The 288,358-nt window shown below is 31.3% G+C and overlaps 6 protein-coding genes and 3 long non-coding RNA genes across 17 annotated transcripts; 6 read left to right on the top strand and 3 right to left on the bottom strand.

Moving 5' to 3' along the window:
* Positions 1 to 6,953: 6,953 nt before the first annotated feature.
* On the top strand, positions 6,954 to 84,202 carry LOC145319512 (alpha-N-acetylgalactosaminidase-like). The gene is made up of 18 exons (XM_080161685.1): positions 6,954 to 7,059; positions 7,227 to 7,523; positions 17,696 to 17,754; positions 39,419 to 39,499; positions 40,276 to 40,341; positions 43,204 to 43,278; positions 44,224 to 44,300; positions 51,286 to 51,332; positions 52,042 to 52,158; positions 56,081 to 56,143; positions 56,441 to 56,500; positions 57,654 to 57,765; positions 58,185 to 58,297; positions 63,638 to 63,694; positions 66,330 to 66,455; positions 68,061 to 68,193; positions 75,185 to 75,301; positions 82,712 to 84,202. The coding sequence occupies exons 2-18, from the start codon at positions 7,521 to 7,523 to the stop codon at positions 83,125 to 83,127; spliced, it is 1,722 nt and encodes a 573-aa protein (XP_080017811.1). The 5' UTR covers positions 6,954 to 7,059; positions 7,227 to 7,520; the 3' UTR covers positions 83,128 to 84,202.
* A 1,147-nt stretch (positions 84,203 to 85,349) lies between these two features.
* LOC145319513 (uncharacterized) lies at positions 85,350 to 93,479 on the top strand. Of its 5 annotated transcripts, none has more exons than XM_080161686.1 (10): positions 85,350 to 85,392; positions 87,468 to 87,603; positions 87,892 to 87,933; positions 88,214 to 88,361; positions 89,072 to 89,161; positions 89,916 to 89,990; positions 90,149 to 90,189; positions 92,338 to 92,436; positions 92,727 to 92,822; positions 93,265 to 93,479. In XM_080161686.1, exons 2-10 carry the CDS (start codon positions 87,539 to 87,541, stop codon positions 93,278 to 93,280), a joined length of 672 nt encoding a protein of 223 aa, XP_080017812.1. In that variant the 5' UTR covers positions 85,350 to 85,392; positions 87,468 to 87,538; the 3' UTR covers positions 93,281 to 93,479. The 5 variants fall into 5 exon arrangements, with proteins under 5 accessions (XP_080017812.1, XP_080017813.1, XP_080017814.1 ...); XM_080161687.1 differs by having other exon boundaries at positions 88,244 to 88,361; XM_080161688.1 differs by having other exon boundaries at positions 88,253 to 88,361.
* Positions 93,480 to 94,342: 863 nt separating this feature from the next.
* Positions 94,343 to 126,063, bottom strand: LOC145320346 (uncharacterized). 4 transcript variants are annotated; one of them, XM_080162758.1, is made up of 16 exons: positions 126,000 to 126,063; positions 123,560 to 123,587; positions 120,862 to 121,053; positions 119,246 to 119,298; positions 118,716 to 118,797; positions 115,808 to 115,854; positions 113,775 to 113,837; positions 113,422 to 113,472; positions 112,248 to 112,317; positions 110,332 to 110,369; positions 101,475 to 101,556; positions 100,060 to 100,139; positions 99,611 to 99,659; positions 99,071 to 99,138; positions 97,033 to 97,134; positions 94,350 to 95,772 (listed from the first exon to the last, which is right to left on the bottom strand). In XM_080162758.1, exons 1-16 carry the CDS (start codon positions 126,059 to 126,061, stop codon positions 95,634 to 95,636), a joined length of 1,206 nt encoding a protein of 401 aa, XP_080018884.1. In that variant the 5' UTR covers positions 126,062 to 126,063; the 3' UTR covers positions 94,350 to 95,633. The 4 variants fall into 4 exon arrangements, with proteins under 4 accessions (XP_080018885.1, XP_080018884.1, XP_080018886.1 ...); XM_080162761.1 differs by lacking the exon at positions 97,033 to 97,134 and adding an exon at positions 96,727 to 96,759 and having other exon boundaries at positions 95,667 to 95,772; XM_080162759.1 differs by lacking the exon at positions 97,033 to 97,134 and having other exon boundaries at positions 94,343 to 95,772.
* A 1,995-nt stretch (positions 126,064 to 128,058) lies between these two features.
* Positions 128,059 to 129,786, bottom strand: LOC145320151 (uncharacterized). The gene is made up of 4 exons (XR_013880116.1): positions 129,705 to 129,786; positions 128,919 to 128,980; positions 128,539 to 128,552; positions 128,059 to 128,139 (listed from the first exon to the last, which is right to left on the bottom strand). It is a non-coding gene; the product is annotated as an uncharacterized LOC145320151 (long non-coding RNA).
* Positions 129,787 to 170,854: 41,068 nt separating this feature from the next.
* LOC145320347 (uncharacterized) lies at positions 170,855 to 182,031 on the top strand. The gene is made up of 10 exons (XM_080162762.1): positions 170,855 to 170,990; positions 174,264 to 174,360; positions 174,861 to 174,927; positions 175,401 to 175,476; positions 177,719 to 177,784; positions 178,870 to 178,962; positions 179,091 to 179,183; positions 180,405 to 180,490; positions 181,070 to 181,141; positions 181,842 to 182,031. Exons 1-10 carry the CDS (start codon positions 170,934 to 170,936, stop codon positions 181,909 to 181,911), a joined length of 777 nt encoding a protein of 258 aa, XP_080018888.1. The 5' UTR covers positions 170,855 to 170,933; the 3' UTR covers positions 181,912 to 182,031.
* A 5,549-nt stretch (positions 182,032 to 187,580) lies between these two features.
* LOC145320351 (outer dynein arm-docking complex subunit 4-like) lies at positions 187,581 to 288,339 on the bottom strand. Of its 2 annotated transcripts, XM_080162766.1 has the most exons (20): positions 288,226 to 288,339; positions 285,452 to 285,538; positions 284,956 to 285,009; positions 284,726 to 284,752; positions 269,904 to 269,984; positions 262,650 to 262,741; positions 262,021 to 262,090; positions 259,891 to 259,932; positions 258,722 to 258,792; positions 257,565 to 257,662; positions 257,321 to 257,384; positions 256,376 to 256,433; positions 255,644 to 255,693; positions 253,093 to 253,130; positions 252,439 to 252,541; positions 199,441 to 199,511; positions 197,596 to 197,660; positions 188,780 to 188,839; positions 188,191 to 188,299; positions 187,581 to 187,929 (listed from the first exon to the last, which is right to left on the bottom strand). In XM_080162766.1, the coding sequence occupies exons 1-20, from the start codon at positions 288,310 to 288,312 to the stop codon at positions 187,874 to 187,876; spliced, it is 1,383 nt and encodes a 460-aa protein (XP_080018892.1). In that variant the 5' UTR covers positions 288,313 to 288,339; the 3' UTR covers positions 187,581 to 187,873. The 2 variants fall into 2 exon arrangements, with proteins under 2 accessions (XP_080018892.1, XP_080018893.1); XM_080162767.1 differs by lacking the exon at positions 284,726 to 284,752.
* Positions 221,199 to 224,860, top strand: LOC145320348 (uncharacterized). The gene is made up of 3 exons (XR_013880166.1): positions 221,199 to 221,260; positions 221,918 to 221,966; positions 224,445 to 224,860. It is a non-coding gene; the product is annotated as an uncharacterized LOC145320348 (long non-coding RNA).
* LOC145320349 (uncharacterized) lies at positions 225,696 to 227,573 on the top strand. The gene is made up of 5 exons (XM_080162763.1): positions 225,696 to 226,072; positions 226,482 to 226,525; positions 226,777 to 226,838; positions 227,007 to 227,069; positions 227,166 to 227,573. The coding sequence occupies exons 1-5, from the start codon at positions 225,825 to 225,827 to the stop codon at positions 227,253 to 227,255; spliced, it is 507 nt and encodes a 168-aa protein (XP_080018889.1). The 5' UTR covers positions 225,696 to 225,824; the 3' UTR covers positions 227,256 to 227,573.
* On the top strand, positions 232,018 to 233,553 carry LOC145320350 (uncharacterized). Its single transcript, XR_013880167.1, has 4 exons — positions 232,018 to 232,363; positions 232,772 to 232,865; positions 233,208 to 233,290; positions 233,501 to 233,553. It is a non-coding gene; the product is annotated as an uncharacterized LOC145320350 (long non-coding RNA).
* Positions 288,340 to 288,358: the final 19 nt, after the last annotated feature.

The following is a 288,358-nucleotide window of genomic DNA, read 5'->3' on the forward strand; positions in this document are numbered from 1 at the left end:
AAAAATAGTACAGAAGATAAATTAACCTTTCCCCCCCCCCCCTCCACCACAAAACATTTTTAATGGGTGGAAGGGGATGTTATAAAATCTCAGCAGGAAGGATGAATAACCCCATTAAAAAAAATTGGGGGGGGGGGAGATAAAAACACTCATTTTGAAAATAATTTACCAAAAATTAACCTAATATGAAAAAATGATATTAAATATTTCTTTATTGTTTGACAACAAGGATGACAACATCTTTAAGTAGCAAAGCACAAAAAATCATTAATAAGAATACAGACAAGTAGATTTAAAGAGCATCTGTTGAAATAAATATATATTTTAGGTAGAAAAAGTCACAAATCCTTTTTCCTGTATGTTGTGTGATGAGTCAAAGTAAATTACATACTGGATGTTCGAAACAGCGAGAAATTTAATTTTTTTTTAATATTATAATCCACAAAAAAATTTATCGTACCATAAAAACTAAAGATATAATGAACTGTGTAAAAAATAAAAAAAAATTACTTGTCCTTTCATTGTGATAAAAAGCAGAAACCATTTGGAAGGGCGCGAAGCGCAAATTTTTTTCTTCAAATATGCAGGGAGGGAGGGGTTTTTGGGCTATTTATTACACTAGTCCCCAATATTTCATAGCAGAAACCATTTGGAAGGGCGCGAAGCGCAAATTTTTTTCTTCAAATATGCAGGGAGGGAGGGGTTTTGGGCTATTTATTACACTAGTCCCCAATATTTCATAGCAGAAACCATTTGGAAGGGTGCGAAGCGCAAATTTTTTTCTTCAAATATGCAGGGAGGGAGGGGTTTTTGGGCTATTTATTACACTAGTTTCCAATATTTTATAGCAGAAACCATTTGGAAGGGTGCGAAGCGCAAATTTTTTTCTTCAAATATGCAGGGAGGGAGGGGTTTTTGGGCTATTTATTACACTAGTCCCCAATATTTCATATAAAATTTTCTTATTCGTTGGCTCAACAACTTTGGGGACTTTAATGGAATTTTGATTGGTTGGTTAATTAAGTCGAGTTTCCATACATTTCATCCAATAATTGTAATCTATATAAGGGGTAATTTTTTGTATCATCATTGGGGATGTACAAAATTTCTTTGGTAAAAAGTTTATATTATACAAAATAAAATACTTCCTATAACCTGGTTTGTTATGTTCAGTGAAAAAAGATTATAACCTAATTTCTACATTAATTAAAAAATTTGGTAAGGTTAAATGAATAGTAACTGTCTGTTTGGCGCGAAGCGCCAAAATTTTTTTTTTGGAGTATTTCTTAATCTTTTTTTTTGGAAACTGGGATAGTTTTGCTTTTTGTAGGGTAGGGGGCAAAAAGGGGCATTTTTGTTGACCAGGGGGGGGGCAAAATGGGGCATTTTTTAACATTTAGGGGGGGGCAGGGGGGGCGGTTGCTAGGGGGGGGCAGGGGGGGGCGTTTTGGTCGCTAGGGGGGGGCGATTGCCCCAAATGCCCCCTTCGGTTCGCACGCCACTGAATGTTTAGAATGGCATATAGATACAAATGGTTTTTAAATAGAAGACAAATACATCGTAGAATCATCAGAAAAGGTTTAAAAAATTTCTGTAATCTAGCTGACTTATTGATACATATTGAAAGAGCAGCTTAAGAAACATATAAGTTTAGATTAAGTTTTTGATTTTTTTTGCTTATCAAAGTAAACTTACTTACGCATCGGTAAATGGCAAATCAAATTGTTGATTTTAAACTATAAATATCTTTTAAAGATGATTACTCTGTTTTTATTATGTATGTGTATGTGTTACATATCATACTTACACACAGTCACACACACATCAAAATCACATAATATACCAGAAATGGGTTTCTGCTTACAAACACGTACACACACACACACCACGCACATAATATTTGCACACACAGACTTGAATTTGCATACATGTGTGTGTGTGTTTGAATGCACAAAAATGCCCCCAAGAATTCTTTACTAATATCTGAAATTTAAGCAGGGAAAATATTTTGACTATTAATTAGCCCCTAATTGAATGTTAAAATATTGGGTGTAAAATTGGAATGAAAATTTTTCAAAGGTTCACCAAATTAATTTTTCAAACAGCATGTTATTGTACAATAATATCTTATTGGAATTAACAATTATATCATGCTATCGCAGTTTAAGATGCCAATATTGATATTTTTACCCTCAAAATTATTTCTTTAATGGTAAGCATCGTAAATTTACTTTTAAAATAAAATCAAAGCATAATATTCGTATACTCTATTTATTTTCTTTATTGAGAACAATAACAGCATTCAAAATATATGTTGTGTAAACTTTTGATAAGCAACTCCTTGGTTGCCCTAAAAGCAAAGCATAAAGCGATTATCTAAATGTTAGCTGCCAAAAAGCACCCACAATTTTGATGGACTACATTGTATAACATTCAAGCTCTCTATCAAACTACATAGCAGGTATCTATCTATCTATATAGCACATACAAATTTTGATAGACAATATTATGTAATATTCTAGCAATATTTTTATCTAGATTGTGGATACCTAGTGTTTATCTGGCTAAAAAGCACCTACAATTTTTTAGAGTATATTGTATAACATTTTAGCTTTCTAGATACCTAGTATCTAATTAAATAGCATTGTATATGTATAACACCCTAGCCCTCTTTCTATAGAGATGCCTAGTATCTATCTAGCTAGGAGCAATAATGATTGACGTCTTGTGTAAAATTCTAGCTACATATCTTTCTATCTAAAAATCTAGTGTCTATCTATCTAATAGACCTTTCAACATTTTATATCAATCTAGCTATCTTTCTTTTCTATCGTTTGAATTTCCATCTATCTATTTTTCTAACAGCCCTTAAATTTTTTGTATCAATCTAGCTATCTTTCTTTTCTATCGTTAGAATTTTCATCTATCTATTTTTCTAACAGCCCTTAAATTTTTTTTTGTATCAAACTAGCTATCTTTCTATCCATTTGTTAAAATCTTTATCTCTTTATTTTTCTAACAGCCTAGCCCTTTAAAATTTTTTTAACAAACTAGCTATCTTTCTATCCATACGTTAAAATCTTTATCTATTAATCTATCTTTTTAAAAGCGAAGCTTTTCTATAATTAGGGTCGGTCCGTCCGTCCGTCCGTCCGTCCGTACGTCCGTCCGTCCGAGATAGATAGCTTTTATTCGTTAATTTAGGCATGTTAGAATTGTCTTATCGATTTCAAACTTTGCATGATGATTCCTGTAGTAGTTGAGTACGATTTAGAAAGCGTAGCAACTCTATAATCATTACCAGAATGTCCGTACGTCCATTTTAAACATGTTGATTTTTCTACTTTTTTAACAACAAATTTTCAAGTGTTTTAATTATCCGTTTGATCTGATTTTTGGTATATTGATTCCTGGGACAACAAAGAACAATATTATAAGCGAAGCAACTCTATAATCAAGTCCAAAAATGTAAGTATGTCCATAAACATTATCCTGTTTTTAAGCAGTTTTTCAAAAAGTTTACCTACAATTTTGATTCGACATTTATACATTTATGTTCCGATTTTTCAGTTCAGATACTATACAAGTGTTAATGTCCGTTTGTCCTACCGTTTCAGTGCTTCGCTTTTATGGATGTTGTCATCCTTGTTTTGTATATGTCTATGTACATATTTATCTAAATTAACTTAAAATATGTTTATAGCTAGAGCAGTTATCAAATAAAAATTTTGAAATAGGTTTATATCCTAATGATCGTTTCCTTTCTACGTTAAACTGTACATTTTTTTCCATAACGAAGCTACTCTTTAATTTTTCTCATTGTATTCAACCATGAAAAAATGCTCCTTAAAGACACTCTTTTATCTACCCTAAAAAAGGGAAGGGACAGATTTTAGTTCTAAACGATAAAAGTGAAGTAATTTGGAGGAAAAGCATTTTTTCATGGGTTTTTTCTTAAAAGATGGTAAAGGTATCGTACCCTTCTCTAAAAGGAGAACCATAACGTTCAGCGGTTAGAGTGGTCCTATTTATTTCTATTTTATTTTTGTAATTATTCACTTTTACTTTGTGTTTGTTATGGAAAAAAGTTTCCTTGTTTTTTAGATAATCCTGGCTAATTTGTGTGGCCACTATATGTAATGTGTGGACAATTATACCCTAAAGCAACTTTTTTCCCGCTATCTCTCTATCTATAATGACTCAATCTTGGGTCATTACTTGGTTATTTGGACAATTTAAACCCAAAGGCAATTATCTATCTATTTATTCATCTACTCATGTACTTATCAATCTAATAAACCTATCATCTGTCTTCCCATCTTTCTATATATGAAGCTATCTATCTATCTATTTGTGTATCTATCTATCTATCTGCCCTGAAGGGTGCTATGAAGCCATTAAGAATTGGATTTGGGAGTTTATCTGCTGTCAGTAGCTCATTATTCTTTTTACAAACACAAGGACAATTATGCCCATAGGAAGCTCAGCAATCACAATGAATTAATAATTGATTCAGAGAGACATTTTATTAGTAAAAAATAAATAACCTTTTTTAACTTAATGTAATATATAAAAACTATCGTATTTAGAGCTTTTCTTAAATATTTACAGAAAATCTAATTTATCTTTCATTTATATATCTCTGACACTTATTATTCTTTTATTAAATGAAATTATCTTGTTTTGTTCATAATTACTTTGTTATTAAAAATTGCTTCAAGCCATTTTTGGTTTTATTTTCTATTTATATTAAAGTAGCCTTAAACCTTTTATTAAAGGAGATATTTAGACCTATTTATTTGAAATATGAAAGAATTTACAAATTATAGCACTTAAATACAAAAATAAAATAATCTTTGAATTTAAATTTAAGAAAAGTTAGATTTAATTGTTTTGTTAACAGTCCACGATTTAAATTTAAAAAAAATGTAACAAATTATTAAATTAATCAAGCAATCAGCCTCGATTTTAAGTGGATATTTTATTTAAACTCCGTTTAGAGCATATGAAAATTAATAAAGTTTACATAATAAGGTGACAAAATGCATTTTTTTCATGTTGGACTTCAGAAACCAAATTAAATAATATTAAAAATGTTATTTAAAATATATTAATTTTGAATTAGACTATTTTTTTGCTGAGTTTTATTTTAATATAATGTGATTAGGCCGTTTTTTATTTCTTAAAATGTCAAAATCCATGGACTCACTAATGTATAACCTTTATAAAAAGCATAACTTCATGTTTACAGATATAATATTCATATACACAATAATATAAATAGAATATATGTACATATGAGAATAAGCAAGGATAATTAGGTTCTTCATTGATATTTTAATCAAAAAGCAATTTTATATTATCCAATAATAATGAAGATTATATAGTAAGAAATAAGTGTAGATTCATCTGAAAGTCAGACAAAAAATTTCTGGTAGCTGAGCAAGGGAGCAAGTATCTAGGGTAGGGAATGCATTGAAATAGCCTAAAACCATCACAAGAGATAAATTAAAATATCTTAGACCATCCTAGGACCTATATAAAGATTTCCTAAAATGGAGAAATACAATTTTTTACTTCTTTTTATTAAAGGTTATGGCATATAATAAAAGCAGCAAACTTTCAATACCAAATTTTAAAGCATATGTTTTTTTAATTACTGAATATAGAGAAGGTGCGCTTTTAAAAATATAAATGGCACATACATATACCTATATATACATATAGATCTATACTGTTGTATACTGTATTCAGTTATACGAGTTTAACATATAAATTCAAATAGAATTACATACATACCTCTCTTCTATACATTTTTACACAACTGCTAAAATTTCATTTAGTATTTTTTTTGGGAGGGTAGTTACACCTACTTAGAATACGGATTTGACTTTTTTGTTTGTTTTAAACAATGTCATCAAAAAGCCTACCAGCTTATTTTACAACTTATGCTATAGCTCTTCAGTTGCTAACAAAAACAAAAAAAATCTATTCTATGTATAATATTGCTAATATTGTATGAACCCTGCGGGGCTGGTTAGGCATGGAGGGGATGGGGAATATGTCAAGGGTTAAACCTCATGCACTTCCGAGATATAATAACAGGGATGCAGGGATGGATCATGGACTGAAATATTAAAGTCAACATTGAAATGTAATTCTGTTCTGTGTTTCTCATACAAGATTACAAAAATTTCATTAAATCTAGCTTAAATTTTTAAGGAAGCTAAAAGCTTCATATTGGTCCTTATTTATTCAAAACTTTATTCTAATCAATAGTGTTGTCTTTACTTTTAGATTTAGTAATTATCAAGAAACAAAATAGAAAAGTTTTAGATTTTTTTTATTAGACATTCCTTTCCCTGACTACGAAGCCATATTGAAAAGCAGCTAAGTACATAATGGTTATGTTTGCTTCAAAGGTTGAATATCTATCTATCAGTCTTTCTATCTTTTTACCTTAATATCTTTTAATACTACATATCTTAATATATTTACTTCAAAGAATGATATCGTGGACTTGGCAGTCTCTTATGCAGCCACATTCAGTCGTGCGGCATAATTAAGACACTCAATGAGCAACAGCCACTGCTACAAACAGCTGACTGTGTTGCAGTAGCTAACTGACACAGCCATCAACAGCCGTGGACACATTTAGCCGCAGTCTTCTTCAGCAAAAGCAACCCTCAGCCACCAAATATTAACTCAGTCAATCTCAGAAGCCCCCAACAAAAAGTTAAAGTTAGCATATTTTAGCTGCAGCTGCGGCCACCCTGATTCGCGCAGCTTTAAAGAACAAACTTAGCTGTTTTAAGGAACTTAGCGACTCGGAAAAAGCCACCCTCCGCTATTGAATGAAAAAAGAGTTTTAAAGTTTGTGACTGATTTTAAATATGTACTATTTATTTACCTTTTAATTAGGTATTTTTTATACTAATAATGCTATTTTTTTCAGAAAATAATGTCCACAAAATGACTGTTAGTTGTATAAAACCATGAGAATCATCTTTTATCCTACGTAACCAAATTATCCTTCTCCCCTATTTTCCTCCAATCAAGGCAAAGATATTTCAAAGTTTTATAAGAATTAATAAAAACAATGATGATTACTTCACTTTTAAAATCAGTCTACAAAAAAAGGTTGTCAGACGAACGGACATACCTTATAATAGAGTATATACTAATAATTAGTTTTACAAAATTTGAAATATTTTTTTTTAAATCAGGCAAATCTCCCAACTCCCTCAAAAAATCCACTAAAAAACAAACAAAAAAATCTACTAAATTAATTTACATATGTGCAAAAATTTAGTAAGTGAAAACAAATAGAAAAAGTAGGTTGTATGTGTGTGTGGAAAAACCGCAGTGAAACAATAAAGAAAAATAATTGAAAAAAATGTTCACCAATAAGTGAAATTAAAACGAAAGTTTTTGTTCAAAGTATAAAGAAAGAGAGAGTGAGGAAAACAAATTGTTATTTTTTAATTAAACTGTTTCAAAGTTCAAATCTGGAAAACAAAATGGTGAGTTACTTTTTTTTGTTAGTGCAGCAACTCTATAAGTATTTTGTCCATCATAAACTGTCAATACTATTTCATAGATTATTTATATGCACGAACAAGATGTCTGTTTATTCTTTTTATGGTATCGACTATTTTTGTTTAGAAAATGACACTCTTTCGAGATTTTTAAAAGATTATTTAGATACCCCTTAACTTTTAAAAAGCTACCTAAGTTATTTTGTAATACAAAATTATGTACTATCAAACAGGGGCGTCCAAGCTTTTTATTTTGGGGGGGGTAAAATTTTTTAAGGGGGGGGGGTAATTCTGTTTTGGGGGGGGGGGTAAAATGGCGCGCGAAGCGCGCCGCAAATTTTTTTTACCCCCCCCAAAATTTTTACCCCGGGGGTAAAATTTGCTTGGGGGGGGGGGTAATTACCCCCCCTGAAATCTGTTGGCAGGGGTAAAATTTTTTGGGGAGGGTAATTTAAATTTTATAAAAAATTTAGTATCAAAAATGCGCGCGAAGCGCGCAAAAATTTTTTTTGTTAGAGATTTTCTATTTTGGGGGGGGGGGGTATTTACCCCCTTAAAATTGTTTGGGGGGGGTAAATACCCCCTCCTAAATGGTTGGGGGTGCCTACGGCACCCCCAGGGTAGAGGTAAATTTAAAATGTGGGGGGGGGGGGTAAAATAAATTTTTTTTGGGGGGTGACTACGGCACCCCCAAATTCGTTTCGGGGGGGTAATCGCCCCATTACCCCCCCCCCCTTGGACGTCTATGCTATCAAAAGTGTAACATTGTAATTAGGTAGATTAGATTTTTTTATGAATAGTTTTTTGTATTCATCAACTTTACAACTCAATTTTAAGATTTAAGAAATTGATCAACCCAATCTAAAATTGACTTTCATAGTTAGAGTTTTTTTTTATAAAGCGAATATTTGGATTGCATAGAGGGGTGCATGAAGTTTTTATGTAACAAATGTAGAAAACTAATTATTTTCTAATTAATGTTATGAAAACTCTTTTTTAAAATTTCCTGTTTTAAAAAAACTGAACAGTGTAACAGTATTATTGTTTTATTGCATAAAAAACAATAAATTTTAAAAGTGAAAATACAATTGTTTAAATTAGGACTAAAAACAATACAGTTAACAAAGTAAAACAGCAAATATGATCTGATCATTACATCATGATCTGAAAATTGTTATTGACATCTTTGATTTAAAGTTTAATTTATCAGTATTAAGATAGATGTTAAAGGTATATTTGTTTTATGACTAGTTCTTTAAGAAATTAGGAAATGAAGTTTTTTAGAGTAATATTGTACTTGATGAAAATTGTGTTCTGGGTCAAATGTCCTGCAGGGCACCAATTATCAAACTTATGCCTGATGTATAAGAAATTTATTATACCCATATACTTTAATTAAAACTAGCGGCTTCGCCCCTAGCCTCTAGGGGCTTTGTCCCAAGAGATGATAAAAAAAAGTTAAGGTAAAATTCGTAAAAAAAAGAAAAAAAAGAAGGAACAAGGAAATCTTCTACAAAAAAAATGGGGGGGGGGGTTTGCTTTTGGGGGGGTTGGGGGTGTCCCAAGCCCCAAGAAAATAGCCTAAAACCACCACAGGACCAGTAGGTATATTCCCTGAAGAGAAGAATCCGATCGGTTCAGTGGTTACCGAGATCTTAAGGGACGGACAGACAGGCGGACAGACAGACATCATTCTACTTTGTATTATAGATAATTTAGCTTTTCTTCTTTTATTTGTGAAAACAAAACATTTCAGACAGACCTACAGACGAATATATCGAATTATAGAGTAGCTTCGCTATTAAGAATACTGTTAAAGTTATTGTATACGTGTTAACAAGCACTTTACATGAATAATTGCTTTACTACTATTTCTCAGGATAATAATTAACAATGGTTCCATGCATACAGAGATAGGTACAGGGAAAATAAACTTCCATTTTCTTAATGTCCTTATTAGAAGGTCGTACCATTGTCGAATATGAGGAAAATTAACCATTATGATGAGCGATAAACCATTGAAATTGTTTGTCCATACATGCTTTCACATTCGAATCTTGAATGATTATAGGAACATACAAAATAGATTTTTTCTTATTTGAAGAAATTATTAATTTATCTGACATTTAACCAATACTTCGGTCCCAGTCAATTGTCTGAAAAATTTACATATTTTAATGAAACAACAATATTGATTTTATCATTTTAAATTTTTTTATTTAGTTAAGGATATGACATTTGTTTTGTTTTTATCTTTTATGCGAAAATTATCATTGGTTTATTAATATATAATAATCATTTTCTTGCATATTATTTAAGGCTGATAAGCATAGTTTATAATTGGCTGTTTTGTTGTATTGTTTGAACCCCAATATTTGTAAATAACTGTTAACCGGCGAATAGACTGACAGTTTTTTTCAACAATCTGTTTTATTAGGAATTTATTTTAATAAAAAGAAAATCAAATAATTGTAGATTTTTAAAATCACTACAGTCTTCCTCTGGCTAAAATACTTACAATAAAAATATTTTTCATTCTAGCAGTTCTTGTAATATTATGAGACGAATTAGGCCTAAACACAGCTAAAATGGAAAAGCATACCTATCCTAACATGAATTGTCAAATTTTATCAGAAGAAGTTTATGGCACATAAAAAGACTTTTCAACTAACTATATCTGAGTTTTTTCCTTTCTTTGTTAATAGAAATTACAACATAGCATTAAAAGATTTTCAATTTGTAAATATAAATTACTTTAGGTATAGCAATTTGTAAAAAAAATATTTAAAAATAATATTTTTCAAAGAGCGGAAAAACCCACACGATTAAATCGTCTGCAAGGGATTAGACATAGGTAAAAAACTAGCCCCTCCTAATTATTTTTTAATTTTTTCCCTCAATAATAAGCTGGCGGAGCTGCGAATTTTGTGATGAATTTACTACAAAACGAATTCTGAGTTCTAAAATTATTGCTTTTGTTTGCCATATCCTTGTCACTTAATTTTACTGGCTTATTAAACATGTATTTAATTAAGGTGCAATTAACTAAAACAGTTAAAACACAATTTTATTATTATTGCTCGTTGGAATACAGGAATATATTTTTTCATTGAAGAAAAACTTATTTTCTTTAGTTTGCGTTAAAATGTTTTTTGACAGTATAGGATTGAAAGATTTATATCAATGTTTTTGTTGCAAATTTTTTAATTTTTTAAATAATCAAATAAATGTGAAGTCTGATTTAAAAACTTGCTTAAAATATTGCTTATTCCTGTGATGGACTTATTTAGATAATGCTGAACTGCCATAGAATAAAGATTACCTCAAAATATTGAATTTTTAAAGATATCTTATCCCTTTATTACTGACAAATTGGTGTTTCCGTATGAAAGATTTCAGTTAATGTCTATTGGTTTAAGCTGCACTTTTATCATTTTCTAAAAGTTATCAGGATTATACTATACTGGCGGAAGCACCCCTAGCATCTAGTGTATCAATAATCGAAGGGGAAGGGAGGAACAGAAAATAGCCTAAAACTATCTTAATGCTTATATAAAAAAAAGTCTAAAACCAACTAGAAACCTATTTGGATCTTTCCCTAAATTGAAAATTCAGTAGTTTTCGAAATCTTAAGCTTCAGACAATAAAACATTACTACTTTATGTAATAGTATCTATAATACAAAGTAGCTTGATGTCTGTCCGTCTGTCTGTCCCTTAAGATCTCGGTAACCACTGAACCGATTGGATTCTACTCTTCAGAGTATATACCTATTGGTCCTGTGGTGGTTTTAGGCTATTTTCTTGGGGGATGGGACACCCCCAACCCCCCCAAAAATAAAAAAATCCTCCCCATTTTTTTTTTTTTTTTTTTGGTCCTTTGTAGAAGATTTCCTTTGTGGAATATTTTTTTTACAAATTTCACCTTACACTTTTTTTACCATCTTTTGGGGCAAAGCCCCTAGAGGCTAGGGGCGAAGCCGCTAGTTATATTATAAAGTATCTGTATCACGGCTGGACCCTCAGATGTAAAAACTTTATTTTAGTGTTTGGCCAAAATGACCTAGCAATTCTATCTGTAAGTACGTCTAATAACACCCTTTGCTATTTTTAAAATCCTAGAAAATTTTTTTGGCAAGAAAATTGCATAAATTCGCAACCTTTTTTAGCACAACTACTTAACTCAAGTTATAAAACTTTTTATATAAAATCCTTTTTACAAAAAATATCAATAATTACTTAAAATTAAACCTGAAAGAAAAAAATTCTCATTACACGTGTTAATTTTCATGTTTTTGGACTTTTTTTGAGGAAAACATAACTTCTCCTTTTTTGACAACAATATATTTTTTTAACAATTCAAAGTAAAATATAATAAAACTTAAACGGTTTTTCTTGAATTATCAATTGAAAATTTCATCAAACATGCAATTTAAGTGATGAAAATTTAATAAAATCATTTTTTGAATGTTTAGAATTACCAATTTTCTACATTTAAAACAAAATGTTAACAAAATTTAAAAACATTCTAATATATAACTTCAAAAATCAATAACATTTTATAAAAAGATGTTTCAAAAAATAAATCATTAAAAGGTATTAAAATGCATTTGAAATTACTTAAAATTAAAATGAGAACATCTTTTCTAGAGTTTAAATGACATGATTAGTAAATGAAATATTTCCTAAACTCATTAAGCCTTTTTGTGACTATATTAAAAATAGTTTGTTTTGTTGTATATTGTTTTTTTATTCAAATATTTGACAAAATTTTCCCTACGTCAATAAAATAAAGTCAGTTTTTTACTGTTTCCAGGTTTTTCTTTATAATTATAACAATTAAATATAATATAAATCTTCTTATCTTTTATTTGAATTATCATACACATTAAAATGTGAAGTATAAGCTAGAATAGCACTTTTTTCAACGAATATTTTAATGACATTATATCAAAATAATTCCTCTTAAATACCACACAACATATGATTGGGAAGTATAGCCATTTCTTGGAGGTATAATATTTACAAAAATACCATTAATTCTGTTTTTATCAGAAGTTAAAAAAATTGAACAATTCTAAAATAATGGTTGGCTGTCTAGATATTGAGTACACTAAGACTACGGCTCTGTTCTATTGAAATAATGTTGCAAAAAGAGGGGTTCTGAAAGTAATCTACCTAATTTTTTTAAAAGAACCAACAAGTACTGTCAGTATCTTTTTTCTTGTAATCTAGCAGACAATCAAATCATAACACAATTTTCATGATAAAATATTCAGGTTTCTACTTCACATTTTTAAAAATATACTGATCAATAAAATGTTCAAAATTTTACTTTGTACTAATTGAAAAAATATGTTTTAATTCTTATTTTAAAGTTACATTTTTATCCCTGACAAAATCATAGACGACATTTAAAGGCATCTTATCTAAACTTTTTGAAGAAAAACTTAAAAACGTTAATTAAGTATGAAAACTATTTTCTTCGATTTTTCTGAAGTTATTATCGCATTCTATGGGTTTTTTATTATCATTTACTTATATCGAAAGTGCCAAACATTGTACCCCAACTTATTCATTTAATAAAAAACCAAGCGTGGTATGTAAAGTTAGTAGCGGAAGGAGTTATCCCTCCAACGTTTTTGAAAATGTACTTGGATTTTGGATGGCTCCTGTGGCCGCAAGGATGGATGAACCCATTTAAAGAAGTTTGTTTTCCTATTAAAACGACACAAAAAACCTGGGGGGAGACAGGTAAGTGGTATAGGGTTAAATCCATGCTAAATATTTGTTAACTTTTCTATAGAAAGACAACTACAAAAAATCACGAAACCTGTAAGACAAAAGTTTGAAAAATTGGTTTAGTATATAGCCTCTTTAATTGTTGTTGTAATAGCCCGAGAGATAGAGAACATGTGTTGTAAATTCTATTCAAAGTTTTTTTAATCACACTTTCTTATTCGCTGACTTAAAACTATAGGTAATTAAATTAAAGCTTGAATGGTTGGTTCATTTTAGCCCTATTCAATAATATTTTTTTCAATCTACAGAGGGTGTACTTTTTTTTATTGGGGAAGTACATCAATTTATAGTCAAAAATTTAGTTGATGCTGACCGTATATATTTCAAAAACAAAATGAGTAAGGCAAGGAGAAGCTGTAAATATAAGAGAAAAAAAGGGCATTGTGACTTGACAAAACCACTTACTACTCCAATAAAAATGCAGTTTTTAAAAAGGTCAGAAAAAGTTGATATCATTTGCAGGGGCGTCCAAGCTTTTTTATTTGGGGGGTGGGGTAATCACCCCTTTACACCCCCCCCCTTGGACGTTTTTGGTCATTTGTAACTAACCAATCAAAATTCAATAAAAATATAACTGGTCAGTGGTCATATACAGAAGGGATTATTTTGTTTACTGGATGTGTATATCATTTCATCGTACATTCTCTTATCCCTTAGAATCCCTTGGTCTAATCCTACTTGTTTTGTTGAAGCATATAGAGTTTTCAGAAAATGACATTTTGAATTTTGAATTGAGAGAGATTATTTCACGGACAATTTGTGTAAATAATTGTTTTGATACAAATCTTAACTTCCTTTCATTTTACAACTTATTCACAAACAGAATTAAACAGGGTTCTAAAGGAATAAGGCAATGGCCAATAAATTGATGTACATCCCCAATGATGATACATAAAATTTCCCCTTCTTTAGATTTATATAATTGGTTGAAACCTTTGGAAACTTAACTTAATGAACCAACCAATTAAAATTTAACAAAATTCCCCAAAGTTGTTAAGACAACAAATTAGAAAACGTTGGGGACTAGTGCAATAAACAGCCCAATGTCCCCTACCTCCCTGTTATGTAATACATGGGTGGATATTATTTAGTGGTTATCAACGTATAAGTTATAATGGGTGTTACGTAATCCCTTTTTACTGTAAATTTAGTTCTATAAAAATAGGGATCTTAAGGGATAAGACAAAAAAGGATAAAATGATGTACATTAGACGTGATACTCAAAATACACTTTTTCAAATTTCATTCTTCTGCTGACCTAAAAAGTTCCTTTAGAGGCCTAGAAATACATGTACAAAACTTTTCTCTCTATATCTATACTTGCTACCTAGTGTCAGGCTCTAAAAATCAACAGATAATGGTTTTAATTATTTCTCAGAAATGTGCAGGTTTTAAGCTATTTTGCAAATTTCAACTTAAACATATAAGGCCAAAGATTTGATATCCAAAAAATCTTTTGTCAAAGTCTACTCTACAACTAGCACTAGAAGTTGAAATCGTTGAAAATCGTGAAATAAAGAAATCGCCAGCGCTAGTCTCGGTTCAAAGATAGCACAACAATCTTTATGGCATTTTCTAATTTAAAAAAAACCAGAACACTTAAATTCACCTCCAAAGGGTAATTTTGCTTTTCATACTCAGACATTTAGAAAAAGCACATTTTAGTTCGACCTGTAGTCAAATAGCTAGAAAAATATTTTCATTACTAATATGCGAGCCGCAGCTGTCAACTTTTGAAAAATGGTAGTTGTTTAACTTACAGCTGATTATAGCTTCTTCCAAATATATCAATTTTATGTTATAATACTTTTTTCCCGTATGGATTCGAAACTTATTGATATCCTTTTGATTAGAACTGGTTTTAAGCCTTACTGACAATTCATGTAAAGCATCGTATTACAGACAATTTTCCAGGAATATTAAAAAAACCTCATCAGATTAATACCAGATTTTAATATATTAATTTTTTCATTTAATATCCGCGGATAGCTGTATATAGTAAAATGCGATAAATAACTGTTTTTCAATTTTTTTTTATTGTTTGTGCTTGTAATCATTTTTTACTAAGTATATTTGCGATAACTTTTATTTAATGAAATCTTCCAATTTTTAACCTGTACAAAACAGCCTGCTTAATTGCTTCAAGATCCATGTCAGATCTATATAGGAAATAAATGTCTATAAACGAGCTCAAGTTTTCCAAGGACTATTCGTTGAAAACTCATAGTGCTCCAATAATCCATAATAAACTCTCATTGCCCAGAACGATAAGACCCATTATTTTACTTTATTAAAAACATTCATTTTTTTCATTTCATGTTGCTATTTACATTATAATGAAGTATTTAATTCCTAATAATAAAAAAGAAAATTTAAATTTATGATATAATAAATTTAAGAAAACTCTGTTTTAAAAGAATTCGATTGTGGCGACACTTTGTGTTCATATATTGAACTAAAATTGTAATCATATAATACCCTTTGGTGATGGTAATGGAAAGAAAAAATATAATTTAAAAGATCTTTTTAAGATCATTTAAATTATTAAATATTTACTTCCGTTTAAATATTAATGCCGGGTGAGGAAAATAGATTTATTGAGAAATATATATGCATATAGAAAACTAGCCAATAGGGAGATAGTTATATCGAGCCAACTCTAGTATATTAATATTTGATAGAACTATTCAACAGAAATCCTTTGAATAATAAAAAGCGAGTGGAATTTTATCTCAAATCTATAAGAACCGTATGATTATTAAAATCTGAGACTTAATTTTTAGGTTGTTATACCTTATCACCCCAATAGGCTGTTCTAGGGGGGAGTATCAGGTGGGTGAATACCGCTGTCAAGTGAGGTTCAGGGGAATGGATCCCTGGGAGGTGTATAGCCACACTTTAGATTTTGCCTGTAGAGTGAATAATTTTTTTAAAATCCAACTTGTCTTCTATAAATATCAGAAGAGGTGATTGGGGCAAAACTTGGAGCAAAAATGAAACCTCCATAACTGGAGGTTTTCCAATATCATCTTTATTATGATTATGACGAATTGACATTTTATAACTAAAATGTCCCAATTTAACAAACCTGTATGAAACTTACCAGTTTTATGGTATCTTTTCAAAAGAAAAAAATATAGAAAAAATAGAATGCAGTGGGGAATATGTTTTGATTCCAGATTAATAAAGAGACTTGTATGCTATTCTATTTTATATATTCAACATACATTCAAAGATCACACAAGTACATGGATTTGTTAATCAATGTTTCACAAAACAGTGTGACTTTATAATATTTTGTGTTATGACATTTTCATTTTTCCATTAGATGCCCGCTACAAAAAGTATATTTTGATTTAAATAACATTTACCAAATTTAATTAATTGAAAAAATGATCAAAAATTTACCACAACCCCTACCCCAGCGCCATGATAAACAAAATTACCCTTTAAGTATTTTAAAATTATTGGTAGAAAAGTTTGGACATAGTACTTTGTTCGTTTTTATAGGTATAAGTACTGTAGTCAAATCAACTCTCTACTGGTGTATTCATTTCGGAATTTTTTATCAGAATTTATTTTATTTACTTTCCCAAGTAAAGGTGTAAAGAAATGATTTTATTTGTAAAGAAATATAAATTCTTTTCTCGTATTCATTTGAATCCGGTGGATAGGAACCGGTTCTCATGAATACGAAAAAATTATATTAATCGGTTTCGAGGCTATACTGGAATAGTTATTTCTAGCATCGTATTATATCCAGTTTTCTACGAATATAGAAATGTACAATCATAAGATTAAAACTAGTTTTTTTAGACGGTGCCTTCGGCGGAAAGCCGTTTATAATACGATACGAGAAATAACTATTCCAGTATAGCCTCGAAACCGATTAATATCTGCTGGATTAGAACCGGTTCTAAGCCATACTGAAAAATCATGTATCATATCGTATTATATCCAGTTTTCTACGAATATAAAAATGCACAATCTTAAGATTAAAACTAGTTTTGTTAGTCAGTGTTTTCGGCATCTCAATGCTAACAACTAACTTAATCTTTTAATTTTACATTTTAATATCCGTGGAAAGCTGTATAAAATACGAAGCGAGAAATAATTATTACAGTAATAATACTGGTCACTGATATAAAAACATTCCCAATATTAACACGATTAGAGAGGAAAAACCTATCCAAAAATAGTACTTTAAATATACATCAAACTTACATGCATTAGTTGTTTGGTTCAAAAGTTGCACTTTAGAAGTTTAAAAGTTTAGAAGTATTTGATATTTTAATAATTGAATATTTTTCTTCATATAAAGATAAAGTTATTTTTAATTATTTTTTTCTATTTCAGTTGTGGCTGTTGCTAATATGGATGCCTAGTATATCAGCACTTGATAATGGTTTGGCTAGGTGAGCAGTTTTTCTTATATTTCAATTATGTAAATCAGAGACTAGCGGTTAGTCTTTGAACTCTATCTTTTTAGAGGTATCTAGATGTCTGCCCTAAATACTTTTAACATGTAAAAAGTATCTCATCAATCTTTTCTCTACATAATGTCTGTAACTATGTATTAATATAAAATCCGAGAGCCGGCTCATTGGAGAATTTTAAAGAGCCATTGTTGAATCTTATATGTAAAAGATTTTAGCTAAGATAAGCACCAAGTCATAAATACCTTGATCTAGAGATAAACATTGGAATCTAATATGTAGTGGCTCTCAATATTTTTTTAGAGCCAGTTTAAGAGTTTTCACATATGAAAACCAAAAATGTCTTGTTTAAATCACACAACCTTTCCAAAGATTTTGATAAAATTGATTAAAAGGATGAAATTATTCAAAATTAGCACAGCATGATAAGTAATAATAATATTTTTTTTCTTTTTCAGTATTCAGAATGAAATATGAAATAATTTTCATTTTAGTATTTTTTTTATAAAACTACAATTAAGGTCGTCCGTTCGTAACGGTTAGCTCTTTTTGTTAATTTAAAAATTGAGGTGATAGGTTCGTATGTAAGACTGACACTAGATCATAACTAAAGTTATTAAAAATCCTCTCTACTTTGGATTTGTCATGTGATCGTCATAAACAGTTAGAGAAGGGATAATGCCTTGGCCTTTAAAAAGGCGCAACTCGTTAACAATTACAGTTAGAACTTTTCAGAAAAAAATTCGTGCAATCAAAGGGTTAATTGTTTGTTGGACAGTATTTTACGTAAATGATAACGAAATTTTCAATAACAGAGTAGCTTCATTATGAATTTAATAATTTTATGTAATTTGATAATTTATTCATCACCACATAAATGTTAGATTAAAAGCATATTCAAATCTCCCCTACTGCAAAGTATTTCTGTTTCTTTAATCATATAAATGATGTGCTATCTCGTCCGCACAGCTAAATGTGTTGACGGGTTCCCATAAAAAAAAAACTTTATTTATCGGTTCAGCGGTTAGCAAGATCCTTCACTACAGACAAAAAAAGCTTACTACTTTATAGAATAGGATGGAGTGGAAGAGGAGGGGGGGGGGGGAGAAGGAAATATGGGCTGTTTATTACACTAGTACCCAAAGTTTTATAATAATGTTTTCTTATTTGTTGGCTTAACAACTTGGGTGACCAAAGTGAATTTGATTGGTTGGTTAATTCAGTGTTCAACTACTAATTTTCATCTACAGAAGGGGTAATTTTGTGCATTATCATTTGTTTTTTTTAAGCATATCTTACAAAGGTTGGAAGAGTTTTCAAGTTCACTTAGTAATAAAAGTGAACTTGTAAAAGAAAAAGTAAATAACACATTAGGACAGAAATATGTAATCAAAAATTGTTATTAGATGTTTAGTTTATGTGCTTGATATGATTTTTTTCTAAACATAATGACAAAAATTACTTTTTTTGCAAACCATCTAGTAAATCTTCCCAAATCCCTCCTACCTAACCCTTCCTATCAGTTTCTTTTCTAAGATTTAAAGATTTCAATACAAAAAGAGTTCTTGAAATACTTGAAGCATATTTTTCCCTATCCCTTGTCAACCCCCCACTTAAAACGACATTTCCGTGGATATAGAGAAAAGTAAATAGGCTAGGAATAATTACATAATGATATTTAGTAACTTGAATCTCATTTAACCCTTAACTTTCGGGACCCTTGCCTAACCTTAATCGGTCAGGGGGGTGGGGTGTTGAATGCCCCCCCCCCCCTATTATCACAGTTCAGTTTAAAGCTAAGGGGCTAAAAAGTTTTGTGCATGTTCCCTGTTTTATGATGAATTTCCGACCCAAAGTAGGTCAATGTCAAATTTCACTTCCTTCACCATTTTATATAATGTTTAACAACCTTTGTTTTAAATTTTAAAATTACTTACCTATATATCTCCCCTTTTCCCTTTGTATTATTTATAATTTTTTCCTTAAAAAAGGACCACTAAAAATCCTCAAATAAATCTGTTAAAAAATACAAATTACCTCTGGGCAACATACAAATATGTAGGAGCAAAGCTTACTAATGATTTATCTTTTGATTGATATAAACAAAATAAAAATCTAGTAGGACTTGTTAATGGGCTGGCCATTTTTTATAGAATTTTAGATAAGCCTTGCTGATATATGAGAGGCTATTGTTTTATTTTTCATTAAATATTATTGTGTTGGGATTCATATATCCCAATCCAATAGATTCAAATAAATTCGTCAAAATTAGTAAAACCAACTTTGATGTTAAATAAAATATCTTAAAAGCTTTGATAATATTCTTATTTTTAACATTATGTGTAAATGATTTATATTTTCTTCTCTCTTATGTTTCTAAAGAGATAATATTTCAATATGTTTGTTCTTGTTATTTATTTATTTATGTTATTTTTACAACTTAAATATCTTTTCACCAAATTTTTCCCCTGTTTCTATCTTTTAAACAAGGATGACAACATCCTTAAAAGTAAAGCTAATAAATGACAAACGAACTTAATGAAACCAACAAATTTAGTAGTATACATTGTTTAGATATCGGAACCAAAAAGCTGTATAAATTAAACCAAAGTTAAATGAAAAAATACCCTGCCCCCTCCTAAATTAAACAAGGATGACAACATCCATAAAAGCAAAGCTCTGAAACGATAGGACAAATGGACATTAAAACTTGTATAGTGTTAGAACTGAATAATCAGAATATAATTTATAGGAGTCAAAGCAAAGTTGGAAGTAAATTTGTTGTAAAACTTCTTTACACAGTATAATGTTTTTTAGACATTTTTGACATACTTACATTTTTAGGACTTGATTATAGAGTTGCTTCGCTAATAATAATGTATATTGTTGTCACAGGAATCAGTATACCAAAAATCAGATCAATCGGATAATTAGATCACATAAAAAGTTGTTGTTAAAGAAGTAAAAAAATCAATATGTTTAAAATGGACTTACGGACATTCATGTATGATTATAGTGTTACTACGCTTTCTAAATCGTACCTAACTAATACAGGAATCACCATGCAAAGTTTGAAATTGATAGGACAATTCTGACATGCCTAAATTAATGAAAAAAGCTATCTGTGACGGACGGACAGAGGGATGTAAGGACCAACCCTAATATTAGAAAAGCTTCGCTTTTAAAATTAAATAATAGTAGGACGGTATATTAATAACAAAGGTAGTCTTAACAAGTTAACAAGGCACTTTTTAAATCTTTCAAATATTTAAAATTTTTGTCAATGATGCATATTGCATATAATTATATTTTAGAATTCGCCTATTGATTTAAACTTAGCATGATGATTTCTGTGATATTTAAGTACAATTTACAGAGCTTAGCAACTCTATCATTGTTAGAGAAAATAGGTTGACCTATGATTTGAAAAATATTGATTTTTAAATTAAGTTAAGGCATGTTAGAATTGTTATATCGATCTCAAACTTTATATGATGATTCCTGTAACAGTTGAATAAATTTTTTTATAGCGAAGCAACTCCATAATTGTTATCAGAAATTAAATATGTCCATTTAAAACATATTGATATTTTAAAAACTTTTTATTCAACAATTTTCATATGTATTTAAAACAGGATAAGATAAACAAGGAGGAGAAAATAGAATGGGTTAGTCTAAAACTAAAGGAAGGTAGATGTCCCCTCCCTTCTTGCAAAGTATCAGATTTTATTTTTAAGCTAATAAATAAGAAATTATTTTGTGAATTATCATTAGGAATGTGCATTAATAATTGGCCATTGTCTTATCCCTTTATATCTCTGTGGGTTTTACATATGAGTAGCTTGAGTACATATGTTTATGTAATTAGGGATCTTAAGGGATAAGACAATGGACGATAAATTAATGTTTGCACCCAATGATGATAATCAAAATTACTTTTGTTTAAATCTTATCCAACCAATCAAGGTTTATTGTTTTAGTAAAACTATACAACCAGGTATTTTGGAATTATTAACATTTTGTTATTAAAAAAACTTTAGTATAATTGTTAAGCTACCTCTAGCTAAGCTTATATTAATCCTTGTCCTGCCCCCCCCCCCCCCCCCCTGTGAAAGTTGCTAATTTGTAAGTGCAGCTACTCTATGATTAAAGTATGTCCATCCATACTTTTTGTTCCTTCAATTATTTTTAAATTGATATTTCTCTCTTTCTCTTTATATTAAGACTAGCAGTTTTGCCCCCTTGCAGTCTCTATAAGAAGCTTCTCTGTAAAGGAGAACCATATCGGTTCCTCCATTAGTGAGATCATCTGTTTTATTTATTAGGGTTAACAAACTTTTAATGCTGCGCTACCTGTCAACATTATTGTCCTTAATTTTAAATATTCTTTTAACACATATTAAGATTTATTGAAGCCATCAAAGCATTAAATATCTTTTAACACCCAAAAAGGTCTGAACTCAACGACTTTTTTCACAAATAAACTAATTAAAGGACAAATCAGTATGTCCATCTTTCTATTCTTCTTTCTGTCTCTATCTTTTTTTTTTCATTTCTTTCACCTTTTCATCCTAAAATGTGTAAATTTTAAATGCTGCGCTACATATCAACATAAACTAGATTGTCCTTGTTATTTTAAACATTGTCCTTGTTTTTCTAAAAATTAGTAGAATGAATAGACAGAAATTCTACTACTTTTTAACATACTATTTGCTTCGTCCCTAACCTCTATGGCAGGACAGGGGAAGTTTGGAAAAATAGTCTAAAACAACCCAAAGACATTAATAAAGATTTCCTGAAAATTAAACCCTTAGGACCAGTAATTTCTGAGAATTTTAGCTTCAGACAAAAAATCGTATTTATTAAAATTAGTACTGGTCATTGTATTTTATTATGAAAAAAGTAAAAATTTTTAGAGGAGACGGTTACACACACACCTTCCCCCCCCCCCTCTCAGATATAGTACTTCTTTACAATGCAGGGAGGGAGGGGACAATGGGCTGTTTATTACACTAGTCCCCAAAGTTTCATAACCACGATATCTTATTCGTTACTTTAAAACTTTGGGGAATTTTACTAAATTTTGATTGGTTAGTTCAAAACTAGTCCAAACATTTCAACCAATAACTTCAATCTACAGAAGGGGTAAGCTTGTCTATCCTCATTAGAGATGTACATATATCAATTTATCATTCATTGTCTTATCCCTTAATATCCATGTTTACAATGTTTTTTTCTTACATATCTTGGTCCATATATCCTTCTTATATGTCAACTGTTGAAAAGAGAAACAAGGATGAAAACATCCATAATTAGAAAAGCACAAAAAATTGTATCTACGTAAACATTTGAAAATTGAACCCTAAACACCAAAAGTCTGATGAAAAATATAAAAATAGCCTAAAATCTACTAAAAATCAGCCCGACCACCATGAATGTTTAATAGTTGGTTGTTTATAGGATCCGAAAATGATGTTTCCCCTATTTTGTGTCTAAAGGACAAACATTGTAAATTATAGAGTAGCTTTGCTACTAAAATATCTACAATAATGTCTAACGAAGGAGTCTATCTTTTTCACACACACACACACACATATATCCCCCCCCCCCCTCCCTTTTTCCCCTTCACTCTATAATATGAGTGAAAGTTTACGGAGTAAGGGAAGACAGTGGCTCCGAGAGTTGGCGCATATCCTCCTGTTTATTGGAAGCTCGTTTTAGCACTTATTCCCCTTTCTTCTTTACCCCCCCCCCCCCACCCCCCTTAATTACTTTTAGGGCTCATAAAACAAAACAAATGTTATCTATCTATCCATGATATTTTTCAACTGTTTAAAAGATGTTTAAAATAAGGGAAAGTCCATTAGAAAAACTGAAGGTTAAACTTTGTTTTTTAACAATGACAATGATAGATGGATAGATAGATGGAAATATGGATGGACAGAAATATGGATGGAAAGATAGATAGATAGATGGAAAGATGGATGGATAGATAGATAGATAGATGGAAATATGGATGAATAGATAGATAGTTAGATGGAAAGATGGATAGATAGATAGATAGATAGATAGATAGATAGATAGATAGATAGATAGATAGATAGATAGATAGATAGATAGATAGATAGATAGATAGATAGATAGATAGATAGATAGATAGATAGATAGATAGATAGATAGATAGATAGATAGATAGATAGATAGATAGATAGATAGATAGATAGATAGATAGATAGATAGATAGATAGATAGATAGATAGATAGATAGATAGATAGATAGATAGATAGATAGATAGATAGATAGATAGATAGATAGATAGATAGATAGATAGATAGATAGATAGATAGATAGATAGATAGATAGATAGATAGATAGATAGATAGATAGATAGATAGATAGATAGATAGATAGATAGATAGATATATAGATATATAGATATATAGATATATAGATATATATATAGATATATAGATATATAGATAGATAGATAGAAAGATAGATAGATATATAGATAGATAGATAGATAGATAGATAGATAGATAGATAGATAGATAGATAGATAGATAGATAGATAGATAGATAGATAGATAGATAGATAGATAGATAGATAGATAGATAGATAGATAGATAGATAGATAGATAGATAGATAGATAGATAGATAGATAGATAGATAGATAGATAGATAGATAGATAGATAGATAGATAGATAGATAGATAGATAGATAGATAGATAGATAGATAGATAGATAGATAGATAGATAGATAGATAGATAGATAGATAGATAGATAGATAGATAGATAGATAGATAGATAGATAGATAGATAGATAGATAGATAGATAGATAGATAGATAGATAGATAGATAGATAGATAGATAGATAGATAGATAGATAGATAGATAGATAGATAGATAGATAGATAGATAGATAGATAGATAGATAGATAGATAGATAGATAGATAGATAGATAGATAGATAGATAGATAGATAGATAGATAGATAGATAGATAGATAGATAGATAGATAGATAGATAGATAGATAGATAGATAGATAGATAGATAGATAGATAGATAGATAGATAGATAGATAGATAGATAGATAGATAGATAGATAGATAGATAGATAGATAGATAGATAGATAGTTAGTTAGTTAGTTAGTTAGTTAGTTAGTTAGTTAGTTAGTTAGTTAGTTAGTTAGTTAGTTAGATAGATAGATAGATAGATAGATAGATAGATAGATAGATAGATAGATAGATAGATAGATAGATAGATAGATAGATAGATAGATAGATAGATAGATAGATAGATAGATAGATAGATAGATAGATAGATAGATAGATAGATGGACAGACAGACAGACAGACAGACAGACAGACAGACAGACAGACAGACAAACAGATAGATAGATAGATTAAAAGATAGATGGTTAGATATATAGATATACAGATAGATAGATCGAATCAAATAAAAAGAAATAACCTGAAACCTGTCCATATAACAAAGCTAAGCTTTTATGACAATTTAACATTGAATAGTTAAGCCGTTTATAGGACTTACACTCAATCACACATCCAGATACTTTACAATTTATAGAATAAATCACTATGACTTTATCCACTTAAAAAGTAATATAAAGTAAAATTCTCGAAAATAGGTGATCCCAATTGGTTGTTCTTTTCAGGTAAGCTTTATAGATATCTTAAGGGTTGATTTAAGCTATTTTCCTGACATCCCACGTCTTCCTCCAGAGGCTAGAGACAAAGTGTTCATCAATAGAAAAAACCTAAAAGGATAGGACAATGGACGCTAAATTGATGTACATATCCAATGATGAAGCACATAATTACCCCTTATGTTGATTGAAATTAGTGGTTGAAACATTTAAACAGTGAACTTGATAAACCAATCAATCAAAATTGATTAAAAGTCCCCAAAGTTGTTAATCCAATGAGTAAGAAAATGTAATCATAAAACTTTGAGGTTTAATGTAATAAAAAGCCCATTATACCCTCTCTCTATTATAAATATCCTAGAGGGCGGATTTAAGCTATTTTCCTAGCATCCCTAATATATTTGGAAAAAAAAAACAATCTTAAATTCACATTTCTTTCATGGTGTTACCTCAGGGATCTAAAGGGATAAGACAATAGTCAAATCTTGTACATTCCTGATGATGATAAACAAGATTAGCCCTTCTGTAGATTCAGGGAGGAAGGGGACATTGGACTGTTTAATGCACTAGTCCCTATAGTCATAACAATGTTTTCTTCTTAGTCATTGGCTTAACAACTTTGAGGATTTTTCTTGGCTTTTTATTAGTTGGTTCATTAAGTTGAGTGTCTAAATGTTGCAACCACTAATTGTAATCTACGGAAGGGGCAATTTTCTTATCATCTTTGGGTTGTACATCAATATATCGGCCATTATCTTATCCCTTTAGATCCCTCGTTATATTATAACAATTTGTTATACAGAAATATTTAAATATCATTTAATGTTATATTTTTTTAGCAAAGCTACTCTAGAAATAACTTGGTGCGTCTGTCCATCTGTATGGCTAAGGGGAAACATGAATTTCTTGACTACTATTAATGTAGAAAGCTGAAATTTTTGGTGAAAACTTGTAAGACCTATGCACATCAAGGCTACATACATTTTCACTTATTACATTATACCAGGGAGGAAGAGGACATTGGGCTGTTTATTACACTTGTACACAAAGTTTTTTTTGTGTAACAACTTTGGGGACTTTTGAAGAATAATGATTGGTTAGTCCAATAAGTGTTTTAACGTTTCAACCACTAATTGTAATCTACAGAAGGGGTAATTTTGTGTATCATCTTTTGAGTTTTACATCAATATATCTGCCATTGTCACATCCCTTTAGATCTATGTCATCCAGACTATATATGTTCCATTATTACATTATACTGTTCAAATTTCTTGAAAACCTTTTTTTAAACAAAACTTTTTTCTAATTCTGTCTGCATGGTAATTTGGATGGGTTAGAATTGTTCTATTGTTTTCAAATTTTGCATGATGATTCCAATAACAGTTAGGTACGAATTAGAAAGCATAGCAACTCTATGAAAATCCAAATGTCCATTTAAAATAGGGTGATTTTTAATGTTTTTTTTACAACATCTTTTTGTATGACATTCATCTGATTTCAATGTATTAGGAAAAGCATCTCTATTAAAATAATTATTTATTATATAAATCCTGGGCAGGCTTTTAACCTCTCCTTGTTTGGTTGTAGAGGTGGGGATGGGGGGGGGAGGGTAGTTTAACCCCAATTTTGTAAAATCAAGTACAGATTAACTCATGACCGTCAAATAAAAATAAATGGGCAGACAATAGTCTATAGTCTAATAGAGATTAATACGTGACCGTTTTGTTTTTTTGGAAATAATTGGGCAGGGATCTAAAGGGATAAGACAATGGCTGTTAAATTCATGTACATCCCAAATGATGACACAAAAAATTAACCATTCTGTAGATTGATATTAGTGGTTGACACGTTTGAACACTCAACTTACTAAACCAACCAATTAAAATTCAGGAAAAGTCCCCAAAGTTGTTAAGCCAACAAATAAGAAAATGCTTTTTATAAAACTTTGGGGACATGTGATATAAACAGCCCATTGTTCCCTCTCTCTAATATATACTTTCAATTTTAGGATTTGATTATAGAGTTGCCTTGCTTATAATACTTTACCTTGTTGTCCTAAGAATCATTATTTAAAAAATCAGATGAATAAGATAACTATGTAATACAAAATTATTTTGTCAAAGTGTCAAGAAAATCAGCATGATTAATTGGATATACGGAATTTCTGGTAACGATTATAGAGTTGCTACGCTTTCTAAATTGTACTTAACTGTGATTATTAGAGTTTACGAAAATATCAGACAATAAATTATTTAATTCTAGCATTTCACCTTTAAAACATCTATTTTCTGCAGGGTTTCTAAGGAATAACACAAAAGAAGATAAATGTTTATGCGTCTTCAATGATGATTATCAAATTTATTCATTCTTTAGATTAAAATTATTGGTTAAAAGGTTGGGACATCTTAAAATTTAAGAAGTCAGTATACTAATAAATTTAAATATAAGTACCCAAAGTTTTGACGCTCTACATGTGTTAATGTTCTATGGTCCTTCGTTTTTAGAGATTTATTTTTATGGATGTTATCATCCTTGTTTTCTTTAACAGATAAAGATAAATTTACACTTATTCTCACTGATATAGAATCTTCGCTGTCTATCTTCAATGGCAGCTGAGAAAATTGCATGTCCCCCATAGCGTTACAGACTGGCGGACTGACGAATAGAAAAAGTAAATTAAAGAGAAGCTTCGCTACTTATAAATGAATTGAATTAATTGAACTTTATTATTTAACTTCTAAGATTGTTCTATGTTTCTTAACTCCTTAAATATGAAAAAAGTTTTCATGTACGAGTTAACATAGAATGAAAATCAAAAGGTTATAGGTATTGTAACAGAGGGTGGTGGTACCCTCCCCCAAAATAGTTATGAACCTTACAAGGACCTATAAAAAGCTACATTGTAAAAGAACACCATCTCGGTTCGGTGGTTAGCGAAATCCTTCGACACACACAGACAGACACACACACACACACACACACACACACACACACACACACACACACACACACACACACACTGTTACTTTAATAGAAGGATTATTTTGGATAATAATTTTTTAAAAATGAACACAGCACATAAATTTACCAAAACAAGGATGACAACATCAGACAACATAAATTTGTTGCAAAATAAATTAAATATGGGACATACTTTCATTTTTAGGATGGCTCTGTATCTAAAAGGGCTTCAAAAATAGCTTAAAACCAAGGCTTAAATCTAAAATTGAAATAGCCTAGAACCATCACAGGACCTATGGCATTGCATATACTCAATTATTTTTCGTATTTTTAAAAATAAATTAAGCTTTCTTGGTCTGAAAATTATACTGTTGCTCAAAGTTTTGAAAACACATTCTCTCGGATGTTCGCACAAAATTTTGGGCACTTATATATATAAAGATTTATTAGAAATAAGATGATTATATTTTTTATGTGGTCTTTTTTCTCTCGATGTTAGTTTTTTGAAGCCACGCTACTTATGAAAATAAAATTACATATTTTTTCAATAACACAAATCACTTGAATCCGACTTATTTACAAAAATTTATTTGATTTGTTATTTCTTTATATAAAAAATTTGCAAATATTCATGTAATGCAAAAATGATGGTTCATTTGAGATTCAATACATTTGGGATTCTTTTTTAATGTAATTCTGCAATTTATGAATATATATTTTAAGATAAAATATAAACTTTTAAAAGAGCAGCTTTTCTAACTTTAGATTTGGTAGACCTGTTCGTCTGTCTGTCTGTCTGTAACTGTAAAGCATCACTATAAGATCGTCTAAAATATGTATATTTTGGAATGACATTTTTATTTTTTATTTGTTGCACATTGTCCATAATACTTTATGATAAACTAGCGGCTTCGCCCCTAGCCTCTAGAGGCTTTATTTTTGAAGGTTCAGGGGAGAATTTAAAAAATTTTGTTTACATATTTTTAGATATTTTTTGTATTTTATAACATTTTATTACTCTTTATATCATTTTATAACTCTTTATAACATTTTATAACTCTTTATAACTTTTTATATTGATTTATAATATTTAAAACCTTTGACATTTTTCTTTTTTTTTATTGTTTTTTAAAATCTCTTTGCCATTAGTCTTTTTGGGGCTTTGCCCCCACAGGAGAAGGAAGTTTTCACAATCTTTTTGAATGTAATAAAACAAAGTTTAAAAGAAGAAAAGAAATTTTAAAAGAAGAAAAATAATTGAAGATATAAAGAAAATATAAAAAAGTATAAAAAAGTATAAAAAATATAAAAATAATAAAAATTAATAAAAACATATAAAAATATATAAAAACATAAAAAACATTAAAATTAGAAAAAAATATGAAATTTTTTTTTTGGGGGGGGGGAAATTTTCATTTTTGGGGGGGGTTGGGGATGTCCCACCCCCCAAGAAAATAGCTTAAAACCACCACAGGACCAATAGGTATATACCCTGAAGAGTAGAATCCAATCGATTCAGTGGTTACTGAGATCTTAAGCTTCAGACGGACGGACAGACGGACGGACAGACGGACGGACAGACGGACGGACAGACGGACGGACGGACGGACAGACGGACGGACAGACGGACAGACAGACATCAAGCTACTTTGTATTATAGATGATTTTTCAGAATTCTAATTCAGCTGATATTTAATTGTTTGATTAAAGGAATCGTTTACATTTGTTAAATGACAGTCTGATCGATACATCTTTGCTTCTAGTAATTGTTGTCATCCTTGTTTTCTCTAAAGTTATTTAAAGTTATAAATGACGAATTACATTTTTTTTAAAGCAATGTAAACTTTTAAAAACTTCATAAAAAACGTATTTACCTACAGATTTTCCTTATTCTATACATTTTTTAATGAAAGAATTATAAATCAGTGTATTTTAAGAACAGCATTTAGAAGCATTTCGGTCTTTTCGTGTTTTTAGCAAAAAAATAAGGCCTAATCTCTGGCATCAAACCTGCCCATAGAGGCTCAACGACAGTTGGAAAAATACTCAAATGAAATTTTTTTACAGTAAAAGTGTTTTCAGATTGACCAAATTCGGCCTCGGAGGCCAGAGATTAAGTGGCCAAAAAATGAACTTATTTTAGGTTCAGCAAACCAATAATCTGGGTACACTTTTACAATTTTGCAGACATTTTCATTTCAGAGGCCCAGGAGGGCTAAAGTCCGCTTCGACTACCCCCTCATAAATGGGCCAAAATAATAAATCTTCAAAAATTTTATTAGAGAAGGTTTTAGGCTACTTTTGATGACCGGGAAGAAAACATAATCCAATTTTGAAAATTTAGAGGTAACTTCAGTTTTTAACCTTAATGGATTGAATCAAATCAGATTAAGTTTAAGTGTCTAATGATATCAGCTTGACGAGCTGGTCATTTTTGCTCCTTCTTAAGCAAGTGATTGGTGGCCTCTGGCGGCCTCGAGCCTCAAAAAAACAATCCAAAATGACAATTTTGATGTTTAAAAAATCGTTGCTCAGCTCCTAATTGACCAAAATTTTTGGTTTTTATACTTTTAGAATTGTCTGACCTGTAGTTATAACATACTGAAAGGTCAAAGCTCTAGCTAAAGGTTAAAGGTTCGAAACCCTGCATTGAAAGTGGAAAATGGCTGTATTTTGGAAATAAGCTCATAAAAAATTCAATTTCTTGTTTGTCTTTTATTGAAACCATTTATTGTGCATATACATTTCTCATAACTATCAACAACCTCCAGTTGATTTTTTAAAATCAGTCAACTACAACCTAACCTAACCTAACATTGCTGATTTAACCTAAATAGCATTCTAGTTCCGAGTTTTTTTAGGATTTTAACAAAATTTCAAAACTTGATAATAGACTTATTTATTGACATTATTGCACAACATATCAATGCCATATCTCATAGGTGGCAGGTGTGAGGCCATTTTAAAGTTTTGATATTTTTGAGTGTTTTTTTTAGGTTACAACAATGTCATTCTTGTTTGTCTATTGAGTTATTGAAACCATTTATTGTGTATATACATTTCTTATAACTATGTACCACTTCCAAGTGATTTTTTGGAAATCAGTCAACTCTAATCTAATCTAACTTATCTTTTCTGGTTTTTCCATAACCAGCACTCTAGCTTCGAGGTCTTTTAACATTTTAACAAAATTTCAAAACTAGCTAATAGACTTATCTATTTACAATTTTTGCACAAGAAATTAAGTTCATATCACAAAGGTTGCAGGTTTCAGGCCCTTTCAAAGTTTGATTATTTATTAAATTAATTTTTATTCATTTTTACCTTCTACAAATGGCAATATGTGTCACAAAATTTTGGTCTTTACATTTTTAGAAATGTCTGACCTTCAGTTATAACATACTAACAGGTCACAGTTCTAGATGAATGTTTAAGGTTCGAATCCCTGCATTGAAAGTAGAAAATGGCTTAATTTATTGTTTGTCTATTGAGATATTGAAACCATTTATTGTGCATATACAGTAACCCTTGTCAAGCATGAGAAGGTTACACTACTCCACCCCTAACCCTCGCCCAGTTATAGGCTTCCTTTCCCTACTTAAGCGCAATTAGACTACCGTAATCCAGCCTCAAGACACTCTTCCTTAGGCCAGGACACCAATACCCAGGTTATCTACTACCCAGCTAAGCCAGGGTATCCCCAAAGTAGCCCTCTGGAAGCTAGAACTAAAGATCTTTAACTAACTGTTGTTAAGATATCTCCAACCGTAGTCTATTTATAAGCCTTCTATACTAAGCTAAGAGGGCTCTATCTACCCTCTAAAGGACAGTTTTACATCGTAGACTAGCTTAGTAGACACTTTTGTGTTGCCATTTAACGCTAAAACCTCCATCAAGTCCATAAAGGGTCACCAAGATAGACGCACATCATAGTTCCCCAAGAAAATACACTAGATTTCAAAATTACACTTAAATATGTTTAAAAACATTAAATACCAAATTGACAAAATCCATGTTTCTTCGATAACTAGCGAACGGATTGAGCTAGAATCGATGTTAAGGTGTCTAAATGACCGTCTCGACATCACGGACCCACACAAAAAATTTGGTTAATTTTGGACAACTTTTAGGGGGGTAGACCAAACGATGTTTGATTTTTTGATGCAAGTTTTGGCTCATTAAAATCCAAAAAATCAGTTTTTCCTAGGAAAACTTTTTTGTTTCTCAACCGATTTTGGACTTCAAGGTGGCAAAATGTCCGTCTCAATATGCTACACACATGTACAAAATTTGGGGTCAAGATTCCAACTCTAAGGGGGCTGGACCACGACTTGTAACTTCAATTTTAGTGAGCCAAAACTTGTATCGATGGACTTACATCTTGTGGTCCGCCTATCTAAAAATTGTCCTAGGATCTTCATCTTTGGAGGGTGAATTCTACTCGGTGAGACGCTCATTTAGACACCTTAATATCGATGGTAGCTCGATCCTAGCCCAAATGGTGGAGAAAACTTAGATTTTTCAATACATGAGAGGCAGAAATTAGTGAGAGTGAGCCAAAACTTGTATCGATGGAAGTTACATTGTTTGGTCCAGCCCCCTTAAAATTGTCCTAGGTTCACCAAAATTTGTGTGCTTATTCTACTCATTGAGACGAACATTTTGCCGTGTTTAAATCTTATGTAGCTCAATCCTAGCCCAGATAGTGGCAAAAACTTGAATTTTTCAGCGGCACCTGTTTAGGTTTGAAAATTACTTATTTCTTCGATAACTAGCGAACGAATTGAGCTAGAATGGTGTCCTAACTTTTAAAATCTTTTAAACTATTATTTTAATTAACAGAAAGAGTGCAATTTATTTAACATCACTGAAGATCAAAATAAATTTATCATCCATTGTCTTATCCCTTTAGTACAAAGTTTTTTTTGTGCGAAGCTTAAGATCTTGACAATTGTTGGAATTTTAAGTGTCTTGTTGTGGTTTTGGGCTATTTATTTGATAAATGCAAGAAAACAGATAAAATGCTATCTAAATTCTAAATATTACAGTTGGAAAGGTTGAATTTTTTTCCTCTCTTAAAAATGATTTTTTTCTTCCCTCTAAACTTCTATTGCCAACTTGGCATCTACTGTTAAAAGCAGGGCATGGATTATGAATTAAAGTACTATAAATCAATGGATGTATTATTACTTGGATGTTCTATAATAATCAAGTAAACTCTGAAGCGGGCTAAAATAACAATCTCCCCCATCCTCTTTCCTCCAACTGGATAAACGGCTCAACCAAAAAATGTAGGGGAAAATTGCAACCTAAATTGACGACAATTTTTCTCCTTTGATTTCATCCACGTATATTCTATATCCATTTATAAATCAGGGATAAGACTATGGCCCATAAATTGATGTACATCGCCAATGATGATACACAAAATTATCCCTTCTGTTAATTAAATTAGTGGTTGAAACATTTTATCACTCAACCTAATAAACCAACAGAACAAAATTCAATAAAAGTCCCCAAAGTTGTTGAGCCAACGAATAAAAAACGTACTTATAAAACTTTGGGGACTAGCATAAAAACACCATAATGTCCCCTCAGCTCTTTCTCTGACTACAAATGCACAGGAAGTTGACAAACTCTAAACCACAGAAAACTGAGAAGACAACTTGTTTTCTCATTATTTCACAAATCATTTATTTTGATAAAGAAGTTTTGAAGCTTAATTATTGAAAACTGATAATTCTTGTTTCTGATAAAAAAAGGTATTAAAGATAAGTGGATTATACTGAGCAATACTTTTAATTTAATAATTGATAATCGAGTTGGATATATTCACCCACCCAACTTTATTGCCTGTATATAAAACATAATAGGTGACGTATTGTGGTGTAGCTCCTTTTTATTTGTAGAATAGCTACTCTATAACTTTAGTATTCCAGTACGTCCATACGTTTATGTACAGCAAAACAGAAAACTCTATCAGTAAGTTCATGTAAAATAAAAGAATTGTCCTATTGGTTATAAATCTTAAACAAAATTGTTTTTGATTCTGATAACAAAAAAGCTATCATTTTGGAAGAAAAACAACTCTATTGTTATAATCTTTATCTACAACGGTAAGTACGTCCATTTTGAATTATAATAGCGATTCTTCTATAAGGTAAGCAACTCTGTAATTTGACCAAAAATTTAACAACCAAAACATAGTTACCTTGCTTAGAACTATAATTAAAAATTTGATTTTTTTAAAGATCTGATTTTAAGGATGTTTTTAACTTTTTATCCTTGTAAATCTCCATAACAGGAGTTTATTATGAATTTGATTGAAGCCTTTTTATGGAAATATGCTAGAATTCATAGGGATCTAAAGGAATAAGACTATGGCTGATGTATATCCCCATGTTAATACACAAAATAACCCCTTAGATTACAATTAGTGTTTAAAACGTATGGACACTTTCCAATCAAAATTTATCAAAAGTCCCCAAAGTTGTGAAGCCAATAAATAAGAAAACGTTATCATAAAACTTTGGGTACTTGTGTAAAAAAAGCGCATTGTCCCTCTCTCTCTGTAGAATTCATTATTCAGTGGCGTGAACAGGGTTTTGCCAGGGGGGTGCGCTAATCATATACCTATCAATATATATGACATTCAATATACAATATATCTATCTATCTATTAGGGTGGGTCGATTTTGGACATTTTTTTTCTGAGGCCAAAGCGGGGATCTGCACTCAATTTATATAGATATAATACACCTCTGGATGATTTAAAATTTATCCTAAGTCTTAAAACCGCTGACGACCAGACATTCAATTGTATAGCTATTTGTAAATGGGAGTCAAAAATTTATTGAATCAGAACTATGGCTTCATGGTGCTCCCTGGAAATGCCTTGAGGAGCTGAGTCAGGAACTTTTGTCCGTTTCAAAAAATCTCGTTCCTAGCCTGAGAAAATCTAAAAAACCTCTACAAATTGGACAATTCTCAATAAACCTTAAAAAATTTTGGTTTTTTAGTGATTTCTAAGGCTAGGAACGAGATATTTTGAAACGGACAAAAGTTCCTGATTCAGCTCCTCAAGGCCTTTCCAGGGAGCACCATGAAGCCATAGTTCTGATTCAAAAAATTTTTTGAATGTCGTCTTTGCATACTAATAAGTAATGAATTATATTTTTAAGTGGTCGTGTTCTAAAACTCAATTTTTAAAAATTCTTTTTCGGTCAGAAATGTTTTTAAGGTTAATTTTATCTGTTGCATATCCCCGCTTTGTCTAATTCCGATATGAACCCACCCTACTATCTATCCATCTGAAAAAACAAATGGGAAATTCACATTTCTATAATTATACATTTATACCTTTGGTCACCTGACTAACAGACTCTGAGACAAATATTTACAGAATTGACACAGAAAAAAAGAGTCCTTTATCTTAATTAGTGGCCGAGAAAATTACGTTATCACCTAAACCTGACATACGGAAGGACAGCCATAGTAGTTAGTGAGAAGATTCAGCCAATGTAAGATGAAGAGTAGCTGCAAAAAAATGTGTCTTATTTTGTAAATTTCCGTTAAAATTAAACATGGTCTTTAACTTTGAAATAAAAAAAAATTCACAGGGATCTAAAGGGATAAGATTATGGCTGACTAATTGATGTACATCCCCAATGTTGATACACAAAATAACCCCTTATGTAGGTGCTTGAAACGTATGGACACTCAATTTAATAAACCAACCATTCAAAATTCATTAAGAGTACCTAAAGTTTTTAAGCTAACGAATAAGAAAATGTTATTATAAAACTTTGGGCAAATCCATGTCTTTATTAGCATGACTGACAGGGACAAAAAGAATAAATAAATGCTAATTTATGGTAGGAATCTAAACAGATGCACCAAGTGTACATTGAAAACAACAAAAAAATATCACATTTCATTTTTCTGGTAATGTTTGTTGTACCTCCTCGCTGTTCTGCAATAGTCTAGCGTCCATATATTTCATTGGTAACAAACTTTCCCGTTTTCTTGTTTATATGAATAAATAATAAGGCTTACAAAATTATTGATTGTGAAGCTTAGGATACAATTAACAGCAATATTTGCTAAAGGTTTGTCCCTGAAAGTTTGAATTTAATATGGCAATTCTAACCAGCCTAAATTAACTACTGACGGACGGACGTACTAACCCTAATCATAGAAAAACTATTTTTTTTGCTGTTTTAAAAGAACACTTATTTTGAAGTTTTGGAAAATTTGGCAATAGACATAATAGGTTTAGATCTACAATTTTAAAATTATACCAATAAGGAAAATAGTATAGGAAGTTTTCGACCAAATCATTAATTTTGAAGGTATTTATTACTCAATGTAACACATATGTCAATTATAAAAAATATCTTCTTCTGCCAAAAATTTTTTTTAATATGTGTTTCTGAATAACCATCTAAAGCAATAAATCTATTGATTTTAGCAAACGGAAACTTGTATAATGGGTATATTAGCCATAAACTCAGAGACTTAAAGGGATAAGCTATATAAAATTCTAAAAAATCCCCAAAGTTATTACACCTACAAATAAAAAAAACGTTATTATAAAACTTTGGGGACTAGAGTAATGAGCAGCCTAATGTTCCCTCCCTGTATGATGAAGAATGAAGAAAATCCTTCCTCCATGGGAACTGTTTAAAAAATGTATTGCCTTTCAATGAAATTGGTTACTTTGACATCCCATGCGATTAAAAACTGCAGCATCTTTTATTTACTTTTTTTATTCGGGAAATGTTTAGGTATTAATTAAAATTTTCAACAACGAGGCAGTATCAAAAGGCTACTTTTTCTAATAAAATGAAATATACTTTTTCAGATTACAACAGGGAGGGATTAGTCAATGCCGAAAAAATATCCCATCTTATCATAAGAAAGTACCAACTACGTAAAGACAAATTAGACGATTTTTTTGGGGGGGAAGAATTTACATTCCATTGTCTCCTCCCTGAAGCAATAAGCAAAAAAACGACAAATTTTAAGTTTTCTTTATTTAAAGTAAAGAGGGCTAATTTGCAGCTACTCTCTATTTCAATATTCGTCTGTTTTTTTTTAAATTTACTTTACTGAATGTTGTCATTTTAGTTTAGTTATGTAAGGTTAAGTAATGGTTAAGCAGTTTCCTACAGGGTTGGAAATAAAGACCTGTAGGATTGGAGATCCCCGCAGGGTCCAGAAAAGGGAGGTTAGGGTGTGTTAAGTTAAGGTTAGGTTTGCCCGCAGTGTTAGGAGGTTTGGATTAAGGAATGCAGGGACTTACCCCCCCCTCCTCCCTTGAGGTTTGGTGATTACGTGTGTGAAAGAATTTTTGAAATAAGTTAAGAAACAAGAAAGTTAAAAAAAAATGTGGGGAGGGGGGGAAATACCTCCCACCCCCCTCCCTCTTTCTCCGGGGGTTGGTGATGTCATGTGTGAAAGAATTTTTTTAATTGGTTAAGAAACAAAAAATGAAAAAAATTAGGGGGGTGAGGTCGCCCCCCTCTTCCCCCACTCGATACCTCCCCACCCTGGGTTTAGTGAAAGAATTTTTGAAATCCGTTCATAAACAAAGAAGTTAGGTTTTGCTAACTGGTTTTGCTCCAGTTGAATTTAAATTTCATATTAATATAAGAAGGAGATTGGGTGAATTTTTGCATTCAATAAAACTTAAACTTTACTAAGTTTATGATTATTTATAAACAATACTTTCTTATCTTTAACATCTTTATTACCGTTACATATCAGATTTGTAAAATGGCTCCCAAACACCAAAAATCTTTGAAAAAAATCGCCTTTGAAGAAATTATTTAGCTCCCAAAATTCTGGGATTATATATGTAAATTTGCTTATAATCTTTACTATAATACATATGAGATTCGATATTGGGAGCCAGAAAAAAATAGGAGCCGACTCGCGGATTTTGTATGTATATAACGTTGTGGTATCATTTTTGACCGAATTTGAAATGAGGTCTATTTTATTAACCTAATCTATTAACAAAATCTTATAAAATTTCTTAGGCTAGCCTATGAGTGGCTAAGTTTTTTCTTAATTGCTTTTTCTGGGATGTGGTAATATTTTTGTAGCAGAAAAAACTTAAAACCATTCTAGGATTACAGATTTATAAAATTTGTAATATGATTTGATATACATACTATACTTGTGCATACATAATATTTAAATCTTTAAATCTCTTGAAATAAATTCATCTCAATACATTAAGAAGAAGAATAATATGAATAATAAAATTCCAAAATTTTAAAATCCATTTAAATCTTTATGTTGTACTAGAAAAAGAGGATTTCTTTGGATATTATGTATCTAAACTTTGTACTTTTTATTTAACACGTAGATTTGTTTTTTTTTATAATTTTTTTCAAAAGGCGTATTGTATTCACTTTTCTACCAATTCTTTAATACCAAACCTTGAATTTGGCTAAAAATCTTGACTTGGCAGCCGCGACTATATCTAAAATTAAATCCCTTTTTAATGGTTTGAAATTTTTGATGAGAAGAGGGATTAACATATTTGGTCAGGTTTTTGCTTTCAGCTAATCTTAGAGATTGTAAAAGTTTAATTTCCCTGAAGCTAACGTGAAGCTGCCGAGCCCTGTTTTAAATAAAGATACTTATAGTTATATTATGAGTATGAATCATATAGGCATGAAGAATCAGTGAAATTTTCCAATCAAGTTTTAATAAAAAGTAAACAGCGTAAAGTGCCGCCAAAAAATGACGTTATGCAATAAAATGACCTATGAGAGGCCATTTTACCATTGGTCAACTACAATGTACACTCGCCAATCATTGGTCATTTTATAGTATGACGTCAATTTTTTGGAGGCAGTTTACCTTTTTGCAGGTTACCTGATTATGATTAAAATTAAGTATAATTTATGTTGCTACTAGCTAGTATTATAAATTTAACCGTAACAAAAATTTTCACCTGGTGACCAAATTTTGAATTATATATTTTGTTATTTAGGGCGCCACCTATGGGCTGGCTGGCGTGGGAGAGATTTCGTTGTAACACAGACTGTGAAAATGACCCTCACAATTGTATTAGGTAATTTTAAAAGCAAAGCTTTTCTACATTTTAGGACTGTCCGTTCGTTGTAACTGATAGCTAGTGGTGTTTCCTTAAACAATTAAAAAACACAAAAACTCTATAAACTTTGGTTAATAGTTAATGACAACTTTTAAGACAATAAGGCACGCTTTAAAACAATCGAGTTTGAAAACGTAATTAGGATGATACAAAATATCCCATATTAAATTATTTAATGACGAATTTACATAGACTTGTTTCCTTCAGATTTCGAAATATATTTAGAAAATTATTCATTTTTATGGACCTATAAAAATTTTTCCTAAGTTACTACACCTAAACCCGATTATAAGTTTGTAAATGGAGATAAATTTTCAGTTACTTTCTTATCATACTTGGAACATTTTTTTGGCTTTTGCCACAACAATAAACTTTCATGAGGCACTTTTGTAGATGTTAAACAGTAGAAATTAAATCATATGAAGGGTGTTCAAACAGACAAACAATCGCTTTACTTTTTGCAATATGAACCTTACAGTTTTGGTCAAATACTAATTAAAATAATCCAGTTCGTGCTCAAGCAAAGCCAATAACAAATCAATTTTGAATTTTGAATGTACTCAACTCTCCAGAGCACTACAGCTTGAACCTAGTCCCTGTGGAGAATGTTGCTTATTGCTTGAGCATAAATTAAGTTATTTTTATTAGTTTTGGACCATTAACTTTTTACTTTATTTTACAGTTCTGGTTTTGATATAATTAATGAAAGCAGTTTTGACTATCTTTTTTTTCAGCGAGAGATTATTCATGCAGATGGCGGACTTGATTATTGCTGAAGGATATTATGATGTTGGATACAGGTGAGATATCTTTTATTTAGACACCTAGTGACAAAATTATAAACTACATTTAATATAATTACATTTAATCAGGGTCAGCCAATTAATTCCATTTGAAATTGCCGAAAATTAAATATTTTGTTGGAGTAAAGTTGGAGTAAATTTTTTTTTGTGTAACTGCAAGGGAAGTGGATAAGAAAGGGAGAATAAAGGGAAGGGGGTTGAGGGGAAATTTTCACCTAGAATTGTTTGTCATAATCACATTCCCTTTTCCCTGCATTTAATGCAAAAGTAATGTTTAAGGTTTGTTTTAGGCTATATAATTTTGTTATACAAATATTATTAAGAAAGAAATAGAAAATAGTCCCAGGTATGAAATAGGTTAGGTGCTTGTAAGCATAATTGTCACTTTAGATCTCGAAAATAGCTGTCCCGATTGGGTTCTCTTTTTTTAGGAAGCATTAGATTGTTTTTTGGAATTAAAGAGGTAGATGATTTGGTACATAAATATAAGGTGATGCGCTCCTAGAATCTATGGGCTCTGTATTCTAATTGATAGTCAAAAACCATCTTAAGATTTAAACTTATAAAATAGCCTTGAACCATCCCGGAACCTATGTGAAGCTTCCCTACACTGATAATCTAATGTTGTTTAGAATTGACGAGATAAATTTTTAATCAACTAACTTTTCCTTGTATTTTTGCAGAGTAGACTACTTTTCCTTGGCTTTGGCTATATATTTATTATCCTAGATGGTCAATCAGACACAGTCATCTGGTAAACTTAGATAGGAAATTATTGAAGACGAAAATTTTGTCCTATATGGTTCAATCACATAGTACAAAATCTTTGGACGATATAACTTCAATTTAATCAACTATTCAAATCTGACTTAAATTTGTATGAAATGAAAAGAAACCTTTTGTACTAAAATGTCTATTGTCTATACTTTCGAACCAAAATTATTCTTACACTATGTTCCTTTTGGTACAATTATGTGATTGTGGATCTAAAAATTGTATATGTATTGGTTTGCCTTTCATGTTCTCATGTTTCTAAATGATATTAGAAAGTCTGTATCACTTATAGTTGGTCTTATTGGGATCTTATTTAGTTAGTGTATATATTTCTTATAGGTGGTTTTCCTTTAATTGCATATGAACGATAATTGAATTAATATTTTGATGCTTAGCCAAGTTTGGGTTAGTTTTAGTATATGTTAGAAGAGCTTCGAATAAATAGTAATCTGAAAGGTTAGATCCCTTAGGTGTTCGAGCAAAGGCTAGAAATCGTTTTTATACTAAACTAAAATGGAATGATTTAACTTTTTAATTGCATTTAAATACCAAAAAATAAAAGAATTATTTTTTTTTGTATGAAATCACTTCTAAAATGCATTTTTCTATAAAATAGCTGTTTTAGACAGATACAAATAAATTGGATGACATCTAGTCTATAATTATAATTGGATCATAGCTGTCTTATAACTTAATTTGTCTGTCGGCTTCCCAGTCTCTATAGTTACGCGAAATTTATGTTTCAAGGACTGAGAACAATTACAATAAAGTTAACAGTCCTACAATACCTATCTAGCAAAGAGTTTAAAATTTTGTTATTTCATCACCTATGGATATTATCATCCTTGCTAATTGATGTTACCTAACAAAATTATAATATATATTTTAATTTTCATTTGACAGGCATATTAATTGTTATTTCGTCAATAAATACTTTTTAACAAATCTATCTATTTATTTTACATTTTGTACATTTAGTCTACTTGTAGTTAGGGTGTATTAAAAAAAGTAACAGGATGTGTGCTTCCTTGTGTGTTTTTTATTAAACTTTTTAATAGTAAAAATGAAAGTGTAGGGTCGACTTATCCCCCTTCCCCCTTAAGTGTCTATATAGTCCCCTAGCCTCAAGTTAAAATTTTTGTGTAAAATTGTAGCACATCTGTTGATTTTGAACCGCTATAAAAGCACATTTCATTACATGACAAGTTAATTTTGGGTGAACAAGAGCATTTACTGACACACACACCCACACCTCTGTGTGAGTGTGTGTTGGGAGGGGGTGCAACCACAACAGCAAATATCTTTGTTTTGTTCTGAATAAGAAAATATCCCAAAATTGTCTAGTCTATTATTAGTTGTAAAACCGTAGAATGCGATAATTTTGCTTGTAAAATATTATTTTTTAAAAATAGAAACTTTTTTATGATTAGGGTCCGTCCGTCCTATATCCTGTATTTAGGCAGTTTAACAACAATTTATATTCTGCTTATTCAGTTCTGACACTCTACAGGTGGTAATGTTCGTTTGTCCCACCGTTTTAGAGCCTCGCTCTCATGGATGTTGTCATCTTTTTTAACTGTCGGAAGGTCAAGAGAAATAGACTCAAAAAGATCTATCATGATGGTTTTTTATAACTACTTGAGACTTAATGGTTTATTTTTTTCCATGGGGGTGGTGGTAGTGGGGGAGAGAATGGGTAGTAACTCTCCCCCCTTAAGGCTCAAAGTTAGGACCCTAGTTGTATTGAAGGATGAATAAATTTTATCTCTTAAAAAAATATCTCATTTTGAATATATTATAAAAATAGCTAAAGACAAAAAATAAGTTCATTTTTTGTCATCCGTTGATGACAAATATGGTGGTTACGCTTAAATAGAGCACAGATTTATCTTATTTTCTCAGTTTAGATATTAATCAAACTTTATAGAAATACCATTAAATGACAAATATTTTGTTAAACAGTTGGAAGTATTTATAAACAATTGACGGTTTATCGGGATAGGACATTGATGGTAAAATAAAATTCCCAATTAATATCTATAAATGTATTTTTGTGAATGCCATATAACTGATTGTTTTTTTTAGATACGTGAATGTTGATGATTGTTGGTTAGCTCATGACAGAGACAGGCATGGTTTCCTACAGCCTGATCATAAGAGGTACCTACATAGATGGATAGATGGACAGACATACAGACAGACAGGCATGGTTTCTTACAGTCTGATCATAAGAGGTACCTACATAGATGGATAGATAGACAGACAGACAGACAGACAGGCATGGTTTCTTACAGTCTGATCATAAGAGGTACCTACATAGATGGATAGATAGACAGACATACAGACAGACAGGCATGGTTTCTTACAGTCTGATCATAAGAGGTACATACATAGATGGATAGATAGACAGACATACAGACAGACAGGTATGGTTTCTTACAGTCTGATCATAAGAGGTACCTACATAGCTGGATAGATAGACAGACATACAGACAGACAGGCATGGTTTCTTACAGTCTGATCATAAGAGGTACATACATAGATGGATAGATAGATGGAAATACAGATAGAAAGAAAGACAGACAGACAGAAAGGTAGTAAGTTAAAGAGACAGATAGATATACTTACAGACATACAATCAAGAGACAGACAGACAAAGGGACTGATATAAAGATAGACAGACAGATAGATAGATAAATTTCACGCCTAAATACAGACATACAGACAAAAACAATATGTTATGCTCAAATATAACATTATTCACAGAAGGTTCCAGGACAAACGCAGGAGTCCCAAACGTCGGAGTGGACAAACTTAGGAGTGTTAAAATATCAATTTTATTAAGTATTTCTATACAGATTAGGTTAGGTTAAGATGTGAATGAACAAATAAGCCCCCCGCAGGGGTTAGGCATTTAAAAAACATATAAGATGGTCTAAAATAGGTTAGGTTAGGTTAAGTGTCCACTCCGACGTTTGGGACTCCTGCTTTTGTCGTAGGACCCTACAGAATACAGATGTACCTAGTCATACAGACAGTTATGTAATTGTAAAAGGAAAGATCCGTAGAAACAATAGATAGATATATAATATTATTCTATTTTAGATTTCCAAGTGGTATGAAAGCTTTAGGCGATTATATTCATAACAGGGGATTGAAATATGGAATTTATGAGGATTATGGTAAGCATATGCGTGAATACATAGATAGATATTAGGACTAAGAAATATAGAGTAATTAAAATCATAATAGATAGATAGATATTTGGATTCACAGATATCAGCAATAAGATATAGCCAACAAGCGAAATAAATCTAAAATAATATTTGGGGGGCAGATAAAAAAAGTTGTCAATGTCACTTGTCCCCCAACGACAGCTGGATGTCACGTATAGGTGATTTAAAAAAATAATTTCGTTGTTGGTATAAGCTGGTTAGATACAAATCAGGATAAACAGATCACGGCTGGTTTTTTATTAAATGAATAAGTTAGGGTACAATGTTTGGCACTTTCGATATAAGTAAATGATAATAACAAAGCCACAGAATACGATAATACCTTCAGAAAAATCGATGAAAATAGTTTTCATACTAAATTTTGGTTTTTTATATTTTTTCTAAAATGTCATGACAGAAGATGTAAAATGTCGTCTTAGTTTTTTGAAAGGATTAATCTTCTCTGAAATCTAAATTATCAAAATATTTTTTTTGGTAAATGATTATACGATATATGTCAAACATTTTATCAAAAAGAAATATTTAAAATTGTGAAGTAGAAACCTGAATAATTTTTCTTGTGGAAATAGCTTTCTGCAAATGTTGATAAACATATGTCTGCTAGCATTAAGATGTTTGTACTGTCAATACACGTTGGGTTTTATTTAAAGAATTTCTTTAAAATGTTGTTTTTACCTTGTATACCAATAACGCAATATTTGCTATCAGAAAACCCCCATACCCCCCAATCAACTAAGACTCGCCTACGGCCCGATCTTTTAGGATTGCTTTGTAATTCGCATTTTTGAAAGTCTTTCAACAGTATACACAGCAAGTTCTCTCTTTTTTAACTAACTTTCCGAATCATATACCTAAAGCATTTGAATTGACAAAGGTTATGCTAATATTTTTACCATTCAAGTTTATTTAATATTCTAATAAATAGCGCAACCCTCCAAGTTATGGCTACTTTTCATGAACATATGATCTAAAGAATAAGCTCTGACGCAATGTCATATAAGGATATTATAATATTCATTAAAAAAATTGTTATTTTTGCATATATGTTACATTTTACAGTGTTTTGTGGCTCAAAAGAAAGACAACTAAAATTTATTTCATATTATATAGTTTAAATTGCATAAGATAACCTAGAAATTGTAAAAAAGTCCCTTTCTTTTTTTTGTCGTAAAACAGAAATTAACAAAGATTTTTATTAAAAAACACCTTAGTGTAAAAATTAAAAATTTTAAATATGGTCACAAAAAGATTCAATTAGTTTATTAAATGTTTCATTTTCAGCAAATGACGATTAATCTCTATTACAAAGAATAAAGTGTAAAAAGATATTCTCGTTTTAATTTTAAGCAACTTAAAATGCATTTTAATACCTTTTAATGATTTATTTTTTAAAACATCATTTTATAAAATGTTATTGATTTTTAAAGTTATATATTAGAATGTTTTTAAATTTTGTTAACATTTTGTTTTAAATGTAGAAAATTGGTAATTCTAAACATTCAAAAAATGATTTTATTAAATTTTCATCACTTAAATTGCATGTTTGATGAAATTTTCAACTGATAATTCAAGAAAAATCGTTTAAGTTTTATTATATTTTACTTTGAAATGTTAAAAAATATAATTATTGTCAAAAATGTGGAAGTTATACTTTCCTCAAAAAAAGACCTAAAACATGCAAATTAACACGTGTAATGAGATTTTTTTTCTTTCAGGTTTAATTTTAAGTAATTATTGATATTTTTTGTAAAAAGGATTTTATATAAAAAGTTTTAAAACTCGAGTTATGTAGTGGTTCTAAAAAAGGTTGCGAATTTATGCAATTTTCTTGCAAAAAAAATTTTCTATGATTTTAAAAATAGCAAAGGGTGTTATTAGACGTACTTACAGATACAATTGCTAAGTCATTTTGGCCAAACACTAAAATAAAGTTTTGACATCTGAGGGCCTAACCGTGAGATATTATAGTTGGTATAATGTAGAAGATAATAATAGTTCGTAAATTTTAATATAGATATAAGAAAGGTTTAAATTAGGGTTGGGCCGGATACTTTTTTGGCCTGATACCGGATACCGGATATCCGGCTGATTTCAAATGCCGGATATCCGGTAACCGGCCGGATATCCGGCCAACGCCGGATATACGGCAAATATCCGGTTATCCGGCCAAATTACCGGATATCCGGCCGGATAACCGGCCAAATTACCAGATATTAAAGTAGAAAAAAAAATTTCTTCAGAAATCTTATATAAATTTACATAAAGTTAAACTTATTCAGAAAAAATGTTCTTCTAGCTTCAATAATAAGAAAATTATAGCCATTTAAGATTTTAAAAAGCAGAGATTTTCGGTGTAAAGTATAAAAAATTATAGAGCCGGATATCCGGCCGGATAGTTTCAATATCCGGTATCCGGCCGGATATTGAAAATGGCCGGATATCCGGCCACACCGGATATCCGGCCCAACCCTAGTTTAAATATTGCATAGATATGCAGAACATATATTAACAGAAAGGAAAATAGAAATTTAACTCAGTTCAAAATTGTTTGCAAATCTTTATTTTCTACATATAAAGCTATTATGTAAAATTTATACAGTTTAATAACATAAATATTCTTTCTTTTTACAATTACGTAGTTTTCTTTATTTGAGTTAAATAAAAACAAGGATGTAAACACCCACATAAGCGAAGACTCTATCATATAAAATTGTAATATGATTAGAAAAAGAAATTAACGAATGTTACTAGTTATTTTGTAGCTGTGCCGACTAACTTATCAAATGAATTACAAAATTTACATTACATAATACATAATCTCTTTTTTCTGTATTTTTCTCATTTTATAAATGTGAAGATATAAAGAGGATTACATCCAATCTGAAATATATCCTTACAGGTATTTTGCATTTTATATACAAATTTTTTATGGGTCGTCAACTGCCTAATGTGTATGTGTGTTTGTAGAGAAGGATTTTACTAAACGGTGAACATATACTGTTCTCATTTATATTGTAGCTTCTCATAGGTCTTTTTAAAATTAAAATTTAAAATGAAAGGAGAGGGAGATGAGAGTCGACTTTCTCTTCCCACCTCTAGTGCATAAGGTGGATTTTAGGGGCGTAGTCACTAGTTAATCAATTAAACAACAGTTTACCTTGGCGGTAATTCAAAAATATGTATACCTACGGCTTTTGTTAATCAAAGTCAATCCCATATTGACAAATACTAATTGTCCAAGTGAAGTAGCTTAAGACTGCAGTTATTTTAGCGACCAACTAAGATTTAAGAGCGGTTGGTTGCGGCTAAAAAAAGAAACGCAGGAGTCCCAAACGTCGGAGTGGACAAACGCAGGAGTGGAAACTTAACCTAACCTAACCTATTTTAAACTATCTTATAGGTTTTAAATACCTAACTTCTGCGGGGGGCTTATTTGTATATTCATATCTTAACCTAACCTAACCTGCATAGAAATACTTAATTAAAATAATATTTTAACACTCCTGCGTTTGTCCACTCCGACCTTTGGGACTCTTGCGTTTGTTCTGGAACCTGGAAAAAAAACTTTTTTAGATAAAACTAAATTTTAAGGTTTTTGTGAAACATAAAAAGAATGAAATCTTTTTTATATTAAAGATTATTTGTCAGTTTGCACGCTTTTTATAGAGTCCCACCTTTAGTCAATAAAAATGTATACTAGCCTGTCATTAGCAATTTAGTCTGTGTATTAGCCTATCATTGGTCATTTGTATTGTATGATGTAATTTATATAGGCACTATAAAGAGTTTCGTCACTTTGTTAAATTTGAAGTTAATTTTCAACATCATAATCAAATGATAATCAAAAGCAAGAACTTCAGGGGGGGAGGAAAAAGGATCCTTCCCCTTAAAACCATTATGCCAACCACTTCAACCAAAAAAAAAACAACGTCTTTGACAATAGAGTACAATTTAAAGCCCATTTCAGACGTAGATACAGAACATAATATTATGTGTTTTAGAAAAACGTCGCTACACAATATATTTATATAATATTATTTTTTTCTGTATAACTATGAATACAATGTTTATTTATGATATTAAACTTTATCTTTTCATAATCCTTCCACAAACTTTCATACAATTTATTTTATAATAGAAAACTAGATTATTCCTATTTATAGATTAGTGGCACTTTGACCCCCCCCCCATATTTTCCAATATAAGAAAGAGGGTCATTTTTTTCGCCTGATTCCTTGAAGGTGGGTGTTTGGTTGCAGTCCATGATTAAGAACAGTTTGACTTAATAAGAGCATTTGACTACGACTCAATACCCAACTTTACGGAATTAGGCGAAAAAATTACCCTTTTTATTCCAGACTATGAAGCAAGTTTTGCTTTTTTGCCTAAATGTAAAATAGATTTAACAACTTTGTTTTTGGTTCACTAATAGTAATAGGGAATTTGCTGAAAAGCAAATATGAATATCTTAAAAAGAAATAAAAAAATCTTAATACACCTTCTTTATAAATATAGAAAAACAAATATGAATTAGAATATATATGGTGTATTTCTTTAAACGAAAGTTTGATAACAACTTATCTTTATTCCAAAGTTATTCTTGAACATTCACATTTAAGAGGAGTAAAGTTCGTTTTTTCGATTTAGTTTTTCCTTAAATACATTTCATTTAATTATTTTTTGTAAGGACAGTAAGAATTTCAATAAGACCTGAAGGGTTATTTCCCTTCCTGAAGATAGTGACACCCCCCCTTAAACTAACAATAATTTGGGTGTTTGTAGGGTAAGGTTAAGATTTAGGGGTTGTAGAGGTGGGTGGTTTAGCTTTAAGGGAGTGTGAAACTGGAAGCTTTACAAAATGTCCCAAAAAATCAGCCATATGACGTCATAAAAATGTTGGATGAGAGAAGAAGTATCACATGGGCTGATTTTTGACACCCTATGTAAAAGTTCATAAAACTGACAAAAAGAGAGTAGTTTTAATTTTGTCCAGGGGGTGTTAGCCATAGGGCTTATGACATACTTCCAGTGTGGTGTAAAAATAGACAATATTTATATTTTACAGGGGAGCTTAGTATTGGTAAGATAATTGGTAAAGCTTTTTGAAATAGATTAAAAAATTGACACCATTTTTTTTATTTATTTGGGAATTATCATTCCCAACAAACCCTTAAATAGTGGATGTAAATATTCATTTATTTCCCGGAGGTCGTCATTTTTAGAAGATTTTGAATTTTTTTGGAAGATTTTTGAATTTTTATGAACCTAGTAATAGTGTCTGACTGTTTATGACGTAAGAAAAAAAAATTAGCCAATGAGAGGCCATTATTGACTAATGGTAAACTTTATAGTGGCCTCTCATTGGCTAATTTTTTTTCTTACGTCATAATCAGTCCGACACTATTACTAGGTTCATTTTTATTAATTATTAAAAGAAACTTGATATCAGGGATATAAATGATCATAGCCGGGAAATAAATGAAAATTAAAAACCAAAATTGAACCACATTTTAGCATAAAAAATGAGTTTTTTGTTTAAATGAGAATGATATTCCTGTCCAGTTTTTTGTTTAGAAATGAATACCCCATGCACAATAAAATGATTCTAACAGGTCGTAATGAACGATCTGAGCTATACAACGTAAGGACCAACTCTAGTTTAAAATAACATTACTTTAAAAAAAACACAGTACACCTTTTCTGTCTGATTTGTCTATATTTGTATGCAAAATATAAATTACATTTCAGAATAAATTTGCATATTCATTGGTTTAGAAAATGTCAAATTTAAATGTATATGTATAAGAAATATTATTTTAGAGAAATTTCTATAATTTTGTGAATAATTTAAAGTTAGAAGAATATGAATATACTTTAATAGTATGTATACTTTAATCAACAGCACGTAAATTCTTTTTCTTTTTAAGCAGTTTTTGGAAAATTATACAATGTGTTATTAATAATTTATCTAAATGCTTGACCGATAGCTCATAATTTATTTCTCATTTTGGCCAATAAATGTTATATCAAACTGTTTTGATTATACAAGACTATCTTTATTTCATTACCATTTTTATATTATTAACTTAAAAACCCTCAAAAAACAATTTGATATGATTGGGAACTCGATTTTAGGGAAAAACTCGATTAGAAAAATGTACAACTCTTTTTCTTTACAATCCAATTAAAACCTATTTACTTTGCTCATGACAAATTTAAATTTGAAGTGAAGGAAATTTAAGAATTGCAGCAACTCTGCAAGTCAGTACGTTCGTCTGTGAATAAATTATACTTAGACAGTATTTACACACTTGGAGTAACTAATTTTCTAGTTAAACTTTATCTTATTACAAGCGACTTCGCCCATAAAGGCTTATTTGTGCAATTTTTCGGGACATATAAAAAGCTTCCTTGTATGGTAGAGTTATATCAGTTAGCAATATTCACTTAGAATTACTGCATTAGAGCAGCTTATACCAATAACGAAATTAATTTGGAAAAAATTACGAAACTATATTTTCAGCTCTCATATGGGGACAACACTTTAAGATTTATTTCGCCTATTGTTTATACCTTATTCCTGTCATTAAAGTCTAATATTTTTATTTAAAAATCTTTGGTTGTTGCTGTGAAACATGTATATGATATTGTCCTTGTTTAATTAAATCTGCAGCTAGTTGAACATCAAAGATAAATGAATGAAAACAGAAAATATATAAATTGGATCCCTAACACATAGTACATTAATATCATATATTTCTTAAAACATCCATATACTTGTTTTCATATTTTTAAAAAGATAGGTAAATTGTACAGTTCTTTAATTTATTTTAGCTTCCATACTAATAAAAGTATTAAAGAATTTGAAGTATAATTGATCTGTTTATTTTGGACAGTTTTAATACTGATTTTAAATTTAATTTTCTTTTAGGAAATTACACATGTGCTGGCTACCCTGGCATTCTTGGTCATTTGAAGGTATTATTTTTTTATCCAACTGTCTGTATTAAATAGGTTTCTTAATTGCTACAAAGTATAAAGTTTTTGTTCACTGTAAAAATTACAATTTTAGTAGCAAAACTCTGTCTTTCCGTCAGCCCGTTCTTAAATCTATAAAGAGAAATGATTTTCCAAGCTGCTTTTTTAAGATAGAATTTTTTGTGAAGATTCCCTGTATCAATGAGCCTTCAATATATTATTTACTGTGTCTGTCGGCAATACATCAAGAGACGTAAATACTTATAATTTCACGAAGGTTTTTTGTAATTTTTCATGACTTTATGCGTAATCTAAGTTTTTCTGTTTTTTTTTTATATTTACTAAACATCTTCTTTATAATTCACTTTGTCCGTTTGTCCACAGTCCATCGATGGTTTTTTTTGATTCGCCGCTTATGGATATTGTAATAAAAGTAAGGTTTTATAAAAGGATTAATTTGCCCTTTTATTAATGATTATTTGCATAAGATATGTAATTTCTGCCTTTTTGACTTTAATAGAGTGTTTGATGTTATAATTAAGGACTAATACAGTGCAATGAAAGATAAGTTTAATATTTTATACAAATGGTTATTGGACAAATAAACGACTATTAAAAATTGCTGACAATAAATCTAAATATAAATATGCAGATTGAACTTTTTGTTAAATATGTAATTTAAAAATTGAAAGCTGAATTTAAATTCTAGGAAGATGCTGAAACATTTGAAAGATGGGGAGTTGATTATGTCAAGTTGGACGGATGCTACAGCCACCCCAATGACATGGACAGCGGTTATCCAGAGTTTGGATACTGGCTTAATAAGGTAAAAAAATGATTTTATATCTTTCTAGCGGATATCCAGAGTTTAGGTACTGGCTCAATAAGGTAAATATCTGTATATCTTTCTAGCAGATATCCATAGTTTAGATTAATCAATAAAATTGTTAATTTAAAAAAAGCCTGACAGATGGACATAGTCATGTTAAAGATTGTGTATGACTATACACGGATGAATATTTTTGTATTAAGTTTTGATTTATTGCATCTGTACCAAATCCTTAGAGGCAATTTATACATAAGGAAAAACAAAAATAATAAAAGCGAAGCTCTGAAATGGTAGGATAATTCCTTTTTTATATTATTAAAATTATTGGTACTCATTAACTAGGGAAAATCCGTCGGTCTGTTAGTTGATATGTAACAATGTATTGGAATTTGCAACAATGCATGATTTTAATTATTCTATTTACCGTTTTTAAAATTCTACTATATTTCCAAATTCTACTACCTTCTTATTATTTTCAAATGATACTTTACTTTTTCAAAAAAAAATAGGCTCTTTCCGCTGTAATAATGGGCATAATTGTTCTTGTTTTGTAAAACATTATGATTCATATGATTGATAATCTTATTAGAATAATCATAATCTTTCCAATAATACGATTAAAAGTAACCAAGTTTCTCATATGTCAAAAGTAGTATAAATCTAAACCATCTGCTTCTAGTGGCTGCGACCCTTAAGGCCCAGATAGGGGTTTGCCGTTGACGTCTTTTGCCCTTTAAATATACCAATGTATCACCCTTTTTATAGCTTAAATTAATTATTTAATACAAAGCAGGTTCCTACTTGCGGTCTCAGAGAAATTATCAAACACAAAATAGCTACTTTAGTTGGTTATAAAAAGAATAATTTTGAACACAGTCAAACGCTTTTTTAAGGTCTAAATTATCCATAGTTGATATTATTCACATAATGTCACAATTTAAAAATTCTTCATTGATATTTTTACGTTAGTGACTCATAAAGTTCATTTTAGCTTAGGTTTTCCATAATAATAATCAAATGTAACTACTATACTGTTTTTTTCGAACATTACCAATATGGATCATGGAAAGAAAACGAAATAGCAGGTTTCGTCGTATTTTCACAGTAGCTTTTCTCCTTTTTCTAGCCCCTGTGGGTGGCTCTAAACCTGCGGGCAATCATTAACATTTACATAGGCTACCCTAAAATAACTTATACAAAGCTACTGTGAAAATACGACGTAACCCGCTACTTCGTTTTCTTTCCATGATCCGCAATTTATTTCACTAGTGGCTTCGCCCCTAGCCTCTAGGGGCTTCGCCCCATGAGGTAATGGAAAGTCAACCCTCCAGAATAATTTTATAGTTATATTTTCAAAAAAGTTATCCTTTGCCGAATTACTCTTTGGTAAAATTAAACCCAGGTTGTGCGCCGTATGCACAAAAATTTCAATTAATAAAAATTAAACCCAGGTTGTTTACCGTATATCTCGTACGGGGTGAGCATAAGCGAGTACCCTGTATGCGGCGCAAGCTCTGATAGTCCCACTGATTGGACCACAAATACACAAAAATTGAAAACTCTCCTCTGTAAATTTTATTTAATACCTATAATTGCAACAACTTTTTAAAGATGTCAATTTTTAAAAGTTACAAAAAGCCCCAAAAAAATTTTTGGTGAAATTTTTTTTTGGGGGGAGGGGGGGGGGGGTTCATGGGGGCTTCGCCCCATGGTGCAGTGGGGTTTCCCCAACCCAATTACTGGTTTTTGTTTACAAAAAATAAAAAAAAATAAAAAGTTTGGAAATAGGGATTTTTTTATTTTTAGGGGGGTTGGGGTGTCCCACTCTCCCACCCCCAGGAAAATAGCTTAAAACCATCACAGGACCAGTAGGTATAATCCCTGAAGAGTAGAGCCCAATCGGTTCAGCGGTTACTGAGATCTTAAGCTTAAGACAGACAGACAAACGGACAGACGGTCAGACGGACAGACACCAAGCTACTTTGTATTATAGATTGATATTTTCATTGTTTTTCTTATTAAATTACTCTTTTCCAATGCTACACTGAAAATGTTTACAATTTTTAGTATCCTTGGACTGACGTTGAATTTAGTGACAAATTTTTGGTTTTGACATATTTAATATCATGATACAAGCAGTGGGTACATTTTATACAAAAAATTTATTAATCAGCAAATGATATTCTGTTTGTTTATAGTATTGAAGCTGCTCTTAATGTAAATCGTATTTTTTTCATCTTATAAGTATTTTCAATGTAATCTTATCCCAGTCATATTATACTAATCTTCTCTGAACTTTTTAAAAGAGAAGCTTTAGCATAATTAGGTTAGGTCTGTCCGTCAGACCATATGTTGGCAACAGATAACTCTTATCATTAATTTTGTCATTGATTCAAGTTTGATAATTCTGTATTAGTTAAGTTAAATTTAGAAAGCATAGCAACTCTATATTATAATTAAGGCATATTAATAATTAAGTCTCAATATGTAAGTATGTCAGTTAGCCCGTCCCGGATTTGAAAAATTTTGTTAAAATTTTTGCCCCCAGCCAAAATATGGTTGATTTATGAAAACAAATGACCAACGCAAAATATTTCTTCTGTAATGCAAAAATTGCGACGGTACAAGCACTTTGAAATTTTGAGGCCTTATGGAGGTCAAAAATGCATTGCATCAGAACTATGGCTTCATGGTGCTCCTAGGAAAGGCCTTGAGTAGTAGAATCAGGAAGTTTTTGTCCATTTCAAAATATCTCGTTCCTAGCTTTAGAAATGACGAAAAAACACCATTTTTTAGAGTTTATTGAGAATTGTCCAATTTGTAGAAGTTTTTTGATGTTTTTTTTTGTGATTTTCTTAGGCTAGAAACGAGATATTTTAAAACGGACAAAAGTTCCTGATTCTACTCCTTAAGGTCTTTCCTGGTAGCACCATGAAGCCATAGTTTTGATGCAATGAATTTTTGACCTCCATAAGGGGAGGGCCTCAAAATTTCAAAGTGCTTGTACCGTCGCAATTTTTGCATAACAGAAAAAATATTTTGCATTTGTCATTGTTTTTGCATAAATCAACCATATTTTGGTGGGGGACCGAAATTTTAACACAATTGTTCAAATCCGGGACAGGCTACTGTAGAGTTGAACCTCGTATGCAATTTTGACAATTTTGACTTTGGAAGATTACTTGCTACACCTTCATATATTATAATCGGGGATGCCCCCATTTTTTTTGGTTAATTTTAGGTTTATATTGTCACACTAGAATTGAAATTTTGTAAAAATCTTTAAAATTGGTATGAAACAAAAGCCTTAAAAAAGCACTAAAAACAGTTTTTTTGCTCATTTGAAAAACTTTGCATTGCTTGTACCGTCGCAGTTTTTGCATTACAGAAGAAATATTTTGCATGGATAATTTTTTTTTTGCATAGATCAACCATATTTTGGCGGGGGAAAAAATTTTAACTAAATTTTTCAAATGCGGGACAGGCTTATGTCAGTTTATAGCATACGGTGTAAAGGTCATTGTAAAAATTTACACAGAATTTTGTTTAAACTTCTATATATTTTTTAATATTAAATTATATTTGCCAATCTTTGTTGAGCTTATCTTATATGGAGTTGTCATCCTTATTTAATATTGCTGTAGCTTAATCCATACATATACAAATATTAATAATATTAAAATCAAAGGTTTGTTTATTTTTAAACTTACAGAACATTTTTTTGTCCGTGTTACAGCTTATACGTTAGGTAGATACAATATTTCGATTTTCAGATGAATGTTCATATTTGTGTATTAAAATAATTTCTATGTACAAGTTCTTGTGTAAAACATTGATAAACTTTAATTTGGGAAAAAATATTTACTTGAAATGTTCCTTACTGTCTTGTTGTATGAATAACTTTTTAATTTATTTTCAGACTGGTCGCCCTATGATCTATGCTTGTTCTTGGCCTGTGTACCAAACCTATAGCGGCATGAAGGTAATACTTTTCAGCATTACAGACAACCAACTATAGGGTCAACCAACCTTTGATTGGAAGTTTAGAGATAATATATTTTTCTGTTGGGCCCGTTTATGTGCCAAGGCAATACTTTACACCATATCCTTTGATACAAAACTTAATCCTTCAATAAAAATAACAGAATGTTTATCTGTTATCTTCTCAGAAAAATCGAGCCTTGATCCCTTCACCCCCCACAAAATAAATATAACACAAATTCTAATTCGTATATGATTTTTTTTATTCTATTACTTATTGTTTTTTATTATATTTTAGCCAAATTACACGAGTATTATCAACACATGTAACCTGTGGAGAAATTTCGACGATATCCAGGTAGAATACAGTGCTTCTTGTTGTTGCTTAATTTAACCTACTTATCATTGTCAGAAATTTAGTTTGGGGAGTATTGGACAAGACAAAAATATTGATCAAATTTCAATGGATTATGCCCAAAACATGTTTTTCCAAAGCACATCATTTTAGAAAAAGGACCAACACCAAATTTAGAGGTCATTATTCTGACAAAATAACTTCAAATGCAGCTAGTTCCCAACCGACTAGTTTTACAGTCAGTGTAAGTATATTATTATAACAAGAAAGAAGCAAAAGGTTTAAACTAAATTATAATAACAAATTACAGAAAAAGCACAGCATACAAAACGGAGTATTTTTTAGGCTGTACTATTCCTGTGAATTTTCTAATAGATCTTTCGATTCTAGCAGAGACTGTGTTGGAAGGCTTTTTTTGTAACTAGCTTCATTTAAAGTCATTTAGTCAGAATAATAACCTTAAATATGTTCTATTAACTTTTTAGACTACTTTGGAGGTAACTAAGATATTATCATAGCCAACTATCTATATATCTATCTAGGACTCATGGAGTAGTGTAGAAAGAACTATAGATTACTATGGAGATAACCAGGATATTATCATAGCCAACTATCTATATATCTGTCTATCTAGGACTCATGGAGTAGTGTAGAAAGAACTATAGACTACTATGGAGATAACCAAGATATTATCATAGCTAACTATCTATATACCTGTCTATCTAGGACTCATGGAGTAGTGTAGAAAGAACTATAGACTACTATGGAGATAACCAAGATATTATCATAGCTAACTATCTATCTATCTATCTATCTAGGACTCGTGGAGTAGTGTAGAAAGAACTATAGATTACTATGGAGATAACTAAGATATTATATTATCTACATATATACCTGTCTATCTAGGACTCATGGAGTAGTGTAGAAAGAACTATAGATTACTATGGAGATAACCAAGATATTATCATAGCCAACTATCTATATACCTGTCTATCTAGGACTTATGGAGTAGTGTAGAAAGAACTATAGATTACTATGGAGATAACTAAGATATTATCATAGCCAACTATCTATCTATCTATCTAGGACTCATGGAGTAGTGTAGAAAGAACTATGGAGATAACCAAGATATTATCATAGCTAACTATCTATCTAGGACTCATGGAGTAGTGTAGAAAGAACTATAGATTACTATGGAGATAATCAAGATATTATCATAGCCAACGCTGGTCCCGGACATTGGAACGACCCAGACATGTTAATTATTGGTAAATATTTCAAATTTATTTATGTTATGTTATGTATATCCAGTTCTTTGCTACACTTTTAACCATATCAGCAACTAAGCCTAAACGACCGTTGGTAGCGCATGTAACATTTATGCCTTAATAAGTTAGGGCTTCTGAAATTCTTACTGTTGGAAGGTTGGGGGGGGGGGGGGGGAGCTCATGCAATGTATAATACTCAAGGACGTCCAAGCTTTTTTTGCGGGAAGTGGGGGGGGGGGGGTGAAAATCCTAAAGTATAGCGCAAGTAGGTTTGAGAATTAGGGGGGGGGGGAATTATTACCCCTAAGCATTACTAAAATAACACCAATACCAATTTTGTTAACCCCCTTTAAATGAATTATCTGCGGAAAGCTGTGTCTGATACGATGTGATATATAAAGAACTTTTTAAATTCCTAGGTAATTTTGGATTGTCGTACGAGCAAAGTAAAACCCAGATGGCTATGTGGGCCATCTTTGCAGCCCCCCTTCTCATGTCGGTGGACTTACGTACCATCAAGCCGGATTATAAGGTAGCTTTGATTTTGAAATACCATTAAAAAAATAATGTAGAATTCATTCATTTTACCGCCAACCCCAATTTTCAATGTAGGGGAGTTTACCTTGCCCGAAAACTTTTTAAAAATTCAAGGAAAGTGGAAAGTTTAAGTTAAATTGGGATTTGGGATTGCCATAAAGAACATAAAACTTTGAAAAACGTACTGAAAATCATAAAAAAAGTGGACGTACAAAACAGACAAATAAAAAATTTGAATTTAGAACTTTATCATAAAAACCTTCATTTTTGTAAATCAAAACAATTAAATGATTTTCAAGTCAAGAAATTAAGATAGCTAAGTCGATCATACACTTTCATTTCTTTACCCTTTTGAAATTTAAAAAATGCTACTGCACATGTAAATAAATCTTTCCTGAAAAAGGCTTAGAATTCAAGCACACAGACATCCACATACTAATAATTTTGCTGTTGTTTCTCGTGGTAATCTTTTAAATTGAGGATGAAAAAGTTTAATGTCTGAGTAAAAACATAAAACTGGGATAGTTATGTGAATTTTTATTCTTTGTCTCAAATAAATCAGGGATCTAAAGGGATAAGACAATGTCCAATAAATTGATAAACATCCCCAATGATGATACAAAAAAATACCCGTTCTGTAGATAACAATTAGTGGTTAAAACGTCTGGACACTCAACTTAATGAACTAACAAATCAAAATTCAATGAAAGTCCCCAAAGTTTTTAAGCCAACTAATAAGAAAACGTTATTATAAAACTTTGGGGGTCATTGTAATAAAAAAAGCCCATAGTCCCCGCTCTCTCTCTGCAAATAAATATATGGATATTGTGGATATATTGTACATCATTTATTACTAAAACCAATGGTTTTTATGTAAAAAAAAATAAAATTGACAATAATTTTAAATTTTGAACAACTTGCTTTTATGAAGTCTTTTATAAAACCTCTCTATATATGATTTATTTAATGCTGAATTTCTGTGACCTTAGCAAAGCAATTGATAAAAATGGCCATTAATTAACTCCCTTCAGGAGTGGTTTTATAAAATTTTTATAAAAGCAAACTTGTTCAAAATTTTAAATAATTAATTTTTGCTTTTCTTGTCATTATTATGCGGTAACTCCTAGGGGATGAAAATTGAACTTGAAATTTTAAAATTTAACTTTCTCAAAAAGACCCCGCTAAAATATTTTGGTTTTACCTGGAATCATCATGGTTTTATGTATAACTTCTCACCATACATAGGTCCCAGAGCTCGGCACTTACTTTTGTCTTGATTCAATTGTAGCCTGGCGTGTTGTTAATATTACGTGTTAAAAAAGGAGTTTAGATATATTCATTACCAATTTTCTAAATATTCTGTGTATATCACCGAATAATGGAATAAACTAAACAAGCTTTACATACACTTAAACAGATCTAAATACACAGTGAGGGATTCTAAGTAAAACGCGTTGTGTGTAAAATAAATAATATTTAATAACGCATTTTCATGGTATTTATTAAGATGTATTTTTTTCCTCTGAATAAGTATACATATTTTCCCTGATTCATATAAGATAGGGCTGTATTATATTATGTTATTGTTATTTGGGGTCAAAATGGGAGAGTTTCTAGTGTACTTAGTAAAATCATTTGGGTACAGGGATTGGTAAAATAAAGATAAAACTTAATCATAATTTAGCTTTGCCATTTTCCTTAGGTTCTTTAAGAGGGTACAGTTGAGGGGTAACATCCTTATTTAATTTTTATGTGGTTATTGACGTTCCTTAGCCTAAAACCATGACAAGACTTCTAAGTTTGAAAAAATATGAAAACTACTCCTGGGCTTTAAATGTGTAGCAGTTGCCGTAGCCGTGGCCAGAGTTACAGCCACTAACCTAATACTGATCTTTTAATCAAATTGGCTACGCGTGGCCACGGCTATATTCGATCTCTTAATCACAACCACTTTTTTGAATTTCAAGTAAAAATATGATGAAAAAAAACAATAATACGTAAAAAATTAAACATAAATCCATGTTTTATTTGCAAGTGGCGACGGCTACGACTACAGCCACGACTATGGCCACGGCTACGGCTACGGCAACGGCTACACATTTAAAGATCCAGCTCTGGAGATATGTGTAGCTTTCCTGTAACAAGCATTTGATCGTTTAGGTGATTACCGAGATCTTAACAAAACTAACTACTTTTTATTATAGGACATGGAAATGTAAAAAAGAATTATAGAAGGATATTATTTCAAAATTAAAATATTTAACTTAATACTTTTAATTTATCTACAATTTTACACGTAATACAGATGAATTATATTTTTAACTTTTGATCCATTGATTGTTGCGTTTTAGTTAAAAGATTGCATGATGGTCTTCTTGGTAAAATATCAGTTAAATTTCAATAAAATTAAATCAAGTATATGACAATGACACTCCCAGTGTATTTCTAAGAAAGGGAAGCTTCTATCAGCATGGTTTTTATGATTGTTTTAGAACATCAATATATTTTATGCAATCAATTAAAATATCATTATCTTATTACATGTTGTGCTTAAAAGTATTTATGTTCTAAAATTTACCAACTAAGATATGCTTCTTTAATAGTAAAATATTAGTAAAACTTTTAGAGGCTTTATTTTAGTAGTTATTTGTCATCATACTTTTGTATACATTTTCAGTCTAGTAAATGTCTGTCATTAATGTAAATCAAAATTTAATTTGTGAAAAATAATTTCTGTTTTAATTTTGAATAATCTATTATTAAGATTTTATCATTCATAGATTACCCCCTTATTTGGTAATTTCCTAGGACATATTATTACAATTTAACATAAATTTGATCCAGGTTAGTACAGTTCTGTCATACCACTGTAACTTATTGTTACAGAAACCATCGTTTACACTTTAGCCTCATGCAATTACATGTCTTTTAAACAAAGAAATTAAATCAAATATTGTTGACACAATCAAACCAAATTTTCTGGGACAAAAAGCTTTTTAGCAGTGGGGTTGTTACTCAAAAAGTGATCCATAAATTTAATTTGTTAATTTATATAAGCACTTTAACAAAAAATACCAAAAACCATAGACAGTGGGGTTATATAGGTCTGGGAAATTTACATTTCTTGAGAATTTTTTTATATACATTTGACGGGCATTGAACTTAAAATGAAGCAATACAATTATATAGTATGTAAGATTTTTTCTATAACTATATCAATTGTCTGTTTGAGGCCTAGATATTCACCCTACTCAAACTGTTTTTGTCACAGCTTTGACAAGTTAGAATATTTTCTGTTATAAATTTGTCTAGGAATGTAGAAAATTTATGTTGAGGCATGGCATGGGGGGGGGGGGTGGTATCACTTTTTGCTTTAGAAATACATAGAGTACAGTGTTAAAAATAGTTCCAACTTTACAACAAATATTACTCATTTAACAAGTAACAAGGACCCTAACATCTTTTAAAGCGAAGCTCAGATTTTAGAAAATGGCTTAAATATAAGAAATGATAATATTTTGATTAATTACCTAGAATAATGCGTCTATTAAAAATTTAAAAATCAATATAATGGAAATTAGGTTATTAAATGCCTAAATAATCAATTTACAATCATTACAACTAAATGCAAATGTAAAAGTAAGTTTAAAATAAAAAAAAAGATCGGGTTAGCATGCCATAAGTTTTTTATATGAGTAATTTTTTAACCCCATGCTATCCGATTATATAAAGTAGTAAGGGTTTTTGTTAGAAGCTCAAGATTTCAACATCTACCGAACCGATTTGGTTCTCTATTTTAGGTAGGCTTCATATTGGTCCTGTGATGGTTTTAGACTATTTTATTTTCATATTTAAGTCTTGGGCTGGTTTTAAACTATTTTTCTAGCCCCTCTCTGTCTTTCAGAGTCCCTATGCTAGGGGCGGAGCCGCTAGTTTATTATATAAAGAAGTAAGTTTTTTTTGTCTGTAGCTTAAGATTTCAATAACTACTGAACCGATTGAGTTATTCATTTAATGGTAGTATCTTATAGGTCTATGGATGGTTTTAGACTATTTAATTTTTATATCTAAGTTTGGTTATAGCTATTTTCCTATTTTCCTAGCCGCAATTGTATTAAATTGCGAAACTTCTAAATTTAATAAATTCAGAAATTCAAAACAAGTACGTCAATTACTACAGTAATATGATTACTGAATGTACAATATACTTTTTTTTGAGCTAGATATGTTTAATTAGAATATTAAACACGTGAGAAATACTTAATACATATTTACTCTCTGTTTCAAAAAAAAAACTTTTAGGGTCAGTCGTTAATAAAAAGCTATCGTTTTTAAAATTTGCTTAATGATATATGAAACATTTATGTTTAATTAGAATATTAAACACGTGAGAAATACTTAATACATATTTACTCTCTGTTTCAAAAAAAAAACTTTTAGGGTCAGTCGTTAATAAAAAGCTATCGTTTTTAAAATTTGCTTAATGATATATGAAACATTTATGTATAATTACAAAAGCTTAGGAACTTTGTATATTATTCTAGTGGCTCCTTCTCTTGAGAGGGTGATTGTGCCCCGAAAAATAGTTATAAACCACCCAAGTACCTTTGAAAAGCTTCACTTTAAAAGAGAACCCTATCGGTCCAGCGGTTGGCAAGATCCTTTGGTACAGTCAGACTCATAGTCATCATCTTTATTTAATTAAAATATTTAAGTGCAGACAATAAAAACAATCAAAGCAACTATTTTTGATTTGGTCTGTCTGCAGGTAAATTAATATGAATCGAATAGATTGCAAAAGTATACATTATTGTATCTTTGACTGTAATAAAACATTTGACAGCAGAATTCAATTTACTTTATTGATTTTCATAAATTGTACATTATAATAGTTATTTCTTTCATCGTATTATAAACCACTTTCCGCGGATATAGAATGTACAGTTATTAGATTAAAACCAGTTTTTTTAGCCCCGAGGTGCCGAAGGCACGGGCTAAAAAAATGGGTTTAATCTTATGATTGTACATTTCTATATTCGTAGAAAGCGGTTTATAATACGATGCTAGACATAGTTTTTTTTCGTATTGATGAGAACCGGTTCCTGTCCACCGTATTCGAATGAATACGAGAAATGTACTTAACCTTGAAAGGGAAAATATAAATAAGTATTAGAATTTATGAGAATTTCAGTAATGAAAAAAGGATAACTATAATCACATATAATAATGATCCTATGTCACAACAAAATAAATTTTTGTACATTTTTGCTGCAGTGATTGTTGTTTAGGTTAAATAAGTTAATCTTTATACTCGTACTAATTCATTTAATTTTAGGCAATTTTGAAGAACAAGAAGATAATTGCTGTCAACCAGGATCCTCTGGGAATACAGGTAATAAAAATATGAATTTATAAAATAATGCAATGATGTTTAGTTTAAGTTCAAAATATTTAGAGATGAGACAATGGAATATAAAGTGAAGTACAGCCTAAATGATAATAAACAAAGTTACTCCTTCTGCAGATTTTAACTGTAGGTTGAAAATTCTAAGCAGTACTAGTTTTGAAGCAACAAATTAAAGTCAATAATGTACCAAAGGTTTTGAATCAACGAATAAGATATCGTGGCTATACATTTTTGGAAACTATCGAAATTCACAGCCGTATCTAAAATTTCAGTAGCTTAACCTTTCCTTCCTTTTAATTTTAACCAAAGTTAAATTTTGTGATTAAAACTATACTCTCGTAAAATGTAAAAGATTTGGTACTTTTACTCAAATATATTACTTGACCACCCTTAGAGTAAGTTTGTTAAGAGTGGTGGCTACTAATTTATATAAGTTGGAAAGAATTTTAATGTTAGAGGTAGATTTTAAATCTGCATCAAATTTTAAGGATTTTTTTTTATAAAACTCGTTTTTGTATTTTTCTTTATCTAAAAGCGCAAATACAATTTAAGTTAATTAATTTTGACATCTGTGATTGATGGATTGAAAACTATCTGCGCTCTGATTGGAGAAGCTTAAGTGTCGTACATCATTCAACCAATTAGAGCGCAGGTAGTTTTCAATCCACCTATCATGGATGTCAAAATTATTTAACTTAAATTGTATTTGCGCGTTAAAATAAAGAATTATACAAAAACGAATTTTATAAAAAATCCTTAAAATTTGATACAGATTTCAAATCTACCTCTAACATTAAAATTCTTTATAAATCTTATATATCTTAGTGGCTACCCCTCCCTCTTCCCTTGAATACCCACGTGTCTCTACCTAACTAATTTTTGATTAATTAAAAAAATGTATTGTTCTAAAATTATATCTCTAAAATTCACATATCTAAAAGAAATAATTGGATAGTTTTATATTTATTCTCCATCAACTTCTCTAATAAATACGAATTTTACTTTTTGTTGTCAAACACATTTTTAAATTTATTTGAAACAAAGAAACAATAAAAAATTGTAAACAGATAATTGGTAAATTATTTCCTTTCGATTAATCCAAATATATAATCAATTTTATTTAAAAGATAATACAGGGAATGAAAAAAGAATAAAATATGGATAAATTAGTATTTAAAAATGATTTAACTTCTCAACATCAAAAAAAGTTCAAATGATATTTTATAGGTAGCAGGGTTAAGGAATTTACAATAGTGGGTGTGATTATCCCAAAATTTTAGAAATATGTTAGATTTTACTTTCCCCCCCTTTAAATATTACTCCCCATGTTTTTGGACTAAAAGCTTGATTGTTCTTGAATCTTTTATTATTAATCAATGAACAAGTTTTCCTTTGAAACAAAAACCTTAAATTTATTAAATAGCTCTTCTCTTATTTTTTTCTCAATTCTAGGAATTGTTTTTATTAATGTCTCTATTATGACGTTGTGTAAAGCTGAACAAAAGACGTCAACTCTCCAATAACAAGCGGATATATTATTCTTACTAAATAAACAAATCTGTGTTCATCTTCAAATTAGCTAAATCAATTTTATACTCAATTTACATCCGACAATTGTAAGATTATACAAAGTGATGTCAGTCAATATTTACTTCAGGCAAACAGGGATTGGTAATGCTAGATGAATTGGCGCTTTCACACAAAGTACCTTATTGAGCATTGATACCCCCCTTCCTTTATTTCTTTATTTTAAAATAATTTGTTATTAAAGGGGGTGGGTAGTTTTTCAGTTGTCTCTTTATTAGTATAGGAAAGTTATAAATATGCTTTGGATGTTTAGACCCTCCAAAGGGTTTTTTCTTAAAACCTCCCCCCCCCCTCATTTAATCAATTAAATTTAAAAATAAGGTGGAGTTGGGTATCAATGCGTTTTTTTACTTATACAGATCTTTTGATTCAATATTGCTCTAAATCGAGAATCATTAATATTAGTTTAAAAACTGGTTAAAATCTGTTTTATCAGCTATCTACATACTAAAGTAACAGAATGTCTATTGTCTACACCGAAATACTTCTGAGCTTGATCTTTAAATTGTTTAGTGGTGCGCTAAATCGTGGCGATCCCGTTCGGCGCACCTAGATATTATTAGATTTCAATTTTTAAATCAAAATGGAATGGGCGAACCAGCGCGCCCAGTGGCGCGGTACTGGTGCGGCAATGGCGCTCAACGAGTGTCATTGCCGCGCAAAACCGGGGTGAACTGGATCGCCCCGATTTAGCGCACCACTAAACGATTTAAAGATTCAGCTCTGCTGAACCAATATGATTTTCCTATACAATGTAGCTTCTCATAGTTTCTTAGTAGGCAAAGTATTATTTTGGGTTTGGTACCACCAACTTCCCTAAAGAATTCTCCCCTAGAACACTCAAGTGCCCTAGAGGCCTCTATGGGCATACCAGCTAGTATAGAATAATCTTAGTTTATTATTTATCTTTCTCTATTTTTACATTAGCCAATATCAAGTATTGTATTTTTCTTGCAAAAAGATATTCATGACATATATCTATATTTATATTTCTATCTATCTATTCATCTATCAAAGTTTTATAATTTTTTAGGGTCGAAGAATCTACAAGCAGAAAGGTATCGAGATTTGGGCCCGGCCTATTCTACCTGTCTACCGTTCTAAATATTCATATGGCATTGTGTTCCTGAATAGGAGGACAGATGGTACACCTAGTGAGGTAATTATCTATCTATCTATTTATACTTTCTATTTATCCATCTATGTTAAGATCAGCTGATTCTTATTTCTTGCCTAGCGGCCATTTGAATATTTTGATATTTTTTTGATTATTTCTCTTGGGAGGGTGGTGGTACCCTAACTCAAAATAGTTACACACCTTCCCAAAGCTACCCTTTACAGGGGTTATAGAGAACCTTAAGTAAATCCTTTATATCCTTTATGTATGGGTACATTTCTATTGTTCTTAATATTGCATTGCACTATTATAGCAGAATCGGTTCAGTGGTTAATAGATCTTATAGTACAGACATGCATATATACACTCAACTTACCTATTTTATATTAGTAAATATATTAACATAACTTGTAATTAGATAATTCAAAGTTTGTTACGAATCCTTCATATAATTTAGACGTTTATGAAAAGTTAGAAGGTATTATGATTGATTGAAAACATTGTACTTTCTAGAGATCTATAGGGATAAGACAATGGCCGATAAATTGATGCACATTTCCAATGAGTATATATAAAATTACACCTTTTGTAGATTAAAAATAGTTGTTGAAATGTTTGAACACTCAATTTAATCAACTAATCAAATTTCATTAAAAGTTCCTTAAGTTGATAAACTAGGTAACAAATAAGAAAACGTTATTAAAAACTTTGGGGACTAGTGTAATAAAAAGCCCATTGTCCCCTTCCTTCCCTACGTCATTGTTTTCCTCTTACTATTGGGGAGGGGTATTTATCATATAAGAAAAATCATTTTCTCCTTGTCAAATATAGTTATATTGTTTTTTGTTAAACTACAACAACATGAATGAAAATTTCACTAAAATATTCACGCAACCTCCTTAAAATTTTACTATAAGAAGCTCTTTGCTTGGATACCCAATGATCAAGTACAAATAGTTTTTCTAGAGGATCCAAATCCCTAACTCTGATTACTGATATGTTAAAACTTTGTTTGTATTATGCAATTAGTGTCATTATTCATTTACATTATTTTATTTCTTATCAATACAATTCTATTTATCCTCATATAAACAGAGAAAAAAACTAACATTTTAATTTATCTCTTGAACCTACCCCACCCCCCTCCCCACTCTATTATCTCAGCTTCATATTAGAGCTAATGGTCTAAACATTTTTGTGCATGTCACCTGTTCGATATTAATTTCCGAATATATTTCAGTCAGTCGTATTTTGCTTCCTTCACCCTTTAATTTAACAACCTTTGTTTTTAGGTCTGTTTATACTTAACTATACTTAATATTTTTAAACAGCTGTATTTTTTTATTTTTAAAGATAAACAAACAATTTTTGTCAGAAAATGTATAGATTTATGTAAATTTATATTAGAAATCTCAAAAATACAAATTTCGTTGGCGGCAGCTGTAGCTCCCTATCTTTCACACAAGGAAAGAAAGAAAAGAGGGGGTGGAGTCGTTTACCTCCCCCCCCCCTTCTTCCGACCGTTGAATATAGGTATTGATAACTCAGAAAGAAATATGAAATGTATCTATCTATCATCTATCTATCTATATATGTTAGTTTCAATCTAAATATGTAGATTGAAGCATGTACATTTTATCTCTCTAGGTATCAGTAACCCTAAAGGAGTTGGGACTGGATAACCCTGCGGGCTACCATATTGAAGATCTGTATGATGAGCATGTGTATGGAGTAGTTACCCCCGACAGAAGATTTAAAGTTGATGTCAATCCATCTGGAAGTAAGTAATTTTAGCATTAAATTTTTAAAAACTTTAGCTACGTTTATTTTTTTTAAATAAAAAAAGTAATAGTTGTGAAAGCATGGCCCGGCATCTGCGCCTCAGCCGCATGTAAGCTTCGGGAAAACCCACCTTTTACAATATTAAATATCAGCTGGAAGTCGAAACCCTACCCAAAATGGCAATACCTCGTTTATAAAAAAGAAAACCAAACGGATATAAAAAAAATTTGTGCCTCAATTGCAACTGACGTTCGTTTGCCTAGCCTTGTCTGGTAGTATATTAATATTTCCGTTTTCTAATCAGCTTACTTGGAGGAAAAATTGCAGAAAACCCAAATGTTAAAATGAAATTATTTGGTTACTCTATAAATAGTTAATAACCACTGTAGGTTTTAAAGTTTAGATTGTTTTTTTGTGTGCAAGAAATTTATCTAAATAAGTAGCTTAAAGTGATTTTCTTTTTTCAAAATTTAAACATCAAACAAAAAATTCTTGCAACTTTTCAGATAAATCATTTGATTTTATAGAAAATATTTAAAATTTTCTGGGTAATATTTTACCGGGAGTTGACATTCAGATGAATTTTTACATTTTCTCAAATAAAATCAGAGGGTCTAGCCAATGAAAATCGTATTGATATAGTAAGGCCTCCTACAACTTATGAATTAAATAATGTAAAAACGCGGAAAGTATTTCTTATTCATAATTTATCATTTACGAGAGCTAGACTACAAAAAACAAACACATATCTTGATTTAAAAATATATCCTCTCTATTTTTTAAAGGCTAATCTATTTTAGTATTTTGGTAAGATAAAATGCTTTGTTTAAGTCAAAATATTTTTGCTCTTTACCTGGATGACCCTGCCAGGTTTGCTTGCATCCTGTGGCCGCCAGGATGGAGATAATAAAAAAATTCCAACTCTCAGTTATGTGTCATACCTATACTTAAAAAGCCACGCAGTTTGGGCTCTTTATCTTTTACACACAGAAAATGAGATAGAAAAAAAACGGAGGGGGGGAGGGCGTTCAACGCCCCCTCCCCGACCGTTAAGGGTTAAAGGGGTGGAAGGGGTTAGAAATAGCTTAAATACATCCTCAATCTCTAATTTAAAAATAGAGGTAGCTCAAAAACTTTGAGGTGAGGGCCTATATGAAGCTTTTCCAAAAATAAGAACTAAAGTATGAATCTTTTTTTTTCATATAAAACTGTTCTATAAAAAATTTGATTTACATTTAAGACGCCAAGTAATATTCGTTTTAAATCTAAGTAACTGGATAATGCCTGTATGTAAGACCTCTAAATTTCTGGAAAAAAAATTACGCGGAGAAGACCATATAACCTTTTTATATTTAATACAAATGTGTTAAATAAAAATTGTGTATTATGAAGATTTCATAGACCTAACTTTTGAATAAAGGTTATATAAAATCAATCTTATAGTTAGACTGAAAATTGTATAAAAACAAGAATAATAATATACATGACAGTGAAGCTTTAAATTATAATAAAAGACGTGCAGGAGGGGTGTTTTATGGAAAAAAAGAAAAAAATATTATATAAGGACGACGCAGTTTACTTAAATTAATGACGGGTAAATAGCTGTTTGAATTAAAGTTAGATTTATTATTCTGGGGTGCACATACATAGCAAAAAAAACCAACAAAATAATAAATGAATTAAATGAATATTATATACATTTATATATACAGTCAAATTTTATTGATATATTTAATTTATAAAAAAATTTTCTTCCCAAATGGCAGTTTCCTAAAAACTAGGAAGTATGCAGTAATGTGTATTCACACATTGTTTTCATACAGGCCATATAAATAAGACAAAAAAATAGAAAAAAAGATAATAAGCAATAAATAAAATCATATTGGAGAGAAAGGATGATAATAGGAAGGATTGATTAGGGCATACAAGTCTCACACCATTATTGCAATAATAGAAATTTTAAAAAAAATTTCAACAAATAGATTTTGATTAATTTATCAGATTTCAAACAATATTGCAAAAAAAATATAAATTTATCTACATTCTTGACATAATGGGTTGTTACACACTAGAGTTAAGCTTGATAACAAAGATTCTTTTAGATTTTTAATAAATTTTTTTCTTGATTGATTGTGGGTTAATAAATCATTATTACAATGGTTATTCCATAATTCTTGGAAATGATACTTAGGAAATCTTTCAATAGATTTAAACTTCGGTTTTCTAACATCAAACATATTAGAGTTTCTAAGATTTCCGGTATGTAATTGATTACGGCGAAGCCATGTACCTTGAAAGGAACTTGGTAGCTTACTGTTTATAAAATCATACATAAATAATAATTTCAAATAATTAGCTGATTCATGTAAAGGAAGGACATTAATTTTTTTAAATAAAGGCATTGTGTGTGAGATGTGTTTCTTACTAAAAACAATTCTTATTGCCTTTTTTTGCAATTTAATTAATGGTTCCATAGTAGATATAAGACCACAACTCCAGGCAGGTAAACAGTAAAGTTAATGACTAGAAATGAATGAAAAAGCATTTTTTTGCTATCTAAATTCAGTATATGTTTAGCTCTATTTATAAGAAATAAGGAACTAGAAATCTTTTTACGTAAATGTTCTACATGATATTTAAAATTTAAAGAAGGATCTATAAATACACCTAGGAATTTAATTGCAGGAATATTGCTACTTGAATTGACATAATTTAAGATTTTTATTTTCTCAGGATCAAACTCATTTTCATTGTTAAAGTTTAGCTTAATATTAAGAGCATTCCAATCAATAGTATTTTCATTTTTATTAAATATCATGATTTTAGTTAATGCGAGGGAAGATTAAATTCTGACAATAAATTTAACTTTTTACATTTATCTGTTGTAAAAGGTTTTAAGATTTAACTTTTTTTCTGGCGAAGATCAAACTGCATAACTTTTGTGTCACTTTTGATTCCTGTGACGTCATATAATGATGAAGATGAGAGGAGAAGTGGGAAAAAAGAGATGGAGATTATGACGTCAAAAGTGGTGCAAAAGTTATGCAGTTTGATCTTCGTCTTTTTTCTTTATAATTTAAGGATAATTAGATAAAAATATTAAATCAACTTTTAAATTCATCCTTGATTAATATAAAATGTTATTGCTACCAGGGATCTAAGGGATAAGCCAGTGACCGATAAATTGATGTACTGTACATTCCCAATGATGATGCACAAAATTGCCTCTTCTGTAGTTCAAAATTAGTGGTTGAAACGTTTGAACACTTAATGAATCAATCAATAAAAATTCACTAAAGTCCCCAAATTTGTTAATGCAACGAATAAGAAAACGTTATTATAGGACTTTTGGGACTACAGCCCTTTGTCCCCTCTCTCTCTGTATTGCTGCGCTTATTGTCGATATATTTTTTACTTGTTATTGAAAATATTTTGTAGATTTAACTAAAATTTTCCATTTGTTTAGTATTAATTTAAATGACAAAAATATTATTTTTTTTAAAATTTTTTTTTAAATCTTCATGAATAATTTTTGTTTTTCTGGTGTGAATAAAAGATACATGTCTTTTCATAAAAACTGGTATGAACAAATTGAAATTCAGGTGAAATGAATTGGAGTCTTGGTGGCCATATTGGAATAGTTATTTCTTTCATCGTATTATAAACCGCTTTCCGCGGATATAGAATGTACAGTTATAAGATTAAAACTGGTTTTAATCTTATGATTGTACATTTCTATATTCGTAGAAAGCTGGATATAATACGATGCTAGACATAGTTTTTTCGTATGGATGAGAACCGGTTCCTATCCACCGGATTCGAATGAATACGAGAAAAGATATTACCACCTATCTAGCAGGTAGATGGTAATATCTTTTCCAACTACACATTTGTTAGACAAGACAGAGGTTAGACAAGACAGAGGTGTAAATAAAGGTTTCTTAGTCCACAAGGACGTAAGCTTCACACTGTTAAAAACACCTCCCACTCTTGAACGAGACACTAACCATCAGTATTCCTGGCGAACAATCTCCACTCAACATCAGAAATGTATATCTACCACCAGTGAGCAGCTGTAATACACCAAACTATGTGCCACCCCTAAACGAATTAACTACTGGACTTGGTGACAACTACTATGTATTAGGGGATGTGAATGCACACCATACACTCTGGCACTCTGGTGCCACCAACGACGCTAGGGGTGAAGCCTTAGCAGACGTCATATCTAATCAAGACTGCGCCATCATAAACCTTGATCAGCCAACCAGAGTAGCCAACAATTCAGCTACTGCTCCAGATGTAAGCATTGCCTCAATCAGCCTGCTACCAACAACGAACTGGAAGGTCGAGAATAAACTTAATTCTGACCATTTACCCATCACTATCAGTGTTTCAGCCACACTGAAAAAGTTCAACTCTAAACCGCAAACTTTCATCAACTTCTCTAAAGCGGATTGGCCAAAGTTCCAAAAGGAATTTTCAAAAGCCAAGAAAGTTGACAACATCCATGAAGCTGAAAAATTTTTTTGTACCACCCTACAAAAAGCTTCAAAACGATTTATACCTGCGGGACGGATCACTACCATCTACAATGCCCTCCCAACAGAAGCAGCTAAACTTATCGACGAACGTGATGAGGTGAAGAAAAACAACCCTGCGGATGCCAGACTTCCTGACCTAAACAATAACATCAACAACTTAATAAACCAACATAAGAAGAAGAAATGGCAGGAACATCTAGGAACATGTGATCCTGGTTCCAAGAAGCTCTGGAACACCATTAAGAGCCTTGGTAACCAGCCCCAACAACCCAATAATCAAGGCATTGAATTCAACAACAAGACATACACACATGCCAAACACATTGCAGACCAGTTCAACAGGCAATACACTCCTGACTCGCACAAGAAACCCCAACAGCCTCTGCGCAGGATTCTACGCAACATGAAGAAGAAAACTAAACATCACAAAATTATCTTCACTCCTGCTCAGACGCTGGCAGCAATAATGAAAGCAAAGAGCTCCAAAGCACTAGGACCAGACAACATCTCCCCCATAATGTTGAAGAATCTTGGACCTACTGCCATCAACTTCCTCACCATGATCTTCAACATGTGCATGGAGCTGTCCATCATCCCAAGCATATGGAAAACAGCTAAGATCATTCCCCTACTAAAACCTGGCAAACCTTCCAACCTTGGACCCAGCTATCGACCTGTTTCACTCCTATCTCCAGCAATCAAGATCCTTGAAGCACTCCTACTTCCTTCCATCAATGACGCTGTCCAACTTGCCCCCCAACAACACGGTTTCAGAAAGGGAAGGTCCACCTGTACAGCACTCTAAGCCATCATAAATCATGTGCATACAGGCCTGAACAGGAAGAAGCCATCTCATAGAACAGTCTCTGTAGCCATAGACCTGTCCCGTGCCTTCGACACGGTCGACCACCAGATCCTCTTGGACGACATCAATAAACTTGATCTGAACAGCTACATAAAGAGATTTCTATGTGCATACCTACGAGGACGACAAACCTACGTAGTTTTCCGGAATTCTGTATGTAAATACAGAAAGGTGAAGCAGGGTGTACCACAAGGCAGCGTCTTGTCCCCCGTCCTGTTTAACCTATATATGTCTTCCATGCCAGATCCACCAGGTAACATTGTACTGGTTTCCTATGCTGATGATGGTAACATTCTGAATTCTGGACCTAAGATTAAACCAGTAGTGTCAGAAATTAACTCTTATCTGAACACACTGGACATATGGTTCAAGAGCAGAAACCTCTTCATCTCGCCCTCCAAGTCCTCTGCCACTCTCTTCACAACTTTCTTCAATGAACGCAGTGAAGAATTAGGTGTTGAAATTGCTGGCGAGAAGGTACCCACAGTAAAGAAGCCAAAGATCCTAGGTATCACATTTGATAACATGTTGTCCTTCAGAGAACACACCAGGAATCTTAAAACCAACATCCAGTCCAGAAACAACATCCTCAAGGCCCTTACTGGAACCTCCTGGGGAAAGGATAAAGAAACTATTGTGAATACCTACAAAGCCACTGGCCAATCTTTACTGAACTATTGCTGCCCCATCTGGACGCCGGCCCTCAGCGACACATCCTGGAAAGAACTGCAAACAGCTCAAAACACAGCCCTAAGATCTGCCACAGGCTGTCACATCATGACTGATCTAGACCATCTCCACACAGAAACAAAAGTCATGCAAGTGAGACCTCATTGCGAGATGTTAAGCAAGCAGTTCTTGCTGGCAACTCAAAAACCGGACTACCCTAACAGGATTGACCTGAATGCTCCAGCCCCAGGACGCCAGATGAACGAGACTTTACAGTCAAAATTCGGAAGGGAAATAAAGGATTTATCATATCCTAATCTCTCTGAGAATGACTATAAAGTAAATCTCAAGAAAATCCACACAAACACAGTAAAAACTGTGATTCGCAACAACGAACCTAACAAGGTCCTTAGAACCGGCCCGCCTGAAATTAATAAATCCGAGAAGGCCCTCCCTCGTTTCACAAGATCCACCTTATCTCAACTTCGATCAGGCTACAGTGTTTATCTCAACAGTTTCAAGGCCCGTGTAGATAAAACTGGAACAGTCGCAGATAAATGTCCTAACTGCGACAGCTCACATACAACAGAACACCTGTTCAACTGTCACAACAACCCTACTAGCCTCACAGTCCGAGACCTATGGAAAAATCCTCCAGCAGCCGCCAGATTCCTCAACCTGGCAATAGATGATGATCATGGTTGATAGCACTGGGCTAAAAGAAGAAGAAGACCATCTATCTATCTAAATATGTACGTCATTCTATCCATCTATCTATCTAAATATATATCTTTCTATCCACCTATCTATCTAAATATATATCTTTCTATTCATTTATCTATCTAAATATATATATCATTCCATTATATATCTAAATTTATATCTGTTTATCCATTTATCTATCTATCTAGGTGTTGTAATGATCCGATGTGACATAGTGAAGGGAAGAAATGGTGGTCTATTCAGCAACGAGTTCGGAGCCCAACCCAGACAATCTGACAGCTTTGTTCTGGATCTGGGTAATATAGGTAAGTTTAAAACAGATACGGTATAAAATAAACATAACCAATGCAATGTTAGGCCAATACAAAGACTAAATTGCCAATGAAAGGCCAGTATACAATATACATATTAATTGACCAATAAAAGGCCAGTAAGAAGTAAATTTTTTAGGCACTATAAAAAGCTTCAAAAAAGATACCTTAACATGAATACAAGAACAATTATGTCCATAATTAAGTAGCACATCATTTAAAAATGAAATACTAGATTGTATTAAAACAGGAAGTTAGAAAATTTGAGAGACAAAAGAAAGTTGAATTAATTGTAGTTATAAAACCACGGAACCTTGTACTTTTACGCTGTTACGAAGTAACACACTGACGGATGGACGTACGTACATACCATTGTGATAAGTAGCTGTGCAACTTATATATTCATTAAAAACTTTTATGACAAGGATTTAATTACGTTAATATCTTTCTGTTTCTCTTAATTTTATCCTTGTTCAATTATAAAATCATTGTAAATTTTAAAATCCATTGAGCCAGATATTTTCGAACACAGTAATAGTGTTTGACTGATTATGACGTAACAAAAAAAAATTAGCCAATGAGAGGTCACTATAAATTTTACTTTAGTCAATAACGGCCTCTCATTGGCTAATTTTTTTTGTTACGTCATAATCAGTCAGACACTATTACTGTGTTCGATATTTTTTCGAAGAACACAAAATTCCAATTTTAATGGAATTTTATTTATTTATAAGCTGGGACATGGAAATGGTAACTAAAAAATTGCGTTTAGTCCTTTATATGGTAACGGCGAAATGTCGTATTTTCACGGTAGCTTTTGTATAGGTTATTTTAGGTTAGGTTAGGTGATTGCCCCGCAGGGGGTAGAAATAGGAGAAAAGCTACTTTGAAAATACGACGAATCGCCCCTTAAGGGGCGTTGCGACGAAAGGACTACACCCAAAAAATTTAATTTTGATTTTTTCATCGATAGTCAATGATCTGTAAGAGAATGCTATGTATTACTATAATATAGCAGGCTGTAATTGATACTAATATATTAAATGCTTATTTGACTGGCTAATAAGGATGAAACAAAAAAGCGTTACCCTATCCATATACAAGATGGAAAAATAAAATTTTATAAATATTTAGAAATTTCATAGTAGTGAAGCTCCTCTATCAATATACAGTATTTTTTTTATGAGAACTTTTTTGAAAGCAATTTTTCCCCACTTATAGTTATCAAAATGTAATGATTAATGGCTTATTATCTTCGTTTTTTAATGCAATTAATAGAACAGCAAAAAGAAATATTTAAGTTTTTATTTAAAAAGTACAGTAAAATCAAAAATTCAAAACTTAGGTGTCAACATCTAAAAATGGTTTTAGCGCATTTTTCTTAAGTTCAAATCTTTGCAAGAAAAAGATTGGATTTTCTGTAGTCAACTTTGGGGGGCCAGTACTCCCTCCCTGGTTGAGATATGACTTTGAACTGTTTAGCAGCAATTCTTGCAAAAGGTTCAATATTTGAGCATAAGAAAAATGTTCTAAAACCATTTTTAGATGTTGACACCTAAGTTTAAATTTATAACTGAAATATTTTTTGGTTGTTCTATTAATTGCATTAAAAAACGAAGAAAATAAGCCATTAATTAATAAATTCTGATAACTATAAGTGGGGTAAAATTGCTTTCAAAAAAGTTCTCATAAAAAAAACACACTGTACATTTATTACCTTGCAAAGATAGCCTGATATCTAGTTGCCGAATGTGTACGCAGTTTCCTGAGTGTTTCCTCATCCTAGCTCAATATTTACTACTAGCTAAAAAAGCTTCAAACTTCAAAAAAAAAAAATCAAAATTTAAAAAATTCAAATTTATAATGTATATTGTATAAATCGTTTACACATTCAAATTTTGATTTTTTTAAGGGAAGTTTGAAGATTTGTAGCTAGTAGTAAATATTGAGCGAGGATGAGGAAACACCCAGGAAACTGCGTACACATTCGGCAACTAGATATCAGGCTATCCTTGCAAAGCTATATCAGTTAGGGAGTTGAATCCATTTTTATAGAAGCAGAAATATAATCTATGATTATGGTTTGGACCCTCTAAAACTGTAATCTACCCTTCCACTTTCCCCTCTCTTGGTGAAGATATCTTCAACGCCGATACGATTTTTGAAATATAAGATTCCACATTTGTCACTCTTGTTATAGATATCTTCACCAAGACAGGCAAAAGTGGAATCTTAAATTTCAAAAATCGTATCGGCGTTGAAGATATCTTCACCAAGAGAGGGGAAAGTGGAATCTTACATTTCAAAAATCGTATCGGCGTTAAAGATATCTTCACCAAGAGAGGGGAAAGTAGAATCTTACATTTCAAAAATCGTATCGGCGTTGAAGATATCTTCACCAAGAGAGGGGAAAGTGGAAAGGTAGATTACAGTTTTAGAGGGTCCAAACCATAATCATAGATTATATTTATGCTTCTATAAAAATGGATTCAACTCCCTAACTGTTTATCCTTAGAAATTAAACTGTTTATAGCTGTAATAAATGATTGGAACATTCTAACTAAAGTCGTCAGGGAGGTACTAGGTTTGAATCGAAATTAGGCTCAAATTTCGTTATATGTATCTACTGCTACTTTGTCAGATGCGCGACATTGATAGGATAAGAAGAGGACATGCTTTAGCCCCAGTAGGACAAACTCATTACTAAGGACAATAGGGACTTTCAGCTAATCGCATTGTTTGTTTACAAGGTACAACTACGAAACTGTCATACCAAGTCATCTAAATTTTAATGAGGCGGTTAACTACTTTTCTTTTTTCGCTTCTCATGGACATATTTTTAGTAAAAAATTTAATTCTAGTAAAAAAATTCAATTTTTTCTTTTTAAAATTCTATCTTTTCACCTAGAAAGAACTAGTTTATCGTTTACTTTTAGATGAATGAATCCAAATATTTTAAAGTTAATAAAAATCTTATCATTAAATTCCTTAAATGTTTTCGTAAAATTTAAAGTGAAAATGTTATAAAATACATTGATTAACTTAATAACTTAAGAGATTAAAAATCTACAAAGTTTCTTAGAGGCCAAGCAAACCTAATAAAAAAACTAAACCAAATATTTATATACAATGCAAAATATAAAAAGTCACATTGTTATAAAATGCTTGATAACTCAAAAAATTAAAAAACTACGATGCAAAATATAATCCAATTTTTGTTCTTTTATGCAGCCAAGCAAGTTACGGATTGGTATGTATTTACAGCGAAGATACTCCACAAGTTTTATTTTTATGTCGGTCGGTCGGTATTTGTCAGTCTGTTGGCTTTACTGGCTCTGATAATGTAAAGCGATCAATTTATCTGTTTATGAGATCTTTTAGGACACACACAACATACTACATTATTGAATAGGATAGGAATGCAGAAATAGGAAGAAGAAAATATGATCGATATTGAATTAACAAGTTAAGACTATTAATACTTTTGAATTCAAGAGAAAATACAAAGATCTTTAATTAACCAATCCCTGCTCTATTAAACGAATTTGAGCCTCAGATGTATTGGGAATATGTGTGCTATACATAATCAAATCTATACAAATTACGTTCCTTAGTTACAGCAAAACAAAATGTTTTTAAAATCCTAGCAATTACTTTTTGTAGTTAACTAGATAGAGGGGGGGGGGGGTGTTTGCTGGAAAGGGGCAAAATAAAATAGCTAAAAACCATAGTTTGGATACTAGATGTCGTTTCTCTGTAGAGTAAAACCTAATAAATGTGAATTTTATTCGGTTAGAATGAAACAACAAGTAAGTTTTTTACGATCTTTAAAGACACTACTAATGTTCTTTGACAGAATATTATTGAGATAGGTTTAATCTAATTCTAGAGTTGCTGCACTCACAACAATAAATGTTCACATTTACATAAGATTTTCTTAAATTTGTACCCTTTCCATTACTCTTTTTTGTCTATTTATTGTTATTGTACTATGCTTGCTTATTGCTAGTTTTCTCTAAAAACCCAAATAAATGTCAGTCATTTATATCCATTCATTTCTTTATTACATGGGTAAAGGCATAGACCAGTGGATAAGATTTTTTTTTAAATTCAAGAATTTTCGGGACCTACCCTGTTAAGGAGAACTCTATCAGTTCAGTGTTTAGCGAGATCCTTCGGAATAGACAAACAGAAAAATATTCCTGTTACTTTATGATAAGGATAATCTAAAACATCTTCAAAAACAAAATTTTATTTTAAATAGGTAGTTTGGGGTGGGGGATTGATTATGTTTTTTTTTCTGGAAGCGCAGGAAAGTGTCTTTGTGACGTCATAAAAATACGTTATTATCCATCTTTTTTAGGGGTTTTCATCCCTCCTTTTTAGACGTATTTTTATGACATCACACTTAACACATTCCCGCACTTTTTTTTCTACCTATCCTAAATTCCTGGTATAATTCTCCTGTGTATTTTTTAATACCAATATCAAGATACATATGTAATGTACACATAGAACAAGGTCAATTCAATAACGAAGCACAACAGCCAAAATCAATTAAGTAAGATTGGTTGAAAGGTGGAAATTAAACTTTAAATAGATAATTTTTAAGTGTAAGTTTCATACTTTTAACCTTTAGTATTTGTTTGTGTTTATTAGTTTTTGGTGTGTCCCTAAATATTCCTTAGACGGCTAAACCATTAGAGTACAACATCAGAGAGGGAAAGGGTTAAAATCTGTATCTTCCCATCTCCTAGTGCTGTCTTTTAAATGGGTCATTGAAAATCAACCAATGGTGTTATGTGTATTAACACAACGAAGTAAAGGAAATAATTTAGTAGCAGACGAATAAGGTCATTTTAAAGGTAGGGTGATAGTTATCTGTATATACATATATACTATAGATCTGTTGGTTAAATAATACAGTTTGAAGTAGTTAATTTTTGAGTGTTAGTTTGATACTTTTAACCTATAGTATTTTTTTGTGTGTATGTGTTTTTGTAAATCCCTGAAGATTTTTAAACGGCTGAACCATTAGAGTTAAACACTAGAGGGGGAAGTGGTTAAATAACTGTATCTCCCCATCCCAATGACGTTGTGCCGACTCTTAATTGGGTCTTTAAAAATCAACCAATAATGTCGGGAATATCAACACAGTTAAGTAGCAGATAACTATTGCTAGCAAACGAAAAAGATCATTGGAATAGTGAGTCAAATAATTATCTGTATATACATCTGTACTATAGATATGTTGCTGAACCTATTGTTTTTAATTTTTAATGAAGTTTAGTAATGGTCAGAGGAAGGTTTTTAGGCTACATTCCTTTTTGACACTTCTCCCTGCAAAAAACAGGTTCTAACCCCAAACCTGTTAGGCCGAAGCCCATAAAGTCAGAGGCTGTCAGCCAAAATTGCAGGCAATGGAAGTCTCAGTTTGAACCCAGTAATAGTGTCGGACTGATTATGACGTAAAAAAGAAATTAGCCAATGAGATGCCATTATTGACCAATATGGTAAAATTTATAGTGTCCTCTCATTGGCTAATTATTTTTTTTACGTCATAATCAGTCCGACACTTTTACTGGGTTCATATTTTGAACTTGTTTAACCATGAACTGGTTTAAAGTACAAGAAAATAAGCAGTGCAACAATTGCTAAGGGGTTAATTATTAAGAGAAATGAAAGAGTTGCTTCAACTTTTAGAAAGCACAATATATTGACACGCCCTACACCTATCAATAAAAATATCAAACCCGCTATATTATTAAGTTAGTTGAAATAAGTAGCACAGTAATAATAAAAGAGAACAATAAATTCAATATTTGGCAGGTATTATCAACAATAAAATAAATATCATTTTCTATTTATAAATACAAGACATACAAACAGACATTTTGTGTTGCTTATGGGTCATAAAAATCTTTCCTAAAAAACAGCCATCTAACTGGAGTTGCAGCCGAGTAAATCTAATTTTTCATAAAGAAATTACTGAAAGCCCGTAAGCTTAAGTAAAGTTTATACTAGATGCCTATTGAATGATGTTTTCTTAAATAAAAATGTATGCACGTCCAATGCAGTATAAGCATTAATGTTTTGTTAATAAATTATAAATTCCCCCAGATGCTGAGCTAAAATAACACGTAGAAGGTAGAAAACAATTAAGTGATTGTTCATTCTTTAGTAAAGCCTATGCAATGCTCATTTTTACTATCAATGAGGTAAAACTTTGGTTCTTTTATTGATTTTGGTTGACTCCAAAGCACGGTTGTTAACTAAATATCTAATCTACAGAGGGGGTAATATTGTTTATCATCATTGGCGAATTATATCAATTTATCTTTCATTGTGTTATCCCTTAAGATCCCTGGATATATCTAATAGTGAAAACTAGGATTTAAACTTCCATAAGTCTTTACGATAATAAATGTTGGACGACTAATTGATGAAAACTTCCAATTATGATATACAAAATTATCTTCTCTTTAAATTGAAACAGTTGGTGGAATCTTCTAGACACTGCTAGTTTGTACCAACCAAAGTTTTTAAGCCAATTAAAAAGCGAACATGTCCCATCCCTACCTGCTAATAGTAGCTGTTTTATCTCTATTTTAATCTTTAATAAATAAATATTCAAAACTTTGATTATTAGAATACAGATTAACATTGGCTCTAATATATTGGATGGATTGTCATAGTCCGAATCAGTTAATCAAATAAACATGACCCTGGAAACAACTTAACCTGTTATTCATACTTATCCTGTATACAATACAATACAAAAAGGTGTATGTATATTCAAAATTAATTGGGAAAAATATAAGTGGGGGGGGGGGGGGGCGGGGGGGGGGAGGTCAGATTATGTTAGCTGTTATATTTGGTAATGCGTAGCCTCGTAGTGTTATGGTTACCTAAGGTTGTTAGGAAATTGAATTTATTTTAAAAAGAAAAGGGGGGGAGGGGTTCAGGGCTCGACGAAAATTTTGTGGAAAAGCACAAAAAAATTTATTTTCTAACAAAGTAATTCAATGCATTTTTGTTTAATGAATTCCTGGTAATTAATATATTGGCTGGATCAACAAATTAATTATTTGTGTGCAATTAAAATGAGGTTATCATGTCTTGTTAATGTTATTATTTAATTATTTCTTATTTATTTATATTAGCACAGAAAATTCATTAAAGATATTAGATCAAATTATATGAAAATAAAAACTGCTTTACCAACAAACAAAAATTATTACATTTTAAAGAAAAAAATTTTATAATAAAAAAGATATGCTACAATTCTCCCCTACAAGTCTAGATTTTTTTGAGAGAAGCAAAGTGAAATATTTATAATTTCTTTATTCATAAGTCTTTATTGTGTTATTGTTAATAATCAATTCTTACATATTTTTATTTCAGGATACCGTGGTAACCTTGATGGCACCCAACCATTTGGCGCCCAATACCCACAAATCCGTGGCCAGGGCTATGTTGATCCTGACCCTGTGATCGTTGACGGCCAGGTGGCTGGTCCTCCAAACAACAGGATCTTCCGTAATGCTGGTCCTTCCCCTGCGCCTGCAGTAGCTCAACCTGTTTCCCCAGCTGCTGGAATCCCCAATGTACCATATGTACCACCCAACTATCCCTCCGGGCATTATGACCATCACGAGCATGGGTACAGCTTCCAGACCATCAACGGGCAGTATGTGAACACTGGCAAGAGGAGGAAGAGGGACATCAGCGAGGAGAAGATTGCTGATAAAGGATGCAAGAAAGAACTTGGCATGTACACGGTTGATGTCAAAGTTGAGGAGAAAGACAGGCTCAATTAACTAATTAAACTACCCAACAAGAGATATTGACAAACTTAAATTCATTGCATATTAATACAAAACACAATAATACATAATCATAATGTGACAATAATTAAAAGAGAGGTATAGCTCTTATGAATGAATCTTCACTAATGTTTGCTCCTGTGAAAGACTGACTGTACATAAAGAGTGTATGTTAGTATAACTGTACATCTTTACTGTCTGTACATAAAATATATGTCTGTACAACTGTACGTACAATGATTATCAGATATAATTTAGTTGAATTTAAGACTCTCTGTGAAATAGGAGATGCAGTGATAGATTTAAACCATTTACTCATGTCATTCATTCAAAAGTTTTTTTTAAAAATGGACTTAAGGCTACATAATTTGAAATACAATTATATTTTGTTTAAGTTTCCCCCCTTTTATTAAAATTTCATAAATATTTTAACTAAAAAAGCCTGAAATGTCCATAAGTCATTGAAAAGTAGCATTAAATTTTATATATAAGCATAACTCATATTTTATTACTATATTGAACACAATGATATTCCTGTTTACAATCCCCATTGATCCAATTTTAAGCCTCTCTTGCCATGAAGCATAATATCCATGTTTTATTATTATTTTATCTTTTTTCAATTATTATTACAAATTGTTTTTACTCCTTGTTTGTTTAAATTGTAGGTCTTATTTACAGACTTTTAATTAAGGTTCCTATTTGTGTGTTGTTTAATTTTTACAATGTTCTTTTTCTGTATCCTAACTTTGGGTCTCACCAGTTATTTGGCAAAGCACTTTAAAATTGTATTTTAATCGATTTCAAACAATTTTTTTTATGAAAATATGATAATAAAAGCTTAATAAAATTTACCACAAAAAATAAAGAAATGAAAATAATGTACATGTCTAATTCTCAAATATTTTGTTATTGTATACCTTGTATTGTATTGTTTTTTTTTTTATTGAAAGTTAGTGTGATGTACAGCTCTAAACTAAAACTGGTTTTGACCCTCTAGTCCTGTTTAAAGTGAAAAATTGTTGTTCAGTTTACATTGAAGAGCACACCAAATAAATGTTTATTATAATTTTTTGTCTTGTCTTTTTTTATGCAAAAAACTATTTTAAATAATATAAACTATGGTGTATAAGGTAGCAGGAAAAACGCTGGAGTAACAAACATCAGTGTGAATACTTGACCTAATCAAACCTAACATATTTTAAATTGCCTAAACGATGCGGGGGGCTTATTTATAGCATTTTACTATCTTAGTCTAACCTAACTTCATGTGTAAAAATACTCAATTAACTTAATATTTTAGACACTCCTGCGATTGTCCTGGATCCGTGTATAAGCAATTACTTATTGTTGTTGCTTATAATTCAGGAATAAGGCATAACCAACAAGTGAAATAAATCTTAAATAATATTTGGGGAGCAAATGGAAAGTTCGTCAATTTTACTATGGGTTGCTCCCAAACGACCGCTGAAAAACACGTACAGGTTTCGTAATTTTTTCGAATTAATTTTCTTGTTGGTATAAGCTGTTTATAATTATACTTTAAAAAAAAGAAATACCTAACCTAAAACTAATTGTGACGTTGACTAATTCTTCCAATTAGCTATCTTAATAGAATATCCCTAATTTGAGAGAACATGATATTACAACAACTACAATTTATGCTAGTTAGGCCGTTTTATATTTCATTACCAATTATCTAACAGAGCGTTTCCACAATATTGTTCATTTTTTGTTATAATTTCTTTGTTATAGCAAGAAAAAACAACAAAAACTAAGCTGCAGCCTATCCGCTAGTTGTTGTGAATGTTAAAGGTTCGAATCACGGCCAAAAACCATGTTATAACTTAAGACGTTAAAAAAAAGGTTATACTGCTGATCTGCCATAGGCGAAATATCAATAGTTAGGAATGTCTTGGCCCAAAACTGGCACAGCTCAATACCATCATAGTTTGGACATCATCATGGACAAAGGTCGTGCATTCAAAGGGTTGAGTGTCTACATCAGCAAAATTTGGTTCAGTGATGTAATTAAGGTTTTCTGGTTTTTCAAATGGAGTTCATGGCACTTTATTTAAATACTTTAATTACATTATGTCTCTGGCATACGTTGATACAATAACAAAGAAAACAGAAATATATTTTTATGGTATGATTGTAAGAACATATAAATGAATGATTAGAAATTGTATAAAAAGATTGAACCACTTGTTATTTGGGACAGAAGAAGGGAATCCAGCAAATAGAACACAGAATCAGGTATGTTTGTCTAATTCAAACTAACGGGCTCTGTATTTGAAGAGAGAGGCTAGAAAAAAATGGCAAGACTTTTTAAAAAAATACAAATGGCCTAAAACCATTACAGAAGCTATTTGAAACTGACCAAAATAGGAGAAATAAATCGGTTTAATAACTATTGAGATCTTAAGCTACAGAAAAAAATTACTAATTTATATAACATGATATATATTGCCAACCAAACTTGTTATAACTAAAGAAGTTAAATATTTACTCACTGCAAATATATGTATAGTAAAAGTAAGGGGAATGCCTTGGCCCAAAAACAGAAGACTCTTACTACAATGCATTATATTTAAGACTTCCAGAAAATGGTAAAAAATCTAAGGGTTGATTGTCTACACAAAACATGTAGTAATGTATAAAGGCTTTGCTAAGCTCTGCCGATTGAGTTAAACATTTAGGGAAGCATCAAATAGGACTGGAGATTTGGATAGCAAGAGTTAAAGATGAACTTGTAAGCAATAAAAATTATTAAAAGAGTGTAATTTTTTTCGCAAATGTCCAGTTACATGCGCTTAGTAGGTCAACCTGTTCTTAATTATGGTTAAAAATAATGCTATGCGTTTGGTCAAAATTAAGTGCAGTTTGACTTAATTAGCGCATTTGACTGAAAGCTTGCACCCAATTTTACGGAATATTGCGAAAAAATTACAATATTTTTATTTCTTCCATATCATTTAGAGTTGGGGGAATAGTATCAGTGCTCTATTTAAAAATATGGGACTTTGCTGACCTGTAGAATTTTGCACTTACTTATGCAAATCTTAAAATGGGATTGCAATATTGGGAGTTCATGTTAAACCTAGAAGTAGGTTGTTGACTTTAATTTGCAATAGTTTATTATTTGTCAACTAACTTTTACTGATGCATGAATACAGATGATTAAGATATTAAATACTAGCTGTTATGCTAGTGTAAAAATAGGGGGGGGGGGTTTGATCTTTCCATATTTATTTTAGTTTGAAATTTTAGGGGGGGTTAAAAATTTTTTTTCTTTCGGGGGGGGGGGGTGGTTGTTGTATCCTTCCCCAAATTAGTTAGGAACCTACTAAGGACCTATGAAAAGTTTCATTGTAAAGGAGAACTATATCATTAGGTAATAGATGCTCATTTGAAATATAAATCATCAAAATTTTATTGTTCACCTTTAGAAACCAACAGTTTTTTTTTGCATTTTTAATCATCACATTAACATCATGAGCATTTATTTTTTATAAAAATATTATGAAAAGTTGTAGTTTTTGTGCTAATTTTTAATTATCTTCTTAGTATGTGTTTAAGAAAGCCATTTATATCTCCTTCTTATATCTAGAAAATTTTTTAAATGTACAAAACAACGTGTTTTACGAGATCTATGAGTAGCTCTCCCCTCCTTTGTAAAAAAACAATTAAATAAAGGTCAAGCCAATATTCAAATATACATTTTTAAATGCAAAAGTATTGGGTTTTACCAATTGTACAACCTAGATAAATTTTCTTTAGTTTAATGTTGCGTTTCTTTAATATTTTACTAGTTGATACGCCTTGAGGCCTCTAAGGGAACATGAAATGTTTTCTTTTCAATCTATGTTTAGTTCAGCTATTTACAACAAAAAAATCACTACTTGTTGATGTTAATTATGTTTTTGCAATTTTTTGAAGGATGGTGGTACCCTCCTCCGAAATATTTATAAACCTTCTTAGGACCTATGAGAAGCTATAATGTAAAGAAGAACCATATAAGTCCAGTGGTTAGGGATATCCTTATGTATAGAAAGATAGATATCCTTTTACTTCATTAAAAGGATCCAAGCCATAGTAAATTTGTTGGTAACATGGTATGCCAAATTTTGAACATAGTATTAGACAAACTTTTTTTTTGTGATTTTCTAACAGTTTGACCTAAAACTAGCATTTAACTTTAGTTCTCAATTTAACTTTAATCTAAAAACTACCGGCCGCCTAGCCGCAAAATTTGCAATTAAAACTGGAATCTTGACTAGCCATCATATTTTCCTTTTTATTGTAATGTGTATTGATTATTAAAATCTCAGGAACAGTATAAGCAGAATGGGAAGAAGAAACTAAAATTGAATCAAGAAATCAGCTGCTTTCCTACATAAATATGTCTACACAAACAAAAATGATGAAACTACTTTTGCTTTTTAGCATGGCTATCATGCATGCTAAGTAAGTTTTTAAAAACAATTAACAGGGGTGGCACGGTTGGAGAAAATGCGCGAGAAATTTTACTTCATTGAAATGCATTTTTGTTTAAATTGTGACTGACTTTAAAACTTAGAAAAAATTCAAAAATATAATTATGGGTAAGACAGTAAGGAAGTTGGGGGGGGGGGGTAATTGAAGATACTTTTAGTCCCCTCTTTCCCAAACAAAAATAATTGAATAGTTTTACCCTATATGTATCTTTCTATCATATTATACCTATATACATATAAATTATTCTATCTATTATAGTGGAGGAGCAGACTGGATAACTAGTAAATCATGGGGGAAACGAGGGATACAATAAATTTTTTTTCATTAAAATATATTTTAAAAATTAGTACTTTAATAGCATCAATACTCTATAACTAAAACATGTGTTACAACCATTAAACCAAGGGAGAAATTAAGAGTTACACTTAGAAAAGTTGAAGGTTGAAAATGAATTATATTATAAGCATTGTATGTTCTCAAACCTTTGACACTTAGTTACACAAAATTTTTTTTGGTTTATATAGTATTACTAAATAAATTCTTTGAAAATAAATATTAGGAAAAAAAAAATTACCTCATAAGAATATGTTTGTATCCCATGTCAACCAAAAGCTTTCAAAGTTGATGGTGGCCTACATGGAGGTCAAGACCACCTTCTCCATGAGGGACAAGACAGTTTGGGAGATCATATGTATGGAGTTCAGGAAACACCGTATGCCAATATTCAGGTGATACAAATAGATAAACAGATCATCAGATATTTCATTAGTGACAATGTATTAATATTTATATCAAAAGACACATTGATAGACACATTGATAGACACATTTATAGATATATTGATAGTTACATTGATAGATACATCGATAAATACATTGATAGATACATCAATTGACACATTGATAGGCACATTGATAGATACATTGATAGATACATTGATAGATACATTGATAGATACATTGATAGATACATTGGTAGATACATTGATAAATAGATTGATAGATACATTGATAGATACATTGATAGATACATTGATATATACATTGATAGATACATTGATGGACACATTGCTAGACACATTGATAGATACATCAATAGATACATTAATAAATACATCAATAAAAACATCAATACATGCATTGCTAGAAACATTGATTGATACATCAATAGATACATAAATAAATACACTAATAGATACATAAATAGATAGAAGCTTTGATAGATATATTGCCGGATGTATTGATAGATTGACACAAATTAAAGATACAAAAAATGACATGTCAATGGCTACATCATTGAATATATTGATTATACTTCGATGGATTCATTGATAGATACATCAATAGATGTAAAAGATGCATCAAATGACATGTCAATGACTACATCATTGAATATATTGATTATACATCAATTGATACATAGATAAATACATTATCAGGATGTTCAAGAATCTAGATACTTTGGTGAAGAAGGAACTCATTCAAGTGGTAGTCACCCATTGATTAGCCTGGAAAGATCACAAGATCAAGTAAGTGTTCACTCAAAAGTTTTCATAAAATGGTACCTCTCCTATCTATCCTTATACTAAAGTAACAGGATGTCTGTCTGTTTGTGTGTCTGTGTGTTTGTACTTAAAAATCTCGCTAACCGCTGATCCGATCGGGTTCTCCTTAACAGGGTAGATTCTCATAGGTCCCGGTAAGGTTTATAACTATTTTGGGGGAGGGTACCACCACCCTCCCAAGAGAAATCACAATAAATCGAATTTTTTTCCCCTCGAATAGAGACTCCTACGTAACATTGCAAAGTATCGTAGCAATTTGATAGAGACTCTTTTGCAACATTGCAAGGTATCGTATTATTTTTTGCAAACATGAAACATTTAAAGTGCCACTAGAGGCCTCTAGGGGCGTAGCCGCTAGTTTATATCATAAACCAAAACAATAAAAAGGTCAATAAATTTGTTTATATAGCTTCAAAATCTAAAGATTCTTTACTATGTTTTACGAAAAGAAACATTCAGTGCTAATTTGTTTATTGAAAATTCATCATCATTGCCTTTTAATTCTCATGAGAACATAGGCCACGCACAATGGTTCTCCAATCTTCCTTGGATTGGGCACATTTTGAGGCATCTCTGAACGATGAGATTTTGATTTTCTTATCTTTTAGTTCACTTAGAAGTTCCCTCATCCAGGTTGTTCTTGGGTCTACCTGGTTTTTTCTTTTGTTTTTTTTTTGAAAAATTGCTTTCGTTATTCTTTCAACTTTTTTTTGTTTAGGAACTGCGCTTGGAATTGAATGATATTCTGAAGAAAATGTTGCTTGTTATTGGTCATCCCAATACACATGAAAAGGTAATTGTTGTTATTCAATAATGATCACAGGCCTTGAGTGGATTAAAGAAAGGAAAGGATTATAAGATTTAAACCAGTTTTTTTTAGCCCAAAGGCCCGGGATAACAAAAATGTTTTAGATTATATGATTTTTTAAAATAAATCATTTGATTTTTCAGAGAAACACACCAGAGTTCAGAAGAGCAAAATATATTCTCAGGTAAGATCTCTTAAATGGCTGAATCAGATCACAATTTTTATGGAAGCTGAGACTAGTAATGGGTAATTTTAGACTATTTGGCGGATATAAAATTAGACAATTACAATTTAATTATCAACATATTAGAAATAAAATTGATTTTAATCAATCAGGTAATTCCTGATTGTCATATTTAGCTTTTTAAATGTACTTTCTTTTTACAAACTAAATAAGCAAGAAAAGAACAAGATACAATTATAAAGAAATATATAGAAACAAATTAAAGAAATCTTAGAAATGCACATTGTTCAGAAAAAGTGGCAAAAGATAAAAATTTTTAAAAAAGTTTTGCACATCTTTAATTTTCCTCATTAAGCAATATGACACTTACGCTTCCATGTTTAAGACCCAGGACTATAACTTCCCATTTATAATTGAACTTAAAATATTAAACTTACGATCAAACTTTAACTGCTAGGATACAGTAGAACAGAATATTTTAAAAGATACGAAAATTGAAAATAAAATGATAAACATCTACGATGATGCTACAAAAAAATTACCCCTCATGTAGCTTAAAATTAGTGGTGTACGTTTTAACTTATTAACGGTTAATATCTATGAAATAAAATGTCGATATTATGTCAGTCCAAAAACAGGCGCAACTCGTTACCATGCACAGTCAGGACTTCTCAGACAAAGGTCGTGCAATCAAAGAGTTGGTTGTCTGATGGGTGATACTTAACCCAGGTTTTTGGACGGAAAGAGAGAGATTTGGCCTCCCCTTAATTATCCTGGGTTGTTGGACCTGACTCTAGAGTGTCAGGGAAAGCAGCCTCGCCCGCATAATTTTATTGATAGGTATTGTCAGCCACGTCAATCACTTTTTTTTCTATCAAAGCAATTGAGTATGGTCTTTAAAGCATAACATATAAATAAAGCTAATTGTAAAAAAACATTACCTTGTAAATTAAACAAGGATGACAACATCCATAAGTAGTGAAGCTCAAAAAATACGGATGGACATACAGAAAAAAATTAACTATAAAGCAGTGTCGTAAAAAATAAAAATTTAACTGAAATAAATCACGAAAAATTTCAGGCGTCTATCTTGAAAAGGAGCCGAGAAAATCATGTTTCTCCCAAAAAGTTTCAGACGGACATACGGACAGACGGACTTTTCATATTATATAATTATATAAAAAAATTGGAAAAATGTTTCATCTTCAGATTACCTATCTCTATTTTTTGTAATTAAAACTGTTACTAATCCTTTTTTGGTTTATCACAGTAGGCAGTAAATAAACTTATATCGATACTGTGTCTCTACAAAACAGTATTTTAATTCAAAACAAAGGTAATTTTGTCTAAAATCTTCAAAGCAATTTAACATAAAAAGATATTTGAATCATGAAAAGAAAACAAAGAAGTGGTTTTTGTTGTACATATTTTCACACTAGCTTTTGATGGTTATTTTATGTTAAGTAAATGTTAATAATTGCCCCGCAGGCTTATACTTGCATATAAAATACCTATTTCTTTACCAATGGAATCCCTTATTCTTATTTTTAAATAATATTAAAGGGGCTCTTTCTTTACTGGTTTCTATGCCTGCGGGACACTCTTATTTTGCTTAATAAAGTTTTTTTATACTAAATTTAAAGATATATTTTATTTGCAGTTTTGCATAAATATATCCAAAGTTAATGAAAAGGGGAAAAAGTTCGGTTAAGCCATCTACTGACAAGATTAAGACGCAAATAAGGTCTACATTTTATCTATTATTCTTGTACTAATTATTGTACTAGCGGCAACGCCCCTAGAGGCCACTAGTTGAATTTAATAACCCAATTTATTTATCATTAATTTTAAAAGAAAAAGTAAAAAATAATTTGGAGTAGGGATTTTTTTTAGGGAGGTTGGGGGGATCCACCATCCCCAATTTTTTATTTTAGCTAAAAAAAAAATCTTGGGGTTGGATTTTTTCTAGGGGCGATATCTCTTGAGAGGGTGGTGTTACCCTCCTCCAAAATAGTTATAAACGTTCCCAGGACTTATGAGAAGCTATTCTGTAAAGGAGAACCATATCGGTTCAGCAGTTAGCAAGATCCTTCGGTACAAACAGACAGACAGATATTCTGTTACTTTATTATAAGGATTTACTTTTAGTTCTCTATGTTCCCGCTTGAGGGCAGTAGAGTCAATGACAGAATGGTACCCAGTTTTCTCCTTCAATAACCACAACAAAATTACTGAACAGGATTATAGGTCAGTTTTCTATTGTAGTGCTGTGTTGGAAAATATTTATTAAGGGAATGAGTATACTTATGCATTATCATGAGGTCAAAATTCCTATTCAGACATCTATCCCATTTGAAAGAAAATGTTCTACTAATCAACTGAAAATGTACTATAGGGGTTTCCTTTCATAGCTAAAGACAAATTTTCCATATTTCTAATAAGCTTTTTTGTTTTAAAGTATTTTATAGGTATTGATTGCGCAATATGAAATAAACATTTATCATTAATTTAGAAGCTTATATAATAATTTTTTCAAGAATAATTCAAATCTGCAAATCCATTGGTCTGAAGAGAAGTGGTGGTCATCCGCGACCAGCTGATCATGATGGAACTAAGTCAACTTTTGGAAAAATGTAAGTTGTTCTTCAATGTTTACTTGAATTTCAAAAAGCATTATTAATTCGCCTCAACCGCGAATAAGCTTTAAATGTAAACCAGCTTTTTTGCAACAAAAAAATCTGAAAAGATGGGTTGTCTATTTAGGAACATTCAGCTGGTTTTTTAATGTATAATATGACGATTTCAACGAGGCTTACACGCGGCTGTCTATAATAACTCTTTTTAAAAAAGTTAATTTGATTAAAAACTGTAAGTATTTAGAAGTTTGGTTTTAAAAAATTTTCTTGTTTCAATTTTTCAGCTTTATGAATTATGTATTGATTAACTTTTAAAATACCAATGGATAGATATTTGGCATTTGTAAAATTTTTGTTGTATGTTACACTTTAAATAATAATTTCATTTATTTCCAGCTTATAAAATATTTCTCTATCTTTCTAATATATTTTTCTTTAGGTTTATGAGAATGTAAACATTAGAATGACGAAGCCACAAGAGCCTCTTTAGTTAAAACATAATAAATATTTAATTTATACCTGTTAGAGTTTAAGATATTTATGTGATCCATAAAGAAATATGTGATTATATCTAACCAAGGCTTTATGAGGAGGTAAGCCTTGCTTAGATAGTTTTTATATGTTATTGTATAACATAATAAATAATTACAGCAATGTGTTACTTTATTGGTTTGATTAAGTTTATCTTGAATTACTTTGAAATTGAAGGGATAAAAAAAATTCATTCAAAAAACTTTTAAATATTCTCCACTTACCGAACGGACTTTGTGGAGATAGCATCGATCAAAATTGTTATAAATGTGGATAGCAAAACAAGGTAAACTTTTCCTTAAATTATTCATACTTCTTTGATTTATCTGGAATAATCCTACTTGAACCAAAGTTTCTTTTGATTAAAGGGCACAATTTGTATAAAAGTTGAGATATAATTGATCATTGTTAAATTAATTTAACTTGCACGGATATATTATGAGAAATATACCCGTGATGCTTTGTATTATCTTACCCTTGTTATTTATATAATATGAAAATTTCATGTGAATTACTATAAGCTTATAAAAATTTGGAGCGATGTAACTCTATAATTAACTGTACAGATGATTAGAATCCAAATAATGTATAAATTGATTTATCTAATAATTTTATTCTAATTCAGTGTTTCGGTTTTCAAGGATAAATTCAATAATAAATATGACAAACTCCTTAGACACCATTTACTTGTTTTTTTGATTGATAATACATTATCGGTTCGGTAAAGTCAACCAGCTGATCAAGAGCTTGATCTTGACAACATTTTTAAAATCAAAATTTAAGGTCACCAGGACACTCCAATTAAGCACTTTTTGGTAGACCTGTCAACGGCCTTTATTACGTGGAAAATCATAAAACTGGCCGTAAAAAAGCTAAGTTTACCTCGATTTAGGATGGATTTTTTTGCCGCAAGGATGAAAAAATTCCAAAAAATTTCATCTTAATTTCATTGTCGAGGCATACAAATAAAAGATAATTTCAAAAAATATCTTATATGTCAATTTATTTAAATTTAAACTACACATAATGTAATAACAGATATTTTATATTCAATTGTCTACATTCTTTTCACTGGTATCAATAAAACTAAAAGCATTCATTTCCCATAAATAGTAGTTAATAAATAATATTATGAGTTAATAAGCATCCAAAAAATGAATTCCATGATAAAAACTTTAAATTGTTTTGATAATTTGACTTTTTTCTTACTTTATTATCAGATATTTGCTATGAGAATTACCTCAAATTTTTGTAATATCATTTAGTATATTTTAAGTTTTGGCAGTTTATTATTTTTGTAAAAATTCTAAAGCTATCCTAGAACTAAATTTTAAATTTTCATAATAATTTAACAAGACATTATATCTATACAATGTATAACATTACATATTACAATGTTTAAAGTTATTGTACGGGTTTATTATTGGAAACAAATTTGCATATCTATAGTTATTTAACAATCAAAATTTTATTTTAGAAAAACACTGTTTACTTCTCTATGTTTTTATCAAACTTTTACTGTTTGTAAAAAATCTACAATCTTATTGAAAAAAAAGAAGTTATGCAAGGGACATAAATTAAAAACTTACATAGATCTGAAAAAGAAGTTTTAAGCTAAATGAAATATTTAAACAATTTTCTTTAGAAGTAACACAAAGAAACTTTTTTATTTCATAATCAACCTATTATTTAAATTCTTTGATCTAAGAACAATTCATCAAGATAAAAGTCTAAATAATTGTAAATAAAATACACTTACATAAATTTTTATTTAACAAAAAAGAAGTATAAGTCAATAGTTTCATGATGTAATTTAAGTGATTGATTAATAGATAATTTTTCTTACAATTTTGGAATACATTAAAGACAATGAATCAAAATGTAGATTACTTCAAATTTAATTGAAAGTCAGAGAATTCAATTAAATCCACTAAAGTAGATTAATTAACATTTAACAGTTTTGTTAAAAGACATATTCAACTAAAAAGTTTAAAAACTATAACAATTTAATTTAAAAGTTGAGCCCTATGCTTTATTAAGTTCTAAAGTTCTTTTAGGAGCGTGGGGATATAGGTGGCTAGTATTATAATTTTCATAATTAGTTAGTTCAATTACTACAGGGTAGCTTAAACCTGCAAGACAAACCAAAAGCTTCTCTGAAATCATTTTATATATCAACCTTATCTTTGGTCAGGATAACCAAACACAAATTAAATTAATAAGTTATTATATCATGTTTATGTAATATTACTTCAAACCAAATTTAGGTTTTAAAAATTAGTCAAAATCATCGATTCCATGTTCATCATAGTCAATGTGGTCACTGAGCTCATCTTCGACCATTCGTTTGTGAGGAGAATTCTGCTGATAATTCTGGAAGTCGGTGTCGGTTGATATTGATTTTCTGACTCTGCGCCTGAAAAGAATAGATTTATTACCTGACACACTAAGTTAATGAGCCAAATCCTATAGATTTCTTAAGGTAGCCTAGGAATTTTGGTTACTTATACTTATATTTATAAGGCTAAGGAAACCCTGATTTCTAGGTTAGTCTTTGGGATTTGTAGGATTTGACCCATTATTGATAATAAAACTAGATTTAAAAAACTGTAAGTTTAAGATAATAAATAGGAGAGTGATAATTAAACCAAAGGTTACAAAATGTATGAAATCATATTGTTGAAAGGAATAGTACAGAAGTTATTTGAAACAAATAACATTAAGCATTATTTTCAAAGAAATTTAGCTAGTTGATAATGAAAACATACTACTTATTACAGATCCAAAGGCAGTTTTATCTATATTAATTAATCAACATATATTAATGTGTAAATTGAATAAAATGTGAAAATTAGACTATCTAAGAAAATATTTCTAATGTCTTAATCTGCCAATGAAACTATAATACATATCTACCAACCTACAACTCCAAGATGTGTACTTATCATCCAAGCTTTATATTAGAAGCACTAAGTTAATAATGTAAATTTCTTAGCCATTCAAAGCTATTTCTAAAAATTCAACTAATTGTTCAAATCAGAAAAAAACTCAAATCATGCAAAATATAATAATTTTTTTTGGTTATTGAAGTAATCAGCAAGGTACTTTAATTTTTCAATTATTAAACAAATTTCATGGTAATATAAATCTTGATTATTATTCTAAAATATAAAGCATTAACTAAAACTCTGTTGCCTTGTCATAATGGAACAGATTTACATTACTTAAAAAGATTAGATTACTAAATATAAAAATTAACTATGTATCAAAAGGACCAGTACTTTATGCCAAATTATTCAGAGCTCAATTGAATCTGTCCCTAATCAGAATTGAGTATCATAAATGTATATGATAATTTATGCCTAATCACCCATAAGAACAGTAGTCACTGTTTGATTGTCATCTAAAATAAAAATTTATTCTTAATGAAATTGTTCTCAATTTCTTGAATTATCATATTTGAATAGGATAGCAATTTTTAATAAAACAATATAACATTATTTTATTCCTTTTGCATACAAAAAAACTAACTTAATGCACAAAACAATTTTAACACTAGGGAAGGAAAAGTCATAGAATTAAAGACGACATACAGTTGCTAAGAAGGCTACGTGGCAAACTATTGAATAAGTGCTTGCTGCGGAGTGCGCGTTTGGGGATGATAGCACACACATACCTTGGAGTTGTAGGGTAGGGATAGTTGGGGATGTTATCAAGGGCTAATTCAGAATATGAAAACCACAGACAACTGTGAAGAAATTTGGATGAACAACAGTGCCTGAAATTTGGGGCATAATCTATGACACTTTCAATGTTATTTTAATATATAATAATAAAAAAAACTTTTCATTATTTATTTTAAGAGAGGTTTTATTTAATATACGAATGAAATTAATGCAATTAGATAAAATTCCGTTTTTACTGAGAGCTATATTTTAGGTCAGATTTGAACTTAAGCTCTGGAAAAATAAAAACTTGAACTGTTCAAATAAGGTCAAGTATATCCAAAAAATAGAAAACATTGTGTTTTGTACTTTTATCACAAAATTTTTGAATTAACCTTCAAAGTTTCCATGAATCTGATGATTTAGTGTGAATATTTTTTTGCAAAGTTTAATTTGCATTTATTGCACCAGCAATCTTGCAACATGGTTTAATTACATTATAAATTTATGGTCAGCGGAATTTGTTGAAGCCCTTATACCATTAAAGTACAAGAATAGAGGGGGTATGGGCTATATGTATGTAACTCTGCCCACAGGGCCATGGATCTATACCAATTTTGTATTAAGTCCTTGAAATAAGCTAAGAGCGTTGGCAATATAAACACATCCAAGTCTCTAAAAAGGACAGAAAGCAATTAGATAGCAGACAAAAAGAGTCTCCATTATTTGGGTCAGGAAGTTGTTCAAATTATACATCTATACTTATACATTTATTCCTATACCTTACTGTTTAAAGGCTTAAACAAGGTTTGTAGACAGCAGTCTTTTTTCATATCTGAATTTCAAAATTAATGACTAATTCTAGGCAAATTTTGCATGGTAAATGTAACATCTACCTAAAATTTGTAATTCTTGAGTTTACACTTAGAATATACCAGTAAAGCAAATTTACAAATAGTCAATATACTTTGTGAATAATCTAATGATGCCAGATTAGAAACATAATTATTGATTATCCTAAACTTTAAAGTTATTAACTTATGCAATTTATTTTTTGCATGTAATTGTCAAGAGCACATTTAACAATACAAGTTTTGCAATGTAAATTATATAAAAATTGCATCTAAGCATTGCATTCATTAATTCATTGTTGTTGCATTGTACATATGTTGAATCATTAATAGGAAGTTTGCGATTAATTGCAATATTTTTTTCAAGTTCTAATTTTGATTGTAAATTATTGACCAGGTCTAGTTTTGGGGTATATCTTCAAATCCACAATGTTTGCCAATGAGATTCAAAACATTCTCTAAGGATTAAATATAATTTGTAATTGTTTATTGTCCTGTAATTCCAACACAACCGATGTAAATAAAAAGAATTTTGTCTATTCCTCTCTTAAAAATGACATCAAAGTTATTTGAGATATGAATTCAAATATCTTAAAACACATCTCATTTTCTTTTATTTCCAGTAGTATTTATTTCTTATAAAAAATCAGTAAGCACAGTTTTTGGCTCTCATTGCATCATAAAGTATTTATTATTATAAAAAGCATAGATTTTATATGTACTTTCAGCGTCTATTTAAGATTGAATTTGTTTATTCTTTAAATTAAAGAATAGGGAAAAGGATCTATAAAGATGATAATTAAAAGGGTAAACAAATGTTTTGTAAAATAAAAAAAATATTCTTGACTCATATAAGAATTAAATATAGCATGCATAGGGAGGGAATTGGAGATGAAAATAGTCACAAATTTTTTACAATTTTATTTCTGTTCTCTCCAGTATCTTACTCATTTGAATTAAGGGAATTTTGATTATCCTATCTAATTATGTATTTCTTAGCAAAAGCTAAAAATTTAGTTGTAAATTGACTTGGGGAAGTAATTTGTGTACATTTGGACCACTTTGTGAAGGGATTTACATATAGAAAAAATTCCTTAATCTTTGATAATCCCTTGACCCAAAAGAAAAGGTTAGGCATTGGGCAATCAATTATTTTCCTAGTAACCGTTCTCAGTATCATAAAATTATGTTAATCTACCTTGGGCTTGATTTGTTGCATTTTCTTGTCTGGTAAATCTTTCTGGCCAGGGCGCTTCGGTTTTGTAACTAGATACAATAGTAAATAGAATCATACAAGCAAATCATCTAGCTGTATAATTATATCTCTATCTTATATCTTATATATCTAACAATATCTAGCTTTACAGCAATTTCTTATAAGTAATAACTTTCATCTTTATCTCTATCAGTAATTCATAAAAGTGTAAATAACTAGCTTACAGTCACTACTTACCAATACTCTATCTATATATCTATTTTAAAAAATCTAGATAACTTCATAGCAATTTCTTTACTTTGCTCTAAATCATATTTTCTCTCTTTTTGTTCTATTCTATTCTCTATTCATAGAAGTATGAATAACTAACTTACAGTCACATCTGAACAATGTTTTATCTTTCTCTATCTATATCATCTAATAACAAAAGAATATAACTAACTTACAGCTAAAGCCTAAAATTACTACATCTATCTGTATATCCCTATGAACTATTCATAAAAGTATAAATAACTGACTTACAGCCACTTCTTCACAATGTTCCACTGCCTCCACACTATTTGTTTCCTCGCTGAAAATTAGGAAATTAAATATTTCTCATTACCATTACCTTTACCAAAAATGTAACTTAGTCCAACTTAAATTTTATTTGTGCCAGTTTGACTTTATGATAGCATTTGAAAGCATTATTACTAATTTTTTTTAGTTTTAACTGAAGTTTTTTTTAAATACTGAAGGGTGTAGGTCTCTGAATTTTGGAAATAGCTTTAAAGCTAAATATGTAATATCTGTATCAACTGCTACTATGTCATATGCCCGATAAATAAATCATAACCATGGACATTTATGTTGAAAACAGTTAGTTACAAGGGCTTTAAACATTCCTTATAAATTGTTCAGTAGAAGCTAATACCTTTTGATTTTATGAACAACCTGCAGCTAAGATCTATCTATCTGTTTATGCATCTTACTTGTAAATGTAAGGCTCAGATTCAACATATAGCCTATCATACTGGAGGCTTAACCGGACATCTGGATTTGCTTTCTTCACCTGAAATGAATATTTTGCAAAGTTTTTCTATGAATTCTTATTGAACACTTCTATGTTGACAGTTTTAACTTTAATTTGCCAAGCATTCAAAAAAGTCTCCAGTTGTTTGGATATAAGCTAAATCTATACTTTGTCGAGGAGGTGAAAGGTTCGAATCTAGGACTGAGACTGTCATAACTAAAGATGGAATCTACTGCTGCTATGTCAGGTAAGCGACATAAATAGTTAGAGTAGGTGGAATACCTTGGCCCATAAACCGGCGCAGCTCATTGCCATGCACGGTTAGGACTTCTCAGACAAAGGTCTTACAATCAACAGGTTGGTGCTAACAATAATTTTTTAAAAATGGGGCATACAAATTTAAATGTAGGTAAAGCGTAACATAACATTCAAAACTATATAGTATAGAGTATCTCTGCTTGTAAAATTTAGGTAACAATATCTAAACTTTCAAAAGTAATATTAGAAAATAAGTGAATTTCTTGAAATTCATTTATTCATTGTTTTTGGAAAGTGTCTTCATTTTTTTCTAGACTAAAGTTTATTTGATCTATTATAAAGTTTTGTTTGCCAACAACAGCAACAAATAACTGCATGTAAGCAAGGAATACAACATCTTTAGGTAGCTAAGTACAAAAAACATGAAATTAGTGTGATATATATTGCAGATTTTAGTAGGAAACAAAAAAGAGGGAGAAGAAAAAAGAAAAATAATTTTTGTGATGATAAATAGAAAATATGAACCTTTATTTGCAAATAAATATAAATTCCTTTTGTAGAAGACAAAGAAAGTCGCTCGATATGACGTCATAAAAATGAGAGATTATCCATCTCTTTTTTAGGGGTTTTCTTTCCAACTCCTCCTCTCTCCATCCCTCATTTTTATAACGTCAGAATTATTTTGAGGGACATTCTTCGTCTTCTCTTTTGTAGCATGACCGTCAGACCATCGTGGTATGTAACTTGTGTAATAGATAATCAATGGTATAGGAAATATTCACAAAAATATCAGCTAACTATCTTAGGGCGGCACTTTATTCAGAATGAAATATGTATTTTGACACCAAACTTTTTGACACCTCCCTAAACTAAAATCGAGGGGGTGGTGTGTAAGTTGATGAATTACAAAAAATGAGAGGGGTGTATTTTTAGTGGCATGGGGATGGATACACTCCTCTAGGCGTCCATCCATTCACCAAAGTAAAAAAAGTATTCTTTTGGTAAAATAATATACTAAGCACGCAATTTTTCACATCCCCATGAAAGTTATATGACGGGTGACATAGAACTTTTGTTCAAACTTCTGAATAATAGTTAATATAAAAATCTACCTACCTCTTTTGCAAATTTAGTAAGTTCAGCTCTATGTTCTTGAATTCTTCGAGGAAAGTCTTCAGTCACCATTATGTTAGTTCCTCTAAAAATAATAAAACTTTTATTATTACTTTAACTAGCAGAAAGCCAATATCAAAATGTTTATAAATACACTGAAAGATGCACAAACCACGTATACGTCTGTAGAATTTTATTGTAGTTGAAGCGCAGCTGATATATAACTAGGGCTTTCAGCAAGTTTATTTATACCACCAATTCCTTCCCTTATATTTTCATTTTTATAAATATTTATTTGTGCTTGTAGGGGCCTCTTATCTTGGGTTGTCATATGGGTTTCAACCTTTATTTTTATTTAACCTAAACCAACATAAAAAAATTATATAAACGTAAAATATAAATGTAAATATTATTTTGAATGCATATACAATTTCAAACAAGCCAAAAGAATAAATTATCTGCTAAATTAAATTTTATAATTTTGTTATATTGTTCAAATACTTCTAGCTGCCCTTGCGTGACACTTTGATAACAGGGAGATTGGGATTGGTCAATAGAGAATTAATCCATGTATAAAAGTTACATGAACCAAAAGATCTCTCTAACGGTTTGACAAGAATATATACAAGAGCTACCAAACACTCCTCTAAAGTTTTTGCCTATAACTTTAATTGTGTGAAAGATACAGTTACAATTTTTTTTTACTTTTCAAATGGCACAAATAAGCAACTTTTCTTAAATTTTATTTTGATCCATCAATTCAGGATCAAGGAGTAATTCAAAATTTCAAATGTGCCCCAAAAATCACATCAATTTACCTTTTCACATTTGAGTAGAAATATTTGTAACTCTCAGAAAAAAACAATATGTACATAAAATTAGCTGTACAAAACCGGACAATGAATATACCTATCATTGAAAATGTTTCTTTATTCTCGACCGTGCGTACTTAATATTCAACTAGTTTTTTCATCAAAATACTGTTGGCTTGTTATTGCTTGCCGGCCTTTGTAAATATAGATTTAGAATATAAAATCTTTAGTATATATTTGACATCCTTATAATAAAATAACTGGATGTTTGTTTGTACCAAAGGATCTCGCTAACCGATGGACCGATATGTTTCCCCTTTACAGGGTATAATCTTATAGGTCCCGGGAAGGTTTATAACTATTCCCCTCCCAAAAAAAACAGGGGGGGGGGGTTCGTATTTTTTCTTTTTGACACTTAAACAATACACCACCACCTAAAGTGCCACTAGATGCCTCTAGGGGCGTAGCCGCTAGTAGGGAATAAAGCGTTGCCAAAAACTCTAGTAGTAGAATTATTGTAATGAAAATAATTTTTTACAGTGTATGAAAGTGAGGAAACTGTAATCTAGTTTTCTATAATATATTTCAAATTATTTTAAGATGGAGACATATAAAATATTTAACTTTTCTATCTGGCCTTCCTTATCCTGTAAACTATTACAGTAGCTGGTTGTCTGTTTTAAAGATTTATCCAAGTTTTGTTCTAGAACTACATATATAAATAAAATTTAAGTATCGGTTTATTCTTTAAAGTAATCTAATGAAAAAAACTTACTTTTTTTTTTAAAAATCTGACTAAGTTCTTAAAACATTCACATGAAAAGAAATGTGATACTTTTAGTATTTGAGAATTTTTTTATTAAAAATAACTAGGTCAATCAATAAAGTTTTTTTTACATCGCGATAATATATTCCTCTTACTCTATCTGTGTGTTTATATCTTGTACTTTAAGAAAGAAATTTTAAATAAAAAAACAATTTATAAAAAATTGTGATTGGTTAGAAGATGAAAAGTAGTGGTGGAAACGTTTAAGCACTGCTAGTTTGTTCTACATACATTATCAAGATTAAATAAAAGTCCTTGAATTTTTAACCCACCAAATGAGAGATCGTGTTTCTAAACTTTGGGGACCAGTTTGATTTAATGCCATATCAGTCTGTTTCCGTATGTATTTCTTGTATTCCCTGGCAAGTTCGAACCCATTAATCCCTGTTTCCTTACACCAAATTTCCTAGAGAATGAGTGTGTTACGCGGCATTCCTAACTATCTCCACGCGGCGCGTGGCTTGTAAACGAACAAAAGAAACGCGCACTTTTCCTTTGATTAGTCCCACGTGAGGAGCTACGTGAATGAAAATAATGTATTGCTTGAATATACATGCGCTCTGATGTGTGGAATATCTCAAATAAGCCTTCCTGCTTAGTTTGACATCATATGTGGTAAGAATTTATCTTTTAATTCTTGAAAATAAGCGTAGAATGGTACAAATTTATTAAGAAATTTAAAACATTAATTTTTCAATAAATAGACCATTTAACTGCTAAGTTTTAACATACGAATATTTTCCTTTATATTGTTGATCATTTTATTCTAAAATTATCAATTTCTGATGCAATTTAATATGTTTCGTGCCAATTTAAAGTTTTTTAGAAATTTCATATTTTTTATTAAATTGAAATCACGCAACCTCGATGTCACAAAAATAATAACCATTAATTTTATGTAATTAATTCTTATATTTTTGTTTTAGACTCACTGTTTTCATGGTAATAAATACACATTCGTAAACTTCACTATGTTGGTCATTCGGAGGGCTTGGAGATAAGATTTCGAGAACGGCTAGGCATTGCGTTCCGAAACAATGAAAACAAGACAGAACAGATGGAACTAAGAACATTCTGTGAAGTTTTGTGAATGTGTTGGTTGTGATACCTTAACACACATTATTATAGTCGTAATCAGTACAGTTAACTTTAGTGACAATTATGGGTCCTAAAAAGAATAAAGGTGAACAATTGAGTAAGCGGCTGCGTCCAGCCGTTGATGCCCTAACCAGTGAGCTAAATAGAGTGATGAAGTTGGTCAGTGATACTTCAGAACTTAATGTTAGACATCTCACTAAGGAATCAATCCTTGTCCATGACAAGTTCGAGACATTTGACAGCATCATGGTCGGTTTTAGCAAGCTTGGGTTGAGAATCCAAGAGCTTGATGAATTTAGTGACATTTATTCTGATATAGTTACTGTGCAAAAAGACTATAGTGCCTTGAAAGATGCTCTTGATGCTATAGAAGAGCTTAGTGACATTCAAAGTGTTGTTGATGTTGTTGGTGATAATTTGCCTAACCATCAGGCTGAACTTTATGATCGATGTTTGAAGATTGTGAAAGTTATTAAAGGGCCATATTTTCCCTTGCCTGATGCAATTATAAACACTTTGTCTGCATTGATGAAAAAATTGGCTGAGGTTAAGCTTGAACCTGTGAAGCCACCCATGACGACGGTGGGTGCCTCGACAGCATCGCCATTTGTGTCACCGTTTGGCACACCACAGTTCGCCGCCGGTTCTATGTTCACGCCAGGATATATGAATCGTGTCGACAAACGTCTTCTTCCATCTTTCGACGGCCTGGAAGCATCCTACGTAAGTTTTAAAGACACTTTTAAAAAGCTTACTGTAGGACAAGACCCGTCGTATTTGCAGTTATTGTTGAGCAGTGAGAAGGTCTGTAGAAATAAAGAGCTGAGACTCCAATTAACTCAGATTCAATCGCATGAATCTCAGTGGGCTTACCTTGACGCGCGTTTCAAGTCGAAGACACGTCAGATGCTCTGCCTTTTCAACCAATGGGAGAAGAAGTCTAAACCGTCGGACTCCAACCAGATTGTGACTGTGTTAGCAGAGTTTGGTGGTGCAGTTAGCCAGCTGGAGCAGCTGACTAAAGATGATGAAGATGATGAGGTTACCACTAGCCAGTGGTTGACTGTGATACTTCTGGAAATGTTATCCAAGAAGTTGCCACGTGATTTTCAAGATAAGCTCAATTTATCATTGGGCTCGATGGATGTCCCAAACGTCCCAAAGCTGTTGAAGATTATTGAAGAACAGCGGTGCGCCATTTTAATGAGGTGCTCGACTGATACGGACACCCCCTCTAAGAAGAAAGGTAACCCTGTGACAGCCGCTACCGCCGTAGGTAAACCTGGTAAATCTAAGATGAAACAGTCATGTTTTGTTAATGGCTGTAATGATATGCACTTACTTTACAAGTGCCCAAAATTTCATGACCTGTCAGTGCCAGACAGGAAGAGTATTGTGGAGAGTGCTGGATGCTGTTGGATTTGTTTGCAGAAAGGGCATAAATCTGTGGATTGCCCGAAGGCAGATGTAATAGGCGGATGCAAAGTGGATAATTGTGGTCAGGCCCATAACAACCTTCTGCATGAGAGTGTTGATATGGCTGCCGCCGTCTATGAAGTACATACTTCCCCTGAGGCGAACCTAATGTTAATGTTACAACAATTAGACGTCGTTGACATTAATCGCCAGAAGGTTCCAGTGAACGCCATGTGGGACACTGGTTTAACTACCACAATGGTAACCCAGTCACTTGTTAATAAACTTCAGTTACCTTTTACTGGACGTTCAGCAAGAATTTCTCTAGCTGACGGTGAAGTTAAACGTCTCCCGACGGTCAAGCTATGTTTAGTTGATCGACACAAGAATTATCACATTTTAGAACCTGTGGTAGTGCCTCTCATTGGTCCAAAAGAGGCGATCTGCTCCATGAATCCTGTGGAGGCAGCTGTTTTGTTTGATATGAAACATGAAGATTTTACTTTGGTTAATGGGCAGGTGGATTTGCTCATTGGGCACCTCTGCCCGTCGATGTTTCCCTACTCTGAACGTTCAGTAGGAGAAACCATGCTTTACTCCAGCCTGTTTGGATCTGGATATTTTGCTGTTAGTGCTAATGGATTAGCAAAGAGTAGGTATGTTGTCTGCTCAAATTTCGAGTTGGAAAGTGAAGCTATAGGGTTTTTAAAACCAGAAAGCTCAGATGTTCAGCCGCAGCCGACTGTTGGTGCTGCTTGTGATGCTATTATTGAACCTGTTGGTTCTGCTAGTAACGCTGCTGATGAACCTTTTGGTTCTGCTAGTGCCGCAGCCGTTGACAACATGGCTACGGCGGGTGTTGCCGTGGCTAATATTGATAATGATGTTAGTTGTGCTGCAGTTATTCCTGATGATATTGGTAACGATACTGTAGCCGTTGATAATATTGTTACGGCGGGTGTTGAGCCGCTGAATGATTCGGTTCCAGCCGGACAAGAGCCGACGGGAGTTTCGGTTCCGGCTGGACAAGAGCCGATCAGAGTTTTGGTTCCAGCTGGACAAGAGCCGACGGGAGTTTCGGTTCCAGCTGGGCAAGAGCCGATAAGAAATTCGGTTCTGGCCGGACAAGAACCGACGGGAGTTTCGGTTCCGGCCGGACAAAAGCCGGTAGATGATTCTAAGTTTTATGACAGTCACACTTTTATTACTTGCCCTGGTGCTGTCATGAATCAAGAATCGACTTGGCTGCTGCCAACCTTGCCGCCCGACACAGGGTAAGAGGCCTGCAAATGGCGGGTGGAAATATGGCGGGTGTTGCCGCCAGAAAGTCATTGAAATTTTTCAAACCACACATATCTAATCCACAACATAAACTATTTATGTATGAAAATGATCTTTAAAGAAAAAATATTACAAGTTATATGTTGAGCTTGTGAAAGGAACCTAAATCGGTTCTGTAAAGAATAAGTATTCATTATTCAACTAATTTTATTGTTCATACCTAAGCACAAAAATTCTACAAAACTGTTTAGACTTTTAAAGCAGATTTTAAAAGATTTTGTTTCTTTAAGTATGATTTTGAAAAGCAAAAGTTCGTGTATATTAACTACCAAATGAATTTTGCAGAATTAAAATACCTCGAAAAATGTATTTTTTATGGTTCACGTTTACTTAAAAAATGTTATTTCTCAGGTTCTCATATGAAATAATGCATTAAAGTAAAGAACACAACATGTAATATTATTATGATAATGTTTAAGATATTCCTCGTTATTATTTTAAAAGATTATCGCAAAAATCAAGATATTTGTTTAAATTTGTAAGCAAATCAAAGATTTTCTTTCATTCCGGAGGCAGAGATTCTTAACAATTCATGTACAAAAGTTTTCTTTCACTCCGGGAGCTGGGATTCCTATTAATCCACGCGTAAAGATTTTTTTTCATTCCGAGAGCAGAGATTCGTAGTAATATACGTACCTAGCGATTTCGGACAATTTTAAACCTTGAGAAAATACATTTGGCAATTATTTTCCTAGGTACATATATTTTTCGTTCATGTTTAAGCATTTATAATAATGAACACGATGTATGATATTATTAAAATATTGATTATTAATTTATATTAATATCACAGAATTAATTTAAGATAAACTATGCATATTTTAAATTAACTCTACCTTCATTTTTATCGCATATATTAAAATACTGCTTCAATAGTATTTTTTTTAAAAAAGAAATTAACCATTTCTTAAGATTTATAAGTAACGCAAATTTTGATACAATTTCGTTTAAACTTTCAAATCGATGCAAGATTTTTTTCATTTGAAATGCAAACTTAAGTTTTTTATACGTTTACGCAAGTTCTTTCAATGATTTAAGTCTTTCCGGGACCAGGGATTTTTTTCGCGGAAAATTTCCTAGGTACCTTTGCAGATATAAACATTTTTATCCTTGTTGGATTGAAATTTGATATGATAAGAAATTAACAAAATGAGATTTTTACATCATTTAAATATTTCTTTATGATTTATTATAATCACATAAATAATTTAATATTACATGCATATTAAAATTATTACTATTTACCTTTGAACTGATGTACCTAAAGAAAAAATGCAGATTTTTTTCGCCTTGAATTAAGTAGATTCTTTGAGTATCGTAGAATTATGCTTAATAAGACCGCTCTACGGTGTATCTTAGCTCTGTTTCCTCGGCCAGACATACCGCAGAACGGCAAAACTAAAGCATAAGATAATTTTTTTTATTTTTTTTTCGACGCTTTGATTGATGATTTAAAAGTTTCTTGAATTATTTCATGATTCTTTTTATTTAATTTGATTTAAACATCACTAATTATGTTTATTTTCAGTTGATGCAGCCCTGCGCCAGAAATCCTGTTGGAAATTATGCAATATCAAAAGTTGTGATGGAAAGACATAACGTCCGACAGGATAGCTGGAACATGGCATTATTAATATTTGAAGGATTTGTTAGTTTGTATCTTGAGGGATTCACTCTGACTGAGGCCCCAAATTGCCTTAATTATGACTGTTTGAATATGTATAAGTTGCTTTCTTCTTAAAACAGAGAGAAATTGCAAATTCAGCATTTAGAGAAGTTCTTTTCTTATATTGAGCTTTTGTTTTATTTGGTAAATTTAACTTGCATATTTTAATTGCAATTTTAATTTTACGCAATTTTGATTCACGAAGATTTAAAATTATGAAATTTTAATTTTCCGAAGTTTGATGATTTTTTTTACAGTCATATTTTATTTAGATTTAAGTATCTATTTTATTAAACATGTTTAGATTTAAGGATCTTACTTATCTTATCTGAAAAATGTTTAGATGTAAGCACGAGTATTTTTCCGCCGGAGAAAAATTCTAATTATTGAGAAGTTTTTTATGCAATTTTACTTTTCTTTTTTAGCAAAAAGATTTAGTAGAAAAGATGTCATTATTTAATCTTTCTTTCTTTTGATGAAAAAAGTTTGAGTTGATTATTTAATTATTGATGCGATTTTTAATATAAAAATCATTTGCCTATTTTATTATGTAGGTACCTAATCAAGGTTTAGGTACTATTGATTATTAATTCATGTATTCGCAATTACATGGTCTGTAATTCTAATTTTATTGAGATTATGAGGCCATGATATAATGAGATGTGTGAGTGGTAAATGTGCATTTCATGAATGTTGAATGCTTTTCCCATTCCTTATTCCTATCCTTATGTGGTAGTGGAGTCGGTTTGAGTTATTGTGGTATTCGTAAGTTACCATAACCAATTTTAGGCCTTATGGCCATGACATTTTAAACTCTTGTGGTTTATGTGTTGTGAGATTGTGATTTCGTGGACACTGTCTGCATGCATATTGCAAAGATGAGGTATTGTGTTCGATTCCCAGTGAATAGACGGGTGTGTTTCGGTATGTATTTCTTGTATTCCCTGGCAAGTTCGAACCCATTAATCCCTGTTTCCTTACACCAAATTTCCTAGAGAATGAGTGTGTTACGCGGCATTCCTAACTATCTCCGCGCGGCGTGTGGCTTGTAAATGAACAAAAGAAACGCGCACTTTTCCTTTGATTAGTCCCACGTGAGGAGCTACGTGAATGAAAATAATGTATTGCTTGAATATACATGCGCTCTGATGTGTGGAATATCTCAAATAAGCCTTCCTGCTTAGTTTGACATCATATGTGGTAAGAATTTATCTTTTAATTCTTGAAAATAAGCGTAGAATGGTACAAATTTATGAAGAAATTTAAAACATTAATTTTTCAATAAATAGACCATTTAACTGCTAAGTTTTAACATACGAATATTTTCCTTTATATTGTTGATCATTTTATTCTAAAATTATCAATTTCTGATGCGATTTAATATGTTTCGTGCCAATTTAAAGTTTTTTAGAAATTTCATATTTTTTATTAAATTGAAATCACGCAACCTCGATGTCACAAAAATAATAACCATTAATTTTATGTAATTAATTCTTATATTTTTGTTTTAGACTCACTGTTTTCATGGTAATAAATACACATTCGTAAACTTCACTATGTTGGTCATTCGGAGGGCTTGAAGATAAGATTTCGAGAACGGCTAGGCATTGCGTTCCGAAACACAGTCCTTGCATAAACCTGACTTGAAAAGATCTGCTACTATTGGATACAATTGTCGATGCTTTTATCTTATTTACTTACCTTAAAAGTTTTGATTTAGCTAGAACCTCCATTTTATCCTAAAAGATAAGAATTTCAATAGGTGAAAATAGTCAAAGATTAAAAGAATTGAATAATTAATGTTTTAGGTTTTTAAAGGGATAACTAATTTTACTATTTTACTGCTGATAAAAATTTAATAATTTAGATTGCATGTTGACACTTCCTTATAAAAAAAGTAAAGAAAAACTCAGAAATGGTCTGATTGAGTTATGCTTCTCATGGAAGTCTTATATATGTAGGTTCATCTTAGGATGGTTTTATGCTATTTTTTCAATAAGAGGATCTAGAGGCCAGGGATGTCCAAGGGAAGGGGGGGGGGGGAAAGTGGGTGTTTACCCACCTCAAACTTTGGATCACTTAATTTACCCACTCTAAATATTAAAATTACATTAAACGTCTAAGGGCAAAGGGCATACAAGTAATAGGGCATATATAAAAGTAACATTATGCCTAACTATCCATCTGTACATGTGTGTCTGTCTATAGCCTAGATCTCGCCTAATATTTATTTTAAAAAAACTTTTGCTTCGATAAAAAATCTTTTCCTCACTATTTAAGTAAGGCAGTGAGCCAAAAAAGTGAGCAGTGAGCCACATTTTATGATAATGTGACAGTGAAAGAATGGATAAAAACTTTTTATTCAAATCCTAAAACTTTATTGAATAATGTCAAACTTAAAATGCATGGTGTTTTCAACAACTAAAGAAAATATTTTCATTTTTGGAGATATATAAATAAAGAAAGACATAGAAGAAAGGAGCATAAACTCATTTGCTAGATTCGACGAGTTATCTATATACTTAATGATTGAAGATATGTATTGTTTACATATTCATTTATATTAGTTTCAATATATTTATATGAATACTCATAAAGACAAGAGGTGGATTCTTAAAAAAACTTTGTGGCTCACTGCCTCACTAAAATTATTAAGACTCGCTAAAAATTTGTGTGCAAAATCCTCCAAAATTGCATAAAAATCTGCAAAAATAAATAAAATCAAAAAGGGTTATTAACATAATATTTCGTTTGATTTTTGTAGAATAGCACATAGACGTTTTCATATGTCATAGTCATATTTATATTAGTGTTTCAAGTTCTTAATTTCTTTCATAAAGAATGAAAATGTTTTTTCCCAGTTATGATCAGCTGTTTATCAAAAATATTTCTTGGCCGCGAGATGGGGTTAGTTATGTTTTTTTAATTTCTTTTGAGAGGGTGGTGGTACTCTTTCCAAAAATAAATAAAAACCTTCCCAAGACGTATGAGAATCTATTTTATAAAGGAGAACCATATCGGTTCAGCGGTTAGCAAGATCCTTCAGTACAGACATACAGATATCATGTTACGTAATAATAAAGATTAAGACAATTTGCGATATTCTTCTTCTATTCAGTGTTTAGGAAGGAAGGCATCATGGTAACTATACTTCTTCGAAAGTAGTATCAACTATTTCTATTCAACTAAGTTGTCCTTAGAATTTCTATTGATTTGTTATTGTGAAGAAAATAACAGTTTGTATGACTTTTATTAACCCATTTTGATGTCTGGAATTTTTTAACTTTCAAAGTGTTCTTGAAATACAGTTGATGTTTTAAAAATTTTAATAGATTTTTATCTTGAGCCCGTTGGTGGAATATTTTTAGGTATAGTCATGATTTTTTTTATGAATGATACAAGCTGCAACCAAGCCATCCAAAACAACATTTCAGGACAAATCATTTGTATGGCTTTTATATGATATAATAATAATGATTTTCGGCCTGTAACAAATGTGGTGAAGCTTTTCGAATTCAACAAAGCCTTGAAATAATTCTAATGTAATACAAAGTATTTTTAGCCAAATTGTTAAATTACTTTATTTTGAATGGTTTATATAGAACAATATAGTTCACCTTGAAAGTTTGTAGACAGACGGTTATTGGCTGAGTTCCTCTGATAGTCACACCCTTCCCTTTCTTTACCCTAATACAGATAGATAGATATACAGATATATAAACTATTATTAGCTGAGTTCCTCTGATAGTCACACCCTTCCCTTTCTTTACCCTAATACAGATAGATAGATAGATAGATATACAGATATATAAACTATTATTAGCTGAGTTCCTCTGATAGTCACACCCTTCCCTTTCTTTACCCTAATACAGATAGATAGATATATAAACTATTATTAGCTGAGTTCCTCTGATAGTCACACTCTTCCCTTTCTTTACCCTAATACAGATAGATAGATATACAGATATATAAACTATTATTAGCTGAGTTCCTCTGATAGTCACACCCTTCCCTTTCTTTACCCTAATACAGATAGATAGATAGATAGATATATAAACTATTATTAGCTGAGTTCCTCTGATAGTCACACTCTTCCCTTTCTTTACCCTAATACAAATAGATAGACAGATATATAAACTATTATAAGCTGAGTTCCTTTGATAGTCACACCCTTCCCTTTCTTTACCCTAATACAGATAGATATACAGATATATAAACTATTATTAGCTGAGTTCCTCTGATAGTCACACCCTTCTCTTTCTTTACCCTTATACAGATAGATAGATATACAGATATATAAACTATTATAAGCTGAGTTCCTCTGATAGTCACACCCTTCCCTTTCTTTACCCTAATACAGATAGATAGATAGATATATAAACTATTATTAGCTGAGTTCCTCTGATAGTCACACCCTTCCCTTTCTTTACCCTAATACCAATAGATAGATAGATATATAAACTATTATTAGCTAAGTTTCTTTGATAGTCACACCCTTCCCTTTCTTTACCCTAATACAGATAGATAGATATACAGATATATAAACTATTATTAGCTGAGTTCCTCTGATAGTCACACCCTTCCATTTCTTTACCCTAATACAGATAGATAGATAGATAGATTTCCAATTAGGAAGCTATACAGAATTTTCGATAGATTGATATACAGATATTTAAACTAATATTAGCTGAAAGCCTCTGATAGGGATAGATAGATAAAAAGATAGATTAGACTATGATATAAAGCTGTAGACAGACAATTATTTTGTAGCAGAAATTATAAAAAGTTTACCTTGTAATTACAATATCACGTCCAAGGTTTAATTGAGTCTTGAAAATTTGCCTGGATAAACAAATAATAAAATTATCATCCTTCTGTTTGGAACTTCTGAACTATTTTAAGTTTGCTTGAATTCGGTTTTAGGCTATTTACTTTGCAAATGTATCAACCCTTTTAGTTTTACTACTTTTACTTTTTGTTGTTCAAAGACCTCTTAACCTAGTCGCTAAGTTAAAAAGAAAATTTAGATTGAATTAAGTAGTATATAAATATTTTCATACATTTTTTCTTACTACCATTATTATGTTCTGTGTCTATCTATACATCTATCTAATTCTAAATAAGTCTGTCTGTCAGTATATTACCTAATAGTTTGTTCAGCATTCATACCAGATTCTTCTTTTACTCCATAGAAAATAACATTATTCCTAAAAAAAGAAAAGATTTTAAAAAAATGTTAGTTCTTTTTATTTTAAATTTTGTACATTTTGGACAGTTCGCTAAAAAATTATTTGCCAAAGTTATGTAAATCTATAATACAAAGTAGAACGATGTCTGTCCGTCTGTCTGTCCGTCTGAAGCTTAAGATCAGATTCTACTCTTGAGGGTATATACCTATTGGTCCTGTGGTGGGTTTAAGCTATTTTCTTGTGGGGTGGGACACCCCTAACCCCTTCAAAAACAAAAAAATCCCCCCCTTATTTTTTATTTTGCTCTGCTACAGGCTGCCGCAGGCTGCCCTTTATTATTTTTTATTCTAGCATTTATTTTGAATGAAAGAATAGCAACATTCTCTCACTAAAAACAATAAATATTAATTTTTTTTATCACCTTTTGGGGCAAAGCCACTAGAGGCTAGGGGCGAAGCCGCTAGTAATTAGATATAGTAGTTGTCGCAATTAAAGATATGAGCCAATTGTAGGGTATCTTCACTACGAAAACTTTTGTTTATGATAAGACTTTATAGTATTTTTTTTATGTTTGAAAATATTTTGGTGAATACAGAAAAAGTAATTTTATTTCTAGGTCAAATCTTTTTAAGTTGCAAAAGTAAAACTAAAAATAGTAGTATACATATATTTTAATGAGCAAGATGAAAAAAGAACGTCAATTAGGTCCATTATAATGCTGTATTTCATATTGAAGGCCGTTTTTTTCTATTTTAAGCTTTCCACCTACAAATAAACCTTTTACCAGAAATGTATTGCTTTTAAAACATACTCAACATTTGGATATTGTTTTGTAAAGTGGGAAAGGGGTTATTTCTCTCATCACATTATGAACAGCTTTCTGCGGACATAAATTTTTATTCTCGTAGAAATTAGGGTCGGTCCGTCCGTACGTCCGTCCGTATTTTGTATAGTTGAGAACCGGTTCTAATTACTTGATATTACTTGAGATATTACTTGATTGAAAGATCTCAGAAACTAAAGATATGTGTTTTTTTGTTTGTTAAAGCTTCTCGTAGTCTTCGGGATGGCTTTGGGCTATATCAGAATTTTTTAGAATCATTGAATATCTATCTCTGAAAACTCACCAAACTTGGTAAGTTTGAGGAGTTGACAAGTTACTAAAACTTGAAATACTGCAGGACTCATTTCATCAAAACTTTTATTAATTCAACAATAATAGTCAATATTGCATATCAAACAAGGACGATTCTAATAATACATTTTTGCTGAAATAGTTTTTTATAAAGGTTAGCTTTGTAAGGTTAAGATGTCAATCACATAACGTCAACATGTACTCGCGACGACTGTGGCAAATCACGTAGTGTATCTGCTCCTTGTCAGGAAGATAATAGGTACGAATCTCGGCCTAACACCGCGTTATAAATAAAAGACGTAAAAATGCAATTCACAGTTAGGACTTCTAAGCAGTGTTGCGGAGCCCGAGCCGGGAGCCGTGGAGCCGCCATATTTTGCCGGAGCCGTAGTTTTTGTTAAAAAACGGCTCCGGCTCCGGACTAGATAAATAAAGAGATTTTTTTTATAAATTATAATTTGGTAACTCTGTTTTGTCATGCGGAAATGCCCTTTTTAAGTTTTTCAAGGTCATTTTTATCAAAAATTGAACTTTTAAAACCTTCAAAAGTCAAAAATAGACGTGGGGAAAAAAATATGTCGAGTTTTTCTTGATTTTAGGTCAGAGCCGGAGCCGGAGCCGCACCAAAATCAAACGGCTCCGCAACGCTGCTTCTAAGCCAATTTTCTTGCAATCAAAGGGTTGTTTGTCTACAGGGCGAATAAACGCTTAACACCGCAAATAAGACGAGTATGTTTCAAAGTGCGTGGAACTGGAGAGGTCTAGAATCTGAAAAGTCATCAAGGTTATCTAGCAAATAGCAAAAACATAAAATTTATTTTTTATCATTAAAAAAAACCAAACATTTACATACCTATTAGCAGAATCCAATTCCCATATATCTTCTTTTAAACTCTCAACCTAAACAAAATATTTATTAGTAACGTCACTTTGCTATAATTCACTTGTTTTTTTCATAAATACTGTTTTTCTCAGACATTACTACTGTATCTGACAAGGAAAAAAATGTTCATCCTTAAACACTTCTAACACAATGTTCGGTTTGCATATCTTGATAACACTTTAAGGCTATGTCATGTTAGGCAAGGTTAAGAAACGTATTGCAAGCTTGTACCCTGAAGTTTTAGAGTCATCATAAATAACATGATAGGTATACTTATTAAAACCTGTATGATATTCTAATATTGAAATAAGCAGGAAACCCTAACATAGAGGCAAGCCTAGAAATTTATATATGATTTGGTCTACAGTATGTAAAGGTTATGTATCCATACTGTTAATATTGAAACTCCAATATAAATGTGTTTAGTAATTGGACCATAAAATGTTTACAACAGTGTTAATGTCAATTTTGTATTTTCAGAGTACATTCAATGCCAGAGATTTGGTCAATACAAGATAGTAGACAATTTTAGAGATGAATTGTCCGTAATTCATTTTTTTTGGCAATGGCAATGGCTAAAGACTTTCTGCCTTTTCTAGGTGGGTTGAAAAATCTATGTTTTATATATGATCTTAGATATTTCCTTGCTAAATCATGGATAAAACTTTAATGAATTTTGAGTGTGCTACTTTCTTGACTATAGAACTTACTAACGAAATTAATCTATCTATGAAAAAAACAAAACAAATTTAACTCTAAACTTAACAATGGATATAGAATATTGATATTGTGAAAGGGGAATTTTAGTCGTCAACTTAGGTTGCCAATATGGTCCTGAAAAATTAGTCAATACCTTCCTCTATGGTCAGAGGATGGGATGTGATAGAGTCAAAATGTGGAGGGAATGTTTGCTATCGTTATATTAGCCAGCGCTGGGAAAATATTTTATCAGGGTATGTGACACGGCGCCTTAATAAACACTAATTTTGATTTCTTGTGCGTCACAAATTTCTCCATTCAATTTCAGGGTCGCCACATTTGATCGATATATTTCATTCATTTATGTAATTATTTTCCATAAAAGTATGTGATCTTTAAATCTAGCAATTTCTTTTCATCCTGATCACTAGAACAAAATGTCTTACTTTTTATAAAAATGGGGTCATTATTTTATGTAAAGGTATGTGTTAACTGAGATAAGGAAGCCTATATTAGAGACCAATCCATACCTCTAACCTTAGAAGGAAGGCGCAAACTATGGGTAAGACGGTACTAACCACTACTGCACATAGTATAGCCTGATATCTTATGGTCAGATGTAGATTTTAATTGCTTTTATAAGGTTTTAATTTGTACTTCAGAAATCTGTAAAAATGTTATTAAGCAGAGCTATACATTTTAAAATTTGGCCAACTATAAACACATTTTTAAAACTTACTGTAAAAAGAGAGGGGGGGGGGGAGTTTGTACAATGTACACTTATAGGAAATGAAATTCAGTATCAAATTTTGGGAGGGACGTGTGGGCTTGTTTTTTATAGTTATCAGCCTAGTTGCTAGAAGGAAAGTCCCAAAATGAAATGTGTAATGGTTACCTAGTTCGGTTATGTTAATAAAGTTTTCTTTTTAAAAATCAGGTTGAGTAAGTAACAATTACACATTTTATTTTGGGACTTTCCTTCTAGGGACTAGTTGGGCAAAAGACCCCCAAAACAATGAAAATATGAGTTCTGAGCTTATTTTAAAAAAACCAATCTGAATTTTTAAAGAAAACTTTTAACATAAACAAACTAAGTAATCTGTACAGATTTCATTTTAGGACTTTCCTTCTAGGGGCTAGTGGGGCAAAAGACCCCCCAAAACTAAAAATATTAGTTCTGACCTTATTTTTAAAGACATCAACCTGATTTTTAAAAAATCTGTTGTGAATACGTAGTTCAGTTATGTGAAAAAGGTTTCATTAATATATCAGCTTAATATCTATAAAAATGAGCTCAAACTAATATTTTTAGTTTGGTGTTCTTTTGCTCCACAAGCCCCTAGAAGGAAAGTTACTAAATGAAATGTGTAATGGTACTTAGTTCAGTTATTTTAAAAAAAGTTTTCTTGAAAAAAATCAGATTAATATCTTTAAAAATAAGCACAGAACTTCTATTTTTAGTTTTGGGGGGTCTCTTGCTCCACCAACCACTGGAAGGAAAGTCCCAAAATGAAATATGTAATGATTACTTAGTTCAGTTATTTTTAAAAAAAGTTTTCTTTAAAAAATCAGGTTGATATCTTTAAAAATAAGCTCAGACCTCCTATTTTTAGTGTTTTGGGGGGTCTTCTGCTCCACAAGCCCCTAGAAGGAAAGTCCCAAAATGAAATGTGTGATGGTTACTTGGTTCAGTAATTTTTAAAAACGTTTTCTTCAAAAAAATCAGGTTGATATCTTTAAAAATAAGCTAAGAACTCCTAATCTTAGTTTTGGGGGGTCTCTTGCTCCACAAGCCCATAGAAACTTTCATACCTATATAAATTTACATTTATGTTTTAAAAAAATGTTTGAATAATAAAAAAATATTTTATCCGAAAATAATATTTGTGGTAAAATTTTTGTTTTCAAGTTGGCACACCTGAAATATATGTGCATATGCCGCGTAATGACATATTATATGCACATACAGGTGTACAGTTCGTAAATTTAATTGTAACAATACGTTTGATGCTAAATTTATTATTTAACGTGTTGTGATTATTTGATGGAACGTGACTAAAGTGCCAAATAATAACAAATAATTTTAGTAGTGGAAAAGTAACAACGTAAGGCGCTGTGACGTGAGAACCTATCTTAATATCCACATTTTCTATATCCATTTATTTAACTATTTTTTTACCACAGTATCAATGTATTGAACTTTATTTGTAATGTCTGCTGAAATTGTTTCCATTTTATCTGCACTGCTCTTTACACTCGATCTAAAATAATAAGATTTAAATGTTACTGTTAACCATAAATAAATGGGCCCATTCCAGAAAATAATCCCTCAATGGAAAGCGACCCATACATTAACTCAATTTCTCACAGAGCTATTGGGGTAGAAATAGGTTTGAGGTTTCTTTTTTTCATAATTTCTTTTGACCACGTATATGATCAATTTTTGCCCCCTTTACAACGCAATAAAGCACTTTCTGTATTCTTTAGGATAGTAGCAATTTGTTTTCAGGTAAGATTTTATTTGAAATTTTGAAGACATACACTTTTGGCGGATATTGCGGTGTCTAGTTATCCTCATCAAAGACACACATATATAGCAAGATCGGTTTAACTAAACAAACGCAGATGTGCACTCTATCAAGGCTTTTGGTAAACTAAACAGATCATTAGTTTACAGAAGCTTACAAAATACTCCAGAAATTGTTTTACCTGATTCCAACAAATTCATTCTGTAGTGAGTTGATGGCGTTTTCTGTGGATTCCTAAAATATATACATATTTATATAATAGGATATACATATTTTTTTGTTGTACTCTCAAAAATGGCTTCACCTGTAGCATTTAGGAGGCTCATCCAAAAGAGGTGGCATAGGATCAATTACCAAATAAATGGGGAGGGGGGGGGGGGGGGGGTATGGTTGGCCCTTTAAAGTTTTGCCCTATGATCATAACTTAGCTTCCCTGAATATGGTGAATTGCTGGAAAAGCTTTTTAAGAGATCTTTCAGGAGAGACGTATATAAAAAGAAATAATAAATCCATTTTCTTTTTGTAAAGTTTTAATTATTTTGGAAATGAAAGAGTGAAAAAATATTTTCTTTTATGCACAGTTAAATTTAGCACAGATAAACATTTTCAATTTTCATTACTAGATATTAAACTTATATTTTATTTAAAATTTTTTTTTAGCACAATACAGAAGCTTTATTTCTATTAGTTAGCTTTAATATGTATTCTACATTTATATTTAATTTATATTTAATCTACAATGGTCAGTCCGTACGTCATGGTTAGACCTATTTGTCATAATTGTCCTATCAATTTAAAACTTTAGATGATGATTCCTGCAACAGTTAGTTACAATTTAGAAAGAGTAAAAACTCAATAATTTTTTTCTCATAATCAAGTCCTAAAAATATGAGTATGCCTTTAAACAGAATCCTGTATAGACACAATTTTGCAACTAGTTTATATACAATTATATTACTATTCCGCTTTTTTAGTTTGGACACTCTACAAGTTGTTGTGTTCGTTTGTTCTTCCCTTTGATTTCAAAGTTTTCCTTTTATAGATGTTGTCATCCTTATTAATTTTAAATAAATAAGAAATAAAAAGAAAAAGCAACAACTACCTTTTTTTGAAATACTAATTACTAAATATTTTGTGTTTAATTAAATCTTTGAATACAAATTAGATATTTATTTAACTAGTTTTGCTTAATTTTTGTACACTACCTGTACATGTAAAATTAGTCTTTATCATTTAGCCCAATAGATTGAATTTTCAATCACTATTATCTCTTTTTAAAATTTTAAACTATTCTTTTTTTGAAAACATATTATTTGGCATTCCTTTCGTTAAAGATAATACATACATTTTTTCATTCCTAATCACAAAGCAATATAGTTAAAATATCCAGCCTTTTGATATAATAATCTTATAGTTAGATTACTAATTGCCATCCTTGACATTGATAACAACCTTTGTCTAGTAAATTCCTCTAGTTTCAGGTATAATAATTATTCTTTGTATTAAGTTACTTTAACGTATTGTTACTATAAGTTAATTAAAAATAGTGTAAATTTCTTTTTAGGAACAGTGTTTTGGAACCTGAAATATATTCCACATGTCAAACCCTCAACTTTATTTTAAATGTCCAAATTTCATATTTGTAAATAACTATAGAATGGTTTTAACCCTTCCAAATCAAATAAACTTGCTTAAATATCAACATTTCATTAGCAGAAAAGTTACAGATGAAATAACCTTTGATAGGGGAAGTATTTGTTTAATTTTTCTGATCGAAATCATTATTTTTTGTTATACCTTTAAATCTTTTATCTCAGCTTTGAGTGCTGCCTCTTGATTTTCAAGATGGCGCTCTTGCACACTAGCCTCATCCTTTATTTCCTTGCGTACTGTGCTAATGTCGTCTTTGATTTGGGTGATCAAATGAAGGTGCTCGTCTCGTGTTTTGCCAAGGTCTGACACATGCTCCTTTACTGTGTCAACTTCCATCTTAATGTTTAGTTAGGCTTTAGGATTTGCAGAGTGAACAAGGAATACTACAAGAATAATGCTTAAAAGTAAATTATATCAAATGCTGATAGCAATCATTTATTATAGTATTCCTTGTTCGTAATTAAGTGTGAGACACCAGACTAAGATCATTTTGAGAAACAAGACAATTATAAATTGTTTAGGATAAAGAAATTAATTACTTATTATATTTTTAAATGATATTAAATTTTAATGATAATCAAGATGAAAAATATTGCTAAAATCAACTATCATTCACTATTTTCTTGTACAAAAATTTCAAGTAAATACAAATTCTGTATATTCTAGAAAAAATACGAAAGTTTGATGAAATCAATTGTCTTGTAGCCTCAGATTGATGAGAAAAGAAAAATAGAAAAGACTGAGAGTGAGGTTAATAAATGATTTAGATGTACCAGAGCAGTTTTTTAAACATTTTTTTTCCAGTAGGCTCTGGCTTTTCTAATATTAAAAAATATTTTCTTAAGTCGTTAATGAATTAATAAGCTATGACAACAAACTAGATTTTTAATTGACACTTTTTGGTAGCAATATAATTAAGTAAATAATATGTAAAATATAGTTTTTTATTAACATAATTTTCTTAAAGAAAAAATCAAATGGTTATCTTGATTTATCTGAAGGAACACAAACATTTTTACTAACCAATTATCAATAAAAAGTTGATTAACTGCTCTATTATACCTACGATCACTTTATTACCCTCACTGGTATAGAAGGAAAAAAATAAATATATTTAGAAGGACAGAATTTAGAAGAAATTAATCAGATAACATCTATTCATATAAAAACATAGCAACTTTTTACTAGTAAAATGTTGTTTCTTATGTACTTTTTTTTAAATTAAAAAAATTTAGTTTCATTTTATGCAGCATATTGTACGTCATGTTTCAATAAAAAACAAAATGCTCTATATAATTTGATGATAAAGTAAGTCATAGAGTGTCTTTGACTGTATCTACTATACAAATTATTATACGTGCTTTACTACTATTTACATGTAACTATATTACAAATGCTAATGTACAAAAATTATGTCCCAAAAAATGAACTAATTTGTAATACTGTATATATAAAAAAAAGCTTTAAGAAGATCATGCAAATAGTAGATAAGCAAGCATCTACACATTTCAAAGATATTGGGTAGATTAATAGAAAATTTAAAATACTTAATAGAAACAATGTTTTATTTAATGCTAGCGGCTACGCCCATAGAGACCTCTCAATTGTAGTTTTAAAAATAAAAGGTAAAAAATTTTTTTTTGGATGGGGGTTCTTCTTTTTCTAGTGGTGATTTCTTTTGGGAGGGTAATTGTACCCTCTCTCAAAATAATTAAGAATCTTCCCAGAACCTATAAAAAGCTACCCTGTAAAGGAGAAACATTTCAGTTGAGTGGTTAGCGAGATCCTTCGGTACAGAAGACATCCTCTTACTTTATCATAAGTTGAAATTTGCATTATCGTATTTTATTTCATTTACCTACTCATTAAACATTTAGTTTGACAATAACTTATTTGTACTTTTGTCTTAGATATTTAAAAAAAATCTTGATTGTTTAAAATATTCCAAGGCCAGACTCAAAATTAAAGTAATTTTGTTAGTGTTGTTTTAATTTTATTGACTGGAAAAATTAAAATTTCTTTTAGACTTATATCTAATTATTCTTCATAGAATACTTAAGAACTTGAATAAACATAGGTTTTGTACTAAATATGATAGCAAGACATAAGAAAAGTTTGATTTTTATACTTATTTGAATGTTTTACAGTTTTATGAACATATTTATCTAATTCATTCATTTTAAGATTTAATGATACCTTTAACAAAAGTACAAGTGTAAATACACAGAGATTAGCTTTAAATTTAATTTAAATGATTCTTAATAAACCAGTTAATGTAGCTTTATAATTGCATAAAATAAATTATAACTTATTTTTAAAAATAATTTACATTATAATGTAATCATCTTGGAACTTAAAAAATTCAAACTAATTAAAAGCTTTAGACCAAACATTGTTAATATTTTGTTAAAGAATATAATACAAATTTTAGGGTATTTTTATTTAAATTTGGTAAATCTGTTTATTAATATTTTACTAATAAAAATACCCGGAAATAGTCCTTTCGTGGCTACGCCCCTTAAGAGGCGATTCGTCGTATTTTAAAATGGCTTTTTATAAGTTATTTTAGGTTAGGTTATATTGGGTTAGGTGATTGCCCCAAAGAGTTAGGCAATTGGCCCCTCAGGGTTAGAGCCCCCCGCAGTGGCTAGAAATAAGAGAAAAGCTAAAGTGAAAAATAAAAAGAATCGCCCCTTAAGGTGCGTTGCCACGAAAGGGACTATACCCAAATACCCTAAAATTATGTATGTTAATATACAAATTCAAATTGTCAGATGCTTTACTAAGTTCAAAGTGACCTTAAATTAATCTTTGACCTACTATACAATTATAATATAAAAACCTTGAGATTTGTGACTATGTTCAAAATATCCTAAATATAAAAAAACAGTGGATCAATTACTCTCTCTATATGAACGTACGTCATACCTTGGTTGTTTCACATTAAAACTATAATATAATTATCCTTTCATAAAAGTAATAGAAGGTCTATATGTCTGTGGCTTATGATCTTGCTGACCGAATATTTATAGAGAAGTTCCCTATAGACGCATAGAAAGTTTAGAACTATTTGGGGGAAGGGAAGCCTCCCTGGAAAAAAATAATCTGCTTCAAAATTTGTTTTATAGTTTGAAAAATATCCTTTAATCCTATTGTTTTCATGGGTTAAAAAATGGCACAAGAAAAATGTGCTGTACAAAAAAAAAGAATCTTTGCCGTTTTTCAGCAGCATCAAAATCATAATTTTTTCTCCTAAGATTCATCATTTTAGGAAATTATGTATATTAACTTTTGAACGAATGTACAGATTATGATGATAAATGTATTTTTATCAGCAAAGTTATTCTATAATTTAATTCGTTCCTTAATTAAGATATAAAGCTAGCGCAAGATTCCTATTTCCATGCGCACCAAGTCTATATATCATTTTATCCGTCAGTCTGTCAGTAACATTATTGTACAGGAAAATATTATTTGCAAGAACTTTTAAAGACAGATAGATGGATCATTTAAAAAAAAATATTCTTCTCTATAACTTTTTGTAATCTTTGATAGGTATATTTGACCTTATTGATATCTTGCTATCTGGTTTATATATCTTTGCTTCGCTATATGGATAAACATATAAATTTATAAGAAACGTATTTGAGTATAAAATTTTTAAAAAATAATATACAATTATGAAACTATAAATATTGTTAAAAACAAAAGATGAGAAAATATTTATTTATATTATAAAATTTGATTTCATTATTTTGACGTAAATAATGACTTAGTTTGTTATATTGTTATAATATATTAGATATACAAGCGGTTATAATTGGTTTGTTTAATATTTTTTAATAAAATTTGAGGACCCCCGCATATTATGTTATGTTAAGGTAAAAAACTGGAACAAATAATATAATTTTGTAGTTTAAAACTAACTGATACAAGTTTTTTTTTGGTGTTATCCTCTTAGAACATTTTTTTTCAATTTTGTACACCCCCCCCCCCACCCACCCCCCCCCGACTACCGACGAACAACTATTTTAGGTTAGGTTAGGTTTTAGGCTAGGGAGCCGAGCGCTGCGGCAAGGCAGGCAAGGGGGCCGAGCGCTGCGGCTAGGTAGGCTAGGGAGCCGAGCGCTGCGGCCAGAGCTCATAGTTCGCTGTCGGAGGGGGGGGGGGGGTACTTAAATTTTCAATATTGAAAAAAAAATTTCTAAGAGGTTAATACCTTTTTTTAATTGAAAGGACATTAAAATCTTTGTTATTTCTTTTCAAATTTAAAAATTATTAGTTACGTTTAACATAAAATTTAAAGAAATTCTTATATTTTGGTCTAACTCTTAAATTTTTAAAATGATTTTAAGGACCGGTTTCTCTTCTCTAGTATACATTTTACGATTGGTCAATTATTATGTATATGGGTCTATCATTGGTCATTTGTATTGTATGACGTCATTTTTTTGGACACTATAAGCTGCTTTCTTCTCTAAACTTGATTTATCTCATGTTTCCCTGAAGATGATATTTTTTCATATTACATATTTTATCATAATAATTATGAAAGGAAATTATGTTTAAGATAGATAGTACTGCATGATTGTGTACTGTTTGGTATATAACACAGCTACTCTATAAAGGGGTATAAAACTATGTCTTGTTATATTTTTAACAGGCGGTTGCGCCCCTAGCACCTAGAAGTGCCACTTCAATATGAAGATTCTCTTAAAAGGAAAACTCAACCAGTTCAATTGTTATTGAAATATTAGGCAAAGAACTTTACTACTTTATAAAATAGGATAATGTTATATCTAATATTGCTGCGCTACTTCGATAATCTTATAGCAGTTTACCAGTAATTGGCCAAAATATTATTCTATAGTTTTCCAATTATAAATGTTATTAAATGACTGAAAGAGAAGAATATTTGTTCTATGTACGAAGTGGCATTACACTGGTCCCCAAAGTTAATAAACATTTTTCGTCCTTTGTCTTATACTTTATGATCTCTGGTTGTTTTCAAACTATAAGATATGGGTTATTTTTAGGGGATTTCTTTGAATGACCTAACCTAACCCAAAGATTTCTTTATTTAAAAGTAATAAATGGATGGGGGTAGGGGAGGGGTTATACACAAATATGCCAAATTTGCATGTTTTAGCATAATTATAGCACAATTTCTTGAAAAAAGCAAATGTACGATTGCACATAAAAAATCTAATGTAGTAAAAATAGACAAACAAAAATCCTAGTTCTTTTTGATTGACATATGCATATATTGATCCACTGTATTTTCCTTGTCTTCTTTATCAAGATTATCCACAATATCCTTGAGTCTCGCCTTCTCCAGTACCATCTCCTCCTAGCATATCACAAACATTTTTATAGATCCGATAAAATGTTCCTGGTAACGATTATCCCCCAAAAAAACCATGAACTTTAAAGGCCGCGAACTGCCAAATGGTGGAACATATAGATCATGTAACCAATACAAATTTTAACTGACAAAAGAAAGCTCACAAATAATCTGGAATAGCCATTACTCAATAATGCACAGTTGGATTTTCTCGCAGTGAACATAAATGCGCGAAAGAGACTTAATTTACACTTTTTTCTTCAGTGTTGCTGTGCATCATTGGATCTTTCTATTCCAGATTATTTCTAGCCATAATGAAAAATCATGTATTCCAGAAATTTTAGACGACTTACAAAAAATAGGTTCCGACACCGCGACATTACTAAAGACGTTAAAAATGGTTCCTACTGCTGCTATGTCAGGAACGCGACATAAATTGTTAGAGTAGAGGGAATGGCTTGGCCCAAAAACAGGCGCAACTCACTACCATGCACAGTTAGACTTCTCAGTCAAAGGTCGTGCAATCAAAGGGTTGGTTGTCTTATGGGCAAATGGACGCTTATACCTCAATCATAGGGCTTAGGGTTGACAACCCTATTTCATATCAATAAAAAAAAACATTATTACAGAAACACTGACAAGTTGTCAGCGGCCTATGCTCCCCCTGTGGTGTCAAAACAGCTTGTTACTGTTTGTTTTTATAAAAAAAAGTAAAAAAAAATAATTAATCGAATAATTTCACTATCCACGGAAAGATGTCATAAAAACAATGCGATACATAACTATTTTATTCTTCAATTACAGACTTATTATGTGTCTGTTATAAGAAAAATATATATAATTATTGTGCAAAAAATAAGACATTATTGGCAAATGCAAAAGTAAAACCATTTATTATCAATATTTTCTCAATGAAATCGTCAAACTATAACTTTAAAAATCAGCTTGATATTTCACACCTGTTCCTATACAGGCAATCCATCAATTCCAAAATTACTCTTTTTGCCACATAAGCAGTAAGATATATAATTTATCCGTAATTTTAAAGTTAGGGGGAGATTTGAAATCTGCATCAAATTTTGAGGAATTTCTATAAAATTCGTTTTTTCTATAATTCTTTATCTACAAGCGAAAATGCAATTTAAGTTAATTAATTTTGGCATCTGTGATTGGTGGATTTAAAATATCTGCGCTCTGATTGGATGGCGTACATCATTCAACCAATTAGAGCGCAGGTAGTTTAAAATCCACCTATCCTATTGGTCAAAATTAATTAACTTAAAATGCATTTCCGCTTTTAGATAAAGAATTATACAAAAAACGAATTTTATAAAAAATCCTTAAAATTTTATGCAGATTTCAAATCTCCCCCTAACATTAAAATTCCGGAAAACTTATATATCTTAATAAGCAGGTTTAATTTTGAGACTTATGCGCGGCAAAGGCTGGGCTACCAAACCTGATATTAATAAATATCTAAAAAAATCATCGTAATCTTACTGAATTAAATAAATTTTTAAACATTTTGTTGCAACTGAACCTAATTATTAAATATCTTTAAAATTTTTTAGGGCTCGGCAGTTGCTCCTCGCCCGCCTGTATGCCTTAAGACATGTTATAGTTCTATAATTAGGCATGTAAATCAAATGATCGTCATTGCTTTACGCCTCTAGAGGCCTCTAGGGACATGTAAAATTGTTTCTTTTCAATATATTTTAAATTCATCTATTTACCAAAAATATTTTTTTCGCCGATAGTTGGTGTTAGTTATGTTATTGGCTAATTGCAAAAATGTCCGCAGGGCGGCGTTCTTTAATTTTTTTTATCGAATCCTCTGGGGAGGGTGGTGGTACCCTACCCCAACCTTTCCGGGACCTATGAGAAGCTACCCTGTTAAAAAGAAGAACTCGATCGGTTTAGCGGTTAGCGAGATTTTCGGTACAAACAGACAAACAAACATCCTCTTACTTTATTGTAAGGATTTCAGATTTTTAATATCAATAAAATTGAGTTTGTTCCTTTATGTTTGTTCGTTCGTACTTTTCCGTTTTCAGCGCAGCTTCTGTGTTAGTCAGCATCTAGAAATTTGTAAAATGATAAAGAATTGTATATAAATCACTAATTATGAGAATTTGCTTGTTGTTCAAGATTCACTTGTGAAAAAAATAAAGATAATATCAATTGGCTAACTCATGTTGACTGAGGGATGTAAATTTTCAGAAACTTCATTTAAGTAGCGAAGGTACTCAATATTTTAGTTTTGTTGTGTCATTGAATGCTCGAAAATCGCAGTTTGAACAATTATTAACTATACATATTTTAAAAAAATTTAAATAGGAATATTTGGAGGGCGTTAGATAAAACAAAGCTTTGTGAACAGTTAATAAATAGCATACGAATTTTTGTAAACTAGGCTTTTAGAGCATTCGAAGACAACTCAGTTATAGAAAAGCTGCGCATGTAATAAAATTTAATACCTGCATTATTTGATCTACTTAGGCAGAAACAGTTTTAGAGGATATTTATAAAATCAAAATTTTAATATATTTTGTTTTATTTTGATGGATACATCAAATTTTAGTTATTTTTAAATTATATTTAAATTTCAGAAATTTTTGTATAGAATGCATAAAAATGAATAAACAGATGCAGGGATGGGGAAACTGTAAATCCACTGCACTGGTAATGAAAGTTTTATGAAAGATTCTCTTGTGCACTCTCATATAAAATTTGGAACTTTTAATAAATCGGGATTTGTTGAGAATGTATAATAATTTATCATTCATTGTTTTATCCCTTATCTCAATATATTTAAAAGAAAAAAAAATTGTGGAAAATATTTTTGTTAAAACTGTTCCTAATTTAGTTTGAATATCATCCAAATCTTTCTTCTGGTCATCTAACTCATCCTTTATGTCCCTGAATAAAAAAACATGAAATTAAATTTACGATTTATTGACGACAGTAAATTTTCTGCCTTTCTATATTAGAGATTCCGATAAAGATAGAGTTTACTTTAGCAACATAATTTTCAGATTAGAAACATTTCTATTTAAACAAAAACTCCTTAAACAGGTTTTAAGATTGTCTGGCCTCACCTCTAGTGACAAATTCTCTCCCAGACAGATTTAGAATTTTGATTTCAATTTTAAAAATCCCCCAAAAAATATTTCAAAAATCTCCCAAGAAATAGATTTTTCTTGTTCCCAAGGGTCCTTTTTTTTTGGAGAATTGTTAAAATTTTTAAAGATACCCTGAGAAAGAACTGGAGTTTTCTTTCTGTGTTTATGATGGAATGTTAATTTCAATGCCGATTAAGCATGTTTTTTTTAGGTGGGATAGGGAAGACGTCTCTCTAAATCCTCATACTAAAGTAACAGGATGTTTGTCTGTGTGTCTGTACCGAAGGATCTCGCTAACCGCTGAACTGATAGGGTTCTTCTTACGCAAACATAAACGTCAAACGCAACATAGACATATTTTAAATATAAAAACATTTTAAGTGCCCCTAGAGGCCTCTAGGGGCGTAGCCGTAAGTATTAGATAAACATACTCCATAGTTTCCTCAAGCTTCGTCATTCAGACAGACAGATAAACTAATACTAGATATACATACTTAGATGAATAAAATACAAAATCTTACTTTATAGTTTCTTCTTGTTCTTGGATCTTATCCTTAAGTTCCTCAATGTCCTCTTTGTTTCCGTCCCAAAAGGGCATTTTTAAGGTCTGAAAATTAAATGGGAAGTAAAATTTTTCTAGTAATTCGTAATCAAAGTACTATTTACATTTTTTAAAAGCAAAGCTTTTCTTTAACTGGGCTTGTCTTTACGTTTGTCTTTAATGGTTATCTCTTATCTTAATTTAAGCGTTTTAATTTCCCTGTCGACTTTAGTATGCTATTTATTGTATCAGGTATGATTTAGATTCTAATATCATAGCCAGAAAGCCAGTATATCCACCATAAATATCTTGTAATGTTATACCTATATAGAAAGGTATAGATTAATAAAAGAAACATCTCTATAATATAGTCTTTAAAGTTAGTATGTCAATATACATTACATGAACATCAGGTCTTTTCCCATAATTTTTTGATAGATTAAACGAATTATTGGTTTAGACTTCCAAATATAGCTGCTTTTACAAAATGCTTACTGTTAATGTAAATCTTTCTATCTATCTAATTTAAGTCTTCATTATATGATATTATCATCATTGTTTTAAAATCATCATGAATAGACCTAAAAATGAAGAAAAAAACTATGAAAAATATGTATCAACGTCACAAAAAGGTAAAACTTTTGCATTTTATTTCCAGCACTACATTTATTGATGCAATATTTTTATGACATTGTTTTTCAGTTGTACAACACTCTTCTTCAAGTCTATCTTTTTTGTTGACTGTTGATTGTTTACATACTTTGGTGGAATAATATGATTGGTTTGTCAATTATTAGCTTTATTTTAAAATCAATGTTGTTTAAAGTAAAATATTGTATTTGTTTTGAAAATGATAACCCAGTTACCTTGAAATATGTTGTAAAGTATTGCCTGCTATTTCAATAAAACTTAGACAAGGACAATTACATATACAGGAAAATATTAAGAACCCAATAATATTTCTGAACAGTTAAAAAAATTAATTGAAAACTTGTGGCAACATCCTTAAAGGGCTCTGTGGCACTTGTGGTAATGAAGGGGGGGGGGGGGGCGGGATTGTGTATCCTCTACTTTCAATTTTAGTTATAAAAAGAAAAAGACGATAAAATAAGAGATTGAAAGGGGGGTGGGGGAATTCTTGATAAGGGATCTTTCTTTTGAGGGTGGAGGTATACTCCTCCAAAATAGTTAAAACCCTGCCTAGATCTATAAAAAGCTTTACTGTAAAGGAAAACCATAAAGGTTCAAAGGTTAGCAAGAGACAAAAAAGACAGACTGATATCTTGTTACAAAAGAAAAGTTAATGGCGTTTCCTTAACTCAAAGAAATTTATTTGACAGTCAAGATGATGTATGTAAAGACGATTCAGATTCAGCAAAAAAAGTTAAATCAGCAGTTTTTAGTGACCCTATATTATAAACTCCCTATCTTATAATATCTAAGTTTCCCCCTGAGACTAGAAACTAATATCAAATAAACAAGCGTAATCTAATATTGATTTACAACCCTTTTTAATCAGGGATCAAGAAATAATCTGATTCATGAGGAATAAAAACACGCTATCCAGTATCAAGTTAATGATCATTTAAACGGAGAATATACAACATTGTTACTAAACAAAGATAACAACATCCAAAAAAGCGAAGCTCTAAAACGGTGGGACCAACGAACATAAACATAAACAGTGTCAGAACTGAATAAGAAGAATATTAATGCATAAGTCTAAACAAAATTGTAAGTACAATTGTTGCAAAACTTCATAAATACAGGATACTGTTCAAGAACATACTTACATAAATCAGATGAATAGGGTAATTTTAACATACAAAAATTTGTTGTAAATAAGTTAAAAAAATCAGCATGTTTTGGACGTACGGGCTTTCTGGTAACGATTATAGAGCTATTTTTCTATGAATCATCATGCAAAGTTTAAAATGGGTAGGACAATTCTAACATGTTTAAATCAACAAAAAGAGCTAATTGTCCCGGACGGACGGACCGACCCTACTTATGTAAAAGCTTCAATTTTAAAAATGCTTATATCAGGTATTTGATTCAAGCCTTTTAATTAGATTACAATCAAAACAAAATATCATTTTAAAATTTCCCCACAACATTAACCATTTGTGACACCAAATAAAAGGAATATTTATTCAACAAAGGGGTCACTTTTCCCCCATATTTCCTGTAAAGTTGTGTTTAAACTTTTAGTCAAATGCGCTTATTAAGTCAATCTGTTCTTAATTATGACCAAACGTATACACAATGATTTCGAAGGTGCTTTGACTTTTGTGTCAGAACCTAAATTGGGACATAATGCATTTCATTACCCTATGTTAGGTAACTTCATTTCACTTTTCAATAAAATTTGAAATGCAGCGGTTTTTGAGAAAAATAGATTTGAAAATTTTAAGTCAAATTTTCATCCCCTAGGAGTTATCGCATAATCATGACAAGAAAAGCAAAGATTATTTATTTAAAATTTTGAACAACTTTGCTTTTATAAGTTCTTCATAAAACCACTCCTAAAGGGAGTTAATTAATGGCCATTTTTATCAGTTGCTTTGCTAAGGTCACGGAAATTCGGCCTTAAATAAATCATATATAGAGATGTTTTATGAAAGACTTTATAAAAGCAAAGTTGTTTAAAATTTTAAATGAATAATCTTTGCTTTTCTTGTCATGATTATTCGATAACTCCTAGGGGATGAAAATTCAACTTGAAATTTTCAAATCTAATTTTCTCAAAAACCGCTGCATTTTAGATTTTATTGAAAAGTGAAATGAAGTTACCAACCTAGGGTAATAAAATGCACTATGTCCCAATTTAGGTTCTGACACAAAAGTCAAAGCACCTTCGAAATCATTGTGTATAATGAGCATATTTGGTCATATTTAAGAACAGTTTGACTTATTAAGCACATTTGACTAAAAACTTACATACAACTTTACGGAAAATATGCAAAAACTACCCCCTTTAATCGTGTTTGTTTCTTATTTCATTTTATCCACCTCCATTTTATAATTTTAAAAAGTTTTACTATATATGATTTAAATTTTATAGCTTTACTGAAAGACTATCTGTCTCTGTCCCTGTATGACAGACAGACAGACAAACAAATTGACTGTCACTATAATTTATCTTGGAAAATATAAAAGCATTCATAGATTTTTAGAGCAAAACTAGAATTTATTCAACAAATTTTAGAATGACTGCACTGTCTAGGTAAAAATGGAGAGTATTGTTCAAAAATAGACATTTTAAAAACATGCCAACCTAAAAGAAAATAACCAAACAAGTATTATATATGAGAGAAAATAAATATTTAAAGTTTAGACGGCCTGGGAACTGTATTTTAACAATCTTCAACTGACAAATGTCCAAACGAACAAACCATATTAATAGATTAACTGCACTGACACAAAGTAAAAAGGGAAAATGGAAATAAATTTTTAAATTCAGGTCAACTCAAGCAAACACAAAAACCACGTCATTTTCTTTGCCAAAATAATTCAATGTTTATCATTTAAAACAGTAAATTTTTACAGTGCTTTCAGCAGATTTAAAACATAGGAAGAAGATTTAAAGTTCTTCTGAGACTAATTCTCGTAATTAACTTTTAATGTTTTAACTTGAATATAGTCGAGCTTTCATTTCAAATTTAAATTGCCGGTATCCCTCAAAGTTCAGGTCAGGTTTGTTAAGTTTATTTTGGTACTGGGTAGCCCCGCAGGTGTTAGGGGACTGCAGGTGCTCGATAGGTCACTGAAGGAAAGTACCAAATTTTTTGCTTAATATAATATTAGGTGAATTGTCTGAAAACCTAAATACATAGTTGACCAATATTTGAAATCAACCACTGATATCTATAATACAAAGTAGAACGATGTCTGTCTGTCTGTCCGTCCCTTAAGATCTCGGTAACCACTGAACCGATCGGATTCTACACTTTAGGGTATATACCTATTTGTCCTGTGGTGGTTCTAAGCTATTTTCTTGGGGGGTGGGACACCCCTAACCCCCCCAAAACAAAAAAAATCCCCCCCAATTTTTTTTAAAGAATTTGCTTAAGATTTCCCTGGTCCTTTTACGAATTTCACCTATTGTCAATAATACAAAGTAGAATGATGTCTGTCCGTCCGTCTGTCCCTTAAGATCTGAACTGATCGGATTCTACTCTTCATGGAATATACCTACTGGTCCTGTGGTGGTTTTAAGCTATTTTCTTGGGGATGGGGGGTTGACCCCCCCCCAAAAAAAACAAAAATTTCCTCCCCCCTATTTTTTTACGAATTTTTACAAATTTTGCGAGTTTGCCATTTATTTGCGAAAATATGTGATCCATTCCCTTTTTTTTCCGGCTGGGTAGGTAATAGAAGATGTAATTAAACCTCTTGGGGCAAAGCCACTAGAGGCTAGGGGCGAATCCTCTAGTTCTTATTATAAAGTAACAGGATGTCTAACCGCAAAGCAAATTGTGTTCTGCTTAGCAGGGTAGCTTCTCATAAATCTAAAGAAGGTTTATAACTATTTTGGGGGAGGGTACCACCACCCTACCAGGAGAAATCACCACTAGAAAAAAATTATCCCCCACCCAAAAAAAATAATTTTTTGAAAACTAAAATAAAAAATGGGATTGGGGGAGGTCGACAACCCCCTAAACCCCCTTTCTGCAAAATTACCCTAGAGGCTAGAAATCTAAAACAGTGTACTATCATGGAAAAAAAACTTTAATTAAACCGTATACATTTATCAATATTATTCTGTCATTATAATTTGTATGAAAATACTTTGATAAAGAAAAAGATTTATTGCAATTTTTTTGATTTATAGTTTCATTTTGATAAGATAATCAAAGTTATACGAAAATGAAATAAGTGCTTTCCCACAAAAAGCCTCTGGAGGAAAGAATCCCCCCCATATTTTAAAAATAAATTGAAATAAGTGGATGTAGTTTTTTTATCATCTAATTTCTGTGAAGGCCCTAATCCTGCATTGCCTATAATTGTTGTGCCTTAACCCTGTGGGGCTACTTAGTTTCATTAAACAAATGAAAAATTCTTCCCTTCCTTATTTTCAATTTATTTTTATAAAAAGAGGGATTAACAACAAGGCTCTTTGAGGGAAATCGCCCAAAATAGTTGTAGTAGTAAAATTTCTGGACAGGTCTTTTCGGTCTGTATCAAGCCGTTTCTTCACTGTGCAGTTATAGATAGAAAATCTAGAATAACATGATGTATTTTTGTCCGTACCAAAGTTTCTTGCTAACTACCAAACCTGGTTTTCCCTTACAGGGTAGCTTCTCTTAGTTCCTGTAAAGGTTATTAGCTATTTTGGGGGAGGGTAACACCAACCTCCAAAGATAAATTGCAAAAAAAATAACATAAGTGACCCTGTAAAGCAACGAAAAAATATTTTTGGTAAAGATTTTTTGTGCCTCTAGAGACCTCTAGGGCGTATTAAATATAAAAGTTATCAATTTATCCTATTCTTACCTTCTTTTGTAAAAATACAGTAAAAATAAGTTTTACAAAGCTAATGTACTTTTTTGATAGTAATAGTTTTGTTCATTATAACAAAATCCAAGGCTTTGTGATATATAAAGGAAGTAAAATCAATCTCCTCTTTTTTTCATTCGATATTTTTAGATTACAAAAACTGAGTTGATAGTAGAATCCCTTGGAAAATTACAACACCCAATTAAAATTTTTTTAGCCCCTGCTTAGTTATAATGCAATAATCTTTTGGGGCTCTCCTTAACTTTTCTTAAGGTACCACTAAAAATGTTATTTATATTAAGGAGAAGCTTTTTATAATGCAACGTTACTCAAAACAAGTCGTTTTTACATGGAAGAACACTCTATTTACCCAATGCGGATGGGAAAATTTGGCTTATTACATTAGTCCCCAATGTTTTATACTAACTTTTTATTATTCGTTGGCTTAACAAATTTGGGGACTTTTATTGAATTTTGATTGGTTGGTTCATGAAGTTGAGTGTCCAAACATTTCAACGACTAATTTTGGTAATTTTGTGAATAATGATTAGGATAAATCAATTTATCTGTCACTGTCTTATCCCTTTAGATTCCTGTTTTATTCATTTTCTGCTTTTTTTGTATTGGTTATACTATAATTAATATTTTCCCAAATGGTCAAAGTCTGGATTAAGACTCTACAACAACAAAAAATAACTTTACCATTTGTCTTCTCATAAATATAAGGATAGGTCAATGAAAATAGATTAATAATTAATTTATATTTTAAGGAATATTTTCTTTCCATTGCTTGCAATTAAAATCATTGAATTTTAATATAGAAAGTAAAAAAACAGACAATATTAACATTTTATTATTTTTGGGGTTTATTTGTTCCAATAAAAAAACGGACGAACGAATGGACAAACACAAATTTTAGAGTAGCTGCAGTAATAAAAACACAAAACTAAACTTAATCAAACTATTTCTATGAAAAACAAATAACTCCAAAAAAGAAACGAGCAACTATCGGGTCAAGGCTGAAAAAATTGTAGTTTATAAACAAATAATTTGCATCTAATATTGACAAATTTGAATATCGAAAAACTTATATAAAATAAAATGAAACTTTTTCAAAGCGAAGCTTTTTTATAATAAGCTGTCTGTCCGTCCGTCCATCCGTACGTACATACGTAAAGGTTAGCTCTTGTCGTTAGGTATCATAAAATTGTCTTATCTATTTCAAACTTTGCATGATGATTCCTGTAACTGTTAGGTACGATTTAGAAAGCGTAGAAACTCTGTAATTGTTACCAGAAAGTTCGTGGGTTAATTCTAAACATTTAGAGTTAAACCCAATATTTTGCTGATGAAAAAATAAAATGAATTCATAAAAAATAAACAAATTGTTTAATGAATAAAAATTAAAATATTGTGAAGCATTGTTATAATTGACATAATCTTTTATTTTGGTAGTGATCCCAAATGGACCCCCCCGGCCCCCCTTTCCATAAATCATTTCTTCATAAGATCTTCATATGGCTAGTAAGGTCAAAAATTATATAAATAAAACATATTGGTTAAGGAATGGGGCTTAATGTTCTACTATTTGAAATTAAAGAATGTACCTAATAATTAAATATAAAACAACTTTGCATTATATTTCACAAAACAGCGAAAAAGTTTTTATCATAATTTTGAAAAAAATGCTTTGTAAGAACATTGCAATCTGTTTTGTGTCTTAAGGTAAAATACTTTAAATTTAAAATTTTGATAAAACTACGTTTATTTATTTTCTTTTAGATAGAGTTATGAAATACATTATCTAAATAATAAATATTTAAAAATTATAAATGAATTATAAAAATACAGTCATAGTTTTTACGCCAAAAAATGATTTCAATTTCTTAATACTTATAAGAACCAGCGTAAACCTGCCATAGATAAAGCTTTTCAAATGATTTTAGACACAATGATACATTAATGTATATAGTTCAGAACCAAAAACATGCCAAAATTATACATACTAAATTCATTGTTTTTTTTAAAAATAATTTAAAGGGCGATTTACAATACAACGACTTACCAGCAAACATAACTTTACAGATGCGTCGCTGAAAAGTTTGTTTCGCTGGAGTGCAGATACACTAAAATTTTTTTTTGGTAAAAGTAGTATAATGCGGCAATAATAAAACACTTCACTTTTTGCAGATTTTTATGCTTTTACTTCAAGGGGAATATGTACTTAAAGATTATTATTAAATTAGCTCGGAAAATAGTTAGTTAGATATTTGTGTGAATTTACATTTATTTTTTGTGTTTAAAAGTTTTTGTATTCCGTGTGAAGTGGTTATAACCCAGGCCGCGACCTGGCTTAATAAGTTCTGAAGGTTATTGGTTCGAATCTCGGCCCTACGTCGTGTCGTAATCAGAGACGTTAAAAATAGTTCCTACTGCTGCTATGTCATATGCTTGACATTTAGTTAGAGTTAGGGGAGGTTGGAGGGGGGGGGGGGTGGTTGGCTCAAAACAGGTTAACTAATTACCGTGCACTGTAAGGACTTCCAGACAAGCGCCGAAAAAAAGTTTGTTGTCTATTGGGTGATACTTAGCCTAATACCCAGGTTGTTTGGACGAAACTAATTATTTTATTCAATACCTATATTTGCGACAACCTTTATTCTCCAATAAAGTAAAAAATACTAGTATACCAAATAAGTTTATCAAATGCTTTGTTAATATCAAACTGTATTAAAATTATTTTTTTTTTAATACCTAACAATAATTAAAAGTAAGTTAGCTCGGTAGCAATGAATAAACATTACGTTGTTTCGAATTATATTTTTATTAAATACTAATTTTAAATTGTTAGTCTAATTTAAAACGACAAATATTCCAGTTTTGTCCAATGGATTGTCTTATAAAGTAGATACTAAATAGTTTGTATAAATAGGAGATTGTACATAATTATGTTACATAATTTAATAAATGACATCCAAGATAATATCAAAGCAATTAATTTTACATTAGACCACAACAATGACCAGTAATAAAATCAAATTCGCATCTTAGCCTTGGTGATAAGACTTTTAAAGAAGTTTAAAAACTATATATAAATCTGTCGCCAAAAAGTACAGGTTGCTCAGTGTGTCTAAACGTACCAGGATTTAATTTTATTGAACGCCCCCCCCCCCCCCCCGACCAGTAAGGGTTAAGAGATATAACAGGATAAGACAATTGATGATACACTAAAATAAAAAAAATCATTTAATTGAGAACTCATATGACAGTGCTGAGCTGGATCTTTAAATCATTTTAGTGGTGAGCCAAATCGGGGTGAGCCAACTTTCCACCTATGAGAGCACAGCATTTACTGAAATGCCGCGCTGTGATTTGCTGAAATTCGGCTCACCACTAAAATGATTTAAAGATCCAGCTCTGTAATTGTGTTTAACTAACCCATTCTCAGATCTATGAGGCATATATAATCCACTTTCTTATTAATAACATTATAATCATTTCAAATGTTTGCATTCACAGGGATAAAACATCAGATGATAAAGAATAATTTGCCCAACAATGCGTTAGAACCCCTCCCCCCCTTTCGTAAAACCTTCAATTTTCAAAATTTATTTACCATTCTGTAAAGTTGTTCTAAAAACCCTGGTAAGTCAAAAGATGTAAACTTAATAGTGGTCTTTTCATTACTTAATTTTCAATTATAGAATAAATACAATCATTATTTGACAATAAGAAGTTTGACAGTTTGTGAGTCTGTGCCAAATATTTCCGCTAACCACTGGTACCACCGATATGGTTTTTCTATACAGGTAAGCTTCTCATAGATCCTATTAAAGTTTATAACTTTTTTGGGGAAGTTTCCTCCACACTTCCAAGAAAAATTCCAAGATTTCTCTAGATTTCTCTAGAGGCGTAGCCACTAGTTATTATATATATTTAAAATTTCGGGTATAGTCCTTTCCACGACATCCCTCCATAAGGAGCGATTCTTCGTATTTTTAAAATGGCTTTTTATATGTTATTTTAGGTTAGGTTAGGTTATATTGTGTTAGGTGATTGCCCAACAGGGTTAGGTAATTGGCCCCGCAGGGTAGGAGCCCCCCGCAGGTGCTAGAAATAGGAGAAAAGCTACTGTGAAAAATACGAAGAATCGCTCTTTATGGAGGGATGTCGTGGAAAGGACTATACCCAAAATTTCTTTAGATTTCATATCCCTTTTAACCTTGAATAATTACGTTTAATTTAATTCAAATCAAAATTTATGTTTTAAATAATATGTAACAGTACATTCTTTTTTATGATTTTAAATAAAGTTTTTCTTTCTATTTGACATTAAAAAGTTTTTTCAATAATTTCCAAATTTTAGGTAAGAAACTCATATAGGTCTAAGGATGGTTTTAGGCTATTTTTGATATATTTAAATCTATAAAACATGAACATTTATTAAGTCTATACAAACAATTCATTTTCAAAACTCGATTTTTCTCATGTTATTTAATTCTTTTTTTTTGTTAGGTAGTAGAAATGTAGAATAAGATATATCTTTATTTTCTAAATATATAGAGAAATATTTTCTTAAATTTTTTAATTTGGTATATTTCAAAGTATTGCAAGCAGGTAAATACTTTAATATAACTGAAAACAAAGAAATCAAATCCGCTGTAATGAAACAACTAAACTGGATTACCTCTTCTAAAGTAGAACGAAGGCAGAGTACTCCAACAAAACAATTAACTTTTAGAATAAGTAAATGTATTATGTTTAATACATATTAATTAGATCTAATTTACAAACCGTTTCTATATTAGTTCATAAACAATCATCAACATATTTTAGAAGATTTTTAAGCTAATTTTTGAAGATTTTTTTTCTGTTGGTTTAGGGAAATACTTTGAGGCAAGGGAAACTTTTGTTTATCAAGTGCAACAGTCACCATTCTGGCAGAGGTGTGTATGCGATGTTACAAAATTTTATCAGAAAATAATGTAGAATAAAGTAATAAATTACAATACAAAAGTATTACTGCTACATATAATACAAGCCAATATGCCCCTAGAGGCCTCCAGAAGAACTTAAGTAGGGTGGAGTTGAATTCGATAACTAAATTTTTATTTTAGATTTAAAATAAAAATTTAAAAAAGCTGTTGACAAATTCTTTTCTTTCTAGGGGTTATTTCTGCAGGAAGCCCTAAAATAGCATATACAGGCGGTGCATTAACCCTGCAGGGCACCTAATTTTAAGTAAAGTATATCCCTCCCCCACTTTTATTTTCAAAAAAATTTGGAGGGAAACTTTGTTGTATTGATGGAATGTCGTATTAGGCACTACAGAATTATTACAGACTTGACTAGGATAGAACAATGGTAATACTTCGGGTCCTTAATACCAAAACGAATATATCTTCCCTTTTTATGCTTTTTTATTTAACTGTAAATCAACCTATACGGAAAATGAATTTTTATATTCCTAAGTAACGTGAATTCTTAATGAATATAGTGTCATTCTAATAGACAGTTTTAATATGGTATTAAAAAATTTGCTTTGTATCTTCTAAACTATCAGAAGTTATAATTTTAAAATGCTTGAAAAATACCTTCATTTTAATCAAAGGTGTGGATCAAAATTTAAAAAAAATGTATTCTGAGCTTTTGTTATGGACCTACCCTTTATCCTTCATGAATGAGGAGAAAAGAAAAAATGAGAAATTTATGAAAAAGGGGTAAAATAAAGTAAAAGGCTTCCATTTCATAAACTGAAACTTTTGATATGTTAAAATCTCTCTATTTATCATTGATAGATGGGCCATATTCTTTTTGAAAAGTATCTTTTTTTGTTTGTCCTATTCAAGGCTAACGGCCTTGATGCCGGATTAGACCAACAAATAAGATTTCTATTAACGTAACCGAGTCCTAAATGAAACACAAATTGTCAAATTCCAAATACCAAAAAAAAGGTATAAAACTTCCCAGGGCATATGAAAAGCTACCCTGTATAGGAGAACCATATCGGTTCAGCAGTTATCTTTCAGTTCAAATAGACAGACAAAGATCCCGTTACTTTTATAAAATTTGATTATTGATATAAGACATTTTTAGATGAAGATTTATGTAGCTCAACATCTTTTTTTTTTTATAAATTTACCAGAATAAATTGATATCTACTTTTAAATTTTCAATATGAATTACATGCATATATATAATTATATATATCCTAATAGGTTGAGAAGATAATACTATTTATTGTTATCCAATTTGTGTTTCTTTGCCAAAAGTCAGACATGATACAATTAACATTTGTCTTTTTCTAACATTGTCTTAACCTCTTTTCGAGGAAGCTTTGTGTTTATCAAGATCGAAATTAATTCCTTATCATTATCCCAAATTAAGCGCAAATGTCGTCTTGTTTGACTTTCCTTTTCTAAAGAGACGCGGCATGGATTGTTTATATTTTGATGCGTCCACGTTCGTTACTTTTGAATGATATGTGAGTGTGTGAAGATTTCGGAGAACAAAGTTGGGCCTATCATTGGTCTCATAGTGCGTGAACGACCCTAGTATACCAGGGGCTTGAAACCATAAGAACTTCAGGTAGAATTTGTTAATTTTATTTAAATGGAATGGTGTATAGGACGATTATATTTAGTTTAAAAGGCTTTAGCCAGCTAAGCATGAAACTTTATTATGATTAATTATTATGTTTTAGTAATTTTTTATGTGCTTTTATTTTTGCATTTAACAATGATTTATTAAACCAAATAATTTTCCTTTAAAGCCAAAGTTTCCAAAGATGCTTAACCGTAGAGAAAAATGATTTTAAAAAGCAATTAAGATTACGTGGTTATAAAAAAAAACTGGAATTTTGTATTAATTGATTTTGTAATTTCAGGACTTTGAAATAGTTGCCTCAATAAATCTATAATCAAACCTGCTGTTGAAACTTGATGGTTCCTGGTATTGGGGGTTTGTGTGTACGTCAACAAGATCTCTAGAACTTCCCGCTAATTCGGAAGTCACACTCAACCAAAGTGTCATGGTTGAGACAATTTCAAAGTATCTGAAGAATAGGCGTTAGCATTCTTCAAGAGATCAATAGCATCCAGTGATTATTGATGCAATAAACTGTGACAATTTTTTCTGTGAAATAAGTACCTAGTGAATCAATATGCCACTAACCAAAAAGCAGAAAATTGAGCGAGCTATCGCTATTGGCAGTGAAAGGCTAGAAGTGTTTGATGAACAGTTAAAAGTGTTTTATGACAATCTAAAAGCCTGCCAAAGTTTTAGTTCATGTGAAAATGTGAATTTAAAATCAATTCGTGACATTTTTAGTGAGGTCAAGGACCAATCTGACCTAATAAAAAGTCTAAAACCTGCCGTGGAGACTAGTGAGTTGCGCGAGTTCAAGCGTGATTTGGATGAAGCTAGTGAACAGAAAACTGTTGCAGATAAAGTTTATGCATCGTTGGAGCAGTGTACGAAAATTCTGCACTGGCTTGACAATGATTCAGACGACGCGAGGTCAAGCACTGTCGCCAGGAACCTCGACGTCATTGAGAAGGTGAGGATGGACATGGGAGTGCTTAAAATTTCCATGGAGTTGCGCCAAGAAGTACGTGATATGTACCGAAGGCTTAGAGAGATGGAACGTCGTTCATCTAACTTGGATGAGAGTGGAACACCTGCCATACTCTCCAGAAGTATGTCTGCCGTTGATATTCGGAGTTCCAACCCGCAGTATGGGCGCTGGGACAACAGTTTGTTGCCGTCCTTTGACGGTACTGACACGGATTACTCCAACTTTAAACAGGTCTTTAAAGATCTATGCGCTGGTTACGGATTTTCTGACCAGAGGTTAAGTCTGATGTTGTGTATGGAGAAGGTGATAACCAACCCGGAGTTATGCAAGCAAGTGTCAGCGATTAGAGATCACAATGAACAATGGTTGTTTCTGGATCAGATGTTTTTATCAAACACCCGCCGGTTCATGAAGATTTTAACTAAGCTGAACAAGATGAAATCTGTGGATAAACCTGTGGACGTGGTTAGTGCAATTGCTACCTTCAAAAGCACAATGCAGGAAGTAGAAGCCATCGTTGGTTCTGAAGCTAAGGATTACCACCACCTAACTCTTATTCATATTTTCAAAGACAAATGTCCAGATGCCCTGAGAGAGAAAATTATGATGGAGCTAGGTAGCATGAACCAACCAGACATCAAGAAGATTGTGGAACTGCTGGAGAGGACAAGGGGAGCAATGTTGGCTGGTGATATGTCCTATGACACTAGCGCCGGCAAGAGAAATCGTGACAGAGCTGCCGCCGCGCAAGTGTCTGGCCGCAGCGACAATAAGAATGGAAAGGCTGGAAAGGACAAGACTTCCAAGTGGAACAGTACATGTCCTGTTGAAAGCTGCAAGGAGAAACATCCGATTTTCCGTTGCCTCACGTTTAAGAAGATGGATGTGGTTGACCGAAAAAAAGTTGTCCAGCAGAAAAAGTTGTGTGAACTCTGCCTGTGTGATGGCCATGCTGCTGACAAGTGTAATAAATCGGATAAGCTTGGTGTTTGTGGCACCAATAATTGCGACAGATATCATAGCCGGTTGATCCATGAGGCTAGTGCTGGTGTGAATACAGTCTACAAGTCAAGTTCTGCACCCAGCCCCTGTACCTTCTTACTTCAGTTAGTTCCTGTTGTAGCACCTGGCGGCGGCACCTGCCACGCCACTGTCATGTTTGACTCCGGTGCAAATTTGCCACTTGTGTCTGAGAAGTTATCCAACAAGTTGAAGCTGAAATCTACCGGCAGATATACAACTATTTCTGTAGCTGACGGCAGTGAGACTTCCTGCCGCAATGTTGTGTTTTATCTGAAGGATAGGGACGGTAATTTGAGGGAGTTTGAGGCAGCTGTCATGCCTACCCTCGGCGGGGCCAACGAGATGCGCTCGGTCCACCCCGAAACCGCCGCCGAAATATTTAAGATGCCGCCAGAAAGATTTACATATATTAGTGGAGGCTTAGATATCATCATTGGAAATACACATCCTGACGTGTTTCCATCAACCTACCAGAAAGTGGGCCAGTCTATGTTGTGGCGAACCATTTTTGGTAGTGGTTTTATCTGTACAAGTGCTGATGGTGGAGCTGGTGACCAAAAATCGGCATATAAAGCTGTCAGTGTTAGTGGAGGCACCTTGCCAGATTTTTTGACGTCTGAATCGTTTGGCGTACAGCCGCAGGCACTTTGTCCAGGATGTACTGCCTGTCAAGAGTGCAAGGCTATGGCCGACGGCACTACCTGGGACCAGCGTGAGAGGCAGAGAATAATTGAGGCAGGTTTAACACTAGACTTGCAATCCAACAAGTGGACAGGTCAATATGCTTACATTGAAGATCCTCACACTTTGCCTTACAATGAGAGTTTAGCCCGCAAAATTGCTGAAAAGGATCGTGCCAGGATGGTCAAGGAAGGTACCTATGATATGTATGTGCAGGTATTCAATGACGCCATCTCCAGAGGCGTTTTTCAAAAAGCAACGCCTGAAGAATTGAAGTATGAAGGGCCCAAGTCTTGTTCATCAATAGTGGTTGCTTTCAAGGAGGATTCAAGCTCAACACCCATGAGATTGTGTGCAAATAGTTCTCTGACGTTCAAGGGTACCAGTTTTAATCACATAATGCTGGGAGGTCCGCCGCCAATGCAGAAGATTTTTTATCATTTGTTGCTTTTCCGCGGTTATAAGGTTGGTTTAACCGCGGACATTTCCAAGTTTTATAACTCCATCCTGGCCACAGAGTTCGACAGCCAGATGAAGAGAGTTTTATTTTCCCCGACGCCAGACGGTCCACTTGAAATTTACCTGACTAAAGTGGTGAATTTTGGCGAGTTGGCTGCGGGAAATCTGGCAGTTACAGCCCTGAAGTTGACGTCCCGCCTGTTCGGCGGAAAGAGTGAAGCAGAGGTCAAGGAGATGTATGGAGAGGGACAGATAAATGGTAGTGATATTGTAGCAAAACCTGAATTATGGAAGGAGCCAGAAATACCTACCTACCCCGAGGAAAATTTCAAGTTACCTCAGATTCCAGTTGCAGTCAAGCTTGAGAAGCACAGCTTCATAGATGATGTCATTTCAGGGGCAGGATCTGTGCCAGAAGCCAAGGAGATGATGAAAGAAGCCGACAGAATTATCAGCAAAGGTAGTTTTTCCTTCAAACAAGTCATTTATTCTGGTGATGATTGCCAGCCAACCAAGGTTCTTGGGCTGATATGGAAGCCAGCCACTGATGTGTTATCCATCGCCACGAGAGTCAACCAAGATGGTAAAGTCAAGGGAAAGAAGGTGAAAGAGGATGCTGATTTGTACAACCTCCAGGACGCCTTGGACGAGAATTTGACAAAGAAGATGGTCCACAGGTTCGCCGCCCAGACCTTCGACCCGCTAGGGCTTTGCAGCCCTATCTTGTTGAGAAATAAACTTGTCCTTTCGGAAAACATGTTTGCTGAATTTGGGCTGGCAAGATTTCATTCCAAAAAGTCTACGGGATGAACTTGTTAAGTCGCTGGAGGACAGAGCTGAGGTCGCTAAATTGGAGTTTGACCGTTGTGTGGTCCCGGAGGAACCAACTGGCCTTCCATCCTTGATGATGTTTTCGGATGGGTCATCAGAGGCCTATGCATGTATGGCATATTTGAGGTGGCCAACTAGGCAAGGGTTTGAAACGTTCCTGCTAGCCACCAAGTCAAGAGTTGCGCCGGTCAAGACTGAATCAATTCCACGCCTTGAATTGATGGGTTGCCAGATGTCCACCAGGTTGTCAAAGTCCATCAGAGATGCCCTGCCCTTTGATGTTATCAGAGTGATGTACTTTACTGATTCATCGTGTGTTTTATCACAAATTGTTTCCAACAGTGCCATGTTGAACACATTTAATTCTCATCGCATTGGAGAAATCCAATCTGCAACCAACAAGGATGACTGGAGGTGGGTCCCTGGGACACACAATGTTGCAGATTTGGGCACCAGAAGCACCTGCAAGGTATCAGATTTAGGTCCAGGTTCCAGGTACAGATTGGGCCCAGAATGGTTGCGCCAGGATGAAAGTGCGTGGCCGGTGAAAACTGCCGAGCAAGTCAAGCAGGATCTACCACCGGAGGAGTTGAATACCAAAATGGTTAAGTTATGTTCAATGAAAGTTACCGGAGAAGCCGCTGAAGATGTCTTTAGGTTTAAGCACAGGAGATCATTTGGACAATCCAAACGTATTATGGCAGCTGTCCTGCAAGTATCGAACACCTGGTTGAAGAAGCTAAAGAGCAGACAAGAAGGCAAGACTACAGCCGCTGGTAGTCATGTAGCAGCCGCAGATTCTGTGTACAAGCCGTCTTTGTACAATTTTATGGCGGCGGCGGAACTTTTCATTGTGTCATGTAGCCAACAGGATGAGTGGATAAATGACGCTAAAGGCAATTATTCGTCATTGAATCCATTAGTGCATGAAGTATCATTGACCTGGCCTGTCGTTGGTCCCGGAGGTAATTATGTGACCAGGGAGATGCGAATTCTAAAAATGGTTGGTCGTGGCGAGCCCGTCATTGACGCCATTACTGGTGGCCGTAAAATGCTATTTGAAGACATGCCAGGTTTAGTAATTTTGGAGCCTGGTAATTGGTTAGCTTCTGTCATTATGAGAGAAGCGCATGTTGAGCTTCATTCTGGTGTCCGTGGAACTTTAGCTGAGAGCCGCCGTTGGTGCTGGATTGTAAAGGCAAGGAGGTTGTCCATCATGGAGGTGAAGAAGTGTTGGCCCTGCAGTGTTGAGAGGGCCAAGGAATGTCTTACCACCATGAAGGATGTTTTACCTGACAAGTTGGTTCCGAGCAGGCCATTTGAAGCTGTGCAAGTTGACCTTATGGGTCCGCTGGTTACGAGGAGAGCTACCGCCAAAACGAGGATTCAGACAGCAACGAAGAAGGTGTGGGTGTTCGTGGTAGTCTGCAGGTTCTCGGGGGCGCTATGGCTGGATGCCTTGGAGAAGTATGATACCAGCAGTATCCTGTTGTCCCTGCGCAAATTGGAGGCTGTTCATTGTCTGCCGAAGGTTATAGTAAGCGACATGGGCACACAATTATCCGCTGCTCGCAAGGTTTTAGAGCAGAAGTTGGGCAGCCAGGTAGAGTTTTCTTGGTCCCAGATTCCGGCCCGAGCCCACCATTTTATTGGGCAAGCTGAGAAAATGGTGGGGTTAACCAAGAGATTGCTGTCCAAGAAGTTGGTGAATAGTTCTGTTAATTTTAATGAGCTCCTGGTGCTGTTGGCAGAGGTTAGCAAGTTAATGAATAGCAGACCATTGACGATAGAAGCTGCGAATGACGTGGAGAATTGGCGGCTGATTACCCCTGGCCAGCTGCTGGGAAATGTAGACCGCCAGCCGTTGTGCAATGTGGCGATGAAACCGGAGGACCAAATTTCCACCAGGTTGAAGTTATTAGAAGATTTGTCTGCCCAGTTTTGGACTTCCCACCGCCAGGAGATTTTGCCGAAGATATTAAGGATGTCCAAGTGGAAAGATGAGATGGCGGAGCCGCTAGCTGACGGAGATATAGTGCTGGTTACGAGTACCAATCCGCTGATGAGATGTTTGCGGATGGGCCGTGTGACGAGGATTGAGGATGGGAGAAAGACTGCAAGAGTCTTGTTCAGGCTGACAGATAAATCTCCCCTGGAAGAACATGCTGTATCAGTCAGGCAGTTATTAAAAATTATGATTAATAATTGATTCTTATTTTATGGAAACTGAGATTTTTTTAGTAAAAAAGCCACATTTTCATATGCCTATTTTTATGCCTAAAATAAGAATCAACCGAAATGCGATTAATTTTTATTCTATTTCATATGCTCAAATTTAATTTTATTGAGTTTAATTTCTTCTCAAAAGTACAATTCATTATAAAACTTACCTGAAAAATTTACCAAAAAAGAATAAATGTGTCGAGGTTGCGTGATTCGATATTTATTCTAAGGAAAAAAAATCAAGTATTTTTTAGCAGATTTTTTTTAAGATTACATATGAATTTCAATCAAGTAAAACATTTTTATTCAGATCAGGAATGATTGAAAATTCATATTTAAAGTCTCATATTTTTTTTACAAAGAAAAAAAATTGGTATTTTTTTTCATAATTTCGACGAAAATTCTAACAAAGATATTATTATTGTTTTGCTATTATCTAAGTATTGAAAAGTTTTATTGTTGATTAAGATAGTTACAGTTCTTATTCATTAAGTTTGAAAAACTTTCTGCCCAAGGATTTTGAAATATTTTTTCTTACTACTCTTTTTGATGCTTAACAAATTTAGTTTTAAGTACCTATAAATCTTAATTTTCTTGTCTAAGATTTATTTCGTTTTATATTTTACCATTATTTGTTTACATTTCAACCTGATTTCGTAGGTACTTATTGATTTATTAATAATGATTTATTACCTATTGATTATGAAATGATTATTAATTAGTATAAGTTGTTATATTTACAACATCATGATTAATAGGATTATCCATTTTAGGATTTGTGTATGTGATCTTGTGAGTGTCATGTGCCTGGAATATTGTATGGTACAAACCAATCCCCATCCTTCTATCCTAAAATGTGAGGTATTATGAGTCCTAGTGAGGAGTATAATATTGTGTATGCATTTCACGGGGTTTCATTTAGTTAGGAGCAAAAATTGTCATGTTTTTCGGGATGTGGCCATTCTCATGTGATTATGGTGAGTTGAGTTTAGTGAGAAATGTTGCTAGTGCTCAGCGCAAAAAACCTTGAATCTCGTTAAGGAAGTTAATTTGACTTTCAAACGGGGGGTGTGTCTTAACCTCTTTTCGAGGAAGCTTTGTGTTTATCAAGATCGAAATTAATTCCTTATCATTATCCCAAATTAAGCGCAAATGTCGTCTTGTTTGACTTTCCTTTTCTAAAGAGACGCGGCATGGATTGTTTATATTTTGATGCGTCCACGTTCGTTACTTTTGAATGATATGTGAGTGTGTGAAGATTTCGGAGAACAAAGTTGGGCCTATCATTGGTCTCATAGTGCGTGAACGACCCTAGTATACCAGGGGCTTGAAACCATAAGAACTTCAGGTAGAATTTGTTAATTTTATTTAAATGGAATGGTGTATAGGACGATTATATTTAGTTTAAAAGGCTTTAGCCAGCTAAGCATGAAACTTTATTATGATTAATTATTATGTTTTAGTAATTTTTTATGTGCTTTTATTTTTGCATTTAACAATGATTTATTAAACCAAATAATTTTCCTTTAAAGCCAAAGTTTCCAAAGATGCTTAACCGTAGAGAAAAATGATTTTAAAAAGCAATTAAGATTACGTGGTTATAAAAAAAAACTGGAATTTTGTATTAATTGATTTTGTAATTTCAGGACTTTGAAATAGTTGCCTCAATAAATCTATAATCAAACCTGCTGTTGAAACTTGATGGTTCCTGGTATTGGGGGTTTGTGTGTACCTCAACAAGATCTCTAGAACTTCCCGCTAATTCGGAAGTCACACTCAACCAAAGTGTCATGGTTGAGACAAACATCTATAAATATCTCTTGTATTGGTAATATTGACTTGGAAATTAATTGTGTTTGGTTCAGGGTCAATTTGTCTGGGATTATACCTCATACAAATAAATGATACTAAGTGGCTACGCCCCTGTCATCTTGGGGTTCTGTATTCGATGGGACAGAGAAGGGCTGGAAAAAAACAGAAACCGACACAACCATTAAAATAAAGAACCCAATCAGTTCAGCAGTTATGGAGATCCTAAAAAAAGATTACTACTTTATATAATAGGAACAGTAGGTTTATTCCCTGAAGAGTAGAATACAATCGGTTCAGTGGTTACAGAGATCTTAAGGGACGGACGGACGGCAGACAGATAGACGGACAGACATCATTCTACTTTGTATTACAGATAACTTTGCAAAGCAACCCTCAATGTCATATTAATTGAAAACCACCTTTCTAAGGTGTGACTTATTTTATTATATAAAACCTGAATATTTGATTTTAGGTTAGATTCAATATTAATATTCTTTGTTGAATAAACACCATGCTATAAAATTTTGTTTATCTTTAGTCTAGTCACTACCTCATACTAATATAATATAGTTTATAAGTAAAATAAACATGACTACTGACAATAATTATACTCTTGGTCCTTACTTAAATAAATTGTATTCAAATAATTTATTTGTTTATATGTAAATTATAATGTACATAATTCACAACTAGCAGCTACTTCCCTAGAGGTCTCTAGTGGCTTTTGAGTTAAGGAATGGAGGGGGGTCGGGAGGGAAGTCGACCCTCTACTTTCAATTTTAGTTTTATAAATAAAAACAATAGCTCAAACTTTCCCTGGATCTATAAAAAGATTCACTGTAATAAAAGGAAACATATTTTTATAATTGTTCGTGAGCTACAGACATACATCCAATTTCTTTTATATAATGATAGCAAATAATTTCAGATTTAGTAAGTTTTAGCTCATATAGAATAAATAGATAAACGAATATTCAATATAAAAAACATAAAAGCGTTTTTTTGTGTGAAAAAACAAAGCACATTTTATCATTGTCAAATACATAGGTGACAAATTTTGTTTTTTGATATTAACGAATTGTATGCTTTGATTTATCCAGGATAATGAACTTACAAATTTAAAAAAATAAATATCAATTTTTCAATTATCAAAAGTTTGTACCTTAAAATATGAATCTGGACTTAGTCAGACCTAGTTGCGTTAAATGCAGTTCCTTAAACCTATTTTTCTCAACCAAATAACAACAAATTTATCGTAATTGATATATCTAAACTCTGCTGTGATATTATGATATAATATATATTTAGGAATTGGTTTGACTTGTATTTTGCTTGGCTTGGATATGTCCAGCAAATTTGGCAATTATGTCATTTCAAAACAAGTATTAATACAAAATTGTTAAAACTGTAAAATTATTTTAAATCAGTTAATAGTTATTTCTCGTATTCATTCGAATCCGGTGGATAGGAACCGGTTCTCATCCATACGAAAAAACTATGTCTAGCATCGTATTATATCCAGCTTTCTACGAATATAAAAATGTACAATTATAAGATTAAAACCAGTTTTTTAGCCGGTGCCTTTGGCACCTTGGGGCTAAAAAAAAGTAGTTTAAACAGCTTTCCGCGGACATAGAATGTACAATCATAAGATTAAAACCAGTTTTAATCATATGATTGCACATTTCTATATTCGTAGAAAACTGGATATAATACGATGCTAGACATACTTTTTTCGTATGGATGAGGTTCCTCTCCACCGGATTCGAATGAATACGAGAATAGTTATTTCTCGCATCGTATTATAAACGGCTTTCCGCGGATATAAAATGTACAATTATAAGATTAAAACTAGTTTTTTTTAGCCCCGAGGTGCCACAGGCACCGGCTAAAAAACTGGTTTTAATCTTATGATTGTACATTTTTATAATCGTAGAAAGCTGGACATAATACGATGCTAGACATAGTTTTTTCGTATTGATGAGAACCGGTTCCTATCCACCGGATTCGAATGAATACGAGAAAATATTTTCTTAGCTATAGAAAATGTCACCTGAAAGTTCAATTGTCCTAATCCTCTTCTGCCCCTAGAATCTTTAGGAGCACTTGAAGAAAGTAGGAGAGGGTCATTTTTTTTCTAGGGTCGATTTCTCTAAATGGTAGTAAACCTTCCATGGAACTATGAAAAGCTTCACTATAAAGGTCAACCGTAACCGCTCAGCGGTTAGCGATGTCCTACGGACCATATTACTTTTATAAAGATATAAATTGCTAAATAACTATTTTTTTGTGATAACTTTAAAAAAACGAACTCTGACTAGCAATCACAGTTTTAATTTGTAAACATCAAAAGTATATTAGAACAACCATGGATATAGACTAAAGTTAGAGTAATAAAAAGTATAAATTTAAACTACATCCATTTCTTTCTCAAGAATTTAATGACTAACAAAAGAAAATTTTAAAATTTCAGTACTGCCAGGGTGCATTCTTTATATCCCTTTTTCCTGCTTTCTCTTCCCTATATCTAAATATCTTCAAGATATATTTCTTTGAGTTTTGGAAAGTTTATTAACCATTAACCTATACTTTTATCCATGTAAGAAAATGATATACTACGTTCATTCTCTTTAAGTATGAAAATTAGAGTTGTGCTAATAATTTGAAGTGAGGTTAAACTAACTATAATTTATTCATAAGTAGTTTAAGTTATTATGCCTAAAAAAGAAACTAAATTTAGGTGCCCATTGAGCCTTGATACCTCCGGTGCCCAAGGGAACTAAGCATGCAAAACAACCTAACCTATCCTGACTTTAAAAAATAAACAAACAAACTCAAAACTACCCTTTCTTTATTTTCAATTTCAATTTATTTCCACAATTGGAGCTTAACAAGGTGTGTAAGTGCCAAATTTTGAAATAAGAATAGCATATTGTAATATTATGTATTAGACAATTTCGCATTTTTAATTTAAGAATAATATACCAAACAGTAGGTTTTTGTTCAACAGAAAAACCATTGTTAATATGTAACAGATAAACATTTTTTTGTACAAGACAATTTAAATAATTTTTGGACTTTTTACCCTTTGAACCTCAATGTAAATTTATAATTTAATAATTATAAATAGGTGATTGGGAATTAGATGATAAATTTAAGCTTCACCTCCTAAACAGAAGTGATTCACATTGTACTGTTATTAGTTAGTACAGTACAATTCTTATATAAAAGTAACAAGATGTCTGTTTCTCTGTCTGTACCAAAGAATATCATTAGCCACTAAACCAATTTGGTTCTCCTTTACAATGTAGCTTTTCAATAGGTTCTGTGAATGTTTAAAACTATTTATGGTGTGGGTACCACCACTCTCTTAAGATAAATCGCACAACACATATTTTTTCTCTTTTAAAACTAAAATTGAAAATTGGGGTTGGTTACGTTTCACCTCCTCACAATCTTAAATCTTAAGTGCCCTTATAGGCATCTAGGGGCGTAGCCGATATTACAAAATACAAGAAAAGGCCTAAGTCTGCAATATCTTGTTGTTATTGCTAACTTTTGACTTTTTTTTGTGCGGCTGGGAAAAAAGTTGGGAAAACTTTAGAATTGAAGAAAACAACAATAGTTCTCGTAAGAAGTAATTTTTCTTACATATTCTATACGTACAACAATGTTTTTTTCTCTAATATATTTAATCCTAATTTAAAAAATAAATAGGATAAAATAATTATCATAATGTTTCAAAGGCCAGCTTACAAAAGCATATTTTTTTTACTTGCTTGTCCTTTGGGTTTAGAAATTACATAATATAATCTGTGGCAAAATGATAGATTTATGAATGAAAGGAGGGACATTAAAAACCTATTTGAAAATTATAAAAAAAATTACCAAAATCGAATAACCATATAAACCCTATTTATTTTGAAGCTTCGTTTTGTTTACAACAATTGTTGTTTAGTTTTCAATGAATAAATGAAAATATAGGATTTGCGTTCTTCATTGTTTAATAGAATTAATTTAGAATAACCATTTTTATATTTAAGCTAGAAAAACAAAAATATAAGACGAAACTGCTATCCATTGTAAAGCAAGCGTTAGAAAACTTAATTTAAAATAAAAATAGCAATAAAACAACATTGAGGAATAGTCCCTATGGGTTATACTTTCAATATGGTAACTCAAAATTTGTTTGAGAGGGGAGGGAGAATAATACCGCTTTAAACCAACCTCCTGGGACGACACTACCTCCCCCCAATTATTCCTTTTATATAGCCCTAGAAACTAAAGGGAACAACCGCCAATCACAATCACTAAATAAGGAAATATAACGTCTAATGTTGAAGTAAAAGCTAGGTTAAAGTTTACTTTTATGAATGATGGAATAATATAAGGTTATAAATACGATGAAAACATACCTTGACTCATTTTTGCGATGCGTAGCTTCAGTTTTGTGCATTTTCTGACAATTTTTCTTCATTTTTTTTACTGGCATAACCTTCTTTTGAAAAGCATAGTGTTGCTTATCTATTGTATTATATCACACTTTTTGTATTTTTTTTTATCCGCTTTTATGTTTGTATACATGTCTTTCTGTATGAATGTTTGTCTGTATGTATGTCTGTCTGTATGTCTGTCTACATGTCTTTCTGTATGTATGTTTGTCTGTATGTCTGTCTGTATGTTTGTCTGTATGTCTGTCTGTATGTCTGTCTGTATGTTTGTATGTATGTCTGTCTGTATGTTCTAAGTAGATTTGTCTCAAAACTCTTTATGACTGGTGGTTTTCCTACTCAATAACTCTTTTTTCTAGATAGAACAGAAATAAACTATTATTATATAATGGTTTTATTATTTTTATTTATACTCATATTTGTATTTCTTAACTCTATATATGTTGGGTCATTTTGAAAGAATTAAAGATTTTGTTGAACTCAGTAATAGCATGCAATAATTTTAGATTTTAAAAATTAATAATCGTACAACGGGCTAGTTTTTTTTAAAACTACATGGCGTTCAACTTCAGAATCGACTAATTAAAATTTTATTCATTGAAAGCAAAATGCGTTTTGTGGTCTAGTTAAGAAAAATATTATACAATAGATATGTATTGCATTATATAGTTTTGTAATAATCTTTATAAAACACATATCATATAAAACCAATTTTCAGTAATCCTAATTATTTATATAAAAATATGCACCATTATTCACATGTTAAAGCAAAAAAACTAAAAAAAATAACATTTTGCCTGTGGTGTGCAATTGATATTTACTTCAGATTTTATCTAATATATTCAAGTCGCAATGTGATTCTCGCAACCTTTCCATTAATTTGAAGTTGATGCATCCCGCAGTTGTGATTTTCATTATGGTGGCAAGTCTAAACATTTTTGGTTTTTACTAGTTGCTGCTCCCTTAGCTACTTAGAGAGGCAATGGAGGTCAGTAGAATATTTAAAAATGCCCCATGGATATATAAAGCTTCCCTAAAAAGTTCAACCTATTCGGACCACCTATTTACAAAATCAGACAAAGAGGTTTACTACATTATCTTTGTAATATCTATATCTCAAATTAGATTTAAAGAATATTTAGATATTTTTGTCGCTTTCCCTCAAAGGGATTTCAGGATTTGTGAATTTATAGAATATTAACGTCCAATAAAAGCAAAATATTTTAAATTATAAACAAAATATATGGCCAAACCTTAAAAAAAAAGAAACTAAAAACAAGATGATAAAAAAAGTAAAAGAAAAAATGTAGGTGATATTTGCTATGACCTTTGAATGATAGATGGATAGATATCAACTTTATACAGGAGCTTTGCTACTAAAAATAATTAAATAAAAAAACACAAGATGAAAAAATTTAAAGAAAAAATGTATGTGATTTTAAATTTGAATAATAGATGGATTATGGATAGACATATATTTTATAAATGAACCTTTGCTACTAAAAATGATTTAATAAAAGATAATTTGAATGATCTTTTAATAATTTTTTTTTGCACTTTTAGACCTTGTGTATTGTATTAATAAAGTTCATTTTAAAAGGACTTGTGAAATATTAATTTTGGATAACAGATATTTTATACAGTTTACTAATTATGTACTTAATTAATAATTTATCAATATTTCATAAAAAATTAATAATTATATATATAAAATCTAATTTTTAGTGGTAAAAGATTAATTAAATGCAGTTTGAATGTTAAATTTATCAATGTTTCTTTATACGCTTTATGTATGAAGGTAAACTATTTGACTTGTACTTATACTTTAATTTAGGACAGCTTGACATAAACAAAGCATTTGATTACAATTATTACACGTAATATATTAGTAGTAAATATAATGATGAATATAGTAGAATATAAAATAGTTTGACATAATATAGAAATACGTAAGTTTTTGTTTGTGTTTTAAGATTTTGATATCTACGGTTGGACTCTGAATTTTAGTGAAGTTTTACGAGGGTATTAGGATTGTTTTTAGGCTATTTCATTTTTAGATTTAAGTCCTCTTGAAATTGTTTTTGTCTAATTATCTACTTTCCTGCCCCTTTGAATGCATAGCTCGTATCCCTAGTGCTATACATATATATATATATCGGTTTAGCGGTTACACACAGACAGACAGACACAGATCCTGTTACTTTTATGTATGGATAATGTTATCATATGATGATTTGTATTTTTGTATTTTAAAAAAATATTTGTAATTTAAATTATGTCATGAAAAATCCTCTAATGTTTTTTGTAAAAATCATTGAAACTTTTGAATTTTGATTTTATTGTCAGTATCAAAATGTTATTGTAACTGAAGAGTATCATTACGAAACACAGTGTATTACCTATAACTTTTTGTTATTCATTCTATGTTAAATCATATATATCTCCTTTCTGAGCTTAGCAGTGAAGTAAGTTGAGAACTCTGACTTTCTCCGTACCTGTATTTTTGATGCGAGTATTCTCCTGGTTCTACAGTTGAGATCTCTTTTACGTGGAAAATCAACACATAGAAACTCAAAATGAAAAAGTTTCATTTTAAACATTCACTAAAAAACATTCCTCTTGGAAACCGAAAGCAGTACCATTCCATCATGATATCCAAAGTTGAAAGTCTTATTCAAAGAATGAGATGGAAGTTAATTGCAATTAAAAGTGATACAGTGAATCAAGAAAACCACTATGGTTTTAAAACAACAAACACTGCACCCCAGATTGATGAGCTGAAACCTTTTGAAGGTGATGTCTACAAACTAATAACATCTATAGAATTTAAAAAGGTGAATAATGAATTCCAATCATCATTACAAGAAACAATCAAATCAATCAAAGATTCAAAGGACATCATCATTGAATCAGATAAAACCAGAAATTTATATTCTATCTCACCAAATGAATATAAAAGTGTCCTGAAAAACAACATCACAAGTGATTACAAGAAATCAGACGAAGCTAATGTTAACAATGTAAATAAAGAAGCAGCCAAACTAGCCTCAAAGATAAATATAGCTGACAGAGTTGATGAATATACCAGAGCTGAAGCATTTTTAACAGTTAAAGATCATAAAGCTAATTTCCCTGACCGAAAGGAATACAGATTGCTCAACCCTGCCAAGTCCAATCTTGGAAAAGTCAGCAAGATCATTCTAGATAAATCAATTCAAACCATCAAAACTGCTACAAATTTAAACCTGTGGAAAAATTCTGATCAAGTGATAGAATGGTTCAAAAATCTACAGAACAAAGAAAACCTGACATTTTTCAAATTTGACGTTGTTTCTTTCTATCCATCAATCAGTAAGACCCTTTTTGATCAAACAATAAATTGGGCTAAACAATACTACAATTTTTCCCAAGCTGAAACTGAAATCATTCATAACACCAGAAAGTCATTTTTGTACCTTAACCAAACCCCATGGATCAAACAAGAACAATCTGATTTTGACATCACAATGGGAAGCTATGATGGCGCTGAGTGCTGTGAACTGGTAGGCTTGTTCATTCTCAATAAACTATGTAACATCTTACAACAGCCTAATGTTGGTCTTTACCGAGATGATGGTCTAGCAGCTGTGTCAGGTTCAGGGCCACAAATCGAGAGAATGAGGAAACAAGTGTTCAGCCTGTTTAAAGATATTCAATTGAAAGTGACAATAGAATGCAATATCACCAGCACAGAATTTCTAGATGCATATTTTGACCTGAAAAACAACACTTTCAAGCCTTTTACAAAGCCAAACACGGATATCTGTTACATCAATACAAAGTCAAATCATCCAACAAAAATCAAGAAAGAAATTCCAAAAATGGTTTGTGACAGAATATGCAAATTGTCTTCTTCAAAAGAAATATTTGATGATGAGAAAAAACCTTACAAAGAAGCACTTAATTCTGCTGGGCATGATACAAATTTTGAATATACAGAACATCCACCAAACCAACGAGTGCCAAAGTGCAGAAGAAAAAAAGTCATTTAGTTCAATCCACCTTTTTGCCAGACTGTTAAAACAAATGTAGCAAAGAAATTTTTGCTTCTAGTGGATAAACACTTCAAGAACACACCACTCCATAAGTATTTTAATCGTTCAACTGTCAAAGTGTCCTACTGTTGCATGCCAAATATCAAAGCTATCATCGCTGGTCACAACAAGCATATCCTAAGAAAATCAGATACTACCACCAATCCAACAAGACAGTGCAACTGCCGAGGTGGTCAGAATGCTTGTCCTGTAGATGGCCAATGTCTAACAGAATCTCTTATCTACAAAGCAGAAGTCACCAACACAACTAAACCAGCTACATATATTGGCAACACAAGCAACACTTTTAAAACACGTTTCACTGGTCACAAACAATCTTTCAACCAAGCAAAATATCAACACAGAACAAGTTTATCTTCCTATCTCTGGACTCTTAAAAGGGATAACATTGACTTTAATCTGAAATGGTCAATTATTAGTCAAGCTCCATCCTACACTCCCATCTCTGGTTCCTGTAAACTGTGTAATCTTGAGAAAGTTAACATCATTCATAGCAAGGACAACAATCTCCTAAATAAGAGATCTGAGATTAACTGTAAATGTAGACACAGAGAGAAGTTTCTGTTGATCAATCACCTGGAAGAAAATGGAACCTAATACTGCTCGATTCAAGATAGTTTTTTTTTTAAAAATATTTGTAATTTAAATTATGTCATGAAAAATCCTCTAATGTTTTTTGTAAAAATCATTGAAACTTTTGAATTTTGATTTTATTGTCAGTATCAAAATGTTATTGTAACTGAAGAGTATCATTACGAAACACAGTGTATTACCTATAACTTTTTGTTATTCATTCTATGTTAAATCATATATATATATATATATAAAATAGGTTGTATATCCTTTTAAAAGCGAAGCTTTTCTAGAATTAGGATAGGTCAGTAACAGTGAGCACTTTTCGTTTTTTTAGGCATGTTAGAATTTTCCTATAGACTTTGCATTGTGATTCCTATAACAGCTAGGTACGTATTAGAAAGCTTAGCAACTATATAATCGCTACCAAAATTTCGGTGCGTCCATTTCAAAAGAATTGATTTTAACAAAAAAAGTGATATTTTTGGATTACTGATTCCTATGACAACAAAGTTCAAAGCATCTATATAATAAAGTCCTACAAATATAAGTATGTCCATACACATTATCCTGTTATAAAAGACCGGTTAAAAGCAGTGTTTTGAATACATTGGTTTGCGCATATTTTTGGCACACTTACATTGTTGCGAATATTAGAATTGGCAGAATTTGCTGTTCTGACACTCTACAAGTGTTATTGTTCGTTTGTCCTTCCTTCTGATTTTTGAGCTTCGCTTTTATGGATGTTGTCATCTTTTTTTTTAAGAAACTTATATTTTACTCAATTGCCTGCAATTTGAATTAAAAATTCATGAACGGAAAATCCTTTGTTTATGTTAAAATTGTCAATTTTACCATTATTTATAGTCAAGGTTAAAAAATATAGCTTTTTTATGAAATACAATTTTCTTTAAAAAGAATAATATATTATTATAACATTAAAAGAAACAAGTGTTTAATTGCACATCGTATTTTTAGAATTTTATTTTTAGTAAAATGTATGATATGGCCTGTTACCGGAAATTTCATTTCGTGACCCAACTACGGACTGACGGTATAAACATTATACAGAAAAGCGTTTACATACAAAATATATAGACATATATTTGTATATGAAATTTAAGTGTTTCCCTAAACGTATATTAATCGCACCTTCCAAAAAATATATATATGATTTTTAAAAGTAAAACTTAATATCAGCCGTTTTAGTCGGCCTTTGTGACATTAAAACGATTTGTCTGTCTGTATCAGGAATAAGGTATAACCAACAAGCAAACTAAATATAAAATAATGTATGGGGGGCAAAGGGACAGATCGTCAATTTTACAATATTTTGCCCCCCCCCCCCAACGACAGCTGAAAAACACGTATAGGTTTCGTGATTTAAAAAAAAACTGATTTCGTTATTGGTATAGCTGTGTCTGTATATTGTTGAACATTTTTCTCAACTTTCTTGCCTATTCTTTATTGCTTAGCTGCTTAATAGGATAATTATTTTCATGATTTTCATAATCTTAGTTAACTTTTCCTTAGGTAAAATTTACCCTCCTTTTCTGGACGTTATCGTTCTATTTCCTGGTTTACAAAGAAAGTCTTAAATGAGTAGACTTGAGTATATGCAATTTAACCATATTATTTATTAATAATATGAAAACAATACAGAAAATTATATGCCTTTAAATGGTCATAATAAGTCAATTCTGCACCATTTTAAGAGGGCTGGCCCCCTGGAAAACTACCACCCCAAAAAAGTTTTTCTTGAAACAAAAATATTTTGTGAGGGGCATGGCAAACTTAATAGGAGAAAGAAAGTACCATCCCATCTTTATTAAACAAACATATTTCTTTTTTGTTATGAGTTACATTTAATGGTATATCTGCTTTAGACTAAAATGTAACCATTATTGTATGAACACCGCAACCAGCGTCGGTTGTTGGGTTGTAACGTATAACCAAGCATTAAACCTATTCAAAATAAATACACACACACCCTACACACACACACACACACAATAATTCACTTTTAATTAGTTCTAAAGCCTTACTAACGGTCCTATAACACCACATTAAAAAGTCAGGCTATGCATGATTGATACTGTGATATACGGTATAAAATAATATTCTAGAAATTATACTTTGACAAACACAAAAAATACATTTAGTAATTGTTAACTTTCTTTACAATAAAAGTGATTATAACTACTTTTATTGATTCAAACAACTTTTTTTTTCATGAAATAATTATTAAAAAAGAAGCTGCTATAGCCCAAATTTAAGCTACTGTTTATTTTCGGTAAGGTGTCGGGCTCCAGACTTTCTCACACAGAGTAACACTTTATAAATGATTCCTACTGCTGTTATGTCAGGCAATATTATGTAAGAATACGACAAATGATTTGCTATAAACCAATTAAACGGCGATAATTCAAGCTATCTTTTAATATATAATCAATAAAACTTTTCAAAAAATTCATTAGATTAAGTATTGAAAAAAAAGCACAAACTTATAAGCTTTTCGTATAGGTAAAGTTTTTAAATTAGGAAGTTTTGCTATTAAAAAAAAGAATAAAATATTTTATATTACTTCTCTTCATCTGATTTTAAACAAGATAAATTGTATTTATCTTGAAAGAATTAAAATTTTTGATTGGAGTTTAAAGTTTAAATTAGATTATTAAGAAACAGATAAAACAAGGATGACAAAATTCATTAAAAAAATTAATACGGTCAAAAAACTAATAACGAATGTAAAATACAGCATTATTTATAATTTTTAAAAACTCTCTCCTAAAATTACTTAACTACAGAATGGGTGACATGCACTGTAAACTCTCCTAAGCTTTTTATTTTAATAATTGAAGTAAGGGGGGTGGGGGAGTTGGTTTTTTATGTGCCAACCAAAACGGGGGCTCGACTAACTCAAAAAGTAGTTCAAAAAGCATCTAATATGTAAAAATAGCTATAAGCAATAAATTCTATTAAATTTATTCATTAAGACGAATCTGTAATTTTTCTACAACTAAAGTTAACATTTATAACAATTGATTATAAGCTTCAGTGATAATCTAATAAACTTTTATTATAAAAAAATAAACTAAATTTTATTCATCAAATTCTCGGTTCAGCTAATTTCTCCATTAAATTTCAAACTTATTCAAAGTTTGTTTTTCCAATTAAAATTTTGTTTTCTAGAATGTGTATTTAGTCAGTGCGAGGCTTCTATACAATTACATCTTGCATGGAGTGGTCGTAAGTCAGTTTCATACTTAATTAGTGAAACTAAAGTTGCAGGGCTCTTTCACGTACTAAATGACCGGTTTTATAAAGGAAAAGAAAAAAGGATTGTAAAAACCAGGGATAAGGGATAGGAAACCTGGCCATAAATTAGGTCTCGGCCTGGTTTTGAAAGGGATCATGCAACTTTTACCATTTGCCTAATTTAATGACCTTACTGGCGGACGGCTCATATTGGCTACCGCTCTAAACCAATAGTGTTCTGTGATTTGGGCTTAGTTTAATTATTAAATCTGCTTAGAGTTAAACATTAAAAAAGGGCCACATAGAAAAAACAAAAATAACGGGATTATTTTTTTGGAAAGAAGGTAGCTACGAATTTTCATTTGGTAGTTTATAAATTAGATGTTGTATTTTGAATTTTAAAAATTTAGTACGGAGTTGATAAAACACCTTCACCCTAATTTTTGTACAATACAACACAGTACAGATATATCATTACATTATATCCAGTATAGTATCCAAAGAACTTGATAGAATGTTACCCAAGTGCATATTTATTTATTTATTTTGAATTTTAATTAGCAATGAAATTTTCAAATAAAATTTTTACTCATTAATAAAAATGCAAATAATACAAACTAAAATCTGTCTGAGGGAAACCCAACGATAGCTTTCTGACAGTTCAAATTACCAAAGTAAAAGATAAAAAATTTTGGGAGAGAAAAAACTTCATTTTAACAAAGGCCATTAATATATAGGTTTATAAAAAGTTATGTTTTTTACTTTAAACTAGCTACCTGAATTTGATTCTATACTTTATCTACACACACAAACACAGCTTTTTCATTAGCATTTTATACGAACCACTGCGCTATCCCAAAACTGGTTTATTAGGCTAGAAATAGGCCTAGGCTTGAAATAGGCCTGAAATAATATTTTCCTACGTTTCCCATCCCTTATCCCTGGTAAAAACATGTACATAGCATTATAATGCCCTTACATCTTTATAGTACGTTTATTTCTGTTTTTTTTTTATAAATACCAAATCTCTTTGACAAACAATTTTTAATTTAACTGCTTTCCCAAAAATTGCCTATCAAACACCAAATTTATTAATTATTAATTTCACCCCCCCCCCCCTGTACCTAACAATTCAGTGCCTTAACCCTGTGGGGTTACCCAGGACCCAATATAAAGCTAACCCAAAGTAAAAATCAAATAAATGAAAAACTAAATTTCACATCATTTTAAATGTAAGTAGGGGTTTGTGTTCTTAACAAGTCACTTTAAGAGAAATCTCCCAATGTTCCTTTACAAAATATTTACAAAAAATCTTCCCTACCCGTCAACATTCACTATCTTGATCCAATTAGATGAACCATTTAATTCAAATGAATGATTTACAGAGAGAGACGTTTAGTATTTAGATTTCTAAATTATAAGACCAATAACTCTCTCTGTATATATAATCATGTATGTAACGCTGAAATGTTTTTTAGTCTTTAAACAAGGGTAATTATATCCATGAGTATATGGGTATTTTGAATTGATTTTTACATGATATTTTTTTTTCATGTATTTTTAATAAATTTTTAATAAAAATCTAGTATGAAGATATTGTACCTAACGTACTTAAAATGCTTCGCTACGGTTCTGTGCCTAAAAAAAATAAAATTTAAAATCTGGCTTAAAATAGAAATGAAATACTTATGGACAGCTGTAGCTGTCGTCGTTTCAGTTAAAAAATTCTGCTTAACTCTCTAGCTCAACATTTATTATCACAATAGATTCAAATTAAAACTTAAAAATGCATCAAAAATGACGTGTTACTTGACTTCTACCTTTTTTCTATTACACTATCTTGATTACTCATAGTGACCTAATTGACGCAATATAAAGTAATTAGTTTAAAAAGTGCAATTGCTAATCTAGATCTAGTCTTTTCTTCATGTTGTACATTTTACAGACTAGTACAAACTAAATTTTTCTACTTTTTCAACCTTTTTTTACGGGTTTAAAGTTTAGCTACTTATTAACAAGATTGGCACTATACTGTTATTTTCAGAAACACTCACGCTACACTATCAAATGCTTTGCTTATATCAAACTGTCATTAATATTCGTTCAATTCAAATGTTCTATCATATTATGTAAAAAAAAAAGTATATTCTTTTTACTGTAGCTCATGATTTCGACAACTAATGAATCGATGATAGCTTCATAAAGGTCCCAAGATAGGTTTAGCCTATTTAATTAAAAAATGTAACCCTAATTTTCGTTTTGTACTTACCGTACACAGCTATAGATGCTAGTGGCTAGTATGAAGATAGAGAGGTATGAAAAAGCAATATGGAAATGGGGATAGCCGTATTTTTTTCAACTGAAGTTTCATATGATATAATACCGTGGAGCCTATTAAATATCGGCTTCTTATTACCTGCATTGGATATAGTAATAAGTAAAACATGTCTTCAAAACAAAACATACAATAAACAAAAATATCTTCTTATTTTTTTTGTAGTATGAAATAATGAATAACGCCAATTTTTATACAAAAAGTGAATCATTTTTACTTCTTCTATTTTAATTTTGAAAACTTAGAAGTGCTACAATTATTGTAAAAAAAAACCTTTGCGAATAAAAGACACCAAGAGGCTTTACCTTTTTTTTTAAGTTCAAGTTCTGCCTAAATCTAAAAAATATTATTTTTTTTTCATTAAATTTGTTATTTTTCAGCCATATAAGTTTTTGTAAACATATTAACATAAACATAATTTGATTATCTAAGGAAAGCTTTTAAGAAAATTTAGTTTTTAGAATATGAAACGTATTATAACCTATTAATATGCAATGCCCTAACATTTAAGATCATCTAAATATACACAAGTTTATTAGGGGAATCATATAAAATTAAATTTTACAAAGCGTCTAAAATTTTTGTTATACGGTGATGTTTATAAGGCTTGTTTTGTTAGTCTTAAGGGGCCAAAGATCGGGCTAACAAAACTGGTATTGATTTAATGATTCAACTTGTTTATTTCTGTACTTATTTCTATGATACAATTTGCTGTTATTTTAAATAACTCCAAATGTCCAAAATCTAGAAATAAACAACGAAAAAAAACAAACATAAATAGTAATAATTGAAACTTTCATTAATAACAAAATATTTTTCAAGATAGATTTGCAAAAATAGAGTATTGTTTGTGGAAGATTTCTATTAATTCGTCCAAAGGTTCTAGAGTAGTGACTTTAGGGTAGCATGAGTGGTGCTGGGTTTGATTCTCGGACCTAAAATTGACTTAAATAAATCACTATGCATAGTGAAGACTTCATGACAAAGGTCATGCAATAAAAGGGTTGATTGTCTGCAATAGACTGGATGTTAGTACAATGGAATGGATTGATTATCAACCATCCACATAGTTTTTAATCAGTTATTGATTCTATTTGTTAGTTATGTTGTTCAAAACAGCTTTAAAATCTAGGTAAACAAGGATGACAACATCCATAAAAGCGAAGCACTGAAACGGTAGGACAAACGGACATTAACAATTGTATAGTGTCAGAACTGAATAATCAGAATATAAATGTATAAGAGTCGATGCAAAATTGTAAGTAAATTTGTTGAAAAACTGCTTGATACAGAATGATGTTTATGGACATACTTACATTTTCAGGACTTGATTATAGAGTTGCTTCGCTTATAATATTGTCCCAGGAATCAGTATACAAAAAATCAGATCAATCGGATAATTAGATCATATAAAAATTTGTTGTTAAAAAAGTAAAAAAAAACAACATGTTTAAAATGGACGTACGGACATTTTGGTAATGATTATAGAGTTGCTACGCTTTCTAAATCGTATCTAACTACTGCAGGAATCACCATGCAAAGTTTGAAATCGATAGGACAATTCTAACATGCCTAAATTAACGAAAAAAGCTATCCGTGACGGACGGACGTACGGATGGACGGACCGACCCTAATTATAGAAAAGCTTCGCTTTTAAAAACCTTTTACTTTAAATGGTAAAAGTTTCATGGCATATTCTACACCAACCGAACTACAAACACAATTGGAGACTGTAAATAAATTGAGTACTCTAATTCTGTAATCTTTAATCAACAAATAATGATGAACAAAAAGATGAAAACATGATGTTCCACAGCTTAAAATATCACGTTTTTACGTGTAATTAAAAAGAGATATTTCATTTATAGCGTACATTTGTTTGCACGAATCGAATGCCTCCATTTCCCAAATTTTACTGTTCTATCTACAAACGACTACTTTTCGGAGGCTAAGACATTCCTTTTACCTTTTTATTAAAGATGTCATGCGCATTAACTAGGAGCAGTTATTATATCTTTATTGTCTCTAGTATGACGTGGTGTGGTCCAGACTCGAACTTGCTATCCCTAATAATAAGCTTAGACGCAGGTGTATAATTTACAGTTACATTTACAGACGGACCAACAGCCAATAGAGAAGATGCGCTTCAAAACAAAATAAACCACGCGGAAAATGTGTTGAACAGTTGCTTGACAGTTACCTAATTTATTTTTGTGCCGTGAGTACTCCAGGAGTAGTATGACCAATTTTCTATCATTTTATTCAATGTTTTTACAATACACACAATTTTACAAAATAGCAAAACAAGAAAATGAAAATGAATTTATATTGTTTTCGTATATTCATTTATAATTAATCGTTATCAGTTTATTACTTTATTAAATTGGTGCATTATTTGGCAAGTGGACCACTTTTCTGCACTACCTTTCCTTTCATTAATCAATAAATACATTAGTATGGTACACAACTCTATAGAACCATTGGACCGTCATTTCATCATATTTTGGCAATTGATTATCATTTATCTATTACACCAAACTGCGTACCATTAAAAAAAAAGTATTTTTCTTACCTAATTTATATTCTGACATTACTCTCTACAAATATGATGACTAATAAGGTAGGAGTAATCCTTGCAATCGTTTTAGGACCTTCCACTCCCCTTCCTCTTCTACAATTCTTGATTATTGAGAAATGGCTGGATACCTCTTTAGGACGAGAAAATATTCCGTGAAACTTAAGAATTATGCACAACACATAAAGATAACAACATCTAACATACTTACAACTCCTTACAATTAATTAGTCTTGAAGTCCAGGTTTACATATATAGATAAACTACTGCTGCTGGTAGGCATAGATATTAGGCCATATTATATAGAATTTCCTATGCTTGCCCAGAAGTTATGGTTTATTTATTTATTTCTATTTAAGGCTAACAAAACACTAAATATAAAAAACCATGACTTTTTGCAGTCCTGGGATTTTTTATAAGATTTGTCTAAATATCTCTACATTTTCTTTTTTGTTGCTTTTTACTATATTATGTAAGGTTTAGGGGAGTAAGGCATCTAGGACAAGTTATGTGGAGGGGGTTGTATGTTCAGGGATTAAGGGGACATTGGGCCATTTATTCCAAATAGACCTAAAAGATTTATAATAACATTTTTTTTTATTGTGGCTTAACATCTTTGAGGACTTTTATTAGATTTTGATTGATTGTTTCATTAAGTTGAGTCTCCAAACATTTTAAACGAAAATTGTAATCTACAAATGGGAAGATGATTAAAGTCCCTCAACAGATTATGACGTCATACGATAAAATAGCCAATGAGAGGCTAGTATGCACTGTAATTGACCAATGGTAAAATTTATGCTGGCCTGTCATTGGTTATTTTATTGTATGACGTCATAATATGTTGAGGTACTTTAATCATTTTCTACAAATAGAGCAATTAGAACATCAATGGGGATCAATTTATCGATCAATGTCTTATCCTATTAAATCCCTGTTATATGTTACACTCTAGCAGATTAAAGGGATTGTGCTATAACTTAATTAGGATTCGCGTTGTAGTTTACTAAAATAAGGGATTAAAGTTGAAATAATTAATAACCAGACTGAATACGCGCAAACCAGTGAAATAACTTGCTTCTATGACTTTAGGAGTAGTTGTACTACAAAAAGATTATTACTATATAGGTTTAAAAAATATTTTACAAGCATTTTTCTTTTCATATTTATTTTACGTGGGTTTTATCTTATAACCCATGAATTCGCTCTTAGAGTTTTCGAGATCTTTCTAAACAAACAAACAACTAAACATACTTAGCTAATTTATTCTATAGTATTCCATTATCCCAGACTATTGTTGCTGAAAGAAATGACTCTACCTCTTTAATTGCATCACCTAGTTACTTTTATGTTGTTGTTTGTTTTCATAAAAGAAGAAAAATCAGGGAGAATTGTATCAACATAAAGCGCAGCAACAATCATACTATTAACAAAGCCTTTGTAAGTGCTTTTTAAAATCATTAAAATAGCTAAATAAAATAATTGTATTATGTATCTATATGAACTTTTGAGTTTTGGTGTGTTTTTTTTATTTGATCCTTTTTATTAAATAACAGAAAACAGGCATTGACAATAAATATCCATAATAAAAGCAACACTATTACATGACGTACATGTCTCTGTATCTTTTGTGTGTATTTTATAAATTCCATTGTTATGAATGTAAAAAGAAAACACTTGAATTGTAGCATTGTCAAGTATTCTAAAACTATGAATAGATAAATTAGCATTATGACATTTTTCTTGTACTTTTCTTTCAAAATAGGTTTTTTTTAATAACCGCTGAACCGATTAGTCTGTGCTTCTCAGAGATTAAAACACTGGTACTTTCATGGTTTTAAGCTATTTTCCTGAGGGGTTGGTAAAATTCATTCTCTACAAATTCTACTTTTATATGAAATTTTATGACATGTCGGGGTTTACAATCATTCACTCCAGAGGCAAAGAACCAAGAGGCAAATGGTGAAGCCGCTGATATAAAATAGATGGAAGGAAAGCAAAGTTAATTATACATTTTTCTAAGTAAATATATGTTGCCAGTAAACAATTTAAAATTTTATTTCAAGACACGGTAATTCCATTTTTTCTTCTAATTGTCTACTTTAGCGTGATTAATGCTAATTGCAAAACTCAAATTGCTAATTACCAAGAATAATTATTGCAATAAATGTGTATATGGAATTTTTACAAGTTAACGTTGTCTGTCAGTACATTTCTTCTCGCTTCAATTTTCTTCCATTGTTTTCTACTTAATTTTAGTTTATGTAAAAATTTATAGGTCATTAAGTTCATGGTTGACATTCTTTAAATGCCATGCAGTTTGTTTATTTGTATATTTTTTATATTCTGTTAAAAAGCAAAACTTGTCTATTATTAGGATCGGTCCGTTTGTAATGGTTAGTTCTTTTCGTTAATTTAGACATGTTATAAGTGTCCTACAGATTTCAAACTGTGCATGATGATTTCTATAACAGTTGGGTACAATTGATAAAGCGTAGCAACTCTGTAATTGTTACCAGGAAGTCCGTACGTCCACTTTAAACTTGCTGATTTTTATATTTTTTTCATGTGATATAATTATCCTATTTATCTGATTTGGAATACTGATTCCTAGGACAACATAGTACACTGTTATTAACTAAGCTTCTCTTTAATCCTATAAATATAAGTATAAGTCCTTAAAAAGTATCCTGTATTTCAGCAGTTTTGCAACATTTATACTAAATTTGTTTAAACTTATATATTTATATTTTGCTTATTCAGTTCTGACACTCTACAAGTGTTAATGTTTTTTTTGTCCTACCGTTTAAGAGCTTCGCTTTTAAGGAAGTTCACATTCTTGTTTATGTATGAATCATAGTGTAAAGACAAAATAATGCATTTTTAGGCCTAACAAAGCTCAGCAGTCCGAAACTGTAGTTTTTGCATTCATGCAAAACATCTATAAAACATTGTCTAACATCATAGCTACTTTGGAACAATTGTTGGTCTATTAGAATAGGTAATTTGATAGCTACATTGAATTTATGAATGACAATATGACCGAAATAATTTGCCTTAACTAACAAATAATATTAAGAATATGTTTTTACAATTTGTACACTTCTTTATTTGTGACAACTAAACTACATGCTCCAACCCCCCCCCCCCCCCCCTCCCAAAAAATAGGTTTTGTTTTAACACCCCTTTTGAAGTACATTGGTGGAGCATTAGCAAAACCTTGACTTCATTCCTTACATTTTTGTTTATTGTAGACATAATGCATTTTATCAGTCTATCCGTCCATCTATTTATTTATCTATCTAGAAAGTAAATGAGTTATTTAGATATTATTCTGAGTTTCATAATGTGCAATAAAAATTGAGTCATTTCTTATTTAAACCAGTTTATGATGATGATGACAGGGGGCGTAGTGGATCTTCAGGTACAAGTCCTCTCCACGTCAACTTTGGACATACTCTGCAATCACCATCACGTTCCCGACGACGAGGGGATGCGGGATTTTTTAAACATGTTACTGTGATGATAGAAACATGAAAATTCCAAATTATTTATGCTATTATAATTTATTCCTACTATCAAACAAATTATACCCAATGTTTTACAGAAAATTTGAAATTTCTACTTGACTACCTAATTTATAACAACGGGATTATAACTTAGTGTTGCAAGGGGTTTTGTGACAATTGATTAAGGTAGGAGGACAAAACATTATTTAAATGTTTAAAGCAAGTTTTTTTAGAATATGTGATAATTTGAAAATGTCCTAGGTATTCAACTTGTTTTTTAAAAGAAATAGTTGAATTATTGAGATTGAAAATGTCGGGAAGAAAGCTCTTGTTAACCTTATGTGACCCGAACACTGACAGAAATCAGGTACAGTTATCTTTCTATCTTGATTATCTTACTTTTAATTACACACGTCAGATAGCGATACCACAAAATGATTAACATTGGTTTTAAATGTCTATAAATAATTTATACCTTTTCAAAAGGGTTTGCTGATTTTCCTAAAAGTACAAAAATAAAGAAAAACGGAAAATGAGTCCAATCAATATAAGTAGTAATATTATGTAGTAGTTTTTACTTTACAATCTACTTTGGCAGCCGACAAAAAATTCTTTATAGTCCACAAAATGCTGCAAAAACTTCAGACATATTTTTTTCTGGACTCTTTACTTGTATCATACAACGTTACAAATTATTTTGTTTCTTTTATATTAGTATGTAGTATACAAGTAAATGATTGTTCATCAATTGTTCTAATAATCGGAAGGTACTCGCGGTTTTTTGTATTTGGCGACTGTCGAACCTTGAAATATATCGTAAGTTATGAAATTATATATTATTGTATTACATATTTATACACATTTGTAAGTAATTGTATTTATGATAGTTTATTTTACAATTTAGCCTACAAATATGAATACAAATAGTTCATAAAATATTTTACTATGACGCATCATTTTCATTACAATATACAATTAAATTAGACAAAAACAAAGACTTTACCAAATTCACAATTTAGTTTAAAGTTAATAAAATATAAACAAATAGTGATTGTGCCCCTAACATCTAGTGGCTCTATAATTTAAGGTTAGGGTAGGGCAGAAAAATAACCTGAAACCACACCGGGATTTATGTAATTTTTAAAAATAACCTTAAACCATTCAAGGACCAATATCAAGTTTCCAATAAATTGAGAACTCATCTGGTTTAGTAGTTATCGAAATCTTAAGCTTCAGACAAAAACCCCTACTACTATATACCAGGATTACTTATGATATAGTCTGACTAACAATGATAAACTACTGAATCAAAACATATGGAGTATGAAAGAATTCAAGAAAAGTTTAAATTTTGAACTTTGGTTTACAAAAATATTAAGATAAATATACCTTTACCGAGAAAACATATCAGTTAAGTTAGTTATAGAAAAAAGCTTTAACGTTGTTTGTAAAATTTTTGTAGACAAGTCATTTAATAATACTTGGAAAGTAACAGAGCAAAAACTGTTGAGACTTGGAAGCAAAAACAATTGAATTAATTTTAATTGGGTCAACTATTGGTTTAGGACAATTTTACATCTAAACCACTGATGCTTACACTCAATATGCCTCTTGAGCACTACCCCCTTCCCCCCACATTTAAAAAGTAATATAATGTTAGGGGGAGTTAATTAGTATTTTTTCTACCTTTGCATAACCCCTGCAGGGGGCCCTAACTAAGAGGCCTATTAGTACACAATATAACCTAACCAAATTTAATCTGACCTAAACAAAGGAGGGGGGGGGGGGGGGGTATAAGTGCTGTACAAGGCACTTTGTGGGAAAGTGCAAAACAACTTGATCACAAATATTTTCGAAATTGATGTTATAGAAATTGAATTTTAATTCTCCTATTTAGTTTTCAAAAAAAGGAATACATATGTACGACACCTAAAAAATATTTGTTAATTAAATATAAATGTGTTTTTTTTCTCCAAATTTTTGTTTCTGGTCCAATAATTTCTTAGGAAACCTGAAAAAAAACTGTATCCTTAGCGATTAATAAATGGAAAAAATGTCGGATGTACCTACAAGTTTTAGTTATAGAGTGCCAACTCATCAACATTTTAATATAAAAAAATACATTATGTTTGTCATGATAATGATATTTTTGCTAAAGAATTTTAATTATACTACATTTATGTGTAATAAATTATTTAATTTTATGTTACCTTCAATTGCGATTTGAATAATGGATAAAAAATATATTAATATTTCATTTAAAAGTAAAAGTAATTTTTGTTAAGAAAATCATAAATATGTAGAGCAGTTGAATACACCAAAAATTGTTCTTTTTAAATTGAAATGGTTTTGAAAGATCAAAAATTATAATTAGTTAGTTTAAAATAGAAGCGTGCACAGGGTTTCAACAAGGACAGGGGGTGATGTATCTGAAACGGGGAAAGGGGAGGAAGGCCAGATTTATTTATTATTATAGGGGTGGGGGATTGTGTTTGTTGGCAAACCACTACCGCACGCCATAAATTTAAGAATATTTATGGTCACAGAAGTTAGGAAAAGGGAAAAAATGGATAAGAGTATATCTAAAAAAATCTGCAAAAGCTTAACGGACATACAGACACTCATAGGGTAGCTTTGCTATTAGAATATATGTGTATATTATATAATTATGATTTCTCTGTAAAAATGTAAAAGACAAATATGAAAAGTAATTTATTTTCGTATGTTGTTTTAGGCCTCATTAAATGCACAGGTTAAAGCGTAGTTGATAAAATATTTCATTTGTCAAACATAGAAGTTTTATTTGAATTTAATGGTTTATGTCGACTAAATGTCCTGTAGTAAAAGTATTAATGGCTGACAACCTCTATACTTACAGCCCGAGCTGCACAAAAAAAATCGGCTCCCGAGCCCTTGTAAAATAATAAAAAAAAACAGATAAAATAAAGCAATAAATCTAAACAAAATAAGTAGTTTCCCTCAATATGCTCAGTTGATCACAGAAACCCCTTACCTTATTTCAAAATAAACTTAGGGGTCAGGAAGTTTTGTTTGTTTATAACTTTAGGTCAGGTTAGGTTTGATTACATAGAGTACTGAGTTATGAGTAGCCCCGCACAAATTTCGTCTCTTGTATTATTGTAATTAGTTATAGGGGACTATATTAAAAACAAAATATATTCGTCTGCTAGAAAATTTAATTTAAGTCGGACAGATTACTGTGTCTGACAGCCCATCTATGATAATAACTCCCATCAATAATCATCCCTATACATGATAATCTAGTGTGATGGACGTAAGCTGCGGACGCGACCTACGGACGTTCCTTGGTTTCAATAAAGGTTGGGTCAAATGCGATAACAATAGGCTCCTTTCTCTTATATATTTTAGGGGAAGGGTTGAATAACATTAATACAACAATATTTATAGGGCGGGTTAAGTACAATAATAGCACATCCCTTCCTTTACATATTTTGAGGGAAGGAATCACTAATTCAATGGAAATACAAAATTCAAATCAGATATATTTAACCTAATAGACATTTTTACAAAGAATAAATATAAGAAGGAGCGCAGTCACTCTTAAATATAGATCTGCCAACTACAAGAACACTACACAACAATTAATTTATAATTTTAGGACTCAATAATCAGGAAGATGAAGTCTTATTCCTCTGTGTTCAAACAAGGAGCTTATTTTCTGGGCACAGAGAAAAATGGCGGCAATGCCATTGGAGGTAACATTGTATCAATTATTCTACTTCTACGCTTTGCAATTGATAGATGGTGTAATCCTTGTTTTTTTTATTCTATTTGTATTTTTATGTGTAATGACCATATATTGCTTTGTTTTCTTGTTAGACAAAGCAAAAATCAAAGACAAATCGAAGGATGTAATTTATAATTCTCGTCACGTATGCTAACTAATTTTTCTTTTCTTGATATATTTAGATTGTGTACATTGTTATCTAACTAGGGACTGCGCCCCTAGCACCTAGAGGCTTCGTAGTTAAGGGGAAGGGATACACAGAAAAATATCGAACACTTAAGCTTCAGACAAAAAACCTTACTACTTTATTTAATAGGATAGTGGATTCGTATTTAACCTGAGGGGTAAAAGCTTAAGGTAATTGCGACAGATTAACCCCCCTCCTCTAAAGCTGTAAAAAAAGATCAACACGAAGCTTTACTACAAAATTTATCCCACAATATTTTACAATTACAATTTTTATTACAGGTTTATATCCGATTTTTCACATAAGTACAGACTCTTCCAAAATAGATGATATTGTTGAAAAACCCAGGTATAAATTCATCTTTCCGTCCACCTATACCAAGTCTTGGTGCGATTAATCATTTAAATTGTTGTTAAAAAAAGATCCAGTCCAAAATATTTAAGCTAGCAAGAATTACACTTTTTATGAGTACCAAAAAGAAAATCATTTTATGTAAAATTAGATACCAAAAAATAGACTGAAATCACGAAACTTCTAGAAATACTTTTTTCTTCAATTAATTCTGTAGTTGATGAGTCTGAAAGTTGGCTCATAACGTAAAAGGTTAAAAATGGACATTATTACTCTATCATATCATTTATTGATTAGAAAACTCAGATAATCATTCTAAAGTTTGAAACAGTTGTAACAAAGCCTAGGAGTAATGCGGACCTTTTTTATCTAACCCTCAAACATTATTTAATATATATTTTGCTTGTTTGCTATACCTTATTCCTGAATTTGAAGCTTGGTCTTTAAAATTATCTTTTCGCTAATTTTAGAAAAGCAATGTTGAAGGTTAACATTGGAGGAACAGATCTGTTTCTATCTCAGGCAGTTTACTTAGAATTAGAACAGGTATACATTTTCTTTCCTTATATAATTAGGGTCTATCGTTGTTTATCATAATCGGGGGTATACATCAGTTTATTTCCCTTTCTCTTACAAATATCTTTTTTTGAATATAATGATTCTAACTTTTAATTTAGGATCGTACTCTTTAAATCTTTAAATATTTAAGTAAATATTGACCTTTAGCTTTCGTGCATTTTTTTTATTATTTTGATGTAACAAGGATGACAACATCCAAAGGTAGTGAAGCACATCAAAATCATTGATGGCCAAACGAACAAGGAGATGTACAAAGCAAATGTTCAGTTGTTATACAGCAAAAAACGAAAATGTGTGTTTATTAATTATCATAATTATCTCAAAACCTTACTTAAAAATAAATATATTTGTCTTTGAAGCCTAACTGAAAGACTTACAGACCAAATAAATTGTTTACTGAATGCTCTTAGGTAAGAAAAATCTTCACAAATAAACAACAGTCTATCAAGAATATCAGCTTAGACAATCACATTTCCCCCATAGGTTTACTTGCGCACAAACAAACGGACAGACAAAGTGAATTTTAGAATAGTTTGACTAATAAAAAGTGCTAGCAGATGTTAGAACAGAAGATTTATGTTGTCTGAAGTGTGTGATGATGGGACACTACACAACACTTTTATAAAAAAAACCTTTTATTTTTTTATGGAAGTAAGACTCTACTGATGTATTATGTATTGTTGTGCAAATAAAATGTGTCAACTATATTAACAGAAGTCAAATGCATGTTTTAGTTACTGTAAAAAATAAACGGTATTATTAGAATAACGTTTATATTTAATTGTAAAAATTAAATGACTTCATACATTAACCCTTAACGGTCGGGGGGGGGGGGCGTTGAACGCCCCCCCGTCCGGTTTTTTCTATCTCATTTTCTGTGTGTGAAAGATAAAGAGCCCAAACTGCTGGGTATGACACATAACTGAGAGTTGGAATTTTTTGAATATCTCCATCCTGGCGGGCACAGGATGCCAGCAAACCTGGCAGGGTCATCCAGGTAAAGAGCAAAAATATCTTTTTTTGACTAAAACAAAGCATTTTATCATAGCAAAATACTAAAAAATCCTCTAGTAGTACATTCTTATATAAAATACAGGTGTTCAAGTCACTTTCAGGTACCAGGTATGATCCTGCAGGTCTTAATCCTCCAGGTCTCCAGAAATCTTTAAAAGGCTCCTGCTTTTCTTACATGTCTACATAACGTATTAAAATTTCATGAAGATCCGCCGACGTTTTCCCGCCGACCGCCGACTGCGGCGGCTGGCAGCTGCCAAGCACAGCTGCGACCGCTGACATTTATATTTTGATATTTTTAATGTAAAATTTACATAAAGATAAACATTTTCTGGAGAAAAAAAATTCTTCTAGCTTCTAGCCCCCCGACCGATTAAGGTGCGGCAAGGGGCCCGACTGTAAAGGGTTAAACCCTTTTGCATTGTAATTTCAAAAGAGTTTAAACTTGATCTAAAAGTCCTTTTATTCGTTATTTAAAAATTAACTAAAGATACTTTAAAGCTTCCCTTCTTTGGTAGAGTAAATTAGTTTGTGGGTTTGTTTCTGGAAAAGCATTTGTTATTAACTTATGTTCCATCTTCTTAAGAGGAATATATCAGGGATCTAAAGGGATAACACAAAGGCCGCTACATTGATGTATTTTAAAATGATGATACACAAAATTACCCGTCTGAAGATTACAAATAGTTGTTGAAACGTTTGGACACTCGAGCTAATGAACCAACAAATCAAAATTTTATAAAAGTCTCCAAAGTTGTTAAAACGTTACTAGTGTAATAAACAGCCCATTGTCTACTCCCTATACATGTATACTAGGAATATTACCATCTAATGTTGGATCTGGTACCTTCAAGGTCAGGAATTTCCAGTAACACAGCTACTCTAAAGTGAAATAGTTGTATTACCTTAATATAACTACGTACACGTTTATCTATCTGTTAAGAAGGTTATTCATATTTCTATTTGATTTCACCGTTAATAAGAGTAGGAATGTGGAATATAATGTTTTTATATTACAGAATATTAAATGCCTATATATTTGAAAAAATATAATATTATTATTGAAAATTTCTACTCTGCAATTCTATGCATCTATTTAATATGTCCGTCTGGACTTGTCATCCTTGTTATCTATAACGTTTATATACCTACCTATCCATATTACTTACTATCTCCTATTTATCTATCTATCTAGATTGATATAGCATCAGATGATAGACATGAGTATGATACTAATGCCATCATTTTTCTTGGCTGCAAGGTAAGAATGCTTCCGTGCATAAACAGGTGGGATACCACTATTTAGTTAGGACTAAAAACAGTTCTTTGGCATAGTTAGGACTCTCAAATAAAACTTCAGAAATATTGTTTAAATGATATAATATTTACTAGCTTATTGTTACATGAACCATAAAACAAATGCCTAAATTTACTTCTAGAACCATAATTCTGGCCTGACTCTATGTAAAAATCTAAAAAAGCCTCGCTTTAAAAACTCAAAAATAAGAGATTTTTTAAAACTTATTATTTTTATAATATGAAAAACAAATGGTTATTTATCTTGATTTTTTTTCTGCCTAATTTACTCTGCCTAATTTATAAATGATATGATTGCAATAGATCTTCATATTTTTTAGCTAAAAAACAAATTTTAATATTTGTTATTTGTAGACCCAGGGATCTACAGGAATAGGACAATGGTCAATAAATTAATTCACATCTCTAAAAATGATACATAGATTACAATTAGTGGTGGAAAAGTTTGAACACTGAACTTAATGAACCAACAAATTAAAATTAAAAAAATATCTCCAAAGTTGGTAAGCCAACGAATAAGAAATGTTATTATAAAGTATTGCGGACTAGTGTAATAAACAGCCCATTATACAATATTGTACATAAACGTTCATATTAACAGCGAAGGGGTTTTATATCCATGGAATTTGGAGCATGAAAAGAAAACGAAGTAGCGGGTTTCGTCGTATTTTCCCTGTAGCTCTTTAGAGGTTATTGTAGGTTTTATTGATTGCCCCGCAGGGTTAGTACATAGACCCCGCAGAGTTAAAGCCCCTGCAGGGGTTAGAAATAGGAGAATAGCAACCGTGAAATACGACGAAACCCGCTACTTCGTTTTCTTTCCATGACCCGGGAATTTTAACCTTAATTCTTAAAAATATAAAAATAATATGAAGATTCCTTGCAATCAATGAAAAAGTCGACCTAAGTAAAATTATAGAGACAGACAATTAATTCCATTAAATTCAGTTCGCATTTTAGTACAATTTAAACAAGGATAAGCATATTATTAACTGAAGAGTATTATAGCTTCCATCATGTAAATTTAAGGTATTAGAACCAGGATCCCGAACAGCCAAAGGATTTGAGAAGAGCTGGAAAACCTGGATTAGTCTCAATGTTTTAACAACACTTTTACAAAAGGTAAAATCATATAATTTTCCGGCGGTTTCCTTCAAAGATTCTAGTCGGTTACAGAATAGAATTTAAAAGGAGGGGGGGGGGGGGATTCTTGGGTGAGATATTCATTGAAAGTGTCCTTGTTTATTTAGGAAGATGTAGATCTACAAAATGTGATATTTCTGAAACAAATTTCTCCACTGGCAAGAGATATGTTTGCCTACGTTGCGTTGCTCAATATAAAGGTATTATCTTTGTTACAGGCGCCTCCGCCCCAAGAGGTCTCTAGAGGCTTTTTGGGTAAATAAGTCGACCCACCACTTTCAATTTCTCTTTTTAACAAAAGAGTAACAAAGTTATTGGGGTGTGGTTAATTTTTTTACGGGCGATTGCTAATATTTTTAAACATTCCATGGACCATTTAGAAGCTTCACTGTAAAGAAGAACCGTATCTGTTCCGAGGTTATCTAGATATCACTATAAACACACACAAGCAGACATCAAGTCACTTTTTATAGATTTTTATTAGGACATTATTTGTACGTTCAACTACCGCCGTATGATTTCATATTAATGTTTGACAATGTTAATTTGATTTCTCGTAATCATTTGAATCCGGTGAATAGGAACCGGTTCTCATCCATACGAAAAAAACTAAGTCTAGCATAGAATTATATCCAGCTTTCTACGAATATAAAAATGTACAATCATGAGATTAAAACCAGTTTTTTTAGCTCGTGCATTCTATATCCGCGTAAAGCTGTTTATAGTACGATGCGAGAAATAACTATTGTTGAACTTCGTTTTTATGAGTATTGTAATCCTTGTTTTAGATTGCAAGTAGCATATGTTTCAAATAGCTTTGAAGACATTTAATGTTATGGATATATAGGGTATAGGTTATTGAATGTTTTAGCCCTACCCCTAAATTATAAATATATTTATGATGTTATGTATTTATAATTTTAGATAATCTAAAGAAACAACCATTTATAATCCATTTTCCTATCCCTACAATATAATAAAGAACGAGATTTGAATTTTAAATTTCACTGCATTTTATGAGGAAATAAAAATAGAAACATATATCTTAAAGAGTGACTACTCTATAACTTGGTCCTTACGTGCAATAGAAACGTTAAGTAAAAAACCCGCGACTTGCTCGTTGTCGGGATTGTAGGATCAAACCGTGACACAACTAATGACGAAAAGGGGAAATGCCTTGGCCCGGAAAAGTTGCAACTCTTAACCATGCACAGTTAAATCTATACAAATGTACATAAATTTATCGATGATTACCTTATCCCTTTAGATCCCTGGATTCATTGCTCAGTAGGCACATCGGAAAGTGCCCAAACAGCGTAAATCCGTAGTGTCAAAATATATTACTCATCGAAATTAAGTACTTAAAAAATCTTAAACTTAAACTTACTTGGTATTTAAAATCTATTCAAATATTATTTCAGTTACTTCCCGGTCAAGATGTTCAAGTTTTAGACGCGTTACAACAGACTAGGGGCGCAGTTGTTGCCTGCTATTCTGGACTTTATAAGTAAGCATTTATTTGTCCAAATCTTAATCTTTTCTGTAGCTATTTATAGAGCCTCTAAAAAATGTCGTCCTACTGGTCTACCATTGGTCAATGAAGATATATACTGGCCTGCCATTAGTAATTTATTCTGTGTATTGGCTTATCATTGGTAATTTGTTGTATATGACGTCATTTTTTTAGGCAATATAAAGATATTAAACTTTTCTACGTAAGTGTAGAAAATACGTATATCAAAAAGTCCTGAAATTCTTTTTTAAATTGTCAGAATATTCCTTTCTTTATAAAAAATGTATTATTTAAAGTGTTTCAACTCTATAATAATTGAAAGAACATCCATGAATATATTGTATATTGATTTATATTTTTATGTGAAAAAAGTATCTTAAACCTGTTTTTATTAGTGACTCATACATCTCTTTACTTAAACATTAAATACTTCGATATTTGAAATCTTTATGTTTTTGTTTGTCTATTATTAAAAGCCCTGGTACTCTTTGTTAGATAATGTTCGATTGGCAAATTTTCTAATTTGTTTATATTCGTTTTTATGGATGTTCTTAAAGTTGTTTATTTATGCAGGGTAAATAAAGATTCATCACATAAGAAGGAGAGTCTAGAAGATTTAATTGAAACTGTGTCGAGTGAATCTAGGTAACACATACAATAATATCAGAGATTTTAAGAGATAAGACATGGCCGATAAATTGAGAAAAACAAAATTATTTATCTGCAAACTAAAACTATTAGTTGGAAAGTTTGGAAACTATAAACTACTTTTTGTGCCATCAAATAAGATAAAACTTTGGTACCAGTGTAATTAACAGTCCAATGTCCCTCCCCTCCCTGAATTAAAAAAAAAACAGTTTTTAGTTTATCAAGTTATTATGTACTATTACACATAGAACAATGGATAGTAAGATATAGAAAAGCATTTAAGATAGCTTTCTAGTAATATCTATTTAATAAATGGATAAATAGCAACAAGGAGAATCCAGGTATACTTTTATGATAGAAGCAGACAGAAAGAATGATAGATAGTTTGATAATATCTTAAGATTCTGTATTCATTTTTGATTGGCTGCAAAATTGTAACAAAAGCTGCTCAAACACATAGAATTACAGAAGCTTTTAATAGGTCCTATAAAAATGAAGCCATACTGGCCTTAAATTGGTCAATTAAAATGTATACTGGCCTGCAATATGTAATTTAGTCTGTGTAATTGTATTGGCCTTTTATTGGTTATTTGTATTGTAGGACGTCATTTTTTATACTATAAAGATCTTCAGGATTACATCAACTTTTTTAAAAAATAATTTTTTATTAAAGTTTTACTAAAATATTAAATTTCAGAAGGAGTAGAGATTCTAACAGACATGGTGGTAGCTCACGACGAAGCACTAGAAGTGCAAATACTGTATAGCAACAACATTAAACTATAGAGTTACTTCTCTACCTTTCCCTTTTATTATGCAAAATCACCCCCCCCCCCCACTTATTCCTTACCTTCAATGTAGGAAAAAAATTATCTTTTGTTTTTAATAAACAGTATAAAACTTATGCTCATTAAAGGGCGAATATAGGTTTGATATGATTTGAGCTTATTTCAAGCGTGCAATTATATAGATTATAAATAACTTAAAGACATTGACATATTTAACTGTATAAGTCTGTTTATAGCCAAAAACCAAACTGATTCGTCGATATAATTACGTCATTTCGCGTAACTAGTGTGGTTCCCTAAGAAATCCAAACATCCCAGCATCACACAAGGCTGCGTCGGAAGGTTGTATTATAAAGCTTTTGTTCAATCATAGTCATAATGAAGACGAAAGGATTTGAAAAAAGAAAGGATGCTGCAACTTTTACTTTTGATCAAATAAATTTTTCATAACATAATTTTGTAAAAGTACATTGAAAAAGGGAGGGCTGAAAACTAGTTTTAAAAAAATATTTCAAAATTAAAATATTATTTTTTTTTTGCCAAAAGTTGCATCATGTTTGTGTTTTTGTGTTCGTGTTATGAGGCCTCCACAGGGTAAATATATTATATATTATTATATAAACATATTGTATTCATCTTGAATCAATCTAAAATCTTAGTAGAGAAAATAAATTTAAAAAATTGTAATATTTATCTTTATGACGCAATATTAAGCAAAATTTTTAATGCTATTTAAAATTTGAATAAAATAGTATATAATTAAAGAAAATAAACATTTAAATTATCATTTAAGATGCATGCCTATAAAATAATAAATTAAACTTAAGAAAACTAGTCAAAAAAAGTCTTGTAAAGGGCTAAAATAAATGATTTTGTAGGCCATCTGATTTATTATATGTTGAAGACAACACGAAAATTGCAAAATCTACTTAAGAATTTTTTAAATTTTTAAATTTGGCATAGATATTCTAAAGCTATGTAATGGCACCTTTGATATAAGCTCAAATCATATCGAACCTATATTCACCCTTTAAAGCATCATGTCTTTTTATTTATAACCAACTGAAGATTTAACATGAAACACTGTGTATTGGACTTATCAAATAAAAATAACATGTTTAATTAAACTGTGTTGATCACTCTATGTAAAATAAATATTTAGAAGATCACATCAATAAGCAGCAAAGCACAAAAAAACGTGGATATTTAGTGAAGAAATATTTTAGATTTTTAATGTTTGTAATTTGTAGCAATAAGTTGCAAAAATATTAGCCTTGTATCTTGAGCAGCAAATGAGATTTCTCTTATAGTGTTATGTGCTAAACAACTGACAGACAGAACAAATTATAGATTAGCTTCGCTACTAAAAATGTATGTATAAATGTGTTATCTTTTATTTCCTGTTTTTATTATTACAGAAAAACCTGATAAAAATCAGTATTAAATATTTATACATGCATACCTATCTAAAAAATTTACCGAAATAAAATAAAATTGTATTTTATTCTATTAACAGCTATATTTATTATTTAATTCATAAAATGATATTCGTTTGTGATAAACTATTTTACTATAGTGCATTTTATTATACATATGATAAAATGTTAAGATTATAATCTTTAAAAAATGCTGTGGTATTTTTATGTGAAAAAAAAATATTCAATTGCATGAATCATATAACTTACTTTTTTTAAGGCGATCAAGGCTATAATACTAACATCCAACATATTTATTTGCTTGGAAATAAATTTGAATCCTTTTTGAAATCTTACCCTTTTCATTGGTTGAATTATCGTTCAGGGAGTAAGGGAGGGGACAATGGATCAAATATTCAATTTTTAGGAGTCTCAGACTTTGGGTACTGGCTTAAAGGGAATGTGCACGAATACAGCAGATTTTGACTGACTTTGGGTACTTGCGCATCAATGCCCCGCTAACTAGCTAAGCTAGTTTTGAATATGCAGACAGAAAAATTTGTTAATAATGGCTGGTTTTAACAAATATTTTTTCCCAAGAAAATGTCATTTCATGTATAGAAACTCTACTGTGATATTTATGTATTGAACAATTTAAGAACCGCTTGAATTTATGTGTCAGTTAAAAATATATGAGAAGGGTTGAGGTAGTCCTAAACAAGATATTTCTAGTGATTAATTACAGAATGTTTACTACATTGTGATGTATTGATAATTAAATTTTCAAGTAAATGATTTTTTCTCTCTAATTTTGTTCTAAATTAGGTTACCATGATCCCTTTACAATTTTGGTAATATTTTCTTGATAAATCTGGTTTTCATTGCTTTTCAGCGAACGCTCTTAAATTGAATTGATTGCCCATTGTCCCCTCCCTTACTCCCTGATTATCATTACAAATCAACCGATAGTTCAACTAAATAATCAGGAAGGGCCATAGGACTTGAATTTTTACTGTTACCTAAAGTTAATAAACACATTCTTTTATTTGTTGGCGTTATATTAATTGTAATTTACAATAGGGTAATATTGTTTTTAGTAATTTAGTAAATGGCTCTTTCATCCAATGTCTTATACTTTAAAATCCTTAGGAATTACGAAACAATTTGTAGTTGCAATAAAAAATAGTTTGTAATGACCTTTTGTTTCAAGATATTTACAGAGATTGGTCAATGGTATGATTATTAATCTTCCCCAAACTAAGAAAGACACATAAAGGGATTGTTTAAATGTAAATAATAGAGCTAAGGCCATTTTATTTAGCTCCTATTGACTTATCCCTACATTTATATCTTATAACAATGTACAACTATAGAAGTTTTATGTATATTGATTAAATACTAAATTGACATTTAAGTGTTTTTCTGTTAGTAAAAAAAATGCTTTTTACGACATTTGCCTAAAACCCCCTTTGGGCGCTTAAACCTCTTTTGGGCAATTGGGCCGCTCAAAATCGCTAAAAGTAGTCCATCGCTGTTTATTAGAGTATTTAATAATCTGGTATAAGATCCATTGTAACCCATCAATCATATAGAGCAGTTTTTTAATAAGATATTTCTTTTTACAAGTTCTTCTTTTTATATTTTTTTAACATCAAATGTTTTTGATAAAACATTAATTGTACTATTTATTATGATTGGCCTTGTATTTCATTTCTTATTACTTTTTATTTTACTACAACCTTTGAAAAATAATAAAAATATCTTTATTTTATGAGTTGGCCTTGCTTTTATTGTAAGGTATATATGAACAAGGATGCCAATATCCCTAGGTTACAAAGCACAAACAAAACATTGCACAAATGGACAAAGTATGACCGAAAGACCAAGTACATTATGTTGGAATGTTATAAGGGAATATTCACAAAAAATAGTCGTGTTCCAAATTATGCTGACAGTTCTGCCAAGTTATATAGCTGTGATAAAACCAAGAAAAACTTTATGCGTTAGTAGCGAAGCAAATTTAGGAAGTAAATACGGAAAAGTTAGAAGTTAAAGAGCTGAGCTACTTTAGAAATATTTAGATATCTATCTAAATTGGTCAATGGATTTTGTTTATTGCCAATAAACATGGCACGAAGCAATATTTATTCAATAAGTATGTTATTTGTATTTGAACAGGGATTATTTTAAGCACATATAGTATTGGTAATGCTTTCGCTATAACTTTTATATGAACCACTTACCCCCCCCCCCCTCTCCCATACCATTAAGTTTGATTTTTGAGACAGAAAATTCCTTCTAGTCATTTCACTGTCGTAACCCTGGGGAATTCTTCTAGCCTTCCTTAACCTATCCTGATCAAAACTAAGCAATTAATATCATATTTTTCCCAACATGTTCATTAATTGTTCATTAATTGCTGTTTATTTTCTTCGTCTTTTTTTATCCTTATAAATAGTAACATGATATCTGTCTGTCTGTTTGTACCGAAGGATCTCGCTAAACGCAAATGGTTCTCTTTACAATATAGCTTCTCATAGGTCCTGGGTAGGTTCATAATTGTTTTGATCAAGAAAAGCTTCTTTTTAAAGTTAAATTTGGAAATGTGATGGATCGACTCCACTTCCTCCTCTAACCCAAGTGCCCCTGAATCCCTCTAGGGGCATAGCCGCTAGTTTAATATAAAAATAACGAAACCTCGCAAGAGGCCTAAAATATATTTTTTTTTAAATGTCTTGGCACTATTCAGTTTTTCATTTATTCTGAATTGCCAATTTGATATTTTATCTTTTGGTGCCTTTATCGAAGTGCCTTTTGAGTAATAAAGATCCCTACCCTAACCAGCTGCGGGGCCTAATTTGGCTGCGGTGCCGAAACCATGCTGGACTACCAAGTTCCCAATATAACCTAACCTGACATATTCACTTTGAGGGAATATGCCGTATTTTTTAAAAAGTCAAAACTTCTTTGAAGAAAGTTAAAAAAAAACTTCTCAAATCGGTCCGAAGGATGTAAAATTTGTGTAAAGAAGAAACACACAGACACTTAAACATCCAATAATTCCAATAAATCCAATTACTGTATGTACGTACAATAGAAATATTTAATCATAGTTTAGTATTGTTATTGTTATGTGTTAATATATGATTTAGTGCAAATATTATATTACAGTAGAGAGAAATAAAACACATCACCTATCTTAAAAATATCATAGAGATTTAATACTGTATACTAAAACGAAGTTCAAGGGGGTTAGGGGTTGGAGGTGGGGGCTAGTAAACGAGTAATACCTCCAAATAAGATTAGGACTATAGATAATGTGAGTATTGGTGCAAAAAATATGACGTAACAAAAAAAAATTAGCCAATGAGAGGCCACTATAAATTTTACCATTGGTCAATAACGGCCTCTCATTGGCTAATTTTTTTTGTTACGTCATATTTTTTGCACCAATACTCACAGCATCGGACTATTTTCTAAATTTTCTAAATTTTTTTTTACCAAAATGTAGGTTTGAGGATCCCTGCGGGGGTTAGACATAGGAAAAAAACTAATCCCACCTCATTATTTTATTTAGTGTCCGACCGACGCTTTTTAGGTTAAGCATCTATTTTTCTATCTATCAATGCATGATCTATGGATATAAATAGTTGTCCTTCCATTTCCCTAATAAATAAGAGTTAGTTTATACCTCCCAACTAGATATCATATCAATAATTGACCAGTTGAGCATACTATCTGTGCAAGGGAATTTGTTTAATGGAAATTAATAACTGCAGCAGTATTGGCCGCCCAAGGATAGGTCATTGAGAGATCAATGACCTATCCTTTCTTTCCTATTATTCATAGTTTTGATTTATGTAAGTGTCCGGAAAGATAACAGGAATAAGGTATAACCAACAAGCGAAATAAATCTAAAATAATATTTGGGGACAGATAAAAAGGTCATCAAGTCTATTATGTGTTGACTAAATGTGTCGTGATTTTTTTCGAATTAATTTCGTTGTTGGTATAAGCTTAGTTATTGTTCAATGAAGGTTTTTTTCTACTTTGATTATAATACAAAATCTTCCTGCAACAAGGGCTTCAAAAATAAAAAAACGCTCATGGTTGTATTATGCTAATATCATAAAACATAATTTCTTAATCTTTTTGACATGCAATGACCTATTTTCTGGTTGCCGTGGTTATTATCACGATCACAGGTTTAGAACTATAGTCAAGAAAAGAGAATTTAAGTTTGAGTATATATGTATTTTCTAAGATATTCTTCTATCATGGGATATATTGATAGGTAATTGTAAGATTCATTATTTGGGTCTTTCTCTCAAAGTGCTTGTCAGCCACTGAATAACCTCACCACCTTTTTATCTTTACTATTGAAATAAGTGATGGGGAAACAGATTTTCCATACTTTTAATCTCAATTTGTCCCTATAAACAAGGTCTTGTCTAAAAACACAAAGTTTTCTTCCATTTACATATCCCTATATCCTCATAAATACTATCACAGCATTGTTTGACATTTTAATCAAAATCTCTTAAATCTTGGGAATGGTCGTCTTCTATAACTAGTGAAACTCCTAAAATTGAATTAAATTAATTCTATAACTTTTTCTTTCTTTCAATTTCTCGTCTGATTTCCTCTCTCTCTCTCTCTCTCTCTCTCTCTCTCTCTCTCTCTCTCTCTCTCTCTCTCTCTCTCTCTCTCTCTCCCTCCCTCTCTCTCTCTCTCTCCCTCCCTCTCTCTCTCTCTCCCCCTCCCTCCATCTCTCTCTCCTTCTATCTATCTCTCTCTCTCTCGCCTTCTTCCTCTCTCTCTTTCTACATCATTATAATACTACCTATAGATGAAGTTAGGCCGGATAGGACAGATTTATTATCATCCTTGTCTGTCCTGGTTCTTACGCGGCGTATTGGAGGCTCGGACGTCTCCCAGAAGTTTTTACGAAGCTAAAAAAGTACAATATTGTTACATTTTATTCGTAAAATCATGGCTACACCCCTAGTCTCTTGCAAAACTTAAAATTTTTGTTACAAAGATGGAAGGAATTTGGGGTGGGATTGGATATTTTATTTCTTTTGGCAAGGTAGAGGTAACATTTTTATAAACCTCCCCTAGACTTAATTCAAAGGTAAATTATATCAGTTCAGCTGTTAGCTTTACAGACAAGCTGACAAACATCCTATTACTATATTATTATCCCTAGATTATAATAAGTAAGTTGGCTGACATGTTAAAACAGAGAGAGCTATATTTTTTTGAAACTTTTTTATAATAAGACAAAACCTAAGTTAAAAGTAATCAAATCAATCACCTAATCTGATATATTTGTTAGATGGCCAGTCAGTTAGACATAATTACATACCCCCTCCCCCCCTCCCCGGTTTTAGAGTAGGTACACTACACTACTAAAACATATGAAAGTTTACCGTTAAAAACTTGAGAGTGTCACCCGCTGTTTTCTTTATCTCCATTTCTTTCCATATCAACTAATAACATACAAAAAGATTAACTTATTGGGTAAATAAACAAAAAATGGTTATTTTGATTTTGAGAAAAGTGCAATTTATTTTCTATCCCTATATCCCTGGGTACAAGAAAAGACATTGTATATCTAGACAGTCCAACTGACCCCATTTTTGGTAAAAATTAAAAAGGGAAGTTTTGAAAACATACCTTTTGTTTACATTTTGTTATGTACTAGATACGGGCGACAAAATTTTTGATGAATTTATTCGACAATATAATTTTTAGAAAGCTAACTTTATTAAAAGAATTTTATATCTAACTTAATATATGTTTTGTAATATGCTTCAAATTATACTAGAAAAGAATTTTTTATACGAATTAATTTACCCAGGAAAAGCTAAATCCCAAAATATGCGACAATTTATGTATAGCGGACTCATAATTCGAACGAAAAAAAATATATTCCCATACATAGAAAATGTGTACACAATTTTAACTAATGAGATCTCTAGTATGATCCTTTAGTTTTCTCCTATTGGTGGAATCAGGCAGGATGTCTCTTGAGTAACTCTATTAGTACAAGGTATTGTAACAAAGGAAGCTTAGAATGTTAATTCTTTTAAATAAAATTCAGTTTGTCTCTTTGTTTAAGGTCCCTAGATACAAATAAATAATGTCTTCTACATCTTATTCTTTTAATGAAATAAAATATGAATCTACATGTACATACAATGTACAGATCAAACTAATGCTCTGAAATGGAGTGGCTTATCATCAGTAAAATTATTTTGAAAATAAATATAGGAAAAGTAGAAAGAATACGGTAGGAGGGGTAGACACATTGTAATGTAAATTATACTGGTCCCTAAAGTCTATAAACACTATCTTTCATTTAGGGACTTTTGTTACACTCTGATTGGATCCATGGAAAACTATAAGTGTCATATATCTTTTCCATCAATAACTATAATTACTAGATCTTTTCATGAAAATACCCTTTCTCGAATTTCATTCTTCTGCTAACCTAAAAAGTTACTTTAGGGGCCTAGAAATACATGTACAAAATTTCAGCTCTTTATCTCTACTGGCGACCTAGCGCCAGGCATGTCAAATATCAACAGATAACGGTAGCACGGCGGTTTTAACAATATCTCAGTAATGTGCAGGTTTTAAGCTCTTCTGCATATTTCAATTTAAACACATAAGGCCAAAGATATTATATCCAAAAAATCTTTTGTCAAAGTCTACTCTACACCTAGCGCTAGTCAGTTTTCTAAAATCATGCATTTTATACCTGTGAAAAATGAAATCGTCAGCGCTAAGTGTAGAGTAGTCTTTGACAAAAGATTTTTGTGATATCATATCTTAGGCCTTATGTGTTTAAGTTGAAATATGCAGAACACCTAAATTCACCTTCCAAGCCATTCTCTATGCATTTAAAAATTTTTAATAAAATAACGGGATTTCAAAACTGCCCTTTGAAAAGGCCTAAAAAGTATCTTTTTTTTGTCCCTTTTTTCACTGTTTATAGTTACAACTTATTAAGATATTATTCTCAGTTAAACAAAAATTGGCGCCTCCAGCACCAAAACCGGCAAAAACAGGCAGTTAAACTTCAGTACCCCTACTAAACCCCCTAACAGACCCCCCCCTCTATCTCGGCTCCTGTTACAGATAGAGACATAAAACTTTTTTCTGGTGGTTCATGTGTATTTTTAGAGAAAATTACTTTTCTAGTCATAGCGGTCAGACCACTCCTTATCCGCTTTTTAGCGACCAGTTGCTAAATATTAAAACTGCTGTAGAGCAGCCAATTTTAAAGCTAAGAAAACCAAATTTTATGACGAACTATTATTTTTTATAACAAAAAAATACCTTTTCTGACCATCGCCGAAACACGACAAATAACGGAACCGCCAATTTTGGCGGTAAAATGGCGGTTGGCGGCGCTAAATGATATTTTTATCTGTTTGAAGTTACAATTTATTAAGATATCATTCTCAGTTAAAAAAAAATTGGCGCTTCCAGCACCAAAACCGGCAAAAACAGGCAGTTAAACTTCTGTACCACTACTTAACCCCCTAACAGACCCCCCCCCCTCTATCTCGGCTCCTGTTACAGATAGAGACGTAAAACTTTTTTCTGGTGGTTCATATTTATTTTTAGAGAAAATTACTTTTTCTAGTCATAGCGGTCTGACGGCTTTTTATCCGCTTTTTAGCAGCCAGCTGCTAAATATTAAACTGTTTTTAACCTATTTTTGAATGGGGGGTCAAAAATATACTAGGACACCTATAGAATCAGACTGCAGAGCCCAAATTTGAATTAAGTCCCCAATAAACTTTTTTTGGGGGATTTAAAAATTAATTTTTAGTGTTGCTGTAATCATTTTGACCGAAGCAAAAGCTCTTTTTTTACTTCGGGTAATATTGTGGCTTACAGAACATTTTTATATAATTCACTTTATATTGATACAATAAAAAAAACATTACTCTGTTCATTGGAAATATTTTTTTCTTTCTAAAACAATTAATTTCATTGAAAAATATAACATTTACAATAAAACAAATAATTCTGAAATCTAACCAATAAGAAGTCTTGTTTTATTTCAATTCCTAACAATTCAAAAAAAGAGTGTTTTCACAAAGTGACTTATTTCCAATGTAGTTAAATAATTTTTATTTAATTAAAATGAAAAGAATGAAAACCATACACATAAAAGATACATTCTTTTTAAAATTATTTTAAAAAATAAGTTTGAATAATCTTATTTTATAACGCATTTGTATATGTGACAAAAATAAATTTGTTGTATTGCATAAACATTTGTTGTCATTTAACCCTTTACAGCCATTTTTTATGTTTTTAAAATAAGTGAGAGAACACAAACATGTTAATGTTAATTAGTTGATATATTATAAAGAATTAACTTTTTAGTGAATTTTTATAGTAAAATCATAAGGCCTAATTTTACTCTATACCAGAATACAATATTTATGAAGCAAAACACTCTAAAAGCTACGAATTTTACCCAAATAAAAAAAAACCTTTTGCTTCGGTCAAAATGATCACCGCAACAGTAAAAATTAATATTTAAATCCCCCCAAAAAAGTTTATTGGGGATTTAATTCAAATTTAGGCTCTGCAGTCTCATTCTACTGGTGTCATAGTATTTTTTTTATATACGTTTTAAAAATAGGTTAAAAACAGTTTAAAACTGCTGTAGAGTTTTAAAGCTAAGAAAACCAAATTTTACGACAAACTATTATTTTTTATAACAAAAAAATACCTTTTCTGACCATCGCCAAAAAACGACAAATAACGTAGAATGGCGGTTGGCGGCGCTAATTAATATTTTTATTTGTTTATGATATTGATCACAATAAAAGACTTCATACAAAAACTGGCTGATTAGGGTCCGGAAAGGGGCAACACAGTTAATTGTTGAAACTAATGTAATAGATTTTTATTTTAGTCAGATGCCAGACGCAGGCAATTAAATAAATTAACATTTAGAAATAGGAAAGAAAACAAAGTCATTCCTAATTAGGACAAAAGTCACTGGAAATTGATCTAATTGATCTAAGGAAGGCTACTTATGTCCTTCATCTAACAAAATCTAACTTAAGAGAGGTGACTTATGTCCTTTGTCTAACAAATTCTTACATTAGGAAGGCTGCTTATGTCCTTCATCTTGCAAAACTTAGCTTTTCTGTCCTTCACATAGCAAAACCTTACAAAACATGGCTTTTCTGTCCTTCACATAGCAAATTCTTGCAAAACATAGCAAATTCTTGCAAAACATAGCAAATTTTAGCAACACATAGCAAATTCTTGCAAAACATAGCAAGTTCTTGCAAAACATAGCAAATTCTTACAAAACATAGCAAATTCTTGCAAAATATTGGAAAACTTAGCTTTTCTGTCCATCAAATAGCTAATTCTTGCAAAACATAGCAAATTCTTACAAAACATAGCAAATTCTTGCAAAACATAGCAAATTCTTACAAAACATAGCAAATTCTTGCAAAACATAGCAAATTCTTGCAAAACATAGCAAATTCTTGCTAAACATAGCAAATTCTTAGAATACTTAGCTTTTCTCTCCTTCACATAGCTAATTCTTGCAAAACATAGCAAATTCTTGGAAAACTTAGCTTTTCTGTCCTTCACATAGCAAATTCTTGCAAAAAATAGCTAATTCTTACAAAACATAGCAAATTATTACAAAACATAGCAAATTCTTGCAAAACATAGCAAATTCTTACAAAACATATAAAATTCTTGCAAAACATAGCAAATTCTTACAAAACATAGCAAATTCTTGGAAAACTTAGCTTTTCTGTCCTTCACATAGCTAATTCTTGCAAAACATAGCAAACTCTTACAAAACATAGCAAATTCTTACAAAACATAGCAAATTCTTACAAAACATAAATAAATTCTTACAAAACATAGCAAATTCTTACAAAACATAGCAAATTCTCACAAAACATAGCAAATTCTTACAAAACATAGCAAATTCTTGAGATACGGTGACCTGGTGTCCTTTGTACTGACGGTAAGATTTGTGAAATGGTTCGAATCCTTAGTAAATTTGACTAAGTCCAAAAATATTTTGACACATTTTGACGTCAAATTTTTGAAGAAAAAAATACCCAGGTGACACCAAGAGTACCTACTGAGAGGACACCAGGTCAAAAATATTCTAAGTGTCAAAAAATCACGCTGAAACTTCGTTTTGAGTTTGGGACCCTTTTTTGCTATGTTTTGCAAGAATTAGCTATGTAAAGGACAGAAAAGCTATGTTTTGCAAGAATTTGCTATGTTTTGCAAGAATTTGCTATGTTTTGTAAGAATTTGCTATGTTTTGCAAGAATTTGCTCTGTTTTGCAAGAATTTGCTATGTTTTGTAAGAATTTGCTATGTTTTGCAAGAATTTGCTATGTTTTGCAAGAATTAGCTATGTGAAGGACAGAAAAGCTAAGTTTTTCAAGAATTTGCTATGTTTTGCAAGAATTTGCTATGTTTTGCAAGAATTAGCTATGTTTTGTAAGAATTTGCTATGTTTTGCAAGAATTTGCTATGTTTTGTAAGAATTTGCTATGTTTTGCAAGAATTAGCTATGTGAAGGACAGAAAAGCTAAGTTTTCGAATATTTTGCTATGTGATGTACCAAAAACCAATTTTATGCAAGATTTTGCTATGTTATGGATCAAAAAGCTAGGTTTTGTGAGGTGAAGGGAGGCTACTTATGTCCTCAATCTTGCAAAATCTTTGTTAAGGGAGGCATGTTATGCCCTTCATCTAACAAATTCTCACATAAGGAAGGCTACTTATTAGGGTGGGTTCATATCGGAATTAGACAAAGCGGGGATATGCAACAGATAAAATTAACCTTAAAAACATTTCTGACCGAAAAAGAATTTTAAAAAATTGAGTTTTAGAACACGACCACTTAAAAATATAATTCATTACTTATTAGTATGCAAAGACGACATTCAAAAAAAATTTTGAATCTGAACTATGGCTTCATGGTGCTCCCTGGAAAGGCCTTGAGGAGCTGAATCAGGAACTTTTGTCTGTATCAAAATATCTCGTTCCTAGCCTTAGAAATCACAAAAAAAACAAAAATTTTTAAGGTTTATTGAGAATTGTCCAATTTGTAGAGGTTTTTTAGATTTTCTAAGGCTAGGGACGAGAAATTTTGAAACGGACAAAAGTTCCTGACTCAGCTCCTCAAGGCATTTCCAGGGAGCACCATGAAGCCATAGTTCTGATTCAATAAATTTTTGACTCCCATTTACAAATAGCTATACAATTGAATGTCTGGTGGTCTGCGGTTTTAAGACTTAGGATAAATTTTAAATCATCCAGAGGTGTATTATATCTATATAAATTGAGTGCAGATCCCCGCTTTGGCCTCAGAAAAAAAATGTCCAAAATCGACCCACCCTACTACTTATGTCCTTCCTAGGAAGGTGACTTCTGTCCTAATTTAGGAATGACTTTGTTTTCTTTCCATGATCCTAGAAATATTATCAATTTTTCTACAAAGGGTTAAAAACAAAATCAAAATATACAAATCTAATTATTAAAAACATCAAGATGTTCTTTTCCATCCTATTACATATTATCTTTCTTATTTTCCTTTTCAAATGCAAGATGTATTTTCAAAATTTAACTGTTGATAGAAAGATTCTGGATCATCGACAGAAAACGAAGTTGCCGGTGATGTATGTGCTAGTACGTATAAAATGACTTTAGAAATGTCTTCTGATTTTAGTTGAAAGGTGGATACAATAAGTGAAGGACCTATTTCATAGTATCTAACAAAAAAAAGTTTATAATCAGTGATAGTGAGAAAAATTGTGTCTATGGTTGTCTTTATATAAACTTTTGTAAAATATATAATATTGATATAGTGTAAAAAATAATTGTAGTAATATTACCATTCTCCCCTTCAAGGACGTCCAATGTGTTTATTAGGCAGGGGGGGGGGGGAAGGATATTTTATTTAGGGGGGATAACAGGATGTCTGTTTTTATGTCTCTCTGTACTGAAGGATCTCACTAACTGCTGAACTGATATGGTTCCCCATAACAGGGTAGCTACTCTTAGGTCCTGGGAAGGTTTATAACTAATTTGGGAGAGGGTAACACCACCTTCCCAAGAAATTGAAAATCTAGGAATCAATCTGATTTGACACACAAAAAGTGTAAAAAAGTATGAATAAATATATATGATTGATCACATGGTACCTTCTGAATAAATTTTGACAAAACAAATAAAAATGAGGGACAACAAAACTTATGTAGTACAATAAAAAAATATGGATTTTTTTTTGTTATAAAAAATAATAGTTTGTCATAAAATTTGGTTTTCTTAGCTTTAAAATTGGCTGCTCTACAGCAGTTTTAATATTTAGCAACTGGCTGCTAAAAAGCGGATAAGGAGCGGTCTGACCGCTATGACTAGAAAAGTAATTTTCTCTAAAAATACACATGAACCACCAGAAAAAAGTTTTACGTCTCTATCTGTAACAGGAGCCGAGATAGAGGGGGGGTCTGTTAGGGGGTTAAGTAGGGGTACTGAAGTTTAACTGCCTGTTTTTGCCGGTTTTGGTGCTGGAGGCGCCAATTTTTTTTTAACTGAGAATAATATCTTAATAGGTTGTAACTATAAACAGTGAAAAAAGGGACAAAAAAAGATATTATTTAGGCCTTTTCAAAAGGAAGTTTTGAAATCCCGTTATTTCATAAAAAAAATTAAAATGCATAGAGAATGGCTTGGAAGGTGAATTTAGGTGTTCTGCATATTTCAACTTAAACACATAAGGCCTAAGATATGATATCCCAAAAATCTTTTGTCAAAGTCTACTCTACACCTAGCGCTGGCGATTTCATTTTTCACAGGTATAAAATGCATGATTTTAGAAAACTGACTGGCGCTAGGTGTAGAGTAGACTTTGACAAAAGATTTTTTGGATATAATATCTTTGGCCTTGTGTGTTTAAATTGAAATATGCAGAAGAGCTTAAAACCTGCAAATTACTGAGATATTGTTAAAACCGCCGTGCTACCGTTATCTGTTGATATTTGACATGCCTGGCGCTAGATAAAGAGCTGAAATTTTGTACATGTATTTCTAGGCCCCTAAAGTAACTTTTTAGGTTAGCAGAAGAATGAAATTCGAGAATGGGTATTTTCATGAAAAGATCTAATAATTACAGAAGGGTTGATTTTGTTTATCACACTGAGTTGTGTTCATCAATTTATCGTCCATTATCTTGCCCCAAAGTTCCTTTGATAAAAAAACCATTTAATACACATTACACATACTCATTTAATTTAAACAGCAAGATAGACAAAGCAATCCTGGCTTGTAGAATAGACTCGCTATATTTTTATTCTTCAAAGAAAGACACACAATATATACGTTTGAAGTTAAATTTTCTATCTTTTTCGTTTGAAATTTAGAATTTCAAAAATGTACAAAAAAAATATTTTTAATTTATGTCATTGAGAAAAGCAAGAATAGTTATTTCTCGTATCGTATTATAAACGGCTTTCCGCGGATATAGAATGTACAATTATAAGATTAAAACTAGTTTTTTTAGCCCCGTGGTGCCGAAGGCACCGGCTAAAAAAACTAGTTTTAATCTTATGATTGTACATTTCTATATTCGTAGAAAACTGGATATAATACGATGCTAGACATAGATTTTTCGTATTCATGAGAACCGGTTCCTATCCACCGGATTCAAATGAATACGAGAATATATATTATATATTGCAATGATTTTCTGAGTTATGATCTAGATGCACACGACAGTGACACAATCCTTTAATCAAACTTAGATTGGCAGGCTTCGCGCACGAATAGCTGAGTGTAATCTATGTTACAGTACACGCTGAACAGCCATACACGTGGTAGTTACTCAAGTATTACATCACCCTGGCCTAGATGTATGGCATGTATTCCATATTCATTGCCAACTTAAATAATAGCCCTCCCATTATCATATTAGTGAGTAGAAATAAAACATGATTACAGTTGCTTGATAAGTAGGATCTTAACTTTATAAAATCTCTCACCTTCTTATCTCAGGGAAGGTTGCGTAATTATTTTCCAACAAATTGCGACAGTTTTTTAACCAAAGACAAATTCAACCCAAGAAATTTTGTTTCCCCCAATCTAAAAGTAAGTTGTGGTTTAAATATGAATCCTGGAATATCACTCAACATTGTGCAGGCTGTGTTACTTATACTTATACCTTCTCAGATTCATCATCCAAGAGCTCCTCGTCCATTGGAAATCCAGGGTCCAAGCAAAGCTTATCTGAATAGATCATAAAAACATGAAGACAATGTTAATATACATTATAACCCAACAGTTAATTAAAAAATAATCTTGCATTTGATAAAATAATTGTTCATTTTAATAAGTTTTGTGGACACAATACAATCTGTCCCGATTTTGTATTACTTTTGCGGAACATGATTTCAGTTACGTCATATTTTTCTTTCCCCAAAAAGGGAAGGGGGGAAGAAAATCTCTTCAAAAGAGATGGGGAAAACCCCCTTTTCTCCCATCTCCTTTTTTCTTCCCCCCTTCCCTTTTTTTTCTTTCCCCTTCCCTTTTTCGGGAAAGAAAAATATGACGTAACTGAAATCATGTTCCGCAAAAGTAATACAAAATCGGGACAGATTGTATTGTGTCAGTTTTGTGATATATTTTTTTTTTATTATCATGAACTGAATTAATTGATAAAAAAATGTTTTTACAGTCCAAAATATTTTTTTTTGTATTATATGTTTTACTTTGATGAAAACTGTTGCTTGTTTCAATTTCTAATTAAAATTCTAATTATATTTAAACAAGACTCACTAATTATAAGACATTTATTAATACCATAATTTAAGTGCTCCTACATTTGACCAATTTCGACATTTTGCTATGTTAGCAATCTTTAGTTGTATGCTTAAGTTTTACATATACTAAATGAAAATCATTTTGACAACATGAACAAGGATGGCAACTTCCATAAGTAGTGAAGCAAAGTGGATGACAAACTGATAAAGTAAGTCATAGAGCAGATGTTCAGTTGTCAATAACAAAAAAGAATTTGCCATAAATTCCTTTAAATAATCACGAAATCTGTTTCATGAAAAACAAGTATGTCTGTCTTTTGAAGGTTGATTAATGCCCAATTCACAAATAACGTTTAAAGGTCGACCGATTTTTTCTGTATGTCAACCTAAACAAGTACAACCCACAAATACCTTTATAAAATCGGTCAACCTAGAGCTTCTATAGGTCAACCTATAATTTTCAGAGGTCGACCTTTGTCTTTTGTGAACTGGGCTTAAGTAAATTATATACTGGATGCTTATTGGCACAGGAAACCCTTAACAAATTTATTTTTTGGGAAAGGGTAGCTCTGACGTTTAAAATGAATTTATGGCATTATTTGCAACGTGTATTACTTGGTCTAACTGTATTAATCATTGTAAAAGTGACATTCTTTTTAATTGTTAATGATTTATATATATATATATATATATATATTTATTTAATTACACATTTTGGTACTTTTGTTTAATATATACTTGCGTCTACGCCCCCTAGAGGCCTTTAGGGGCACTTGAGGAGGGCGGAGTTAAATTTGATAACCATATTTTTAAATTTCAAATTTAAAAAGAAACAGTAAAAAAATTTGTGCTGCTTTTTTTTAGAGGGGGGGGGAGGTGACCAACCTCTCCCGTTCTTCTTTAATTTCAATTTTAGTTTTTTAAAAAAATATTTTTGGGTGGGGTGGTATTTTATAGGGGCGATTTTTCTTGGTACCCTCTCAAAAAATAGCTATAAACCTTTACAGGACCTATAAGAAGCTACCCTGTAAAGGGGAACCATATCAGTTCAGCGGTTAGCATACAAACAGACAGGATGCATTAAATTTCTAAAAAAAAGCCATTAAGAACACAACAAAGAAATTTATTTATTGAATATTTAAGCTCTCTTGGAGTAAATTCAATGCCATAAAGTTTGTACAAATTATACCTCGATTAGTGAGTAGGTTTGATACTAAATCAAAAGCGTATGTATATGTTATATTTACCCAAAAAGTCCATGTCTTGTTTTAGTTTCCCCATAAGGGCTTTGGTCAATCTTGCTTCTTGCTTTCTTTTCCTGAAAAAGAAATATTAGATTTAATTTTTATGAACATCGTCTCTAGCATCTAAGGGCTTTACTATCGTAGATAGTTTTAAGTATGTCCTAAAAACTCATCCAGACCTTCCCTTCGTCTATAAAATATCTATTTTAAGGAGTCTATTCTTTTGATATAGCCGATCTTCTCTAATAAGTAACCTAACCTAGACCAATACCAGTCTTCCAGATAAAATACTGGATTTACTACTCAAGCGCAGATCTTAAGCAGTTTGCACCCAACTGCCTCTTTATCCTATCATATAAAGTAGTAAGGTTTTTTTTTGTTTAAGGTTTTGACAATAACTGTACTAATTTATTTCTCCCTTTTAGGACCTGAGATGGTTTTAGGGTATTTTATATTTAAATTTATTCTAAGGATGTTTTTTTCTGCAATTTCTTCCCCTAAACAGATCAAGTAAGAAGGAATTAGGGATAATTTATTTGATATCTATAATACAAAGTAGAATAATGTATGTCCTTCCGTCAGTCCGTCCGTCCATCTGTCCCTTAAGATCTCAGTAACCACTGAACTGATCGGATTCTACTCTTCAGGGAATATACCTACTGGATCTGTGGTGGTTTTAGACTATTTTCTTGGGGGGTGTGACACCCCCAACCCCCCAAAAAATGAAAAAAATCCCCCCTATTTATTTTCTTACGAATTTTTATGAAATTTAGAAATTTTTAATGAATTTTGCGAATTCACCATTTATTTGCGAAAATTTGCGATCCATTCACATTTTTTTCGGCTGCGTAGGTAATAGAAGATGCAATTATACCTCTTGGGGCAAATCCCCTAGAGGCTAGGTGTAATATGTCGCTAATAAATGATAAACAAAATTATCTTTCTCTTAGTTATATTTTCAATGTTCACTTTCAACAGTAATAATCCAACTCATCAAATACAAAAATTAATAATCCTAAATCACATTTGACAAGTGTGGTTAATATTTTTGATTGACGTCATAAAATTATATTTTGTTCAAATTAAAACAATTTTTCTACAATTTCATTGCTTAAATTTATTTAAATTTTACTTTTTTATTATAAAAGTGTTACAGTCTGCCCCCAAAAAGCTTAAAATTTCATTTAATTAGGGAAAACAAAATTTCAATTAGACTGTTTGATAAAAAAAAATTTTATTTTTCTAAACAAAATTGAATATTTGAATATATAAAAAAAAGTGTACTTTTTAATTGTTTTACTTAAAAATCAAAATTTAAAAACATACTGTAGTTTTGCTTATTTTCTCAAAGAAAAAAGAATAAAAATAAAAAAAACGAATTACAGCTTGTATTCAGAACTTAGAATTGTAATAAAATTTAAACATATTTTGGAAAAATTACATTTACAATATTAATCAGGGATTCATCTTTTAATTATGTAGATGTTCTTGTTTTTGTAGGCATTCCTGGTGGCATCTGTTGTTATAGTATTCTATACGTCATCAGCTCCTGATGGTTCCAGTTTCATGTATCCAACGTGTTCATTTCTCTATATTTCCAGGGATGAATGGGTGTTTCATGGTGCCTCAGCAGATAAATGGTTTTCTCTGCTTTTACTGGTCGAACTCGCACACGGATCGACGTTGTTGACTCATCATTGGTCAGGTAACATAAGTGATTTCCCTTTAATTTGCATTTAATAATATTTCCAAAAACTATAAAAAGAATTTTCTAAAGTTCTAAATTGCTTATCAAAAGACAAAAAATTTTTAATTTGCTATTCATAATATTCAAATGATTAAAAGGAAAAAAATTTCTTCTGTAATTTTACTTTTCAACCAAAAAAAAATCTTATGTTTACTTTTTACTTTTAATAAAATTTTAACTGAAACTTTCTGAGGAGACTTTAACATAATTGTAAAAATTTCTTTAAATAATAAAATTTTCTATTTTTGAAAAAAGGAAATAAACCACAACTTTTACATTAGAACATTTGCAATGAAAAATTAAACATAGAAATCACTTGACTATTCCTTTATCCTGTTTAGTTTTAGTTTCTTTATTTCAGGTTTTTGTTGATACCAGTTTCAACCCAATTTTCTGTAATATATTTAATCATTAGTTTTACCGTTTCCAGTGATCTATATACATCTACTAGAATCTATCATTTTAATCTCTAATTTTTTATTTTTCTTGATAAATTTATTTTAATTACCTTTTAAACTTTCAATAACTTTGTATAGTCTATCATAAATATCCCAAGAAAAGTAATATCTTTTTAATAATTTTTATAGATATTTTCTAAAATGAGTTGTAGTAATACCGTTTACCTTCAGTTTAACTAACTTATGTCTGTGTTTACCGTGGCACAGGCATTCAAATTCCTACTCAATGAGCCATTCAGCGCCATTTCGTTTTTATCAGGATCCGTTGACCTATCCTTGGACACCCTAAAAGTAAACAGAATTTTACTTTAATGAATTTTTTCAACTATCATTTAATTCTATACATTTTTAAATTAAATATCTTAAAAATTTTCTTTAGGCATTTTCTATCGTAAATTTTATTTATCTTTTTTTTTAAATTTTCTTTAACCATTTTATCTTTTTATTTGGATTATCTTTCTAATATTTTTTCCAGGACTTTTTACCTTTTTGGGTTTTAAATTATCTTATCTTTTTATCTTTTATTTAGGGTAAAACTCAATACCTTGATGAGATGGATCTTCCCACCGTTAATTTCTCTGGCATCGTATTATGGACATCGTTGATTTTCAGCATCCTGCTAAATCTTTTCTTGTTGTGTCTCGCAGGTATTACCTAAAATTAATTTATATATTAGTTAAGGTGCTGTGGTTTTCCAAAATTTTTTTAACCATTTTATCTTTCTATTTGAATTATCTTTCTAATATTTTTTCCTCAAATATTTCTTTAAATATTATCGTTTTATAAAATTTCATAAGTTGAAACCTTAAATATTTCACAAATTTACCATTTTTCATTAAATTTGAAACCTTAAATATATCTTTAATAGCATATGATAAGTATCTTTTTGAGGTTTAAACCTTAAGATATGGATGATATATGGAGGATTTAAGGTTTAAACCTTAAAATTATCGTAGAAAAAACATTAAACTATGGTATGGCATTAATTATCTGACAATTTATGAGTAAAAGGATTTGACAAGTATTTAATAATCACAGGAAATTTGAGTATTTAATATTATCTTTGAGCATTTAGTTTCCAATATCACTAAAAATGAGAATCTTAAGTATCATAAGCGTAAGAATATATTTGATATAATGTGTGAAATTTATATTTGAAGAAAAATTTTCTTTTAAGGATGGAACCCTGATTACAACTCTGTGCACGCAATTTCTTCGCTACTTGCTTGTCTGTTACTCCATAATAATGGTTTTACTGGTGACTTCATATGAATCCCATACAAAATTACCCCTTTTAAAATGAATTTACCATTTTTACTTTCATTTTAAAAGTATTATTACCCTTTACCTCATAAGGGTAATCTTTTTAGAATTACTTTTAACATATAATTCATAATTCTAAAAAGCTTCGAATTAATGGTTACCGTAAATTAATTAATTCAAAGAATTTTTGCTATGGTTTAATAATGATATTTCTGAACGTTTAACTATACTTTGTTCAATTGAGGGATATCTTTATTATAGTGTTCTAATAGATTTTACTCAATTCTCTATTCACTAGCCCATAGACTTTTATATTTTTTTCTGTAAGAAGCGTGCCACTGACAAAAACCCGTCTGCTCAAGAAGAAATTAGGTAATAATTTTTACCTCATATCTTTATTCCTGTCTCTTTCTCTATCTCTTGCTTTCTCCATTTTCTTCTGAAATTTCACATATATCATTAACTGTATTATAATTTTAATTTATTTCTTATTTTAAATAAATTAAAACCAAGAATTCTTGTTTACTATAACTGAGATCATTAATTATTTTAACTTGAGATTTGTTTCATATAAGAGTATTTTTAACTAACTAATGTCATACCAGCTGCTTTACTTTAGTTTGATAGTTTTTTGTCCAGTTCTAAAAAGATGTTTTATTTAAAAGAACAGTCTTATGTTTGTTTAAAAAGATGTTTTATTTAAAAAAACCGTCTTATGTTTGTTTTTCTAAAGTTTTTTTCCTTGTTTATTATTTCTATTTAAAACAGATTTTTTATATTTCTTTTGTTATTTTTGATTAATAATTTATTTAATAATTTCTCAACAATATTTATTTCAATTTGATATATTAACAGACCGAGTGTCCCTTTTTTAAAGCATAATTTATAAAAGGACAATCTCTTTTTTCTTTTGACTTTCTAACTTTATTTTTAACTTTATTTCAACAATTTTTTATAACCTAAGTTATCTTTTATCATATTTCATAAACCACATTATCTTTTACAAGTCTTTCATTTTTATAATTTAATAACCCAAGTTATCTTTTATCATATTTCATAAACCACATTATCTTTTATGAAGAATAATTTACAAGTCTTTCATTTTTATATTCATTATTTTTCAGTATGTTGGGGGGGGGGGGGGTTGTGGTGTTGTGTGTGTAATGTTTGACCCTTTATCTTTATCTTTATATCTTTTTTTTCAACTTTTATTTTTATTTTAATTCAAAGGAAATCATTTTGCTTTTTAATTTTACTAAAAGAGTGTCCTTTTCTTAAATTGGAGACCCCACTTTATTTTTACCTGACCGTTTTTATTCATAGTGTATAGGACACTCCATTTTTTAAACATGTTTTATATTAAAACTATCTTAATGTTTCTCATGGACAATTTTTCTCATTTCTACTAACATTTTTCTTCACATAAGTGAATATTTAAAATTTTATTTATCTTAATAAAAATTTTCCAATAAAACACACTATGGTTTTTTCCTTTTTAACTAATATTTTTTACTCACAGAAGTAAATATTTAAAATTTTATCTTCTCTAATCTTTTTAAAAGTTAACGATTATCTTTCTTTAATTAACAAATGATTGTTGTTGTATACATTTTGAAAATATACATTTACATTTTAATTTAAACTATCATTAGGTTAGATTTTTTAATGATCAGCAATTATTTCATGTCTCCTATTTCAAATCTATAATAAGTTACTTTACACATTTAAAATACAATTTTTGTTTATTTAATCATTTTTATGTTTATGAAAGTTTATTTAATCATTTTATTTTTATATGACCTCAAAACTTTTTAAATTTTTATGAATCATATACCTTTTTGAGTGTTTATTTTATCATTTTATTTTTATATGACCTCAAAACTTTTCAAATTTCTATGAATCATATACATTTTCAAGTGTTTTTATTAAACATTTTATTAACTAGTGTACACTTTTTATTTAATTACCCTTAATTAGTGTAATTAGGTCTATTTTACAGGTGTCCTTTTTTACGGTTTTATGGCTATCATTTTTAAGTATCAACACCTAATTATATAGTATATTCAATTTCCTAATTTTTCTTTTTATATATACATTGATTTTTCAAAAATATCAATAAATAGTACCATTATTCTTTGTTTATCATAGAAATTATCATTTTGAAGATTTCATTATTTCTTATCATTTTTCCAACCAATGTTAGGCCAGTAAAAATATCAATAAATAGTACCATTATTCTTTGTTTATCAAAGAAATTATCATTTTGAAGCTTTCATTATTTTTTATCATTTTTCCAACCAATGTTAGGCCAGTAAAAATATCAATAAATAGTACCATTATTCTTTGTTTATCAAAGAAATTATCATTTTGAAGATTTCATTATTTTTTATCATTTTTCCAACCAATGTTAGGCCAGTAAACACAGACTTTTTAATTTCTCAAAATTATCTTTAATATTATTATGGAAATTTATCTTATTTTACATTTGTAAACAAGAACATGTTTCTTCATTATAGGGTTTTATTATGAACAAATCTAATATATCTATTGATTTGGTTCTTGTTGAGAAGAATGAAATTATGAAGTGTATCAGCACTAAGATTTTTACCTAATTTAGCTTCTTCTAATCTTAATATTGACAGTAAATCTTCTGGCAAATACTTTCTCATTTGAGAATGTATTTTTCTCTCTTTTTCACTAGCAGACATAATATTAGGAGGCAAATTATTTATTTTTATGGTTTGATGACTATCATTTTAAAGCATTAACACGCAATCATAAGTACGTTCAATTTCCTAATTTTCTTTCACAAGTGTTCTTTTTACTGTTTTATTACTATCATTTAGTTTATTACTTTTTAATTACCGTACATTCAATTCTTTACCTTTTAATTTATCATTTTATTTATCATAAAAATTTTATTTATTATTTTAATTATCATAAAAATTATCTTTTTTAGAAATTTTCATTATTCTTTCCAAATCTGAGATATTTATTTATTTGGTCTCTATTAAGCAATATAAAATCATGGAGTGTTTCACTATTAAGATTTCTACCTAATTTAGCTTCTTCTATTCTCAAAATAGATAATAGTTGAGTTGGTAGATATTTCATCATTTGTGAATGTATCCTTCTTTCTTTTTCACTAGCAGACATAATATTAGGAGGCAAATTATTTATTTTTCTTCTATACTCATCATAAATATCTTCTATGTTTCTCTTGGATGTTTTAAATGTTTCAAGCATATAATCAATGTTATGATTAGCTATTCTTCCATTGTTAACAATGTCACTGACAATGTTCAAATAATCTTTGCTAGTCAATTTTGCTGGGTTTATATTTTTGCATTCAATTCTATCTTTAGTATCTCTTGGGAGAGAATTGTGGAAGACCGCATTGAATTCATACTGGGAAAATCCATCGAAATCAAATTCACAGAATTGGTCGATATAATCGATCAATCCAACATTTTTCAGTGAGAGGAGTTGATTTTTTATAATTTTTAATTTATCACTAACTTTTTCAACATTGTAATATCTTAAACTTGTATCTATAAATCTAGGTGTGAAATCTTCACAATTGTAAAACTTTGATGAATTAAATTTATTTTCTAGTGTTTGTATCTTACCAATTTTTGATAATTGTTTAATAACATTTTCTTTCATTTTTCGTTTTTCTGTTTGATTTGATACTAAATATTCCTCTAATAGTTCTACCGCCTCTGCTGCATGGGTCAGCGAGAGTCCCGCAGGGCTAGTGTCCCTGTTCTCAGCAGATCTATATACTGTTTTAGCTTCAAATTTTTCACCTCTAGCTGGTTTTCGTTTTAAATATTTTATTTCCATATTTAAATTATCAATTTTCTTTTGCAAATCATCCATATACTTTTTATTCAAATAAGAGTCTCTATTTTCTTGAAAATTATCTTTTCTGTATTGTCTAGAATTTCTCTCATTTCTTTCAAAATATCTTTCATTTCTTGGATATCTTTGTTCTTGTTTATAATTAAAACCTCTATAATCACCCCACTGATTTTGATATTGATTATTTTCAGAGTCATTTGTGTTAAAATTTTCTCTATCAAAATTAAATTGATTAGAATTATCTTTATGTTGATTAAAATTTCTTCTTTCAAAGTTCATTTCTCTGTCCCTTTCATCCCTGAGATTTCCAAGTGAAAAATCATCATTAAACTCTGTAAAGTCATCGTTTGTCATATAACTTTCTGCTTCTCTATTACGCAATAAATCCATTGTCTCTGTATTGAAATCTGCTTGGTTTTCATGTACACCCTTGTAATCCTCTCCATTTAAATTTTCCAAGTTATCTTTATATCTTTGTAGCCTTTCTAAATATTTTTCCTTATTTTTCAGAAACCAAGTACTAAACTTTCTTCTTCTGGCACCAGCAAAATAAGGATCATTTTGTTGTTCTGTGTCCGACATCTTTTATCTTTTTTATCTTTATTTTTAAGAAAAAGGTTTTTTATGGTGTATTATAAAATAAAATTTGGTTATCGTTGGAAGTTTTTATTCTAATTATTATCTTTTTATTTTTATCTTACCAAATTATATAAATCAGAAACAATTTTCTTGGCAGAGACTATCTTTACTTCAGATTTTGATGAAATCTGAACAGGAACAATGTATTTTTGATGATTTTCCAGATTAATCTGGTATAGTTATCTTTTAAAATTATCTTTACCAATTTTTCAGATTTGATAAAATCTGAACAGGAACAATGTAGAGTTACCTTTCAAATTTATCTTTACCAATTTTCCAGATGAACAAGTAGAATTATCTTTTAAAATTATCTTTACCAATTTTCCAGATTTGATGAAATCTGAACAGGAACAATGTAGAGTTATCTTTTAAAATTATCTTTTCCAATTTTCCAGATTTGATGAAATCTGAACAGGAACAATGTAGAATTATCTTTTAAAATTATCTTTAACCTAAAAAAGAAATTTACAATGTTTGTTTGAACCTTATTCTTATAATATTTATAGAACCAAGACTAATTTGACAGCTTCGAATTTTTTCAATCCAATGTTGTCCTCTAATTTCAGTACATAGAATTTTTAATTTCCATAAACCAAGAATATTTAAGCAAAATTTTATCATTTAATCACTTCAACAACAATCTTAGTAAATTTTTATTTTACTAAAATATTTCTATCCAAGTTATCTTTTAAATTATAATTTTATTAGTTTTATAAATTGAACTATTCTTTTGTGTTCAATATACAAAACTTTTATCCTATCTTTTTTAATTATCTTTATATTTAGTTTTATAATTTGGACTTTTCTTTTGTGTCCAATGTACAAAACTATAATTTTATTTTTCTTAACAATTTTTTAAAAATGTTAGGTAATTAAAAATTTTCCAACTTCCCAACTTTTTAATATCATATAATAAAAGAGATATAATTCCAGTGTATGTCCGGTGTACACACTTGTATTGAAATATTTACACTTTTATACAACAATTTTTCCTTTGAAAATTTCAATATTTTTATGTTTTTATGACGTATATTTTTAAAACTTTATTCCGAATCAGAATGATAGATATTATCAATTTGACTATTTCCAACTATTATCGTTCCTCCTAAATATCTTCTAAACTCAGGAAACCTGTCCAAAGTTCTGTTTATTCCAAAATGACTAAAGGTAAAGGGACCTGCTATTTCTTGATCTACCTCCTCTCTGTCATATAATGAATTATTATTAAGATTCCCAACTGTATCTCTATCTCCTATAGCTGTATTGTCTAGTCTTAGTAAATTATATCTATCTTGAATTAATCTTTTAACTGCATGGTATAAAATTTTCAAATTTTCCCCAATTTTAAATGAGAAATTTGCTTCATAAACATAAAAATTATTATTTTGATTTATTGACTGATCAAAAGTTTTCTTTTTTACATCAAATTTAATGATAACTAGTTCAAAAATGTTTATTACCAACCTTAGAACGTAGTGTAGCATAAATTTATTTTTGTTGCCTCTATTTTTAGTAGACAAACTTTATTTTTACTATCTTTTTGTCCTTATCAGACAAAATTATCTTTTTTGTACTATCTACAGTAACTAAATTTTATCTTTTTGCCTCTATTTTTAGTAGACAAAACTTTATTTGTACTATCTTTTTGTCCTTATCAGACAAAATTATCTTTAAAAAAAAGGAATTAGATTTTATTCACAAACAATTAAATATCTTTTGAAATTATAACTTAGATTTACTTTAATTAAAAGTTACCATTTATCCGACTAAAAAATTTTAAAAAAACAAAAATTTTCCAAGTCCAAAAAAAAATTTTCCTTGATTCTTGACCGATGGGGTTGCCAATCTGTAATAAGTCGCTAATAAATGATAAACAAAATTATCTTTCTCTTAGTTATATTTTCAATGTTCACTTTCAACAGTAATAATCCAACTCATCAAATACAAAAATTAATAATCCTAAATCACATATGACAAGTGTGGTTAATATTTTTGATTGACGTCATAAAATTATATTTTGTTCAAATTAAAACAATTTTTCTACAATTTCATTGCTTAAATTTATTTAAATTTTACTTTTTTATTATAAAAGTGTTACATAGGCGCGAGGCCGCTAGTAAACTTTTGCGGTACCAAAGGTTAATAAACCCGTTAATTTAAATTCACATAAATAATTATACCATAAAAATCCCTCAATCAACTGAATTTTGTTGGGCTAAACTAACTTAAATATAATGATTATTAACTACCTATACAAAGTTTATATTACCTAGCCTAATTAATTTATATCATTTAAAATATTCATTTTTATTATATATAATTTTATAAAATTAGTAATAGTTCAATATCTACAAACCTAAATTCCTCACCACCTCCCCCTCTTTTTTAACCCCTACTGTGTGAAAAAAATGCATCTTTATGTATTTAATACTTGTTTGACTATCGTATCTTTTTTAGTAGCAAAGCTACTCTTTAATTCGAAATGTCCGTCCGTGTGAGACAGAATAGGGGAAACGTGATTTTCTCGGCTCCTATTAAAGATAGACAGTTGAAACTTTTTGAAAACATTCCTATTATTAAACAGCACAATTAACTAAAAAACATCAAGGGCGGTCAGACCCCTTTTTAGCAGGTTTTAGGCTATTTTTGTATGTTTCACATTTTTCTCCATATCTTCAGTGTTTAAGGTCTAATTTTCAAAATTTTTTCAGTTATAGATATAAGAATTAAATTTCCCGTCGTTTAAAGAAAACATCCATGACGGCCAGACTGCCTTTTTGCAGGTTTTAGGCTATTTTTGTATTTTTCACATTATTCTCCATATATCTTCAGTGTTTATGGTCCGATTTTCAAAATTTTTTCAGTTATAGATATCAAAATTAGGCTATTTTTGTACGTTTCACATTTTTCTCCATATCTTCAGTGTTTAAGGTCCAATTTTAAAAATTTTTTCAGTTATAGATATAAGAATTATATTTTCTGTCGTTTACAGAAAACAACCATGACGGCCACACTGCCATTTTGCAGGTTTTAGTCTATTTTTGTATTTTTCACATTTCCACCATATCTTCAGTGTTTATGGTCCAATTTTCAAAATTTTTTCAGTTATAGATATAAGAATTAAATTTCCCGTCGTTTAAAGAAAACATCCATGACGGCCAGACTGCCTTTTTGCAGGTTTTTGGCTATTTTTGTATTTTTCACATTATTCTCCATATATCTTCAGTGTTTATGGTCCGATTTTCAAAATTTTTTCAGTTATAGATATCAAAATTAAATTTCCCAAAAGAAAAAAAAAGAAAACAACCATGGCGGTCAGACTGCCTCTTATCCGGTTTTTGGCTATTTTTATATGTTTTACATATTTCCCCATATATTTGGTGTTTTTTGTCCAATTTTCAAACGTTTTTTGGATAAATCCACTTTAAATCTACTTTTACGTATTTCCATCCACGATTTTTTGTGCTTCGCTACTTATGGATGTTGTCATCCTTGTTTAATTACAAAACAACTGATGATTTGGTAATATTAAACAATGAAACACTGTGTATTGGAAATAATAAGTTTAAAAGAAACTGTTTTCATCTACATATTTCCTCGAATACAGATGTAGAAATGTAAAAGTTCATTTTGTGCATCAATAAATTAAATTTATAACATTAATATTATAATAATATTAAAAGTTTGAAAATATTTAATTTAATGTGTTTACTTTATTAGAGCTAACCCTTTTTAGCGTGGCTAGTCTTAATAGCTGCTGGAAAGGTTTTATTCAAGGCAGTTTGTTACTAAATAGCCTAAACCTTCTTAAAATTTAAAAATTAAATAGTCCATATCCATCTTAAAACCGATGCTAATCTTCGATACAGTATGCTACAGATTAGCCTTACTACTTTATATAAAAAACTAGAGTCTTTCAAGGATATAAGGAGAGAATTGCTGTTGGTAAGTTAATTTCCCTCAAATTTAATAAACGAAATAATGTCTTTATTTGAAAGAGTTATGCGTAAAATCTTTCCTAAATCCTGATTTTTAAGCTTATACCAAAAAGTGGATATTTGTTTATTTTACGGTGAAAAGTACATCTCAATCTCCTGCTATATGTCAATCTTGTTTGCTCAACCTTCTAATGAGATTTTTATCTTTCATTCACTCTTCATTAGAAGAGAGAAAAAATGTGCTTATTTAACTTCTATATTTCAGGTTGCACAAAAATATTCCATTGAATAAAAAATGATTTTTTTTATCTTTATACAAAGTAAAATTTAGAAATAATAATTTTCAAAAAGTAGTAATAATGCTTCTATGAAAGTAACAAGAAGTTTGTATGTGTGTACCGTAGAATCTCGTTAACTGCAACTTGATTCTCCTTTAAAGTGTAGCTTCTCATTGGTCTAGGAAAGGTTTATATATTAGGTGAGGGTACCACAACCCTCCCAAAAGAAATTGCCCCTATTAAAATAATAACATCCCCCCAACATTTCTACCTTATCTGTTTAAAATTATAGTTGAAGCAATGAAGGTTGAGGAGGATCCAATATTTGTGCCTCTAGGTGCGCAGCAGCTAGTTTTTTGATTGATAAGGTTTGTATACTATACTCCGCGCCGACGTGTAGAAATAGAATAGAAGGGATTTTTAAAAGCGAAGCTTTTCTATAATTAGGGTCGGTCCGTCCGTACGTCCGTAACGGATAGCTTTTTTCGTTAATTTAGGTATGTTAGAATTGTCCTATCGATTTCAAACTTTGAATAGTCAGTCCTGTAGTAGTTTGGTACGATTTAGAAAGCGCAGCAACTCTATAATCATTACCAGAATGCCCGTACATTCATTTTAATCATGTTGATTTTTTACTTTTGTAACAACAAATTTTTATGTGATCTAATCATAGGATTGATCGATTTTTGGTATATTGATTCCTATCAATATACAAAGTATAATGTAATAAGCGAAGCAACTCTATAAAAAAGTCCTAAAAATGTACGTATGTCCATAAACATTATCCTGTATCAAGCAGTTTTTCAACAAAATTACTTACAATTTTGCTTTGACTCTTATACATTTACATTATGATTATTCAGTTCTGACACTATACAAGTGTTAATGTCCTTTTGTCCTACCGTTTCAGTGCTTCGCTTTTATGGATGTTGTCATCCTTGTTTTATACAAGTCTCCAAAGTTTTATAATAACGTTTTCTTATTCATTGGCTTAACAACTTTGTGGACTTTAATATTGTTTGATTGGTTGGTTTCTTAATTTGAGTGTCCAAACTTACTTGAAAGCATTGGGTCAAAAAAGGTAACTTAGGAAAGCCTAAATTTATTTTGTTTATACATCTAACAACCAATAGAGATTGTGAACTATAAAGCTGAAAAACAAGGAAAATTAGGTTAAATAGTCATAATTATTCTTAATCTACTCTATAAAAGTCTTTATTTAAAAACATAGCTGTGTACTGTACATTTTGATATTCTTTATGAATTTAAATATTATTCAGCATGGATTCGAATCACGTCGCTTAATTAAAACAAGACTAGGAATTTTCATAATAACAAATAATAGGAGAGAAAAAATATGATTATTAAGATGAAATATATTTGAACTAGATTATAGAAACTAAGCTTCACATTTCTATTCTTTAGTTTGTTTGCTAATGCTCTATCTAATACAAGGAGTGTAGGGAACTCTTTAAAAAAAGTATGACAACATCCATAAAAATGAAACGTTAGGCCTACCCCTAGACATGTTACACCTTGCTGCAGTGAACCTGAACATGCAATCAACAGTCCTGATGGCTCTCCTGTGAACATGGTTGCCTACACTAAGGTATCTCACATTACATACAGGCAAGTCCTGGCGTTGTCCAGAGCCGTGTTTTCCTGGTGCACTTCCAGGAAATGTTCAAAGGTAACTTTCCTGCCAGCCACCTAACGGATGGAGTCCACCTTAACAGCGTTGCCAACACTATTCTGGCAGAATTTTTATTGTCTCTTCTCGACTCCAGGAGGAACTCCACTCCTCCGAAGCTGACAAACCTGCTGTTCAGCGACTATCTAGTCGAGCAGGGCATTAACAGCATTGCATCCACAGCCACGGAAGAGGAAGACATTGAATGCCTCAAAATCGCCCTTCAAGAGCCTACCTTCTAAAACTTCACCGTTATTTTAATCATTATTTTAAACAAATATTTTAATTAACCAAATTTTATCTACTTTTAATAATTTATATATTTATGTACATTTCACTGCTATATTATTAACATGTGATTTCATACTTTTCGCTTTTTATTACATTTTATAATAAAGTTTTAATAATAATAATAATAACAAACGAACATTAACACTTGTAGAGTATCAGAACTGTAAAAACAAAACATTGATTTCTAAGTCTAAACTAAATCGTAAGTATTTGTGTTGCTAAAATACAGGATAATATTTAATGACATACTTTTATTTCTAGGACTTGATTATAAAGATGCTTCGCTTAAAACATTGTAATAGGAATCTGTAATCCAAATATGATATTTTACACACAATATCCATTATTCCAGAAAATAAAATGCTTCAACGTTTACAAAGAATATTTAAAAATTTAATTGGAAAATTTATCTTTTTTATCAATATCTATCCTTAAATTCCTGTTTCTTAGATTAATAGAATTTTTCGTATTTATTCGAATCCGGTGGATAGGAACCAGTTCTCATTCATACGAAAAAAACTATGTCTAGCATCGTATTATAACCAGCTTTCTACGAATATTTAAAATGTACAATCAAAAGATTAAAGCCAGTATTTTTAGCCTGTGCCTTCGGAACCTCGGGGCTAAAAAAAACTCGTTTTAATCTTATAATTGTACATTTTTATATCCGTGGAAAGCTGTTTAAAATACGATGATAGAAATAACTATTCAATTTTCTAGTTAAGTGAAAAAATCTAAAATTTCTATTTTGAACTAGAGCATTTTAAATAATATTTTAATAGTTATTTCTCGCATCGTATTATAAACATCTTTCCGCGGATATAGAATGCACCTCGGGGCTAAAAAAACTGGTTTTAATCTTATGATTGTACATTTCTATATTCGTAGAAAGCTGGATATAATACGATGCTAGACATAGTTTTTTCGTATGGATGAGAACCGGTTCTTATCCACCGGATTCGAATGAATACGAGAAATAATTTTAAAAAAGAAAATTAAGAAACGTATGTCAACATTTAAAAAACATAATGTCATCAAATCATAATAGTAAAAAATACTGTTTTGTGAAGACAATAAAACAAATCTTGGAGAAAGAAACAAAATGTCTAAATTGGTATTTTAGAAATGTTTGTTTGTTTATATAGTTGATTGATATATAAATCTTATTTTGTATTTAAAAAATTGGGGAAGGAAGTAGGGTAGTGTAATCCCTCCTAATACAGTTAGGGAGTTGAATCCATTTTTATAGAAGCAGAAATATAATCTATGATTATGGTTTGGACCCTCTAAAACTGTAATCTACCTTTCCACTTTCCCCTCTCTTGGTGAAGATATCTTCAACGCCGATACGATTTTTGAAATGTAAGATTCCACTTTCCCCTCTCTTGGTGAAGATATCTTCAACGCCGATACGATTTTTGAAATATAAGATTCCACTTTTGTCTCTCTTGTTAAAGATATCTTCACCAAGAGAGGCAAAAGTGGAATCTTAAATTTCAAAAATCGTATCGGCGTTGAAGATATCTTCACCAAGAGAGGGGAAAGTGGAAAGGTAGATTACAGTTTTAGAGGGTCCAAACCATAATCATAGATTATATTTCTGCTTTTATAAAAATGGATTCAACTCCCTAACTGTAATAGGTCTGAGAAACTAGATTAGAAAAAAATTAATGTATAGGTAATGATAGTGTTATTATAAACTAAATGTGTTCTTCTGTCTACAATTATCATCAAAATTGGTGAAAGCTTATTCTTGCTGCGCAACTACTGGACATAATTATTTTTGTTTTCTGTATTTGTCTAATATATTGGTATACTATTAAATGTTTGCTCAACAAATTTGGTTTAGCTCTTTCATGGTAAAAAAATCTTTCTTCAGTTTTGTTTTGCAATAATATTATAGGGCATATTTATTCATTTTATTCGCATAATGAGAATTGTCGCATTTCTTAAGATAAAGTGTAAATCTATAATAAGTTGGCTATGAATAGTTGAATTATCTAGGATAAAGTTAGCTTTCTAGAAATTACATCCTCCAAAAAATGCATAGCTTTATTAATAGAAGACAAAAAACAATCGATTTTTGTCAGTAATCATTTACAGTTTAACATATTACCATATAGCCCACATAACATTTCAATGATGAAATCTATTTGATGATGGTAGGTAAATAATATGTCCTTGATGTACTTTTGTATTAAGACTTGAAAGCCATAATGTCGACATAAATTTCGATATTATATTAACTAGAGTTGGGCTCGATATAATTATCTCGCTATTGGCTAGGTTTATTCAATGTTTTATTTACTTTGTTTTGGTTATCTAAATTCTGACTATTAACCCTATTCTTCCATTATCTTCTCCCTGACGATTTTAGGATCTTAATATTTTTATTTCAAATTATCGTCCTGAAAGGGTTAAAATGTTTAGTTAACTGTTAAATTTTAGTTCAATATCTGACCACATTACACACGTATTGCTAGTATCAAATTATTTTAAAAATAAGTTTTCTTTTATTTACTATATTATAAATTTAAATTTTCTGTTTTATGGATAGAAATTTGATATTTCAATATCCTTGTAATAAAGTAACAGGATGTGTGTTTGTTTGTCTGTTTATTTGTTTGTAGCGAAGGATCTCGCTAACCGCTGAACCCCCCCAAAAATGAAAAATTACCCCCACCCATCCCAAAATTTTTTCTTTTCTTTTTTAAACTAAAATTAAAATAGTGGGGTCGACTACCCCCCCCCCCCAAAAAAAAAAAACATTTTCACCCCCCCCGGGGGAAGCCGCTAGTAATTCAAATAGCAACATGAAATAAAAAAAATGAATTTATTTTTCATACAGTAAATTAATGGGTCTTATCGTTCTGGTCAATGAGAGTTTATTACGGATTATTGGAGCACTATGAGTTTTAAACATTTATCGCTTGGAAAACTTGAGCTCATATATAGACATTTATTTCCTATATAGATCTGTCATGGAACTTGATGCAATAAAGTAGGCTGTTTTGTAAATGTTAAAAATTGGAAGATTTCATTAAACAAAAGTTCCCGCAAATATAAGTATTAAATGAAATATTCTATACACACTTTCAAACTTTAACAATATATCACTTTAATAATTTCAGTGGAGTGTTTCAAATATTTCTAGATAAAACAGGAGGGTATGAGGAGATTTCACACAATGTACCTTGTATATCACTAAACCGCAAACCACTTTTTTTTATATAAATTTTATATGAATGGAGGCAGGGCATAACAATTCAATGTTCGGTTTTTAGTTTACTTCTAGAATCAAAATTATCCAGTTTTTTCCGGAAGCTTCATTTGGTTCAAAATCTAATTGGCAATTTGTATTTCTTTTAAATTTAGGTTATATGACACCAAATTTAATTAATACTGTTAATTACTGTTTCTGTTTGATATATATATTGGTTGAAAAGTTTGTACCAACCAATTAAATTGTAAGGAAAGTACCACAATAATGTATCTAACGATTGAGAGACCATAGTGAGAATCACGAACGAAGATAAGTGTTCCTAATGGTATTTTCTTATGTCAGGCTTATGTAAGCTTTTAGTTAAGTATCCCTATGAAGTTTCTAAGTTATTGTTAAGTATTCCTAAATGTAGTAATGTTAAGTAAGACTTAGGAAAGCTTTAAGGTACCTTATGAAGTTTACTAGGGGTTCCTATTTTGTTCTTAGTTACATTAAGTTAGGTCAAGAAAAATCAGGTTTGATACACGAGTACCTTTTTGGTTATGTCTTAAAACAGCCAATTGTTTTTCTAACTAAAGATTTTTAAAAAATATTTCTATCTTTTTTAAGTTTTTAAGCACGGTTCCTTGTAAATTCTGCCACATACATCCTATCTGTGTTATACATAATAGCAATTAACCATCTAAGGCATCTTTAAAGATATTTTTTTATTTTCATAATTATAAAGAATGGTTACTTCAAAATATTTTTTATAGGGTGATTTTTTTAGTAGAAAATATGGTAAATTAACCTCCCCAATATATATAAAAAACACAAATCATATTCAAATATTGAAAATGGGCAGGTGTGCTAAACATTTGCAAATTATTTTTTTTTCGTTAAAATGAATGAACAACAAAATAGATGTAATTATTTGATTCTACATTTAAAGAGCTATAATTCAAATTTTATTACAATGAGTATACTTTTAGTTATTTATAATGTTTCTTTTTTTCTATTTATGTAGACGAAAAAAAACTTTACTCTAATTAAGACTTATCTTTCATATTTTTTAATTTTATTTTTTAATTATTTAATAAGGGTTACATAAAATTACTTAGGTATACTTAACATATAAAAGGTATCTTATCTAGTTAAGTCAGGTAGAAAGCAAGTACAAATTCTCATTCAATCCAGGGAGGGAGGGGTCATTGGGCTTTCTAAAATATTACATTAGTCCCCAAATTTGTATTATAACGTTTTCTTATTCAATAGCTTAATAACTTTTGGGACTTTTTTTCGAAATTTAATTGGTATGTTCATTAATCTTAATATCCAGCCGTTTCAACCACTAATTGTACAGTACAAGGACGTCCAAGCCTTTTTTATATGGGGGGGGGGGGAGGTAGATCAAAATTCAAAAATTTTGCCCAGGCATCCCAAAATTCAATTTGGACGGGGTATCAATTTATCTACTATTGTCTTATCCCTTTAGGTCCCTGATTTCATCTACATTTAACTGATTGATATATTCATTTGTGTTCCTTCATATGCGCTAAAATCCGTATACTAAAGTAGCAGGATGTTTGTTTGTCTGTGTGTCTGTCTGTGTGTCTGTACCAAAGGATCTCGCTAAACGCTGAACCGATCGGGTTCTCCTTAATATGTAGATTCTAATGGTTTCTGGGAAGGTTTATGACTATTTTGGGAGAGGGTACAACCAACCTCCCAAGAGAAATGACAAAAAATCAAAATATTTAAAATATATGGGAGACTTCATTGTAACATAAAGAGAATTATCGTAAAATAAAGAAGTAATGTAGAGACTTTAACAAATAAAAACATCTAAAGTGCCACTAGAGGCCTCTAGGGGCGTAGCTGCTATTTTAGAAATAAAGTAAAAGTGAAGGTAAATACAATGGTCATAAAAAAAGAGATATAATCAAGGATGTTTAAAATATCTTGCTAGCTTCTGGAATGAATAGGTTTCTTTTCATGGAAGCTTCTTATATGCCATTAGTTATATTTTAAAAAAAGGAAACTTATTCTTGCTTTAAAAAACTTTTAAAGATACTAAAAACTGTTTTCATGCGTAGTTCTTAGTCCAGTCCTACACACACAGACAGACATACACCATATCTTTTGGCTACCCCTCTAAAGATATTAGATTTATATGAATTGCTTCAAAATGTTTTGTACAGGATGATTTTTAAAAGCGAGGCTTTTCTATAATTAGGGTCGGTCCGTCCAAGATAGATAGCTTTTATTCGTTAATTTAGGCATGTTAGAATTGTCCTATTGATTTCAAACTTTGCATGATGATTCCTGTAGTAGTTAGGTACGATTTAGAAAGCATAGCAACTCTATAATCATCACCAGAATGTCCGTACATCCATTTTAAACATGTTGGTTTTTCTACTTTTTTAACAACAATTTTTTATGTGATCTAATTATCCCTTTGATCTGCTTTTTGGTATATTGATTCCTGGGACAACAAAGAACAATATTATAAGCAAAGCAACTCTATCAAGTCCTTAGAATGTAAGTATGTCCATAAACATTATTCTGTATCAAGCAGTTTTTCAACAAATTTACTTACAATTTTGCTTCGACTCGTATACATTTATATTCTGATTATTCAGTTTTGACACTATACAAGTGTTAATGTTTGTGATTTTTTCAAATTAATTTCGTTATTGGTATAATCTGGTAATAAATAGCCCATTGTCCCCTCTTTCTCTATTAAAATAAAACATGTGATGTTTTATTAGCAATTTTCTTAGCACAGTAAAAAATGTTTTCAGTGTTCTCTTTTCCCTAAATCAACACTTCATAATAGATAGGCGAAGCATTGCCGTAAAAAAATGTAATCAAAAATAAGTCATTTAAAGCTGTCATTCAAGATTTGAAGAAATAAAAGAACACCAATAAAGAAATTATCAAGTAAGAATTATTAAAAGGTATAATCTAGATACATACTCCCAAATTCAGCCAATAGGAATACAGGGGAGGATCAATCTACCATATATTGGTTAGAAAGTAAACAAAATTTGGTTAGAAAGAGCAATTATCCTTTGATATCATTCGCAAAATGAATCATCTATAAATAGTCTTTCATAGGATAAGCCTTTGCTTTGGTCATATGGTTAAAAAATTTCTTCCCTCGCATGATTTAAAGCATATATGACATAACATATATAAGAAGTCATCTTTAAATAGTTAACTTTCTTGGGATAAAGTTACCTCTTTGGATATTTCTTATTAAGTTTCACAACTTATTGGGCCCGATTTACCATCTAGATCTACTATATCTATTGGTTCATTATACTATTGTAGGAGTGATGATAGCGTTTACCGCTATTCTATACCTTGCGTTATCAAAAGAGCAGATTTTAACCTATCTATCCTTTGAAATTAGAAGACGTACGTATCAGCCTTCCTACCTGCAAATCAATCCTTTAAATGTTGGTTCAGTAAGTAGTTAATCCTAGTCCCGACTCTCAAGGAAACCCAATTCTAACCGATAAGGTTCTCCCTTTCTTAACGGCTTGCCACTAATTCCCTTGACAGTGTTATATTCGAGCTAGGTAAATTATAGAGTAGTTTTCAAACGAGTTTACCAATTAATAACTAATTCCTTATTATTTTATAATTTTATTTTACAAGACTTAATTTAAACACAAAACAATCACAAGATATTAATTAGATTTCAATTAGATTACAAGATCTCAAGATTTAATAATATTAGATTTATATAAATGGTGGAATAATACTTATGAATTTATTTACAAGACAAAACAATTCAAGATTTAATGATATTGGATATATAAAAGGTGGAGTTATACTTATGAATTAAAGGACAAGACAGAACAATTTATATTCAAAATGGTTGCAATAATTTAGAATAAGACCAAACAAAATTGTACACAAAACTTATTTAACACAAAGAATTATCAATTAATGTATACTTAAATACAGACGTGATAGGTATACCTATCTCAATGGATTATTAATTACTTAAGTATTAATTACTATTCAAAGTTATTTCTTTATTTTAAAATGATAATCAATCAATAGCGTCGGACTTTTACTGAGGCTTTAAAACAAATCTTTTACTTAATGTTTAGTTTAAGATTTAAAATTAAATAATCAACCAATGGTGTTAAATGTTTACTGAGGCTTTAAATAAATGTTACTTTAGACTTTAGCTTAGGATTTAAATTTTAAAATCAACCAATGGTGTTAAAGGTTTACTGAGGCTTTAAATAAATGTTACTTAAAACTTTAGCTTAGGATTTTAAAATTTAAAATCAACCAATTGTGTTGGAATTACTGAGGCTTTTAATTAATATTACTTAAACCTTTGGCTTAATAAATTTGTTATCAAATGTCAATTATTTCAGGTAGTCAAATTCAACCACTGGTGTTTGGTGTATCTTTGGATATGATTAAGGTAATTTAACCAAAGTTTTTGAAGTAAAACTTACTGGATTTCTATAGATCTGGAATTAATTTTCTATGGACTATGTTCTACAAGTGAGATGCTTTAAGTTTGGTGGCTATGAGAAGAGTGAGGAATTTCCAGAAATCCCTTCCTTTTATACTTTTTGGGGACGCTTGTTGCGCCCCCTAGACGTCTGGTTCTAACCATAATTAATGGCCATCTTGGCTATCTGTTGCTATGATTGTCACATATCAGACGTCTAACCTTTTATGGTTGTTGGTTTTAGACGTCTAAATCACTGATATTTTCACTTTCTAACATGGTGAAATTTGGCATACTAGACGTCTAGTTTTTGATCTGTGGATAACTGTTTATTGGGATTGTCACTTTTCAGGGTAAAACTTTCCCTTTTTTCACTTTCCTTCTGTCTAACAAGTGTATGAGTCACTGGGTTATGAACCCCGGTGTATGACAAAGTTCATTGACTGCCTAATACAATCTCATCTTGACAACCATTCTTCCACCAAAGGCCTGTAATATTTTAAGTTTGATTATAAAGGAAATGGTTGTGGTTTTTAAATTTAAAGATGTGATAAAAAGGAACGAATAAATGATTTGTTGATTTTGAACTTTTTTATCCTTGTTACAATATTAAACATTTTATAGGATACTACTTGGATGTTGCATTTTGGACAAGGACAAGCTATGTTAGAAGGTAAGTGTTTTAAAGCTTACTTTTTACATTATATTCTACTTTACAAAAAAAAGGAGAAAAAAAATTAATTGGCTTGCCAAGTATATTTTTTTTTGCATAAAAGAGAAAGAGAAAAGAAAAGGAAATTTTTTATGTAGTACCTGTAATACTAAAATTTTGGTGATTTATTCCTTGCTGTGGGCAATGATGATGAGGCGGGAAATCTCTGCTAGGGTGATCTTGTATGCGATCCTGCTGGGTAGGATCAAACAACATGCTCCCTGGGGCATGCAGTTTAGGAGCTCTCGGAAGGTGATGGATGAAGACAGGTATAATCTGTATACTGTTTCTTCATTGGTTTCTGTGAGCGTTCTGATGGTCTGCAGTATCTCCGGCAGGCGATATGCGCGGGAGTAGGTAGACATTTGCATTAACAGGTGACGTTTTGCTGGAACGGTGTGGTTGATCAATGGCATGCTGGGCAGTATCAGGTATCGGTTGGTCATCTTCTCCAGGTACTTGGTGGAGAAGTTAGGAATTGTGCTTAAAACCTCTCTGTTGGCATGATGCCAGAGGCTGCACATTTCTCCTTCGGGAGTGAGCGGGTATCTTTTTGGAGGCTCCAAGACTTGGAATTTGAAATTATTCAATGTGACAGAGACAATACTGCAATCTTGGTGAATGTGCTTCAAGGAAGGAACCCACGAATGTGGACATCTCGTATTGGCGAGTCTCACCAAGTTGGCTCCCTGGCTGTATACCATGGTAGGTACATATAAGCCCTGCGTTATGGCGTATGAGGTTGTTTGGGCCTCATACACCGTCAGCTGGTCTGTCACCAAATCCCATGTGCATGATTTAGCTGTCCCCCTGGAGAAGTTTGATACATGACTCAGCTGGTAGGTCTTGATAATATTATTACTGAGTATTATCTGGGGACAGCTATTCTTCAGAGTGCTCATGCCTTCTTGGTTTACTTTCCCCATGCACCGCGTTATCTGTGGAATATTGGTCATGTTGGTGTTGATTTGCTCGACCACAGCTAATGGGGTAGGATAGATCATGTTGGTGAAGAATGCTCTTTTTTCATTTAGGTCGCTGATTGTGAAGCCGTCCATCAGTCTTCGATTTAGTGAGTAAATCTTTTTGCGCTTGGAGGGTTGTTCTGCTGATGGAATGGGCGGCCTTGTTTTAGGGGTTACCTCTGTATTTGTGGGCGAGTTTGGGGCTGAAATTATGTATTGTGGGCTTCCCGGAGGGGTCCTAGGACCAAAATTGGGTTTATAGGATGGCGAATTTGAAGGTCCGGGGGGGCATTCTGGGGACTTTCTAGGGGGCGTGCTGGCGCGTACTGTTCTCTTAGGGGATGGGGGGTTGTAGTCGGGGCTGGAGCCACGGGGTTTTGTCCACGAGTAAGTCTTCTTTACGCGTTTATTAGGGGCGCCGCCGCCTGAAACATTTAAAGTATAAGCTTTATATAATATCACAGTTAGTTTACATTGTATCACATTGAGTTACAATAAATTTGGGAGGAGCTTTGCTCCTTTACTAAAATTGAAATAATATATGTTTCTATCAACAACATGATATTTGGAGAGATAATTTTTGAATTTGTTTACATATGATTTTTGGCGGTGAAAGGACAATGGGGAATAATTTATATTTACATCAAAATATAGTTATTTTGTGGTTAAGATTTAGCATAAGTTTAACAATGTTTACTAGTAAGTGCAGGGGTTGGATATTGGAAGATATTTTCATATTTAAATTGAAAGAAAATTTTCATTTTGATATTACAAATAGATTTTATTGGTAAATTTTAATATTTTAATAAGTTGATAAATTTGTAGGGTGTTATAAATGGAAAATAAAATATATATATAGATAGGTTGAGAGATAAATATTACAGTGTAGTCATAATATTACAAAAAAATTCAGGGGGGGGGTAAATGGGAAATAATTTTGTGGGTCTCCAAAAGAAATAATAATAGATAGGATGTGAAGATAAATGTTAAATTGTAGTTAAAATAATAAAAAGAATGCGGGGGGGGGGTGGTAAATGGGAAATAATTTTATGGGTCTCCAAAAGAAATATTTATAGATAGGATGTGAAGATAAATGTTACATTGTTGAAAGCCTAAAATTATGGAGGGTTGGGTAAATGAAAAATAAATTTTATATATCCCCAAAATTAACGTTTATGGATAAGTTTTAGCGATAAATGTTACAGTATAATCAAAACATTAGAAAATGTGGAGGGGGGGGTAAATGAAAATAAAATTTTCTATATGTAAAATAAGCCTTTATAATTGATGTGTAAGAAGAAATATGTTATTGGAAAATTAAATTTTTGTGTAACAGTAACTTTTAGATTAGCTTGCCTACAGATTATCAATTATAAATGATAAATCTACACTTTTTGTTCGGTTCAAATTTTTAATAGGCTATTTGTTAGCGAGATATAAATATGAAAAATAATAGAGTTACCTGATTTTTTAGGACTTGGTGGATCTAGTGGTTGTATTTCATCGTCAGACTGAAATAATATAAAGGTAAGGAAAAGGTAAAAAAAAGAATATTATTGTGTAGTTGGGAATAGTAAAAGATTGTGGGTTGAAAACATTATTTATAATTTTGTAAATAAAAAGATAAAAAAATTTGAACCAATATGGTTTTAAGATTTGTTGAAATAAGAGGTTTAGGGGTAGGGGGGGGAAATTTATTTTAGACTAAATAACATATTTTAGTGATTCTATATGAATCTATTATCGGGTTAAATTACATGCTTTCTATATATTAGGGTTATATTAAAACAATTATACTTACAAAGCAGTCATATACTGGCTGTTTCTGCGCCATCATTGAATATGAGTGCTGTATTCTTTCCTAGCCTCTCGTTTCTGGATCCTAATGAGTTAAGTTCTGAAGATCTTGGAGCCGTTGAAGGAGTGGTTCTAGATGGATCTGGCAAATCTGTCCCCAGGTAATCTGTAAGACATATAATATGTAAGGGAAAAAAATTGCATTTTTTTTTTTGGAAAATATCTATTTATAAAAAAATTCTTATTATTTAGAGGTTTCCGAATTGACTTGAATACGTGGTTGCTTATCGCGATTCTCGTCCTTGTTCTGTTGTTGGTCTTAACGCAAATGTGTATGGTTTTCGTTAAGTTGGGAGGTATGTTTCTAATTTAATTAAATATTTATGATAAAGAATATATTTTTACTTTTCTATCCGTATTTTAAATTTCCTTATACGGAAAGGAGGGTTAAAATAATGCAAGCGCTGTATGCCGCGTAAAATTTTTTACTAGTAATGAACTAAAATTCGCGTGTGTTTCATTGTTTATATAAATTATTGGAGTGAGGATATTCTTTGTAAAAAAAATTTTAATTTTTTTAGCGTTATTTGAGCGGTGTTTTCGAAGGACAAACAATATTCGGCGAGTGGAGGAGGGAAATGGAGCCCACATTGAAATGAATCCCTTAAACCCTGCTGGAAATAACATCTATGATGATGTCGAGTTCTAGAGAGTGAATTCAAATCGTATTTAATAAAATTATACAAGTTAGTTTAAATAAGAGGTCAACCGAAAATTTGAGGATTTTATTATATTTAATATAAAAATTTGAAAGTAATTTGGGTATTTTTATATGATAAAGCTTGTATAAATTTGTGAAATACGACTTAATTTCTGTTTGTTTTCTATTTAAAAACATTAAAAAAAATTTTACCTGATTTTTCAGCACTTTAGTAATGAAGTTGATCTAATGATCTCTGTAAGGCAGAGTAATGATAAGAAATGTGATTTTAATTATTAAAGTACTTTTCACTGAGTATTGTGTCTATCTTTTTAACTTTTGTAACTGTTTTCTTCTATGATTATTCACTATAACTTGAATATGTTTTTGCTTTCAGATTTATTTGCGAATATGGATATTTATTCTGTTCTGTTTGATGTCGACGATGAGACTGGGGGTCAGGAGCTGGGGGTCGGAGATTTTAAGTCGGAGTATGAGGGGGATGGAGGAGACGGGGGAACTGTGTTGTCCGGTGGGGCTGGCAATACCCTGACGATAAATGTGGTGGTGGGGGGCAGTGTTTTTGCGATCTGCGTTCTCTCAATGTAAGTAAAAAAAATTTTATTGTTGGTTAATATCGTTATTTTTGAAAACAAAGTAGCAGTCAAGAAATTGTTTTTGTGTGAAGTTGATCTTTGCTATTTTTGTGTTGGCTTCAACAAAGAAGGGTGTGTTTTTTAAGTTGACTAAATCTATATTTAAAATTCCATTCGGGAAGTCTATTGCTTGTAATAGTAAACCATGTTCCAGTTGAGGGCGTTCAAGCTGTGTTAAGCATAAAAATTTTTCATCAAAGTGAATTTCAATCTTGGAATCAAGCTTGGTATGTCCTGGCAGGATAACAAATGATGTAAGGGAGGTTAAGTAGTAGTCTGCCTTTATTTGTTCTATTTTAAAGTATGGTGATCCGTGGATGATTAGTTCATACATCTAATATTTTTTTTGTTGTTTCAGGTTGTTTCGGATGCTGTTCAAGCGCTTATGGAGACAATCCACCGGTAAGATTTGTTCTTAAATTTCGAATGGGAATTGGGCTTGATTGTTTAAAATGAAACGTTTAAACAGGTAGTCTATTAGTTTGTAGGTACCATAAATGTAAAATAATACAGACGAGATTAGGGCCGTCACTAGAATAATTGCTACCGGCAGTAAAAATAAGATTGCTATCAAAATACCGATAAATTGGGCTGGGTTCAGTTCATCAGTATGGTTGATAACAGTTTTCATAGATTGAATGTTTTCTTTTTAGTTGCCAACCGAGAGATCAACGATGTTGTCGGGTCTGGAGGTGCTGCGGGTGAATTAATCCAGGTACATTTTTTAGATTCTGGAAAAGAAATAATTATTTTGTCGAATATAATTAAAAGGGAGATGCAATATAATCAAAAAGATATACAATTTAAGAGTTATAATGCAAGAAAAAATACATAAAAACGAAATATTGAAGGAAAACTTAAAAAATATAATATTTTTTTTTAGCTGGAACCTGTCAGCGACAGCGCCAAGACCTGCACTCAGCCCCGTCCCGGCCTGGTGAGAAAGGTAAGAATAGGGTTTAATTTATTAATGGTAGGTAGTTAAGCTTTAAAAAATATTATGCAATTTTGTTCGGTTCTTGAGAATACTTTATTATTTTAGAGGTTAACTGCATTCGAGCCCAGACGGATTAATTTTGTAAGTTTGTATTTCATTTATTGTGTGGGAGGGGATTTTGAAGGATATATATAAGTAGTTAAAATAATTTCTTAAGTTATTTATAGGTTTAGTTAGTAAATTTCTCGATTAAAATCTTATTTAATATTTTAGGATGAGGTTTGAAGCGCCTATTAGTTCTAAGAAGAATTACCACTACCCACATTTCAACATAGTTGGGGGGGGGTTAGTTTAAAAATGTTTTTCTTCTTAAAAAATACTAGGGCTAAATTTAGGTAAAACATAAGTAGAGATTTTCGATGGGTTAAGTTATTTATTTGTTAGGAGGGTTTAAGTTTAGGGTACGTATTTAATTTAGGATTAGCAGTTGGATAAGGAAAAAAATATGTTGGATTGTATTAACTTTAGGGGGGGAGAAAAATAGGGGGGGGAGGTTGTAGAATAAAGGATTGTAGTGGTTTAGTATATGAATGGAAAGAAATTTTACAGGATAAAAGGAAACGAAAGTAAAAAAATTGTGGGTAGGTATTTAAATACGTAATTTTAATTGTAAAAATGTTCGGAAAGGTGGGGGGTTAAATTTGGGGGGGGGTAATAAAGTTGAAAGAATTAAGATTTCTTTTTCGGGCGCAGAGATTTAAGTTAGGACGAATTTAATTTTAAGGTGGGGGTTAAATTTGGGGGGGGGTAATAAAATTGAAAGAGTTAAGATTTCTTTTCGGGCGCAGAGATTTAAGTTAGGACGAATTTAATTTTAAAGTGGGGGTTAAATTTGGGGGGGGTAATAAAATTGAAAGAATTAAGATTTCTTTTCGGGCGCAGAGATTTAGGACGAATTTAATTTTAAGGTGGGATATTTTAAAATTTAAGGAGTTAATATTTCTTCTCGGGCGCAAGGATTTAGGTTAGGATGAAATTAATTTTAAGGTTGGGGTATTTTAAAATTTAAGGAGTTAATATTTCTTCTCGGGCGCAAGGATTTAGGTTAGGATGAAATTAAAAATGAGAAAATCTTTACTAGAATGTTATTAACCTATGTATTATTATGATGTATATTTTTAGAGGAAAAGACCACTACATTCCTGACAACTGAATAACATTTGGTTTGGAGTGGGGGGTTTAGGCTATTGAACATTATATCTTAATATTGATGGGTATCGTTAGATTTATTATTGGAATGAAAATAAGTGTAAAGAAAAATTTATCAAGGGATTTGAAGGGAAATTTAAAGGTTGTAAAATTAGGGGAAATATGTATGGAATAAGGATTTAGAGTTTAGTGCTTTGAAAGCAATTTTTAATAAATTTAGGGGGTTAATTTATTTATGCACTATTATCAGGTTTGGAATGGTTTTTTTCTCAAAAAATAAAAGAATTTTAGTCTTTGACTAAATTCTTAAAGTTATTTAAGATAAAATATTAAGATTTGGTGTTAAAATTTGGCTCAATTTTAAATTAAAGGACTATTCTGTTTTTTTAAAATTCAAAATTTGATATTCAAAAATTGTTTATTATCAGGTGTGTGTCTCAAGGTTTGGACGTCCTGGAGAATTTATACCGTAGTATTTTAAGAAAGTCTTTATCTTCGAAATTATGAAACTTAAATATATTTGTTAAGTATTTGCGTAAAATTTAAGTAAAAGTTAAAAATGGAGTGCGTCATTTTAATGGCGTGGGTTGGATGGAGGGTTTAAATAAAATCGTTAAAATTTTAGAATATTCTTCAGGAATGTTAACGAAAGACACACCACTGTATAATAACAGAAGTAAAATATGATAGATTTTAATTTATCATTAAATTGATATTGGTAAAACCAAAGAAAGGAATTTGTTTCGAGATACATTAATTTAACACCTATTTGTATAAATGGAGGTAAAAATAGATTTTTATTAGCTTCTTAACGTATCGGAAATAATTTATTTGAATAGATGGTTAATTAAAGGGAACAAGAAGAATTATGGGTGTTAGTTAAGTGCTATGTAAATCAAGTAGCGTTTAAAATCTGTTGTATTAAGGGGAATCATTCTTTTGTACTATAAGATTTATGGGTTATGGTGTTAAAATATTTTGAGAGAAGCTAGTGGAAATCTGTATTTATCTTCATTATTTTAACAAGGATGTAAATTTTCAAAATTTTGTTTGTAAATATGTAAAGTTTGTATAAATTAAACTAAAATTTGCAATTTTTAAAGATTTTAAAGTTTAGAAAAGATCGTTTTATAATATTATTAGCATTCTTGTGATAAAAAAATTGTACCTAAGAAATTTGTATATAAAAGATTAGAGCACTTGACTAAATTACGCTTGTATTTCAAAAGAACTTGTACCTGTTTTTAGTAATTATGTGACAGAAATTTATGTAACGTTATTTTTAAGACGAAAATTAAAATAAAAGTGGTTTATAAATCTCACGTTTTCTTTTCTTATTATAACTGTAAATTAATTAATTAAAATTTGATAAAGAATTAAACAAGAGAGTGTAATAAAATAATTTCGAGGTGAATGTTTTCTTATGAATATTGTTTGATTCTTTATAAATGTTTCGGAAAGATTGGAACTAGTTTTAGTGAAAGAAAAATGTTTTAAAAAATTTTTTTTTTACTTCTTTGGAATAAAAAATTGTTTTAAATTTACGGAAATTTCGAGGTCAGGGTTTATTTTAAAAGATCATAAAGGTTGAATGTTTTCAAATCTTAATTAAAATATTAATCTTTAAATGGTCGTTTTAAAAGATAAAGACGATTAATCGATTGCGTCTTTTTTCTTTATTCGATAATACCTAGTTGTATATTTCCGACACATAAAATTTTAATGTAAATCTGCTTTTAAGATCTCGTAAAAAAAAACTGATTTTATGAAAAGAAAAGGTGTTATGATAAACCAATTTAAAACGTAATACCTAGTTATTTTGATTAAGATTAAAAAGAAGTTGTATTTATTTCGAATATAATTCTAAAATTTGTACTATTAAGTGGTTGAAAGTAAGATTAAAGTTTATTGAGTAGGAGCAGGTTAGTATGAATACAATGGGTGAAAAATACATTGTAAAATTTTGGTTAGAAATAAGTAGGGGCAATTTAACTTGTGTGTTTAGTGGACCAAAAAAGATTTATGGCACGAGGATACAATAAGCTTGTGCGGAGGGGAGGGGGTTATAAAATTTATGGGGTGGTATTAAGATATTTAGATAAATATTGAGATTTCGTTATCTTTATGGTTATAAACATTAATTTAAATGGTAGGTTGTAAGATTTATGCGGTAAATATTTGGTAAGAAAATTGACAAGAAGTTTTCATCTGCCGAAAATAGATGTAGAGAAACCGTTGGCCAAATATCTGAAGATTTATGTTAGTAATCAAGAATAACTAGAAATTTGGATTACAGGATGGAAATAAGTTAACCGTTATTGAATATTTGTTTGCAAGAATGTTCTATAAAGCTTAGAAAAAAAAATCTTAATAGTATGGACTTTATCTTATATGTAAATATTGGATCGATTTTAACATGGAATTATAAACGGTTTAAATGTATGAATAATAGAGCTTGGATTTCATTAAAGGAGAGCGGTGAGAATTGCGTGTTCTATAATGCTTAGGATTCAATAAAAATAGGTAATAATGCGATTAAAGAAATTATTAGGTAAGAATAGAAGGTTTAACTTTTATTTTGTAGAATTATAAGTTAAAAATGCTTCATAATACTTAACAATGAGATTAATATACAGGTGAGAAGTTAATTCGAACTGTTCGTTACTTTGATAAAATAAATAAATGAGCGTTTGAAGGTTTAATGCAAAGCGTGTTTTATATTGCTTAGTAAAAAAAATAAAGATTAGGTCAGAGATTTTATTTATATGAAAATAAAAAAAAGCAGTGTTACAATTAAACAGATAGATACTAAGGTGATTAAAGGTTTAATTTCACGTATATATATATAAAAAGAATATTATTAGGTACGAAAGGAGAAAATTATTTGCTAGACGCGGAAACGTGTTTATGTATATTAGAAAAAATTAAGTGTGTTCTATACAGTTTAGGCTAAATTAGAATGGGTCGATTTCAGTATGGGGGGGGGTCTGTACACAGTAATTGTTAAAACTATATTATACAATAATTAGGGTGGATCGATTTCGAGATTAGACTAATTTTACTTATTATTAGGAGGGGTTAATTATAAATTTGATGCTTGGGACTTAAGTTAGTTAATCAATTAATATGGCGGATATTAAGGAATGTAATTCAATAGAAATATGCTTAGATGCATTGAATTATTAAAGTGTGTAGTATATAGCTTAGATTTACTCATATGATTAGTTTGAATTGGTTGGAATCGATAAAGGTTAATAAAAGAAAATATAACAGAAATAATGTACAATAATTATATTAATAAATACACAAACAAAATTGTAATTTAAATAGTATCATTTGTCGTATTTCTAAAAAATGTGTCGCTATAAAGATTGATGTCAAATCCGAATTTTTTACGTTCTGAAATAGACATAGCATCAAAGAATATGTAAAATACATAATAGAAATAAGGCAGATGATTTCGGAGGATGAAACTAAGTACTCTAGGTGCAAAATTTATTGTAGGATTTAGCTGTTTATAGATAATAGCGGCATTACATAAATTAGAAATAAAAATGAGGTCTTTATGTTTTATAATGATCTCTAGATTAGGTTTTAAGATTCTATCTCTAAAAAGATCTTTTTCAGCTGGCGTAAGGTGTTTAAATTTTAATAAGGATCTGTCTATTATTTCGTCCACGTTCAATATATTGTTTCTGATGGTGCTGGATATGTTATACATCTGAAACAAAAAAAAAGGAATTATGCATGATTTTTTCTTACCATTTTAATAATGTTATTTTCCATTGGAACTCTTTTACAATGACGTGTAGATTTGAGGAAAAGTTTTTGCACTATGGCTACGAGAATAACTACTAATCCTACAGCTGAAATATCAATTAATATGTTTACGTAATTATCTTCAACATATTCAGGAAATGTCAGATTATTTTTAACTTTATCTTCTTTTTTTCTTAAATAATCTGTCATGTAATCTATTCTATTGTGAGAAAATGTAGATTCCTCGACATCTCTTGCTGAGTTACGCTTGAAGGATACTAAACCAATCTCCATGTCTATGAATGATAAATCACCATCAAAAGTTATATGCGCAGGTAAGTCTGATTGAGCTAAATCAACATTTAATTGATTATTTATAGCATTAATAGTTAATTGGCTGGCTTTATGTAGCAAAACTCCTTCATTTGTTGGTGTAAAGGTATTTGATGGGTTATATTGAAATTCACAAAATTTTAATGTATCATTAAAATTTTCTGAGTTTAAGGCTGTTAGACATTTATTAAGATTTATCCTTTGTTTATAAGATAAAGATTTATCTGATGGCTTAATATATTTATGTAATGAAGGATCAAAAAGATAACCTTCTTCTAAACCGAAATTATTATAATATACAGGAAGTAGTTTGTTTCCTGTTTTTTGGTTGTGATATTCAATCTTTTTAATATAATACGTAGGTATACCATCCTTAATAAATGAATCAATTATTTTAATGTCTGTTTTAGGTGTGTTGTATTCAAAAGTCGAGATGGCAGAGGCCAAGCGATCTGTGATTATGTTTTGTTTGGCTTGTTTTATGGCTTCATAATGTGAGTCCAGGTTAGTAAATAAATAACTTAGTGTTTCTTGTATAAATCGAAATTGGATAATAATTGATGTAAAGGATTGACTGTTGGCTTTAAAAGCGTCCCAAGTAGCATATTTATCAAATGTTATTTTTGTGACCGCATTTAAATAGTCTAATGCATTAAGGGTATCATTTAAAAATTTCTCAGATACTTCAAATTTACCAGATTGGTGATAAGGCGATGGAACCTCTTGTGTGTAATATTGCTGTAATTCAGTAAATTTTTTGTTTATTTCCATAATTTTTTGTATCTGAGTATTTACTAATGATAAATGTACATAATACTCATTTGTTATTAGCGTGTTATATTGTAGGTCGTTACTTGCAGGCAATGGGAATTTTGTATTTGCTTGATCATAAATATTGAATACTGTTGTATTAATTTTGTTAATATCAGGTAATTTACATTCAAGTTTTATAATCGTTTCAAATTTATAATCATACATATTAGTAGTAATAGTGTCGATTAAGAAAAATTGCAAAGAAAATATTGACGACGGAAGGATTAATATTAATAGATATTTTAATAGCATTATGAATCAAAAATCTTAATATCAACTTTTGAATTAAAATTTACCTTTTTATTCTGATTTTGTGCTTTTTTAAGGGCTGATCTTGTTACAATCTGTTTGTCTTCGTCGTTGTGGTCTTCAGGTAGGTCAACGGGCTCTATTGGGACAACTCCGTTCTCAAGTTCCTTAACAATTGCAATTTCGTCGTCAATAATTTCCTCAGGTGTGTTAAATATTTCTTCAAGAACTATATTATCTGATGATAAAAGATTATCTAATTCTTCTTTATTTATATCCTCATACTGTTTTAGGCAAATATTTTTAACAGAAAGGGGGAGGGGGTCAAAGAGGGGGTCTGAAGGAATGTATTTCTTTATCTCATTTCTGTTTCTTCTTAATTGTTTATTATTTAAATTAGATATAGCTTTTACTACTACAGCTTTTTCAGGGAGTTGTACAATAACAAAGGGTGTTTGATAATAAGTTGTTTTTAACGGTCGTGTATTACCTAAGATTTTGGATTGATCTTTTACAAATACAATGTCTCCAATTTTATAATCTCTGGTAATTCTATTTTTATTTTTGTATGTTGTTCTATCTACATTAACTTTTTCAATTTTTAATTGTGCTTCTTTCCATATTTTTTGTAGAAAGTTATGTTTTTCTTTTATTTGGTCAATGTGGATATGAGCATTTGGATGTATTTTAGGTAGGTTGTCTGATAGAAGCGGATTTTCTGACAAATGTACACCTGGTCCGAAGATGAGTTCAGCTGGAGAATAGCCTGTTTTGTGAATTTTTGAGGTATTATGCAATAGACTGACAGAGCAGCAGAGGAAACTCCAATTGAATGACGGACTAATTGCCAAGACTTTTTTGAAATATGTTTTAAAGAGCCCGACGTATCTTTCTATCCCTCCATGGGAAAATCCTGAGAAGGCTGAGGAATAAAACATTCTACATTTTAAGAAAGCTAAAGTTGAGATTGTCTTTTTTGATACAAAGAATGGGGCGTTGTCAGCAAGTATGCTTTTTGGGTGCCAAAATTGAAATATGTAATTTTGAAAAATATGTAAGAATTCCTCGCTTGTCTTATTGACTACGGGGAAGCAATTAATGAAATTTGTAGCTGGACATTTTACAATCAGTATATGCACAAAACCACTACTACTAGGAAGACTTTCTATTAGGTCCATGTGTAAAATTTCACCTGCCTGGTCACTGATTGGATAGAATCCTAATTTTTCATTTTTGGAGTACTGATTTACAAGCTGACATGCATAACAAGTTTTTGTAAACTTATCAACATATTCTTTTAGGCGAGGATGAAAATAATTTTGGAGATTAAGAATCATTTTATCTTTGCCAGAATGGTTCGTAGCCAGGTGAGCAGAAGCTATATATGCATATAATAGCTTAGAAGGAATATAGAGTTTTGGAATGTCATCTTTGTCAATGTAATATAAAAGTGCATTTTTAATTTTGTATTTATTATTGTTATGTACATAAGTGTCTTCCGTTAATGCTTGGATGTAAATGTCTTTGTATTCTAATTTTTGTTCATCAATAATTCTTTGAGTGGTTAGAATTTTTTCTAAATCTTTCAATGGTTGAAAGATTGAAGTTAAATTTTCAATTATTTTATTGTATGAAAGACTAGAGCCTAAGACTTTTTTGCTGAGTTTTGTCTCTTTAAAATCTTTTTCAAATTTTTCTCTAGAGATTTGAGATAAGAGGTTAATATGTACTTCAGGAATGGAGTATGCTGTGATGTTGTTGACTGATAATGATTTTTCAGGTTTTGGATCTTTGTACTCAACAAACTGTGGATGTTGTACTACCCATTTGGCCCAGTCGCCAATGGACATCTCCTCAGCAGGCATATTGTCATCTAAGCTGTCCTTCACATACAGAGGTAATTGTATTTTTACTCTTTCATGTTTTGGAACTTGAAATTTTCTGCTTAGATAATCTGCTGGGTTGTTTTTTGAACTTAAAAATGCAAGTGTGACAGTTTTATGGTCATGTTTAATAATTAATCCCCATCGTTTCATTTTTCTACATGATTTTGTGACTCCTTCATTATACATCCAGAGGACTGTTTTATTGTCGCATAATGCTAGAGTTGGGTCGAAGCCTCGAAGGTGCTCCGTAGCATGTAAGGCATCTAGAAGTGCATTAAGTTCTAGAGTATATATAGCATTACTTTCTACTGTTTCAGGTATAGACTTTGTGTGATAACAGATAATTTCAAAAGTTCCTCTGTGTTTGTTGAGCTGATATTCTGGGTAAGAAATATTTATTGCTGGTCTTACAATTAGAGTGTCTTTTGATTCATAAAGTAGAAAAATGAGGGGTGCTGCACTTTTAAGTTTAGGTGCATTAAAGATAATTTGTTTTTGGTTATTGAATTTATCTGTTGAGTTTATTATTATTACTGATTTGTATAGTACACGTGCTAGAGCATCAAAAACATTTAAATCTTTGTCTATGGAAATTTCTCCGTTTTCCATATTTTTAATGAAATCTTTCATCATATGACGGTTTGACATGTATGTGTTTTCTAATATCTGCGGGTGGAGGATGTGGTCCCTAATATAGGTCACCATTTTCTTACAAATTGTATTGAATTCTGTAGGGCAATTTGAGACTTTTAGTAATAACTTGAGACTATGACTAAAAGAGTTTTTTACATCTTCACCATATCCTAAAGTTTTATCTAATAGATATTCATGTTTAGGTGGTTGAGATGTTTTTAAGTCTGCCATGAATGCTTTGTGAGATTGGTCTGCTCTTGGATAAAAGATAGGTTTGTAAGGTAATTTTAAATCATAAATTATTCTGTGTGTTTTATCGTCCATGTTGATGTATTCTGGGACTTTTAATTTTGGGAATTTTGCTGGAATAATTTGTGCTAGGACGCAGCTATACTGAGAACCTGATGCGCTGGCGGCATCTGTCATAAGAATTTTGGGAACTCCAGGTTGTACAATTTTTGAGTACAATGGAGCTGATGATAAGGTTTTATTTAAATCCATAATTACTTTTTTATGTGAATCTTTCATAATGAATTTTGTTTTATCGCTTGTGAGTGCTGTTATGTGTTTTATGTCTTTAAATACGTCAAATCCACAAACTGTTCTGAAAGAATTTAACATACCTAAATATGATTGCAGACATTCTTTAGATTTTGGCATGGGTGCTTGCAACACTTTTTCGACCCTTTTGGGGTCGGCTTGTATAAAGTTGTTGCACACATACCATCCCAAAATGTTGATTTTGCTTTTACAAAAGGATGCTTTTTCTATGGAGATTTTACATTTGTGAAAAGCTAAGCGAGAAACTAATTTTTCTATGCATTGGAAATGAAATTTAACACTTTCCTCATAAGTATCTTTTGCAGGTGTGAAGACAACAATGTCGTCGTAGTAGGTGTCACAGAAATCCAGGTAATCTGGCAACATAAGAGGATAACCATTGTCATCAAAGATTATTGTATTATTTTTATCTCTACTAGGAACATGATTAATGATCATATCTGTGAAACGAGCCAATATAGATGGAGAGCTGGCCAATCCTGTGCATAGTGAATTCATTTGATAGGCTCCAATTTGTGTTGCGAATTGGGTGTACTTGCGGCAGTCTGGATGTATGCTTATGGAATTAAATGCATTTTTTAGGTCTATGACACTGTAAAAGGAAGCATCTCTTAATTTATTAAGGATTGAGCTAACCGTAGGTATGAGTGGAGGCTCTATGGTTATAAGCTCGTTAAGTAGTTTGTAATTGACAACTAATCTTGCTGTTTGAGCTTTATTTGATTTTGCAATTAAGAAACAAGGACTGGCAAACTGACTGAGTTCCGAACCTGATGTGCTGGCTTTGCTGACAATGCCAAGTTTTTCAAGAATTCGAAGAATTTCTCTTAACTGTGCCAGTTCCATTGGAGCCAGGTAATAACATTTTCTGGTTTTTGGAAGAGAGACATGTGGTTTAAGTGTAATTTTATAAAAACCAAGAGTGTCGCTGATTTTACCTGCATCCAGAGAGTGTAGTGAGATTATTTGTGGATATTTATCAATAAAAATGTCTTTTATATATGGCCAGTGTTCAGCATCATAATTGTTTTCTAATATAATGTCTGATGCATTTTCGTAATAATTTGAAGGAATTGAAAAACCTGAGGGTTGTAAGTCTTCAGGTACAATATCTTTAGTGTTTGGTTTAAAGCCTAATTGTATTGTTTCATTATCATCAAGGAAAGAATCTTCCTGTTCTTTAGTTAATGTAATAGGTGATTCCTCTACCCTATCCCTTTCTTCTGACAAGCTATATTTTGGATCTTTTACGTCATTATTAATTGCATCTGGGTTACCTATAAAATCTTCTGCAAAGTTAAAGTCTAAATTAAAAATATTTTGATCTATGTCTGCGGTCTTAATTTTATCATCTATATTTTTTAGAAGAGTGATTTCACCTATTGGAGTGATTGAACTGTCAAGGAAAGAGACTTCATGCAGTAAGTTAATTTTATTCTCAATGTAAGAATTTATGGAGATATGATTTATAACAGTAAGTTCCTGGCTTTGTTCAATAAAATCTACATATCCCTGGATCCCATTATAAGTCGTAGGTCCTACATTTTGAACTTTTGCTATTACAGACATTTTATTTCTGTATCTTTGAACAAAACTAGTTGAAGGAAAAATTTTAATATTATAATGCTGAGAGTAAGGAATGTGGTCCTGACTTATAATCACGTGATCGTTTTCTAAAAATTTTGAAGCTGGGGATAATTGAAAATAGATTTCTGTTATTTCTTTAGGTTTAAAATCATTAAGAAAAGCATGAGCTAAATTTAAATTTTCATCAGTATCAAAGTAGCTAGGAACTTCTTGTTCTAAATCATTTGATTTGTATACTATTGGTTGCATATAATTATCGGCTTTAAGACTTTTAATAATTAAGTTTAAATTAAGAAAATCTGTTAATGATAAAATAACTGGGTGTTTGCATTGAAATCTATCTTGGAATTTAACAATGTACAGTTTAATAATTTGTGGCTTATCTTTATACTCAAATTTAACTTTAAAATCGATCGTTCCTAATAAAGGTATTTTGTGACCCCTGTAAGACTTTAAACTAATATTTGTAGGTTGAATCATGTCATCCCATTCATCATCATCAAAGTATGGAAACAAATCTTTTAAATAAGAAAAAGAACAAATAGATAAATCAGCACCTGTATCCAGCATAGAGGTACATGATCTATAGTCATTATTAGTTAGATGTATTAACATTGGTATATATAGTTTCCGTCCATATGTAGGTTTTAGATCCATAAAAATAAGTTGATGCTTGTCAGATTTTAGGGTGTTTAAAGAAATCACATTTAGTTGCTATTGTGATTTAATTCGATTTCTATATTCTTGATTCACTACTCTCATATCATAATCCCTGTGTTTTCCTTCCCTTTTGGCTTGAATAAAAGCGGGTCTGCGAAAACATAAGTGTTCAGGGTGGAGAAGTTTCATTTCATTTTTTGTTGCTTTAAGGCAGATGGTGCAAGGTACATTTGTTGGTGGCTGAACTTTTAATTTACCATTATCTAAACGCATTTGTCTGCATCTAGTTGATTCATGCCCAGATTCACCGCATAGAGGGCAATTAATTTTATTTTTATATTCTTCTACAGGTTTATTGTGGTGATATTTGTGAGAACCAAAATTATCGAAGAATTGGTCTCTAAGACGTTTAGAAAAATTTTGCGGATTATATTGGCCATTTTTATATTGGTTATGAGGCTGTTTACTATAGCTAGCATTGTTAATATTATTATTATTTTTATAATTATTATTATTCCTGTAATTATTAATGTTGTTTCTGTTGCTATTATTATTTCTTTGGTAACTTTGACCAGGATTATATTGTGGCTTTCTATTTATATAAGAAGATTGATTATTATAATGATTTTTATTATTATTATTGGAGTTATTTGAATAATTTCTAGAGTATTGGGGCGTCCCGCCAATATCTAATGAATTTATATAGCTCCTGTTATAATTAGAGAAATTGGATCCATTATTATAAAATATATAATTATCTTCTATATCGAGATTATTGATGAAGTGCCTATTATTTTTATAATTATTATAGCTAGATTTTGCATGATTATTGTTATTATACGTAGATCTACGATTTTCATCAAAATTTAAAGCATTTACAGAGTGTCTAGGTGTATTGTATTTGCTGTAATGTATAGACTTCATTGGTTTGCTAGCATAAAGTTTTTCTAATTCTAGATCTATGAGGTCAGAATAAACTTTTAATGAAGTACTAAATTCAGCAAAAGATGCGTTACGGCCGTAGTAAGCATTGCACTCTTTTTCAGCTTTAAGTACGTACTCTGAGCATTGGCGGGGCAATGCTTTCTTTAAAGCACTTATGACTTCAGCATTAAAGCATGAATTTCTGGAGGTTTCATCATGAATAAGTGCCGCACGGTTCCCTAATTCAAGAATGTCTGATTCAATACTTGATAAAGTTGAATTAGGGGGAGGATTATATTGTAATAATTTATCTCTAGCTTGGAATGGATTTATGCGAGTATCATATTTTTTTAATAGGTTTGAATAGATATCGCTAATAGGCAATTTTGAGCTTATTTGATCAGATATAAACTGATAAGGTTCATTTGTAAAACTTTTTTGTAAGAATCTTTTAAATTCAGCCTCTGATAAACACATGTCCTCCTGAAATTCGTTAAGATTTGTTAAATGTTCAGCAATGGAAGGAGAGGAAGGACTTTTAGTGTTGAATTGTTTTTTTGGAAATAGATTATGAGCTAAGTTTCTTTTATACTCATCATGAGTTAAGATATCTGTAGGAGAATATTTTGATGGGGCCACTATAGTTTCCATGGTTGTAAATTTTTTATCCGCTGTATAATTTTTTATTAAGTGATCTAATTTTAATTTTTCTTCTCTGATTTCTTTTTCAATGCGTTTTTTATTTTGTTGTAAATGTTCTTGATAATCATTACTTATGTCTTCTATATCAAGATTTGGAGCAGGAATGTCAGATTTTTTACTCAAAGCAATTGAAGTGCTAGCTAGGTTTAAAAGTAATCGACCAATAGGGTCTTGTAATGTTTTTGCCACATTTTCAGTAATTAGATTATTATGATGATCATCATTTATTAAATTATTATCTGTATTTTGAGATTCCATTATGATTGACCCCGCCTGTGACGTAGGTCTTGAGGGGGATTTTTCGCTTCTTTTAAAGATGCTTGTCATATTTTGACTTAATTAGTTTTATAATATTTTCGAAAGTTGAGAAAAATTGATTTATAAATTCAGCAAAACTTTTTAACAATTGTATATTAAAAATAGATAAAGCTACTAAACCTAATAAGGATACGAAAATAATAAAAGATAAGGCAATACACTTACCTAAAATTTTGAATGTTTCTCAGGTAGAAGACCAAAGATCGCTGTTTTGACGGGACTCTTCTCTGTTGATGTTGTGGTGTTATATACCGGATCCATCAGAAATCACAGGTCTCCTTAATATTACTAAGAGTTATTATCACAGAAAGTTTTTCACAGCAAATTAGAAATACTTATTAATGGTGTAGAATACACAATCCGATAGGAAAAGAATTCGAGAACTATGAAAAAAGATGGAAAAGAGTTTATTAGTAGCAAATTAAAGTTATAATGTCAATTAGAATAAAAATAAGAGGTATCCTTTGAGTTATATCTAAAAAAATAGCAAAATTTTCAAGTGCTTTATCAGATTTTAAATTGTCTAATTCAAGTTTATAAACTAAATTATTGGCTGTTATTTTAGTGTCAATTGACGCAATTAAAAATAGTAATATGATAGTGTAGAGAAGTTGTTTTGTCTTGTACAAGATATAGATTGTCAAAAATATTAAGTATATATCAAGGAAGTCAATGTTCTTGGTAAAATGCTATGGGTCCGTATAGAAAAATAAGGTAAGAGAACTTAATTAAAAATTTTCTTAATAATTCTTATCTATCTAAGATTCAAAAGGACGTCGCGCCACCTGTAGGAGTGATGATAGCGTTTACCGCTATTCTATACCTTGCGTTATCAAAAGAGCAGATTTTAACCTATCTATCCTTTGAAATTAGAAGACGTACGTATCAGCCTTCCTACCTGCAAAGCAATCCTTTAAATGTTGGTTCAGTAAGTAGTTAATCCTAGTCCCGACTCTCAAGGAAACCCAATTCTAACCGATAAGGTTCTCCCTTTCTTAACGGCTTGCCACTAATTCCCTTGACAGTGTTATATTCGAGCTAGGTAAATTATAGAGTAGTTTTCAAACGAGTTTACCAATTAATAACTAATTCCTTATTATTTTATAATTTTATTTTACAAGACTTAATTTAAACACAAAACAATCACAAGATATTAATTAGATTTCAATTAGATTACAAGATCTCAAGATTTAATAATATTAGATTTATATAAATGGTGGAATAATACTTATGAATTTATTTACAAGACAAAACAATTCAAGATTTAATGATATTGGATATATAAAAGGTGGAGTTATACTTATGAATTAAAGGACAAGACAGAACAATTTATATTCAAAATGGTTGCAATAATTTAGAATAAGACCAAACAAAATTGTACACAAAACTTATTTAACACAAAGAATTATCAATTAATGTATACTTAAATACAGACGTGATAGGTATACCTATCTCAATGGATTATTAATTACTTAAGTATTAATTACTATTCAAAGTTATTTCTTTATTTTAAAATGATAATCAATCAATAGCGTCGGACTTTTACTGAGGCTTTAAAACAAATCTTTTACTTAATGTTTAGTTTAAGATTTAAAATTAAATAATCAACCAATGGTGTTAAATGTTTACTGAGGCTTTAAATAAATGTTACTTTAGACTTTAGCTTAGGATTTAAATTTTAAAATCAACCAATGGTGTTAAAGGTTTACTGAGGCTTTAAATAAATGTTACTTAAAACTTTAGCTTAGGATTTTAAAATTTAAAATCAACCAATTGTGTTGGAATTACTGAGGCTTTTAATTAATATTACTTAAACCTTTGGCTTAATAAATTTGTTATCAAATGTCAATTATTTCAGGTAGTCAAATTCAACCACTGGTGTTTGGTGTATCTTTGGATATGATTAAGGTAATTTAACCAAAGTTTTTGAAGTAAAACTTACTGGATTTCTATAGATCTGGAATTAATTTTCTATGGACTATGTTCTACAAGTGAGATGCTTTAAGTTTGGTGGCTATGAGAAGAGTGAGGAATTTCCAGAAATCCCTTCCTTTTATACTTTTTGGGGACGCTTGTTGCGCCCCCTAGACGTCTGGTTCTAACCATAATTAATGGCCATCTTGGCTATCTGTTGCTATGATTGTCACATATCAGACGTCTAACCTTTTATGGTTGTTGGTTTTAGACGTCTAAATCACTGATATTTTCACTTTCTAACATGGTGAAATTTGGCATACTAGACGTCTAGTTTTTGATCTGTGGATAACTGTTTATTGGGATTGTCACTTTTCAGGGTAAAACTTTCCCTTTTTTCACTTTCCTTCTGTCTAACAAGTGTATGAGTCACTGGGTTATGAACCCCGGTGTATGACAAAGTTCATTGACTGCCTAATACAATCTCATCTTGACAACCATTCTTCCACCAAAGGCCTGTAATATTTTAAGTTTGATTATAAAGGAAATGGTTGTGGTTTTTAAATTTAAAGATGTGATAAAAAGGAACGAATAAATGATTTGTTGATTTTGAACTTTTTTATCCTTGTTACAATATTAAACATTTTATAGGATACTACTTGGATGTTGCATTTTGGACAAGGACAAGCTATGTTAGAAGGTAAGTGTTTTAAAGCTTACTTTTTACACTATACTTTTGTACTTTCTTGGTAGAATATTTTTTTAAAGGTTATTATTTAAAACAGCTAACTGTTCTTTTAGCTAAAAAAACATAAAAATTATATAGCTTTCATTAGTTTTTAAGTAGTTTCTATTCAAGTCCTGTCTGTGTTATACTTAATAGCTACAACCCCTCTAAGCTTTTAAGTTGTTAGATTTATAAAGAAAGGTTAAAAAAACGTTTTGTAGAGAGTGATTTCTTAGCTTGGTAAAGGCACCATGTAAAATATAGGTAAAACACATGACATATAATCAAATATTAGAAATAGGCAAGTGTTGAACCTATGATACTTTTTTGTTAAAATGTATGAACATCTATATAGATGTTAAAATTAAAATCTACAAAGAGCCACATGTTAACAAATTTTATATGTTTATTACAAAGAGTAGCTTTTAGTGCTATATGATCTATCCTTATAGTTTGTTTTTCTATTATAGTAAAATTAAAAATAATCCACACAAAGTTTTGTTGAAAAAACATCAAATTGTCATCCTAAGAAAGAATTTTATTTCTTATTATTTTTAAAATTAGTTAAGGTACCTTTTTTTGATAAGATACCCTAGGATTTTTGATGGAGAAGTGGATCAAAAGGGATGATTCATATAAGGTAGGGGCATCGAAAATAGGGAGGGGATTAAGCTACCTTTACATAAATAGTTAGGGATTCCTAAACCTTTCTTTGCAAAGAAAGCAGGTAGAAATTAATAGGGAAGGGTGGTAGTGGGGGGGGGGGGGTTGATAAAGGTTACTTTCAAATTTATGTAAGCTTTTTTAGTACAACTTTAAGGTAGGCTTACATTAAAGTTAGCGATGCCTAAGGGTTCTTAATTCAAAAGAAAGCAGGTAGAGGTGGGAAGAGCTTTGACATCCAATGAATAGATATATAAGATCTAGATGGTCTATCTGGCACCAAATTCTGTCATACATATAGAGGTGTAAGACAAACCCTTTTGTTTATTTGTAACTGTATAAGTTTCATTTTGATAATTTCAGCAACAAAATGTTTAGATGATATAAATTTCTGAAATGCTTTTGATTATTTAGACGTATTTGTTTAAATTCAATAATTTGGGCAACAAAATTTTTAGATGATATATTTTTTCCTGATTCTTTAGCTTTAACCCTTAACAGTCGGGCCCCTTGCCGCACCTTAATCAGTCGGGGGGGGGGGGGCGTTCAACGCCCCCCATATTATCTCAGTTCGTATTAGAGCTAGAGGGCTAAATTTTTTTGTACAAGTCCCCTGTGTTATGATGAATTTCCGACCTTAAGTAAGTCAAAGTCAATTTTCGCTTCCTTCACCCTTTTATTTAACAACCTTTGTTTTTAGGTCCTTTTTTACTTAAAAATTTCAAACGGCTTTAATTTTCTTATTTTTGAAGCTAGAAGGACAATTTTTTTTGCAGAAAATGTTTATCTTTATGTAAATTTTATATTTGAAATGTCAAATTATAAATTTCAGCGGCCGCAGCTGTACTTGGCAGCTGCCAGCCGCCGCAGTCGGCGGTCGGCGGGAAAACGGCGGTGGATCTTTATGAAATTTTTATACGTTATGTAGACATGTAAGAAAAGCTTAAGTTTAAAATTTGAAGTCTCTAAGTCAAAAATTGAGGCCACAGGAGCCTTTTAAAGATTTCTGGAGACCTGGAGGATCAGGACCTGCAGGATCATACCTGGAACCTGAAATTGACTTTAACACCTGTATTTCATATAAGGATGTACTACTAGAGGATATTTTGGCAAGATAAAATACTTTGTTTAAGTCAAAAAAATATTTTTGCTCTTTACCTGGATGACCCTGCCAGGTTTGCTGGCATCCTGTGCCCGCCAGGATAGAGATATTCAAAAAATTCCAACTCTCAGTTATGTGTCATACCCAAACTTAAAAAGTCACGCAGTTTGGGCTCTTTATCTTTCACACACAGAAAATGAGATAGAAAAAACCGGATGGGGGGGCGTTCAACGCCCCCCCCCTCCCGACCGTTAAGGGTTAAATACTCTAGGAAGTAGTCCTATAGTTAAAAACCTGCTAAAAAGCACTCCAATTACCATGGATGTTTCCCTTAGAGCAATAAGAAATTAACCCTTACAGATTGGGGGGGCTAAATTAGCCGCCCCCCTCTAGTTTTTTCAATGTCACTTGCCTTCATTACATCATGACTTTTTAAGTTTAGTAATTATACATTTTTATATAAGCCGGTGCTTTTATTAAGTAGTAGATGTAAAATTTTTCATAGAATTCAGTTATGCAATTTTTAAAATAATTAAGTTTGTTTTTTTACAATTAAGTCGATCTTAAGGTACCAAAACGCAACAAAAAAAAGGAAGAAAATGGGCATTATGAACAAAAATAGTAAGATCTTTAATTTGACACCTTACTTTTTGAATTTTGTCAGGTAATTATTGAAAAAATTGATTTTTTTAAACCCACGAGAATAAAAACTTTGAACTTAATTTTATCATTACACAGGTATAAAAAATATGGGTTCATATATACCTTTAGAATCAGAAAAATATTACGAATCCATTATAAGCAAAATTGAAAAAAAGTAAAAAAATAAAAAATGGCCTAATATATTATTTTGTACAAGCAACACTTTCTTCATCCCCTTTTTACCCCCTCTTTACCCCCTTCCCATTTTTATTCTCAAAATAAGAAATAAGATGGTTGCCTGTATAATATAACATAATATTTTTATATAATTCCTTTTATTGTAGTTTATATACTATAGTGTAAACTTTTTATTTCAATTTTGCTTAGAATGGATTTGTAATATTTTTCTCATTCTAACAGTATATATAACGCCTATTTCTTATGCCTGGGTAATGATAAAATTAAGTTCAAAGTTTTTATTCTTGTGGGTTTAAAAAAATTTATTTTTTCAATAATTACCTGACAGAATTTAAAAAGTAAGGTGTCAAATTAAAGATTTTACCATTTTTGTTCATAATGGCCATTTTCTTTCTTTTTTTTGTTGCATTTTAGTACCTTAAAATTGACTTAATTTTTAAAAAAAAAACTTACATTACTTTAAAAATAAGAGGTCTACAAAAAAACCGATTGCATATCTGAATTCTATGGAAAAATTTGCATCTACTACTTACTAAAAGCACCGGCTAGCTATAAAAATAAAAGTAAATACCCCTCTTTGGTGCCACCTAACCGACTTTGACCGGATGCCATGACCGACACAGACTAGTATCCTTATAAGATCAACTCTTGCCGACATATAATTACTAAACTTAAAAAGTCATGAAGTCACAACTCTCTATCTTACCTACAAAAAAATGACATTGAAAAAAATAGAGGGGGGGGGGTGGTCAATATGACCCCCCCCCCCCTGATCTGTAAGGGTTAATAGATAATTATACTTCTTAATATGAGAGTGTTGACAAAAAGTTACTGCTGTATATCTTGAATAGGAGATGAGATAATCATATTCTCTACATTTTTGTCTTTGAAGGACAAACTGACCGATAGACAAACATTTGGATCTAAAGAGTATCTTCACTACTAAAAATTATTTACCCCTTCATCAAATGTTGGTAAAGATTTGTTTGTGAGGGTAATAAAAAAAAATTTTTTTCAAAGCATTTTTAGGAAGATAAACAACCATCCCTCCCCCCCCCCCTTCCCCACATATTTTGACGTCCTCACTTTTGTACAAAAATCTGCACAATTTTTAACCAATAATATGGCCGAATTATTGCTACATTGTTTTCCTATTGGCTGCATTAGAAAATGTGTATCTAAATGTCCTATATCTATTCAATTAAGGCAGGTTCCTAAAATCTAAAATTTTAAAAATAACAATACTAATAAGATTGGGAACATAAATGTAATTACATAACAAATTTAATTGAGAGAATGCAACTTTGTACTTCTCTTTTTAAAAGCGAAGCTTTTCTATAATAAGGGTAAGTCCGTCCATCTGTATCTGATAGCTCATATTATTAATTTAGGCATATAAGAATTATCCTATCAATTTCAAATAATGTTTCCTGTAATAGTTAGATACGATTTAGCAACTCTATAATCATTATCCAAATGCCCACATGTTCATTTTAAACATACTGATTTTTAAAACTTTTTTTATAAAAACTTAGTTATCCTATTCATCTTGATCTTATATTTGAAATAATGATTCCTAAAAAATGTGTGTATGTCATTATCCTGCATTTAATCAATTTTACATTATAATTGTTTACAAATTTAGAGCTTCGCTTTTATTGATGTTGTCATTCTTGTTTAGCAACTCTCTAATAAGAAAGGAAAAATGCAAAGAGTACATCCAATAGACAAATTCATGCAAATAGATTGTTAATTTTTTTCTGTTGTAGTAAAGTTAAATTTAATCTACAATATGTTTTGTTAAAAAAATGTATCAAATTGTCTAGCTAAGAAAGAATTTCATTCATTATTATTTAAATAAAATAAGGAAAGCCTTATTTTTTCTTAGGGTATCCTATCTTTTACAGAAAAGATAGGAAGAGTTTTTATAAATCAGCTAAACAAATGTTATCTTTAAAGTATTAAAAACAAGATTAAGGGAGAAAAGAAATAAAATGCTATCTTTAAAGTAGCAAAAACTAGATTAAGATTAATGGGAAAAAAGGAAAAAAAACATAAGATACAAATGTACAGCCTCAATCATGATAACTTTTAAACCCAAAATGAAGAACACTAAGGGGGGGGGGAGGTGGGGGGAGGATTGGCCTAGTGAGTGTTAACACAAAATTAAGGTACACTTATTGGGGGGAATCGGTTGAAAAGGGTAGATATAAACAATTGGGGGGAAAAGAGAAGCAGTAAGTAAAGTAAAAGAGAGAGGGGAAAAATACATTGGCGGTGCAGCCTTATAATGTCATGAGGAAAACTAATAAGAGTTAAGACAACATCTTTTCCAATATCATTTTTAAGCATATTTTCATTTAATGTTGAAATTAAAATGAAGATAAAAGATAAAATAAATTGTTTTCAAATCAATCAGAACCTTTTCTATTAAAAGCAATTGAACCAAAATGGCTTTCTCAAATATTAAATTTCCCATAAATGTTTCAGATGGACAGACATAAATTCATATTATATAGTAACTTTGCTAATAAAAATCTTTTAAATCCACGATATTAGTAGAAAAAGGTTTAAAATATTTTTTTAACAATTTAATATCAAAATTTTATAACAAAAGTTAATTAATCTTCTTTAAATTCTTTTAGTTTGGAAAGAGGTGCAACAACAATATGGTTTAGCACAGCAAAAATGGCCAGGCCTACTGATTTTGTCCATTCTTAAATTCCCTTGATTCCCCTCTTTTACTTTTTTCTCTTTGCCTTTATGAACTTTTAATCATACAAAGAGTTCATTTCTACAATTCTATTCTTACAAATAATGCAAAGAGAACTGTAATTTATTTATGAAATACTTTTTTTTAAATCCACGTTATTTTACATAAACAAATACATAAAGGATAAGTTAAGAAAGATTTTAAAATATTCCTATTTTTTATTGCAAGTTGATGTAATAAGGAAGGTTTAGTACAGGCTTATGTACACTTGTTTATGAGAGGTTTGTGTAAGGCTAAAGTATGCCTATCAAAATCTTTACTTAAGCTTGACATTACTAAATTTAAGGGTAGCCTATCTCCCCCAAACTAAAGTAAAGCTTAAGATACCCTTATTTTTAAAGGGTCCCTAATAAACCGTTTGTGATTAGCTCTCATGTTTATATAGTCCTCTTCTATGCTGAGTTTTCGTTGAACACATCTAAAACTACAAACTATACTAATTAACAATAACATAATAGTCGCTTTAATATACTATAACAATTTGATACGCCAAACCATACCATAAAAATATATCTAAATAAAAGGTTTCCAGCATAAAACCTGCCTGTTGTGCCAATATTAATGATACTTTTTACATCTCAAATCATCTGCATTCAAGTGTTCATATAATGATAAAAAGTGAAACACAGGTTCTGAAAAAATATCAAAACTTTTAACACAATGGGTAAAAACAAGAAGCAAACATGAAAAAAAATGACAATTTCAATTTTACCAAAAGTTGACCCTGTTTTTGTGGCATTCTGTGCCAGCCAGGATTGAGATATTATAAAAAATAAACTCTATGCATGTTTAATGTTTAATTAAATTTTAAAAGTTAGCTATGACTTTCTATCTTTAACACATAGGCAATTAGATCGAAAAACGTCGAGGGTTAAGTAACAACAAGAAGCAAAACGTGCACAAGACTGCAAATGATAATTTTTCTTTTGCCGAAAGTAGATTATAAACAAACTTTTTTAAAAAGCTAGGAATAGTTATTTGTAAATCTTACTCTATGTTAAAAAATTAGCTGAATTGTAAAATATAACTGCGTCTTTTTTATGACACACTGTTATTCTTAATAATGATAAGTCAATAAAGCAAACAGGGATAGGTAGGTGGAAGATAAATTTAACATACTATTTTCCTTGTAGTGCCTTATTGAGCAGGGAATCAACCCCTATAACCCTTTATCTAGAAAACAAAAATGAAAATAAAGAGAGAGTTTTTTTTTAAAATTGTAAGGTTAGGTTTGGTTATATTGGGTACTGACCATCTTAGTTAGGATCATCTTTTTTCTCGTATTATAACAGTAGCGGTTTTCTTATTTCTAGACAGGCGGGGCCTATTTTCTAACCCTGCAGGGCAAACATTTATATATTACCTAACCTAACCTAACCTAAAATAACCTATCGAATATCTATTGTGAAAATACGACGAAACCCTCTGCTTCGTTTTCTTTCCATGATTTAAAAATTCTATCTTATCAAAGAATGAAATATTGAATTGAGATAAATATAAATTTATCTCATGTTCTTAAATCCCTGTAACTATGGCGATGTTATGAATTATGCTCTTCCACAAATATGATAAAATATTAAAATCAATATTTAAAATCTAGGATGACAACATCCATAAATAGCGTAGCACAAACAAATCATGACTAAGAATACGGACACAAAAAGATTTAAATAGTATTAGTTAAAGAAAAAAATCACAAAACCTCAAAAACCTCAACATGAAATTTTATTTTATTACTATTATCCACAAAAACTTTAAAAACCTGACCAAAAACACCAAATATATGGGGATATATATAAAAAATATATATAAAAAATTTAAAATTGGATCATAAACACCAAAGTATGGAGGAAAGGTGAAAAATATAAAAATAGCCAAAAACATGCTAAAAGGCATTCTGACGGCCCTTGTTATTTTCTTTAAACGATAGGAAATTAAATATTGATATCCTCAACTTAGAGAATTTTGAAAATCGGACCATAAACACCAAAGATGTGGGGAAAAAAATAAAAAAATGACCAAAAACCTGCTAAAAAGCAGGACGACCACCACCAATTTTTTAGAGTTTAATATGCTCCTAAATTATAGAGTAGCTTCGCCACTAAAAATATATATAACAAGAAAAATTACCTCAAACTATAATTGTGCATTTGAATATTTTGCATTACATACTTTAAACTGTACTAGCAGCTGCGCCCCTAGCATCTAGAGGCTTTGTCTTCGAATAAAAAAGGTAGGAAAATAGCCTAAAACAATCCAGGGACCAATGTGTAGCTTTCCTTAAAAGGAAAACTCACTCAGATATTGAAATCTTAAGATACAGAAAAAAATAACCTTACCACTTTACACATATAATAGGATTACATGATAATATAAAAATAAATTAAAGTTTTTTTTTAGAAATATATTCCTAAATCAATTAAATTTACCAGTACGATCAATAGATAAAATATGTATGACAACATCAAAAGGTGCAGAAGTATTTTAAATAGCCAAATTTACTCAAATGCTAGATAGCATCTATTTACTTGAAATTTTAGAGTCTTAATTGAAGTTTAATGATATTTCCCTTGTATATTTTTTTGGCACCTAGTGTTTACGGTTTCGTGACTAACGGTCGAATCCCTGTACGGACAAGAAAAAAGACATACCCTAGTTAAAGAGGAGCAAACGTAATAAAAGCAATTTGATTTAATGTATAGGAATCCTTAAAATATTTTAATTTAGTCAAATTAATTTCTGTCTAGTTTTAAAAAGATTTACATAAATATCTACATATTCAACTATCTAAATAATTCATTCATATATACTTTCAATTTATCTATCTATCTATCTACCTAACTATCAATCTATCTATCTATCTATCTATCTATCTATCTATCTATCTATCTATCTATCTATCTATCTATCTATCTATCTATCTATCTTTCTATCTATCTATCTATCTATCTATCTATCTATCTATCTATCTATCTATCTATCTATCTATCTATCTATCTATCTATCTATCTATCTATCTATCTATCTATCTATCTATCTATCTATCTATCTATCTATCTATCTATCTATCTATCTATCTATCTATCTATCTATCTATCTATCTATCTATCTATCTATCTATCTATCTATCTATCTATCTATCTATCTATCTATCTATCTATCTATCTATCTATCTATCTATCTATCTATCTATCTATCTATCTATCTATCTATCTATCTATCTATCTATCTATCTATCTATCTATCTATCTATCTATCTATCTATCTATCTATCTATCTATCTATCTATCTATCTATCTATCTATCTATCTATCTATCTATCTATCTATCTATCTATCTATCTATCTATTTATCTATCTATCTATCTATCTATCTATCTATCTATCTATCTATCTATCTATCTATCTATCTATCTATCTATCTATCTATCTATCTATCTATCTATCTATCTATCTATCTATCTATCTATCTATCTATCTATCTATCTATCTATCTATCTATCTATCTATCTATCTATCTATCTATCTATCTATCTATCCATCTATCTATCTATCTATCTATCTATCTATCTATCTATCTATCTATCTATCTATCTATCTATCTATCTATCTATCTATCTATCTATCTATCTATCTATCTATCTATCTATCTATCTATCTATCTATCTATCTATCTATCTATCTATCTATCTATCTATCTATCTATCTATCTATTTATCTATCAACCTGTTCATATCCTGCACTTCTTTAGCACTAGGAACAAAAGGTTTGAGTGCTAATTTTCTTGCTTTCTCTGTTTCCTCGGTTCTGCGCCTTTCCTCGTCCTCGTCTAATAAGATGTAATAGTAATACTAACGTTGAACATACATACAAAGTTGTCATAATTTTGGAAATGAGTCGCTTTTAAAGGCTAGATATCCAGGGAGCTAAAGGATAAGACAATGATCGACTAATTGAGGTACGTTTCCAATGTTAATACACAAAATTACCTTTTCTGTAATAACAATTAATGGTTGAAATGTATTGACACGAAATTTGATAAACCAACCAATCAAAATTTATTAAAAGTCCAAAAAGTTAAGCCAACAAATCAGAAAACGTTATTATAAAACTTTGGGGACTTGTGTAAGAAAAAGCCCATCGTCCCCTCTCTCTGCTAGATATATGAGAATTATAAAAATTTAGATATTATAAAACAGTCTGACTTTGGCAAAGTGATTAATAATAAAAAATTTCCCCATTCTGTGCACGTGCAGTGACGGAGGTACCCAAAATTCTCTCATTTTTAGACTTAGAAGAATTGGGTACTTTCATCATCAAATCTTTATTGGTTTGTTCAATTGTTAAATTTTGAGAGACAAATCATGATCAAAAAGTTACCTCCCAATTTTTCTGTCCATGTCAAAAGATCTTCTTCACTAAAAAAATATTACAAGAATAAGTAGAACATAAGATTAGCGGAAATTATAGTATAGGGAATCAAAGGACCACAAAAAAATGTCTAGCTCTCTAGCTCTATCAGAAACTGAGATAATAGAAGGAAGTTTCTTGAAGAACAAACCTCTTATCTTTATATAACTAACCGCTTTTTGTTCTAACTAGCCGCCTTTTGTTCTAACTAACCGCCATTTGTTCTAACTAGCCGCCTTTTGTTCTAACTAACTGCCATTTGTTCTAACTAGCCACCTTTTGATCTAACTAACCGCCATTTGTTCTAACTAACCGCCATTTGTTCTAACTAGCCGCCTTTTGTTCTAACTAGCCGCCATTTGTTCTAACTAGCCGCCTTTTGTTCTAACAAACCGCCATTTGTTCTAACTAGCTGCCTTTTGTTCTAACTAACCGCCATTTGTTCTAACTAGCCACCTTTTGATCTAACTAACCGCCATTTGTTCTAACTAACCGCCATTTGTTCTAACTAGCCGCCTTTTGTTCTAACTAGCCGCCATTTGTTCTAACTAGCCGCCTTTTGTTCTAACAAACCGCCATTTGTTCTAACTAGCTGCCTTTTTTTCTAACTAACCGCCATTTTTTTAACTAGCCGCCTTTTGTTCTAACAAACTGTAATTTGTTCCTAATTAAATGTTTACATAACAGTACATATTTCTGTTTTCACATTTCTGCATCTTTTTCAGCTTTTGACAGTGTTATTTTTTATATCAACTTTATCATTTTATTAACTTTTGATCTTTGTTTGTGTCTGTCTGTTAGTTTTATATCAATATAGGCATATGCAACTAATATTAATATTATCTCAAAAAATCCAAAAATGAACTTTAAATCCTTCTTACGGTCAAATGGTGGAACGTAAGATTATGCTTGCACAAAATTTTAACCGATAAAAGGAGGCCTACAGATAATCTGGAATAGTCATTAGTCAATGATGAAAATAAATGCACAAAAAAAGACAAATTCTACGCGTTTTTTCTTTTGTGGAGCTTTCCCTGTGCTTTATTGGATCTTGGCTATTTCATATTAGTGGTATGTCCTCTTATGCCGCTTAAAAGGGCGTACGGACATGATATGTACGTTCAGCCGTTTGAAAGCTACCAGCTTTTAAAATTCATAGATTTTGAAGATAATCGTTACCAGGAACATTTTACTGTTAACTGCACATGGCCCTATTGCTTTTTTAATACTTATTTATTACATTTCATATGTTTAAAAAGCGTTGTCATTTTTATACTAATAATCTTTTTTATCCATCTCGATCTTTTATAATATCAAATCTTTGTTGTTGTGTGTGACAACTAGTCCTTGTTCTTCTGGACATAAAAAGTTTGTTGTTAGTTTTTCTCTAAATTAAGGAATAAAAACTTTGAGGCAGTCTAGAATACAAACAAGGATGTTCACTTCCAATGAGAGAGAGACATTAAGAAGACAAATCGTGGAAAAAGACAACGTTTTTTCTCAAATAAGTTTTAATTCAGAAAAATGATTTAAAGAATTCAAAAGACACAACCGAATCTTTCCAGATTTTGTATAATTTTTTGAGGAACACGACTCCAGTGACGTCATATTTTTCTTTCCTGAAAAAGGGAAGGGGGGAAGAAAAAAAGAGATGGGAGAAAAGGGGGTTTTCCCCATCTCTTTTGAAGAGATTTTCTTCCCCCTTCCCTTTTTCGGGAAAGAAAAATATGACGTCACTGGGGTCGTGTTCCTCAAAAAAATATACAAAATCTGGAAAGATTAGGTTGTGTCAATTCAAAAGACTTAAAAGTAACGCAAAAAAAAATAAATGTAACTAAGGTAAAAGTTTAAAGTAAAACACTAGAGGGGAAGGGGTTAAATAACTGTAAGTCCCCATCCCAGGGACCTTTTGCCGACTCTCAATTAGCCAATATTAACACAGCCAAGTAGCAGAAAACAATTTGCTAGCAGTTGAAAAGGGTCCTTAACAAGGGGATCCAGGTAGTTGTCTGATTTTGCATCTATACTTTAAATTTATATGCAAAAGAATTAAAGACTGACCAACCTAGATATAACGAATAATTTTATAGAAGATGCGCCAGTTTAAACTTTTTCTGGCACGTTCATTGTATATGTAATTAATCTAAATTAAATTTGTATTTATCTTATAACACAAAAAAGGACATTTTTTTCTATTGAACAGGCAGCCTATTATTTTTGTACGTGGAGAAAGTCACTCAAAAATCACACTCTTGACGTCTTAAAATGGAGGAGGATGAGAGGAGGAGTGGAAAAGAAAACTCCTAAGAAGGAGATCGATAATTTCACATTTTTATAACGTCACGTGTATAATTTTTGAGCGACTTTAACATTTTGTTTATAGTTTTTCTTGACCTAATGTTAAAAACAAAAACAAAAACTAATTTTCAATTTATTTGATACAATGAGGGGAGGTTGTGGGGGGGGGGGGGGCGGTTGTATTGAGTAAGATTAGATACTTGTGAGAAACTTTCGAATTTACCTTAATGTTTCAAGAAACTCCAAGTCGAACTGGGCCGCTGCCAAAAATGCCTACAATAATAATTGAAATAATCATAAACATAATTTTTTTCCTGTCTGTCTGTCTCTCTGTAAGATGGTCTGTAAATATGCATGGCATATTTATACGCCGTTACTTTTTCTGTTTATTATTTGTTTTTTCATACTTGTGTGTATTCGAAGGTAGTATTTGGGACCCTACCTCCAAAAAATAGATGGATGATTCATTACATATTTATATTCAAAAACAGTTTGCTTTTTGTTTAATCCTATCATTTAACCAATAGAAACAGAGTGTAAGACCAATCTGACAACAGTATTAGTAAATTTTTTACACATTTAAGTAAGAAAGGGCAGTATTTTTTTTCTATTTCATCCATATATTTAGTAAGTCATATGAAAATAGTTTAACTTCTTTTGATAATGCTTTGCTTGGGGAATTTAATCGACCAATTAAATTATGATTATTATCCATCTATGATAATATCTATGTTGTTTTCATTTCTGGTGTTTGAAGTTTGCATGTTAGATTTGAAAGCTTTCATTATTTCGAACCTTTCTGTTAAACAAAGGTTGCATTTTTTGGAATTTTGATTGTAAGGGTTGGCTAGTTTTTCAATTGACCATTCAATCTTATAGTTTATTGGATATTTATTCATTTAATCTAATGTAGCTTTGTAGAGTAGCTTTAAACTCTGAAATGAATAGAAAATACCTCGATTGTTTGTTGACATCTTTGAATCCAGTCCAGGGTGTCTTTAGTTTTTCTAATTCTAAACATACAAATATACATTATACATGGATGGAGAGGACAGTTGACTGTACATTATACTGGTGCCCGATATCTCATTCATTGGCTTAAATATTTAAGGAATTTTATATTATTTTGATAGGTAGGTCTACACTAGTAGTATCCTAACTTTCAAGCAATACGTAATCTACAAAAGAAGTAATGTTGCTTATAATCAAGAGAGATATATTAATTCACTGTCCCTTCTCCTATCCCTTAAGATCCCTGCAAATAAATCATTCTAAAGTGGGATTTGAGTGGAAACCATAATCCTTTCTATTACCAGAGTAGGACAAAAAACACACACCATTAAAAAATCTATAATATATCATTTTGGATTTTCTCTTAGGTTAAATTAAGGATAATCTGGGATTAGAGCTACCAGTAAGGGTTATACATGGTTTTTGTTTACATCATTAAAAAAGGTAGAGTGTTAGTACTTTAGCTTATACTTTTAGTAGATGCCCGCGTCAATAAGGTATATACAATGTCTACTTTTTAACTAGACCTAAAAGCCATATTTTAAGCTACCCTGTCAGCTATGTTTGGGCTGGATTCTCCTTTGATTCAAAGTGATCATATTAGAGAAGCCAGAGCATAATCTTCTTACTATGGGAGGTGAAACTTTAACGCCCACGGAGAATAGGTTATGTAACAAATGACAGACAACTAACCCTTGCATGACCTTTGTTTGGAAGTCCTAACTGTGCAAAGTAGTAGGTTGCGCCTACTCTAACTATTAGTGTCACATGCATGACATGTCAGCTGTATGTACCCTTTTTAACATCTCTAGTATGACGAACCCGACATTTCCCCAACAGCCAACAAGCATGCTATCATTGACGCTAATGTAGCAGGTCATAGTCATACCTGTAAATCTTATGATACTGAACCAGTGCCTTTTCAAATCTTGCAGAGGTATATAGAGCACTTCCTGAATAATAGGAAAACATAAAAAAAGAAACCTCAACTATTCTAACCTTCATTATACAAAAAATGTATTTTGAAATCGTATTCATAATATTGTAAGAGATTTTTGAAAAAATCTGTTAAGTCTTTGAAAATGGAGGAAATCTCACTCCACCATTTAGATATGATTTATCCCTGTTGTTACCTAAAGTGCCCAGAGCCATCAAAGATCCTGGTCTACGCCCCACAGCTATCTCTGCATCCTCTACAGCTCTCTTATTATTTCCAAGTAATAACCAACATCTTCACAAATAGATTTATAATAAGCATGATTTATATGTAAACAAGGATGACAAGGAAAAAATGTCAAATATATAAAAATAGCTAAAAACCTTTTAAACGGCAGTCTGGCCGCCATTGTTGTTTTCTTCATACGACAGGAAATAAATTTTGGTATCTTTAACTGAAAAAATTTCGAAAATCGGACCATAAACACCAAAGATATGGAGAAAAATGTAAAAAAAAATATAAAAATAGCCAAAAACCTGCATAAAGGCAGTCTGACCGTCATCGTTGTTTTCTTCAAACGACGGGAAATTTAATTTTGAAATCTTTAACGGAAAAAAAATTTGAAAATCGGACCTTAAACACCAAAGACATGGGGAAAATTTGGAAAATATAAAAATAGCCTAAAACCTGCTAAAACGCAGTCCGAACGCCATTGATGTCTTATAGTTAATTGTGCTCCTTTATGATGAGAATGTTGTCAAAAAGTTTTAGCTTCCTACCTTTTATAGGAGCCGAGAAAATCACGTTTCCCCCAATTCATTAATTACGGACGGACAGACGGACGGACGGACGGACATTGTGAATCATAGAGTAGCTTCGCTACTAATAAATTCGCGCTTTTACACAAATTACCCTTGTGAGCACTCATAACCCTACCCCTTATTTGAAATAGATAAAAAAGGGGGGAGGGGTAAGTTTTCGTTTTTTTGCTTATAACTTTAGTCTTTTTGGGTAAGGCTATATCTAGTACTGCGTAGCCCTGCAGTAGCAGTTACAAATAGGGGAAAAACTATCTCCTTCTTAGGTTCAATATATTTTTAAATAATAGTTGGATAAAGGGGATCAGTTCTTAACCAGTAGTAAAAAAATAGATGAGCAGATAGATTGGTTGATGGTTACATAAAAATAATACAGATAAACTGTTAAATTATGTTGTAAACCGTAAAAAGTACGAGTGCGGAGTGTTTACAAATTATCTTCGATGTATTGCTAGGGGACCATTCCCTGATAGGTAAATAGATGGAAAGGACAGTCGCATCCGTAAATTGATGAGCAGATGAGTACATTTCTTACTTGCTTCTAGATACATAGGCCAATTCCCCTTCTTCTTCTGATTTCACGGCTTTGTCAAAGTATTCCATGGCCTAGAGCACAGAGTTCTATCATTGCTTCATTTGAGATAACTATTTTCTTTTTCTTAAATTTGATATTTTGTCTAAAAAGTTGGGATCAGTTGGGCATGTAAGTTGCATAGTGGTTTAAAGGAAAGGTACTGGTTTTTCCCTGAAATTTGCATATAATCTAAGTTGTAACAGCTACCCTTTACTTATACAGCTTATTGATGCAAAGCACAGAAAAATCATATTTAGACAAACGGCCAAAGTAAGATATAGAGCAGATGATATATTGTCATAAAAAAAGAAAACAAATTAATCCCACTTAAAGATCTCAAAAACTTTATAAAAAACTAGCGGCTACGCCCCTAGCCTCTAGGGGCTTTGCCCTAAGAGGTTTGATAAACCTATTTTTGTGTTATTTAAATTTAAAAAGAAAAAGAAAAAAAAAAATTTTTTGGAGGAGGCAGTCGACATCTTCTTTTTAATTTTAATTTAAAAAAAATTATTTTTTTGGAGGGGGGTTTTATTTTTTTGGGGGGTTGGGGGTGTCCCACCCCCCTCCCCCAAAAAATATCTTAAAACCATCACAGGACCAGTAGGTATATTCCCTGAAGAGTAGAGCCCAATCAGTTCAGTGGTTACTGAGATCTTAAGCTTCAGACGGACAGACAGACAGACATCGTACTATCTTGTATTATAGATAAAAGATTTTTGTCATGAAGATTCATTGTCAGACCGACGAACCAAGTAAGTTATATAATGGATGCTCATTGGTATAGGGAATAATCACCAAAATTAAAGATTTATATCTTAAAAAGCGCATTAACCGCACATCGTCACGGACGGACACACAGACAAAGTGATTTATTCAATTATAAGCTGGGGAGTGGGAGGTAATTGCTTTCCACGCTGTACCATTAAAAAAAGATGAATAATATATTTTCAGCTGGCTAGTATAACGATCGCCCCTCATCGCTTATGACTTTACCCCATCCTCTCCCCTGTCCATGGAGGAATTCATAGGTCAATAGCTGATAACTATTAGCAGCCTAAATGGACCAAAATAATTCTCTGTAAAATTATCTATATATTAAATATCCATTGTATATCCACTGTATGCTTTACCTTTTCCAGATCTCCACCGCTGCTCCTCATCTCGAGTTCACCCTACAATTAAAAATATTCTTAATTAAGGTATCAATGTTCTTTTTAATAGCATAAACATTGCCTAAGATTTTTAGGTGGGACCATTTTTAATCCCACAAACATGGCCTATCACATAGCGCAACCGCTCGTCATCGGGAAGGTGATAGGTTCAAATATCGGCTTAACACCGCGTCGAATCTAAATACGACAGAAATGGTTACTATGGCTGCTATGTCAGGTGTGCGACATGCATTATTAAAGTAAGAAGAATGCCCTGAAACAGGCACAACTCACTATCATGAACAGACAAGGGGCATTCAATCAAAAAGTTGGTTGTTTATTGGGTGTTACTTAACCAAATACTCTGGTTTGGACACAAAAGAAGCTACATTTGGTTCCATTTAGCTATCTTTGGTTGTTGGGCCTGACGTTTGAGTGTCAAGGACAGCAGGCTCGCCCATAAGTGGTAATTGATAGGTATTTTAGATTTATATTTTTCTCAACGCATATAACTATCTCCAATTTAGCTGTTTTGTAAATAGATATACCTATCTTCCCTAAATGTATATCTGTTTACTAGCAACTATGTGTCAGGAGCGGGTGAAGTCCCCATCCATTTTCAATTTCAGTTTTAAAAAGAAAAGCTTAAAAAGATTGGGTTTTACTTTTTCTCTTGCAAGTTAAAATAGTTATAAACCTTCCCAGGACCTTTGAGAAGTTTTGATGTAAACGAAATCCATTCCGGTTCAGTGATAGCGAGATCCTTCGATATAGGCAGACATACACACACACACTCACAGATCCTGTTACTTTTTTTATATGTATTTAACAAATTTAACAAAGCTCCCTATTCTTTTTTTGACAAACCAAAGCATGACTAAACAAAGATGACAACATCCATAAAAGCGAAGCTCTGAAATTGAAGGACAAACGACTATTAACACTTGTAGAGTGTCAGAACTGAATAAGTAGAATATTATTGCTTAAGTATAAACGAAATTGTAAGTAAATTTGTTGCAAAACTGCATAAACACATATTACTATTTAAGGACATACTTACATTTTTAGGAGATGCTTCGCTTATAAAATTGTACCTTGTTGTAATAGGAATCAATATTCCAAAAATCAGATGAATCGGATAATTCTAACATACAAAAAATGTATGTCAAAAAAGTAAAAATCAACATGTCTAAAATGGACATAAGGACAATTTGGTAATGACTATAGAGTTGCTAAGCTTTCTAAATAGTACCTGACTACTACAGAAATCCCCATGCAAAGTTTGAAATCGATAGGATAATTATAATGCCTAAATTAACAAAAAAGAGCTAACCGTGACGGACGGACTGACGGACGGACTGACGGACGGACGGATCGACCCTAATTATAGAAAAGCTTCGCTTTGGAAATCAATTGAGCCTTGCATTTACCTAATCTTACCTTAAGTAAACAACCAATGAATAACACTTAGTACAATAAATAATATTGACCTCATTTATTTGGAGTTCAAGAGATACACGAGGTACATACTATATTAAATCTAAAAATATAATTTATGTCCTATTCCATATAAATGTAATATTAACATATCTTTTGTTATATTTTTGGTATAAAAATCAACACAAACAAAACAACAATTATTTAAATACAAAGACCAAATCGATGATATTTTCCAAGATTTTATTCTTACCCATAGCCTTTATGAGCTCTAAAATGGATAAGAAAATTGCCCCATACATCCCTGATGCTTCTCTGAAAAGCACAAATCAAACGGACCAGTAATTTCTAAGAAGTTGGCTAAGAAACTAAAAATCTTACAACTTTTTAATAAAGACTAGCGAATGCGCTTCTTGCGGCTAAGTATTCGAAGTGGAAGGGGTGGTTGAAGCCTACACCATCCCAAGACTTATTTTAGAAAATCATCCTAAAACCATCACGTGGCCCTTAAAAAGCTTCACTAAAATGGAGAACTCAATTAAATGAATCGTTAACAATATCGTAACGGATAAAGAACCTACCTAGTCTAGTTTTAAGGCTTTGTTATAATGGACGTTATCATCCTTGTTAATTATAAAATGTAGATTTGCTATATTCTATATTAATTTCTACCTGAGCTCTGAAAGCATCTGCATCTGAAACGTCTCCATCCATTCCCAAAGACAACAAAGCTCTCTCTCGCCTAGAAATAATAATTCTAATATGTTGCTAAGTAAGCCACATTCAAACACCCCCAACCCCCAAAAATAGCTTAAAACCATCACAGGACCAGGAGGTATATTCCCTGACGAGTAGAGCCCAATAGTTTCAGTGGTTACTGAGATCTTAAGCTTCAGACAGACAGACAGACGGACAGACAGACAGACTACTTTGTATTATAGATGTGTGTCTGTTTTAATAATACTTAGATTAATTTATCCTAAGTCTTTAGTACAAAGGGGCACGCTAAGAATTTGAAACAAAGGATAATTTTTGCTGGTGTCTCTCCAAATGTCTATCGAGCGTAATTAAAAATAAGGAGGGTGGGGTAGTATTTTTTTTTACTTTGTCTAATTCTTGTAGCAGGTAACAACCCTGTGAGGCCTGTACTTGCAGTGATCTATATAACCTAACCTAAAGTAATAAACAAACAAACTAAAACTGCTTCCTCCCACCTTTATTTACTATTTATTTCAAAATATGGAAGGGAATTTGCCTGACTAGGCACTTTGAGTTAAAACGCCAAATTTTTCGGTACTTACTTATTTTTAGCTTTGATATCCGCCTTTACATCCTTCTCTCCAAGTTGAACAGCCACGTTTCTTTGGGTATCGACGTACATGGTTTCTATAATCTAGTTAAGATAGATAGATAGAGATAGTTGTATCCCACATGGAAAGGAAGGTGCTGTGCTAAAATGGTGCTAAAATAATGTATATAATGTCCAGTATATGTATACATATAACATAATCTATCTACAATTATGCTTTACATAATATACAATATAGTGAAAAACTCTGTATCGAAATTTGTTTAAGCTGTCCTTGTAAAAAAGATTCTTGTCCGTCTGTCTGGGTTTGTACTAAAAGATCTCACCAACCGCAAGACCAAAATGACTTTATAGTGAAGAAATTAATATGTTCTTCTTAATGATATGATTTATTTGAAATTAACTTTGCCTTCTCTAAAGAAATCGCCATTAGATAGACCCCCCCCCCCCAGGCGCGTCCAAGCTTTTTATTTTGGGGGGGGTAACATTTTTTTAAGGGGGGGGTAAATCGGTTTTGGGGGGGGTAAAATGGCGCGCGAAGCGCGCCGCAAATTTTTTTTACCCCCCCCCCCAAGATTTTTACCCAGGGGGTAAAATTTGCTTGGGGGGGGTAATTACCCCCCCTGAAACCTGTTGGCAGGGGTAAATTTAGTTTACCCCCCCCAAAATTTACCCCCGGGGTAAAATTTTTGGGGGGTGTAATTCAAATTTTATTAAATATATAGTATTAAAAATGCGCGCGAAGCGTGCAAAAATTTTTTTTATTAGAGATTTTTTATTTTGTGGGGGGTATTTGGGGTAAATACCCCCACCTAAATGGTTGGGGGGGCCTACGGCACCCCCAGGGTAGAGGTAAATTTTAAATGGGGGGAGTAAAATGAAAAAAGTTTTGGGGGGGGGTAATCGACCCATTACCCCCCCCCCCCCTTAGACGCCTATGCCCCCCCCCCTCCCTTCCAAAAAAAGGCCTTTAAATTTCAGGTGATTGCAAACCCATTTTACGTAATTACTCAAAAAAGGACAACACTTAATATTATTGCCATCTATTAGAAGAAAAAGTGATAACTAAACTTTGGGACCAGTATAATTTACAGTTCAATGTCCACTCCCTCCATGGCAAAGTAGATTTACAATATTTATCTTATTCTTTTATCCCTAGAGATTATACTCTATTTTTGTGATTTTTGTAGTGAAATTTTGTGCGTATTTTGTCTTTAAAAAGGTTAAGTGACTCTTAGATCTAAGATAATTTTATTCCAAGATAGATAGATAAAAAATAAATCACTGAAATTAAAAATATCTAAATAATTAAAAAATGTATATGTCATAATTAAAATACATAATAAAATGTATTAAATAAATAAATAAATATATATACAAAATGAATGAAATAATTTAGTGAAAGATGACAATATCTTTGATTTAATGATTACCATGCGGGGACCAGATGTAATAATATAAATTTTGTATATAATTACTGTTTCATCCTTCTTGACTAGGTATCTTCATAAGTAGACTTTAGATAGGCAAATAAATAGATATAAAAATAGATGGATAGTTATTAAGTTACGTTCCTTTGGGTGTCTACGTACACGGTTTCTACGATCTGAATAGATAGATAATTAGTTTCCTACATATATAGATAGATAGATAGATACTAGTACGGATACTTTCCTTTGGGCATCAACATATATAGTCTCTACAACCTTAATAAAAAACATAAGTAATTACTCGTTAAGTTATTTTTAAAGCTACGTTCCTTTGTACATCCATGTTTCTCTTGGTATACAGGGACAAGGGTACAGGGAGTCTGATAAACAATTTTATTTCAAAAATTCCCAACAAACCAGTTGCATCTTTCCCTTCTTATCCACTTCTCTTAAGTTACAGTACAAAACAAGTTTTACACCAACATTACGCAACTAAAATATCCAAATTTTTGCAATTTCAAATGGAATGAACTTGCTTAATACAAATCAATAATAAAGTATATCCAACAAGCGAAATAAATCAAAAATGATAATGGGGTGGCAGATTAAAAGGTCGTCAATTCTACTGTGTGTTGCCCCCAATGACAGCTGAAAATCACGTATAGGTTTTGTGTTTTTTTTTCGAATTGATTTCGTTGTTTGTGTTAGCTGAACATATATATTATAGTTTATTAGTGGACCTCAGAAACAGGTAATTTCGGAGTATAAAAACTTGACTCCTAAATATAATGATAATTTTTATTTATAGTAACCCAAACCAAATCTGTAGATGCAATGTATAATACCTCATTCAAGGCCTTACTACTTGAAAAAGTGTTTGTAGATAGTATTTTAGTATTTTAAGGAAGCATGCTTAACACAAAGTATCTTTTTTACTTATAAAGTTTTGTTAAAGACAACATATGCACAATGCTTTCGAAGGTGCTTTGACTTTTGTGTCAGAACCTAGATTGGGACATTGTGCATTTCATTACCCTAGGTTAGGTAACTTCATTTCACTTTTCAATAAAATCTAAAATGCAGCAGTTTTTTTTAGAAAATTAGATTTGAAAATTTCAAGTTCAATTTTCATCCCCTAGGAGTTACCGCATAATCATGACAAGAAAGGCAAATATTATTTATTTAACATTTTAAACAATTTTGATTTTATGAAGTCTTTGATAAAACCTCTCCAAATATGATTTAATAAAGGCTGAATTTCCGTGACCTCAACAAAGCAATTGATATAAATGGCCATGAATCAATTCACTTCAGGAGTGGTTTTATTAAGAACTTTATAAAAGCAAACTTGTTCAAAATTTAAAATAAATAATCTTTGCTTTTTTTGTCATGATTATGCGGTAACTCCTAGGGGATGAAAATTGAACTTGAAATTTTCAAATCTAATTTTCTAAAAAAACGGCTGCATTTTAGATTTTATTGAAAAGTAAATGAAGTTACCTAACCTAGGGTAATGAAATGCCGCAATTTAGGTTCTGACACAAAAGTCAAAGCACCTTCGAACGAACTGTGTATGAATTAGTAGTGTAAAATAAACCATCATTTTTGTTGAAATTTTAGTAAATAAATAATAAATATTCCAATTAAGATTATTAGGAAAAATTTGATGTTTTACTTCTAATTGATAAAAATAATATTTTTGTTTAGAGTAAGGTTTCAGTCTTCTAATATGAAACATTTTTCAGAAATTAAGGATAAATAAAAAGTATCTGGTTTTTTTGTGAACAAAGAACACGTTGTATAAATTCATTACCAAAACTAATTTGGGGTGGTTTCATTTATATTTAGGTTTAATTGGATGTTTTTAAAAATAGTATTATTAAACATTAAGATATCCAATTATCTAAAAATATTAAGGTAAAATAGTATTATTGTAATGAAAGAATTGTTTAGTGAACAAAGACCACGTGATATAAACTCATTACAAAAACACACCAGGTGGTTTCATTTTAAACTAGGTTTAATTTTTTTTTATTTAATTAGTATTTTTAAATACTAAATGCTGGAAGCGTGGAGTATTTTACTTAAATATATTTTTCTCAATAAATTATTTTTAAATTTATTAAAACGGGACGCATAACCACTGAGTAAGAATTAAATAAAATATCAAATTTAAAACTTTGGGTTTCATCTCTAGCCTTCATAGGCATCCTGTTACTTTTCTATATTGTAGGTAGCTGCTGCATCTCTCGCAAATAGGGTCTTATCTGAAGACTCAATTTAAAAAATAAAACAGCCCAAAACCATATGTCAAGTTAAATATATTGTTTAGCTGGTATCAAGATATTAACGGACAGATAGGAAGAATTAGAAGAATTCCAAAGATTTCAAATTAAGAGAAAATAGAGACAAAATATGAATCGAATATGATATTTCTACTTCTTTTTAAGTTGGTTTCAACATCTCAACTCGTATATAACTAGCATGATCAACGACCAACGTGTTGATCAACGAGTTAGGGGCGCCGTGGCTCAGTGGTAACACACTGAGCTACGGTGGTGAGATAATTTTCCGTGTGTTGACTCAAATTTCTCATTCGCAATAATAATCACGCAACTTCCCCTGGTTGTGTTAGAAGGGGATTATTGAGTAAGTTTGAATACTCAATAGTCACATACATAATATCAGTACTACCCTTATCCCAAGCTCCTCTGCAGAGAGCGTCATTCAATACAGTTACTTAATTTGGGACACCTGCCATACTCGGCGAGGGTGAGGTAATAATGAGTAGCTCTCAAGTCGTGTGTGCTTGTTTGTGGAGCTTGATATCCCTAGTGGCTAGACAAAAGTGTCTCAGCCTACTCCATGACTACCTAGGCCCAAACCCTAAGAAACTATGACTAATCAATCAACCAACGTGAGTTAAAGAGCAAATGTTCATTAGTAATAAAAAAAGAGGAAAAAAATAGAAAAAAATAACAAATCTGCAGTTTATCTTACATAGCAGCCGAAAAAAAATAGCTTCCTCCATAGATTTACAAAGTTAAAAATTTACGGATTAAAGCGAATTATATAGTAGCCTCGCCAATATATTGACAATATATTTTATTTTCATATCCAAACCATTACTTAAGTTGTAATTCTTGTTACATTACATCTAAGATTCATGGATTTAAAATGTCGTTTTCATTGCCAATATCTAAAGCAGTAAATCTCACTATCACACAACTAAATTGAGGTCTTGTAATGGGTTTCAATGTTTTGTAAACTTTTTTAGCCTTCAAGGAAAAAGTTGCTTGAATCGACAACACTTCTTCCCTCTTATTTTCAAATTAATTGAAAATAAAAAGAAGAAAAGTTTTTTTTTGTGTGTTTGCTTTTTTTTATTAAAGTTTAGGTTGTGTATGATACAGGGTAGCCCAAAGGGTTAGTGCATCACATGTACGAACTCTATGTAGTTAGGGCCCTGTGCATGAGTATGGGTAAGACATGAAAAAATCTCTTAGCCATATGTTCTTTCATAAAAAAAGAAGGAATGGAGAGGGGAGCTGGCTCTGTGACTTGCTAGGCACTTTTGAGAGAAAGCACAAAATAGGAATTCAAATTCTGCAAGTAACAGCAAAGTACACAAAACATTCTTTGATTAGCTGTCATACTAAAAATAAAGTCTTAGTTTTGGTCATCAATAAATCTACAAAGTGTTCTCCCGACACCTTTAATGCAAATAGTAGATGCCAACAAAAGTACGCAAAAGTGAAACAGCAAGAAAAGTAAATTTTTGAGTAAATAGATATTTTGAGAGTTAAGATAAATATAAAAAAAAGTTTGAAAAAATGATGTGTGATTTTAAAACGTATTTTCATAGGAAAGGTCTCTTAAACGGCCTCTAATTTTAATACTTTAATTATTTAAAATACAATTTTTTATTTAATATACAAAAATACCAGAGTAAAAACTAAAAGTATATTTACTTACAAATTTACTTACAATATTGTTTGTACTGATGCAATAATATTCTGCTAATTCAGTTCTGACAATCTACAAGTGTTTATGTTCGTTTGTCCTTAAATTTCAGAGCTTCGCTTTTATGGATGTTGTCATCCTTGTTATTCACAAATTGCCTATTGCCTAGCCTTCATGGGACCACTAAGGTAGGGAAAATAGCATAAAACCACCTCTACATATTTACAAAGCTATTACGAAAAGTAACACCATTTCAGGCCTGCAAAGTTCAAGATCTTTAGTTGTTGACAGAAAATCTTACTACTTTTTCCTGGATTTTCTTCAAGTGTTATGTCCCTGTCAATTCTGATCATGTATGTAGTTGCAATAATGTAATTTGCTCTCTTTATATATTAGATATCAATATATGTATATAGACGTTTTGTAGGTTAAATAAAATAAAAATTTGAGATATTCTAAGGTTCATATTTTATCAAAAAAATATTACGATAATTTTAAAACAATATCTTTTAAAACCCTAACTTATTAAAGTGGCGAAGCCACTATAAGATAACTAATGCATGTCTTTTAGTCCGTAACGTCATAATATAAATCAAAGTTACTCATAATTGTCTGTAAAAAAATTACCACCTGTTTGTAAATATCTATGTGATTAACTTCAGCAGCTTCTATTACAGTTAAACGGCTTAATTACTTTCATTGTTCTAAAGCAGTTTGAAATAATCGTCCCTGTATTATATATAAACTAGAGGCTACGCCCCCTAGAAGCCTCTAGGGGCACTTACAGTGGAAGGGGGTAGTTTTAAGAATAGAACATAAAAAAATATTTTCTTTTTCGGTTTGTGGTCATTTTTACTAGGAGGGTAGAGATTCCCTACCTACAGATGGTTGAAAACCTTTCATAGACCTATAAGAAGCTTCCCTGTAAAGGAAAACCTCATGGGTTCACCGGAGAGCGAGATCTTTGGCTTTAGACAAAAAAAGCTTACTACTTTTTATATAAGGAGGATATATGCTTTAGTTTCCAATATATCTTTTGGTTTTGGTATGTGTAAGAAATCTAATTAGTGAGGTTATGTTTGGACACACACATCAACACACAAATAACAATAATGATTGTGTTTCATAGTTGCGAAACCTCTGGAATATTATGTCAAAACTGCACAGTGGGGCAAAGACAGGATTAAAATATAGTTTAGCGGGTCGCAGTGAGTTAGGAACTTTTGGTTCACTACTATTTTACTATGTTTAACTATACAGTTATATAAATACATAATTAATAAGTATTCAATTTTAAATATAAAATTAGAAAACAGAGATATCAGCCTTAAATAAAAATACAACTACATATAAAATAATATTTGGAATGTTCACTCATCTCAAATTTATTTAACAATTAAATTATCAAAATTGCAGCTTGAACTTTCTACAAATAATAATCAATATAAGAAATTAATTATGATTCGTTTCTTTAATTGCTGAAAGGAATCCTTCAAGAAATACACCAATGTAATTATTGAAAGACTGCCACAAGTAGACCCAATACCCCAAATTTGAAAGCTTTAGCTTCGATAACAAAAAGTTCAAAATGACATTTTAGGTAGATGAACATTTTGAAAGTTTATGGCGCTTATGACAAAAATTTCAATATTTAATTACGTCAGCTAGAGGCATAAAAAGGCTTCAAATTTAGGGTATTGGGTCTTCTTGTAGCAGTTTTTTTTAACAGTTAGATCAGTGTATTTCTTGCAGGTTTCCTTTAAGATGAAACATTGTTTTAACTGACTATTATTATTTGACATAGAACCTTAAAACCTTATAGTGATAGAGTAGCTTCATCAAATAATGCTTACCCTCTCTGATTTTCTTCTTTTCTGTCTTTCTTTTTCTTGAATATCAAGCTTAACTTCTCTGTAAGTCTTACTTTTCTTACCCTTAAAGACAAAAAGGTATAAATCAGGAGAAAAATCTTAATTATTAAATACAATAATTATTTCATTTCAAATGTTTGGTCTGTTTTTGTTCCAATAAAAAAAATTAAGGATGGACAAACGAACAAACTAAGTGTTAGAGAAGATGTTCAGCGATCATAAGAAAGAAAAAGTAACACAAATTAAGGTAGAAAGTAGAAAATCATGAAACCTTCATGTAATTTTTACATGTATATATCTTTAGTAGCAGAAACGACAGACCGTAATTAATTATAGAGTAGCTTATAAAAAAAATATTAAATAAAACTTTAAAGACATAAGCTATAGAATAGCTTAATTAAAATGAAAATTAGATGATTTACCTTTTTACCTAAAATAGGACAACACAAATGTGAAGTATTTTTAAATTATTTTAGTCCTGTTTATTTTATATCAGTCACGAAACCTGCTAGAATTTATAAAATTTATAAAATGAGTTTAAATAATAATGTATGGTACAATACATTGAAAAATGTTATGTTCAAAAATGTATGTAGAAAATATAAAAGAGTTGTTTCTTGTCCCTTATAGATTTATAACCTAAAATGTTCAATACTTATAATAAAGTAACTAACAGGATGTCTGTGTGTTTGTCTGTGTGTGAATTTGTATGTTTGTACCGAAGGATCTTGATAACTGTTGAATCATTCTGGTATTTCTTAACAGAGTAACTTTTCATAGGTCTCGGGAAGGTTTATAACTATTTTAAGGGAGGGTACCACCACCCTTTCTAGAGAAATCGACAAAAAAATTTAATATAAAAAACGCCACCCTGCGGATATTTTTGCAATTAGCTAAAAACATAACTAACACCATCTATCGGCGAAAATGCTATTTTTGGTAAACAGCGAGTTTTAAAATAGATTGAAAAGAAACAATTTTACGTGCCTCTTTCAAGGATTTAATAAATTGCTTGGGACAATTGTTTGTTCTTTTCAGCTGTGATTAATACGTAGTTTTAGGCTATTTTTCTGATCTTTTGTGCCCTCCTCTAGTTGCTAGGTGCGAAGCAACTAATCTTTATGTCAGAACTAGCAAAAACGCTATTGAAATAAATTTTCTAAGAAATCAAAAAAAGTATTCTCTTCAAGCATTTGTGTCTGTCTGTAATAAAAGTCAGCCAAGATTTTTATTTAAAATGTTGAAAATTTTTAATTTCCCTTAGCCTTAAACAATATTATTTTTTGGATTATGGAAAGAAATCGAAGTTGCCGGTTTCATCGTATTTTCACAGTAGCTTTTGAAGGGTTATTTTAGGTTAGGTTAGGTTAAGTAAATGTTAATGATTGCCCCGCAGTGTTAGAGAATGTGCCCCGCAGAGCTAGAGACCCCCGTAGGTGCTAGAAATAGGAGAAAGGCTACTGTGAAAAAACGACGAAACCGGCAACTTCGTTTTCTTTCCATGATCCATTTTTTTAGAAAGTATATAAAAGTAAAGAATTATAATTGATTATAACAAAAAAGGTTGTTGTCTGCTGTTTAATAGTAACGTCTTTTTTTCTGTATTATATAAAGATAAATTTGTATATGAAAATGTACATGATATCAGAAAGAGAGAGAGAGAGGGGAAATGAGCTATTTATTACACTAGTCCCCATACGTTTTATTATTTGTTGGCTAATAACTTTAAGGACTTTGGGTGAATTTTGATTGGTTGGTTGAGTGTTCAAACATTTCAATCACAAATTTCAATTTACATAAGGGGTAATTTTGTGATCATCATTGGAAATTTGCAATGATTTATCGACCATTGTCTTGTCCTTCTAGATCCCTGACATGATATATAATTCATAAGGCAATTTCCATACAATGTTTACACATCATATATTTTAAGAAGTAGACCTCATACAATGCCAAAAAACAATTTATAAAACCACAGCAATACATTGAAGCAGCATTGGTCAATTACAATGTATACTGGCCTATCATTGGTCATTCGTATTGTATGACATTATTCTTTATTAGGCACTATTTAAAGTTTCCGCATGAAAAAAAAAGAATATTCTTTTGTCAATTAATATAAAAATAGATTTAATTGATAATCGGAGTGGGACAAACATCGGAGTTGAACAAATGTGGGTGTGGACAAAAGTTGCTTAAGTATTTTAGACACTCCTGCGTTTTTCGTATAAAATGTCAACTCCTGCGTTTTTCGTATAAAATGTCAACTCCTGCGTTTGTCCACTCCGACGTTAGGGACTCCACCGTTTGTCCACTCCGATGTTGGGGTTTCCTACGTTTGTCCTAGAACCATATTATTATGCTTTTATGGAGATTGTATAAACAATGCGTAGTTTATTCTAAGATTAGCTTGTCAGAGAAGCATAGGACAATGACGATGAATTAATCTTCAACAATTTGTTTCCTCCCTTAAATCCTTATTTACCAGCTACCAAAGGTAAAATTTTACTCATAAAAATTAGGGAAAGTTATTATCTGTAGTCGCACAAGAATAGACATATATCACTTTGGAAGTAGAATTTAGTACTGTTTTTATTTCAAGAATAAATTATCATGTATCTAAGTGTACCTTTATCCCATATATTATTCTTAATTTATGTGTCTCATTTTTCATAAAATATCCCAAGTTTGTCAAGCTCACGATAAACATACAGTTGTAATCCATATTGATAAGTTTAATGACGTAATAAAATTAAATTTCGTGAAGGCTTGACTTTGGAATAATGTTTAATAAACAGAAAACAGAAATTAAGTTTGTATTACATATTTTTTTTTAAATTGCCTAATTTTAAAGAAAGTTGAAGTTTTGAATTGGAGGAATAATAAGTGAGAAAATCAGGGATCTAAAGGGATAAGACAATGGCCGATTGATTTATGTACATCCCTAACGATTATAAACAAATTTATCCTTTCATTAGCGATAAATTAGTGGTTAAAATACTTAAACACTCGAATTAGAAATCAACCAATCAAAATTCACTTAAGTCCCTAAAGTTATTAAGCTAACGAATAAGAAAACATTATTGGGGGCGAATGTTCCCTTTATAAACAATGTTACATAATATTAAAGACACAATAAGAACTATGTATAATCAGTGCATAATATTATCAATATATAATCATACTTTTCTTTTCTTTTTTTCATATGTTTAAGAAAATATAAGGTTACTACTCGATTTTGGTCCCATAAAATTAATTCACCTGTGTTATCTTACTAATTCTTACCAACATAACTAGAACAATGGATCACCAAAATTTTGACTTCTATAACATTTTGGCCAGGGATAAATATTCAAATAAGAAGATTTATCATGTACATATTGAACTATATTCACAATACCTTTTTAGACTGATATGTTTCCTACAAGATAGTTTGTAAAATGTAGTAGGCATTTTATGAAAAAGGCGTTTTTTTTGCGATAGGCGTTGTCTCAACCATGACACTTTGGTTGAGCTTGACTTCCGAATTAGCGGGAAGTTCACGAGATCAGTTGGCGAACATACAAACCCCCAATACCAGGAACCATCAAGTTTCAACAGCAGGTTTGAATATAGATTTATTGATGAAATTATTTCAAAGACCTGAAATTACAATATCAATTAGTTCATAATTCCAGTTATTTATAACCACGTAATCTTATTTGCTTTTTAAAAATCATTTTTCTCTACGGTAAAATCTTTGGAAACTTTGGCTTTAAAGGAAAATTATTTGGTTTAATAAATCATTGTTAAATGCAACAATAAGGCACATAAAAATTACTAAAACATATATTAATCATAATTAAGTTTCATGCTTAGCTGGCTAAAGCCTTTTTAAAACTACATATAATCGTCCTATACACCATACTTCTTAATAAAAATAACAAATTCTACCTGAAGCTCTTATGGTTTCAAATCCCTGATATACTAGGGTCGTTCACACACAATGAGACCAATGATAGGCCCAATTTTGTTCTCCGAAATCTTCACACTCTCATATCTCATTCAAAAGTAAGGAACGTGCGCATCATAATAAACAAAACAATCCATGCCGCGCCACATTATGAAGGGAAAGCCATAAAAAGACGACATTTGCGCTTAGTTTTAGGTTTAATGATAAGGAATTAATTTTGCACTTGATAAACACAAAGCTTCCTCGAAAAGAGGTTAAGACACACCCCCCGTTTGAAAGTCAAATTAACTTCCTTAACGAGTTTCAAGGTTTTTTTGCGCTGAGCACTAGCAACATTTCTCACTAAACTCAACTCACCATAATCACATGAGAATGGCCACATCCCAAAAAACGTGACAATTTTTGCTCCTAACTAAATGAAACCCCGTGAAATGCATACACAATATTATACTCCTCACTAGGACTCATAATACCTCACATTTTAGGATAGAAGGATGGGGATTGGTTTGTACCATACAACATTCCATGCACATGACAATCACAAGATCACATACACAAATCCTAAAATAGATAATCCTATTAATCATGATGTTGTAAATATAACAACTATACTAAATAATAATCATTTCATAATCAATAGGTAATAAATCATTATTAATAAATCAATAAGTACCTACGAAATCAGGTTGAAATGTAAATGTAAACAATAATGGTAAAATAAAACGAAATAAATCTTAGACAAGAAAATTAAGATTTATAGGTACTTAAAACTAAATTTGTCAAGCATCAAAAAGAGTAGTAAGAAAAAATTTTTCAAAATCCTTGGGCAGAAAGTTTTTCAAACCGAATGAATAAGAACTGTAATATCTTAATCAACAATAAAACTTTTTAATACTTAAAGAATAGCAAAATAATAATATCTTCGTTAGAATTTTCATTGAAATTATGAAAAAAATACCAATTTCTCTTTGTAAAAAAATATGAGACTTTAAATATGAATTTTCAATCATTCCTTGATCTGAATAAAAATGTTTTACTTGATTGAAATTCATATATAATTTTTTTTAAAAAAAAATCTGCTAAAAATATACTTGATTTTTTCTTAGAATAAATATCGAATCACGCAACCTCGACACATTTATTCCTTTTTGTTAAACTTTTCAGGTAAGTTTTAAAATGAATTGTACTTTTGAAAAGAAATTAAACTCAATAAAATTAAATTTGAGCATATGAAATAGAAGAATATTTAATCACATTTCATTTGATTCTTATTTTAGGCATAAAAATAGGCATATGAAAAATGTGGCTTTTTACTAAAAAAAATCTCAATTTCCATAAAATAAGAATCAATTATTAATCATAATTTTTAACAACTGCCTGACTGATACAGCATGTTCTTCTAGGGGAGATTTATCTGTCAGTCTGAACAAGACTCTTGCAGTCTTTCTTCCATCCTCAATTCTCGTCACTCGGCCCATCCTCAAACATCTCATCAGCGGATTGGTACTCGTAACCAGAACTATATCTCCGTCAGCTAGTGGCTCCGCCATCTCATCCTTCCACTTGGACATCCGTAATATCTTCGGTAGGATCTCCTGGCGGTAGGCAGTCCAAAACTGGGCAGACAAATCTTCCAACAACTTCAACCTGGAGGAAATTTGGTCCTCCGGTTTCATCGCCACATTGCACAACGGCTGGCGGTCAACATGTCCCAGCAGCTGGCCAGGGGTGATCAGCCGCCAATTCTCCACGTCGTTCGCAGCTTCTATCGTCAATGGTCTGCTATTCATCAACTTGCTGACCTCCGCCAACAGCACCAGGAGCTCGTTGAAATTAACAGAACTATTCACCAACTTCTTGGACAGCAATCTCTTGGTTAATCCCACCATTTTCTCAGCCTGCCCAATATAATGGTGGGCTCGGGCCGGGATCTGAGACCAAGAAAACTCTACCTGGCTGCCCAACTTCTGCTCTAAAACTTTGCGAGCACCGGATAATTGTGTGCCCATGTCGCTTACTATGATCTTCGGCAGACAATGAACAGCTTCCAACTTGCGCAGGGACAACAGGATACTGCTGGTATCATACTTTTCCAAGGCATCTAACCATAACGCCCCTGAGAACCTGCAGACCACCACGAACACCCACACCTTCTTCGTTGCTGTCTGACTCCTCGTTTTGGCGGCAGCTCTCCTCGTAACCAGCGGACCCATCAGGTCGACTTGCACAGCTTCAAAAGGCCTGCTCGGGACCAACTTGTCAGGTAACACGTCCTTCATGGTAGCACGACATTCCTTAGCCCTCTCAACACTGCAGGGCCAACATTTCTTCACTTCCATGATGGCCAACCTCCTTGCCTTCACAATCCAGCACCAACGGCGGCTCTCAGCTAAAGTTCCACGGACACCAGAGTGAAGCTCAACATGCGCTTCTCTCATAAAAACAGCAGCTAACCAATTACCAGGCTCCAAAATTATTAAACCTGGCATGTCTTCAAATATCATTTTACGGCCGCCAGTAATGGCGTCAATGACTGGCTGTCCACGACCAACCATTTTAAGAATCCTCATCTCCCTGGTCACATAATTTCCTCCGGGACCAACGACAGGCCAGGTCAATGATACTTCATGCACTAATGGATTTAATGACGCATAATTGCCTTTAGCGTCATCCACTCATCCTCTTGGCTTCGTGACACAATGAAAAGTTCCGCCGCCGCCATAAAATTGTACAAAGACGGCTTGTACACAGAATCTGCGGCTGCTACATGACTACCAGCGGCTGTAGTCTTACCTTCTTGTCTGCTCTTTAGCTTCTTCAACCAGGTGTTCGCAACTTGCAGGACAGCTGCCATAATACGTTTGGCCTGTCCAAATGATCTCCTGTGCTTAAACCTAAAGACATCTTCAGCGGCTTCTCCGGCAACTTTCATTGAACATAACTTAACCATTTTGGTATTCAACTCCTCTGGGGGTAAAACCTGCTTGACTTCTTCGGCAGTTTTCACCGGCCACGCACTTTCATCCTGGCGCAACCATTCTGGGCCCAATCTGTACCTGGAACCTGGTCCCAAATCTGATACCTTGCAGGTGCTTCTGGTGCCCAAATCTGCAACGTTGTGCGTCCCCGGGACCCACCTCCAGTCATCCTTGTTGGTTGCAGATTGAATTTCTCCAATACGATGAGAATTAAATGTGTTCAGCATAGCACTGTTGGAAACTATTTGCGATAAAACACACGATGAATCAGTAAAGTACATCACTCTGATAATATCAAAGGGCAGGGCATCTCTGACGGACTTTGCCAACCTTGTGGACATCTGGCACCCCATCAACTCAAGGCGTGGAATTGATTCACACTTGACCAGCGCAACTCTTGACTTGGTGGCTAGCAGAAACGTTTCAAATCCTTGTCTAGTTGGCCACCTCAAATATGCATTAGATGCATAAGCCTCTGATGACCCATCCGAAAACATCATCAAGGATGGAAGGCCAGTTGGTTCATCCGGGACCACACAACGGTCAAACTCCAATTTAGCGACCTCAGCTCTGTCCTCCAGCGACTGAACAAGTTCATCCCGTAGACTTTTTGGAATGAAATCTTGCCAGCCCAAATTCAGCAAACATGTTTTCCGCAGGACAAGTTTAATTCTCAACAGAATAGGGCTGCAAAGCCCGATCGGGTCGAAGGTTTGGGCGGCGAACCTGTGGACCATCTTCTTTGTCAGATTCTCGTCCAAGGCGTCCTGGAGGTTGTACAAATCAGCATCCTCTTTCACCTTCCTTCCCTTGACTTTACCATCTTGGTTGACTCTTGTGGCGATGGACAACACATCGGTGGCTGGCTTCCATATCAGCCCGAGAACCTTGGTAGGCTGGCAATCATCTCCAGAATAAATGACTTGTTTGAAGGAAAAACTACCTTTGCCGATAATCCTGTCGGCCTCTTTCATCATCTCCTTGGCTTCTGGCTTCGATCCTGCTCCCGAAATAACGTCATCTATGAAGCTGTGCTTCTCAAGCTTGACTGCAACTGGAATCTGAGGTAACTTGAATTCCTCATCAGGGTAGGTAGGTATTGGTGGCTCCTTCCATAACTCAGGTTTAGCAACAATTTCACTACCGTTTATTTGTCCCTCTCCATACATCTCCTTGACCTCTGCTTCACTCTTTCCGCCGAACAGGCGGGACGTCAACTTCAGGGCTGTAACTGCCAAGTTTCCCGCAGCCAACTCGCCGAAATTCACAACTTTGGTCAGGTAAATTTCAAGTGGACCATCTGGCGTCGGGGAAAATAAAACTCTCTTCATCTGGCTGTCGAACTCTGTGGCCAGGATGGAGTTATAAAACTTGGAGATATCCGCGGTTATACCAACCTTGTAACCGCGGAAAAGCATCAAATGATAAAAAATCTTCTGCATCGGCGGCGGGCCTCCCAGCATTATGTTATTAAAACTGGTACCCTTGAACGTCAGAGAACTATTTGCACACAATCGCATGGGTGTGGAACTTGAATCCTCCTTGAAGGCAACCACTATTGATGAACAAGACTTAGGTCCTTCATACTGCAATTCTTCAGGCGTGGCTTTTTGAAAAACGCCTCTTCTTATGGCGTCGTTGAATACCTCCACATACATTCCATAGGTACCTTCCTTGACCATCCTGGCACGATCCTTTTCAGCAATTTTGCGGGCTAAACTCTCATTGTAGGGTAAAGTGTGAGGATCTTCAATATAAGCATATTGACCTGTCCACTTGTTGGACTGCAAGTCTAGTGTTAAACCTGCCTCAATTATCCTCTGCCTCTCACGCTGGTCCCAGGTAGTGCCGTCGGCCATAGCCTTGCACTCTTGACAAGCAGTACATCCTGGACAAAGTGCCTGCGGCTGTACGCCAAACGATTCAGACGTCAGAAAGTCTGGCAAAGTGCCTCCACTGACACTAACAGCCTTATAAGCCGACTTTTGATCTCCAGCTCCACCATCAGCACTCGTACAGATAAAACCACTACCAAAAATGGTTCGCCACAACATAGACTGGCCCACTTTCTGGTAGGTCGAAGGAAACACGTCAGGATGTGTATTTCCAATGATGATATCTAAGCCTCCACTAATATATGTAAACCTTTCTGGCGGCATTTTAAATATCTCGGCGGCAGTTTCGGGGTGGACCGAGCGCATCTCGTTGGCCCCGCCGAGGGTAGGCATGACAGCTGCCTCAAACTCCCTCAGATTGCCGTCCCTATCCTTCAGATAAAACACAACATTGCGGCAGGAAGATTCACTGCCATCAGCTACAGAAATAGTTGTATATCTGCCGGTAGATTTCAGCTTCAACTTGTTGGATAACTTCTCAGACACAAGTGGCAAATTTGCCCCGGAGTCAAACATTACCGTGGCGTGGCAGGTGCCGCCGCCAGGTGCTACAACAGGAACCAACTGCAGTAAGAAGGTACAGGGGCTGGGTGCAGAACTTGACTTGTAAACTGTATTCACACCAGCACTAGCCACATGGAGTAACCTGGAATGGTATCTGTCGCAATTATTGGTACCACAAACACCAAGCTTATCCGATTTATTACATTTGTCAGCAGTATGGCCGTCACATAGGCAAAGTTCACATAATTTCTTCTGCTGGACAACTTTCTTTCGGTCAACCACATCCATCTTCTTAAACGTGAGGCAACGGAAAATCGGGTGTTTCTCCTTGCAGCTCTCCACAGGACATGTACTGTTCCACTTGGAAGCCTTGTCCTTTCCAGCCTTACCATTCTTATTGTCGCTGCGGCCAGATACTTGCGCGGCGGCAGCTCTGTCACGATTTCTCTTGCCGGCGCCACTGTCATAGGACATATCACCGGCCAACATGGCACCCCTGGTCCTCTCCAGCAGTTCTACAATCTTCGGGATGTTTGGTTGGTTCATGCTACCTAGCTCCATCATAATTTTGTCTCTCAAATTTTCAGGGCACTTGTCTTTAAAAATATGAATAAGAGTCAGGTGGTTGTAATCCTTAGCTGCAGAACCAACGATGGCTTCTACCTCCTGCATCATGCTCTTGAAGGTAGCAATTGCGCTAACCACGTCCACAGGTTTATCCACAGGTTTCATCTTGTTCAACTTGGTTAAAATCCTCATGAACCGGCGAGTGTTTGATAAAAACATCTGATCAAGAAACGCCCATTGTTCATTATGATCTCTAATCGCTGACACTTGCTTGCGTAGTTCCGGGTTGGTTATCACCTTCTCCATACACAACATCAGACTTAACCTCTGGTCAGCAAATCCATAACCAGAACATAGATCTTTAAAGACCTGTTTAAAGTTTGGGTAATCCGTGTCAGTACCGTCGAACGACGGCAACAAACTGTTGTCCCAGCGCCCATACTGCGGGTTGGAACTCCGAATATCCACGGCAGACATACTTCTGGAGAGCATGGCAGGTGTCCCACTCTCATCCAGGTTAGATGAACGACGTTCCATCTCTCTAAGCCTTCGGTACATATCACGTACTTCTTGGCGCAACTCCACGGAAATTTTAAGCACTCCCATGTCCATCTTCACCTTCTCAATGACGTCGAGGTTCCTGGCGACAGTGCTTGACCTCGCGTCGTCTGAATCATTGTCAAGCCAGTACAGAATTTTTGTACACTGCTCCAACGACGCATAAACTTTATCTGCAACAGTTTTCTGCTCACTAGCTTCATCCAAATCACGCTTAAACTCGCGCAGCTCACTAGTCTCCACGGCAGGTTTTAGACTTCTTATTAGGTCAGATTGGTCCTTGACCTCACTAAAAATGTCACGAATTGATTTTACAGTCACATTTTCACATGAACTAAAACTTTGGCAGGCTTTTAGATTGTCATAAAACACTTTTAACTGCTCATCAAAAACTTCTAGCCTTTCACTGCCAATAGCGATAGCTCGCTCAATTTTCTGCTTTTTGGTTAGTGGCATATTGATTCACTAGGTACTTATTTCACAGAAAAATTGTCACAGTTTGTTGCATCAATAATTCACTGGATGCTATTGATCTCTTGATGAATGCTAACGCCTATTCATCAGATACTTTGAAATTGTCTCAACCATGACACTTTGGTTGAGCTTGACTTCCGAATTAGCGGGAAGTTCACGAGATCAGTTGGCGAACATACAAACCCCCAATACCAGGAACCATCAAGTTTCAACAGCAGGTTTGAATATAGATTTATTGATGAAATTATTTCAAAGACCTGAAATTACAATATCAATTAGTTCATAATTCCAGTTATTTATAACCACGTAATCTTATTTGCTTTTTAAAAATCATTTTTCTCTACGGTAAAATCTTTGGAAACTTTGGCTTTAAAGGAAAATTATTTGGTTTAATAAATCATTGTTAAATGCAACAATAAGGCACATAAAAATTACTAAAACATATATTAATCATAATTAAGTTTCATGCTTAGCTGGCTAAAGCCTTTTTAAAACTACATATAATCGTCCTATACACCATACTTCTTAATAAAAATAACAAATTCTACCTGAAGCTCTTATGGTTTCAAATCCCTGATATACTAGGGTCGTTCACACACAATGAGACCAATGATAGGCCCAATTTTGTTCTCCGAAATCTTCACACTCTCATATCTCATTCAAAAGTAAGGAACGTGCGCATCATAATAAACAAAACAATCCATGCCGCGCCACATTATGAAGGGAAAGCCATAAAAAGACGACATTTGCGCTTAGTTTTAGGTTTAATGATAAGGAATTAATTTTGCACTTGATAAACACAAAGCTTCCTCGAAAAGAGGTTAAGACAGGCGTTTTTTGAGATGGGCGTTTTTTGAGATGGGCGTTTTCTGAGATAGGCGTTTTTTTGAGATGGGCGTTTTCTGAGATAGGCGTTTTTTAAGTAAAGCCGTTTTTTGTTAGATTTTTTTGTACAGGGTTTGTGTTCTTGTTACATTCAACTTGTTTAAAGAGGGCATTTTTTCACGTAATTTTGTAAAAATGGGTGTTGGATTCAAATGTTCTTACTGTTCTCAATTATGGACAATTTCACATATATATATATATATATATTTGTTTATAATTATGAACACTTTGACTTAATAAGAGCATTTGACTACAACCCAAAACCCAATTTTACCTAGTTACGCGTAAAAAATTACCCTCATTTGACAAAATTTTACATTTAAATAGTTATTTTTTTTATGCTGTAGACAGTTACACTAATACACATATTTATTACTTTTACTGCAAAACTGTATTATTCTTAACAACATCCATTGCAACATCCATAAAAGCTAAGCTCTAAAATCATATGGACTAAAATCAGGGTAAACTAACATTAATACAAGTAGAGTGTCAGAAGTGAATAAGCAGAATAATAATCTAAAAGTCTAAACATATTCAGGAATTTTTAGAATTTGATTATAGAAATGATTCGCCTAAAATGTTTTACTTTGTTGTTCTATGTTTCAAAAAAGAACTACTGACTTTTTGGTGGCTATAATAGAGCTGCAACTCTTTCTAAGTTGGACCTAACTTGAACTGAAATCTTCATGCTAAGTTTGAAGTCAATAGGACAGTTCTAACATGCCGAAATTAACGTTAAATGCGTTTCGTTACGTACGGGTGGACGAACTTAAGTATAGAAAAGATTCGTTGTTTAAAATGGCTTCATGAGCTAATGTGGTGATTCATAGAGAGAGAGGGGAAATGGGCTGTTTATTAAACTAGTTCCCAAAGTTTTATAAAAACGTTTTCTTATTCATTGACTAACTTTGGGACTTTTACTGAATTTCGATTGGTTGGTTTATTAATTAGGGTGCTCAAACTTTCCAACCACTAATTCAAGTCTACAGAATGGGTAATTTCGTGTGTCATAATTGGTGATGTACATCAATTTATAGACCATTGCCTTATCCCGTTAGATCTCTGGGTGTTTTGTAAGGACATAATAAGAATATAAATGGCAACAATTTAATTGCCAATGTCTATTTGTGGTTTTATTACCGCAGATATGCGTTATGTGGCCATGAGACCTGAATTTTAAACATTTTATTGCATTCATAATAGATGTATTACACTCGATGGTCAACCGGATTCAATATTCCTTTATCTTAAACTAGGAAATTCTAGAAGGAGAAGATTTTTATTTTTATTGTATCGAATAATTTTAGGGCTGAATTTTTAAACAATAAAATTTCAGTTTAGCAGCAGTAGTCCAAAGCCTCCAGAAAACTCAAAACCAGTGCATCACAATGAAGTAAACATTATGTAGTTGATCACTAGAAAAATCGCCCTTAGAACTTCTTCATGCCTAGTCCTATATTATAAACTGCAAAAAAAATCAAGAAGACGTGAATTTAAAGATATTCTTTATTAGACTGTTTATTAAACAAATATCACAAGAGTTTCTATACATAAAATGATATTTTCTTGGAAAATATGATTGTTGGAACCAGCAGAAAAAATCTTATTGAATATAAATTTATTGTTCTGCTAGAAATTGTGTTAATTATATTTATTGATTTTTGTCTGCTAGAATCATAAGTCAGTCAGAACTTGCTAGAATCATAAGTCAGTCAGAACTTGCTAGAATCATAAGTCAGTCAGAACTTGCTAGAATCATAGGTCAGTCAGAACTTGCTAGAATCATAAGTCAGTCAGAACTTGCTAGAATCATAGGTCAGTCAGAACTTGCTAGAATCATAAGTCAGTCAGAACTTGCTAGAATCATAAGTCAGTCAGAACTTGCTTGAATCATAAGTCAGTCAGAACTTGCTAGAATCATAAGTCAGTCAGAACTTGCTAGAATCATAAGTCAGTCAGAACTTGCTAGAATCATAAGTCAGTCAGAACTTGCTAGAATCATAAGACAGTCAGAACTTGCTAGAATCATAAGTTAGTCAGAACTTGCTAGAATCATAAGTCAGTCAGAACCTGCTAAATCCTTCATGAACACTTTAAGCAAGTACCAAAGGTTTGAAAATTTGATTCATTCTCCCATTCCTAGATCCCTGAATTTACATATTTTTTTCATGAAACAAATCAAATTTGTGTATTAGGTTATAAAATTTCTAATGTAAAAAACATACCATACATTGATAAAAATATCTACAAATGTGCTGTTTAACAAGGTATGTAACAACTGTCAGACGAAGGTATGTAAAACTCTATGCTATGTTGAAAATGGTTTATACAGCTAGGTAATGAATTTCTTAAGGACTACATATAAATATGTAGGGTATGAAAAATAATATGTTATACAAACATTTTAACATAAAAGGTTACCTACGTAAATATGTAAAATTTATAATCATAATTTTGTTTCTGAATCGTTTATTTGTTTCTGTCTGTCAGTAGTGAAGGTTCTAGCTAACCGCTGATCTAATTAGTTTTTCTTTACTGTGTAGACTTTCATAAGTCCTGGGAAGATTTAGATTTAAGGGGAATATACCTTCATCCTTCCAAAATAAATCGCTCCGAGAAAAATTCACCCCCCCCCCCCCAAAAAAAAAATATAAATATTTACTTTTTCTTTAAAACTAAAATTTAAGTGGGGGGTTTATGATAATGCGAGTTAAGTCTCAAAGTTAAAAACTGTGTCTAATAAGTTTTTTTGCACTCAAATGCTTGACAAAAAGCTTAAGTATAAATGTCTACTAGATTTACGTATTAAAAATGAATTGAAACCATTTTCATCATGTTTTATAAGTATAAAAAGAAACAAAATTTAAAATTTATTTGTTATAGTTTAATGTACTATTGTGAAGTTTGATTAAAGTATAGTCCTGTAAGTATGTAAAATATATATATATGTATAAAGAACAAATGTAGAATGTTTTTTTTTAAACTTACTTCTTTATCTGCCAGTGCTCGGTTTTTCTATCAAATATAAAAGAATAACATTCAACATAACATTAGAAAACTTATGGGTCGTATTTTCACAGTAGCTTCTAAAGGGTTATTTTTGGTTAGGTTAAGTTAAGTTATGTTAGGTGATTGCGCCGCAGGGTTAGGGTTTGAAACAAAGTTATGGACTAAACATCATGCTTATATTGGATGTACGTAATCGAAGTTTCTGTTACCTGGAAATCTAAATCATCTTTCTTGTCTTTACCATTGGTTGCTTTGCTCTCGCCCTTTATCAAATAAATATGAATTTGTAATTCTTAACTATTTTTTTAAACATTTAATTATGGAACTTTGATTTGCGGGCAGAGATTATGCTGTCAGATGTTTGTAAGAAGCTGGCTGCATTCAAAGTTATTTAGTCAAAATGACCTTAAAATTTTTGATTTAAATATTTTCAACTGCATATACTTTTAATTTTGAACTATTAAACTTTTAAATATTTTTTTAAGGCATAATTTATCAATAATTCTGAAATATATGTTTTATATTTGATATACAATAATGTATATGATTAATTACTGTCAGGGGTTAGTGAGTTAAATTAGGCAACCCTTACATTCCCTTAAAAAACACCCTGTGTATTAGGTACTGTCTTTACGTCTTCAGTTACTGATCAGATTTGGTCCAGACGTACAAGAACTTATCTCTTCCAGGCTCGTTTTCATTTACCTTTAGGTCATCAGCAGTAAAAACAAAGTCTGTAACAAGAGATTTGTCATCTTCAACTGTTTTAGACTGAGCAGCTTGAGACTTTGCCTACAAAAGACAAAACAAGTTAACAATTTAATTATTATTATACTTAGACCATTATTAGGCCTTAAAGAGAGAAAAATTGTAGATGAATATCCTTGCCAAAAAATACTTTTGCCTCATAGTCGAGCACAGAACCTTTCCAACCCCCCCACAGGTTGGGGCACATGTTGCCAAAAATCGCTGCTGTTTCCCGCCGATCATCGACTTCATCTGCTGGCAGCTGCTAAGTACTGCCGCTACCGCCAATTGTATATTTTGAATTCTAACATTCTAGGCAAAATAAATAAAAACCTAGCTACACTCTCACACTATATTTTAGATTTATTTAAAGAATTATAAGTTGGGTTTCTATCCTCGTTAGAAAATTAAAATACCATCAAATTTGTATACATATTTGTAAATCTATCACTATGGCAACTTTCGAGATTTTACTTTACATAAAACATAAATATATATAATATATCTAATGACACCCAGGTATCCTAGAATGCTACAAATATTAGCTCTCTGTATCAAAATCTAAATGGATTACCCTAATCTTATTTGCGTTGTTTAGAAATATTTTTCTTCCTTTTCCTATCCATTAAATATATTTTATAGAGGTAATAAAACTGTGTATAAAACAAGTTGCTTCTCCCCTAGCCTCTAAGGGAGGGTGGTTGATGCTAGAAAAAAACAGCTTTAAACCATCTTAATATCTATATAGCTTTACTGATAAGTACAACTAATTAGGACCAGCAACTTTTGAAATCCTTTAAAAAGTTTTTTTTATTAATATAGGCTGCGTCCCTTGCCCTTGGAAACTTTTGGTACAACTCATATTAAATTCTATTTAGTCTTATAATTGTTATTGGATACTAAAAGTATATCTTTAGATACAAGTTTAAGAAATTTATGGTCAAATAACCACAAAATATTGATTTTAGACAGGGAGAAAGGGAGGGGACAATGGATCTAAAATTTATATTTCTGACAGTCTCGGACTTTGGGTACCAGAACACATGCAACTTTTATTAATTTGGCAAATTTCAAAGACTTTGGGTACCAGCGCAAATAATGCCGCTAAAATAATTATTCCCAAAGCAGACAACTCTTACTGAACTAACCAATACAAATACTAGCAGAATATTTGAAAGAAATTCAAAACAAGTTTATTTTGGTTTTTAAACAAAATAGTTTTCTCCTGGGATGGGTGGGATAAACCAAAAATTCTACTGTGATACTTCTGTAACTATCCATTCTAATCAACCCCTTGTCAAATATGAAAACAAACACTTATTATGGTATTATTTTGTAAGAAACTGTCAGTACTAAGGTCATACCTTTTATGATAATTACAGACTATTTACAGGAAAACAAGACAGGATAACCTAATGTTAAATACTTTTCTTTCAGTGTTTAATAATTTTTATTATACAAATCTAATAAAGATTGCTATATCTAAATTTTTGGAATTTTCCAGATATGTCTGGTTTTGAAGATATTGAGTTAGAACTCTAAAATTGAATTAATTGCCCATTGTCCCCTCCCTTACGCCCTGGATTTTAGAATATTTAATATTTGGTTTTAAGAATTTCTTTTGTTTTGTACACATTGTTAAATAGACCATTACTAAAATATTTGAAGAGATCAACAACAAAATATTTAAAATATTAAATTTTAACCTCTTGAAAAAATTTTACTCTAGAAACACACAAAATATGATTAAACGAATGCGTCCCATCTGTATAATTTGTACAAATTTGGGGATTGATATAGTGAAGCGCGCAAAATCTTTTCTACCCCCATCCCCCCACATAAAAAAAAACTTCCTTGGGATGAAAATTTGAATTTCAGGTATTATAGGTTTAAGATTGGGAAATTTTTATGCGAAATGGGGGGGGGGGGGATAATGTTATATATTTCTTTCATTCATTTTTTTAGGGTGGGTAAACCTCCCTCTCCCTCCTCACATACCACGTACTTGGTTCTTTAGGGATATTCTAACATTGGGAAAACAGACGAACATGGTATGAATTGTAAAGTATCTTTGTTAAATTATTATTAAAATTCAAAATAAATTCAACAATTCTTTTTTATGGAATGCTAAAAATTTTAAAAGAACATTTGTTGAAATATTTAAATTTTAAATCCTTTGATTTATACATGGGCTCAAAATGATTTTTAAAGGAATGTGTTGAGAAATAGGTTCTATGACAAACGCAGGAGTCCCAAACGCAGGAGTGTTAAAATATTAATTTATTTAAGTATTTCTATACAGATTAGGTTAGGTTAGGATATGAATGTACAAATAAGCCCCCAACAAGAGTCAGGGATTAAAAAAACCTAAAAGAAGGTCTAAAATAGGTTAGGTTAGGTTAAGTGTCCACTCCTGCGTTTGTCCACTCCTGCGTTTAGGACTCCTGTCTTTGTCATAGGACCGAGAAATAGTTATGACGTTATTTAACTTTTACTTACATCCGTCTACATCAATTGCAAATTAATCCTCGTACAGACAGAGAGACACATACACACAGATCGTGTTACTTTTATATAAGGATAACATTCCTGGCAATTAAAACCCACTATGGATTTAATCCCCTAGATACTACAAAGCTCTAGCTACTGCCAAATGAACCAAAACCCCAACTGATATATCCTAACCAAACCTTGAGTGTCGAGTTCTATTTAAAAAAAAAAATTAAAATTACATTCATTTTTTGCATCATTTTCAACTTTTTCTTGTTCATATTCAGCGATATCTTTGACATCTTTATTTTAGATTTATTGGTAGCCATTTTGAAAGCCTGGTCTATTTATTATCTGAAAAGATACGAATAAGAT

This window comes from Acartia tonsa, chromosome 5 (genome assembly GCF_053477335.1).
Source record: "Acartia tonsa isolate MP-2025a chromosome 5, ASM5347733v1, whole genome shotgun sequence".
Classification (NCBI taxonomy): domain Eukaryota; kingdom Metazoa; phylum Arthropoda; class Copepoda; order Calanoida; family Acartiidae; genus Acartia; species Acartia tonsa.

Excerpts from the sequence above, each read along its gene's own strand:
- LOC145319512 (XM_080161685.1), top strand. Across the intron at positions 17,755-39,418 it reads CTTGATAATGGTTTGGCTAG|GGCGCCACCTATGGGCTGGC; the intron begins GTGAGCAGTTTT and ends TTTGTTATTTAG. Across the intron at positions 40,342-43,203 it reads TATTATGATGTTGGATACAG|ATACGTGAATGTTGATGATT; the intron begins GTGAGATATCTT and ends TGTTTTTTTTAG.
- LOC145319513 (XM_080161686.1), top strand. The coding sequence starts at position 87,539 with ATGTCTACACAAACAAAAATGATGAAACTACTTTTGCTTTTTAGCATG. Across the intron at positions 90,190-92,337 it reads AGAGCAAAATATATTCTCAG|TTCTCTATGTTCCCGCTTGA; the intron begins GTAAGATCTCTT and ends ATTTACTTTTAG. Across the intron at positions 92,437-92,726 it reads ATTACTGAACAGGATTATAG|AATAATTCAAATCTGCAAAT; the intron begins GTCAGTTTTCTA and ends AATTTTTTCAAG.
- LOC145320346 (XM_080162758.1), bottom strand. The coding sequence starts at position 126,061 with ATGGTACTGGAGAAGGCGAGACTCAAGGATATTGTGGATAATCTTGAT. Across the intron at positions 113,473-113,774 it reads AATGCTGAACAAACTATTAG|GCAAATTTTCAAGACTCAAT; the intron begins GTAATATACTGA and ends TTGTTTATCCAG. Across the intron at positions 100,140-101,474 it reads TTACTAAATTTGCAAAAGAG|GTGAAGAAAGCAAATCCAGA; the intron begins GTAGGTAGATTT and ends TATTCATTTCAG.
- LOC145320351 (XM_080162766.1), bottom strand. The coding sequence starts at position 288,312 with ATGGCTACCAATAAATCTAAAATAAAGATGTCAAAGATATCGCTGAAT. Across the intron at positions 284,753-284,955 it reads AAGATGATTTAGATTTCCAG|AAAAACCGAGCACTGGCAGA; the intron begins GTAACAGAAACT and ends TATATTTGATAG. Across the intron at positions 258,793-259,890 it reads GCGGTGGAGATCTGGAAAAG|GCCATGGAATACTTTGACAA; the intron begins GTAAAGCATACA and ends TCTGTGCTCTAG.
- LOC145320349 (XM_080162763.1), top strand. The coding sequence starts at position 225,825 with ATGATTATTCACTATAACTTGAATATGTTTTTGCTTTCAGATTTATTT. Across the intron at positions 226,073-226,481 it reads GCGATCTGCGTTCTCTCAAT|GTTGTTTCGGATGCTGTTCA; the intron begins GTAAGTAAAAAA and ends TTGTTGTTTCAG. Across the intron at positions 226,839-227,006 it reads CTGCGGGTGAATTAATCCAG|CTGGAACCTGTCAGCGACAG; the intron begins GTACATTTTTTA and ends ATTTTTTTTTAG.
- LOC145320347 (XM_080162762.1), top strand. The coding sequence starts at position 170,934 with ATGTCGGGAAGAAAGCTCTTGTTAACCTTATGTGACCCGAACACTGAC. Across the intron at positions 175,477-177,718 it reads TTTACTTAGAATTAGAACAG|ATTGATATAGCATCAGATGA; the intron begins GTATACATTTTC and ends CTATCTATCTAG. Across the intron at positions 181,142-181,841 it reads ACTGTGTCGAGTGAATCTAG|AAGGAGTAGAGATTCTAACA; the intron begins GTAACACATACA and ends ATTAAATTTCAG.